This window comes from Carassius carassius, chromosome 16 (genome assembly GCF_963082965.1).
Source record: "Carassius carassius chromosome 16, fCarCar2.1, whole genome shotgun sequence".
Lineage (NCBI taxonomy): Eukaryota > Metazoa > Chordata > Actinopteri > Cypriniformes > Cyprinidae > Carassius > Carassius carassius.
In genome coordinates this window covers 24,555,516-24,814,815 of record NC_081770.1, presented here as the reverse complement: position 1 = coordinate 24,814,815, position 259,300 = coordinate 24,555,516, and the positions used below count along the sequence as shown (strand labels likewise).

The 259,300-nt window shown below is 38.2% G+C and overlaps 10 protein-coding genes, 2 long non-coding RNA genes and 1 pseudogene across 14 annotated transcripts; 7 read left to right on the top strand and 6 right to left on the bottom strand.

Moving 5' to 3' along the window:
• Positions 1–6,807: 6,807 nt before the first annotated feature.
• LOC132159998 (calpain-2 catalytic subunit-like) lies at positions 6,808–19,200 on the bottom strand. Its single transcript, XM_059569693.1, has 20 exons — positions 18,931–19,200; positions 16,967–17,036; positions 14,600–14,718; positions 13,674–13,807; positions 13,419–13,587; positions 13,162–13,245; positions 12,718–12,803; positions 11,511–11,585; positions 11,264–11,424; positions 9,718–9,887; positions 9,173–9,384; positions 9,052–9,088; positions 8,914–8,979; positions 8,766–8,823; positions 8,354–8,418; positions 8,169–8,237; positions 7,970–8,048; positions 7,768–7,884; positions 7,623–7,681; positions 6,808–7,012 (listed from the first exon to the last, which is right to left on the bottom strand). Exons 1-20 carry the CDS (start codon positions 19,165–19,167, stop codon positions 6,989–6,991), a joined length of 2,091 nt encoding a protein of 696 aa, XP_059425676.1. The 5' UTR covers positions 19,168–19,200; the 3' UTR covers positions 6,808–6,988.
• A 4,957-nt stretch (positions 19,201–24,157) lies between these two features.
• LOC132159996 (calpain-2 catalytic subunit-like) lies at positions 24,158–34,479 on the bottom strand. Its single transcript, XM_059569691.1, has 21 exons — positions 34,192–34,479; positions 33,414–33,483; positions 31,837–31,955; positions 31,449–31,582; positions 31,076–31,244; positions 29,279–29,362; positions 29,116–29,201; positions 28,962–29,036; positions 28,724–28,884; positions 28,470–28,639; positions 28,039–28,050; positions 27,375–27,586; positions 27,194–27,230; positions 25,790–25,855; positions 25,646–25,703; positions 25,442–25,506; positions 25,174–25,242; positions 24,905–24,983; positions 24,706–24,822; positions 24,522–24,580; positions 24,158–24,379 (listed from the first exon to the last, which is right to left on the bottom strand). The coding sequence occupies exons 1-21, from the start codon at positions 34,426–34,428 to the stop codon at positions 24,356–24,358; spliced, it is 2,103 nt and encodes a 700-aa protein (XP_059425674.1). The 5' UTR covers positions 34,429–34,479; the 3' UTR covers positions 24,158–24,355.
• Positions 34,480–39,310: 4,831 nt separating this feature from the next.
• Positions 39,311–54,072, bottom strand: LOC132159997 (calpain-2 catalytic subunit-like). Its single transcript, XM_059569692.1, has 21 exons — positions 53,797–54,072; positions 52,466–52,535; positions 48,972–49,090; positions 48,512–48,645; positions 48,146–48,314; positions 45,223–45,303; positions 45,055–45,140; positions 44,901–44,975; positions 44,660–44,820; positions 44,411–44,580; positions 43,183–43,194; positions 42,638–42,849; positions 42,356–42,392; positions 42,183–42,248; positions 42,039–42,096; positions 41,860–41,924; positions 40,612–40,680; positions 40,339–40,417; positions 39,997–40,113; positions 39,835–39,893; positions 39,311–39,751 (listed from the first exon to the last, which is right to left on the bottom strand). Exons 1-21 carry the CDS (start codon positions 54,031–54,033, stop codon positions 39,728–39,730), a joined length of 2,100 nt encoding a protein of 699 aa, XP_059425675.1. The 5' UTR covers positions 54,034–54,072; the 3' UTR covers positions 39,311–39,727.
• Positions 54,073–57,097: 3,025 nt separating this feature from the next.
• On the bottom strand, positions 57,098–59,223 carry LOC132159164 (uncharacterized). Its single transcript, XR_009437807.1, has 4 exons — positions 58,881–59,223; positions 58,667–58,803; positions 58,045–58,173; positions 57,098–57,229 (listed from the first exon to the last, which is right to left on the bottom strand). It is a non-coding gene; the product is annotated as an uncharacterized LOC132159164 (long non-coding RNA).
• A 13,506-nt stretch (positions 59,224–72,729) lies between these two features.
• Positions 72,730–87,960, top strand: LOC132159995 (calpain-2 catalytic subunit-like). Of its 2 annotated transcripts, XM_059569689.1 has the most exons (21): positions 72,730–73,065; positions 74,390–74,459; positions 76,298–76,416; positions 77,232–77,365; positions 79,531–79,699; positions 79,825–79,908; positions 79,991–80,076; positions 80,852–80,917; positions 81,010–81,170; positions 84,973–85,142; positions 85,271–85,282; positions 85,383–85,594; positions 85,710–85,746; positions 86,399–86,464; positions 86,552–86,609; positions 86,690–86,754; positions 86,867–86,935; positions 87,021–87,099; positions 87,181–87,297; positions 87,456–87,514; positions 87,633–87,960. In XM_059569689.1, exons 1-21 carry the CDS (start codon positions 72,829–72,831, stop codon positions 87,654–87,656), a joined length of 2,094 nt encoding a protein of 697 aa, XP_059425672.1. In that variant the 5' UTR covers positions 72,730–72,828; the 3' UTR covers positions 87,657–87,960. The 2 variants fall into 2 exon arrangements, with proteins under 2 accessions (XP_059425672.1, XP_059425673.1); XM_059569690.1 differs by lacking the exon at positions 85,271–85,282 and having other exon boundaries at positions 72,731–73,065; positions 84,973–85,161; positions 85,390–85,594.
• Positions 87,961–88,081: 121 nt separating this feature from the next.
• Positions 88,082–99,777, top strand: LOC132159994 (calpain-1 catalytic subunit-like). The gene is made up of 22 exons (XM_059569688.1): positions 88,082–88,213; positions 90,024–90,270; positions 91,201–91,270; positions 92,443–92,561; positions 93,228–93,361; positions 93,437–93,605; positions 93,699–93,782; positions 93,869–93,954; positions 94,024–94,098; positions 96,255–96,415; positions 96,494–96,663; positions 96,768–96,779; positions 97,187–97,398; positions 97,553–97,592; positions 97,682–97,747; positions 97,829–97,886; positions 97,973–98,037; positions 98,215–98,283; positions 98,372–98,450; positions 99,158–99,271; positions 99,358–99,416; positions 99,552–99,777. Exons 2-22 carry the CDS (start codon positions 90,025–90,027, stop codon positions 99,576–99,578), a joined length of 2,115 nt encoding a protein of 704 aa, XP_059425671.1. The 5' UTR covers positions 88,082–88,213; position 90,024; the 3' UTR covers positions 99,579–99,777.
• Positions 99,778–101,186: 1,409 nt separating this feature from the next.
• LOC132159993 (splicing regulator SDE2-like) lies at positions 101,187–105,881 on the top strand. The gene is made up of 7 exons (XM_059569687.1): positions 101,187–101,350; positions 101,473–101,590; positions 101,871–101,982; positions 102,110–102,279; positions 103,209–103,314; positions 103,400–104,060; positions 105,328–105,881. Exons 1-7 carry the CDS (start codon positions 101,249–101,251, stop codon positions 105,541–105,543), a joined length of 1,485 nt encoding a protein of 494 aa, XP_059425670.1. The 5' UTR covers positions 101,187–101,248; the 3' UTR covers positions 105,544–105,881.
• A 3,186-nt stretch (positions 105,882–109,067) lies between these two features.
• LOC132160217 (persephin-like) lies at positions 109,068–110,206 on the bottom strand. Its single transcript, XM_059569956.1, has 2 exons — positions 110,035–110,206; positions 109,068–109,468 (listed from the first exon to the last, which is right to left on the bottom strand). Exons 1-2 carry the CDS (start codon positions 110,204–110,206, stop codon positions 109,068–109,070), a joined length of 573 nt encoding a protein of 190 aa, XP_059425939.1.
• A 9,359-nt stretch (positions 110,207–119,565) lies between these two features.
• Positions 119,566–121,492, top strand: LOC132159162 (probable splicing factor YJU2B; annotated as a pseudogene).
• A 1,649-nt stretch (positions 121,493–123,141) lies between these two features.
• Positions 123,142–155,896, top strand: LOC132159991 (complement C3-like). The gene is given in 42 exon segments (XM_059569686.1): positions 123,142–123,291; positions 123,394–123,429; positions 123,593–123,619; positions 124,448–124,640; positions 124,752–124,914; positions 124,995–125,065; positions 125,417–125,508; positions 125,625–125,707; positions 125,788–125,875; positions 126,150–126,252; positions 126,326–126,440; positions 126,574–126,689; positions 130,625–130,772; positions 130,838–131,067; positions 131,153–131,353; positions 131,730–131,888; positions 131,961–132,090; positions 133,311–133,373; positions 133,525–134,029; positions 134,116–134,201; positions 135,630–135,769; positions 136,545–136,754; positions 136,902–136,968; positions 139,914–140,000; positions 140,138–140,341; positions 140,429–140,504; positions 140,593–140,752; positions 140,856–140,966; positions 146,091–146,235; positions 146,326–146,489; positions 146,583–146,738; positions 148,968–149,027; positions 149,102–149,192; positions 149,313–149,364; positions 151,649–151,736; positions 152,224–152,313; positions 152,393–152,498; positions 154,972–155,061; positions 155,137–155,220; positions 155,315–155,395; positions 155,470–155,617; positions 155,693–155,896. Coding segments are annotated over 42 exon segments (5,238 nt in total). The 5' UTR covers positions 123,142–123,217; the 3' UTR covers positions 155,838–155,896.
• A 16,752-nt stretch (positions 155,897–172,648) lies between these two features.
• On the top strand, positions 172,649–234,531 carry LOC132160216 (complement C3-like). The gene is made up of 42 exons (XM_059569955.1): positions 172,649–172,653; positions 175,331–175,542; positions 180,319–180,404; positions 181,671–181,735; positions 183,927–184,116; positions 184,263–184,428; positions 184,522–184,592; positions 184,697–184,788; positions 185,738–185,820; positions 185,905–185,992; positions 190,039–190,141; positions 190,223–190,337; positions 190,627–190,742; positions 190,827–190,970; positions 191,354–191,569; positions 191,686–191,886; positions 206,925–207,083; positions 207,185–207,314; positions 207,989–208,352; positions 208,894–208,979; positions 209,095–209,234; positions 209,702–209,911; positions 210,099–210,162; positions 210,415–210,504; positions 210,689–210,892; positions 210,974–211,049; positions 211,136–211,295; positions 211,436–211,546; positions 216,153–216,297; positions 216,405–216,568; positions 225,780–225,935; positions 226,350–226,409; positions 226,632–226,722; positions 226,815–226,866; positions 226,939–227,023; positions 230,367–230,453; positions 230,537–230,642; positions 232,332–232,415; positions 232,683–232,766; positions 232,839–232,919; positions 234,043–234,190; positions 234,273–234,531. Exons 1-42 carry the CDS (start codon positions 172,649–172,651, stop codon positions 234,415–234,417), a joined length of 5,235 nt encoding a protein of 1,744 aa, XP_059425938.1. The 3' UTR covers positions 234,418–234,531.
• Positions 234,532–242,490: 7,959 nt separating this feature from the next.
• On the bottom strand, positions 242,491–246,423 carry LOC132159161 (uncharacterized). Its single transcript, XR_009437806.1, has 3 exons — positions 246,261–246,423; positions 245,750–245,895; positions 242,491–243,203 (listed from the first exon to the last, which is right to left on the bottom strand). It is a non-coding gene; the product is annotated as an uncharacterized LOC132159161 (long non-coding RNA).
• Positions 246,424–247,076: 653 nt separating this feature from the next.
• Positions 247,077–256,078, top strand: LOC132159990 (platelet-derived growth factor subunit A-like). 2 transcript variants are annotated; one of them, XM_059569685.1, is made up of 6 exons: positions 247,077–247,304; positions 248,036–248,132; positions 251,261–251,368; positions 251,455–251,642; positions 254,634–254,754; positions 255,576–256,078. In XM_059569685.1, exons 1-6 carry the CDS (start codon positions 247,242–247,244, stop codon positions 255,584–255,586), a joined length of 588 nt encoding a protein of 195 aa, XP_059425668.1. In that variant the 5' UTR covers positions 247,077–247,241; the 3' UTR covers positions 255,587–256,078. The 2 variants fall into 2 exon arrangements, with proteins under 2 accessions (XP_059425668.1, XP_059425667.1); XM_059569684.1 differs by having other exon boundaries at positions 255,573–256,078.
• Positions 256,079–259,300: the final 3,222 nt, after the last annotated feature.

Genomic DNA, 259,300 nt, shown 5'->3' with positions numbered 1-259,300 from the left:
AAAAAAAAACAGAAACAAAATAATCGTTCAATAATCGTAATCGAGGCAAAATGTTCAATTAATCGAGGTTTTTATTTTAGGCCATAATCGTCCAGCCCTAATATATATATATACTGTGTATATATATAATGCATCTATAAACTAAATCTAATTAGCATATTAATGTGTTTTTAGGGCAACATGTAATGAAAAAAGGTGTAATAAGGGGAGTAATAATTGACAAGACTTTCATAATAATATAGAATATTTCCAAGAAATATTGAAAGATAATTTGTTTCCCTATTCATTTGTTGTGTCTCCCAAAATGCATACAGTAAACATGCTTAGTCCCCAAGTCCTCATATGAGGATGTTTATGAAATCAACTTCCTGTTTCGTAACAGAAAGTCATACTTTGATTTTGAAACCCCATAACATTTTCCTGAGATGTTGATTTATCACACACAGTTTAAAAATTTGTCAGATTTAAATGATATGCTGAAAACCCCTGAATGTTTCAGAGAAATGAACTTAAGTATAATGTCCTCATATGACGATGCAGGGTCTCAGGGGGATAGGAGTAGTGTCATATAAACCTACGTCGAAACTCCCACAGCATTTCTAAACCCGAAGTTCATCCGCCTAAAAAAGTAGTACCACCTCAAGTATGATATAAACTACAGTTCACATAGGCTACAAAATTTTTATTTTTACTAAATAATTCTACAAAAATATGAGCTTGAAGATGTTTTAAACTGCTTCTACTGAGTTAGGCCACTTCATAGCCTAACTATAATTTAACGGATGAATAAAGTAAATATTTGCTCACAAGCTAACCGGATTTGAATATGACTTAACTCCCCCCTTATCCGTGTTTCAAGTAGGCTACTCTAAATCAGTTATGATGTCTATTCTTCCCAACAGTTAACTGCACATTACATTAAAATATTCAAAGTGACTAAATGTCTATTTTCTTAGTTAGCAGTAAAGATGAGAATTACCTGAGAACAGCTAACAGCTACTGCTAAAAGTGAAGTGAACCTGTATATGTGAGCCATTATGTTGACTCGGACACCACACCCAAATGTAGCCAAGTTGGAGATTATATTTCAAACCCAGAGGTATTAATATGTACAGTATTAGCCATACCTGTTTACGGTGTTCAATGGGGCTTACATATTAAGTAGTTCAAACCAATGAGTTATCTCCGGCTCAAAACTGCACTGTGCTACTCTGATATTGTTTAATCTTGCTCGCGTGATAAGAGTAACTTGTAAAAAAAAACTCTGCATATGCTCATTTTCATTAGACTTACAGATTGGCTTCTGCAAACACTGGTAAACTTTTGGCGAAGTCCTTTGTTTGTAGCATAGCTTCTCTGCTAAGGAAGCATATTGGTAGAGAAATTCAATTCAGAATGCAATATGCAAAACGCAGTATTAAAAACGGCAATGTATTTCTGTATTTAAATTTACATTTTCCATTACCCATGCATGCAAAGTTTGGTGCAAAAGGAAAATGAAGTTATATAATTTACATTTGCCATTTTCAACAGTAGTAAAATATGTAAATTGCATAGCCTACACGTTAACGCCTTCTGCAGGTCATACATGATAGTGTTCATATTGGACGTGTTATATTTATTAAAATGCAGTATCTTTATTATTGTTATATAAACTTGATATTTAAAATAAAGTTAAGGAGAGACCATATTTTCTACCGTTGTCAAAATCCGTATATTACTAACTAAATTAACAAATATAATAATTATACAAAAAGACGCGCGCGCACACACACACACACACACACACACACACACACAGACCACAAATACAGGAGTAGTAATAACAAAACAAAACCGATAACTCCGTTTTTAACGTTTTTTAAAAGTCATGTTTTTCAATGTGTAATCCAATTAATTTCAGTCAATCTGCAGTTGGGTTATTTTGATTAGGTTAAAAAATAACTAAAAAAATAACAATTAAATGCAGTTAACACAACACATCATTTTTGAAAAAAAAAAACGGGTGTTTTTGCAAATAACTCTTCATATAAAGGCTTCATACATTTTTATTTAGACACAAATAATAGAGAGGGAAATGTAGGCTAATTTCTGTTTTAATTTTAATTTACATTAATACTATTAGTTAGTTATATATATATATATATTTTTTTTAAATGTATTTTTATTTATATATATATATATATATATATATATATATATATATATATATATATATATATATATATATATATATATATATAATCACTGTTTGGCTGAATTTATTAAAGTTATAATTCAGATTAGAAAACGTTTTTTTAGGTATATTCATTATTTTTTTTAATGACCATAGTATAATCAGTTAATAACCATTATTGAGTATTCACATATTTGAAATTATGAAATGTAATCGTTATATTCAAAAGCCAATCAGTTTTCCTTTAGACATCTTGACCTGTAGAGCGAAAAATCGACTCAAAACACAACAATATACCCAGTATTATAGATCAGAATAATATTTTTTATTATCTCTTCAGTGTACACATTTATGCTCTCTAACCCCTCTGTAAGAACCGCCTCAATTAAATAAACGCATTACCAGAGCCCATCTACGGAGAGCCTTTCCACTCCCTATTAAGTCCTATTGTACCGTATTTTGGTTGCAGTTCCACCAGAGTTCCACTAGGGGCGATCGCCATGAGTGCAAAATGAATGGGAGTCTATGGAGCTAGACGGCTAAATTTGTCCCTTTCACCCGATTGCCGATGAGAAATCTCAGATCTGATGGGTTAACATGGGTTATAGGTTTAAGGGTTATAGGATCGGAATGTGAAGGCGGACTTTTTCGCTCAAGTTTTTCTTTTCAACGCAGCAACTTTTTTTGGTTGCTGGCACTTTTATCTGCCGATTGTTATGTATGTGCTGTGAAATTTATACACGGAAAATAAATTGAATTTGAGTACTTGTTGTGTTATTCTTGTGTTAAGAAATACCAGATACATATGGTATAGTATCGCCACCTTAACAAACCCCACAAATGTCACGCTCAATGGTGCTAAATATCAATAAAAATTTAAAAAGGAAAAAAATGCCTCGCAGGTGTGCAATGATAAATTGTTCTAATATTGGGCAAGAGTTGTCCTATTTCCCATTTCCCAAGGACGAAAAAAGGTAACCCATGTGGACTGTGTTCATTGTCAAAAGCTTAGCGGAATTTACGAGACACCCTTCGCTGCAGACTGTAGCGCGGTGATGTCACGTACGTACGTCATGTATGTACGTCACGTATGTGTTTACCGCGCATAGTAATTTGCGTTGCGTGATGACGTTAGTTGTTTTCGCATCGTGCGTGCATTAAAACGATGCGCATACTTAGAAGAAAACTCTAATAAAATGTTAGTATTAAAGAACATTAAGGTGTAAAAAAGACGGGAAAAACAACCTTGTTTAACCATGTTTCATCTGAGGTAAAATTATACGGAATTAAAGTTTATTCTGTAATATCTGTGTAGTATCTTACAATATATTAACATTCTGTTGCACTTTACTTCACTGTGTATATTGTAATATTACAATTTAATGGCACCTTATATTTCTTATTGAGCTAGTCAAAATTACAACAGATAAAGTACAGTCGTCGGCTCTAATAGTGCAGATGGTAAAACGTGTGCTGTTCACAATATGATGCAATCGATCCGGTCCGAATCTGCCTTTTTCCCCCTACCTTTTCAAATTTCAAATCACATCAGAAAAGCATTTATTTTAAATAAAAACAAAGGAAATAATCAAACAGTTTTGAGGGAGGGCTTTATTGTCCTAATATGCTGGCATCCATTTAATAATTTGAATTAAAATTATAATTTACACTCAGTCATTATTGCATACTGTTTTATAATGTACTACAATACTGAGGTGCAGATAATTGCCACTATTTGCAATAAGTAATATAAATAGCAGAAAATCCTGCTATTTTAACATAGTATAAATAGAATCTATAGCCATTTGCTCTAAGTGTAAATAGCCACTGCCTTTCTTATTTTAATCTTTCTTTTGCTATGGTTCTTGTTTATCTATTTTTTAACTATAAATTTGGACATTTTTCTTTTGCTTTGGCAATTCTGCATGTGAAACATTTAAGCCAATAAAGTAGTTTTAAGTTCAGTTGACTACATACAGTATATTTTCAGTGTCTGCATCCCATTTTATGCAAGGTGCCTCCAAAAAAACCAAACTGATGACAGTGATCTTTTTTTATTTATTTCAAAGAACAAAACAGAAAATATAATTGTATATACAAATATAGATTAAGACTATAGACATGACACAAGAAAAAAATATCTGAAATTCACCTCCATCACTGATAAAACAAAAAGTCAAGCAGTAGCCCTCAAATTCTTTGAGTGGATAAAACCCACACAGGACTCTCCTCCTGCGACTCCTCACACACAGGTGGACAGTCTTTAAATATCTCACTGCACCGGAGGCACTGGGTCAGAGAACATGACGCCCGGAACTCAGGTTGTATTGTTCAGACAATGCACTCCAATTCACCACACCTTTACATAAAAGAACAAACAATACTAAAGCAAAATTAAATCATTTTGAAGAAAGGCAGTAGAGCCATACAAGGAAAATATTTTAAATGTATTTTTAAATATATTATAGCATGGTGTTAGAAAACGTGTTATTTGCTTTGTCTGTAAACTACCTAAGATATTTAATTTATAACAAGCATTAAATTAATAATTTTTCTCAAGTCAAAATTTAGGTTGGCTTGGCTTGAGAAAGCATGGCCTGAAAGTTTGAAGTTTTTTTCAATTTGAAAATTTTACAGTTGAGGGCTATACAGTCTGTCAGAGAAAGATAAACAGATAATTACAGTACTCTAGCCACATGAAGTGGGTCTCTTCTCTGAATTTCTTCTCACTGACAATGTCCCCAAAAAGTCATATTAAGACATATGAAGGTCAGTTTAAGAGGTAACACTTTACAATAAGGTGTCATTGGTAAACACTAGTTAATGGAATAATTAACATGAACTAACAATGAACAATACATGTGTTACAGTATCTATTAATCTTTGATAATGTTAATGAAAAAGATTACAAATATGATATTTTTTTTGCAATGCATGCAACTATCAACCCTTACGAAAGGAAAATATATTTACCAATATATTTCTTAAAATATATTGTGATATATTGTAATATATTATTTTCCCTTTTTATTTTCTAATATATTATATATTTGAACACATTGAATAATATATTGATGATACATATATCATATAATATATTGCAGAATATACAAATGATTGCCGCTTTCAATATATTGCAATATATTGGAAAAAATAAATATTAAATCCCATATATAGGAATATATGCCTAATATATTACATGATATTTTCCAATATACTGCAATATATTTTTGTTTCATAAGGGAATGGCATTACTAACATTAATAAAGTCTTTATGCTCTATTTTAAGACATCTTTAATGGTTCATTTTAGGCGAAATAAGACTTTGAAAGACCAGCATTCGAATACTATATCATAAAACATGTCATAAGTGTTGACATATGTGAAATCGCACACATTTGCAATGACACTCTCTATGATTATGACCAAAGCATTCTTACAATTAAAAGCAATTTAAACGCAAATTTTTAAGAAAACAAAAGTAATATCTCATATCCATCATACCTTACGAACATCCGGAAGTGAATGAACCTGGATATGCGCATTACAGTCAGTACGGCGCACAATCGTAATTACGGTAAATACATATACGTTACTGCGCATGCGCGGTAAACAAACGTGACGTCGCCGCGCTACAGTCTGCAGCGAGGAGTACTTGGAATTTACGGTGGTTCACGTGGGAGGGAAAGTTGGCCAAATGCCAAATTTGCTAATGTCCAAAATCAGCCAGGTTGCGCGGGCTACCACAGATCGTAATGATACGTGTTGTTGGGAGGGGGACTCTTCCCTTACTCGATTGCTACATACAAATTGTTTTGTTAATATTTTAACTACTTCACTGAACCACCTTCTACATTCTGAATGGGTTTTTTAGGAGTTACCCAACGGCTCTGGAAAGCACCATAGACATTATCTGAAAGCACCAAAGTGACTGAATGATTGCCGTATAAGCAGTCTCGTATCAAGCATCTCTCGTATGATGTGTATGACGTCATTGACATTTTAAAAGATTTTTTAAAGCAAATATGACTCTATAAAATCTAACACCCAGCAATGTGTAATTTCTTTGCATCTCCTTTCGAATACAACATTCAAATTACTAGGCAAAAAATTATATCCAGAGAAAAGTGGATTTTGAGGGGTATACCACCATTGACCTCCATTCATTCTGCACTCGTCCTGTGAGCGCCCTCAGATGGAATCAGAGTGGAACTGCAACCAGTTCAGAAGCCGGAAGTGTAGTGAGAGTAAAACTTTTCGCAATATTAGACATTCTCTGGCATTATTGTAAACACAAGTTTGTTTCTCTGTTTGCCCTACAACACAATCTGCATGATGAAAGATTCAAATAAAATTTTAGGTGTTTTCGCTTAAATCGCTTTTTATGCAAAAGCGCTATTATACTATTTTTTGTAGAAAGAAAGACGCACAACGACAATGTCCTTAAAGTCACAGGATTTATTTACTTTTATTTATGATTACATTTCTAATAATGTAATGTAACACACCCGTCTCATCTTTATTTTTTTTTTTTTTGTCATTTATCATAGTAGTGATTCATTAGCTAATAAAAAAAACATTTCTACAACAAAATAAGCAATCACCAACTAGCTAAACCACCATAATATGAATTATATTACACTGCACAGGGAACCGGTTCTTGTTAGCATATGAAGATGTTGAGCAGTTTGATGGAGGCCTGAGTCTGGAGAACATGTAGCATGAGATGTATGTCAGTTTTTCCTTCCGTCTCTGGTAATCCCGTGTCAATGCAGTGTGTAAGACATGTCCAGAATCTGCTGCTCCTTTTCCTCAAAGCATGGAAAAATTCAGCCACTAGAGAGAGACAAAATACAGTTGTTGTCTCAGGAGCCTGGTAAAGTGAGTGTTGTTGTCTTTGAACATATATGGAAGAGCGTCCTACCATCCCTTTCTGTCTTCTAAACCTTTAGAGACAGACCTGTTGTGAGCTCTGAGGTTGTTAAATGGTTGCATTTGCCAAATGTTTGTATCATTTCAAACTAGTTTTTAAACTACATTTCCCATGATGCTGTTCAAAAATTCCACCAATCAGAGAGTCATCATTAGCAAATCCCCCAAAGTAGTTTGCAAGAAATTGCACTCTTACATGAAGCACCACTTATGACGACTGTTAAGCAACTTTTGTTAAGCTTTTGACAGTTTTTCATAGTTTTCACCATCATCATTCGTGAATGTATTGTAGTTTGTTTCAGTACTTCCGGAATACTTAAATACCGGTACTTCTTAAATACAGTCTGTTTTGACGTACAATTTGGTGGAATTAAGAATTTTCAATGCAAAATGGGTCTCAAAAAATGCTAAATCGCCAAGACGTTAACTGAATGGAAAAAAAAAGAAAAAACTTAATAAATACATCATGACTAGATTCCAGGTTGCATTTCACATGACTGGCAGAGACACAAACCTCAAAAAAGTTCAGCACTATTGTGCCAGTCTTGTCCTTGTCCAGCATTTTAAATGTTTCTGCAAAGGAGAAATGTGGGCATGTAAATGCAGAATATCACATATCATTGTCTTTATTCAAATGCGGTTGTTTATCGGACACTCACTGAACATGCTTTCAAGACGCACAATACAGCCCACAAAGTTGTCAAAGTCAATGGTGAGACTGGCGTCGCTGTAGCGCGCGACCATGATCTGGTGTAGAGGGTTGTTCAGAGAGAAGCCTGTACATACAATAAGAGGGTGATTAAACAATAACAGATTCATCAGTTTTATGTGAACTGTCCCTTTAAGACAGAATATTCTGACCTGCTTTCCCTATGGCTTCTCTCATCTCCATAGAGCTCATTGTGCCGGACTTGTCTTTGTCGGCTTTACAGAAGACGTCCTGACACAACGCAAACACAGGCAGACTTCAAGTTTACAACATAGTTTAACAGTCTTCAAAGAGGGACTGTATACAAAAAATTAAGATGATACCAGGATCAAAGCAAGCATGAAAACATACCAGGTACACCTCAATTTTAGTCCAGAGAATCTTAAATTCAACCATGCCCAGTTTCCCACTGCCGTCTTTCTGAGACAGGAATAAAGGAAAGAACAGACTAGAGTAGTGCAGAAATAAAACATTCAAATCTTTTATAAGACTGATCTTTTTCAAAAAACATCTTGTGCAGTTATTCAAAAGGATACGTCCAGTAAGTTCACCATGTTGCGGCAAGTGTCCAAACTAAATCCATCAGTTTTGATGTCTTTACCTTGAAAAAAAGTTATTATAAATGGTCAATAATTAAAATATTAAATTAATAAGAAACAGGTTATCTACATGTAAACAAAAAAAAAATATATATATATGTATTTTTTTTTTTTTTTAAATTGATATCTATAAAATATTAAATTACTATGTATTTTATAAATTCAAGCAAAAATGTTTTTAATATAATTATTATATTATACATTTCATTATTAACTATAAATTTAACAGAGCTATTATTTATATTTATTGTTTTATGAATTGATAATATATATAAAATATGAATTAAACTATTCATTATATAAATATAATCTAATATAAAAAAGTGAATAAGTGTATCCGAGATCTTACGTTTAGTCACCACTTTGTTCAGGACATTTTGCAGCTCAAATGCTGAGATTTCAGCATCCTTGCGTAGAAAAAGAATGATTGGATATGATTAATAAATATTAAAATGGTCAAAAAGAGCAAAATTCATTATAAATCCTGTAATACTCACTGCCCCAGCAAGCTGTCCAAACAGACTCTTGAACCGGCTATCAATATCACCCTCGTTCACGTTAATCTGTGAAATAATACAATTGAAATAATGCACTTTTATGTCATAATACAGCATTACATTCATGGAGAAATGTACCTCAGGAACGTTGCACTCGACAGGGTCATCAAGCTCTCTAAAAACCAAACATATTTTCAGTTAGGAGGAATAGACTTTTATTATAAACAAACAATGTAATTATTGTGGGTCTGGAACTCACTGGAACTCTGCCTGTTTCTCAGAGAAGACACGAACACAAAAGTCTCCATCCTTGTTGGGCTCGAAGGTGGACGGGACGATGAGATACTCGCCGGGGGGCAGACAGAAACGTGAGCAAACCTCGCGCAGATTGACAAAGGACTCTGAACGGGCCGCTGAAGCATGCCGCACGAAGAAGTTACGGTCCAGGTGGACGTTCCTCTGCCCGGCAAACTACAACACAAGATTACAATGAAATTATATTTTTAGCGTTAATTTCTGTGTAAATTATCCCTTTAAGAGCTATGATGAAAACACTTGGATTTTGAGGTTGTGTAGCAAAACAAAACAGGTAATTTTGTGCTTCAGTATCTGCAGTCCATACCTCATCAGGAACCTGTGGACAATAATAAGAGAGATATATTGATTTAGTTTCTGTTTGTGAAATGAAATGAAATCAATTCTTATAATTTCTGCTAGTTCTTGGCCAGAACAAGCAGGAAGTGGATCAGATTTTCTTATAAGTCTATGCTAGTCTATTTTCAGACACGGTGTTAGGCTGCTCACATCGTAGATGGCGAAGCCGATGGTGTGCATGTCTTCTCCGACTTTTCTCATTTTGCGGCGGTTCTTCTGGATCAGACCCACAACGAAGCTGCAGCCCTCTTCATTATCAGTCGGGTCATCATCCTGCTCCTCCAGCTTGATCAGAAACTGAGGGTTCATCCAGAACGAGTCTGCCGGGAATATAACGAAGGTCAAACAAGTGTTTAGTAAAGTTTGTTTTGTTTAGTTTTTATTTATTTTATTTTTTGTGACATTGTTTTTGTGCAGTATTCTTTTGTTTTGCTTTTTTGTTGTATTCATTTACAATTATTTTTTACAATAGCTTTTTTGCAGTTTTGTTTGTATATTCTTATTGTTTATTATGTTTTTTGTTATTCTTTTGTTTGTTTTGTTTAGAATTATTTGTAAAATTCCGTTTTGCTTTTTTATTGTTTTTATTAGTTTTTGCTGTTTTTGTATAGTATACGCTTGTTTTGCTGTAGTTTTTGTTGCTTTTTATTGTATTTCATAGTCTTTTTGCTGTTGCTTTTTAGTGTTTTTTGCAGTTGGTTTTAGTTTACTTTTGTTTTTGTTTTTTTTCAGTTGGTTTTAGTTTACTTTTGTTTTTGTTTTTTTTGCAGTAGTTGTTGTGCAAAATGTTTGTTTTGTTTTGCTTTGTTGTATTTATTTAGTTATTTTGCTTTGCTTTTTGTTGTTTTTGTTTAGTATTCTTGTTTGTCCTTTGTGGTTGTGTTTGTTTAGTATTGTTTTGTTGCTGTTTTTGTTTAGTATCATTGTTTTTTGTTGATTTTTTTAGCATGATTTATTTATTTATTTATTGCTTGTTTTTGTTTAGTATTATTTTGTTTTGTTTATTGCTCTTATTTTGGTTAAGTATTGCCATGTTCAGTTTAAGTTTTGTTTCCTTGAACTCTAACTTTCTATGATCTTGTTTCCTTTGTCCCTTTGGTTTTCATCTACTGGTTTCATTGCCTTTATTTATTTATTTTGTATAATTACCATTGTCCAGTAGCATAATATCACAAAACTATTTCTAGTCCAGTTCATTGTTATTGTCTGTGTAATTAAGCTAAACTATTTCCTCAGTTCATTGTCTAGTACTGTATTTGTTAGATCCACAAAGCTGTCGTATTTCTAGTCTTGGAGCACTATTATTTTGTTATTTTGGTTACACTTTACAATAACATTCAATTAGTTAATTCACAGTATTAACTAACATGAATGAACAATGAACAATACATTTATTACAGTATTTATTAATGTTAAGTTAATGAAAATGTCCAATTAATGTTCATTGTTAATTAATAGCACATTAACTAATGTTAACAAGCAAAACTAATCTAATGAACCTTATTGTAAAGTGTTAACGTTACTTTTCTAAACAAAGTTAAAGCTGATTTTGGATCTGCATCTCCTTTTCATTGCCTTGCCTGCATTGTGACAAGTATTCTTTGTTTTGTTTTGTATTCTTAGTCAAACATTTAAAAATAATAATATAATGTAATATAATAAAATTCAATATCAGGTAGTTGATTCAGTTCATTACTTGGGTAATTTCTGCAGCCTCCAGCAGTTGATCCTCTCCTCCAGTTGCCATCAAACTTAGACAGCGCCCACTTATTAACGCTGTCGTCTGACAGAGCATCAGGGGTCAGATTACAGATCTCCACCCGCGAGTAATTACGCAGGAAATCAGAGAACGACATCCTGTGATGCAGAAAAGTATTGATGATCATAAGAACACTTTAACCGAAATGTCGGAAAAATAAACAGATAAAACATTCACAGATTACCAGAACTCTCCATCTTCTGCTTTGCAGACCAGTTTCTCACGGTCACTGTCACTGATCTGACGCCATTCAGACGACCTATAGACCAATCACATGACATCCTGGCGATTATTTTGCTAAACTGTATTTGGGTTGAATACAAATCTTACTTCACATATATACACTACCACTCAAACGTTTATGGTAGGCAAGACTTTTTGTTTTTAAAAGAAGTAGGGACGGGCAATATAGGCTTAAAAATATATCATGATCATTTCTAATATTCATAGCGTTAACGATATCAATGATGATATTTTAGGGAATCCATCTTTCCTACTTTTACTCAGAATAGGGTGTTGTGAGCAATGCACACGATCGCTGAAGCTCTGCATATGTACAGTAGAAGTAATGCTCCAGGAAATCACTAATCTGGACAGAACCCAGAGAAATCATAACTGAGGAAACCTGAAGACAATAAACATGCGATTGCACAAAATATTTGGTCTGTGTTCTTCAAGCAATCTTGGGTATTTTTATAAGGATAAAATCTATTTATAATGCAATGGTAATCGACATAGCCTTTATCACTGTATATAATGCTATAAAATAGTATGATTCTGTGATACGAAACCACATCTGATCTCAAAAATAAGTTATTTCAAACACTCGACTGTTATTAAGTTAATATGGAGAAAAAACACGTCAAGCAATAATATCTTTGTTGGACACCAGGTTTGTAAATGACTCGTGCATATGAAAACTGTATTGCACATGTGCTATATATATATTATAAGTTTATCAACTGATATAAGATTTCGTAGGCTGCACATGGGCACCACTCGAAAGCCTAAAACCACAGACCCCCCTAAATCCCAATTTCCTCTCTCTATAATATAATTATGCTATATATTAAAATGTTATGTATATATTCTCAAAGGATTCAATTAGTTAGGCTTTAATGGGTTAAGCATTTTAAATGATGTTGATTTTGTTGTGGAACGAGGAAGCTAGGTGTACACTGTGTGATGTGGAGGATGGGCGGCACTCAAACTATCCTTCATACACCTGAGGGCTTAAACAGGGTTCCTATAGCAACATGACTGAATCGAGCCACAGGTGGGTGTGTTACTCTCTGCAAAACCACAGTGGGATTTCAGAAACAGAGCTTTGCATGCTTATTAGTTTACAGACATGTAACATGTTTTGAAGCCAACACCCATGGGACACCCACCCATCACTCCAGGGTCCGGTCCACTCCACCTGCCCCCAGGGGTTCCTGATGCGGATCAGTTTGGTTAAGTTTCCCCTGTCCTCCACCTGTAAAAGTCAGTCATAAATCATTTTTAACATGCAAACCAATTAATATGGTTAGTTCACCCGAAACGCAACTTCAATCATTATTTACTCTATTTAAACCTGTATGGGCTTCTTTCTCCTGTTGAACACAGAAGTGGAGCAGCTGCTGGTAGCCATTGACTTTCATAGTGTTTGTTCCATACCATGGGAATCAATGGCTACCGTTAACTGTTTGGATCTCTTCTTTTGTGTTCAACAGAAGAAAGAAACCCATACAGGTTTATAACAACACGAGAGTGAATAAATGAGAGAAGTTTAGTTTTTGGGTGAACTATCCCATAAATTTCAATTCTATGTAGTCAATGTAGTCACCACTAACCTCTTCAGCTCCTGTAATCGAGTAGGCATGTCCTTTCACTAGTTTCTGACTAGTAATGGCCTCCGAATCAGCCGAGTCTGTGATCTAAACCAAACCGAAATGAAACCAACATCATTAACAAATACATAACAGAACCGGTTTTGCACGACTATCAATTCCAGTTCACTGACAGTTACACAACATATCCATTTACACGCTCCTAGTAATTACAAGGTTGCACAATTGAAGTACACGCAAGTAAATATGAAGTTTCTCACATCTATCGAGCAGCCCAGCAGCGAGCCCCAACTCAAAGCCTTCTGGATGATTTTGAAGAGGTTTGGACCTGCTTTCGATAGTTCATGGACCTCAGCGATGCCTCCAGTGAAATCCTCAAAGCCCTCAGTGGTGGAGCCACCAGACAGAGCTTCATAGCAGCCGTTCAGCCTGAGGACAAGAAGTAGCTTTTCGTTATTATGTCTGAGGAAGTCTAGTTGTCATGCTAAGTGAGTTTGAATTTACTGACTACTAACTTTGCATAGGCCTTCTCCAGCAGGGCGCTCCAGAACTCAGAGCCCTCGGCGGAGTGGACAAACAGCAGCTCTTTGTTCCTGGTAGGCAGACGATCATCAATGACAACATCCACCCATTCACCACACTGCCAGAACTGAAGAGACGAGAGACGTATGCAAACGTTAATGGAACATTTGACAAACGTTTTTTTGTAATCATGTCATATACAGTACAGACCAAAAGTTTGGACACACCTTCTCATTCAAAGAGTTTTCTTTATTTTCATGACATATTTAAATTGTAGAGTCACACTGAAGGCATCAAGGGCTATTTGACCAAGAAGGAGAGTGATGGGGTGCTGCGCCAGATGACCTGGCCTCCACAGTCACTGGACCTGAACCCAATCGAGATGGTTTAGGGGTGAGCTGGACCGCAGACTGAAGGCAAAAGGGCCAACAAGTGCTAAGCATCTCTCGGGGAACTCCTTCAAGACTGTTGGAAGACCATTTCAGGCGACTACCTCTTGAAGCACATCAAGAGAATGCCAAGAGTGTGCAAAACAGTAATCAAAGCAAAAGGTGGCTACTTTGAAGAACCTAGAATATGACATATTTTCAGTTGTTTCACACTTTTTTGTTGTGTATATAATTCCATATATAATTCCACACGTGTTAATTCATAGTTTTGATGCCTTCAGTGTGAATCTACAATTTAAATATGTCATGAAAATAAAGAAAACTCTTTGAATGAGAAGGTGTGTCCAAACTTTTGGTCTGTACTGTAGATATAATAGCACTTTCTGAATGCATGGTAACATATGTCATTTTTATGAGCGTGATAATGAGATCAATCCTTAAACAATAATAAAAATAAATGTGACTTTTACATGAGAAAACAGCTTCTCATAAATTACAACAATGGTAATATAGAACAAGAGTTTATTAACCTGGAAATGAAATATTCCAGCGTAGTCACCGTCAAAACTCTGTCCAGATGGGACCACACGGGCGAACACGTCCTGGTTGAGGGTAAGAGAAGCAATGGCAGCTAGAAGCCAACAGTCACCTGGAAAACCATAAAGATGATATCATACTGCGTTCACTAAATCTGTGACTCAGTATTGCAGGTGGAAAGTAACTGCATTTGTATTTAATATTTTATTAGACTTTACTGTACATTCTACAAACACTCAAAACAATAGCAGCACGATATTGTTGGTAAAACGTAAAAAAATCTTATCTACATAACCTTAAGTTTTTAAGTTGGCATTTTTAAGACACTACCTCTTCTATTATTCCTACTCTCATAAATTTTGCAAACTCACTTTCATCACAGACATGTCCTTAATAGCCAGTAAAATCAGTGGCATTGTCTGATCAGGACATTTTCAACTACTGTGGAAAACTACAATCACCTGACTCTTGGGACATGTTTCCATATGAGAAAACAGAGGCGTATGATCCAAGACAGGGTTAAAGGACACCAGTGTTTGTGTCGTATGGAGTAGAGGACTGCATTGGGATTGAGTCCCGCCGGGTCCCGCGGGACCCAACGCAAATCTCGCGGGAGCGGGCAGTTGGAATTTTGCTGCGGGCGGGAATGGGCGGCTAAAAAACCCCACCGCGGGATAGGGAGGTTGCCTGACAGCAATATTGCAAAGTGATTCATTTGTTAAATTAATTCGTTAACGTTGTTTATTTTATGTTATTTATTTATTAGTGTTGTTTTTTGAGCACAGCCCCTCGTTGCCATTTGTTAATTAGGTCAAGAGGCGTGATGATGCCAGTGTTATTGGGCAGGCTGTCTAAGTTTGAATGTTTTTATTCTTATATGTATTTTTCAAACAGAATACCTGCGACACTTGGCTAATAATTGTAAAACTGCTGTTTTTCATGTAGCCTAGTTTATCATATTATGTATATTTTTTTTGCAAAGCAGTCTATTTTTATGTGCAAAGTTTTTGATAAAAATAAAATTATATTTGAATGTATTGTGTTTTGTCTTTTTTTTTTTTTACATGCAGGCCAGGGAAACGAAACAATCAACCCCATGAATCTCTTTAATAATATCAATACAAATACGTGTTTTTTTTTTCTGCGGGACGGGAGAAGACACAAAATCAATGCATCTCTATTATTGTGCGGGAATAAATTCTCAAAGTTTTGCGGGTGCGGGCGGGAGTGGACATACATATTGCGGGAGCGGGCGGGAGTGTAACACATACGTTGCGGGAGCGGGCGGTAATGGTCAGAAATTCAGCGGACGCGGGCGGGAGTGGGATGAAGAAAACAGTCCCGCGCAGGGCTCTAGTATGGAGTAAAACAGGTTTAACAGGGTGTGTTTGGGACTTAGAGTTGCTATGTAGAGAAAAAGGTTTTGTTTCTCCCATATTGTACAACAGGAATTCCCTTTCCTCTGATTACTCACCCTTTGCTTTTGAAAAAAAAAAAATTGTATAGGTTTGGACCATAGACTATATAAAAAAAACATAGTGTCCATGTTTTTAGTGTGACATCACCCATAGGTTTCCGAACAGCGTTTTTGAAGCCAAAAGTGGGCAGAGCCGTCGCCATCTTGTCAGCGCATCACTGCGCCTCACTCCGGGGTAACCAAAAATGGGCAAAAAGGCGGGAGCTTGTTGCTTAAACCACGCCCACCTAGTGTGACAGCGGAGACAGCAGGGCAATCCACCTGTCTTTAAGGTTTAATATAATTTAAACCGATGAGTTTAAATTATTTCACCTCCCTCACAGTTGTCATGAAGGGTAAAATTAGCTATATAGACCAATATTATTTTTTGCACCAGGCTGTAAACATGTTTTTTTTCTGCTGTAATGTCGGGCATTGTAACATGGGGAGTCTATGGGATTGACTCCCTTTTGCAGCCAGCCTCCAGCAGCCAGTCGATGAATTACAGTTGAAGTCACTTTTGTGTAGGCTTCACGAGAGAGAGCGGGAGGTTGTCGCTTGGTTTGGCCCAATGTTTTGGGGGAACTGTTTCTTTAAGAAAATATGCAATTCATAAAATTCCCAGATATGAAAAATTAGCCGTTGAATAATTCAAGAAATAAAGTTCAGAATGAATGAGTTTACTCAAACAGGGTGTTGTACAATTCATGATTTTTCAATGCCCTCCATCCGCCATCCAAAGAAACTTCCCAAACTAGAAAAACTGCTTTTGTAGTTCAATGGCTGACTTCGGTTGGTTATACTGTATGAGGAAGTTCTGTATGATCTTTTTTGATCATCACTTTTAAAGTTTCATTGTACACTAGCTCCACAGTGGGTGAATATTATAGCGAAGTTGACTCACCCAAAGCGCCCTGGCAGATGTCAGTTCTGGTCGCTCCTCCACTAATGAACGTTGGACTGGATGTCAGTTGCTGGGTGACAAAAACAGGAATCTCAAAAACATGAATCACTGCTTTACCTTAACAAGAGATGAGTTCATTCCTGAATTGAAAATGATTAAACAAATTGCTGGGTTGGGTTACAAATTTATCTTAAAAACCATTTAACTTCTTTAACAATTTAAGTTATTTTGTTGGTTTGTTATTTTAGTAATAACTTACATTTATCATTAAAGAAAAATATTTGCTTGATCATTTTTTTTATTACAGCTACCTGAGTAACAGGGTTGAATGGTTGAGCAGTTAACTCTGAAATATTTGTAAAACTTATTTTGTCTTCCCACCATGGGAAGGGTCCAAATTATGTTTCTTCTTGGGGGTTACAATTTTAAGTTATTTATAACCTGGGGGAAATCATGCAGTAACAGGGTTGCAAAATTAATTTAAATAACACATTACCATGTAGGATCTTGAGATTTTGTGGTTATTTGAACTGTAAAATATACAGTATAATTAAAGCTTTTAAATGTTCATCTAATAATCATGCATATATTATATTATTATTTCTTATTCATTAAATATTAAATATATATTTTTAAATCATTAATGATACATGTATAACATTACTATACTGTACTTTTCACTTTATTATACATTTTAAAAATATATATTTGATCATTTTTATTGCAATAAACTGAGTAACAGGGTTGAATTGTTGCATAATTAAATATAATTTCATATTTATTAAATACATGTTAAATATTTTTAAAAATCACTAAATACAATACGTTTAAAATGACTAGAATTTTTACTTTATCATACATTTTTAAAAATATATTTGCTTAATCATTTTTATTACATTAACTTGAGTAACAGGGTTAAATAGATGCACAGTCATCACTGAAATTTGTGTACAAATTGACAATGAATGTTTCTTCTTGGGTGTTACAATTCTGAGGAGTGTTACATTTTCTATTATGGGGGAATATTGTGTGGTAACAGGATTGAAAATGTGACAGCTAAACATCTGCTTATTCAGTGGTATTAATTAAATTATTAATGAATTTTTAATTGTTAAAAATAGAAGAGGCTGTGACTCAAACTGACACCATTCTTGAAAACAACAATAACCATCCATCATTACAGCAGTGAGGATCGTATTCCCTTTAATTGACTCTAAAAAGGTCTTATGGTAAGCAGTAATGCATTATGTTGATCACAAAGCATAAGTGTGCAACATATAATGTCCTATTACTCTTAGGGGAGTATGTTTCCACAACTTCCTGGTCTGTCTGGCTCTGAAGTGGTTTGTCAAGCTCAGACTAACATGCAAGGGCTTTAACATGCAAAGAAAACACATACATTAAAACACTGATGTTTGTCTGTATTACAATGATATGATTGACCTAAAACTATATGTACAAGTGCAGCTTCCTGATCAGTCATCACAAAAAAAAAAAAAAAATTGATGGCAAACACAACCAGATACAGGAAGCTTCAGACTAATTGTCAGTTATAATAACCAAGCACAAAACAACAAGAGAAACAAGTAAGAAAAGAAGTCAAATTTGAGATTTGAACCTGGTTCGAGAATAACGTGTTTTGCCATTGTAATGATGGGCGTGAACACTTCAATCATGCAAAACGGGTAAATATCAGTGTTAGATATGACAAAGAAATATGAAATCAAACCATTGCATACTATAAGTTTAACCAGTGTAATATCAGATTTTTTTTTTGTTAAGAAAATTCAGCAAAATGAGAGTAATTAAGTCTTTCAGTTTAGACCCTTTTTTTAAATAAAATTTTCAATTATTGAATATATATATATATATATATATATATATATATATATATATATATATATATATATATATATATTCAACACCTTTAAATATAATTTATTAAATGATAATGTTAGACCCACCTTTGGTCTCAGCCACTCAACCCCGCGCACTTTAGAGGAGTTTGGTCCCAGTTCCTTGAATCCGAGCGCAGATACACTGGCTTCAAACGTGTCGTCCTGAAACAGATGTCCGCTCTCCAGACAGTCGCGCTTCAGCGCTTCATAGTCCTGGTTGAGGAATTTGACCGCCTGAGCGTTGGTACCGACGCCCGCTGCTCGCGCCCGGTTCTGCTGGAGCTTCGCCGCGATTCCTGACATCTCTGCGCTTCTGTCACTACAAACAGTGAAATCACTGACCTCAGATCATGACAATGCGTTAAATGGAGTGGGCGTGGCCAGGGGCGTAAGTCATAAATAAGTCTATAATATTTTACGAAATAAATGTGTTTATTATCTGTTTAGCTATAACCTAAACATAACCTACTTATTTTCTTTGATTAACGCAATATACAAAGGAGGAAAAAAACTGTAAAACGTAAAAACATTGTTTCAATCCGGGATCCAGTTAAACTTGTTTTGGAATAGCCTATCGGAGCTATGTCGACTAGAAATAAATCTGCAGTTGTTTTAGTTAATCAAGATTATTTTGGAAGGGTATATTAAGGGAAAACTGGGGTGTATAATAATTTGTTGAGTTGTGCATTTGAATCGTCTTTTGATAGGTAGGCTATATACTTTAGCACGCATTTCATATTTATTAAATACATGTTAAATATTTTTAAAAATCACTAAATACAATACGTTTAAAATGACAAGAGTACTTGAGTAACAGGGTTAAATAGTTGCACAGTCATCACTGAAACTTGTGTACAAATTGACAATTAATTCTTCTTGGGTGTTACAATTCTGAGGAATGTTACATTTTATATTATGGGGGAATATTGTGTGGTAACAGTATTGAAAATGTGACAGCTAAATATCTGCTTATTCAGTGGTATTAATTAAATTATTTATGATTTTTTAATTGTTAAAAATAGAAAAGGCTGTGACTCAAACTGACACCATTCTTGAAAACAACAATACAATTTTGGAATAGCCTTAAATAGCCTAGAAATAAATCTGCAGTTGTTGTAGTTAATCAAGATTATTTTGGAAGGATATATTAAGGGAAAACTGCGGTGTATGATAATTGTTTTTGTTGATAATGTATTTTTTTCTGGCAATTAATGTTGAAAATAATGAGACTAAAAGACCTACCTCTTGTTCTTGTGGAAATGGGGAAAAACGCATCTCACACATTTAGTAATATTTACATTCTGAAGACTAATTCATATGACACCACTAACATTTTCAAAAATTAGCTTTAAAAATGCTACTACAGGCTAATATTAATAGTATGCATGCACACACTTTAGCTCACACACACACACACACACATATAATTCTACTGAGATTAGCAAATGTTATGTATATTTTTTTATAAATTGTCCTATTGCCATTTTACTGAGATGCTGCTCCAAACAAAGTGTGAGTGGACTGTTTGGATGATTCAGTTGGGAATCAATTCAGATAGATTTGCTAATCCTGTGGTTCTAAATCCTCTCCATGAAGTACCCCCTGCCCTGCAGATTTTGTATGTCTCCCTCATCTATTACACCTGATTCAACTCATAAGCTCATTAGTGGAGCCTGCAAGACCTAAAGTGGATGTGACTGATATAAAATGTGCAGTGCTGGAGAGGTTCCCTAGGGAACGAGATGCTTCGGTGACATCACCGTATGGGAACACCCCTTGGTGTGACGAATGTTTGAAGCCCAGTACCATCCCGCCAATTTTATTGGCCAAATAGGACTTGGCACTGCCCGATGCATGCGTATGCATAGTATACCAGATTGCCGCATGCTATTTTGCTCAGATTTCATGATCTAAGGAAACACTTTCAAGGTACCGAACGGCCCGGACCGCAGCATCTCGTTCCCTATTCAGGGAACCGTGGCTACATACGTAACCGAGATGTTCCCTTTCATAGGTCACTTTGATGCTGCAGTGACGTCACCGTATGGGAACTCTATACAATCACGCCTGATGTATCTGAGATAGCTGGGATCCGAGGAAAGCATCTACTCAAGCGGAGAGAACCCGGGAGCCAGGAGCCATCCTCACAACTAGACTGTAAAACTTGACCAAAAAAGTGCTCCGTGAGGACCATCCTGCAGCAGCACATATATCGTCCATCGAAAATTCACTGAGGAAGGCTTGCGATAAAGCCACTACCCTCATGGAATGAGCTCAAATTCCTAAGGGCGAAGCGAGTCCGCTCACCTCATAGGCTAAGGATATAGCCTCCACCAGGCAATAGGACATGCATTGCTTTGATAGCATGGCCTTTATTTTATGCTTAACAGATGAACAGCTGGTCGGACTCATGTCATGAGATCAACATAGACCCTCGGCGCTCTCACAGGACAAAAGCTTAGATCTCCTAACCCCGCCTCTCTGGGGGAGACTTGTAAAACGGTCTTGAAGAAATTCCAGTACTGAAGTGACAGGGCAGTAAGCTGGATGCAAATTACGAAGTCTACACCAGGTAGTAAACAGTTTCCATTTGAAGGCATGTAAACATCTCATAGAAACTGTCTTAGAATTAATTATAGTCTCGGTAGCCTCTACTGAAAGACCAGGACATATTAACTCATTCTGCACAAAGGCCGCACCCACAGCTTCCATAGATCTAGCCTTGGGTGCCAGATCATCCCCATGCATGCGACAGCAAGTCCTGCCTGAGGGGAAATCCCCATGGAGAACCCGCTAGAGAACCCACTAACAGACTGAACAGTTTCGCAAACCACTGCTGAGTGGGCCACCACAGAGTTACCAACAATAGTTGTTCCACTCTGTCCAACAGTATTCAGGATATCACTGCTGGAATTAGCAGAATCTGAGGAAAAAGAATGCCAAGTGATCCAGTCCCAGGGGCAATGGAGGGGATAGGGAGAAACTTAGCAGGCAATGTGCAGTCGTTGTGCTTGACGTGAAGAAGTCTACTTCCGCCTCTCAAACACTAGCCATATACAGCTCACCATTTGGGGGTGCAACCTCCGTTCCCTTTCTTTCAGGCTCTGCCTTGAGAGCAAATCCGTTCTGAAGTTCAAGTGTCCTAAGTAAGCCTAAACGGATTACAGCCAAATGTATTCCAACAGGATGCACAACGGGCCACGCTGCTAGCAAGAAAGTGTCAGCTTTGTAGGCCGTCGCGGTCTTCACCAGAATTTTGGGCCGTCCCTCGAACTCTGATGGCTGATGTGTGCAGAGTGTCTGAGGGGGCTCTTGTATTGGTAGCTCGGCCCAACTCTGCTCGAAGTGCATTTTGTGGCGAGACAGTCAATGTTAGTTTTTTTTTTTTAGATCTGGCTGCATACATAAGAAAATATATATTATTTTCCTAATACTGTTGAGGTTGAGCCAAAGGTGGCGCTAAACAGTTACTGTGGAGCGTGACAGCCGCCTGACCTGAAGCCGAGTAAAATTTCCCGCTGAGATTAGAGGTGACTCGACATGCCTTTGAAGGAAGGAGGGCGCAAGACTTACAGGCCGCGGTCGAGTTTGGCGTGAGATGTTCGGCTAGAGTGTTATCCACTGGTGGCCTCGTTTTAAAACAGCGGTCCGCCATGTCAGCAATGTAGGGAAAATCTTTGACATTTGTGATGCTCGCTGATCAAGACTTCCAGGACCTTGAAACCCATTGCTGGAGGTCCGGGAAGAAGGTCAGTGGCTTACGGGGCTGGGCAGGTGCACGACTAGTTAAAAAATGGTTGTCCAGTTTAGATAGGGATTGGCCTTTTTGGGCTGCATCCACTTCCCAATCCAGCACCAGTTTATCCATCGTGAAGGGAACCACATCCAACAGCTCACTGTAGGAAGGGAAGGTGCATTTCTCCTGTCCGTTTGGAGGGAAAGTCTTCTGAGTCCGAAGCCGTGGTTGGCAAAACATTGTTTGTTAAAAGCAATTCTGCTGATTTGCTTTCCTAGGGCACAGAAAACTAGCTTTCCTGAAGGAAATGAAATCTGAGCAAAATAGCGCGAGGCACTCAGGTATACTATTCGAACGCATGCGTAGGGCGGTGCCAAGCGCTATTTGGCCATTAAAATAGTCGGGATGGTACAGGGCTTCAGACATTAGTCACACCAAGGGGTGTTCCCATACGGTGACGTCACCACAGCATCGAAGTGACCTATGAAAGGAAACCACTGTGCTAATCCGTTTAACAACTGTTAATTGAAAAGAACCGACTCAAATGAGTGATTCATTAGCTAATCGCGCATGGCTTTTTTTTTTTATTCTAAACACTTTACAAATGTGATCATGATTGCGGTTAACATCTGAAAATTATTTTCCGGTTGATATGGTCATCTCAATCCTCAAACGTATTTATCAAAATGGTGCAAAACGTTTTTTCAACGGAACATTTCAGATGAAGGATAATCCACTTCTTACCTCCGAGAATATATTACTTTATTATATAGGCTATAGCTTATGATTATTGCTGATCACTGCTGTGTAGTATTTACCATTATATATTCAGAGGGTATAGAATGAAAGTGTCACTCCATAATACAAAATATATAAATATGTATAGTATTTTTATTTTACATTAATAAGTATTTAGCACACTTTCCTAAGGAAAGTATCAGAAGACATTGCAATTACTAAATTATATTTAGACAGACATAAAGAAGTTCCAGTTCTATACTTGTACCTTTTATTATTTTAGTCATCTTGCCTTTAATGTACATGTGCAAACAACATACTTTTCTTGTGAATTTATTTTGATATGAATTACACTGTGCGAGCTGTCTCTTTAATATCGTGTGGTTTATATGTTGCTGCTGATTGGGCTGACGTTTGACACCACTAAACAAGAGAAAACGCATCTCAAAATCGAGACTTAAAATGACACAAACCTTAAAAAACAGGTGGTGTCAAATCCTGTCCTTCCTTGTGTAGCCTACTAATCTCCATACTGGCTGGAAGACCGCGTAAATTCGGTTAGTATTCCCTATATTCAGCCCTATAAAATACAGCTCATCTACATAAGAGCGTATGTGGCCATTTTAAATGTAAAAATGTTTAATGTTTCTTTTACGCTGCTGTAGGTTTGCACACTTGTAGTCTAGGCCTACTATGTTGGTTATTGTTATCATTAATATTATTTTATTGTAATAATTAACACACTTTATAGTTCTTTATTGTTCTAATTAATGAGCATGAATCAGTTCTCCCACATAAAAAAAACAAACAGTCATGCGGTATCTGTGAATGGTTTTATTTTCAGCTGATGAGCACCATAAACAAATTGCATTCTGTAAGCAATACCAACGTTATATGCCTGTCTTTGGCTGATTTTACTTATTGGTATTCCAGGTCTAATGCACCATCTTCATTTTAATAGCAGGAAATGAATGGACTTCTAGTGCAGTTCTGGTGCAAGGTAGGCCAAGTGGATTTTCAATTCAGGGCCAAGCACAACCACTGCAAAACACACACACACACACACACACACACACACACACACACACACACACACACACACACACACAAACACATTTGTAAATGAAAACACTAAAATGAGAACATACATATATCATAATCCACGTTCACACTTGTGAGTCACCTGCAGGATATCCAGCTCGATTTTCCCAGTGTCCTTCTTATCGAACGTTTTAAATATTTCTGCGTAGAGCACAGATGAACATGTTACAGTAAATCAGCATTAACACATTTTTATAATTCCTATTCGTAGCTATTTATTCCAGAAATGTAAAACATTAAACTGGATAATCTTCCGGAAAACTTACTGAAGAGCATTTCCAGGTGAATCAGACAACCAACAAAAGAATCAAAGTCAATGGCGTACTGCTGATTGGCATAACGTGAGATTATCACCTCAAGTACCTCATTGTTCAACTGGAACCCTGTGAAAAAGCAAATACAACCATTAATGCACTTATTATGACCACTTTTTGAAGAAATGAATGACTATATAGTCTTCATTACCTGCTGCTTTGACAGCATCTCTCATTTCATGGGAACTCATAGTGCCTGAGTTGTCTGCATCATGCTTCTTAAAAACCTCCTGGAGACGTATGACAGAAGATACACATTAACTATTTAACATCACTAAATACAATGAAGAATTTGAAGAACTTTAGTGCCCACAAAGTTGTTGCTCTATGGTAGGGATGCACAATAGATCTGTACCATATTGATTATCAGCTGATATTACAGATGTTCATCTTTGATTTACACCAAAATATATATTATACCAAATATTTCTGGATCTTTATCCACAGTATATGAAACTCCACGAGGCCAAGTTTGCCGCTGCCATCTTTCTGGACCAAGGTCAAGGGTTATAGGAGGGTTATTGTGAGTAATTTGGTTGCTGTTTTTGTAGAGTGAAATTATTAAAAATATTAACTTAAACTCTCTGGGTGGCTTCAAGTTAATATTTAAGGGGTTTGGCTGACAAAAAAAAATCTCTGCATTAATCCATGTAGTATTTATTCATGTGATCCAGTGAGGTAAGGATACATCTAGCAGGCTGATAATGTGGCGACAGGTTTCCATACTAAATCCATCCATCTTCACATCAGTTCCTGTGTGAAATACACAAAACATTTAGAAAATAACCAGTACAGAATGTTTAACCATTTCAAGGTGCTTTCGAATCAAATTCGATTATATAGCCTAGATTTAAATAAATGTGAATAAAACCGGGGAAGTTTGTTTTCATACGTTTCGAGGTAACACTGTCAAGGATCTGCTGTAGTTCAAACACAGACACCTCTGAGTCCTGCAGATTGAAGACAAGATCATGTATAGTAGGTAAAAAATTATACCAACCCCAAATTAAAAAAAATTACCAGCTATGCGACTTACATTTCCAGCCATCTGATTGAAAAGGTGTTTGAAATGTGGGTCCACATCACTCTCGGATATGTATTGCTGGGAAAAAGATAAAATATAGAAATTCATTAAAGAAAAGTAATTTTGATTTTATACAGAGCCGGACAGTAACGCAGTACATTTACTTGAGTACAGTACTTAAGTACAGTTTTGAGGGATCTGTACTTTACTCGAGTATAATTTTGGAATTAATCTGTGTTAATGTTAGTTAATTAAAAGACAATCATTCAGTGTTTGTTCAGGTTTTTGTTGCTGTTACGTGACGTAGCGGTGTCTGACTAGGGGTGAGACGTGGGCTGATGACATTATCGTTTCAGAAAATACATGGATTCGCCGTCCAGGCGAAAACGCAAAACGCCGGATCCATGTGGATGAAATGAATATCTGATAAAAAATGTGTGCGTATTCACAGAAACGCGTCTCCGTGTGGATGGAAAAAAAGTCAATTTGTTGTTTCCCTCTCAAACGTGATTGGATTGTGTAGGCGCCACTGATTGGGACAGCCTATCAGCAATCACCTTCAGCTTTCCGCCTAAGACTTCATGACATTTGATTGAACTGAAGTACAGTACACACACAGAGAGAGAGTTGTCACACATAGTTTGTGTGTGTGAGAATGGTGTTAATCAGCTAGTATTTTCTCTTGCCTTTGCCTGTATGTCAATGTGAGAGAAAGGGGCTTAATACTGTCACTCAAATGAGCTGAATACATTTTTTCTTTCTTTGTACATTGACCTAAACACAGCTGATTAGCTGATTAGCTGATTTTCTTTAATCATTATTATTTTCTCTTCTATGCTGCGTGTATAATGAGGTCAGGTTCAGAGGTGTGTCAGAACATTGCTATATTGCCTTCTTTGCTGGTTTAGGTTTATTGATTTGATTGATGAAAAAACAGAAATTCACATGTACACACAATTGTTAGCAGAATTTTCTTTTCTGATATTACACATTAATGTAAGCTGAGCATTTGGGCAAGTGAGAAATGTTAAATAAAGCAACATAGTAAAAAGATGAAAATTACTTGATTTTACTTTCAATTCCTTTTACATTCTCCAAAGTATTAACATTAACATTTTTCATAACTCCATGTAGGACGTTTCTGTACATAAATGTAAGCACTGTGGCAGTAGTAATGCAATATTTAGAAAATGTACTCTTGTACTCTTGATACTCAAGTACTTTTAAAAACAAGTACTTCAGTACTTTTACTTTTACTTGTACTTGAGTAAAATATAGCAAGGGGTATCTGTACTTGTACTCAAGTAATGAATCTGTGTACTCTGTCCGCCTCTGATTTTATATGGGGTACATCTGAATTTACAGAAATGTTTTTCTTATAAATCAAAATAATATGTGTGTAAACGAAAAATTCACCTTTTTCACATCTGCACTGATCTCCGTATCCATCTGGCTGCAGGGACCAGAGTCAGAAACATCCATCATGCATTTGGGTGCAAATATAAGAATGTTCAGTGTACAGACATGATTTATTGGTCCGACAATCAGATAGCAACCATACAAATGTTGAAATAAACTAAAATCACTCGGGACGAACCTGGCAGCAGCCTCTTTCTCTGTGAACACACGCAGTATGAAGCTACCCTTGCGATGTGGCTCAAAAGTGGAGGGGATGATGACGTATTCACCTGGAGGCAGTTTGAAGCGCTCGCTCACCTCTCGCAGGTTGATGAAGGTGTTGCTCCCTGCAATGGAGCGCTGATGCAGCAGTACATCAGGACCGAGTGTAATGTTATTGCGACCCCTGAACTGCAACACAAACACAGATGGATGAAAACTGGTAAAGGCTGTTTCATTTATATGTATTATGTGGCGCCCCAAAGCGACATGATAGAAAAAAATGGGTGGAAGGATTCAATTTTAATGCGTTAGTGTTCACACGCCAAATTTCTTAGCATTTTCTTGCAAAACAATTGTGTTCACGCACAAGTTCTCTTACAGAAGGATTGCGTTCCTTGAAAAACGTTTCATTATAACTCCCACCTCATATTATTTCCATCACAAAAGTTTTGCAAATGAATGCAAAGCTTCTTAGGGGAACGCAAAAAGCATTGAAATATAGTTTTTCTTCCATTTTTTTAGCCACCATCATGTCTCTTTAGAGTCTCCATAGTAGCCTATCATAAAAGTTGAAGAACAACTGGTTACGTTTGTGGTGTTCAGTTACTCTTATGTGCAAAACATGTTGAGCTCATACACACCTCATCTGGAACCTGAAAAACACCAAAGAATATTGTACAATTCAGTGTTCACATTCATACAATTCACCACAAAAATATTATATTATTTAGAGGTAATGTCGACGTTTATGTCACTGGAAAAGTGTGTTAAATAAAGGGCAACAGTTGCGTTCTGGAAGTAAAATCACATTATTTTAACATTTGAAGAGAGGCAAATAATTGATATTTTAACTTTATTCAAGGGGAATTTTTTTTTTCCAAACTCCAGGTGAAGAACTACTCTACCCATGAACTGCTTTAAAATACAGTTTGAAATGTTGTGATTCATCTTGGAGCAGATTGGTTTAGTTAAGGACTCTTTATTGTCTTTGAAGAAATTGGAGTAAATGAATGTTGGTGGTTCTGCTGGTTGTGGTGTTTATAGTAATGTTGTCTGCAATATTAATAGTTACCTTATAGATTGCGAAGCCAATGGTGTTCAGGTCTCGTCCAAACCGTTTGTCTTTACGACCATCTTTCTGCATCAGACCCACTAGGACTGTGCAGCCATCCTCTCCATCATGAGGATCATCATCTTCTTCATCCAGCTTGATCACAAACTGAGGGTTTGAGCAGAATGTAGCTGGAGAGGAAGAACCAAACGGTGGATCAAAAAAAACGCTTAAACAACCTTAGTTTCAAACACATTGTGGTTGATTTAATTTACCTGGATTGTTCCTGCAACCCCCTGCAGTGGATCCCACCCTCCAGTTGCCTTCAAATTGGCTGTAGTTCCAGCGGCTCACGTCTTCGCTGGAAAGAGTGTCTGGAGTCAGATTACAGATCTCCAACTTCGAGAACTGCTGTATGAAGTCTGAATATGCCATCCTGACAGGACAAGGGAGGTTTGTCAGTATTCGACAACATATTACATTGTTGAAGGTTAAAATATCAAGTTCTCTAACCAGAACTCTCCATCTTCACCGGAATAATCCAGTTTAGCTTTCTCTTCCGGTTGGATACTATTCCACTCTTTGGAACTGAAAAAGACATTGGAAATATTTGACAGGACTCTAAAGACTGATGTTAAAGGAGTAAGATCTGTTTATGGAAACTCACTTGTCACTCCAAGGGCCTGTCCACTCCACCTGACCCCACGGGTTCCTGATACGCACCAGCTGAACCAGACGGCCGTAGGAATGAACCTATAGATAAGGTGACAGCCATTAGGGCTCCTTTGAATTTGTCCTATCAAATCCATATTTCAGTGTCAGTTTCTGACCTCTTCTGCGCCCGTGACGGAGTAGGCATGACCCTTTACCAGCTTCAGACTTGTCACTGCTTCGGTCTCATATGAACTGGTAATCTGCTCAATGATTATGCAAAAAAAATCAGCTTTTCATCAACAGAAATAAATAGCATTCTAAAACATTCAAATACAACAGTTATTTTAAATATTAATGTTTTACAATATTATGGTTTTTACTATATGTAACGATATAAAAACCTTCATAGTCGTCATGGACTAAAGGACAAAGGAGGTGGCAACCAGCGAACATTCAAATAAAATTGTAATAATAAAACAAACACAATTCATTGCTGCATCCTCATTTCGGATAGGTCCAGAACCAGACTTGGGTCCATATCATACACCCAGCTTAATTTGGCGTCATTAAGTGTTTTTTGCTAGTTTCAGCCCGATGCAGTTATCATTTTCACTTCCTTTGCCATGTTGTTTAAATAGCAAATGCATTTGCGCCCAATTGTGTGCCCTGGGCGTGCTGGTCTGAAAATTAAGTGTGTTCAGGTGCATTGCTGGGTTGTTGCTATTTTAAAGCAACTGAAATAGATTGTGCAAGTGACCAACTTAAACCTGGCCTTAAGTCAAGGGCACAGCAGTTTCTTTTGTTATTTAAAGAGCTTGTTAGTAATATGTGCCTATAGGCAGGTCCACAATGCAATGGACAGTCATGGTATGTGTCAGAAAAAGGCTGTCTAGTTGCTTGCACATGAGCAGATCTGTTTTCTTTCTGGAGAATCATTCAGTCTTTGCGCTTGCAAATTCCGCTGTGTTATAAACAGAGAATCCACCTTGGTGCGAGCGCAACTGGCTCTTGAAGGGAATGGGAGATAAGCCTATGATTAGTTTATTGCAGGTTATGCCCAAAACACACCCATTACTCATTAAAAGAAGGGACAACCCTTTGAGACCACGTGTCTGTCGCGCCAACTGTTTTTTCCCATCATTAAACTAGCAAAAGTGGATTCGGACTCCCCTTAAGTGCACCTTCCGTTGTAGACCATGTGTTTCATATGGCCCTCAGAGGTTTGGAGCGCCCACTGTGCTGTATTAACCTGGCTGGATTGAGGAATTTTGTAATAATCTGGATTGATTAATAAAATTCTGTGGTATTACTTACTAGATGTTAAATAAACATACTGTAGCTGAAAAACAAATTCAACTTGTATTTTTGTTCTGTTGTGATTGTAATTTGTTTATTTGTTCTTATTTTTAATTTAAAAAAGTTAAAATGGCTATATCAAAATAAACTGTTATAAGAGTGAAATTAAATTACTAATACAATGAAATAAGATTTTGGTCAAATAACCCACCTCTAGTAGTAGTAGTGGTGTGTGTGTGTGTGTGTGTGTATACTGTATATTAAACAATATAGTGGTTATCAGCTTCAAAATAAAAATAATTAGTATTAGCCTAAATGTTTATATCGGTTTATCCTATCATGTATTAAAGCAATGATAATAATAGTCACACTTGAAACTCCTGGTATTTAGTTTGAGCCACAAGTGAGCTAACATTTGATATTACCAGACACAAAATCCTTCTTTAAATATGGGTGAGTCCAACCCATTTGCATATGTAGCAAGTGTTCTTTGCAAGTCGCCTGCAAAACACCCACAAAGCACAAGCAAATTGTTCGGTTTCACAAGGAAACTGCTATCCTGAATCTTCGTAAATAATGTAAAAGCTTAGGTGATTAAACCATATTTATTAATTATACCACAAACCGCAGCTGTAAGTTTAAATGATGTGAAATAACAGAAATGGAGTGTGACTCACATCAATGGAGCAGCCCAGTAATGATCCAAGCATCAGTGCTTTCTGCATGAGCTTAAACAGGTATGGAGGAGCTTTGCTCAACTCGTGGTTCTCAGAGATGCCTCCAGTGAAATCCTCGAAACCCTCAGTGGTTGAACCTCCCGACAGAGCTTCATATGAGCCATTAAGCCTTCAAAATATGGGAATAATCAGCGCCACCGGTTGGTCATGTCATTGATATGTGACATGTTTTATGAACATTGTGTGTTTTGTAGGCAGTGGTTTGGCACAGTGTTTACCAACGGTTTCAGATGACTCAGTATCTTGATGTTCAGCATTACAGTTTGGGTTAGTAGAAGCAGGTAATTTATGATGAATAAACACATACACTTACTTTGCATAGGCCTTTTCCAACAGGGCACTCCAGAACTCAGAGCCCTCAGCTGAATGAACAAACAGCAGCTTCCCGTCTCTAGTGGGCAGCCGGTCATCAATGACAACATCCACCCATTCACCATACTGCCAGAACTGAGAGATGCCAACAACAACAATCACTCTGACAGTGTCCACTTAATTCATCATCGGAATTCTAATAGGGTTGTGTGTTTTAATTAATACTCACATGAGATCCAAAAGTCTGAGACCACTAGTGAAACTAATTTTGGATTTTTTTTCTAATGTTATGTGATTTTTTTTCTTAACTATTCTTCCAGGTTAAAAAAAAATCCCAGATCTTTAGTGGGGTCTCGAAGATTTAGATCCCATGCACTGTATGTTCTGACCTGAAAGTGAAAGATGCCGGCATAGTCCTCTATAAAACTCTGTCCTGGTGGAACTACACGTTCCAGAATTGCATTATCAAGAGTCAAAGAGGCAATAGCCGCCAGCAACCAACAGTCACCTGCCAATGAATCAAATGTCATTAGATACTTCTGCATTGAGCTCATTGTTTAATGCAAACTGTCTTCCAGTTCACCTGTTAGGGATATAGTCCTCAAGGATCAACCTAGGCTTCCATGTTTTGCTCAAAGAGGATCCTGCGCATATACATCTTGTTCAATGTTGATGGTTGGACCACTGTGGGGTTTGAACCTACAACCTGTAAGCTTACCTTCAAGCTATAGGATTTTAACCACTCCCATATCTCACAATATGTTTTTCCACAACACAGGAAATGCACTTGCATTGTGAGGTAACTTTAATTAGTGGTTGCAAAAGCTAGCATCACTATTATTGTTGTTCATACTTTGTACACTTATCCACTTACCACTAAAACTTGAACATACCAAAAAAGTTGCAAAAGGGTGTTTTCACAGTGACTCCATAAAATAACCATTTATAAAACGGATAGTTCTTGTCCTTGATTCTGATTGGTTGAGCCACGTTAGAAGCTGTTGTAAATTACACTACAAACATACACCTTTGTTTACTTCTGTGTGTTGCTCAGTTACCACTTTGTTGGTATCACAACTGTTTCAGAGGAACCACAGTGTTTGGTGGAAGAATACTGTTTTTATTTATATCATTACACTTTTTTTTGCTCTGTTTTATTCTGTGAAACCGTACTACATATATGGAATAACCATTTTATAAAAGCAATAAGCCATGTGAAGCCATGGTTTATAGTTTACAGTGACTCTGCTTCGCGTTGTGCCTAACAACGCCCCTTAGCTGTTATAAATTCACTGTAAACAACGGCTTCTTGCCTTTATTCTTCTTTTTGTGAAAAAGAACGTTTTGTGGAATAGCAAGATTTCACGGATGTTAGAAGTTTCGCATGGAGCCATAAATGTGAATAAAGAACTTCTATTTTTAAGAGTAAATGATACCTTTTACTTTTTTTATGCTTTCTACTTTGTGCTTTCTACCAAAATGGATGAAGAAAAAACTGAAGGAGGCACTGAGACATATCACTTCAGTTTTAACTGAGTTCAATCCATTGCTTTTGGAACTTCATGTATCATTTTAACTGGGCAGTGTTTTTATTAAATGTTAAAACGAACTGTTATTCAATGTGTTTTTGAGAAATTGAGTATCATATAAGCCACATATGTGACACAATTCCTTATCTAGTGATTATATTTGTTGTTTCATGGTCATTAGCACTGCACAATATGAGTCTGTGTGGGTTTGGGGTGGAGGACAGTTTACTCATATCAACATAAAGCAGACACACCAGCAGATAGAGCTAACTAAACATCTCATTTAATAGAGTAATTCATGAAAAAAGAATTCATGAAAGTTTTTTTAAATGCTGCACTTCAGGGATACTGACTTAACCTGTATTTGTTAGTGGAATTCGTAAGTAGTTTTAGATAACATACCGGGACATCATTCTGACAAAAGACTTGTTCCTCACCTAAAGCTCCTTGACAGATGTCTGTCCGATTGGCGCCGTCCACAATGAACTCAGGGTTTGAGCAGAGCTCCTTTAAAAAGGGACAATGTCAGGACAAATTAGAGGTGATAGTGTTACGTTATGTAAAAGTACACTTAAATGACAATAGCTTGTAATTGCTCTTAGCAAACAACACATATAAAAGGTTCAGTTGAAGTAGTGTGCTGTGGCTTGTGTATTCATAAAAATAAAAAAAACAGATAAAAAGCATCGTATTGTTGTATGTTGTATGTATCAACAGACTCAAGATCATTCTCACACCTAAAGAGAAAACCGTCAGTTACCATAGTGAGAATATAACATATATTCACATGCATGCACATAAAAATACATGTTTTGATTCTCATATAAATTACTATTTATCTTTCTTTTCTTCCATCATATACTTTCTGCTCTTGACTTTCTGTCAAGTTATTGGACTCCTTGCACCACTTTCGGTTTATTAAGATTTTAAGGCAGCGATTAAACATAAATTAGCAATTTGACCAATTCTAAAATTAATTTAATAGTTGTATTAATCACTGAAACTCCTCACCTTAACTGATTTAAAAGAGACATAAACTTGTTTCATACAGTAAAGTCTAATTTGACTTTATTTTTGCTAAATTTATTATTATTATTTAAATATTTTTCTCAGGTAGAAATAAATTCTATAAAACATACAAGGATCACAAAAGCACACCTTAATATTTACCAAAACTCCACCTATGTAGAAGAAAGCAAACACTCACTGCAGTACCTTAGGTCTCTTCCATTGCACTCCTCTGGTCTTGAAGGAGTACCGTCCGAGTTCGTTGTATCCCAGGGAGTCAGATTCAGCAGGGAAGGTCGGGTCACAGAACAGGGTTTTTTTCGCCAGACACTCCTGCTTCAGGGTCTGGTAGTCTTGCTTGTTGTAGGGAATCGCCTTCTCATTTGTTCCAAGTCCTTCTCCTCTATCCTGCCTCCTAGAAAGAACTTTAGCAATATTAGACATGCTGGCCTGTAGTCGTACTCAAGTTTCTCTCAAGCTTGTGTAGTGTATGTGTTTGTGTGAGACTGATGCTGGTTTTTAAGTGAGAGCTGCTGTATGGTAAAGCAGTGAGGGGTGGAGTCAGGCACAGGGGCAGGTGTTGCTTTCAACCTGGTTTTACACATCATGTAACCCAGTGATGTATAATGAATATACAATTATCTAAAGCACATAGTGGATACATTTTGAATAAAAAAAAAAACTTTACTTTAGGAAACAACATTTATAAGCAAATACTATGGAAGAAAATAAGTTTTCTTTAAATGTTGAATATTTATTGCGTTCATTTATTTACATTTTTACATGCATATTATATATTTACATTAAAACAGAAGAAAAGAAAGAAAAATGCACATGTAGTCCATTAGTGGGGCAGCTGTGGCCTAATGGTTAGACACTTGGACTTGTAACCCAAAGGTTGTAGGTTCATGTCTTGGTGCTGGCAGGAGTTGTATTTTCAAAATGCATTGAAATATAAAGCAAGAAATTGTAATTGAGTTGCATATAAATGTTTGATTTCAGTAAAAGTCATTTTAAAATTAAGTTGGCAAAAACATGATGAAAGTAGGCTATGTTGACATGGCCAGACACACCCGTGTGCTTGTTTAACATTCAAATTCAAATCCACAGACTTCAACGTTATTACAGTGCTTCCTATCACCTTCAACTTCCAGTTCATCCTTGTTATTCGGACTCTTGCACATTTGTCATGTTTTTAGGCTCTAAACTCAGTTAACCATTTATATGGCTCTTGTTTTGCACATCGTCATGACACAGCAGGAAACGGCCCTTCTTAAACTATTGTCACAAAGTTTTTAGAATGCATACAGTAGCATTACGATTTGTAGAATTAAGGGTTCTAGCCCATTAATTAGAAAGCAGTGTATATAACATGGCTAGGCCTATGCTGTGTAGGTTTTATGTAATGCTTAAATTAATGTGCCCAACTTAAACATGCAAAAACATTTCAGCATTTGGTGCATCCTGGGAAATAATCACATTGGATCAGAGAGAAACTGTTTACAGAATATGGCTCATGACTCAACTTGCCCCCAGTGGATGGATGGATGACTACGTAAAAGTTTTAAGATACAGTTCACAACTTTGAAGGCATTTTAAAAATTATCAAAAATTTGCAGAAAATAAAGTTCAACATTTAACATTTAAACGGACAACTCTTCATATATTTGTGGTCATGTTTTGTTTAAGGTTGCCTAGAAACAAAGTGGCTCAACTTCCCCCACAGGCTCAAACCCCACTTTTCCTTAATACCGGAGAAGAAGAAAAAAAAAGTATCCGCATAGTAATGATTTCATTTCCTTATTTAGATTGTGGCAGCGACAGAAGCCATTGTGATAAAATATACTATTTGAGCCTATATGTAGACTAAACATAACTTTCTTTAAAACACAAGTAGCTAGGCCTATTAATATAAATTTTGTAGCATAATACTAAATGCAGCATCATTAACTCATGATTGCAGGGCTCTAAAGTCTCACGCATTCACCGAATGCACGCTCCTTGATGAGTGAACGTGATTTCACCGGATATACAACATGTTCCTAGATCAACCTCCTGAAACAACATTCCAGTCAACTGAATGCATTTTGTATTCTGGGAAACATATAACTATCTTCTGTAACCTTTGAAGGGCAGTACTAAATGAAAATATGATATTTGAAATTTGAAATAATAAAAAAACAACAAATTTTTTTAATGGCTCGTCAAGGTTGTTTCAGATCAACACCTGCAAGTGACCACTAGGTGTCACCGTTGAGACGGGTGTCGGATTGATTCGAAGCCTCGAAACAATATGGCACATTTGGTTCAACTGTTTCATTGGTTCACGAGGCCTCGATTTTGCCATCACTAGTGTCAGGGATAACCAGAATCGTAACCAGAAACAAGCAGAGATCGGGACAGGCAGCGGAGAATCAGAGTCGGAATACACAGTCCAAAGGTCAAAACACAGGAATAACAAACACGGAAAAACGCTCGGAAATGTCAGACTGGCTAAACAAGACTTCGCAATGAGTGAGTGTGCTGCTTTTATGTGTGTGTGTAAATGAGGTGCAGGTGTGGCAAGGAAATTGGCTGATGAATGAGGTGCAGGTGTGGCAGGGTGATTGTGATGCAGTGACTCATGGGTAATGTAGTTTGGGTGTGGGGCAACAGTATGAGAGGTGCTAGTGTCCAAGTGACATCTGGTGGTTGATGGGTGGAATGGTCCTGAGTGGAGTGCCCTCTACTGAAGCTCATGGGCACTCCATCTAATGATCGTGACAGTGACACTCTTCTTATTTAAAAACATTTTCTACTTTAGAAGTGCCATGTGGGCTCTAAACTTGTATTTATGCACCAAAATAGTTTGTAAACAGCAATGAGGCTGTAACAGAAGCAGAGTTTATTGAATAATCTTAGTTGCATATGTTTCAATGCTCAGAATGCATCTGACAAAAACAAATCCAACAAGTCGTGTTATACCATACTGCTCCACAACAACATCACATTAAGCCTGAATTTCCGTGAACATTCCCTCGTTTTTCTTATTCATGAAGACAAACAGCCTTTGAAACTCGTTTACAAGATTAAACAACAATGGAAAAAGTTATATAATATAAATGACTAATCAATTAATGAAGTTTCGTAAGTTTATGTACACCAGTTTTTTTTTAAATGCCTGAAACAGAAATGAGTAAAACTGGATTTCACTAAATTGATTTATTCCATGGATGTAAAACTTATGATGGTGTGAATGTGTTACTTTATTCACTATATGATAAATTTGACTGCACATGCACATTACTTATAACTCCGATTACAGTAAGGCCATTATTAAGTCCATGTAGCTTTAAAGGGATCATATGACAATGCTAAAAAGAACATTATTTTGTGTATTTGACATAATGCAATGTGTTTATGCAGTTTAATGTTAAAAAACACATTATTTCCCATGTACTGTACACTACAGTTTCCCTTCTATGCCCCGCCTTTCTGAAACACGTTTTAAGTACAAAGCTCATCGGTCTGAAAAGTGAGGTGTACACTGATTGCCCAACTATCCAGTGCATTGTGATTGGCTGAATACCTCAAGCATGTGATGAAAATTTTACGCCCCTTAACATTCTGTGATGCGTGTCCCGGTAAAAACACCGGTGAGACAAGACAAAAACAATAAAACCCATTACAAATTAGCCATTTGTAGCATTCAGTGGGGATATAATTACGGATTATAATAATTTATACTCTGTTTTATACTGTGTTTGCATTGTATCGCGGTGCGTAAACATATAACCATTTCTGCATTTATGAATGGAGAAATGAAAAAACAACAAGTGCTACTTTACACTGCTCAAAACTCACATTTGAACTATCTGCGGCAAATCCTTATATATATATATATATATCTATATCTATATATATATATATATATATATATATATATATATATATATATATTCTTAGTGCACACATCTGAAGCACGTGCACAGAAAGTGGCTGTCACATGACATTTGAGTACTAAACTTAGTTCTCTTTCATGTCTTTTTGCACTTAAACTTTCAAATACATACATAAGTTACAAAATCACAAAAGTCAGTTATGTCTAGGAAGCTGGAAAAGAAATTGGATGTTTATATTAGACCTGTGTATTAAGTGACAGCAACGTAATACACAGTATACTGCTATCTATGCTGTTAATATGACTCAAACAATAAAATGAAAACAGAAAATCAGACTGCTCTTGAATAATTTTTGTAGCTCTAATAAGAAGACATTGCTTACTTTAATGCTGCTTCTAAATGCTCTAGCGTGGAGATAAATATAGCGGATTGTGTGCTGCTCACTCAGGGCGGGGTCTCTGCAGTGTCTGTCAACAGTCGTGGGAGGGGCTTGTAAAATGTGACATCACAGTTTACAGATTCATGTAACGCCTTGTTCTGAGACACCGCTTATGATTTATAAGAATTACAAAAAAGGAGCATGTTGATTTTGATCAATTTAGGGTGGTAGACACACAACACACACACACACATTTATGTTCAAACAACATTTAAAAGTGAATTTTGCATAATAGATGGCCTTTAGTCTTCTGTCAGCAAAGAAGTTGACTCAGAAAAGCCAGAGAAGAGCAGAAGTAGGAGACAAAGTAATGATGCTAAAAAGAAGCAGAGTTTATTGAATAATCTTAGTTGCATATGTTTCAATGCTCAGAATGCATCTGACAAAAACAAATCCAACAAGTCGTGTTATACCATACTGCTCCACAACAACATCACATAAAGCCTGCATTTCCGTGAACATTCCCTCGTTTTTCTTATTCATGAAGACAAACAGTCTTTGAAACTCGTTTACAAGATTAAACAACAATGGAAAAAGTTATATAATATAAATGACTAATCAATTAATGAATCAATGAAATGAGTATATAAATTGTTAAAATGATCATTATAAATGATTATTCAATAAAAAAATATTAAATGATGAATGAATAAAGAATAAATGAATATAAATGAAGGAAAGTGTTGCAGTTGAGGATTCTTAGATCCTTCAGTTAGAACACACAACACTTAATAATACATCTTTTCATATGAATAAAGTGATAAATATGAGGTTTTTAAATGCAAAGAAAATGTAGCGCAAACGGTAGAAAATCTACAGTTTGTTTCAACTGCTCACACACACTTTTTTTTTCAAAACTCTACACACAAATCTAAGAATTGCACACAAAATGCAAAATGCCTCACATCTCTTTTAAAATGAAGCAGTGCATTCAATGATAAACGAATCACAGTAGACTTATGTTGTGCTTGCTGTGTGAAGAGTTTTGAAAAAGTGACCTAAGTATTGAGAAATGTGTCCAAGCAATTGTAAAAAACTGTTTCCACTCCAATATAGTGGGTGGCGCTACAGTATATCCACCTTTAAATTTGATCTGTGCCTCACCATAAAACAAAAGAAGATGATTGTCTTTATCTAGATTTGTTCACTAACTGCTGTTGGAGTTTATATTTTGGGTTCTGCACTTGGGTTCAGTAAACTTGCATGCAGTGGAGATTTATTACACATGCAAGTGATTTAGTTATTATAGCCAATTTTTCAGTAGAAGCACCGTAGACAAACAAACTTTTTAAAGCAATTCCAAGTTTATATAATACACATCTTTGGTTGGTTTTACTCTTGGGTATTTCAGGTCTGCTGCATCCTCTTCAGTTCAATTTCAGGAAGTGAATTGATTTCTGATGCAGTAATGGTGAATGGATTTTCAACTGAGGGTCAAGCAGAGCCACTGCAAAAACCAAAACAACACATCTGTAAATGAAAACGCTACATTGAGAAGATAAAGAAATCCAGTTCAGACTTGTGAGTCACCTGCAGGATATCCAGCTCGATTTTCCCAGTGTCCTTCTTATTGAATGTTTTAAACATTTCTGTGTAGAGAACAGACAAAAATGTAACAGTAAACCATTATTCCAGATTACAATAATGTATTTACGTTATTATAAAACATTAAATATCTTCAGTAAAACTTACTGAAGAGCAATTCCAGGTGAATCAGACAGCCAACAAAGGAATCAAAATCAACGGCGTACTGCTGATTGGCATAACGTGAGATTATCACCTGAAGTACCTCATTGTTCAACTGGAACCCTGTAGAGAAAAGCACAAACAAACATTGGACTCCTTATTGTGATCAGTGTTTAGACTAAACATAAACTTTGCACACTGAAAAAACTGAACATGGAAGAAACCTTCAGCCACAATTGGATACCTTCCATGTGCCAATCACACAAGCCTTACACCGGTAAAATCATTCTGGTAATTTTACGGTGATTTACTGGGATTACTGTGTAAAACGGGCCATAGACTCATTACCTGCTTCGTTCACAGCATCGCTCATCTCATAGGAACTCATAGTGCCTGAGTTGTCTTTATCATGCTTCTTAAAAGCCTCCTGGGGAGATATAACAGATAATACACATTGAGTATTTAACTTCGGTAAATAAATTCAGTAATTTTATCAGAACTTAAAGCCAATAAAGCTGTTGCTTTCTGGTAGGTATGCGCAATAGGTTAACTGTATTAGCTATTGTCTAATACTAGAGATTTTTCATTTAGCTTTAATTTACCCCAAGATATATATTTTACCAAATATTTCTGGATCTTTATCCACAGTATGTGAAACTCCACAAGGCCGAGTTTGCCGCTGCCATCTTTCTGGATGGATGTGAAGGGTTATAACAGGGTTATGGTGATTAATTTGGTTGAAAGGACTCTGTTGAGAATATTAATCCACAAATATAACATTCAGATAATCTGTGATTCAAATCCAAACTGGGTTTCCTGAACCCCTGGAGATTTGCCAGGGATCTGCAGGGGGTCGTGAGTTGATGAAAGGCTAATAATTAAATCATGAAAACGTAAAATTAAAAGAAATATTTAGAAAATTTTAACTAAATAATAATTGAAATATTTACTCTCAATGGGACGTTTATGGTTAAATGGATTCGTCTGATTAAAAGGGTTTGTGAATCTCTGCATTAATCCTAGTGCTGTCAAATGATTAATCACGATTAATCGCATCCAAAATAAAAGTTTTGTTTACATAATACATGTTTGTGTACTATGAAGGGAAGTCGTTTTAAGGGAAGTTGTGGCCTAATGGTTAGAGAGTCGGACTCCCAATCGAAAGGTTGTGAGTTCGAGTCCCGGGCCGGCAGGAATTGTGGGTGGGGGGAGTGCATGTACAGTTCTCTCTCCACCTTCAATACCACGACTTAGGTGCCCTTGAGCAAGGCACCGAACCCCCAACTGCTCCCCGGGCGCCGCAGCATAAATGGCTGCCCACTGCTCCGGGTGTGTGCTCACAGTGTGTGTGTGTGTGTTCACTGCTCTGTGTGTGTGCATTTCGGATGGGTTAAATGCAGAGCACAAATTCTGAGTATGGGTCACCATACTTGGCTGAATGTCACTTCACTTCACTATGAATATTTATTATGCATATATAAATACAAACATATGGTGTATATTTTGAAAATATTTTACATGTATATACATTTACATAGTAGATTTTTTATATAAAAGTATATTTAATATGTTAACATAAGATATTTTCTTAAATATATACATACATGTATTTGTAAATTAAATATGCATAATAAATATACACAGTATACACATATATTGTGTAAACAATTGTATTTATATTTTGGATGCAATTCTTTCTTGATTAAGTGGTAGGACACTGCATTAGCAGCGCAAAAAGATCATGGGTTCAATTCCAAGGGAACAAAAAATGTATAGTTTGAATGCCCTGTAAGTCTCTTAAAATATAGATAGGATAAAAGCTTCTGCTAAATGCATAAATGTAAATATGATCCAGTGAGGTAAGGATACATCTAGCAGGCTGATAATGTGGCGACAGGTTTCCATACTAAATCCATCCGTCTTCACATCAGTTCCTGTGTGAAATACCACAAAACATTTTAAGCACAGAATTTCATTTTCAAGGAGCTTTCTTTTCTTTTATATATATAAACTGGTGTAAATAAAACTGAGAAAGTTTGTATTCCTACGTTTTGACAAAGCAACGTCTAGGACCTGCTTTAGTTCAAACACAGACACCTCTGAGTCCTGCAGAGTGAAGACAAGATCATGTAATATATTGATCATCACCTCAAACTGAAATTAACCAGCATTTACATTAAAAAATTACTTACGTTTCCGGCAATCTGACTGAAAAATTCTTTGAACTCTGGCTTCAAATCACTCTCAGATATGTATTGCTGTGGAAAAATAAAATAATAATATTTTTAAACTGTATGTGATTATATTCTGTTTTATGTCTGAATTTACATAAAAGTCTTTTACACTGTGTAAATGATAAAATCACCTTTTTCACATCTGCATTAATCTCTGAATTCATCAGGCTGCAGCGATGAGAGTCAGAAACATCCATCATGCATTTGGGCGCAAATACAAGAATGTTCAGTGTACAGTCATGATTTATTGTTCAGACAAACAGATGTTTTAGTGCAACGATCCACTCTAGGCAGAACAGAACCTGTTCAACAGCATCATCATGTGGTCTAAAACTTTACCAATATTTTTCCCTTTTTTATACCATATTATACCCTTTTTAAGTGGAAATATGCTAAAAAGACTTGTGACAAACCTGGCAGCAACCTCTTTCTCTGTAAACACACGCAGTACGAAGCTTCCATTGCGATTTGGCTCAAAGGTGGAGGGGATGATGACGTATTCACCTGTAGGCAATTTGAAGCGCTCGCTCACCTCTCGCATGCTGGTGAAACTTTTGCACCCAGCAATGGGCTGCAGAGGTAGCAGTACATCACAGCTGAGATGAATGTTATTGCGACCCCTGAACTGCAACACAAACACAGATGGATGAAATGGCATATGAAAACTTACAACAGTTGTTTTGTATGAATATTTTATAAGTAACCCTCAAGGGGACATGGTGATGAAAAAAAAATTAAATGGAAAGAAATTATTTTAATGCTTTTGTGTTTAAACAGGTAAAACTTTTATCTTGTAAAAGTATAGTGTTCCAAATGAGAAACCTAACATTCTCTCTGTAAACATTTGCCTTCCCTGGAGAAATTTTAGGGGCTTCTTCGCATCGTTAGAACAAAATAACAAATGGTAACATTGGTGGTGTCCATCTACTCTCATGTACAAACCATTCAGATGTCATACCTGACCTGGAACCTGCAACACACACACACAAACACAAAATAATTATAATATTGTCATTCAGTGTTCAATGTTAATGTTATTTAACCACAAAATGTATCTACAAAAAAGATAATTAGTTGTTATATTGATAGTTGTATTAGAGGAAAGTATGTTCAAAAAAGTCTCCATAGATACTTTGTAAAATTTCAAATCAGAGTTTGAAATATAATGATTCACCTTCAGGCTTGTTGCTTTAGTTCATGACTCTATACTTATTTTATTTATTTTTTAATCCTTGGACAAATTGGAGAATATTAATGGTGGAAAAAAACATATCTGGAACTAAGACAGCTAAAAATATGGTTTCAGAGTTGGGTGGAACTGCTGGTTGAAGTTGTTTGTGGTATAAGGTTATCTGTCATCTGTCTGTAATGTCTCGATCATTAGCTGGAGTGCCCATAATCTCCAATAGAGGGCACTCCACTCAGGACTTGTGTCCATCCCCTTTTTCGGACTGATTGCACACACACACACACCTGCATCTAATTACACACACACACACACACACACACATATAAGCAGCACAGTCACTCTCAGTCTTTGCAAAGTCTTTTTCTAGTTCTGTCTGGCATTTCTGAGCGTTTTCCTAGTGTTTGTTCCTTCCGTGTTTGACTTTGGATTGTTTATACCGACTGTGATTCTCTGCTGCCTGCCCCGACCTTTGCTTGTTACTGTTTCTGATTTTGGATATCACCTGACTGTCCTTTGATCATTGCCTGTTTGGCCATTCTTGATAAACTACTGAAGTGAAGTGAAGTGACATTCAGCCAAGTATGGTGACCCATACTCAGAATTTGTGCTCTGCGTTTAACCCATCCAAAGTGCACACACACAGAGCAGTGAACACACACACACACACACTGTGAGCACACACCCGGAGCAGTGGGCAGCCATTTATGCTGCGGCGCCCGGGGAGCAGTTGGGGGTTCGATGCCTTGCTCAAGGGCACCTAAGTCGTGGTATTGAAGGTGGAGAGAGAACTGTACATGCACTCCCCCCACCACCCATGCACTCCCCTCTCCACCCACAATTCCTGCCGGCCCGGGACTCGAACTCACAACCTTTCGATTGGGAGTCCAACTCTCTAACCATTAGGCCACGACTTCCCCTGTACTGTATTTGGATCCAAACATCTCTGACTCCTCATTACAAGTACTAACAATATTACTGATTGTGTGTAGCCAGTTACCTTATAGATACTGAAGCCAATGGTGTTCGGGGTTTTTCCAAAACGCCTGACTTTACGAAAATCTTTCTGCATCAGACCCACTAGGACTGTGCAGCCATCTTTTCCATCATAAGGATCATCATCTTCTTCATCCAGCTTGAACACAAACTGAGGGTTTGAGCAGAATGTAGCTGGAGAGGAGGAAACAAATCGTCAGATGGTAGTTAAAAACTGTTTTTAATCAAGTGCATTGTGGTCAATTTAATTTACCTGGATTGTTCCTGCAACCCCCTGCAGTGGATCCCACCCTCCAGTCACCTTCAAACTGGCTGTATTTCCAGCAGCTTGCAGTGTCACTTGAAAGAGCATCTGGAGTCAGATTACAGATCTCCAAAATGGAGAACTGCTGTATGAAGTCTGAAAACGCCATCCTGACAGGACGAGGAGGTTTGTCAGTATTCAACAATAATTTTTTTATATTGTTGAGGGTTAAAAGCTCAGGTTCTCTTACCAGAACTCCCCATCTTCAGCTGAATAAACCAATTTAGCTTTCTCCTCCGGTTGGACACTGTTCCACTCTTTGGAACTGAAAAAGACATTGGAAATATTTGACAGGACTCTAAAGACTGATGTTAAAGGAGTAAGATCTGTTTATGGAAACTCACTTGTCACTCCAAGGGCCTGTCCACTCCACCTGACCCCACGGGTTCCTGATACGCACCAGCTGAACCAGACGGCCGTCGGAATGAACCTGTAAGTAAGATGACAGCCATTAGAGGTCCTTCAGTTTTTCCTATCAAATCCATATTTCTCTGTCTGTGACAGTTTCTGACCTCTTTTGCGCCTGTGACGGAGTAGGCATGACGCTTCACCAGCTTCAGACTCGTTTTGGACTCTATATCCTGCGAACTGGCCTTTTAGATATTTTTAATGATAAAAACATTAGAAAATCAGGATTGAATGTGCATTGATAGTAAAACAATTGTTATTATTTATTTGATATATTTTCATTAGGGATGATGCAGAACACATCAGCTGTTATATCGACATTCAGTGTCGGAAATGTGTGCTGTAGGTGCAAAACTTTGAGGAAACTTGTCCAAGTTGTAGGCTGGTCAATATTGGTCAGTTGTATCTGACATAAAGGATCTGCGGACGAAAATGTGACCACAAACACTGAAGTGAATGAAAGGCAATAATCAGCAATATGTGTTCACACAAATTACTTTATTTGAATGTTTCATTGATGTGACTGGGCACTGAGTTGTTAAAAAAATAAATGCATACTAGTGACATCATTACTTGATGATGCCAGGAAACAATGAATCTGCTTTTTGAACTGGTTCATTGAGACAAATTGTCTGAAAAGAACCAGTTTGTGGAAGTTAATCGGACTTTGCATGCCAAGCCAACAGGTGGTGATATAATCTCAACTGTAAAGCCATGTTGTCCAATCAGAAGCATGAAAAAGTTTCCTGTATGTCACAACAACCTCACGGGCTCTGACATTACAAGCCAAAATACTGGTTTCGCTGTCTACATGATAATGCAAGTTTTAGAAAATCTTCACCCTGGCAGGGGTTTCAGTGACCTGATGCTGCGTTTGAGTGTGGAGGAATAGGCAAACTGCATAGAAAAAGCAACGGTTTTGAAAATACCCACTATCCTGTGGACAGTGCCTAAGTAGCAGTCCCTAATAAGTGTGATGACATACATGTGTGTTTGTGATTAGTATTTTGGTAAGTTTTTGCATTGTGACAGTAACTCAAATAACCATTTGTTACAACCAAGGTATGCAGAATACCATCTCTGAATGCACAACACGTCGAACCCTGAAGCAGATGGGCTACAGCAGCAGAAGACTACACCGGGTGCTGCTCCTGTCAGCTGAGAACAGGAAACGGAGGCTACAATTCACACAGAATCACCAAATTGGACAATAGAAGACAGGAAAAATGTTGCCTGATCTGATGGGTCTCGATTTCTGATGTGACATTCAGATGGTACGGTCAGAATTTTGCGTAATGAACATGAAAGCATAGATTCGCTAGCCACAAAGAATTAAGGCAGTTCTGAGGCAAAAGGGGGTTTAACCCATAAAACGATGTCTATGGGCCAAAAGTAGCTGCATGAATGTGAACATTTGTCAACAAAAATGAAAACACTACGAAGCCCCACACATGACATGCAAGAAAAAATAAATAAATTGTGCGCACGATTTACTAATTCATTCCCTCAATATACTAAAATTTAGAAAATTGAGAGAACGAATTAGTAAATTGTGCTCATAATTTATAAATCGAATGAACGAAATAGTAAATCGAGCGAACGCAATAGTAATCGTGTGGACGTTTCAGTACATTTAGGGAACAAATTAGTAAATCGTGCACACGATTTAGCCTACTATTTTTTCATTCATGCCATGTGCTGGGCTCCGTAAAACACTGACCGCGTATACCCCTAATTTCTGGTTAGTGATGTAACCGAGTTTACTGGTATTTTGAAACTGATGTGTGAATGGAATGTCATTCCCTGTACGAACAGCTCATATTTGTAACTTACCAGTAAAGCCAGTAATTTTACGGCATTGTACTGGTAATACTTTGTGAAAGGGGCTAGATAGTCTATTTGCAATGCTGTCTCATTTGTCTCCATAGTAGAGATGAAGATCTTTGCCCAAACACGGCGGGACCCGACGGATCATCTTACGCGGGCTCGGGCTTGCGCTCCGGTTTGCGAGGTAAACGAACGGTCATGTGATGTGTTTTGATTAGCACGAGAAAGATGCGAAAATGGATGCTGAGTAGGTGTAACGGAGGCTTGCCTGAATCCATTTACAGTGAATTCAATCATTTTCCTCCAAAAAACATGCAGGTTTAGCCTAATCTCTGTGAGTAAAGGTTTTTCAAATGAGTCTTAAATGCATAATGTGGATAGAGTATTTACGCTAATGTTGGCATTATTATTTTATTAAATGTCAGCTGATAGTGGCGAAACAATCCGGAGGAGCCTTTATCTTAATTTCGTTATTGCCAAATACCTATCTTAATTTTTCAAATTTATCTTAATTAATTTGTTAAAAAAGACTCGTTTTTATTGGTGCGTTGTTCTATTTATAGGCTAAATGAGCCTATGTCTATTTAGAGTGCTGAGATGTTACGATGTCACAGAGGACTTATTTTATTTCTTTATTCCAACTTCCAATTGGTGTAGTCTACGTTAGTTATGAATAAATTATGTTAAAACATGTATAAATGACTCATTCTTGACAAAAGGCAAAAGAGCTGTGTGTGTGTGCGCACATTTGAATAATGTCGGACTGTAAACGGGTTCGGGCTTTTAAAAAGCTGTCAATCAAAATGTACTTTTCGGGCTCGGGACGAAACCTGACGGGCTTGGGTCCTGTCGGACCTAACTTTTAAGGCCCGGTTACAGCTCTACTCCATAGCAACCCTTGTCAATTTTACCTTGACCACTAATTACCCAGACCTGTTCCTTGTCTGCCCTGGTTAACTTGTGTATATATACCCCTATGTTTCCTTGTTCAGTATCAGTTGTTGCTCTGCTGTAGATGCCCCTGTCTCGGATTTCCTGGTTTTCTTCTGCACTTTGATCCTGTGTACCAGTGTTTTTTTTTTTCTTCTCTAAGTCCTATTAAGCCCTATTAAGCATTATATATTTATACACAATTTTTTTCTTGCCTGGGAGAAATAAATGATGTGAAAAGAAAGCCAAGAGAAGTAAAATGGGACTCACAGTAATGAAGCAGCCCATTAGTGATCTTTGTGTCAGTGCTTTCTGCATGAGCTTAAACAGGTGTGAAGAATTTTTTTTCAGATCATAGCTTTCAGCGATGCCTCCAGTGAAATCCTCAAAACCCTCATTGGTCAGGCCTCCTATCAGAGCTTCATATGAGCCATTTACCCTTCAAAGTACAGGAGAAATAAGCAGCAGTAGTTGGTATGTCATGGATATGTGACATGTTGAATGAACGTTGTGTGTATTCTAGGCTGTGGTTTCTGGTTTGGCACAGTGTTTATACCAAGCATTTCAGATGACCCCATAGTTTTTGTTACAGTTCAGGTAAATAGTAGCAGGTAATTTATGAATAAACACACTTACTTTGCATAGGCCTTTTCCAACAGGGCACTCCAGAACTCAGAGCCCTCGGCTGAATGAACAAACAGCAGTCTCCCATTTTTGGTGGGCAGCCGGTCGTCAATGACAACATCCACCCATTCACCACACTGCCAGAGCTTAAGAGACGTGAATAACAACAATCACTCTGACACCGTCCATTTAATTTATTATTGGAATAATAAGGTTATAAATACTCAAATGAGGCCCAAACGTCTGAGATCACCAGTGAAAATAATCAATTTTGCATTTTTTTCTGTGATATGACTTTTTACATTTATAAAATCTATTATTAACTAACAATTTGAGTGAAATTTTGATATAAATTAAATTATTTAGATGATTTTAAGTCATCCCTAAAATGTTGTAAGGTTTAAATTAGATTTTTAAAATCCCAGATCTTTAGTTGGGTCTCAGACATTTTTATCCCACTGCATGTTTATACCTGAAAGTGAAAGATGCCGGCATAGTTCTCTGTAAAACTCTGTCCATGTGGAACTACACGTTTCAGAAACTCATTTTCCATAGTCAAAGATGCAATAGCCGCCATCAACCAACAATCACCTGCAAATGAACCAAATATCAAGAGATGTATGTGTTAAGTCTGTGATAAGATTATTATTTTATGCAAATTGACCTTCAGTGTAGTAATTAAAGATATAGTCTTCCAGGATCAACCTTGGCTTCAGTGTTTTGCTCAAGGAGTATCTTGAGTGTATGTTTCTTGCTCAGTGGTGATGATCCATGGATTAACCTACAACCTTCAAATGTAGGTCTTCAGTCATTCCCAAATCTCATTATATGTTTTTCCATAAGAAGATATGCGCACTTAGTAGTGTGAGGTAACTTTTGAGGTAGCAATTTTTATAGCTAGCATCACGATTATTGTTGCTCATACTTTGTTTTTAATCACTTACCACTAAAACTAGCATGTACAGTACTTTACTCCACACCATTTATGTGTGATTCCAAAAGGAAGTTTTGCAGGAAGTTTTGATGCTAAAGAGCCACCATTTTGTTTGTTTTTTGTTTTTATACCTTTTTATACCAAAATGTATGAAATTTTTTTTTAATTACGTTCAGTCTATTTCTGTCAGATCTACATGAATCACAGAAACTAGATCCCAGAACCCGAACCCAGAGAATGTCTCAGTTACATATGGCAACCCTCATTCCCTGAAGGAGGGAACGGAGACGTCACGTCAGATGACCAACAAATTGGGGATATCGCTTTGATAGACCAATCTTCTTCGAATGTAAACTAAATAAGCCAATTCACATTGGCATGCAATTATTGCATTCAGCTGCAGCTGATCACATCATGAGCATAAAAAGGTAGCAGGTTCATGTATACCAGGTTTTCCCTTCAGAGCCGAGCCGGTGACCTGGCCGCTCAGCGGTTGAACAGCAGCCGTGATGTCTCCATTCCCTCCTTCAGGAAACAATGGTAACCATACGTAACCAAGATGTTCCCTTTCAGTCCGTCACTCTTGATGTCACGTTGGATGACAAATGAATTGGGATTCCTACCGAAGTGCCATGGATGCCTCTTCCATTGGCCTATGCGAGCCACCTGAGCCCCTTTTTGGTGTAGGCCGGGGCTCGCAACAACAAGTTCCATTTACTTATTTAACAAGCAACACTAACTGGGACTGGTATCCTCCTGATAGAACACTGGAACATACCGCTCCAAATGAAGGCTATGGAATCTAGTGAATGTGTTGGGGGTCACCCAGTCCACAGCTCTAAAAATATCTTTCTGCGTCACCAAAGAGGTCAGTTTGGGACACAGGGGCATTAAAGAACCTATCTCTGTCTGCATCTGTCATATCATCCAGACACAGCCAGGACCACAAGTGTGGACATCGCACGACCCAGTGACCTTCATCGCCCAGAGCGAGAGATCAGCAGCAGTTTGGAAATCTTTCAGAACTTCCAGGTCGTGACTACCTTTGTGCAGGTCCTTCAGTGCCTTGGCCTGGCGCACCTGCAGTAATGCTGTAACATGTAAGGCAGAGGCAGCTTCTCCTCAGGCCTTATTAGCATTTCTGGACAGGCCAGATGAGTACCTAAAGTCCCGGAAGGGGAGGCATGGTCCGACCACCACTGTAGTGCCATAACGCCAGTACCAAAAGCTTCCACGAGTGCATTGAATTCATAGCTCACTTAAAACACTTTTATGCTCATGAAGTTGTTGTCGCTCGGCTCCGAAGTGAAAAGCTGGTATGCATTGCTCCTTCTGCCTTTTTATACAGATTGGTCTATGGAAGCAATATGCCCAATTCGTCGGAAATCAGATGTGACATCAAGAGTTACCGACTGAAAGGGAACTCCTCCATCCCTTATCTGAGATGATAATAGTTTAGAGTGAGGAGTTGGGGTTGACGATGAATGCCAGAAAACTGTTGGGGGATAGAGGTGAGTTGGCTATATGAATGTGCGTACTATTGAGTATACACACACACACATATTTTATATATAATAAAAAATAAAGAATATAAATATATAGATGTAAATACATGTAAATATTTGCTAAATATATACTGAATGTGTGTCTCATGCTAGTTGATTAACTACACAGTTAGTGTGTCGCGGTGGTATTGCAAGTGGGCCGCCAATTACTATTAAAAGAAATAATAATATTGTTAATATATGTAAAAATGTCATAACATAATAACATCATTCCATATATATAATTAAATAACAAAAAAATAATATTAAACTGTTACTACGCTTCCACTATTCGAGCTCTCTGATTGGTTTAAGAATAAACCACTAATTTATCTTAGATAATTTTGCTGCATATGCTACAGAACAACAAATTAAAACGTGCATAAATGGCTGCCAACAGGCTTGACATAAAAGACTGTCAATGTGTTCCCTCCTGACTGCTCTACTGTCTACCTGCTGCCTAGCTGGGACTGGATCTGGTTTTCCCGTTTTGCTGAGCGGTGCCAGCCCAATATATTTTCTGTTCATTTCCAGTCCATTCTAGGGATGTGTGATTAATCAAAATCATCATAAAGCGTCACGATTTTTAAATCGCTTTACAGCACGATTTTCCATGGCCCTGACAGAACAGGTTCACACACTGTCTGTGCAGCGCCTTTTTTCCGAGCCCATGTTGACGGATCAGAGCGTTCACACTGCACGCTGTAAAAGGCTGGTTTTGTGACAGAGCAAAGGAAATCTGTGTGCGAACAGAGATTCGCGCTCGTGCATTGTTTTGATTACAATAACGTGCTCTCGCTGCTGCTTCTGCACTACTCACACATACTGTATACGCACTGCAGACGGAGTACATGTGAACCTGTATAATATATAACAAATATATTTCAACATATGAGGCACAGCTACAATTAATGAGCTCTATGAACAATGCATGGCAAAATTTTTTTTTTAAAAAGTCCCTGGACACCGGGTTTATTTAATTATATTTTTTGCCACGTCTATAAATTTTGTTACACCTTTACTATAGTGATAATTTTGACTTATGTCTGTTCTAGAGACATTACAACTTTTTGATAAAGCTTTAATTGGTTTTCTTTTGGAAATATGTTTCAAATTCATCCTGAATGCATTTATGACTGTAGCCTAAAGCATATCTGTGTGCGTCAAAATCGTGATTAAAATCGAAATCACAAAATTGATCAAAGAAATCGCGTTAGCACAGCCCTAGTTCATTCAATTAATACAGTTAACAATCTAGCTTCTGAGTACTAAGTTATTAACCCAACAATAGCGGGGTCAGTTAATTTTTTTTTTTGCAGTGGGCCACACAAACACATGTTTGGTTGTGTGGGCCGCGAGTTGAAAAAGGTTGGGAACCATTGGTTTATATGATTGTGTTCCTCCCGAACCTTGTTAATAAAACAATATTTGTCTGTTAACACCCAGACAACATCTTTCAGATCAAAAGGCTCTTTAAAGTTTTCTCACCCAAAGCTCCTTGGCAGATGTCTGTCCGTGTGGCTCCATCCACAATGAACTGAGGGTTTGAGCATAGCTCCTTTAAAAAGAGACAATGTGAGAACAATTATAGGTGGTAGTGTTATGCTATGTAATGGTACAACTGAATAACAATAGGTTTAATTCGTGCTTCACAAAAAGCACATGTAAAAATGTATCAAAGTATTGTAATGTCATTACAAATGTTGAAGGACACTGGTTAATGTGATGAAGTTTAGAAGGGCCATAACAGTAACCCTAATGTTCTTTAATAAAGTTGCAGAGTGACTGAGAGCCTGCCTGGTTTTATTCATAGTGAAACTGTGTCAGAAGTGGCAGACTTGAATGCAAGATCTGAGCATTCAACCACTAGATGGACTGGGGTATGGGTGAAAGTGAAACAAGAGGTGTCGGAGGAGATTGTAAATGGAAAGGGCTAGTGATTTTGGACACATGTGCTGGCGACAGATCCACACTGGGCTTCAAGAGATGAAATCAGAATGAGAGACACTATCATGCTACAAGCTGCTGAAACTGGCTTTATGTCTCCCTTCGCTCTGCACACTGAGCAGAATGGCACCGACATAACTGCACAAGTGCGGCCTGGTGTGATGCACTCTCGCAATGAAGTGAAGAAACAGAATGTAAACAATCACAGTTGTTCCCAGGCCAGTAGTGAATTCACCAGAGACTCTGATATGTAATTCTACAATAATTCTACAAATGCTGTGATGCTGTGAATGGCCTGCTCCATTAGTCAAAGTGAGATTGAAAATGGATAAATATATATATAAAACAAAATTTGATTTTCTTGATCAGAGAGTAAAAGTTGTTGGAGTTTTTACACTGCTTCGGGTTTATTGCGATTTTAGCGCAGCAATTACATTTTCAATTTGACCATTCAGTCAATCACCTTAAAGATTTCATTGATTTCAAGTAGAATAAAATACAATAGAATAAATACCCTACGAAAATAGATCATTTAAAATATGTATCAACATCTAATTTAACTAGTGTTATTTCAGAACCAAATATTTTTCATATTGTTATTATTGATTATTATAGAATTAAATTTAATACTGAATTACATTCAGTAGCATATTTTGAAAATATTAGCATGAAAAAACTACTATAAAATACTGTTTTATTTTATCGATACTACTTTATATTAAATTAACCTCAATACTCTTTAATTAACCTTACTATTTTTTATTTATTAACTTTTTTTGCATTTAAGTAATTGGGTAAAACCAAAGTAACTTTAAGGGTCCTAATACCTAAACTCCACCTGTGTGGAAGAAAGCAAACACTCACTGCAGTACCTTAGGTCTCTTCCATTGCACTCCTGTGCCCTTAGGGGACTGCGGTCCGAGTTCGTTGTATCCCAGGGAGTCAGATTCAGCAGGGAAGGTCGGGTCACAGAACAGGGTTTTTTTCGCCAGACACTCCTGCTTCAGGGTCTGGTAGTCTTGCTTGTTGTAGGGAATCACCTTCTCATTTGTTCCCAGTCCTTCTCTTCTATCCTGCCTCCTAGAAAGAACTTTAGCAATATTAGACATGCTGGCCTGTAGTCGTACTCAAGTTTCTCTCAAGCTTGTGTAGTGTATGTGTTTGTGTGAGACTGATGCTGGTTTTTAAGTGAGAGCTGCTGTATGGTAAAGCAGTGAGGGGTGGAGTCAGGGACAGGGGCAGGTGTTGATTAACATCAAGTAAAATAAATATACTTTTTTTTTTTAAAGCATGTTGTACTTGATACACAATATATATATATATATGCATTATTCAGCATTAGCTGTTTGTGAAAGCATCCTCCTCTGCAGGTATTTTGTTTAATAATTTTTTATTAAAACTATTTAAAAGATTAATATTTTAATATTTTATAATTTATATTTATCTGCATTGTAGACAGTTACGGTTAGTAAAACCATTAAATAAAACCTATGAAACAAAAGGGATTCATGAAATGTTAAGAAAAGTTTTAAAACTAGATACTGTAAGTGATGCATTATATAAAAACAATACTTGAAGACGTGATAAAGAACTTTTTCAAATAAAACATTGCCCATTTAATATTACATTCATTTGTTTATCCAATGACTTCACATGCGTTACCATGATATGGTCCTTCCTAACAGCTCCTGATTTCAGTTTGTCTCATTCTGTGGGCTTCAGGGGCCGGATTCATGAAAATCTCCTTAAATTAAGATAAATTCCAAGACATTTGTAAGAATGTTCCTAACTTCAATCCTTACTAGTATGTGAAAATAGTGTGCATGCTAAGCTTATGATTTTTACGATCATCTAGACTATACAGGCACCAAAAAGACATCGCTTGAAGTGTTTTCTATTGAGTTTATCAGTCAGTCGTTAGCAAGAAGCACCAATCATTCAGTCAGATAAAAAAGATTTTTAAGATTTTCTTCTTAAGAAAAACACATGTTATTGAGAACATTTGAGGGCAACTTATCTTTTTCCATGAGAAGAAAATCTGAAAATCTCTTTATCTGCAGGCAGCAAAAAGACGACCCTTGAAGTGTTTTTCATTGAGCTCACTGGCAAGTCTGTAGGAAGAACCTCCATTCAATAAGATACATAAACACATATATATATATATATGTATCTGTATATATCATTACATTTTAGGCACTTTCAGTCCAGTTTCACTGGTGGAGTGGAAACAGTGTCATTAATGATGCTTTAATAAAAGCCTAATGTTTTAAAGCCATCCCCTTTCTGAGCAATTGGTTTTCAACTAATTTTAAGTTGTATTTAATTTTAGAATGTAAATTATTAGCTTCTAGCAGTGTTACAAAGTTAAGATCACATTGTACAGTAATAAGCTTATGCTTATGACACAACAGTTGGAATACAACAACAAAGAGCTTATGAAATTACAGTTGGAAAATTAGGGTTACAATATATTTTTTGTTTAGTTTTTATGTGTATGCTAACGCATCAGTACAGTATGCATGATGTAATTCAATTTGCAGCATCAGCATAGTCGCTTGCAACCCAGTTTTTATAACTGTGCATATACTTCTTACATTGCAAATGTACGCTATGTGGAGTATAGTCAAAGTGGAGTATAGTCAAACCAAAATTTTATCAGACACCTACACTACTTTCTCATATTATTACAGTTTATTTGCTATCCTTACTTACATAAATGAACTATAGTGTCCTGCACTCACTAGTAAAAAAAAAATATAATAATTTTAATCTGGTGTCTGAATAAGTTTTGATTTGACTGTACATTGAAAGTCAATGCTTTCAGCTGTACACGTGAAAACTGAAGCATATTTTGGGCTTTAAAGATTTGATTAAATTATTCTAAATATGCACCGTTAGCAAGTACTTAACAATCTTTGTTCAATAACTGTGCACATGTACCATATTCTCAACGCTGTAAGAGACTTGGCCTTGCACAATGCAGATAAAGTTGTACAATGCTGTTTCTGAGAATAAGAGCATTCCATACTGCAGTGCACATCTGCATGAGTGCGTCAGATCACAGATATAAAAAAGCTTTATGTCCATGCTGATTGTAGAAGGTCTCAATAGCTGTGCGACAACATCAGTCTTGACTTCTTTGGCTGGGTTCACATGCAAATTGCGTCCTCACCGAGCAAATGTTGTTTGACCTACACTCTAAAAAACACTGGGTTAAAAACAACCCAAATTGGGTTGTTTTTAACACAACTGCTGGGTAAATATAGGACAGAACCCATATGGGGTTAAACTAACCCAAGAAGTTGGGTTATTAATTTTAACCCAGCAAATGGGTTGTTTTTTCTACCCAAAAATTGGTTATTTTTACAAAAATAATGGGTTAATTTGATTTCATAAATGGGTTATATTAGGTAATTTTTATTCCTTTTACAATTAAATATACCACATAATAAACAAACAGGTCATTGTATTACAAAACATTGTATTAGCTTTATTTCTCTTTCAGCATATTACACTTTGTAATTACACTTTACCTCAACCAAAAATTCAAGAGATCATACAAAACTAAAACAATAAAATTCCATTTATAAACAGCATTCAAAACAATTTCTTTCATTTTTATGGTTTGCCTCTGTAGTTGAAAAACTGTAAATGTTTAAAAAAAATCATAAACTACAAAGAACCACAAGGTTTAGTAATACATTTTTTTTTTTTTTACAAATAATTAAGATTTCTTTGTTTTAATCCATATGCTCATGAAATTCATGAACTCCAAAAAACCTCAAGGTTTACTAAAACACGTTTTTTTTTTTTTATACAAATAAATTTCATTATTTTTAATCCATATAAAATACTTTACCTCAAGAACAACTGTTTGTTACAAAGCATATTTGTTTTAAGTCTACATTATGGACCTGTTGTTTTTAGTCTACAAAATGAACACAAAAATAAATCTATGAAATACAACGTATTGGCAGTAACCTCTTTTAATCTACTTGCAAGAATGTATGTGAATGTATGCAAGAATGTAGTGCCCAGTGCAAAAATTTCACTGTTGGGGATTCACTTCCCTCCAACTAAAAAATATTATGAATATAGAAACTGTTTCGGGTAGTTTACATGAAAAACATAAAACGATTTGAAACATACATTTACTGCCCCAATGAGAGTGCTTTGCTCCAAAGCTTTTCCTGCGAGGATGACAAATGCCTGCGAATCAATGTGTCCATTTTCAAGTGACAGGACATGAGGGTAAGGTCTTGATGCTTCAGCCTGCTGGAGGTCCTCCACCATATTTGTTCCAACCTAAAGGACAAATAATGCAAATGAATAAAGGTGAAACAGAATGGGAGTGTCAGGGGTGTGAGTATGGGTGGTGGGTTGGGGAGTCATTCGAAACTGTTTATTCAATCAAGCTGTCTTTAGAAACAATAGGTCTTGTATAGCCAGAGCTTTGGATGAGGCAAAATACCTGAAAATTATTACAGCTTGATCTGGACCACTTTGACAGAGCCACTGACAGGGATGCAAAGCAAGTCAAAAGAGTTTTAGTAACACTTGAAATACTTTAATTTTACTTTAATTTAAAACTTTTAGTTTCTACATTTAATATTCTGCCCTACAAAAGCAAAATACCTTAACTTGCTAGAGTGTGAAACTGAAAAAGTTCTTATTTGTCTAGTCAAATTAATTATAGCTAGGACACTAGAAATTTGTCAATAAGATGTTTTAGTAATGAAAATTATCTACAGAAAAAAAAATTTGAGCTCAGACTTATTTATCCAAGATACATTATAAATTAAATTACAAAGTTCTTATGGAGCATATCTCGTTAACATGTTACTATATATAAGACTGGAATAACGATGTTGGAAATTCAGCTTTGAACACAAACAAAAATTTTTTTTTTAATATATTCAAATAGCAAATATTAATTTATTGTAACAATATTTCACAACATTGCTCTTTTTGCTGTATTTGGATCAAATAAATGCCTTTGTAAGCAGAAGAGACTTAATTTAAAAACATAAAACAATCATACCGATCCCAAACTTTTGAATGGTAGTGTATTCAACCTGGTGAAGTCATTATATGATTGAAATTTCTTGAGTCGTACTTACAGGCTAAATGTCAATGAAAGCTTTTTTGATTTCATCAATGCTGGGCCTGGAGTGTTTTTCTGCCAATTTTGTAGGGTGGAGGTGGAAGCAAAACAGGTAACAGCTTTAGTGCAAGATTTCCCTTTGCATCTGTAGGAAAATAATATTACATTCATCAACACTACTAAAAACAGTAGCGAGTTGTCATTGAAAATATAGGGCCAGATTTACTAAACAGGTCAAATTAGCATGAGTCCAAAATCCCATAAAAGTGTAGACTGAAGTGTAAAGTTCTGCTGTTGATCCACTGACAATGTGCAAATTTAAACACACAGACTCATAATGACCAACATATCCCCATATAAGAGCAGCAGAAATTAAAAGCAATGTTATAAAATCTTTGTCTGGCATTCTAAATAAATAAGATGAGAGGAGAAAATGCAGCATTTTCTAGCAGCAATTATTGCCAAGCACAAAAATGAGTTAAAATATATAAACTACCACAAATATGCAGTAATGTTAGTTGCAAAAAATTTTCCCAATTTTTCATCACTGCATTTCTTTAGTAATCCTGACAGTACTATGGTGCAAGCTGTTAGTAAATCTGGCCCATAATATCAAAATATTGTAGAAACATTTTAACCTTCTGTCATTTCTTCAGATGTACATGGAAGCTTTGCTTCTCGCTTCGCAAAAAGCAAGATCCTGTCAGTATACCAGCCATTTTTCAAACAGTTTTGGGGCTGCATCTTGAAGTAAAATGTGAAAGTCCTGTGCAATCTAAAAGCAAAAATAACAATTTAACAGACTTAATATAACTCATGTTACCATTTGATAAAGACAATATGTTAACATACCATGCCTGGGGTAGTTAGCCGAGGAAACTCATGGAGGACCTCAAACATATTTTTCGCATGTACTGTTCCACCTGGCTGATGGGCTGTGTGTTGTTTCTCAGTCATTGTTTAATTTCCTCAGCTCTCTCTTCAGATACGGTTGATTCTACTGGACAAAGAAATAATAATGCTGTTAATCAAATAGAGGCTTATGAACATTTTTTACATGTAAAAGGTATAGTTTCCATGAAAACAGAAATACTCTTCAGAGCTTTTCAACACTTTAGCTAGTAAATCCTGGATGTTTCTAAACTCCATGCAAACTGATTCCTGAATTATACTGATTAACATTTCACTTTGCTCATAATTTATTTAGGGTCGTTCCAAACCTGTAAGACCTCCGTTTATCTTCAGAACACAGTTTAAGATATTTTAGATTTAGTCCGAGAGCTCTCAGTCCCTCCATTGAAGCTGTGTGTACGGTATACTGTCCATGTCCAGAAAGGTAAGAAAAACATCATCAAAGTAGTCCATGTGACATCAGAGGGTCAGTTAGAATATTTTGAAGCATCGAAAATACATTTTGGTCCAAAAATAGCAAAAACTACGACTTTATTCATCATTGTCTTCTCTTCCGTGTCTGTTGTGTGAGAGTTCAAAACAAAGCAGTCTGGATATCCGGTTCGCGAACGAATCATTCGAACAGTACACTGACTGAACTGCTGTGAAGAGAGAACTGAAGATGAACACCGAGCCGAGCCAGATAACGAACGAAAGATTGACTCGTTCACATTAAGTCATTTGTGGATAAATGCCTATTGGAGACGTGAGCCATTTAAAATGATTCAGTTCGATTTGGTGAACTGGTTCAAAAAGATCCGGTTACATCGAATGATTAGTTTGCGAACCGGATATCACTACACTGCAGTGTTGTGAACGCACTCACAACAGACACGGAAGAGAAGACAATAATGAATAAAGTCGTAGTTTTTGCTATTTTTGGCAAAAATGTATTTTCGATGCTTCAATAAATTCTAACTGACCCTCTGATGTCACATGGACTACTTTGATGATGTTTTTCTTACCTTTCTGGACATGGACAGTATACCGTACACACAGCTTCAATGGAGGGACTGAGAATCTAAAATATCTTAAACTGTGTTCTGAAGATAAACGGAGGTCTTACGGGTTTGGAACGACATGAAGGTGAGTCATTAATGACATAATTTTGATTATTGGGTGAACTAACGTTAACCCTTTAACTAAAGGGGTATAACCACAATAACGTTACCGGATCTTTTTAATAATAGTAACAGCTGTTTTTTTTATGGTTTATGGCATTTTTATTATCAATGTATGGCAATAATTCAAATTAGATGAGATGAAAGTGTCACCTCAGCGAAAGGCTGTGGGTTCGCCACCACGGACAGTCAAGAGCAGGTCTGAGGGAAAAAAACAATATATTTTAGTCCAAGATTAATTGACACTTACCTGGATGTCAAATAATAATACTAATAAATAAATAAATGATTAGAAATGTATTTTTATTGTGAAAAAAAAAAACGAAATACACATCAGACAGAAACAAATAGGTAATGTAACGTTATCTCTGGTGCTCGCAAATGCACAATGCTTTATGATCCATCATATAACGTAAAGTGATATTTTAAAATCAGAACGCCACATTTTTGCCAATCTGTAACGATTCAATGATAAAAAAAGACCAATACAAACCTTTATTTCACCAGAAAAAAAGGCTGAATTCAGTTTGCTTGAAAATAATTTCTCCTGTAAAGATCAAAAATGCCCGCGACGACAGATGACCCAAAAATTGGGTTGTTTTGACTTAGCACTGCATGCAGTAGGATGGGGGATGAGCAGCTTTATGTACAAAAGGTGGTTTTCTAAAATGTATTACCAGAGATTTGCTTAAAGGCTGTAATGGATAAAAATCTAATTTTTATAATCTAAAAAGGCAAGGAATGCGCGTTTACATCACATTGATCTCGTGGCATTGAAATTGACTGACTTAATGGACTTTGAAGTAAATTATGTCATATAACAGTTAAGAAGAAAATTAAGACTTTGACAAAAGTGTCGTTTAAAACATAAAAACAGTAGAAAACGTATGTACTATCCAGCAGGCATTACAAACAGGCAAACCAAAACGAGCGAAGCTGGCGGTGCATTTAATGTCATGTAAACGTGACTGTTGTCGCACATTTCTTTGCCTTTTTATCCCTCATTCGCTCAGTATTATGTTATGTGTATAAATATGTTTAAGAATACATGTCAAATGTATAAATATATTGATACGAACCTTATTTCTCCAAATATTACAGCGTGTGTATGGCATCCACCTCCACCTCGAATTCAGTCAGCCCGCGCTGCGCTGATCCATCCTGCGCTGAGTTGATTTGACCCAATGAGCTGGGTTATTGCGTCCGAGTGGGGGAGGGGGTGCATTGATTCAGCTCTCAGTGAAAACGACCCAGAAAATAACCCAACGGTTGGGTAACATAGAACTACCCAAAAACTACCCAAAACTGAGAAAATAACCCAAAAAATTTACCCAAATGGCTCAACCCAGCACTTGGGTAGAAAAAATAACCCAGGATTTTTTAGTGTGTATGTCAGCAGTAGCTATTAGTAAACTCTGGAATATTTAAGCATATTTGTGCATTAACTACACTGTAAAAAATGTACTGTTAATTCATAAATTTTTGCCATTTACATGAAGCGGAAGCAGAATTGTTGAATTCTATTTATATTTTCTTTGCTCGCAAAAAGTATTTTTGTAGCTTCATAAAATTTACGGTTGAATCCCTGATGTGGGAACATGGACTATTTTACCAATGTCTTTACTGTGTTTCTATGCCTTGATCGTGGTAGTATCCTTGCTGTCTATGGGAGGGTCAGAGAATGCTTGGATTTCATTAAAATATCTTAATTTGTGTTCAGAAGATGAAAGAAGGTCTTACAGGTTTGGAACGACATGACGGTGAGAAATTTTCATTTTTGGGTGAATTATCCCTTTAAAGGACATAATTGGGCTGCATGGTAGTACTATTCTAATCATGGTAGAGCAAGACCACCTTTGACCCTTCTCTAATTGTAACATCTAAAAAAAAAAAAAAAAAATTTTTCTCTCGCCATATCATGAAACCATTCTATCCATTCTTATCTGTAAAATGCTGCTTACTTATTTCTGTTTGGAAAAGGTATAAAAGATGGTTGATAATTAAAGGTTGAGATCTGAGTTTTTTGTACATTTAGTTTACAGCCTGATGATTTTCTGAGGAACCGTGTTGTAGAGAGTGTGTAGTGTAGACGGGCAGGAAACAGGCAGATGATGGTCAAACGTGATATTTAATATAAAATACAAACACCTAAATGCAAATGTGTCCAGACAATAAGTGAAAGTGATAGTGAATCCAAACACAGCTGAACAGAATTTACTTAAAGTGTCAATCAGTTACAATGGAAAATAAAGAGTGGTGGGAAATAAAAACTAATACACACAAGTGACTAAAACAAATACAAACTAAAAGTCTGTGATAACTGAACATGTGTGACAAATGTCTCCATCAGAACTTCTAAAGTGTCATTTGGTTGGCCTGGATGAACTTATACATCATCTGTTTATAGTTATAATTTCTGTTCTCCTCCAGTCATGTCTAATTCAACATTTTGTCTTACATATTGGCTTAAAGGCTCTAATAGAAAAAGCAAAAAGATAAATAAAAGACTGTAAAAAAATTCCATTCACTTTGACTCTAGCTGTAGGTTTACTATAAGGCAGTGAAAAAGTTGCATGGAATTAGTGATTTTATCTTATGCTTCTGAATATGACTCGAAATATGCAGTGTGTGTCTGATGCTATCTAGTGTCTTTCTGACTTACAAGAGGGTCATATCTGATAATTATAGTTTCTAAACAACCATTTTTAATCCCTTCAATAAAAACATATCTACCTTCTTTAAATATTTCCTTTCTAGCAGATGTTCAATGGTATCATATTTTGATATAAGAATGGAAGCCACCCCTAACGCAAAGAAAATATATTTCCTAAAATATGAATGATCAATATATTTAATGGCATAACAGTATATTAGAATTTATACAGAATAATATATTGTGTAAATATATTACAATATATTGAATAGCACATAAGGAATTGCCACTCTCATTTATTAAAAAATATGTGACAATATATTAACTTATATATCACAACTTTTATATTCAATAATAATAATATAGACCAACAGATCTCCCCCATATTAATATAGAGCAAAAACACATTAATTCAGGCAAAATCAAGCTTTTTATGGTTATTTAAATGATTAATATGATACCATTGATACTGCCCTACCCTGCTCTTGTGATATTAATTTTATTTGTGCAGATTTTAAAAAGGTCTTTAGTCTTAAATTTTATTTAAAAAAAAAAACAAATAAAAAAAAAACATAATGTAGGCTAACCTCAGACACTGTCAAATGGCTATAAAATATAATTTTATATTATACAAAGTTTAAAATATAGAGTAGAAAAACTAAAGTATAAAGCATGTAGACTTACTCAAATATTGTCAGCTGGCTTAAACATATTTTATAATATATAAAGAATAAAGTATATTTAAATATGTAAAAGATAATTTAGAAAAATAGATCTGCCCTGTGTCATTTTGATAAAATACCAAGATACCGGCCTACTCAGATATTGTAAAAATACCAAAATAAATATAAAATTTTAGAATGAAATATATAAATATACTGAAATGTTTTTTTAAATAAAATATAAAACAGAAATATAATAAACATAAATAAAAAATATGTAAAGCATTGTATATATATAAATAAATAAATATATATATATATATATATATATATATATATATATATATATATATATATATATATATATTCTTTATATTAATCATATATAGATATCTGTTATTTGTTTTAAATCTGTTTTTCTTTTACTATATTTTTTCTAGATAGAAAAAAATATATAAGAGATTTTGACATATAAGAAGCATGTACCTCTAAGATCAGTAAGATCTGATAATCTACAAAACCAATGTTATGTTGAATCCTTTATGTTGAGATTGAACGATAAGAGCACAAGTTTGTGCTTGTGAGTGTGAGATGGAATGACTTAAATTAACAGCCTGTTGCAATAGTATGACAATAAAAAAGTCTGTCTCTATCTGAAGAACTAAACTATCCTAATGATCAGTGATGAACATTTTAGGTACATATATGGGTGAAAGACAGACAGTAAATCAGTCATGATTTTTAATACCATATACATGTCATATACATGTGCTGGGAATCACTCTCTCCCTGATATTACTAATATTTTGAAGGTATAATTCATTGCTTTTTTATCAGTACAGTCATGCATAACTCTGGTATATCTTAGATAAACCAGGTTTAGCTTAACCACACAGGTTATCTTTGGACTGCACACTTCTTGGTACTTGGTGAGTGGAGATGAATCAGACGAGGGAGGAAAGAGAATGTGTTTGTAATGTTGGCACTAATTCTTTGGCCTTGTGCCTGGTTTGTAATGCCTGCTGCTTTTTAATGGCCCTACAACATTTTGAGCCAGTGAATGAGGACATACTATTACTGTAAATATCATAAAACAAGGCGAGAGACTTTGAATTCAGTAATTTGAGTGATTCGCTTACCAGGGATAGAATCGTAAGCAGGATAAAAGATGACAGCGTTCATGCAAGACCCTTGCGTGAGACAGACCCAAATTGGACAAAGCGATAGACAACTATAGGGCCAACGAGATAACAACACATCAGATGAAAATGGTAGCTGAAGAAGTAGATGTGAACAAGATAAGCAGTGTCAAAAAGAGGACCCATTGGCTCCCGTTCGCTATATAGTGAAAATTCCAAGAATGTTTTCCTCAAAAACCTTAATAGTTGTTTTTTACTGAAGAAAGAAAATTCTGGAAGTGAACTACTTTAAGAGCAGCTTTATTGTTAACAACCTGGTTAACATAATTTTTGTTTCGCTATGTACGGGGCACAAGAGAAATATTAAGTGAATCATTTAAAGGGATAGTTCACCCAAAAAAGAAAATGTGATGTTTATCTGCTTACCCCCAGGGCATCGAAGATGTAGATGACTTTATTTCTTTAGTAGAACACAAACCAAGATTTTTATCTCAAACCATTGCAGTCTATCAGTCTTATAATGTAAGTGGATGGGAATCACAGCTAAAACATACAATAAAACAAAAAAAAAACACAAACAAGACAAAATTAAACCCTGTGGCTCGTGACGATACATTGATGTGTAAAGAAACAAAATGATCGGTCTGTGCAAGAAACTGAACAGCATTTATATTGTTTTGATTCATGCAATTTCCCGAACTGTTAGAACTTTCCTGAGACCATCCTCCTGTGCACGTTCTCAGCAGCAGGCACGTGAGGCATCTTCTTCTTCTTCTACCTTCATGGCGGACCACAGACTTATAAGTACATTACTGCCACCTGTCTCTCAAGTGGACCATTGACACTCCTAATTGAGATTGTGGATTGAGTGTCAGTGGTCCATTTGAGAGATAGCGCACAGAGCGCTCTCTAGAACTTCTGCATAAAGATAAGCGACCTCGTAAACTTCTGGTAAAACTCATTTAATGTTGTGGTTTATATAGGTAGAAACTCTTAAGGCCTCACAGAAAACTCTCGTCTTGTCAGAAATTAATCAGTAGGTCTTTATAATCCAGCATTTAGCATTCTCACATAATGTAGTCTCAACGTTACAACTCCTTATACCTACATGTGATACTGTCTCTGTTCTCCTGCATTCCTTAGATCCCATTGCTCCATTGCCCTCTGAAAGACAGAGAAAGGACTCTTGTTATTAACTCATCTAAGTTCCATTACCTGAATTTATGGACTGCTGGTACTCACCTTCTCCTGCCACCTTTATCCTCTGCTCCGCCGTGAATCTGAAAAGCCTGCTGTTTTTTGCCACTTAACTGAGTGTTCCCCTGTTTGTGTGTGTTGCCGACAGAAGACCAGAACTCAAATATTGATTATTATAAGTTGCTTTCCCACAGAGTATCTGCTCCATCTCTGCCAAGATGGACGTACTCTGGAGAGGAGTTTGTGGAACATGTCCATTTGGTGAGTTGGAATAATTCCCTGTTGAATCATGTTTTGCTGAATGTGCTGGATGACGATCTGTTCATCATCCTTATGCTTACGGATGTTTATGAGTTGTCTCTGGTGGATTTTATTAATCAAGTCCTTGAAGTATTGGGTTCCAGTTTCTGTGTTGGTGAAGCAGATGAAGACTAACGTGATGTCTCTCCAGTTCCAGGATTGCTCCAGCTCACCCTTAGCCCCCAACTGAATCCTCCACATCCTTAGTCTCCCTTCTACAGATTACTTCTGGCCTGATATCCACTCCATCTGGCCCTTTGTGGAAAAGTACCTTCAGTCTGAAAGTCTGCACGAGAATCCCATCTAGACTATGCACCCCTCTCAGAGAACAGCTTGGATCAGCTCTAGCCCCTAACCAGAGTCGTGAGATATCTCTAGCCCCTGAACAGAATTGAGAGATGGCTCTAACCCCTGACAAGAGTCAAGAGGAAGCTTGCGTTCTGGAGCTCAGCTCAGAGAATGCTCCTGTTCCTGAGTTTAGCCCAGTGAGGGCTCCTGTTCCTGAGTTTGGCCCAGAAAGAGCTCCTGTTCTTGACTTTAGCCCAGAGAGGGCTCCTGTTCCCAAGTTTATCCCAGAGAAGACTTCTGTTCCAGAGTTAGGGTCAGAGAGTTCTCCTGTTCCCAATTTAGGCCCAGTGAGGGCTCCTGTTCCCGAGTTAGGCCCAGACAGGGCTCCTGTTCCCGAGTTTAGCCCAGAGAGGCTATCTGTTTCAGACCAAAGTCCAGAGCAAGTATCCAGCCCCTGACCAAAGTCCAGTGCAGGCTCCAACCCACAAGCTCAGTGTAGTGCCCGCTTTCACCTCAGAGCTCTGCCAAGATCCTGCTCTATTCCATGGATTCGCTCCAGAGTTTGCTCCTAGTCCAAAGTCCACTCCAGAATGAGCTCACTTCACTGAACTCAGTTATGAGCCCATCTCTTCTTCTTCTCTGTTGGCCCCATCCTGATCTCCTGCATATTTTGGGTCCCTGAAAGGTCCACTCAGTCCTCCTTCATCAGTCCCAGTGTCTGCTCCTCCAGAGTGCCAAGTGTTCTCTGCTCTGCTACCAATGTTCAACCTGCAGCCCACCTTGGTCACCGATACTGGAATAGAAGATGGCACTTTGGGAGTATTCACCCTGGCACTATTGTATGTTTGGTCAGTGCACATTCCCATGATTGTTCCCAAGAAAATTTTCGGGGGAGGGATTTTCCCTTGTTAAAGCTACTGAGGTCTTCAGTACTCCCTGTGCTCCTGGCTCCTCTGGTATGACTACGGTGATCTTCTGTACTCCCTATCCCCCTGCCTACTTCAATACGACTGTGGTGGTTTCTGTACTCCATGTGCTCCTGGCTCCTTTGATATGACCGCGGTGGTTAATGTCCGAAGAATTCCATAAACTGATCCCAATTACAAGAAACCCTTTTTGTTTTTGTGAGGTGCGTGAATATGGTCTTCTATAGTAAGAACAGCCTTTCTGTATAACTGATGCATGAATTACCCCACACTTTGGTACAGTATGTTAAATATGGAACAATTAAGGTTGAGTATAGAAGCTGTAATGAAGCTTCGTCCAATACGTGTTTAACGTTATAAAGAATACCAATATTTTTACTAACTTTACATTTGAAATGATCGATATGAGGCTTCCAGCTAAGTTAGCTGTTTAGGATAATTCTCAAAGATTTAATTTCTGAAACACATTCAATATTTACATCCTGAATAGCTAAACTAGTACATTCATGTTTTCGCTTATTTCCAAAAACCATATCATTTGTCTTATCCCAATTTAAAAACAATTTATTATAATCAAACCATTTCTTTAATTCTGTCATTTCCCTTTCAATAATGGTCGTTAATTCGTTTAAACCTGTCCCGGTCTTGAACACAGTTGTGTCATCTGCAAACAACAAAAAATGAATGTATTTGGAAGCCTCAAATATATCATTAATAAATAATATAAAAAGTTTAGGGCCAGTTATGGAACCCTGGGGAATTCCACATACAACAGTTTTGCATTCCGAGGTCTGGTTTTTAAATTGAACATATTGGCTTATATTACTTAAATAACTTTCAAGCCATTTATATGTCTGACCCCTTAATCCATAGTGTTGTAGTTTTGTCAACAGTTAGGTTATGGTTAACAGAATCGAATGCTTTCTGTAAGTCCAGAAATATACTTACAATATACTTCTTTTTGTCCATTGCAGCAAGAATTTCTTCAGTTAAATGAATTAATGCAACGGCGGTTGATCTATTGGATCGGAATCCATATTGATAATCAAAAAGTAAATTATTTTTTTCCAAAAATATCTTATTTATGAGTAAACCATTTTTTTTATTATTTTAGGAAACTGTGAAAGTATTGAAACAGGTCGATAATTATTAAACTGATGTTTATCACACTTTTTAAAAATAGATATTATTTTTGCAGTCTTCATCTTTTGAGGAAAAACACCTGAACTAAAAGAAAGATTGAAAATATGAGTTAGAGGTTGAAGTATGCAATCTATAGTTTTTTTTTTTTTTTTACACTTTCTCACAATATCTAAGATTTCAGTTTCGGTGACTTCATTAAGAAACATTGACATCTAAACACTAGCATAACTGTTTAGGCTAATATTATCTACCTAGAGATACTATCTCTTAAATGACATCACAATGGTATTAGTGATAATCATTAACTTACTTTCATAGTCATGAACACATTGTTAAACACTTATAATATTTTAAAGCTTTCTCAAATCTACAGCTGTGCGGTGAAATTCACTTTGAATTCATGAAAATGACATGAAAAAGTGTGCCAAAATTTGTGGAAAACAAAAACTTTTATGATGAAAATGACATAAAATTATCATTATAATCAGTAGATGGCAGCAGAGGATCATTCATTAGCTCAACTGCCATTTTAACTCCCTCGTTTTTTTTTTTTTTGTCCTGCTTTTGGATTTAATTATAAAAGACTTTTACAAAAATTATTTTCACTTTTACTGTACTGAAGTATAAAGTATAGCAAGTGCAGGAATCACAAGTCTCATGTCATTTAAAAAATAAATAAATATGTTCTGACACCAACAGCCTAAGAGGGCAAATTAGCCTATTTAAATACTATACTAACTACAAATTAAATAAGTTAATTAATAATGGTATAACAATTAAATGATGTATTAAATATTTTGAAGCATTTTTAGATTTAATTTAGATTTCGTTTTGTCTTTAGCTGTAAATGCTGTTAAATATATTCAATCAACACGGACTTGCAGAAAAGCTAGTTCATGCATTCATGACCTCTAGACTGGACTATTGTAATGCACTTCTAGGTGGTTGTCCTGCTTCTTCAATAAACAAGCTACAGGTAGTCCAAAATGCAGCAGTCCTTACCAGGTCAAGAAAATATGATCATATTACCCCAATTTTACAGTCTCTGCACTGGCTACCTATTAAGTTCCGTATCAGTTACAAATGATCATTACTTACCTATAAGGCCCTAAATGGTTTAGCTCCTGCGTACCTAACTAGCCTTCTACCACGCTACAACCCATCACGCACCCTAAGGTCACAAAACGCTGGACTTTTGGTAGTTCCTAGGATAGCAAAGTCCACTAAAGGAGGTAGAGCTTTTCGCATTTGGCTTCCAAACTCTGGAATAGCCTTCCTGATAATGTTCGGGGTTCAGACACACTCTCTCTGTTTAAATCTAGATTAAAAACACATCTCTTTCGCCAAGCATTCGAATAATGTATCTCTTAAATTGTGACTGCAGTTGCATCTGATCAAATGCGCATTTTTATTCATTAGCTTGGGTTAAACTAATTAATTTTACTTTGTTGGAACAGCAGCTATGCTAGTGATGTCTCTATTTGTTTCTCTGTTTTGGTAACTAGGATTTACACAAGCTCCAGTCTGGATCCAGAACACCTGAGAAGAGATGATGCTGACCCTCAGAGGACCCCAGATGATGCTAACCCTGAATCAACAACAGAATTAACAAATATTGCTACATTTGTGACTGCATCATATAATAATTGCTGTTATGATGTTCATTGTCTGGTTGACTATGTCTTGTATTAATTTTTCTGAAAAACCTGTCAAACGTGCACAAACTGAAAGTCACCACTGATAAGCTATTACTAAATATTGTAGAAACTTATTTTTTCTGTAAAGTTGCTTAGTAATGATTTGTATCGCAAAAAGCACTATACAAATAAACTTGAATTGAATTGAATTGAACTGGTTACTGCTGTAGTTTTGTTACTCTGAATTTAGACTTAATCCCCTAATGTACAACTTTGTTTTTCACATCGCCTCTTACAGCCCTTACAGCACAGTACAGTTGGCCAGAAATGGCTTTGCTGGCATATCTGAAACCAGGAAGCAATTGCATGTGGATGCTAATTGTGGATTCTGGCAAATAAAAGTGTATTATTGCGTTATAATTTTTTTTTCTTGAACGTTTACTGTTTAGACGCCAAAAGTGGAATGAAACAGCTACTCTTGAACCGCGGCACACTGACAATGTATCCGCTCAGCTCAAAGTACATTTTTAAACAAACAGTGCTGTGAGATCCAGTGTGACGCACTTAAATTCGGCAAAGATCTCAAATGACTGATTTAAACTAGTTTTAAAAAGCCAAATGATACAGCCCTGACAAACAAGAAAAACACAATGAAACAGAAGGCTTTTCAATCTACAAATCGTTTACCATGGATTCACTGTAGTAACACTATGGTATTGTGGTAGCCCATCATTTCGAATTTCATTATATTAATAATTTAGACATGCATTAAATGTGTTAAAGGAGTAGGCCTAATGGAATGGAATTACAGTAATTTTGTGATTAAGCTATAGCGTTTGTGCACTTATACTACATGTACACGGATGTTTAAAAGAAATATGCACAAACTGAAAAATAACATTCAGTAAAAAAAAAAAAAAATAAGAAGAAAAGAAAAAAAGGGAACCCCTTTGTTAGCCCTGGTGTCCGTGTCGTCTCATTCTTCACCTACAAGACATAGGCTATAAGACATGATACATACGATCTAAACAGGATGCCTCTCAGTGCCCTTCAGTACGAGCTAATGTAAAGTCTAATTCTTTCAACAAATTCTTTTAACAATACACTGGAATGGAGGGAGGCTCTCACTTGACTGTCAGCTTATACTTGTTAAATTGCGTCCTCTGGTGGAGGTGAACTAGACAGTATAATTTAGATTTTGTAAAGACAAAAATGTATTTTGCACAAGATGTCATGGCCAGGAATTAGGAATTTGTTCCCACATTAATTTGTGGTCTCATGTTATTAATTAGTTCACTCGTTTTACTTTAGATAAATCCACTTTATTTGTTTCATTGTTTTAATTTCGTTAAATCATGGTCTACTAATGATGGTTGTACTAGCATTTTAAATTGCATATTACGTCATACATATCTGGAAAAAAATTGCAATATTATCAGTTTCCCTACAATTTATAGGTATGTGTTTGAGTTAAATGAAAATGTTGTTTTATTCTATAAAATACTGACCACTTTTATCCCCAAATTCCAAATAAACATGTTGCCATAGAGCATTTATTTATAAGTGTGGCATGAAGCATTGTCCTGCTTGAGGAAAAAAAACAAAAAAAAACAATTAAAACCTCATCCTGGCTCTTCTTTGCATTTCATTGATAAAGAGCTTTTTCTAGCTTTGACCCTAGGAGCCTGTTTCAAAATGTCCTCATGCTTCAACCCAGCTACCGTTTTACGTTCTTTTTGTAAGTCACTTGATGTCATCCCATGGCTGTTGAGTGACATTCGAAGGAGTTGACAGTCATCCTCGCCATTGGAGAGATGTTTTCATCTTCTGCAGGTCTGTAGCTTTGTCCACAATGTCAGCAACTTCACCTTATTCTTATGAACTGCTGTCTTTGAAATTTTAAGGATGGAAGCAACCTGACTCTCACTGTCTCCATCTGCCAGTAAAGCCACAAGTGAACCCTTCCTTTCCTCACACAAAACTTTTCAATTCAACTCTTCCGGCATGGTCAGTAATACTTATTATTTAATTCCAGGTACTTTTGAAGTGCTACTAGCACAGTTTTTGCCATCCTGTTGCGAGTCAGGATTGTGATGACCACACTGTTAAAAAAACAGCATATGCTGGTTAGGTATGTTTTGAAACTGGGATGCTGGTTTGAGCTGGTTTCATATAGCAATCAAAACAAATGAGCGTTTCTATATCGTACCGATTAGAAATCCACGCTCCTGACTGCGCTGACGCGACTGTAATATCCGGCAGATGGTACTGTTGAGAAGCTAATCATGTTCTGGGCTTTTACCGTTAGGAGGGAATGTCAGAATGAACGAATGTCTGAACGAATGTTGCATAAGTTCTGTCCGCACGAGAAGCCAAACTTGTTTAAACTCCAAAATCCATTGTTAATTTAAAATTAAACTGTTTCTTCACATGCCATTGACAACTGGACATTTTTTATATAAACAAGAAATAGCCTAACGTTCTTTAATAAACAAGTAGTTGTTAGTATTCATTTTGTGGTAGGTTATAATAGAAATGTAGCATCAATATCGTGATCAGTCAGATATGGTATGTTATTATTTTCGCATTAGCTGTCAGTGTAGGCTATATAATGTGAACGCGCTTCTTCCTGTTCTTCTTGTGCGTAAAAACGCGCAATAACGCGCTCATGACAGCCTGACCACGCCTGGGAAGTTTGGGGCGGAGAGTCACAGTTAACTAAGTTGAAGGATCAAGACATTTTTACATTTCTCAGACTTCTTGGGCTCTTCAGAAGTGGAAAAATGTCTGGAGTCGCCTCTACCCTGGCCAAGAAGAGAGCGCTGGCTGCAGGGTTCGGGTCTAACGCCAACGCCACCAAATACCTCAACCAGGACTTCGAGGCGCTCAGGAGCCAGTGTCTCTCCGGGGGGGCCCTGTTCTCAGACCCCTATTTCCCAGCCGCACTCGAATCCCTGGGTTTTAAAGAACTCGGACCCAGCTCGTACAAAACCAGAGGCATAGTGTGGAAAAGACCTGGGGTATGCTTTCAGTGCCGTTTATTAACTATAAGGGCATCATTCGCTCACTAGTAGAGATTAAACGGAAACTTATGCACTTTCTATAAATTGCGTTGTACCGTTATCCTTTTCTTTACGAACGAGCATTCCTAGTTCGCCAACATCTTTCTTTGCACAAGTCGCGTTCTGTTTGCTATTTTTAATAACTTCAATAGCTACATTCGTCAAGCTGACGTCTTCTTGGCTGCGTCTCGCCTTTTAGGGTCGCGTCGCGAGCGTTGCGTTTCAGCGGCGTAGCAAAACAGTCCAACTTTAAAAAGTCTTCTCGTGACCAGTGTGCGTTCCAAAAGCTCATTTAGACCCAAACGTTTTAGTTTTTGTCATATTTGTGTTAATCTGTAAATCTGCATTTTGTCATATGTGACCATGGACGGCAAAACGAGTCTTAAGCGATATTTATTTATTTATTGATTTATTTATTTAATTGAGATTTATACATCATCTGAAAGCTGAATAAATAAGTTTTCCACTGATTTATGGTTTGTTAGGACAGGACAATACACTCTTAAAAATAAAGGACGCTTATTAAAATTATCTTCTAAATGCATTAATTTAATTTAATTTAAATGTAATAAAAGGTTCTTGACAGCGATGCCATAGAAAAACCACTTTTGGTTCCACAAAGAACCATTCTGTCAAATATTATTTAAAAACATTCTTTCACCTCAAAGAACATTTGTGAAACAGAAAGGTTCTTCAGAGTTAACGGTTCTTTAAGGAACCATTTAAACAAAAAAGGTTCTACTCTAGCATTATGAAGCACCTTTATTTTTTTTGAGTGTATTTGCCCGAGATACAACTGCAAATCTGGAATCTGAGGGTGCAAAAAAAAAAAAAAAAAAATCTATATCGAGAAAATCACCTTTTGATTTTTGAGTTTTGATATTTTTACAGTAGGAAATTTACAAACAATCTTCAGGGAACATGATCTTTACTTACTATTCTAATGATTTGTGGCATTAAAAAAATCAATAATTTTGACCCATACAATGTATTATTGGTTATTGCTACAAATATACCTGTGCTACTTATGATGTTTTGTCAATGATCTGCCCGATAATGATCCCAATAACTCGACCAGCGTACTGTTGCTATGATTACTGTAGCCGATTTCTGTTTATTCATTTACACCATGTGGTCAGATTAACAGCTGTTAAGTAAATATATTCAATGTTTATCTTTGTATATAGACCCACATAAGACTGTAATCTTAATATTTTAGTGTCTATATGCTTTCCTTTTCATATCAGCATTTCAAACGGGGTGTTGTTGGTGTCTTTTGCAGGAGCTGCGCTCAAAACCCCAATTCATCGTCGGAGGAGCTACACGGACGGATATCTGTCAAGGAGCTCTGGGTAAAAGATGAAAAACAGTCATCCACCTGCAAGAAACACATTTTGAGATTATTGGTTAATCCTCCTGGTTCGACTATATGTGAAGAACCTGTTCAGTATACATACAGTGTCTCCGAGTCAACAATACAGCTCACTGAGTCACAGATCTCTTCTCGCCCTTATCTTTATTCTTTAAACACTGGAGACCTGCAAGTCAGTACTGTCCGCTTAACGTTTTAACTGCCTCAACCAGAAAATTAGCTTGTACTATGGTGCAATCAACGCTAACCTCAAATTGAAGGTCACCTCAAATGTGCATCATTGCATGATTCGTTATAAAAGGTAACTAATTATTTACATCATTACTTTGAAAGGAAAGTAAAAATTATGCTACACTGGGATGCTCTCCATTAATCTCTGCAAGCCACAAGTATAGTTTGTACGCAACGACACATAGGCTGGAACTACAAAAATGTCGGTTTTAAAGTGGCGTAAGTGCATTTAAACCTGAATGTTAGATTTGGGGCTGAAACAAAACTGAATTCCACTGTTTTGTTTCTTGTATAATGTATAACGGTGGTGTTAATTTATGTGTTACTTTACTCCCTAATTTGATAAAGAAATTTGATTGCATAATGCACATGACTTATTACTGTGGTGAAGCCCTTTATTAATTCCACGAAGGCTTAACAATGAAATCAGTTCGCTGTGAACAATGTGAAAATGCAAACACTCCCAAAATATAATACCTAGAATAAGGGTGGGTCAGGATCTGAAGGATGCTTTTAACATAGTGTTCATTCCAGTGGTCATTGTTAACTCAAACTAAAGCTAGTGACACTGAAATAAGCAGAAATTAAAATAGAAATGTTATATGAAAAACAACAACAAAAAAAAAAAATTCTAATAAAAAATTAGAAATGTTGGCAACTAACTGAAATAAAAAGCTGAAATAATAAAATGTCTAAAATAAATTAAACCTAAATAGAATTATTAATAAACAAAAAGTGGTTAAGGAAAAATGATCACAACAAAATTGAGTAAAACTTAAACTAAAAATTAACAATAAAAACTGAACATCAAAAAATAAACACAAAAATAAAAGCTGATTAGATCTATCTATCTAAACCGTTCGGAGGACTTTGAGCACCCAACTTCTCAACAGTTAATTTACATTCTAATAGCTTTACACTAGTAACTTTACTAACTTTGTTCTCCCCTTCTGTACCTAATCTCTCTTTCTTTTGCCTCATTCGTTCCTGTTTGTTGTGTTTACCTCTAACCGAATGGCTGAGCCAAACACATAATACAAACTGTCCAAACCTAGAAACTAGCGTGAGGAATTTTGCACACAACCGATTTTGTTTTTAAAGGCTGCAGTTAAAGAGAGAAGAACTTGGCTGTATTTCTCCTCGAAAGTCTTGCATTAGAAACATACACGCACTTTTAATGTGATACATGTGATAGACTGCAGGAAAAGCAGCCTGTTTCTTTTGAGAAGGGCAGATTCAAGTCTCTGCATTTTCTACATGCGTCTGCTGTCGCAGATTTGCAGCTCACCACTTGGCGTGACACGAAAACCACAATGGCTCTCATTGGCTGCCTGGTTCCATAATGAGTTTCATTTGCCCCCCTTAAAATGTGCCTGTTCTTGCTTGTCTGCAGGCGTTTTGAATGTCATGCTAAAAATGTTCGTCAAGGTTTCATTTTGCATTCCAAATGCAAGTATAAGTAACTTAATTTGCACATCCATTAAAGATTTAAGTGAAAACAGGCCTGTATGTGGCTGTTTCAGCTACAGACCACAGAGTGGTTGTAAACACAGTCACAGACTCACTTCCTGTCTCGCCGTCTCTCAGGTGACTGCTGGCTGCTAGCGGCAATAGCCTCTCTGACCCTGAATGAGGATGTTCTGGCGCGAGTGGTGCCCGCTGGACAGAACTTTGATGACAATTATGCTGGAATCTTCCATTTCCAGGTATCTGCAAGTTACACTCTTACAGTAAACTTATCACTTTGCATTATAGTGCTACAATATAAATTCATTGGCGTACATGCAACTCCAAGGTATTTTAAAGAATACTACTGTAATATCGTGGTATTACCATAGTGAATGCCCAGAAAACATGACATTGCCATGGCAATCATACATGGTAATTCTATAGTACATTTGCATAAATATAAAACTATAGTGTAGGTCCAAAAAAAATCTGGAATTGTTACACAGTTAAAAAATCATTTATAATGTTACAAAAGATTTATATTTCAAATAATAATCCTGAAAAAGTATCACAGTTTACAAAAAAAAAAAAAAAGGACGAAGCGGCACAACTGTTTTCAACATTAATATTAATAAGAAATGTCTCTTGAGCAGTAAATCAGCATATTAGAACGAAGGATTCTGAAGGATCATGTGACACTGAAGACTGGAGTCATGATGCTGAAAATTCTGCTTTGTATCACAGAAATATATTACATTTTCAAATCCATTCAAAAAGAAAAGTTATTTTAAACTGTAAATTCTTTTCAAATAAATGCAGCCTTGGTGAGCAAAGGTTACTTCTTTAAAAAGCATTAACACGTTTGAATGGTAGTACTATAGTACATGACCAAAAAAACATAGTAGTAGCATAGTATATGTCGAAAAGCCATCATAATACATAATTTATGCACTTTTTGCTTTCTGCTTTTAATGCAGAGTTTTACTTTTGTATTTGAGTGTCTTTGCAGTTTCCCACACTTTTGAGATTGAACAGATAATGTGATTCTGCACACTTTACCTCCGTCCTTTAGTTCTGGCAGTTTGGCGAGTGGGTGGATGTTGTCATTGATGACCGGCTGCCGGTGAAAGACGGCGAGTTGGTGTTTGTTCACTCCGCCGAGGGAAACGAGTTCTGGAGCGCCCTGCTGGAGAAGGCCTATGCGAAGTTAGTGTTTGTGTGTGTTGTGTCTTGAGTTTTTGTGTAGAACTGCCTCAACCAGAAAATCAACTCATTCGTGGAACTTACTTTCTAAGAATAAACAATTGGAAAATCCTTTGTTTTCTTTAGGACTGTCATCTGATTTGAATTGTTACACAACTCTTTCCCCGCCAGCATTTTTGAAAAAAGTTGCCAGATACCGCCAGCGATTTTGATGATTTTCGCTCAAATTTGATGGCCTCCAGTGTATTTTGCTGTATGAATATTTGAATATGCAATACACCAAAATAAAAATCAAAGCCTCTACTTTTAAACAAACGAACAAACAAAAAAGAAATCAGTTTTATTCTAGCTGAAAGCATTCTTTTTTATCAACACTTGAATATAGGTAAGTTTCATAAAAATGTATAGTTTCGAGTAAAAAGGTGAGAAAATCACATTTTAATAAAAAAATACATCTGGATAATAATCAGTACAATTATCAAAGCATAAATCCTGTAGATCGCTTCCCTTACTCCTCTTGCACAGCCATATACCACTTCCTGGATCATCATTTTACTCCGTAACATTATGCATCATATGTTATGTTGCATAATCATCTATTGCTGATGATCACAATATATTTAATATGCATCTGTTTACATAAGAGATCGCTTGTTTCTTCATCCTGTTCACATGTGTTTTTGTTCAAGAGGTTTTGTGCTTGTTCAGAAGATGTTTAATAGCGCCCCCGAGTGTATAACAGTGAAAACATGAAAAGCCGTAAAAACTTGTCTTTGGCTAAAAGACGAGATAAATCATCAACGGCAGGGAAAGAGTAAAAGAAGAATTGTACGAAAGACCCAACACGTTCTGTGAGGATCTGGTTGTTAGTGAACTTTGCATACAAGCACAGCAGGATTTACCCACAGCAGGTGTATTCCTGGAATAAGGGTGTGCCATTTTTTAACCTAGTGCTCTTTAGCGTTTATCATTGCCTTCCAAACACATAATGTGGACCAGCTGTCGTTTGTTGCATTTGTTGTGTTTAAGAATGCGTTTACAGCCAGTGACCTACTAATTTTGGAACCCTCATGTGATCTATGGGAATTGCCCCGCCCACAAGTGGTGATGTCATACATGAGTATTTATGATAGGGGTGAAATTACATGCTTTTCTAGTAACCATCAGCCTGGTTCCTTTGACCAAAACCCAATCTGATTTTTACATTGGCTTTTGGATTATTGCCGAAAATATATATATATATAAAAATAAACTTCTTGATTCTTTCATGTTTTGTTTATCATGATTATCTTCAAAAATGAACACAACTTTAAGAATTTTTTAAGACTAAAGCTTAAATACATTCTGCAGAAATAAAAAGCTAAACTTAGGCTAAAAGAACTACACTAAGGACACATGACTTCACCATCGCCAACAATAGGCTTCTGACAACTCTTTCAGTCTTTATTTAAGAACATTTTCCTGAAAGACTGAGCTATAATAGTACGAGATTATAAACACGACGAGGGTGTAAAAGTTGATTAGTGACTAGATGAGTTTAACTGTTTGGTGTGATGACATTTAGTGTAATTTCCCTGAAAACCTCTGTAGTCCAATATAACCACTTGTTAACAACCACATAAAAGCTTTTTTTTAAATCGTAGTACTGATGTATTTTACGTGGTAGGATAAAACATGAGCATATGTTGAGCTTGTGTTCACCACAAACCTTAAAAACCCATTTAAAAAAAACACTGACTTCAGGATGGTGAAGGTTTGGGCCCACAAAAAAAAAGCTGTGGATTATTTTTCATAGTTTTCATAGTTTCTCTTTTTCTGCACTTAGATATTTTCTGTTTTTCATTCTGTAGTTATAAATCTACAGCACATCTACAGCCATCTATTTGTAGTGAATTAAATTTTAACCACTCAGTAAATATTTAACCATCACATAAAAGAGAAGGAAGCAATTTCATGATTCCTAAATGCAGCTCCATCCTTTTCCTAGACATTTATCTGTCCGAAACAATAATTAAGTCCATTTGAATCTTTGTATAGTATCGAAAATGTCATTTAGTAGGATTTATAGTAGTTCCTCTAAATGAGACTATTTAACAATAGGTGTTTCTCAAACTGAGCTCAAAGACATGTGCGTACAGGTAATGTGCATGTTTTATGGTCTCTGGCAGGGTGAACGGCTGTTATGAAGCTCTGTCTGGAGGAACCACCAGTGAGGGTTTCGAGGATTTCACTGGAGGCATCGCTGAGAGCTACGAGCTGAGCAAAGCTCCTTCCAACATGTTTCAGATCATCCAGAAAGCCCTTGAGGCTGGAGCTTTGCTGGGCTGCTCCATCGACGTGAGATTCCTCTGCCTGAATTTGAATTGAAGTTGGAATTATTTGACCAATCAGCAATCACTTTTAGGTCATAAGCCCCGCCCATTTTCAGATATACCTTTTTTATTTGTAATTCTGTGATGTAGATAACTAGTGCCTCTGATTCAGAAGCCGTCACCCGCCAGAAGCTGGTGAAAGGCCACGCTTACTCACTCACGGGGGCGACCGAGGTATGAATAGAGCTACTGGCAGGCCTCTGTTTTTAATAATATAATACATTTTGTCATTAGAGTACATTCTGCTGTGTCTCAGGTGAACTATCGTGGCCGCATGGAGAAGCTGATTCGTATACGCAACCCTTGGGGGCAGGTGGAGTGGACCGGAGCCTGGAGTGATGGGTACGGTTTCATTACCGCCAGCACCAAAGATACTATAAAAGTTCATGAATGTAACTAAAATAGCAAAATAAAAATCTGAAATTATAAGGTCGCAATCACACAGTGTCAACCTTGTGTTGTTAAAATGGTTGTTGAGTTTATTCATCATTTTATTCGTCACAAAGACATAAAATAAAACGTGTATAATGAAAATAATTCAATGGGTTTTAAATGAAATATGATGAAAAAGTGGGTCTCATTCACTAACCATGAGTATTCAAGAATGTGTGCACGAAATCTACTTAGAAACATCTTCAAAAACTAAACATGATTCACCAGAAGCGTAAATACTGAAATTGACTCCAAATTTACACAAAAAAAAAATGTAAGAACAACCAAACCCATATATATGCAAACATCACATACTCAAATACATAATCCACACACTTATTAATGAATGAAACCCAATGCTTACTCAATGTTTTTACATGTATTTTTGTTAAATATAGATACATATTAAAATCTTTAAATAAATGTTTGAATTTGGAAATGAGTCATTAATAACAGAGCAGAGCTCATTCACATATCCAAGTTTTAAAGGTACAGTACGACTTACAAAGTTTCATTTTAAGGGTCAACGAGTGGGTAAAGTGTGCATGCAAGAAATCCTGACTCCTGACAAAATCATAAACTATCGCCTCTGTGAATTATGTTGAATTCATAGTTTTAATGAATATCTATGGAAATAAATTGGAAACGGTAGCATCACTGATAGTTTATTTTTTCTTTCATTTAGTTCATCCGAATGGAATAACATTTCTTCACAGCGGCCGAACGCCAGCGCTGAGGATGGAGAATTCTGGTGCGTTTACAGATTTCTTTATGGGTCTAGATTTAGTGCAATCTAGACGCAACTCGTTATATATTATATATACGTTTTCTCTCTGTTTTCAGGATGTCATTCTCAGATTTCCTTAGCCATTACTCTCGTATAGAGATCTGCACTCTGACCCCGGACGCCATCACCAGCGATTCAATTAAACACTGGGCCGTGACCAACCACGACGGCACATGGAGGAGAGGCTCCACCGCTGGGGGCTGCAGAAACAATGCTTGTGAGCACACACACACACACACACACACAAAAACACAAACACTAATTTCTAAACAAACATGGACAAACTTTGGTTGGTTTGGTTTGGTTTGGTTTGTTTTACAAGTTTGTGTGCCCATATAATCTAAGCATTAGTGGTAAACAGATTTGGCTTGATGTCTGCAATGGAGGGCTCAGAGAGACTATACTACTCGAGCTACGATAAAGCCCCCCTATAGACAGAAAGATAAATAAATAGATACACATAAAAGGAGGAGATGGGGAGGAGGAGGGATGCCGAAAGAACTAACAATGGAAGAGGTAAGAGGCTGTCTTTTGTACTTGGATATTAATTGGAAGATTAGATGGGCGTACTTCTCCCAAAATTGCATTAATAACTTCACTTATGGAAATGATATATTTTCCTTGCACTGCTTTAACCACCGACCAACCACACCCCAGTCCCCCGCCCTACCCACACCCCCTGTCCTCTTTTTGGAAAACTAAAATATGGTCAATATGGTTCATGCACGCACGAAACTATTAGGATGGTACCTTTATTTTTCACAGACACACCGGGAAATTAATATTGAATTGCTTTCCTTGTTAAGATAATGTAAACCCATGAGGGAAGAAAAACTTAAAAAACATATTCATAAATCTTAAAACTTCTGGTTACATGAGCCTAAGCTCTTTTCAATAAAATCCATGCAAAAGTTAATATCAGATCATCTTAGAATACAGCATAGGATGTCCCGAATATTCTTCAGTTTTATGCAAAACAGAAATACAACAGTTAGAATATCAGATCTCTGTCATATGGCCAAAATTATTATATATATATTTTTTTTGCATACTGTAGTTGTGTTTGACACATTAAAACTGTAAAAATGTTTCTTACAAGATAACACAATGTAACCTCTTTCTCACTTGAAATGTGTCCCTACATTTAAGTCTTGAATTTTAGGGTATTGGACCTGGAAAGTCCTTGAAAGGTCCTTAAAGGGTCATTCCACCCATTTGCATTAAGAGGTCCATTGTTAGAAAACTAGTCATACTATTGAATGGTTGTGCAACATTCTCTCATTTTCCCCTGAGACGAGAGAAATCCACTATTTACCTTTTTCACTTCCTCCTACAATGACGCAAAAATCGTCATTTGACGTCATTGTAGGAGGAAGTGTAAAAAGGGTGGATTTCTGTAAAGACTACAAGCACAAGTAGTCTGCCCATAGGGGGTTGTACCTAATGCGCTAACAGACCTATCACACATCAGTGCCCGTGCGTTTGATTTCACCGGGAGAAACTTGGAGGAAAATACTGATTTTTCAGACGGATGCATTGGGGAGGATTTTGATTTAGACTAAGTTATGTTAGAAACGGATGTTCGTGGCTACCTTTATGAGCCACAGTACAGCGACGAGCAGCTAAAAAAACATGAAAAGCGTCAAACTAACACAGTAAAACATGGTTGATTTACATCGATAATAGCAAACTTATATATAACTTTTAGCTAAGTGTCTAACGTTACATTATTACGTTACATACTAACTTTACTTACTAATTTCTTGACAAGTGTAACGTTAGTTATTGAGGCAGACACATTAAAACAACAAGCGAGCAAAACATACAAGAAATTTAGTTCGTAAACAGAAAAATCATAGGAGATGTGTTTCTTTACAGCAGACGACTATGTCAGTGTGTGTTCTCAGTAGCCACTAGCTGCTAATAGAGTCTAGTCAGAAATAACATTACCTCCAGGCAAATGCGTTTAGTGCTGCTAGAGCTGGTGGTTCCCGACGTTCCTGGCTTTTCGTCGTCGTCGTCTGGCAAGGAAAATACTGAAGGAATTGCGTTTTTCAAAAGCGCGGGTCTCTTCAATCCTAGGGGGTTAGGCGCATAATCTTCATGCTTGAAATGTAAACTGCACACCGTCTGATTTTTTAGTGCTTCAAGTGTTGTGTCCTCACCGAACTTAGGGTTATTGATAACGTTAGCCCGTAGCCACTTTTTGCACAAGTCCGTATCTTTCGGGAATCTGTGAATACTTTTCCTTGTTCTTGAACAACATCCCGGTACTATGCAAGTGCACACCATTTTGTCACAAAACATTAATTGGGTCGCAAAATAACTCTTCACAACAAATTGTGCCAAATAATTTACAATCGGTAGCGTAGAGGAGAGCTCAACTAATCCACATTGATGGGCGGAGTAGTGGGAGTGGCCTGCGGAGCTGAGTATTGCAATGCACTATGGGGATTGTTGTCTATAGTCCACAAGCTCTAAAAAGTTATTTTCTGCCTTTTATAGGCCCAGAAGGACCAAAATAAAAAAAAATGATACTATTCTACTACATATATGACCCACTTTCAATACACATTCATGTCTCCACGGGTGGAATGACCCTTTAAATATGAAGTTAACCAAGGTGTGGGAACCTTGCGCACCATGTACTCCGCCATTGTTGTGTATGTTTATTCATGCTTGCCTTTAAACCGAAAAATACTGTGCATGTCTACATACCTGGCACATACTACACACGCGCATGATGTCACCATTTTCAAAGATTCACGTTTTGGGTGTTTACACGGAAACAATGACGATGGTGTTTTCAAAAACTTGCACTTTGAAACCTGTTTTAAAAAATACGTTTTCAGTCCTTAAACACCATTGTCTGGTAAACGAACAGGCAAAACACATAAAAAGTTTCACATTTTTGGTTAAAAACACTGTCGGGTAAAATGGCCCCTTAGTGTTACGAAGTTTGTTTATGTGCATGTCTTCTTATCGGATATAAAAAATCTCTATCTTAGCACTTATCAAGTTTGGTTGGTTTGGTTTGTTTAATAATATTGCTGATGGCTGCATCCATTTGTGGAGTTTTTTGTGGCACATTTCTTCTGAGTGAATAGAAAAATTATCCACCTCAATTGCATACATTTGTTTATTTGAATTTTAATATTGTATCCCCATTTTCCATTCATTGAGATTTTGCTGCGCATCAAAAAATGTATTCGGTAAAAGTGTTTCCATGTAGTTTATGCACATGTCTTCTTATCAGATAGAAGAATGATCTTTTTCGATTAAGTGCATAAGTTTTAGTTATGTGTATTTCAAGATTTTATCAGAATTTTAGCGTAACAAAGTTTGATTTGGTTTATTTAATAATGGCTGCCTCCATTCATCAAGTTATTTATTTCATAAATTTCCATTGAAGTTATGCATATTTTATTTTACCCACATCTTGGTGTTACAAAGTTTGGTTGGTTTAGTTTGTCTAATAATATTGCTGATGGCTCTGCCCATTCACTAGCTATGTTTCCATGTCCCTATTTTTATGTGCAGTTTAGGCTATCGCATATAAAAACGATGTATAGAAATGAAAAAGATATGTAAATACTGTAAATAACACATGCCCTCAACTGAAACGTGTTTTACATAACATGTTTACTGAATAAAAACATCAAAAAGGCCATGTGACTTTGTGCAATGGGACGGTAAAACTGGACTAACCAGTGGACCAAAGATGGTATTTTGGTATTTCTTAAATGTCTGAAAAGTCTGTCGTCAAAGTGGTCTAATTACCTCCTAGCACTGAAAAGACAGTGACTTCTCCTGCTGCAGCAAATTACCTTTTTAGATTTTTGACACCAGTTTATCAGGAAGTTACGATTTTGTTCTGTTCATCATGCTGGATGGAAATGGGGCTTTATTCGCAAATATATTATCCGATATTCCAATTTTGCGAATCTTGGTCTTATGAAGTTTGGTCGGCTTGATTTGTTTAATATTCTTGCTGACGACGTCCATTCATTGCTCCTCAGACACATTCTGGATGAATCCTCAATATGTGATTAAGCTGGATGAAGAAGATGACGATCCAGATGATAATGAGGTGGGCTGCAGTTTCGTGGTGGGGTTGATCCAGAAGAACCGGCGCCGTCTGAGGAAAGCAGGAGAGGACATGCACACTATTGGCTTTGCTATTTATGAGGTGAGTAGAGACACAAGGTGTATCTACACATTTTGATTCTCATGCACGGAGAGGAAATGAACATAATTACTTCAGAATTACATTTGTATAACATCAAATCCACCTTTTGTTTTTGTTTGCTTCCACAGGTTCCTCCACAGGTAAGAGTTACACTACAAAGAGGATGGGGTGCTTCTCATGACCAATCATACCATTATCCGCAGCATTTCTGGCTCACTGATTGGCCTTTGTCTCTGTCAGTTTCAAGGTCAGCGTGATGTGCACCTCGATAAGAACTACTTCCTGACACATGCACAGAAAGCTCGCTCTGAGACCTTCGTTAACCTGAGAGAGGTCTGCACACGATTCAAGCTGCCTCCTGGAGAGTACCTCATCGTGCCGTCCACCTTTGAACCCAACAAGGACGGAGACTTTTGCCTGCGTGTCTTTTCCGAAAAACAGACCGAAACACTGTAATGTATCCCACCTGTTTGAGGTTTCTCTATTATATGCCAATGCGACTGTATATCTTTTTATTTTGAATACTTGGTTGTGAATTTGATTGGATAATCTTATGTTTATTCCCAGACCATGTGATGACCCTGTGGATGCTGAACTTCCTGATGTAAGCAACTCACAAGATCGCAAGGCTGTTAAAAGTCAATAGAGTTATAGTAGCTATGTTTCCATCCAAAGCTGCAAATTCAACTTATGCAGAAAATTGGAATCTCACCAAAAAATTTGCAAATAAAGCACCGTTTCCATCCCATGTTTTGAAGAGAACAAAATGAGCACATTCTGTGAAATTGGTGCAAAGTATCAATAATAATCTGTTGAGGCAAAATCACATGGCTTTTTTTTTTTAATGGTCAGTTTATGTGCAAATTTTCTAATGCACTCCTGAATGCAATATCTCAAAAAGTGAATAAATGCATGAAAACATAGCTACTGAATGTAAATATTTTTGATTTTGATAAAAAATTGTTGATTAATGCTTAAAATAATTCCTAAATTAATTAAATTATAGTTTTTTTATTTAATAATAACGTTAAGAATAAATACAATAATACATATAATGACAATAATAGCAACCAATTAATAAATTAAATTAAAATTAATTCGGTTATTACCACTACTACTAGTAATACATTAATAAATAATAATAACAATACTACTACTAATACTACTATGGTAAATTTGGGTGGTAATCACAATATTGTCAAATGGCCTTATTGAACCTGTAACATTTTTCAAACTGTGCTACCTCTTGTTTTCAGGAGGCTGTCTCAGACAGTGAAGTTGATTCTGGATTCAGAGGCATGTTCTTAAAACTCGCTGGAGCTGTAAGTAAAGATAGATGACTTGTAATGCAGTAAACATTTATGTTTATTCTGAAAAGCAAGCCAACCGAACCCTGCTTCTCTCTATAGGACATGGAAATATCCGCCACGGAGCTCATGACTATCTTAAACAAAATCGTCGCGAAACGTAAGGGCTCTTGCATCCTCTATGTTCTGCGTGAGATCTAATGAAGAGTCTGAGGAACTGCTTTATGTGTTGTTTTGTAGGAACTGACATAAAGACGGACGGCTTCAGTTTGGAAACGTGTCGTGTCATAGTGAACCTCATGGATGTATCCTCTCAGCTGCAGTTGCTTACTTTTTGTTGTCTGTGTATGTGCTTGAGTCTGGAATCACAAGACTTCAGTGTAGTTGAACTGTAAATTTCCCTTAACTGTATCTCAGGACAGTGGGAATGGAAAACTCGGTTTGGGAGAGTTCGCTACTCTGTGGAAGAAAATTCAGCGATACCTTGTAAGAGATCCACCAGAAGTCTTTAACACAATTCAAAGAATTTCTATATGTCATGACATGTTGCTCCATTTTATAATATCCCCAGGGAATTTACAAGAAGAATGACATGGATAATTCAGGAACCATGAGCACTCCAGAGCTGCGTTTGGCGCTGAAAGAAGCCGGTGAGTCTCAGATACTCTCACAGAAATCATGTTAGTGGAAGATTTTAATATTCACTGCTTATGTTCTCTTTCCTCTTCTAGGTTTCACTCTTAATAACACTATATTTCAGCTGCTGGTAGCACGTTACGCCGAGACAGACATGACTCTTGACTTTGATAACTTTGTGTCCTGTCTCATGCGTCTGGAAATGATGTTCCGTAAGTACCCTCGGTGTTTGGTTCTTAAATATTTTGGCTGATTTTGCAGGTTTGACCTTGCAGATTGTGTCTAGGCCTGTTTATTATGGGACGTTGTGTAGGGTCGGCGCCCCCTGTAGTTCTGGAGCATCTTTAGTGAACCTACTTCTTCTTTTCAGGGGTATTCAAAAAGCTGGATCCTCACCACAGTGGCTTCATTGAGCTGGACTTTGTGCAGGTTTGTCATGCTATAATATTTTCGAAAAATATATAATTGTACTATAAATGACATTTTGAAGATAGATAGATAGATGGATAGATAGATATTTTAAACACATTTTCTTTGTCTTTTTTAGTGGCTGAACTTCACTATGATTTAGACGACTCATCGCCAGACCACACCACTCAAGAGTGAATTCTTAAGATTAAATGTGTTACATTTTTTGGGTTTACGTTAATTTTTTTAATTGTCTATTGCACTTTCGTTTCGACCAGTCTTGGTTCCAAAGTGTCTTACTTCCATGATTGTATTGCGTTTGACATTGGCACACTATTTTTGTTTATAAAGGCAAGCATCCTTTAACTAGGAGAATCTTAACCACTGTATAATAAAAAAAAAGGATTGTGTGCATTATTATGATTGCTTTCTCTGCAAAGGACATTATTAAACATTTTTGAAACATATGAACTTGTGTTTTTATACATGATTTGATTTAGAAAAGAGGCATTCCCGGTCCCTTTAATAAATCTTGCTTAGAGGCCGTTTATTCGACCCCTCCGCTGTCAATCATCGTTAGCCCCTCCCTCATGGGCGTGGCCGTGCACTGCGGTATCCTTCTTGTTGTCTCTCATCCGCACTGATCCGTTTATCATTCTCTTTTCCGCTATTTTAAAACGCACCAGCTGGGCTGATAACCATAAACACAACTAAACGTCGGTAAGTTTAGCTTCACTTTTCCATGTTAACTGTGTCTGACATCCGTCTATTATGTGTCAAAGAGGGACACCTTCGCCCTATATTTCCAGCAACAGACGAACATTTTCTTTTTCAAATAGCTTATTTCTTACATTTCTAGCAGTGCTTGTGAATCGGTCTTGTTAATTTCTAAGTTACATTATACACACAATGAACATCAATTATTCATTGCCTTAGGGCGTGCATCATACTTGCATTACATGTATGTGTGTATACAATACATTCATTCATATTATTACATTACTAGGTTTGTGTAGGTTGGGGTCATCTGAACAAAACTGAACTGAGACTAAATTAAATATTATATTAATAGCACTATATAAAGCAGCATGAGTAAATATGTGCAGCTGTTTTTGAGGGTGTTCATTCATCATCTAAAACAAACACCAGAGTGCTGATGCTCAGTCTGGCCTATTGATTTCACAAGTCAGCTGACATTTAGTATCAGTGGGCAATGTTGTGTTTACATACCACATTATCTACTATCCATTGCAACTCGGTGAAAAAAACTGGTTAAAAGTTCATTAAAACTGCATTTGGAGAATGCTACCAGTTCTACTGGTGGTGGATGAGGAGATACCCCCTGACTATGTAAAGCGCTTTGAGTGCCTAGAAAAGCGCTATATAAATATAATGAATTATTATTATTATTACTATATATAAATGTGATTTAAAGTTACATGTACATTTACACACTTACATGATGCAGGCAACACAAAAGTACAACAAACTTCCCTGGTATTATTTTTTTTCTTCTTCTTTTTTAGAGACATACCATGGTAAAATAATTTGAAGTACCATACTATCACTGTACCAGATGTACATGCATTTTGCAACATAAACATGAAAGTAAGCAATGAGCTGATTTCTCCTACTGTTCATTATATTTCTAAATGACCTTTTTCTCCTCAAGCTCGTGGCCCACACAAGGAACCTGAGGTATATTCCCTCTCTTGTCTTTCTGTAGTTGCAGTTCTAGAAAAAAAACAATTATGAACTAAATGTTTAATGCTAGCATAGTTATCTTAGCTGGGTCTATGTGGTTTTCTTTAGCTATCACTTAGAGAACTGCCCTCCATGGACATTATCCCTGAAATCATGGCTCATGTAAGTAATTAGGGTCTGGCGATGTTTTTATGTACTATTTTTATTTTTTTTGTTCTGCAGAGATGATGGGTAACCATGTTACAAGACAACATGGAATTAGCCAGTCATTAGTAAACCTCTCTCCAACCTCATTAGGGCGCTAACTGAGTGTTTGTTGTAGAGGGCATTTCTCTCAGCTAGCTGGACTAAAAGCTTCACGAATGCTGCTGTACTAATAATGGCAACTTGGCTGACCATAAGCAGACATAAGCAAGCATAAGCCTTTTAGCACCAGCACTTTGCGCTAAATGCTCAGAGACACTGAATGCACGCTGTCGAATGATGATGCTATTTCTGTGCTAGCTTCTAGTAACCAGTCTCCATCTGCCAGTGTTAAAGTTTGTAATCAGAAGGTTGCAGGTTCGATTCCCACAAGAAACCCAGTTGCTATAATAATTTAAAGGGAAGTTAATCTAAAAAGGGTTGTTCTGTAATAGTTTACTGTTCTTGTTCCAAACCTCAATGACTTTCTTTTTTTTCCTTCTATGCAACACAAACCAAGAAGTGTTTATTCTTTTCCATGTTACAAAAAGTGAATGGGATAGGGGTTTGGACAAATATGGGATTTACTTTGGATTGAAGCATGTGTTAAAATGGCTACTTCCTTATTTTTGGTGCACTACAGCATGTATTCAATTGGAGGAGTGTCGTCGCGTATTTACAAGGAACGGCTTCAGGCAGAAGGGATGGGAACCAATGACAATGCAGTCAAGTTCCTGAACCAGGACTATGAGGAGCTGAAGAGAGAGTGTCTGGAGAGCGGCAGGCTGTTTGAGGACCCCTGCTTCCCAGCCGTGCCTCAGTCACTGGGCTTCAAGGAGCTCGCGCCATACTCCTCCAAAACACATGGTGTGCAGTGGATAAGGCCCACTGTGAGTGTCGCAGAGCACGTCCTATGCAAACAGCATGCTATCTACTACATACAACTGCACATTTGAACACTTATTGATTGAGAGGGAGTGGGAAGACAACGATTGAGAGATTATGTTAAGTTAGACTCGATCTCTTATTTCCCACATTAGAACTAAGACACAACAATGGGTTCTAACTACTAAGACAAGTCTCAAGTTTTTATTTTAGCACAACTTGACACTTCCATTGATTGGGATGGAAAAGAGCATACAGAAAATGAAATGGGAGGAACAAGATTGAGAATCTTCATGAGCTATCATTTCCCATATGAGAACCAAGGTGTAACTCCTGGTGTTAATTAATGAGACAAGGTTCTTGCTTTAATTTTTGCCATTTTTTCAGTTGTGTATGATTGATTGTTAGAGTAGAGAAAGGCCATGAAATGAAGTTGGAGGATCAAGATTGATAAATTACATGAGCTAGACACTCCTTTCTCACAAGCAAACCAAGGCAAAACTACTAAGCCATGGCTCCAACAGTGTAGGTATCACGTAAGTTAGAGTTAGGTTTAGTTTAGCTCTTAAAGAGTTAATACTTAGGCCTACTTTCTAATTGAATTACAAAAATTACATATATCTATCCTTCTTTAGAAAAATCTCTTTTAGAAAAGTTTTATATAGTTTATGGACTCTGTATCCTTATCCAACCTCAAACAATATTTTCATAGCTTATCTGGTAGTATCTGAGTATGTACAATATACCTGTATGTACTCAGAATGCTTTGCATTTGACATTAAAAGGAGAAATTGAATGAAAACATCACCTCACGGATACAGTTGATATGAAATCATGAAAGAAGTGTGTTCTGTGTTGTTTTTCTGGGAAAGTAGCATGCTTCGGTTGAGGTGCTGCTCTTAAATGTTTTTTGTTTGCTTGCGTAATATTCACAGGAGCTGTCAAACAACCCTGAGTTTATAGTGGGTGGAGCCACACGCACAGATATTTGCCAGGGAGCCCTAGGTGAGTATGTACTGTATTAGCCTGGGTGTGTATGTTTGTGCATGCTTGCACACGTTAGCAAACTGAATGTCAGGAGCTTTATTTGTGCTTCAGTGCAGTTTGGGCGATCCGGCAGCTTTAAATCCTAGCAAAACAGAGTGCGTCTGGGAACTTCACACATACTGCTGTCAAACGCTGCCACACAAATGTAGAAACCGTAGACTTTCTTTTGAACGTGCCAGTTATGATATTTGCAGAAAAGCACACAGCATATAGACATACACAGTGATGTATTAGCATGGACGTCAACAATATGGAATTTTAAGATAGATAGATAGATAGATAGATAGATAGATAGATAGATAGATAGATAGATAGATAGATAGATAGATAGATAGATAGATAGATAGATAGATAGATAGATAGATAGATAGATAGATAGATAGATAGATAGATTTTGTGTACATCACTGGAATACTATACTATATCATCCAATCAGAAGCCAGAACTGGAACTACAGGTTTCATTTTACTGCATATATTATATATTTTGGATGTATGACCACTGGTTTGATGAATTAACTAATTGCAAATCCCTCTTAGTCAAAATATGATTAATAACACCTCTATGATCATAATTTGAAGTGTTTTCTGTTGCTTTTAAGAGAAATTTGTGTTGGGGGGCAGATGTGTGTGTGTGTGTGTGTGTGTGTGTTTTCTGTCGGTGGGGAGTGGCTAAACATGATTTCTGAGTGGTGAGTCACAGACACTGGTGTAGCATTCGAGGACTCTGGGATCGCTGGCTGCAAGCCACAGCTCATGGTGTGTGTGTGTGTGAGAGAGAGAGAGAGAGAGTGTACACTCATGAGTCCCAAATAAAATGATTGTTTGTTCAGCAAACACTGGGAGGAGGAGGATGGCGAAACTTATCACAGATATGCATTTTATTCATGACGTGGTTCAAGCCTCTGCAGTCAGAGGGGTTTGGCTTTCACAAGGGTTGTTTGAGATAAAGCAGCTTTCATCCAAAGTAAATGTACAATACTGAAACTGCTGTTATCTCGTTGTACAAACACATACCACACCCCCTTTCTGGCTGTGGGTGGAGAGCTCCCCCTAACGGGGCATTGTAGTACATACAAACATTATCCACAATAATTTTGGGATTTCCTGTGGTAATTTTTCTCCACTCAGGTGACTGTTGGCTGTTAGCTGCCATCGCATCCCTGACTTTAAATGACAGGCTGCTTCACAGAGTTGTTCCTCATGGACAAAGCTTTACGGACGAGTACGCCGGCATCTTCCACTTCCAGGTGCACAGCCGACGTGTAGAACACACATTAGCAGAAACAATACAAATACAAAGCTCTTAAACTTCTGCTTTTCATTCTTTATTTTGATCATTTCCTATTTTTTAACTATAAAAACGTATTTTTTATTAAATGAGTAGTTCACCCCAAAATAAAGATTTGTTGAAAATGTACAAACCCTCTGGCCATCCAAGATGTAGATGAGTGTTCTTCTTCATTGGAACAGATTTGGAGAAATGTAGCATTAGATCACTTGCTCAGCAATGGATCCTCTGCAGTGAATGGGTGCCGTCAGAATGAGAGTCCAAACAGATGATTAAAACATCACAATAATCCACATCACTCCAGTCCATCAATGAACTTCTAGCGAAGTGAAAAGCTGTATGTTTAAGAAATTCATCATTAGGACATTTTAACTTCAAACCATTGTTTCCGGCTGCATCAGCTGTTTGGACTCACATTTTGACCCATTCACTGCAGTGGATTCATTGGTGAGAAAGCAATGTAATGATTCATTTCTCCAAATATGTTCCATTGAAGAAAGAGAGATGACTGATGGATCCACATCAGGGAGTCATTTTTCAGCAAATTTTTGTTCTTTAATATAGGCAACATGTATTTTTATCACAGTATTTGTCTCACTAATTTGTATTATCCCATGTTCCACAGTTCTGGCAGTTTGGTGATTGGGTGGACGTTGTGGTCGATGACCGTTTGCCTGTGAAGGATAAAGAGCTGATGTTTGTTCACTCAGCAGAGGGAAATGAGTTTTGGAGCGCCTTGCTGGAAAAAGCCTATGCCAAGTAAGTCTCTTCCTCTGTCTTCTTCTTGGCATATGACAGTCATAGGGACCATAGCATGTGCGTGTGTGCCCGTAGGCTGAATGGCTCATATGAAGCTCTGTCGGGAGGGTCCACCACTGAAGGTTTTGAGGACTTCACGGGTGGAGTGGCCGAGATGTACGAGCTGCGTAAAGCTCCCAAAGACTTGCACCGCATCATTGTCAAAGCCTTGGAGAGAGGCTCACTGTTGGGCTGCTCTATTGATGTGAGTCCCCACAGTGCCTACTACAGGCCTGGAGACAAAATGCACCATTTATGGATCCATATACTAATTTTTTGTGTGTGATTTGTCTGGTAGATCACCAGTGCCTTTGATATGGAGGCTGTAACTTTTAAGAAGCTGGTGAAGGGACATGCGTACTCCGTCACGGGTCTCAGAGAGGTCAGGATCACCTCTAAAATGTATCTTGAGCTCAGTAGGTTACCATTACTACGGTTTGCATCAGACCCATGTTGTTTTAATTTTAGGTGAATTTCCGTGGCAGCAGAGAGAGGCTGATCCGCATCCGAAACCCTTGGGGGCAAGTTGAATGGACAGGGGCTTGGAGTGACAAGTGAGTCGACCAGTCAGAATGCATTCAGATATTCTTGCTCATAGTGTAACACTTACATTTAATTTCCAGTTCTTCTGAGTGGAATGGGATTGATCCAGCAGAGAGAGAGGAAATGAACAACCACATGGAGGATGGCGAGTTCTGGTAAATCTCCACAGAAATTGGATGTTCATGGTTCTCACACCTTTAACTATGCACTCTCTATTAGGGCAAAGAGTCAGTCCCAAAAAGAATCAAAGATGTTGGCATTTGAAAGTCGACTCCAAAGCTTTGGATTCCTATGCATGAACTGAATTGTCTATTACCTTGATTACCAAACTACTACACATCCCAGAAGAGCTGCGACTGCTAAACAGGAGGATTTTTATTTATCCCAATCACCTAAATCTTTGGTTCTGTTCACAAAAATGACTCGTTTGGATTCATTCACTGATTCAATCAGTGACTCTTTCTGTAGGTTTAATCATCATGGGTTTCTGAGTTCTGTGAGTATTTTAGTCATTGATTTTCTTTTTCACATGTAAATGATATATTGTAGATTCATAATTGTATAAGGTTTGCTGGAATCTGTTCTTGGCATCAACTCTTTCAGATTCAGAAGTTCAGAAGCTGAACAGCCGTACTCTATATACAACCCGAATTCCGGAAAAGTTGGGACGTTTTTTTAAATTTGAATAAAATGAAAACTAAAAGACTTTCAAATCACATGAGCCAATATTTTATTCACAATAGAACATAGATAACATAGTAAATGTTTAAACTGAAAAGTTTACAATTTTATGCACAAACTGAGCTCCTTTCAATTTTGATTTCTGCTACAGGTCTCAAAATAGTTGGGACGGGGCATGTTTACCATGGTGTAGCATCTCCTTTTCTTTTCAAAACAGTTTGAAGACGTCTGGGCATTGAGGCTATGAGTTGCTGGAGTTTTGCTGTTGGAATTTGGTCCCATTCTTGCCTTATATAGATTTCCAGCTGCTGAAGAGTTCGTGGTCATCTTTGACGTATTTTTCGTTTTATGATGCGCCAAATGTTCTCTATAGGTGAAAGATCTGGACTGCAGGCAGGCCAGGTTAACACCCGGACTCTTCTACGACGAAGCCATGCTGTTGTTATAGCTGCAGTATGTGGTTTTGCATTGTCCTGCTGAAATAAACAAGGCCTTCCCTGAAATAGACGTTGTTTGGAGGGAAGCATATGTTGCTCTAAAACCTTTATATACCTTTCAGCATTCACAGAGCCTTCCAAAACATGCAAGCTGCCCATACCGTATGCACTTATGCACCCCCATACCATCAGAGATGCTGGCTTTTGAACTGAACGCTGATAACATGCTGGAAGGTCTCCCTCCTCTTTAGCCCGGAGGACACGGCGTCCGTGATTTCCAACAAGAATGTCAAATTTGGACTCGTCTGACCATAAAACACTATTCCACTTTGAAATAGTCCATTTTAAATGAGCCTTGGCCCACAGGACACGACGGCGCTTCTGGACCATGTTCACATATGGCTTCCTTTTTGCATGTTAGAGCTTTAGTTGGCATCTGCTGATGGCACGGCGGATTGTGTTTACCGACAGTGGTTTCTGAAAGTATTCCTGGGCCCATTTAGTAATGTCATTGACACAATCATGCCGATGAGTGATGCAGTGTCGTCTGAGAGCCCGAAGACCACGGGCATCCAATAAAGGTCTCCGGCCTTGTCCCTTACGCACAGAGATTTCTCCAGTTTCTCTGAATCTTTTGATGATGTTATGCACTGTAGATGATGAGATTCGCAAAGCCTTTGCAATTTGACGTTGAGGAACATTGTTTTTAAAGTTTTCCACAATTTTTTTACGCAGTCTTTCACAGATTGGAGAGCCTCTGCCCATCTTTACTTCTGAGAGACTCTGCTTCTCTAAGACAAAGCTTTTATAGCTTATCATGTTACAGACCTGATATCAATTAACTTAATTAATCACTAGATGTTCTCCCAGCTGAATCTTTTCAAAACTGCTTGCTTTTTTAGCCATTTGTTGCCCCCGTGCCAACTTTTTTGAGACCTGTAGCAGGCATTAAATTTTAAATGAGCTAATTAAGTGGATAAAAGTGTAAAATTTCTCAGTTTAATTATTTGCTACGTTATCTATGTTCTATTGTGAATAAAATATTGGCTCATGTGATTTGAAATTCCTTTAGTTTTCATTTTATTAAAATTTAAAAAACGTCCCAACTTTTCCGGAATTCGGGTTGTACTAAATGATTGCCTCTATTTCCCTTCACATTATTTTACCGACGCTCTGTTCTCTGGCCACTTCAGGATGCCATTTCAGGAGTTCAAACGTCAATTTTCTCGTCTGGAGATCTGTAACCTCACACCAGACGCTCTGAGTGAAGATTCTCTAAATTTCTGGAACACGATTAAGTTTAACGGGACTTGGAGGAGAGGAAGTACAGCAGGGGGCTGCAGGAACAACCCCAGTAAGATCAAATCACACATTCCTAATGAATCGCATGCATCAGCAAAACTGTATTACACACGTGTTTATTTTTCGTCAGATACATTCTGGATAAACCCTCAATATAAGATCACACTGCTGGAGGAAGATGATGATCCTGAGGATGATGAGGTGGCCTGCAGCTTCCTGGTGGCCTTGATGCAGAAGGACAGGAGACGTTACCGCAAGCAAGGGCAGGACATGCACACCATTGGCTTCGCTTTATATGAGGTTGGAGGACAAAGGCTGAGACACAATAGTCACATACTTTGTAAAATATCATTATTTTCACTAATTTGTTATTCACTAGTCTTATATTCCTGTTTTTTTTTTAGGTCCCAGAAGAGGTATGGAATCTTTTCATTATTACAGGAATTTAAGGTGAAGTGTGTAATTTTTTGAATGTTAAAATACTTGCTTGTAATGAGGAGAGATTTCAGTTAAGCCATTAGCTGGTTGATTTTCTCGAAATGTATGAAGACTGTCTCTGTGGTGTTTTCAAAAAATTCCTCTGTTTGAGTTTTTTGCTGACCCACTATAGCAACAGTGGCTTAACCAATAGCATGAGGTTGGGGCGGAGCACTCTGTTTGACTGGCCAATGACAGACAGGGAAGTGTTCAGGAAACCTGTTTGAAAACAATATTTTTTGTCAAATCTACACAGAAATGACACACTTCAACTCTAAAGTACATTCAATTTCTAATTGTTGTGAACAACCTGTGAAATAGACTCTTCATTTCTTCTGTTTCTTAGTTTCGTGGCTCCCAGAGCGTTCACCTCAAGAAGGACTTTTTCTTGCGTCACTCATCCTGCGCTCGCTCAGAAACATTTATTAACCTGCGGGAAGTCAGCACACGACTGAAGTTGCCACCTGGCGAGTATCTCGTAGTCCCTTCCACTTTTGAGCCCGGAAAAGAGGCTGATTTTGTCCTGCGAGTCTTCACTGAGAAACAGTCAGAAACTCAGTAAGTGACTGGACTGTTCAACTAAAACAACAGTGGAACAAAAATATTTATATGTACTTATTATTTTTTTTAACTAGCTTATATGTTGTTTTTTTAATTGTGTAGCATCAGTTCAATATAAAAAGTATTTCTTTCATTTTCCTATCTTTTTTAGAGAAATGGATGATGAGATTTCATTTAACTTGGAAGATGAAGTAAGGACTTTCAAATAATCTTAGCTACCACAAAAACCTGAAAACCACCAACAAAACACACACTGCTCACATTTTCTTCTTATCGACAGGAGGAGGTTTCAGAGGAGGACATGGAAGACTCTTTTAAAAAGCTGTTTGCGCAGCTGTCTGGAGAGGTGTGTTTCTGTCTATCTGTGTTTTTCATTAATAATATTGTGTATCCCATTAGATTAAACTTGATCTAAACTCTCTCGTAGGACATGGAGATTTCAGTTCATGAGCTCAGGACCATTCTGAACCGAGTGGTCAGCAAACGTAAGCTCAGCTGACACTTTTAAGTGTTCATGTTTGGTTTGTGTCTGTGTACTTGAGAAGTACCTCCGCTCTTCTGTGTTCTTCAGACAGGGACGTGAAGACCGATGGGTTCAGTTTGGAGTCGTGTAGGTGCATGGTCAGCCTGATGGATGTATCCTTAGATTGTAAAACCCTAAGCAACTTTTGCTTATCTAATAGTGTATATATATATATATATATATATATATATATATATATATATATATATATATATATATATATATATATATGTTTCATCTGATTATTGAGCCTTTGGTAGATTTTGTTGGGCTTGACAGATCAAACTCAGAAAGATGGCAGTGCACGGCTGGGAACTGTGGAGTTCCAGATTCTATGGAATAAAATCAGGAAGTGGCTGGTGAGAAACTCATCAGGCAACCTTCCCTACATCATATGAATACTGTAGTATGGTGGCAAGTCAAACCTTTTTTTTTCTTCATTTGCAGGGTATTTTTAGACAGTTTGATCTGGATAAATCTGGCACAATGAGCTCGTATGAAATGCGCCTCGCCGTGGAGTCAGCTGGTAATCTTTGACCATGATATCTTTTTGTTTAATAGAGATTAAGGAGGAGAATCGACCCAGATTTGATTCAAATCTGATTCTAGTCACGCTTTATGTGTTTGATTCACTGAGAGTGATTCGTTTGTGAATCGGACATTGGTGGTGGTGTTGTATGTCTTTGAATCACTGAAGTGAACCTGCTCACACGTTAACTATTGTTTCACACCGACACTGGCAGTAGGCAGTGATTAATGGTCGATTTTAGGATTTCGAACTATGTTTGCGTTTAATCTAAACGAAGCTTTGAATCAATTGAAACAACTGCTTTTCAAAATGATTCACTATTTTGAAGCGCACGAAATACCACACGCTGGTGACATCTGCTGGGCAAAACTATTAAAATACAACAAAAACAGCTTTTACAAACACGCTGCAGTTGTTTTATTTAGAGTATAATCTATTAAATGCAATTATGAATCACTTAATGGCATTAAATATGGAGTATCTGTGTAATATGTATAATATCTGTATCAGGGCTTGTTCAATGGAGAGCTTGGTTCTACAAGATAATAAGAGACTATAAACTACTAGCTACTTTTCCTTTAAATGATAAATTCATTGCATTAAAAATGTCTACATATATATATATATATATATCAAACTGTTCTGAGATTGGTAGTTTAATTCAAAAGCAAGGCCTTAAACTGATACCTTTTCTTTCTCTGCAGGTTTTAAACTCAATAACAAGCTACATCAAGTAATTGTGGCACGGTATTCTGATGGAGATACGATCGACTTCGACAATTTTGTCTGTTGCCTGGTCAAACTGGAGGCTATGTTCAGTATGTCATTTACACATCTAAATCTGTTTTTACAAACTTTGCTAATGTTTCACTAAACGACTCATTAATGTCTCATTATTTAACAGGGACTTTTAGAGAGCTGGACAAAGAGGGCTCAGGCATCGCAGAGCTCAATGTTAGCGAGGTGGGTCGTTTCTTACCTTCTGTTCACCTGCACTATTCAAAATGGTGAAATGTTTAATAAGTAATGCTTTAAAACTTAATATGGTATATTTCCTCAAGTAAAGGAAATGATTAGCTCTTTTGCTCTGTCTTACAGTGGCTGTACCTGACCATGTGTGGTTGATGTGTGAAGATCATATCATTCTGGAATAGAAGGGGTTAAAACCATTCCCTCAGCTGCAGCTTTAATCCATTACACCCAGTGATTCCTGAGCAATACAGTGCATACTGCCTTAAAACACATCCAAACAAACCCTCACATGAGCCTATAGGGCACTGTATGCCTTTTGGTTAAAAAATGGATATCCTCAAGAGGAGTTTATCAATTATGTTAACAGAAAAATACATTGCAGCATGTCAGAGAGAAACTTAACATAGCTTTATGATTAAGAGCATGCCACTAACCACATGCTGTAGGTTAATTAACTGTATACCTCGCATACGTAGCTTAACTTAGCATTTGAAGTTTGCACCGTTAAGGCCTTGATAATTAAAGAAATGTAATTTTTATTTGATGTAGTCGGTGTATGATTTTGATAGCATTTATGATCACTGTGATGTGCTTTGCAGTTATTTATTTAAAAAATAACTTCAGTTCTTATAGGATGATCAGGGAATTGTGCTACACTAGATTTTAAGCTGCTTCTTAATTTATGGAGGTGAAAATAAAGGATATAAATATAACTTCTTGGTATGGCTTTTCAATAGAACTGTGAGATTTACGTTCAGAATTAAGAAAAAAAAGAAGTCATAAATCTGAATTTCTACCTCCTAATTCGGACTTTATATACATACAAATTTTTATTTTAGTTAAACGGTGTCGGGAACGAGCTTCCATAGTGTTTGTGTGTGCATAAAAAGATATATTTCCCATGTATTTTAAGTGTTTCATATTATATATTACATAAAATATATAATTATCGAGAGAGCAAGAGAAAGAATCATACATAAATGGCTAATTAGATAAAAAAAAATCAAACAAGAATCAAAATCCGTGGAAGTGCAATATTACATTTTATACCCCATACAAAATATAGAGTCCATTTGTTCACACATATTGTCTTCGTCCGGGGCCCTCCCTCCAGCCCGAGTGCTGCTCATATGCGGCTGCGAACACACTCTTCACCATCTCGGCTGATTTACCATCTCCTCCGCTCGCACCAGAACTGCATAGTGATCTGAGCGTGGCAAAAGTGTTTTGGTTGTAAAGATGATCTGGAGCTCAAGTTCTAAATCAGATTGCAGAGCGACGCCACGTTGATACGTCAGACGCACAGCAGAGCATGCTGGAAACATTTCAAAATAAAAGGCTGCATGAAAATGTGGGATTTTGGCGATTTGATTACCATTTTTATAAGTACAGATTTACTACATATACCATGGTTAAACTATGGCTAGTGTAGCAAAACCATGGTTAATTTGTGATTACCATAGTAACCATGTTGTTTTTTTATTTGTAGTAAAAACCGTAAGATTTTCGCAATGGTTTTTGGATTTGTGTTGCTTATTATTATGCAAAAAGTCATAGCAGAGGCAAATATATAATATCATGCAACTGCTAAAAATTAAATATGACATATTGACAAACTACATTGCTTCATTTAACGAGATAAATAAGAATGCAGCTTGGATTTACCGTTTTCTCCCTTTGAATGTTTATTTTACTAGGACGAATGTGAGATTTTACCATTTGACAAGTTCCGTTCTCTCGGCTTCCGAACGCTATTAATACGTCACGGATTTCTCCGGAAGTTGATAGGCACGTCTTTTTTCGAGAACAGAGGAAAAGAAAACATGGAGCTCTTCGTGGTTTCGCCAACTTTGAGGTTTACTAACCTTACCGTGTCTCCGGGCTCGACTGTCGGCGACCTCATCGATCATTTCTCCGTTAAAGAGGTGAGTGACTCTGAACTGAGGATACTAGTGCTGCAACTCTCACTGCTGGGGCCTCAGTGTGATTCTGATGAGGGTTATTGTGGTTAAAACGAGCTGAACTCTTAAGTGTTGTGTTCTCTCAGGGTGTTTCTTTCACAGACGTCTATGTGAAGAGTAATGGCCGAGTCTCGGACAGGACCGACCCGCTTCAGGCTGGACTTGTGTACCGTGTGGAGCCTCGGTTATGTGGAGGCAAAGGAGGTAAACACACCAGTCCAGGACATCAGTGCTGATCTGTTTTGAAGCCTGCAAATGTTACAACATGATGGGTTGCTGATATTTGGCTAATTGTTACATGATAATATAATTGTTAGAATATGCTGTGGTATAAATATGTCCCCATTCTGGATACATTTCCAATTTGGAATTTATTAATAATAAATATATATATACACACACACACACATACACACACACAAACACATTTGAAAGGTATAAATAAAGTTTTTGTTCCTTTGTTTTAAACTCCTTTGTTTTGTAGGATTTGGCTCTATGTTGAGGGCCCTCGGGGCACAGATCGAAAAGACCACTAACCGCGAGGCCTGCAGAGATCTGAGCGGGAGGAGACTGAGAGACGTCAATCATGAGAAAGAGTACTGCGGATGATTACCGTAGCCATTTAGCATGCTTTTTTGATTATTTACTTAACTGTTTTCTGCTCCACCATAAGGTCATCTCATTGATGTGAATCATTGAATTTGTATGCGTGTTTGTTTGTAGAATGGCGGAGTGGCTGAAAAAGCAGGCGGATCGAGAGGCAGAGAAGGAGCAGCGTCGTCTGGAGCGGATTCAGAGGAAATTGGCCGAGCCAAAACATTATTTCACAGACACTGATTATGAACAGCAGTGCCACGACCTCTCGGAGAGACTGGAGGACTCTGTGCTGAAAGGCAACTTGAATTCATTTATTGTGTAAAAAATTTGAAAAAAATCTAATGTCTTATAGTAGTACTAGAGGACATTTATACAGAGGAGAATGATAAATAGCCATAATCAGCATTATTTACACATCTAGTGTCATCCTAGTGAGTGATAGTTAAACGTCTACACCATTATCCCAAGGTCTTTTGAAGATTTGTTAATTTTTTTTTACATTTAAATACACCACCTAAAATCACATTTTGAATCAGATTATTTTTTTTGTACTGCGATTAAATTTAGAGACTCCATTAAACTAAAATATTTCTGATATTTAATATTCTCATACTCACAAGTTCAAGTAATTTGACATTGCTTGATTTTGTAGCCAAAAACAATAAAAATACTAAATTAATAAAAAAAACAAATACGATTTTGAAAGCGATTTCTATTTCCTAGAAATGTGTTGTCGAAAATTAATTTTAGCAATATGTAAATTATATATTCAGTGTATTCATTAATTAGTGTTATCTTTATTATAACGATATTTATACAATTACAATTAATATATTAAATATGTATAATTATACATTATTATTATTATGGCTGAAATAGGGCAGTCAAATCAATTAATCATGATTTAACTGCATGTTTAACATTGATTGAATATATAATATTTATTCATATTTATGACTTGTCAAAGAAATCTAAATATTTCTTAAGTATATACATGGATCTGTGTGTGTGTGTGTGTGTGTATTTATATAGACATCAATATACACTGTACAAACTCCTATATTATGTAAACACAGGCTTTTATTTAGGGTGCGATTAATTGTGAGTGATTTAATTTGATATTGATTTGACACCCCCATTAATATTGCATATTGTAAATATTCAAGTATGTTGCCCAAACTTAATTATTCTTGACCGCAGAGGTAAAAGTTGTCTGTTCTTGCAGGCATGCAGGCTTCTTCTAGTGGTCTTGTCAAGGCGGACGAGGGGCCGAGTCGCAAGCGTCCTACACCAGCTGACAGTGAAAAGAAAGCAAAGAAGAAGTGTTTCTGGTGAGCTGATTTAACCCATGTCAAAAAAGAGAGCTAATCTTGCTGAATAGAATCACTAAATTGTAACATTCGTTTAATCCACTAGGACTGGCCTGGGAGGACTGGAGGAGATGAGCAGCTCTGGTGAAGGAAGTGATGACAGCGACAGTGAGGCTTCTCTGTCCACTTCTGGAGCTTCACGCAGTTCAGATGTTCCCAAACCAGCTGTGCTGCCGTCTGCCACCAGGGGGAGTGACCGGACAGACCCTCAGGAGCAGCCCAGCAGCTCCTCCTCCCAGAGTTCCGCACCAAGCTCCCCAACACAGGTGGAGGAGGAGGTGCAGAAGGAGTGTACAGCTGAAACAAGCCAAAACGCCGCCAGCGAACAGGATAAATCCTCCCAGAGTCCTGTACTGAGCTCCCCAACAGAGCTGGAGGAGGAGGTGATGAAGAAGTGTAAAGCAGAAACCGGCCAAAAAAGCAACAGCGACGAGGATAGTTCCTCTCGGAGTCCTGCACCGAGCTCCCCAACACAGGTGGAGGAGCTGAAGGAGTGTAAAGCTGAAACCAGCCAAAACGCCACCAGCGAAGAGGATAAATCCTCCCAGAGTCCTGCATCGAGCTCCCCAACAGAGCTGGAGGAGGTGGTGCAAAAGGAGTGTACAACAGAAACCAGCCAAAACAGCAGCACTGAAGAGGATAAATCGCAGGTTGTTCCCACAGAAGCACCAAGCGGCCCAGCCGAGAGCAGTCAGGCACAGGAAGAGGTGAGATGCCCTGTTTATGAAGGGGATTTTCATGATGGAAATGTTTTTTGGTAATACTGGCAATATAAATCGTCTGCGAAACAACATAATTATTTTAACAAAGTGTGATTTAACATTGAGTATTTTGCGAGAATCTGTTCAAAACAGCTCTACAGAGTACACACAAACATTATGTGAAGTTTAGAGTAGTGCACTTACGCATATAGAGTGCGTTCTTTTACTGCATGATTCAGTCTATTAAAATGCATTTTAGAATGATCCCAAATTCAACACATTGGGCGAGTATGTATGTATTTATACCAGTGCTGATCCTAGACTTCCGGGGGCCCTATACAAAACTGTGTCGGTGGGGGGGGCTTTGGAGTGGGGTATGAGTGGTTATGAATGAATGAAACACATTTGTTTGTTTCACTCTGTCTCGAATTGTGAAAGCGATTGAGAAACAGTCTCTTCTGCAGCTCTACGCTTTCAACACGTTTTTTTTTTTTTTTATAGTCTTGAGCAAAAGACATTCGACATTCACATTAGATGATTTGACATTTTGTTTACATAGAAATGGACACCTGTGCACCGCATTAAAAGAAATTATCATGTGTTCATTACCGCTGCCCAAATTAAAAAACGAAACTAAAATAAAGTAATCTTTGAGAGCAAGGGGGCCCCCCGGTTTTTTGTGGCCCCTTTGTAGCTTGCGTATTTTGTGTATAGGGAGGATCGGCTCTGGTTTATACCACTTATATAGTTAATCAGTTTAAACCGAAGAGTGCTGTTTTTTTTTTTGTTTTTTTTTTTAATTACCATGATTACAAATGTGAGATTGATATTTTACAACTAATTAAAACAAGAATTTAATTGAGTTATATTGTTAGCCACCATTTTGCCTGTTTTTGCGTCATTTCTTATTCACTGATAATATTCTTATTCACTGATTAAATGTAAGAATTCGACTAAAAAGATAAAGGATAAAATGGCTTTATGAAGGTAAATATGCCCATAAAATGTAAAAATCAGTTTAAACTTATTGGAAAAGCTAAATTTCTATAAGTGTGAAGTTGTGAACTGAGCACCACACAGAATATCACAATCTTTAGGAGTCGGGCTGTCCACGGCATTCCTTAGGATACCAGCAGAATGACACACTACAATGACACGCAAAATATTGTTATAATCGTTGTCGATTAAATCTCAGGAAATATCAAGATAAAATATCATTTTTTTTTTCAATATCGCACAGCCCTAACACTGACTTGTGTTTGGCTCTCTTGAGGTGGAGGGTCTGCTGGATCTGCTTTCTGTGAATGGTCCTGAGCAGCTGGAGGCTTTGGGTCTGGAGCGGCTGAAGAAAGAACTGATGGAACGAGGGATGAAGTGTGGAGGAACGCTGCAGGAACGGGCTGCGCGTCTGTTCTCCATCAAAGGACTGAGCCCTGATCGGATTGACCCTGCGCTCTTGGCCAAACCCACCAAGGGCAAGAAGAAATAGCTTGCGTAACCCATTTAGTTTGTTTGTGTTTAGCATGAATTTAAAGTGTGGTTTGTAAAAATCTAACACCTGATTTAGAAAAAATCCTCAGTTTGGGACAGTAATGAGTGCTAGATTATTGTTATTTTTAAATTACAATGACATTACCGAACAATTTTGATTGAACTTTAAAGTTGAAATTTAATTCACAATATATGGCATTTTTATTTGTTTTTGGGGTTTTTTTCTGTTAGGAAAAACATGCCATGTTAAACTCCGATTAACTTTTGTTTTGTAATCTGTACAAGAAATTCTTTATGATAATTCAGTCACAGTAAATAGTTCTTTTTTTTTTTTTTTATTATTATTCATACAGAGACCTTCTTGTAATCGGTCATATGTTTATCATATGTTTGGACATCAATGGTCCAAAAAGGTTGTTCATATTGCACAGTATTTGGCTGTAAATGTGATCTGGTCCATTTTCATCTTGACTTTATTAAGTAAAATATTGTTGCACAATTTTGTGCCCTGTTCGTTGCTCTTATTACTCTGTATCATGTATCCTTAGTGAATAGAATGTGAAAATAACCTTTTATTAGAAAAATCCATAACATATTTGCTTTGAGTGTTTTTTGTTTAAAACATTTTAGTTGTGTAAATGTAGATGCATTTTCCATCAAATGCACTGATATCAGAGTAAATTCACAAATTATGCAAACAAAAATGATTTAGTGTGACGTCTCATAAAGATTTAGGCAACTTTCGTGTGTACTCCGAAACAGCAGACTGCAATACTGAGGCTCATACGTTCAGCTGAAGAAAATGCTGTTTTCATGCAGTTTGTGGAGCTCTAGGTTTGTCAAATACCCATATAATGTAATTTTTTTTAGTATGTATCTGAAGCTGTGGAAATCGGTATGGCGTGTCCCCAGCCACATCCTCAATTGCCTCAATTGGCGCAGCATCTTTTGTGGACCGTAGAGTGTCAACAATGGTGCTGTGAGAGCCGTGCGCTTCAAGTCCATATTATTAGCCACACAATATTACAGGTGCATCTCAATAAATTAGAATGTCGTGGAAAAGTTCATTTATTTCAGTAATTCAACTCAAATTGTGAAACTCGTGTATTAAATACATTAAATGCACACAGACTGAAGTAGTTTAAGTCTTTGGTTCTTTTAATTGTGATGATTTTGGTTCACATTTAACAAAAACCCACCAATTCACGATCTCAACAAATTCGAATACTTCATAAGACCAATAATAAAACATTTTTAATGAATTGTTGGCCTTCTGGAAAGTAGGTTAATTTACTGTACATTACTGCCTCAATTCAGCGTGGCAGGTGATCAGTTTGTGGCACTGCTGAGGTGGTATTGAAGCCCAGGTTTCTTTCACAGTGGTCTTCAGCTCATCTGCATTTTTTGGTCTCTTGTTTCTCATTTTCCTCTTGACATTACCCCATAGATTCTCTCTGGGGTTCAGGTCTGGTGAGTTTGCTGGCCAGTCAAGCACACCAACACCATGGTCATTTAACCAACATTTGGTGCTTTTGGCAGTGTAGGTAGGATCCTGCTTGAAAATGAAATCAGCATCTTCAAAAAGCTGGTCAGCGAAGCATGAAGTGTTCCAAAATTTCTTAGTAAACGGGCCTTGTGACTTTGGTTTTCAAAAAACACAATGGACCAACACCAGCAGATGACATTGCACCCCAAATAATCACAGACTGTGGAAACTTAACACTGGACTATAAGCAAATTGGGCTATGAGCTTCTCCACCTTTCCTCTAGGGTGAACTGGCAACAGTCCAGTTCTTCTTCTCCTTAGCCAAGGTAAGACGCCTCAGGAGTGGCTTATCAAGAGGAATATGACGACTGTAACCAAATTGCTTGATACATCTGTGTGTGGTGGCTCTTGATGCCTTGACCCCAGCTTCAGTCCATTCCTTGTGAAGTTCACTCAAATTCTTGAATCAATTTTGCTTGACAATCCTCATAAGGCTGTGATTTGTTCACTAAAAATGTATTATCTATTTTATACTCATTCCCTAGAAACAAACTGTGTGCAGTTTAATGAGGAGGCTACTGTGATGCTGTCAGGTGAGTAAGACTTGACTTTAATCGTAAATTCTTATGGAAATAACAGTCAAATCTCGATCTCGAGTTAAACTTAATAAATGAGTAAATTAATAAAAAATTTTTTAAATATTATAAACTATTATTTAAATTTTAGTTAAATTTATTTAGAAAAATAAATTAAATCTCTTTTTAAATGGACAAATAAAGAGATTGTTTACATAAGTTTTAAAAATGTACCGTAATTAAACATGAAAGTAAAATAACTAAATCATATTTAATGTTATCAACGTGCATATTTAAGACTTTTTTGAAACTTGCAGTTAAATATAACAGCAAAATAAATTCATATTTCAAATTGAAAAAATAAATTTCTAAAACACATTGTTAAAAATATTAGTTAAATTGAACAATAAACTAATACACACATTAATGTATTATTTCTAGTCCTCTATACAACTGCCATTTCAATGTTCGTTTTATGATGTGTGTCTATGGTGTTCCTTCACAGGTACTCTGGTCATGTCAATAAAGGCTATAAGCTTGACTGCTGTCTGTCTGATAAAGACACACACGTTCTGAGCTGTTCAGAAGATGGCCATGTTTACTTCTGGGATCTGGTGGAGTTGGGCAGAATAAGTCTCCTGACCCAACAGAAAAAAAGACTATATAAAAGGAGGTTGAGTTAAATATGAGCAATAAAGCTGTCATCCTGTAATCTCTGCTTGTAGAGCTCCCTGACTTTAAAGCTGCCTGATGGGAAAGCTGTCCTCCAATCATCGTCCTTCCACCCAATGGAGCCCCGCCTTTTGTCTGCTATGGAGGGGCGTGTTCAGGTGTGGGGGGCGGAGCCAGATGATGCAGCTGTGGACGACAGCTATATATATATATATATATATATATATATATATATATATATATATTTTTTTTTTTATTACATATAGTTTTTTAAATATATTTTATTGTCATAATAGGCATTGCTTAGTTTTATTATGTTTTTTTATAGTTCGTTATTGTAATTTCAGTGTAGTTAGATAAACACAACCTTATTTTGTATATTTAATAAGAACTATACATATTTTCAAGAAGAAAAATAAAGATTAACAATAATTTATTGGGTAGTTAAAATGCTGTTCAAATAAATAAATAATTTATAAACATAAATATCTTCCATTTTTGGTTTAAATGGCCAATTTGTTGGATCAATCTTGACTCAGAATCGGCCACCCAAACACGTCATTGTGTTGTCATTCACCAAAACTTAACATTTTGACATTCTCAAACACAATATTAGCCAATGTCAGCAAAGAAAGCAACATATACATCTTGATACATTTCAGTTCATACATATCCTGAATTAACGTACTTTAAACAGCCCTTATTCTACTTCAAGGCACTTTATACAGTCTCAAAACCATCAGACAGTCTTTATGTAGCCAGATTTCATCTCAAATGCCACCCTCATTTCTAGCCCATACAGACACATGCAGCAGCAGAGAGCTTCTCCACTTTGTGCCAGCGATGGAGGTTGTCGAGAAAGGCTATGTCTTCGTGGTGTGTGGGGCGACAGCAGGGCTGATGGTGCCAATGGCCGGCGTATTGAAGGACACCGCTTTGCAGGAGGTTGGTGAGCGTGAGGTCGTGGTTGGAGGCGAGGCGAGGACAGGTCCCGCTGCAGTACTTAAACAGCACTGTCTCATCTGAGTCGTAGCCAAGACCGAGGTCTCGCACCTGCAGGAGGATGGAGTGCAAGGCGCAAGGGGACTCAACGCTGCGGGGCAAACGAATCACCCTTTCCAACTGCCTCCCCGAACCCTCCTTTTCTTCACCATCACCTCCTCTTCGTTCTTCACCGCGGAGGTCTTTGTCTGACAAAAAATAAGCAAAAAATAAATACAATTTTGCATTCTCTGCTTGTGCCAAATAATGTTATGAAAGGTTGCTAGAACATTGATACGTAGTTGCTAATAGGTTTCTTTTACCACATCGGTATGTGATTGCTTAATGGCTCAAATCATGAGTCCTCATGTAAATGTTTTTATGTAATTTTTTTTGTAGAAATTGCTTGCCAGTTTTATCGTCTGCCAGATGGAAATCATCTGATAACTTAGAAAAGTAGAAGCACAACTTTTTCCAGCAAGGTCACAGGATTTCAGGAATGAATTTATATTAGTAGCACTCAAGAAGATATTCTGAAGAATATTTAACTGCTTTTGCCCACACAATGGAAGACCGTTGAGTCCAATATTGTTTGGACCCCAGTGACTTCCACTGTATGGGCAAAAAACCCACCAAAACATTTTTAAAAAAATCTTGAGTTCTACACAAGAAAAAATAAATAAATACAGATTTGAAATGTCAATAGTGACCCTGTAAAACAAATCTACAGAGACTTAGTTGCCCTCTCCTTAAAGGTCATGACCCCCAGTCTTACCCAGTAGCGTTCTAAGCCAGTGTCCTTCTCCGGCTTGAACGCAAAAGAGCAGAACGATGATCTTCAGTAGTGAACGCATTGTTCTTCTTTTCTTTGCCTGGTTTTTCTTCTTCAGGATGGGAGCGCAGGTGATGCTGAGATGCGCCAGAGTCCCCGTCTCTTTTATAGCCATCTAAGCAGGTCAGAGCTGTTGGGGCGGAGGGGATGATGGGGTGCGGCCAGGACGGGAGGGAGGCGGAATAACCCTTCCGCTCCCAGTCTCTCACCTGGTCTCATGGCTATGATTGGAGGCAACTTTATATAATTTTTGGGAAGTCCACTGGTATTTCTCCAAGTCTTGAGGGGCTGAGAGTATGGAAAACGGGCAAATTGCTTAAAGGTGTGGTACGTCTGACAAGGTTAGTCATCTTGGAGGTTATTATATGGAATTGGCATTTTTACACATATTTTATACAGCATGATGAACACCGAAAAGCAAGGGTTAACTGCATGAAGGATGGAAGGAAGGCCCATAATTAAAAAGAACTAAATAGATGACAGAAGTTATTTGAATGGAAATTCCAAGAATAATGGCTGTCTTCAGATACATAAATTTAGGGATTTTATTAAAATGTGATTTAAAAAAAAAAAATTTGCTATCTACATTCCTTATTTAACTGTGAAGACATGAATCCTGCAGCGCTGGAGGAATAAGTGAATGTGTATGGCTAGGGAGTATGATGCGCATGGCTTGCATTGATATCTCATCTTAGCCGTCTTGTGCTCTTTGAGTGAAAGGTTTTGTACAGCAGACCCCAAATGTATTTTAACACTTACACATTCCTTCCATTAGGTAGCAAATATTAAACCAATCTGTGTTTGCAAGCAACAGTTACTTACAGTTACAAAATTAACTTAGTTACTTTCAAACAATTGACTTTTTGTGAAATATTTCACTTTAAAAGTCAGTCTGTATTCTTCTTCTTTTTTTTTAAAGTGGGTTTGGGTTGGATATTATATTTCTGACACAATAGCATTCATACATTTTGTGTGTCTCTCAAGTGTCCAAGTATTTTTCGGGGCCACTGTAAGAGAATCTTACAATTTTAAAGTATAAAGGGTGCATTTATTTAAAATTTATTTAAAACAAAGAATGTCTTTTGGGTGTTGATAAAATGCATTATAGAATCTGAAGCTAAATTAATATAGAGCCTCAAAAAGAAACAGGATTTACTTTTTACAGTTTTCGGTTAGATATTACCTGATTTGTTCCAACCATGATGCTACTCCCAAGTTTATTGTATAAAAAATTATTTAATATTGACATAAATAGAAATGTCTTAATTTAAAAATCATGGTAACAGGGTTGACATTGTAAGCCATTGGTGCCATTTACTTGCCTTTACAGTGTTCACTTCCTAAAAGGATGTTGTAGGTTCGACAGTATTATTGTAATAAAAAAGTTATGATGCTAACAGGGTTGACAGTTTTACAGTTCAGTTAGACAATATACTTCAGGGTTCTTAATAGGATAATTCAATACTGACAAAATACATTTTTCATTTTTAGTAATCATTTACTATTTCAAATCATTGTAACAGGGTAGATATTCTACGTTTGTCTTCTAATGGTACAACGGGAAGCATTTACTTGACTTTGCAGTGTTTACTTCATGAAAGTATGGCAATGTCATTTTGAAAGAATTATTGAAATAAAAGTTTATGATGGTAACAGGGTTGATAGTTTTATATTTAAATTATAGTCATTACCTGCTTCTTACTAACCACGATGACATTCTGGGTCCTGGCAAAACTGAAATCTCTTATTTTTCATAATCATTTGCTAAATATATGATAACAGGGTTGACATTCTAAGCTTACCCCCTATTAAAAACAGGAGAAATTTACGTGACATTAATTTGAGTTTACTTTCTGAAAACGTTGTAATTTTTACAGAATTATTGTAATAAAATGGAGCTAGAATGGTAAAAGGGTCAACAAATTTGACGTTTTCTAACTGAATTCCACAATTTGTATGTTTTCTTTCTTTACTGTAATTATTTCACTGTTCTACGCACTTTTGTCTGTCCAATGCTCAAAACACTAATGGAACTTTATCTACCCAGTGGATATATGTTATAGACAGTGTTGGGAAGGTTACTTTGGAAATGTAATAGGTTACATATTACAAGTTACCCTGTTTAAAATGTAATAGTAGTGTAACTTTTTCAATTACTTTATTAAAGTAATGTAACTAATTACTTTTGAGTACTTTTTGATTACTTTTTAAATTTGTGAAAATTAAATAATAATAAATAAAAGCATATACATCAACTTAAATACAGTTATCTAATAAGCATGTGTCATATTCTGTATAATAGACTCCTGAAACATTGGTGTTTTTTTAAACTGCTGTCTCTGTATATGATGATAGTTTTCTCAAAATAAGTAAAATGCATGAAGTGACACAGAGCAGTTCTAGAAATTATGTTTATGTGCTCATGTACTCCTATATTGAGATGGCAGAGGTTGAAACACTGTGAGCTTCAGTAGGCCTATCTGTAGTAAATGAAACCATGTCTTTGCCATTAATTTACAGGAGGGGCGGACTGGGAAAAAAATTCAGACTGGAAAATTCAAACTCATACAAACAAATTCACGGACAAAACTATTTTTTGTATGGACCTGACATAAAAAAGGTTTAAATCTTTAATTTGGGGACATGCAAAATAATTAAAAGTTATCTCCTGAACTGCACCTTCACTTCCATTTTTCTCTTCAGTCTCTTTATTTTGCCCTGTTATCCATCTCTCTCATGATTGAACAAAACTATACTTTACAATACAATACTCTACAATACTACAATATCTTTATAGAAAAATCCTAATACTGTACACGAGTCATGTTTTTCCCTTACAAAAATTGACCATGCTTTTATTAGCCTATATAAAAGTAAAATAACCTTGTTTTGTTTTTTGTTTTGCAAATGGATTTGTATTTATTTTTAAATAAATACATTTGTAAAATAATTTTACATTTTTGGTTACCACAGTTAAACAATAGTAACCATTTTCTCTGGATTTACAGTAAAATAATAAAACGTTAATAATAACGTTTATAATAATGTATAATGTATGTATAATTATAATAATAATAACATGTCCTTTATATAGTATTTTGAGTGATGACTGGTGAGCAACGTGCTGCTGCTTGATTAAATAAATAAAAAAACAAAGACAAAAAGGCATCTTTACAGATGAAACTGACCTGAAACCCTGAACAGGAGTTCTGCTTCTCTGCTCCTGCTGTGTGCTTCCACAGTCCACTCTATTCTCTCTCTCTCTCTCTCTCTCTCTCTCTCTCTCTCTCTCTCTCTCTAGCATTGATTACTCTGAGTCTGATCCAAACCGTTTGGCGGAGGCGCGGAGAGCGCGCGAGTCATAACTAACACCTCATGACTTATTAGAGATTTAATTATCAAATGGCGGATTCGCAAATGATCGCTTTAGTACATTCGGCAGGCAACTATACAATAATGATATTAAAATAGAGGGCCAAATCGGCTGCCAGGCCACCGGGAATTGTCCCGGTTCTCCCGGTGTCCAGTCCGCGCCTGATTTCCACAGACACGCGGAACGTGCAGGAGTCATACTGTATATTGCATTTTTGGCGCTTGATATTCACAGACACTAGTGTCATGTTTTGATTCAAGTGTACTGACCTAGTTTTGATTTAGTCATCCAAAATGTGGCATATTCCGTCCGCGTTAGGCATTTCGTTTTTATGATTGGATTCTACGAACCAGACTATATTTCCGCATCCCGGAAATTATTAGGGCGGTATGTCTCAGAATAGTCAGTGCAATTTGGGAAAGAAATCAGTTAAATCTGTATGTGGATGTGTGTAAATATTCAAATGTAATTCCCTTTGTAATCGTTAAAAATTTCATAAGTAACTGTAATTTAATTACTCATTTTTTCTTAGTAACTGTAACTAATTACAGTTACAATAATTTTGTAATTAAATTACGTAACGCCATTACATGTAACTAGTTACTCCCCAACACTCGTTATAGAGTTTATAAGTATAAAAAGATACATTAACAAGGCTTTACTTGAAATCCAGACCTTTTCTTTCCTTCAGGTATAATGTAATTCAAAATATAGTTTGGTTTTATAAAATATTCCCAAATCTTTTAGGAAAATGCCCATTCTTATTCATTGCAATTATTTTCAAGTAGAATACCTAAGAGCTGAGCTTGTGTGCAGTTGAAATGTTTTCCAGTCAGACACCCATCAATATTTAAATATGATCAATGGAAAAGGATTTCAGCCAATCGTCAGGTAGTTAAAACCTGACACAGCACCATAAAACAGTCTACTTTAAGGGAAACTAACATAGCAATCTCTTCTCAGCTAGAGTCTGTCTTTATTTATAACTCTTTTTAACTCCTCCATCATGACAAAGATTACAGTTAGATCAGTTTCCACTGGTGCTGCTGCCATGCTGTTTGCTCAAAGCTCCTATGAAGCTTGTTAAAACTAGATGTCTTCATCCAGACCAGAGTAAAGTTAGGGTGTCTGTCCCCAGATAAGAGTGAATTAAATCCTTAAGAGGGAATGGATTTGGAATAGAATAGCTATTTGTCTCGCCAGTAAAATACAAGTATGATTAATTTATTTTTGATACCGTTTATTATTCATTCCATACTCCTGTTTGTCCTCCCATAGATATGTATGATTCAGTCCTTGCATGCAGCTGGAAAAGATGAAGAAGAAGTGAAAGTTAAGTACAAAATTGGGGGTACAAAATTGAGGCAGAAAAAAAAATTCATTTTAATTTGAGTCCAAATTATTATTATTATTTCTTTTAATAACAGGGTCAAATTTTACAAATTCAGTCAACACTACATTTTGCAAAAAATTGGATTGATTTTTACTTCTTTTCCTGCTTGTCTTGTCTAAATTATGCCACTGCTGGGATGTCAGTTTTAAAGATGATTTTTGTAATGAGAGAAAAAAAATGCAGCAACAGATTGGAATGAAAGATGAAATGTTACGTTTTTTGATAATTAAAATGATATATTTTATTTAATGTAATTTAGCATTACATCAAAATAATAACATTTTAATAACAATTTTAGTTTCCTAACAATTCCATGGCAATTTGTAACTTTTACATTTAGGTGAATTAGTGGTAAAGTTGTTTGAATTAATTTCATCTCATTCATATGGTTTTGTACAATCTTGTTTACACCCCACTGACTTATGTTTATAGGGTGGACCTTCATGCTTACACTTTTACTAAATTTGTATATATCAGCACCTCATAGAAAGGTTATGTTTTCTAGATTTGATGGGCCTAACCAATTTTGGAAAGGGGTGTGGTGGTGGCAGGGAATACAGACATTTGATTTAAAAGTAACTACTTTTTTGTTAGGCTAATTTTCCAAACCATATCTAATAGGTTTCACGAAAAACATGGTGTTTGGGCACCAAAATGTAGCATATTTGTGGAAGTACAGTGGGGATACGGTAACCGTTCTGGCATATCCTGACAGAGCCTCTCAGGAATCCGAGCACGTCTGAGACAGGCAGGAATCTCATATCAAAGTCACAGAGTGGAAAAACAGTCTTATTCACAGACTGTAAAACACACGGTGACATGTAAGGGAGGTGTGGACTCACGGCCCATCAGACAGAAAGAGGGGAAAAGAGCTTTGTCTGTCTGGTACAAATCACAAGAGCTCACCTATGCATGCACTCATGGATTTAGTCTTAAAAAAAAGTTCATAGTCTCGCCATTCCTCATACTTTGTCTTCTGATAAGAAAATTCTTAGGGCAGAACAAAACATATTAATGAACAGGGTTATATCGATAACTACAAGCATTAACAAATACAAGAAATCAAATTGATACAATAAAAACACATTTTCATTAGGCTACTTGAAATTAAATAAATGTTAAATTAAATAGTATTTTTTCCAGCTAGTTGTCAAGGCAATATATATTTCCCATTTTAAATAAATAATAAATAACTAAAATAGTTAGTTAAAATAACTAAAACTGAAAGAAAAAAGAAATCATAAAAACCATATAGAAAATATATATAGAAAAACAAAAACTACTAAAAATGACAAAAACGGAAAGAAAAACACTAAAACTTTTAACCAAAAATAAAATAAACATAAACACTGATTCTAATTATTAATAAGTGATATAAAATTATCTTAATGATACTAAAACAAACCAATGTGTGTTTTTTAATTAGTCTAAGTATAAATGATTACAGTAAAACTGTAATTTGCAACATTCATTTTAGAAGCGTACTGTAAATATGTGAGGAACAAATCTTCATGACATAATATCGAAATTGTTTATGATTGTGTGACACTTTTTTGTGGCATTTTCATATTGTAAGATTGAAAGTTCACAAAAAAAAAAAACCTGGCAAAAGTAATGTTACATTTAGTCTTTTATTTATTTATTTTACTTTTTTTGTATATATATATAAAAAAAATCAATGAATTAAAGCTCAATTAATACCAAATCAAATATATTTGATTTGCCATTTACCAAACTGATGTTTTGAATGTTCATAGATCTAAATAATACTGAAATATCTCACTTTTATTCTGAATTCATAAAATATACTAATTTAAACATTACTCAAGTCATTTTGATGGAAATGTGTAATACCGCTGAAAAGTGTAAATCGTTAAAACAAATTGAAATATTTGTTTGAATGAAAGGTATATGTAAAAAAGAAAAAAAAGAAAAAATTATTTAATTTAATTCAGAATGGGACATAAATGTAAATTCAGAATAAAAGTTTATTATTTTATCATTAAAAAAAACAATAATTTTAAATTAATTTTATAGATCACATTAGCAAAATCTGCACTTAAAACCACACATTTTCTCATAAGCACCTGGTGGTTTACAGACAAACACCTGGTTCCTCTGCTAAATCCTCACATACAGAATAGAATGTGTATCTGCTCAGGACAGGTGAGAAGAGTGTTTGTTTGGGGTCATTCCTCAGGGGGGGTTTAAGGTATGGATGACCTTACCGGAGCTGTGTTACATTCCGTCTCCAGCGGGTCTCCCGTCCGGCCCATATAGGGCTCGTCTGCTCCGGGCAGGAATGCAGGAGCAGCGTTCCAGTGTTAGGAAGCATTCTGTGGGAATTAGTGCGGAATCTCAAACTCGCCAGGCGAGGGCTGTTCATGCTGTAAATCTGACCAGCACACTAGAAGCTCCTGCCTCTTCCATCACTCCTCATCCACTCGCACCTTTCTCAACATCCCTCCATCACACTGGACAAGCACTTACCTTTGTGTGTTTAAAATGCATATGGACCCTTTTCATAAGACTGTGCTGATGCATTTAACGGCTATCAGCATCGTAAATCCTCGAAGGTTTTTTAGAATGTGATTTTTATTAAACATATGCACATTTATAACACTATACTTTGTATTACCTATATCAGATTTCCATCAGACTACAATTAAACTAGTTAAAGCTAATGTTTCTAATGCAGCGTCTATGAGAGGGACGGTAAATTAGACGTTATTCTCTCTTTCTGACTGCCGTTATCGTTCTCTATCAGTGGGTTGCTTCTTTTGAAAGTCACGAAAATACTATTGTGGGGTTTTCTTTTGCTTTTTGAGCAAACGGGTGTGCAAAACATGTATTTGTGGTAGCGTAACTTGCTCTCCCATTCACTGCTCTTGAAGTTATCCCAACTATGACGACTTCTGCTGCTGAGGAACCTGGAAATTGTGAAAAAGGTCCATTGCACCATTACAAATTAGTTCAACACAAACTCCAAATTGTTTCTTGTTTGTGTAAATGGTATTAACTAAGCTGTTTGTCTCGTGTCATGTGTGTTTTCCATGCCTGGATTGGAAAAATCCTCACATGTCCAAGTTTTTTTTCTATCCACCTGGCTACACCTTCACAGAAGACGAACTCCAGAGATGTTCCGCTATCCCTCACTCACGGGAAAATGCCCACTGCAAGTGAAAGCCCAACTGGCAAACACAGCATGGTTATTCCGTGTGAATGTGAGCCAACAGACGACAGCATGTTATTTACAGCTCACGACTGACTCACGCTGGAGTTTTCCATCCTAGAGGGTTTCCCCGTTGTTCAAAACATCTTATCCGCGCAATAATATTTAATTTTATAAGTTGTCATAAACAGAATTAAAGTTACCTGTCAGATGTATTTCTGAAAGGTCGCCGTGTGTCCTCCGCTCAACAGATGGCGCAGTTGACGCACGCGAACGTCTTTTTAACGTGACGTGAGGTGAAACGACGCTGACGCTGTTTACGCAGATGGTTGTTTGGTCAGTCTATTAACGCATAGAATTACTTTCGTTTACGTTATTTATTTTATTTTAGGTAAATGTCACAAATTATGTGCATTGGTTGTTGTTTTTGTCCTATTCGACAGGTTTAGGACATTTTTATATAGATATCGTATATCAGCTGATCACGTTTGGCTCTGGTGACCGCTAACATTAATTTGCCTAAATTTAACGCGTTTTATATCATCATTACACCGTTTGACAAGCTGTTAATCTTCTGTGGTGTTATTATCGTGGTATTTTGAAATTTATTACACTGTGGTGGTCATAGCACCATAAATACCATAAGAAGTAAATAAATAAGTAAATAAATACCATAAATTGTCCGCAGAAAAATGTATTAAAATTGTATTTTTTGTTAGATTTAAGGCGATTTATGTCATTTATAAGAATCTGAGATAGATCATACATTTTTCGTGCAGTTGAAACTGATATTGACATACTTATTGATATTAAAATCATCTGTAGCTGATCTTAAACCAGCAAGATGGTATGGATGTGTTATTTATACTTGTAGTATTTACTAACCCTTTTAATTAGCTTTTGTTTGTGTGTTTTTATTTTATTTTAAGATTTAATAATTTTGTAATGTGCTCTTTTTAATTAGTTTTAGTGTTTTTTTTTTGTAAAAAACTAAAACTAATTAAAAAGAGCACATTACAAAAGTATTAAAGCTTTATAGCTTTAATTTTAATTTGTACTTTATTTGAAGTTTTTATATTTTTTTGAAACTTATTTATTTTAGTTTATTTATAGTTTATTTTAGTTTCAATTATTGATAAAAAAATTAGTTAACAGTTTTAGTTAGCAATAAGACTGATCCTTTTATTAAAAACTGATCATGTTAATGTTTGTTCTCTGTTTTAGGGTGAACGTAAAGGAGTAAACAAGTACTACCCTCCAGATTTTGATCCAGCCAAGGTGAGAACGACAAATACAATTTACTCGACCATGTTACAGCGTGTATATGAAAAGATTGTTCCTGAAATCTTATGAAATCTCATGCTCTCGTAACAGCATGGCTCTTTCAACGGCTACTGGAAAACACTGCGGGAGCGGGCCAGGAAACTGTCTCAGGGCATCCTCATCATCCGGTGATCCACAAACCTTTACAATATTGTGAATTCTGTCACAGTTTATGATTCACATGTGCTGAAGGTCTCTGTTTTGTGTTTTCAGATTTGAGATGCCATATAATATTTGGTGTGATGGATGCAAGAATCATATCGGCATGGGTATGACTTTTGATGTTAGGCATAATATTGTACTATTACTATTTCTGCAGTATATAGCATGTAAAATTTACATGGTTTGTCAGTTGAATTCCTGTGTATTTATTTAATTATTCTGTCTTTAAAGGGGTTCGATACAATCCGGAGAAGAAGAAAGTGGGCAATTACTACACAACTCCAATATACAGGTGATGAAGCATCCCTATCTCTTACATTTCAGTGTCAAGATCAGTTCATTCATCACATGGCAGCGTATTTTAACCTGTAGGCTGGTGTTCCTCGGGTTCAGGATGAAGTGCCATCTGTGTGTGAACTACATCGAGATGCAGACAGACCTGTGATTATGTCATCGTGAGTGGAGTGCAGCGGGTGGAGGAGAGATGGGACATGGCTGAGAACGAGCAGATACTCACAACTGGTGTGAAACTCAAATTTACAATATTGTAGAATAATAATTGGCTTTTTCACCAACTGTCAAAAAATATCTATCTATCTATCTATCTATCTATCTATCTATCTATCTATCTATCTATCTATCTATCTATCTATCTATCTATCTGTCCGTCCGTCCGTCCGTCCGTCCGTCCGTCCGTCCGTCCATCCATCCATCCATCCATCCATCCATCCATTCATCCATCCATCCATCTACCCGTCTACCCGTCTGTCTATCTATCTATCCGTCTATCTATCTGTCTCTCTATCCATCTATCCATCCGTCCGTCTGTCTGTCTGTCTCTCTATTTTTCCGTCTGCCCCTGTCAATATTAATATTGGTATTTTCAATAATCTTAATTTTTTTTTTTTTTTTTTTAGAATCTGAAAAAAAGCAATGATAACATTAATTCATTAGGCATTAATTGTTGTTAATGTATGTTGTTAATGAGTATGTGTTTTTCTTCCACAGAGCACAGTGAGAAAGAGAAGCTGGAGACAGATGCCATGTTTAAATGAGATCACGGAGGAAAGGATAAAGAAAAGCTAAGCGCCACCATCAAATCTCTCAATGAGCTTCAAGAGCACCAGTCCTGGTGGAAGGATGACTTTCAGCTTAACAGCGCCCTCCACAGGAAGTTCAGGGTTAGTTATATGTTGCCCAATGCAGCGGATTTGCATCCATAAGGAAAGATTTAAGTTTGAATCAATTTTTGGTTTGCAAATACAGACTGAGAAGAAAGTGATTGCTGAGGAGGAGGAGAAAGACAATGCAGTGCGATTGAGGACTGGTCTGTCGATCCCTTTGTTACCAGTAAGAGAAGAAGATAAGAAACTAGCTTCACTGCTCACCTTCCAGAGTCCAGACTGTGAGTTTGACCCATCGGTTTACTCTTTCATTTATTGATGAATTAATCCGTACTCATTTCAAGTGAAAATCAATGTGTCTATTTTTTTTTCATCTCTTATTGATTGTATTTGACAAGCCTGATAAATCTTTCTGCAGCTGACAGCAGACGAAAAGACAACAGATATGGTCTCGTTCCTGGTTCAGTAGCCCGTCTTCAGCAGCAGGGAGAGCCTCTGGGAGCCTCCTGCAGAAGTTAGGCCAGCAGGGTCGAGGAGCAGCTGTGGCTAAAGCACTCCGCTCTACCACACCCAGCTCACACATCCTGGTGCGCAGGAAGTCAGAAAGAAGCAAGGCTGAAGGTGCCGGCTTTATGACCTCTGGCACGTCCTCCGACAATAACCCAGCAGCTGTGGACACAAACCCTATGGACTCACAATCTTCTCTCACAAATAATGTGAATTCAAGCACAGACATAAATACTACAGAAACGTATAAAGGAAGTTCATCAGAGGGGGACAAAGACTTTGACTTGTGTGCTGGGAAGCCTCTGGTTGTAGATTACAGTGACTCAGACTCAAGCAGCGAGGTCTAATTTATACCGCAAGTTGAAGTTATAACATCGCTGTGATTCCTTCACATATCATCTTTTGGTAAACAATAGGTTATCATTTACCCAAAAAATACATTATTTCATATTGAGAAGTGTGTCAGTATTTTCTTTTTCAACTTTAAAGTGCTGAGCATTGCACTTGTTGATTTACTCCCTGCAAACACATCTGTAATGCGAAATGACATTCATGCTAATATCTGCAATAGACCTCAATCAGGATAGTGCCATATTTAAATTTATGACAAATAAAAATGAGGAGAAAAAAGGGATTGTCTTCCACCCTCAGTAGACTGTTTTAATAAACCCTGCTGGGACAAAAGGCAGCGATAAAGTTGAACGTGTAATGTATTGTCACGTGACTTTTGCTGTCAGTTGTGTCACTTTACCGCTGTTCACATTTCCTCTCGAATGGCCTCATGGGATACTAAAGTGTTCATCAGATGCACAGCCGGAAAAAACGATTCACTGTGATAATGTACTAAAACCAAAAAGGTTTTTAGCATTTTGTGTATAATTTCACATATAGTCGAAAACAATGTCAAAACAATCCCGGTTCACACAGATCTGAAATACTGACTGAAAACGCTGTATTATTCACGCCAGGCCAGTAGTTGGTCATGTCACTTTGTAAAGAAACCGCACACATGACGTCATCTATTTCTCAAATGTCTGTTTTTGTAGTTCACACAGAGATGATAACGCTATCGTATCCAAGACCCTAAAGTTTCAAAAAGTTTGAGTTGTGAAAATTAACGGCCAAAATGCATAAAAAAGTGTTTAATTGAAAACCATGTCATCAACGCCCTTTTTGACTCGAAATAACACTCTTCAAAGTGACAGTAGTTGACCTACAAAAGAAAACTGACTGTAAAAAAAGACATTTATGCTAATATCCGTGATAGGCCTTAGTCAGGGTAGTGCTATATTTACATTTTTGACGGAAATGAAAAGGAGGAGAGATTTTAGGTAGGGAGAGTGAATATTCAGTGCTCTCTTTCACCCTCGATAGACCTTTTACACATTTCCAGGTTTCTCAGCTGCGGAACTCGTCATCACAGTCTTGTGAAAAGGGTCCATAACTGCTTTTGAGACCCAAAACTGATCCCTGGGCTCTACAGCAAAATGACTGCCCACCCTGCTGAAAAAAAAACAACAACAGTAGAAACCATCAAATAAATTCTAATGGTTTCCACAACAAATACCATTACAAATCATCAACTTTTAACCATTAAAAAAACATAGTGTGTTTTTGGAATTTTGGATTAAGTGGTTTTTAAAAGCCACTAACAGAAGGTGACCACTTACCAGTAGAGACCCACAGGGACCATTACAGTTTCCATTAAAACCAATACAAGTCCCATTATAACAAGTAAAACAAGTTTTGTGAGGGCATCTATTGTTTTTTTTTTTATGTTTCAGCAGTGTGTGCACTTGGATGGGAGCACAAATTTCAAGAATGGGACACGATGATATATATATAAATCTACGTTGTTAACAACAATAATTAAAGTAGGCCTGAGTGGTGTTTCTAAGCCTTGTGTTGCTTGAGCTGTCAGATATCAGTTGTGCTCAGAAAACAAACATTACACAAGAGTTTCTCAAAGTTTGGAGATGACGGTGTTGTGGATAGTAGGAGGGATATTTGGGGTATTTCAGTTCTCCTGTTGTTGTCTCTGACATACTGTGAGGGTTCAGTCCAGCAGGACGATGCTCCTTCCACTGATGTTATGGACAGCATTGCTCTCTCACATCTCAGATGGCCGGACTTCCTCTCAAAGACAGTGCGTCGGTATTTTATCAGGCTTATAATGTTCAATAATGCATACGATTTGTATTTTTGTTCTCAACATTTATTTATATGTTGATCTTGTTTAAATGAACAGCAAGAGGACAGTTTGGGGACCCAATATGCGAATAGTGTAAGGAGACTATATATATCTTTTTTTTGTCGTGTATTTTGTGCTTTTGAGAGAATTTTGTGAATTTTATTTTATGAAAATGGTCGGATATAAAAATTGTTAATAATAAAAATAGTGGTTGATATTGGATTTATCTCTAACTGAGTGTGTCATCTGTTTACAGTGAGCCGGTCATTGACCAATCTCCGACGTAAGTACACAACTCCTCTGTTCTATGCCCTTAAAGTTACTTAACACACCCCTAATCGATGGACTGAGAGCAGGAATTTCCCCAGCAGTCCATGCTCATTCATTAAATGACTCAGAAAAAAATGGTATAACAGTCAGATATGAGACTGTAAAGCTACATCTTAATCATTTCATATAATGTTTTCAAACATTCAATGTAGGCTTTAAAAGAAATACACATAATATGATTTTATAAAAATATGGAGTATTGCTATTTATTTATTTAGATCATATATACAGTTTAACAACTTGAAGTAATATTGCAATAAAAAGGTTATTTGTTATTTGATAAATGTTAGTAAAAAACTTAGTAGTAATCTTGACACACAGTCAGGGTCAGGTAATATGTTTTCTTGTCACATGACTGCAAAATGGCCCGTTTTGGTTGCACAGATTTAAACTAACAAACTTATTGATTGATTTTGGACTGCCAATGGCTTTTTTTCCTTATATATATATATATATATATATATATATATATATATATATATATATATATATATATATATATATATAATTATTATATTAAAATATCATATATACTGTATAATACACACACACACATAAATAAATGTTCTAAAAGAAAAAACAGAGAATAAGATTATTATTATTGTAATTATTATTATTGAATTTCAGACTATGCATAATTTCTTATAATTTTCTTTCTATGTTAGACCACCTTAACATTTTTGCCTTCTTGCACCAGAAAAACATTCATTTAAAATTGATTTTTTTAATATGCAAAGTGAAAACATGTTATGTGTTATTGGATCTGTGTGTTCTGGTTCAGGTTTTATGTTTTAGCTCCAGCAAAGATACGACCTGGGACAAAACAGAACATCCTGCTGGAGGGTCACAAACTCTCCCGACAATTAACAGTCAACATTGCAGTCTATGATTTCCCAGTCTCCCAAACTGCCTTAATGACAGGTTCTGTTATCCTCAATTCAAAAAACAACTACAGCGCCCTCAAATCCATCAAGGTGAATATAACTATGAATGTATCTGTTAAAGTTGAGAGTTACAGAGAGTTACATTTGTTTAAATGTTGCATGCTGAACATAAACAAAATTAAATGTTGTCTTTTCATTTAGATTGATCCAAATGTGCTGCAACCAGATGGAAAGAAGAAATATGTGAAGCTGGTTGCTCAGTTTAGATCATTTCATCGTGCAGAAAGAGTCTTACCGGTGTCGTTCCGCTCTGGATACATCTTCATTCAGACTGATAAACCAGTTTACAACCCTGGAGACACAGGTCAGCTCTCACAGGTTTGTCATACTGCTAATTTATAATGAACGTTGTTCTGTTTTTGCCTGATCATGGTCATTTTTCAGTACATTACAGGGCTTTTGTTTCTGACACTGAATTCCATACTGCTGAGAGGACCATTTCTCTGGAGATTCAGGTGACTGTCACTAGCACTGACATGAACGCCATTACAGTATTTGTAAGGAAATATTGGGAACACTTTAATATTTGGACAAATTCTCACTATTAAATTGTTGCTTATTAGCATTCATATTGGCTGTTTGTTAGTACCTATAAAGCATATTGTGCATGACCATATTCTACATCTTTAATCCCCAATATCTAACCTTAACTACCTTACTTACTATTATTAAGCAGCAAATTTTATTGAGGCAAAAGACATAGTTAATAGTTTGTTAATAGCGAGAATTGGACCTTAAAATAAAGTATGACCGAAATATTTTATTTTTCTGGAACAATGCTTTACGTTACAATTGGCATGTTACAGAATCCAGATGGTATTGCAGTACATGGTATTTCCAGAGCTAAAGCAATCGATGGGATACTCTCTAACGTCTACCCCCTCTCATTTGTGGTCAAGTATGCACACAGAACAGATATATTATAAAATAATAATGAATTAACAAAAAAATGTATTTATTTACCTGATATTTTAAATATATTGCTACTGAGCAAATCTCTTTTTGATTTTCTAGAGAGGGCAAGTGGAAAGTTGTTGCAAAGTTTGATCAGGGAAAAGAGAACATTTTCAGCCGAGAGTTTGAAGTCAAGAAATATGGTAAGTCCTTCATGTTGCCTCCAGATTTTGCTAGATGTTTCTCTGTTGGTCAGTTAACAGCATTTCTCCTTTCTCCCAAGTCCTCCCAGCGTTCAATGTCACTTTGACTCCAAAGACATCCCACCTCAGACTAGACGCAGAAAAGTTGGAGGTAGAAATAACAGCCAGGTGTGTGATCGATTTGTACTGTATCAAACTGTTTTGAACGACCTAAGTGTATTTGGACATTTAAGTAACACTTGAATGGATGTTTATTTATTATTATAACCCCCCCCCCCCCCCACACACACACACATTTTTCTCATTTATTATTATTATTTTACATTTCCTTCTTTCTTTTTAAAGAAATTAATATTTTTATTCAGGAAGGATTGATTCAATTAATCCAAAGTGACAGTAAAGAAATCAAATATTTTGAGGTCACCGTATGCATTTTTTCCAGATATCTTTATGGTGAACCAGTGAAAGGTGTTGCATATGTGCTTTTTGGTATTGAAATTGATGGTGAAAAGAAGAGACTCACATCTATGAAGCAACTAAATGATGTAAGTGGTTAAACAAGAAAATAATTTTAGTTTATAGTACAAAACTCTTGTTACTCCAAGTTTTATTTTGCAGCTGAATGGAGGACATGTTAGTTTGACTGTGGAAGAGATAAAGAAGGCCTGTCCAAATTCAAACAGCCTACTGGGGTCTTCTGTGTATGTCAAAGCATCAGTAATGACCAGCTCAGGTGGGAAAATCATTGAAAAACAACTTAAAACCACTCACAGTACAATAGCAACTGCACAGCAAGCCCTTTTCAACCAATACAAAATAATTAGCATCATTATTGTGATTTTTTTTTTGATCTCCTTTCTTCTCAGGTAGTGACCTTGTTGAAGTGGAGAAATCTGGCATTAAAATAGTAATGTCACCCTACATGCTCTCTATCAGAGACACACCAAAGTATTTCAAACCTGGCCTGCCATTATCAATGATGGTAATCTTCCTTTCAGTTGTGATAGTTTCTGCTTGAAGAGATGAAGTTCACCCTTCATGTCATTTTAAAACTTTTTGACTTAAAATGCAGCAAAATGTCCTAGCTGCTCTTTTCCATTAAATGAAAGTGAATGGTGACCAGGGGCTGTCAGACTTTAAATAGGACAGTGTTCAAAGAGAAATAAACAGCGGTGCAGTGGGTTCAAGTAGTGTCACGTCTGCTTAGTGCTCATGTTCCCTGGTCTCCCCACGTCCTCTCGTCTCAGCGGTGTGTTTCAACCAAGAAGACCAGCGCCCCTATTTGGCTGAGAGCAGCTTGGTCTCTTTCGCCGCATCTGAAGAGGAAGTCATCATCGTGTCTGATGCAAAAGAGTGGAGAGGTTGCGGCGCAGAGCCCAAAGTCCTTCCCCCTTTACATACTCTGAGGCCGAAACCAGACACCAAACTCATCCGCATCATGTCGAAGGTGGTAGAGGATCTGGGCCTCAAGTGGTCAACTCTGGAAGAGTCTGCCCACAGCCTGTTAGCTGAGTTCTACCTGCCAGGAAGTCGTCCACAGTCCTCTCGCCAACGCCCCGCCACATTCTTGCCTGCAGTTCATGGCAAGCTCAACAAGACATGATGCACCCCCTACTTAGCCTGAATAAATCCCTCCACGAAAGCAATGTATGGTAGGACAGCATGACTGTAATAGCTTACATCAGTCACTAAGGGGGTCTCAGGTCACACACTCTTTACAGGATGGCTCGTTGCCTCCTTTTTTTCGGCATAGAAAGAACTCCTCTAGTTAAGGATGGTTCATTTGCTGGGCAGATTGAACCTTGCCGCAGACATGCTGTCCAGAGGCAAGGTAGCCCCGGCGAATGGGCGCTACACACTCAAATGGTTCTAGAGATCTGGTCAGTCTTGGGTAGGGAAGAGGTCGACCTCTTTGTCTCAGAAGACAGCTCCCACTGCCCAACATACTTCTCGATATAGCGAGATGCTCTGGCCCATGACTGGCCCAGTGCTCGCCTATACATGTTTCCCCTGATCGCCCTGAGTCCTCAGGTCGTCAGGTGGGTCGGGGAGACCAAGTGCTCTCTTCTTCTAGCGGCCCTGCTCTAAAGGTACCAGGCCTAGTTCCCAGAGCTAGTGCAGCTCTCAGCAGCAGCCCCGTGGCCCATTATGCTTAGGAAGAACCTTCTCTCGGAGGTGAAATACATTATTTGGCATCCCTAGCCAGGAGCTGTGGAGCCTTTAAGTATGGTGCCATGACAGGAGCTTAATCAGTTCCCAGTGAGAGTAAGTAATTCTATTTTGGAGGCAAGGGCACGGTATACAAGATGACTTTACAGCCAAAGATGGTCAGTCTTCCTTAACTGGTGTTCTGCATGAAGTTTGGCCCCAAATCATGTGACGTGTCCCATGTGCTAACCTTTTTGCAAGTACTGCTGGATTTTCTCGAAGCTGGCCAATCGATCGACAGAAATGACCTGATTGTTAAGTTCTTGAAGGGTGAACGGAGGCTGAATCGGAATTGGAGGCTGAACAGAGCCCTCAGACTGTTCCATCTTGGGACTTGTCTATAATCCTGCAGGCCCTAAGAGGGCCCACCTTCCAGCCTCTCAGTTTGGCTAATTAGTGGCCCTTTTTGCTTAAAATGACCCTCATTCTTGCTTCATTCCTTGCTTTACAGGTGCAAGTTCTTTCAGTTTAATGTACCACTCTCCCCCCTATGTAATCTAATATAATTTATGACTGTCACTTCAGTAGAGCCGACTCATATAAGGGTCAGTTCCGTCCTTTCCGGCGGGCTAAAACATTATTGGTGCAGCTACACAAACATGAACAAATCAGGCTTCAGTACAGAGTAAAACAGGAGTTTTCCCTAAGAGTCTCATGCAATGCTTGTTTCCTTATCTCAGGGAACCAAGGTTACATCAGTAACCGGAGCATTTCATTTAACAGAAATGTCGAAAAGTGATCCAAATGTCTTTTGCTCTATATTTCATGTCTTCTGATGCCACACAATGGTTTTAATTAATTAATTAATTAGGGGAGAGCAGGGCACAACGTAACACTTTTTGACTTTCTCAGTTTGTGTAAATCAACATAGGGTTCAGAATAAAATTTCATCCACAGTAATTGCACACTTGTCTAATACAAATGTCGCTTTGTTTCATAGTTACAGCGTATACTTCTTTCTTTCTTTAATCTCAAAAATTGGAAGTGAAATGTAACAGGTGGGGTACATTGTAACATCTGAGGGGTACGTTGTAACATGACCATATGGCAGCTTAAAATGTTATCTGATCTCATAAACAATATACAAGACGAACTAAATAATTTTGTCAATAAAATAAAAATATTATTTTTTTCAAATAAAATAATTTGACAATGGAGTTTGATAATGAACGCATTTCAACTATGCTTGGGATGGCCCACATAAACTAAAATACTTTACATCTTGAAATAATAATGTCTAAACATTAAACTTTGATTGTCAGTCTTTATTTACTCGTTTCTCATAGCTTCTCATTCAAACGAATGAAAGTAAATAGTGTAAATTACATCTCTAATGTCAAAGAATAGCATAGTTTAATAATAGCGGGGCACATTGTAATGCAGTGTTACAATGTTTCCCATCTGCACAACTGGTATTTAAAAATTATTTGTCTTCTGCTACTTATCAAAGCATTAAAAACTAATCTAAAATGAAACATAACAGATTGGAGATTAAAATAATAGCAGATTCGTCTAATTTTAAATGAATAATAAAAAAATACTTAAGCCAGAAATGCAATTTTAATATGATTAAATAAACGTTAAGCAATATCTTCAAAAGATTTTTTAATTTTGACACACTTTTTTCCCTATGTTATGTTGATATGGTAACTAGTAAATATGGTACGTTTTGTTATGCTAGCATGTGTGGAAATATTTAAACCATGTGTGTTACAACTAACCCCATGTTAGTTTGTGCCCCGTGCTCCCCTACTCTGCAAAAGTTGTAGGTCTTTTGACTGGTTTCAGTAGAAATCAATGGTAACCAATATTTCATAGAGGGCATGGTTTTAATTTTGCGCTCCTCCTCTCTGTCTCTCACTTATAGCAAACTAACGGTTGCAGGGGCGTGTTTAAGCATATTCTGCCCAAGCCATCAAAGTGACATCATCAGAGAAGGAATGCCATTCCACAAAAAATAAAAACATAAAAATTCATCATACAGATTAACTTGCATGGATTAACTGTTCACATCAAGACTTCCAATGTATGCTAGTAAAGTAAATAAAGACACATTTGATTTCATACATACTTTAAGGCCCTATAACCCAGCAAAACAACCACGGGGAGAACTTGTGGGCCGGATGGGCTGGATTTTTCCAGGGCCAAATTTTAACCCCAGTGTTAGATTTTGCTGTATTTGGCTGAGAAGTGGTGTGGGAGGCTCGCCAATGCATTAGATTTCTCTAATAAATAAAATAAGTAAGCTTGACCGGAGTTCTTGTGGGGAAAATAATTTATTGAAGGCAGCAGTGTAGCAGGGCTTTCTAAGAGTTCTGTCTGTGAGACAGAACTTCATACAAAAAGACAAAAGGGCTACAAAAACAACAGATACTGTAATAGGATCTCCCGCTAAGAAGTTCCTGAGAAGCACTGTTCTCTTGTTTTTCTAAATGTATAAAACATTTGGTTCACACCTATACAGACAGTTCATGTTGATTGCATAGGGCACAGTTGCAATGTAATGTGCCAAATACGCATAATCTTTCACCAGTCCAGACTTGTGTACAGACAGAGAGAGAGAGAGAAAGAGAGAGTACATTAATAGAATATACAGTAAATTGCACAGTGATAATTTTTGGGTAAAGTATACAACCAATAATCTATTTCGATGTCATGATTGCATTGTTGGTATTAGTACCTGATGTAAGCATAATGTTTTTTTTTTAGGTTACTGTGAGTAACCATGATGGATCTCCAGCCCATAACACTCCTGTTAAAATCAGCTTTCTTGAAAACCCAATCACCGTACACAGAGGGACCATCAAAGTCTCCATCAACGTGCCTGCGAAGTACAGCTCAACGATACTGAAAGAAAGTCACTCACAGAAACAGATAAAGAAACAATACAAAACTGAGTTATACCTGTCAGTTGAATATAAGTATCTATTCTTTTATAGGTGGAAACAGCAGATCCTTCACTGAGACCAGAACAGCAGGCCGTTCAAGAGATGCGTGTGGAATCTTATGTCTCTTTTATGGGCTACAGGAACTATCTGCACATCTCAGTGGGCAGCAGTCCAGTGATGGTGGGCAGCACACTCAACATCCAAGCTCACATCAAACCTAACCCATCAGAACGAAGAAAACTTGTGGAGTATCTGACATATGCTGTGAGTTTGTCATTGGGGGAATTTTGTGATATTATGAGAATGACTGGAATCTCTGTATTAACTACACTGGTGATTGTTTGTGTAGGTGTTAAGTAAAGGAAACATAATCCACGCTGCTAGGATAAATGTCAAAGACCTGGTCGTCATAAACATTCCTCTGCTGATAACCTCAGAAATGCTACCTGCATTTCGCTTTGTGGCCTACTACATTTTGCCATGGCAGCATAATCCGGACGTGGTGGCAGACTCTGTGTTTGTGGATGTGGAGGACCGGTGTGTTGGTTCGGTGAGTTCATGTGACGACCTTCACCAATTATTAACAGAAAAGATGCACATTCTAGCACTTTATGGTACATTTGAGAGCCGAAAACTGAATGATTATTTTGAATTCTTCTTCTTCTCCTACCATGAGAGTCTAATCTTGATTTTATTATATGGCAGCCCATTTGAATTTTGTTATAAACACATGTACTTTTGTCTTTTGCCCAATTTATTTACATGTTTTTGATAAGAAAAATTCACAAGGTTTAAAAAAGTAAATTACAAAAATGTAAAAAGAAGAATTCTAAATTTCTAAATGTTACAGTGCAGATTATAAAACATAATATTCTTATTCAGCTAGGATGCATTAAGGTGAAATCTGTATTTATGATTTGTATTAGCTCAGTGTAGGTCCAGTGGAAGGAGAAAAACTCAATTCATACTCACCAGGCAGCAGTATTTCATTTGAAGTGAAAGGAGACGCGGGGGCAAAGGTCAGCCTGGTTGCTGTGGATAATGCCATCTTCCTTTTGAGTAAAAACCGTCTTACGCAGAAGAAGGTGAGTGATGATATAGTCTCCCTCCAGAACTTTCTCCAGAGTCTCGTGGATACACATGTCTCTGTTATTCAGGTGTGGGAGGTGGTGGGTCAGAGTGATATGGGCTGCACCGCAGGAGGAGGCAGGAATAATATGGGTGTCTTCAGTGACGCAGGACTGATGTTTCATTCCAGCACAGGAGGATACACAGACTACAAAAAAGGTCCTTCACATGCATTAACATTTAATATATTTTCTTTCTGTTTTCTCCCCCTTAAAATTCAGACTTCAAAATTACAAGTTTATATTCCACAATTCAGACTTTTCTTCTCATAATTCTGCATTTATATCTCTCAATGCTGTATTTATCACAATTCTTCATGTAAACCATATAATTAATTCATGTGAAAAACAGACAAAACAAAACAAAAATGGCACCTTTTTTATTTATTTATCTTGTGGCAGGAACAAGCTTCCATATGTTACACTACCGCACAAAAGTTTGGGGTCTTTAAAGTTCAGAAAATGTTTTTGATCAAAAAGTTATATTTTCAAATGTAATTTAATCCTTTGATGTAAAGCTGAATTTTCAGCATCATTACTCCAGTTTTCAGTGTCACATGATCCTTCAGAAATCATTCTAATGTATGCTTAATTACTGCTCAAGAATTTTCTTATTATTATCAATCCCAAAAACAGTTGTGCTGCTTAACATTTTTTTTTATTATTTCTGCAGAAATCATCATTTGATTCTTTAAAAAAAAAATTATACTGGACCCAAAATTTGGAACACAGCTTCAAAGCTAATGAGGATTGTAGCAACACAAAATGGCTTGAAATCGAGGTTTTAAATTTGATTGCCAAAATTACAAATGTATCATTAAAAATCCAGAAGTATAATAAAGAAAAATAAAGAAATATATTTCTTTGACAGTACGCTGGCCTAGGTTCCACGTGCAGTCAGTTAATACATAGACTGGTTAAGGTTAACATATAGCTTTAGGCTACAGTTGTTATTAAATTTCCAATATTTAAAAAATATATATTTATAGTCGGTCATTAAGGTTAATGCATTGTTATGGAAGTAATACCAAATATCATTGGGATTACATTGAGATGCTCTTGAGGGTAACCCTGATCTACAACATCCACATTCCAGTCATTGTTCTTGGTTTCCAACCAGTTGATCTGCAAACTTGCAGTCAGTCTTGACGAAATCAAGACTCGCCTTACATTTAAAATGGAAGTCAAATTGTTTACAAATGCAAATGCTGATTTATACACTTTTAAACTGAGAAATTTTAAAAGGGCCTTCACAGTAATGCCATAGAATTAACATTTTTGGCTCCCCAATTAACCCTTCAATTAAAAGATCCAACCGTCAATGCCAGTAGAAAAACCTTTAATTTCAAGATTGCATTTTCTTTGGTTTGTTTGGAATAGATTGCTCCAATAGGTCTAGAAGAAGACGTTCTGCTGCCAAACTTCTGCTTACAGAGCAACTTGGTAAGTCTCGGTCATTATTACATAAGAAATCCTTTAAAAGTTTGGCATGTTACAGTTTGTTAGATAAGCAGTGATAAGAAAGTGTTAGAAAAAGTGTTAAAAAAGTAAAGCTAATGTACTAGGTTATCCTAAACATGTTCTTTTTTCTCAGAGAAGGCATATTCTGACGAGTTCCTGCAAAGATGTTGTGTGGATGGCATGAGGGAGATTCCCATGCCTTATTCCTGCTACCGTCGCTCCCTCTACATTACCGAGGACTGGAGCTGCGTGTTGGCTTTCCTTCACTGTTGTGCAGAGTACAGAGGAGAGGAGCTCGGTGTCGTTACAAGACCTCCAACAACAAGCCCTCCACCAACCACCACCCCTGTACACACCACCAGTAAGCTAATTTCTCACCGGCGTTATGTTAATCACTTTCCTTCAAAAACTTTGCTCACAGTGGAACAACCTATGGCCAATTTTGAGCTCGTCCGCACACCTGAGATTGCAGTACGTGAGAACAGTAATGTTGAAAAGATGAAAGAAGAAGAGGAGGAGGTGGAAGAGTTCGATTCAGATGATTTAGCTGACTTGGAGGACATTTATGTGCGCAGCAAGTTCTTCGAGTCGTGGCTATGGACTGACGTTAGATTACCCAGTGTCACCAAGTCTGATGGGTAGGAGTTTGGCTTTCGATTCAGTATAGACGTCTCACTTTTATCATGTTCAGTGATGCAAGTGTCTCTCCATGCTTTTATTCCAGGTTGGCTGTATTTTCAGTAAACACTGTTCTTCCTGACAGCATCACTCAGTGGGGGTTTCTAGCCATCAGCGCTTCACCTCAGACAGGTAAACAGCTCTTTCCTTTTGACCATCTGACAGAGCTTCTTTATAGCAGAATCCAAACTCTTTTTCTAGTTCTCAGTCAATCAATAAAGCACATTTGCTGCTATACAACAGTTAAGAATAGAATACAGCCAACGTTGTTTTTACAAACGATACAGGGATGAGTTTCCCAGAAGCTTCGTAAGCCTAAGAAGTTCGTAAAAACGATCGTACGACTGATCTTAATATTACGGTCTGTTTCCCAAAAGCATCGTAACTTAAGTAGCACTTAGATCTACGAGTGCTCTGGAGTAATCTTTAAGCCCTAAGTGCATTGTAAGAAGACAGATTTATGCGTTCACCTGCAGGACAGTCGGCAGATAACACCTTTAACTTAATTCAAGTGCAATGTGATTATAATATAACGATTTGATTGTGCTTTATTGTACACTTTATGACTCGTTTTCTTTATTTTTTTATTTTTTTTATTAATTTATAAATTAAATAATTAAAAAGGGCAGAAAAAATAGAAATACACATTTAAATTAAATGACTGAAAAACAAAACGAATAAAAGAAGTAACGGAATGTCAGAAATGCTTCAAAGATGGGGAAAAAAAATATGTCAATGACTTGCTTAAGTGCACGAAAACCAGCTATGTATTGGATCCGGAAATAACGTCAATATTATATGAAGTACAATACAATATTATATTATATTATAGTGTATAATATTATATTATAATTATTAGCCTATATCCAAATTGTCTGTCTAGAATGCAGGATTAGGTTAACATCAATAAACGAATGTACTACAATTAAGAGCCATTCTATAAGGTGACATTTCAGCACTTGACAAATGGATAGCGACTCCTAAGCATTTGAAACAATAACGAACGATCATAAAATTACTCGTAGAAAACGTTCTTAAGCACTAAGATCAATCGTTATCGGAAAACCAGGCCCAGATCATTTTTATGTTTAAGTGTCCAATAACTGCAGAATCAATTTAAATGATTTTATTTCTGTCACAATGATAAATAAATAATTACAGTCATGATCAATGAATTGTGAATATTTTATTATTTATTTAGATTTTACTGCCATATATCAAGCATTTCTGCATATGGATTACAAATTAATGTAATTTTTTTCTTTTTAGCTTTTAATGCTGTGTTTAATGAATTACATATTTTTTATACTATTTATTTAGTTTGTAATGCTACTTGTGAAGTATATCTGCATATGACTTGCATATGCTATGATATTGCATATGATATTTATATTAATAGCTACTAGTGTTTAAAAAGTGCTTAACAAAAATAAATATGTAAATGAATAAAGTATTGCATTTGGCTATATAATTTTAGTAGATTTAATTACCTGTCTAAAAACTGAGAACTAGCAAAAAAATCAGGTATAAAAAAAAGAAACTTTCCTGTTTTCTTTTCAGGTGTCTGTGTAGCTGAACCGTATAATGTCCGGGTGTGGAAGCCGTTCTACATAGACCTGCGGCTGCCTCACTCAGTGTCCAGAAATGAACATGTGGAAATCAAAACTGTTGTGCACAACTACAGGAACTCAAAACTGGAGGTCAGTTTCACACTTTCACAAAACATTCTGGTTACTAACATAACGCTTGTTCCCCTTATCTCAGGGATTCAAGGCTGAGTCACTTTGATGCATATGAGGAAACTACTGTTTACTCAGTTACTGAAGCCTTATTTGTTCACGTTTGTGTAGGTGCACAAACCAATGGTGCACAAAGCCACCAGAAGACAGGGACCTGTTTGCTCTATAAGTTGTCTCAGAGTACCATTTCATCAGAATCTTTCAAATGAATCGACAGTCATTCATTAGCGTGCAGCCTTATGGCACAGCAACTTGTGCAACATTCATTCCCTTCTCTCAGGGAACCAAGGTTACATTTGTAATCGGAGAGTTCATTATCGAATGGTCTCTCCTGTTGCGTTGCTTTGACATTAATGTAGAAGGCATGCAACTGCGCAGTGCTACAAGCAAGTGCAGAACAAAAACACTCTGCGAGTCAAGCCCCAAGCAAGGCCGAGACCCTCTACGAAGGTCCGAAGGATATCACCAAACTGCTTGCGGTTGATGAAAGGTGTTCTCATGTGATCTCATGTGTTAAGCACACCAGCGAAACATAAAATGGTGCTCTGATCCGACACATATAGTGATTGGCTCCTCATCTTCTGGTGGGTTAGAGTGCGGTTGGTTTGTGCAGTTACACAAACATGAACAAATCATGCTTTTGTAACAGAGTAAACAGGAGTTTCCCCATAAGCATCAAAGCGACACAACGTTGGTTTAGTTTATTTATGTCCTGACCTTAACACTGTGTTTGCAGGTCATGGTGATTCTCGAGAAGACAGAGGACATGTGCAGCATAGCATTTAGTGGACAGCACAGACAGCAGGTTTCGGTACCGGCTGGCTCCTCCAAGCTGATTTCATACACCATCATCCCTCTGAAAACAGGAGAGCTACCTCTACAGGTCACAGCCGTCGGAGCCTCCTTCATGGGGCAGGATGCTGTAAGGAAGAATCTGCATGTGGTAGTAAGTGAGCTCCTAAAACCTGCTCTATCTCATGCCTCACGCATAATATTAGAAACATATTATATTAGATATGGTGTGTGTTTTGAAATGAAGTTGGTGCAATAACTGTGTGGTAATGGTATATGAGGATAAATTTTGTGATTTTAGGTAGAAGGCATCCAGACAGTTAAAGTGAGGAGCTTTGTGCTGAACCCCTCTGAGAAAGGAGACAGCGGTAAGACTGGCCGGATATTTTACTTTAATTGTGATTAATGAAATGGCAATTTAAGGATCAATTAGTTAATTTAACAATGGTCTTGCCAATGTAATATAACACTTTTGTAACGTGGAGTCAAAGACGGTCGGATCCATATGCAGTAGTTTATTATAGAGTGGTCAAACAGGCAGTAATCAAACAACAGCATCAAGTGTCTAAAGGGATATCCAGAATCAATAACAGTACTGGGCAGAGGTCAGAGAATCATAGGCGGTATAAACAATCCAAGTCAGACACAGCAGGAAAGAAACACATGAAAAACGTTCAGAAATGTCAGATGGGGCTAAACAAGACTTCGTAATCATTGAGGGTCCAAACACAGTATATATAGGGGAGTGGTAATGGGGAACACCTGGCTGGTGGCACGGGATTATGGGAAATGGAGTAGGGAATGGAAATGGATACCAAACACAAGAGTCCTGAGTGGAGTGCCCTCTACTGTAGTTCATGGGCACTCCAGCTGATGATCGTGACATAGCGCCCCCACCCCCAACCCCCTTAAGGAGTGGCTTCCAACCGCTCCTATCTAAGAGCAGTCCAAAGTTCAGGTGGGAGGTGGAGCGAAGGCAGAACAGGGGGAGGGATGGAGGGCCAGGTCCACATGGAAGTGGATTGGTCAGGGACTGAGGCATTGCCGACAGAGCAGGACGCCAGGGTGGAGCAGGTGGAACTGGAGCCCACCGGGGCGGAGATGGTCTCCATAGCCGTGACAGGGTAGGACGAGAGTTCATAGACAGCCTCCATGGCCATGACAGGACAGATGGGGAGTTGGTGGACAGCCTCCGTAGCCATGACAGGACAAGTAGTGAGTTCCTGAGCGGCCTCCGTGGCCATAACAGGATGGATAATCAGCTGATACTTGTCAAGGCTCTGGAAGTTCAATTGAGACGTGATGAGGCTCTGGAAGTTCATCTGAGACCTGACGAGGCTCTGGAAGTTTAGCTGAGATGTGACGTGGACTTTGGATGATCAGCTGAGATGTGACGTGGCTCTGGATGATCAACTGAGAAGTGACAAGGCTCTGGAAGTTCAGCTGAGAAGTGACAAAGCTGTGGAAGTTCAGCTGTGATTTTACTTGACTCTGGAAGATAAGCGGTGGCTTTACTTGACTCTGAAGGGTCAACAGAGACCCGACTTGACTCTGGAAGGTCAACGGAGAACCAACTTGACTCTGGAAGGTCAACGGAGACCTTACTTGACTCTGGAAGGTCATGCGGAGACCTGACTTGACTCTGGAAGGTCAAAGGTGGCTTGACTTGACTCTGGAAGGTCAGCTGTGACTGCCATATCTGGACGAAGTGACACAACCCGACCTCCCTTTAGAGGGCGCATGCGAGGAGTGGGTTCTGGATTGGCGGCCAATTTGTGCTGGGGCACCAGATAAGCAGCCATCTTGTGCAGTGGTGCTGGGCTGGTGGCCATCTCATGCAGTGGAGCGAGGCTGGCATCCATCTCGTGGAGTGGCGTGGGTTAGCAGCCATCTCGTACAGTGGCGCGGGCCTAGCGGCCATCTCATGCACTGTCGCTGGGCTAGCGGCCATCTCGTGCAGTGGCGCTGGTGGTTCAAGTTACGCTGTCAACTGCGCTTGACAATGTTGCCCCCCCCCCAAACTCCAAGATGTCCCTTAAACTGCCATAAAACTCCCCTTTAGGTAACCATGACTTAATTGGGTCATTGAGTCCAAAACAGAGCAAGTCCTTAAAAAAAACTTCATCACAGAAGGGTACTTTATATGATATCTCACAGAACTGTTGAACATACTCTTCAGTAGATAGGCCTCCTTGGCGAATGAGTAATAGCTGATCTACCGGGTCAATGATAGAGCTGGATAGTTGACACGCTGACCTAGAAGTGGGAACAGACATCTCGGTAACAAGAGGATACCGGGCTGCTGGATCCTGGTTTGGCGAAGTCTTCTGTAACGTGGAGTCAGAGACGATTGGATCCATATGCAGTAGTTTATTATAGAGTGGTCAAACAGACAATAATCCAACAACAAAGTCAAGTGTGTAAAGGGATATCCAGAATCAATAATAGTACCGGGCAGAGGCCGGGCCGGGGCAGGTGGCAGAGAATCACAGGCGGTATAAACAATGCAATATCAGACCCGGCAGAAAACAAACACAAGAAAAACGCCCAGAAATGTTCGACAGGGCTAAACAAGACTTCGCAATCATTGAGAGTCAAAACACAGTATATATAGGGGAGTGGTAATGGGGACCACTTGGTGGATATTAGCCCTAAGCACGGGATTATGGGAAATGGACACCAAAGGTTAATGGAAATGGACACCAGATACAAGAGTCCTGAGTGGAGTTCCCTCTACTGGAGTTCACTGGAGTTCAGCTAATGATTGTGACAACTTTATGCTTTTTTTCAATTTTTAACAGTTTTACACAATATAAATGGGTCTTTATGTATGAAAATGATATACTGAAATATAAAAGAAATATGTACAAAAAATATATTTGTAATATTACATTTCACACTTTTTTCAGTTTAACACATTTCATATGGGGCTTGATGCATGAAAACTATGCATTAAATAAAAAGTTTTTTCTGTATTAAAAAAAAAACATGCCTATAAAACTTATATGTTATAATTTGTATTATTATTATTATTAATAATAATAATAATAATAATAATAATAATAATAATAATAATAATAATAATAATAATAATAATGCATTTAATCTATAAAGTGCTTTTCTCAATTTCAAAAACACAACAGTACAAATAATCTAATAATAAAACATAATAAAAATATAAATTGATAACCAATAAAAATTAGCAGATTTAAAAGGTTAAGGTCTTTAAACAAGCCTACACTGGGGAATTTTTATATTTATTTTATTAACATTTGTTTATATATTTGTTTTTTCGTTTTTTTTTATATCTCAGCTGGCAGACAGCGGATAGAAGTGGAGAAGATGCAGTTGGACGATGTTGTGCCCAAATCTCTTCCGGAGACATTTGTCAATGTCAGAGGTTTGACATTTTATTAGAACTTATTCATAACATCATAGCAATTGAGTATTTTTAATTACATTATGGATATTTGATTTTCATGTTAATATGTCGACTGTCAAGAATTTCCTAGTTTGTTTTTTAAATCATTTCTTCAGGTGATTTGCTGGCAGACAGCATTGATAACTCTATTAAGGAGGACTCTCTGGCAGCATTGATCCGGATGCCCGGTGGGTGTGTGGAGCAGAACCTGGCCAGAATCACGCTGCCCCTCATTGCCACCCATTACCTGGACCGCAGTGGAAACTGGGATGCTGTGGGAATAGATCGCAGACAAGAGGCCATCAAATACATCCAGACAGGTGCAATGAGACTCAAATAGGGATGAACATCACCATTACTTTAGATATTGACAAAATTAATTATCTTTTAACTTTTTTCATACTCAGGGTATGATAATCAACTTAATTACCGGAAAAAGGATGACTCATATCCTCCCTACGCTAAAGAGGGCACCAGCACATGGTATTAATGCTGGCACATCACTGATTATAGCTTCATGTTGAACATTTTCCTGTACAGCTCATCTGTTTTTATGTTCTGTCCGTCTCAGGATCACTGCATATGTGGTGAAGGTTTTCTCCATGGCAAAATCATTTATTAGCGTCAATGAGAAGCATCTGTGTGGCCCTCTGGTGTACCTGCTTAAGAATAAACAGCATCCTGATGGATCCTTTCAGGAGGACAATCCTGTATATGACACAAGTATGATGGTAAGAGTTCATAACTGTGATTGATTATTGTGAATCTACTCCAGTTAATGAAATGTAAGGGTACAGTACTAACATGTTTTATGTTTGCTGTGTTGTGATACAGGGAGGCCTGCGCGGCTCTGAATCCAGAGTGTCTCTGACTGCATTCGTGCTAATTGCTTTGGCAGAGGCACAGAATGCTGTTACCTGCCAAGAGCCAGGCCTTAACATACAGGTAACTTCCCTACTATACTGCTAAAATCCTGGGAATTAAACAGTAGCTACACGTCCCTGCGTCTCCTCACTCCAACACATAACGTAACATGAACACTGATCATAACTGATCATAACAGAACACCGGACCGAACAGTAAGTGATGGCACTTCTCCCCGTTTTCTTTTTTTAAGTTTTTCGTTTCCCATTCCTTCGTGCTCACCGTGATGACAGCGTTGGATGATGCCATGCTAAATTTGTTGTTCTGGATAAGGGCCAATAACCATTGCCCGGTGGACCTCCCAGACACTACTGGATTGAGCTGGAGGGAAGGTTTCCTCTGGTGTCTGGAGTGCATCTGGCCCTGATTCAGAACCAGCTGTGTGTCAAGCCAGCCATCTGCACTGCAGTCAAGGCCACCGGCTGCTGCACTCTCAAGTCCCCTGGCCGCTCCAGCGTCAAGTCCGCCGGTCGCTCAATTGTCAAGCCCACCAGCCAATTCACTCCCAAGCCCTAGGATGACAGCAGTATTCTCCTTCACCTCTGACCAAAAGAGGATAATGCAGAGGAAGAGAATGTGGGCTTCAGCCCCTGAGTCCGCTCCAGTGTCTCAAGTGTCAGCTCCAGACCATGAGTCTGATCACATGTCAGCTCCAGCCTCTGAGTCCGCTCCAATGTGAGCTCCAGCTCCTGAGTTTAGCCCAGAGAGGGCTCCTGTTCCCAAGTCCAGACAAGAGAGGGCTTCTATTGACAATTCCAGTCCAGAGAGGACCGCTGTTCCCACATCTGGCCCACAGAGGGCCTCAGAACCCAAAATTTACCCCAAGGAAATTGGGTGTGGGGGCGGGGGGTTTGACTATAGGGCTCCGGCCTTAGAGGCCAGGCTGAGTGCCGAAGCCAAGGCAATGGAGGCCACCCTGGCCCCCTAAACTGTCTGCTCCAGCATCGCTCCCCAAGCTGCCTGCTGTGGCATGGCTCCTCGAGCTATCTGCTCTGCCATGGCCACTTGAACTACCATGGCTCCCTGACCTGCCTGATCCTCAATGGGTCCCGGAACGTGTACCACCCTGAAGGCCTTCTGTCCAATGCTAAGCCTGTCCCTAGAGGCCTCCAGAGCATCTAACCCCCTCCCCGTTGGATGTTATGAGGTGCATGGATGCGCCTTCCGGGAGGGGGAGGTATTGTCACGCCTTTGGACTGCCTCTGTGTCCCGTCTCAAAGTCTGTTCATCTTGAAATTCAACTTTCGATTATTTCCTTAATTTCTATGCAAAATAAATGCCTTTCGGATGTGATGTGAAATTTGGAATGGGAGAAAAAAATGTTTGGCAAAAGGGGGATTCAAACTTGGGTCTATCGCATCATAAAGACTATGGCACATACTTTACCATCTACACCACTAGAGCTTGTGTTAAACAGTCATCTTTTGTAGTTTTGACTAGCCAAATAACATTAGTGGGCAGAGTTAGTGTAAATGAAACGAGTGGCGCCGATACAGGATGGCTGCCTCCGTGACGTGCTCTGCAGTTGTTTTTGTGTTTTTGTTAGTTTGTCCTGTCTTTAGTTATATTCCTGCAATCAGTTTCACCAGGGACGAATTGCTGGATATTCGGCAACACACATCTCCCGATATTTCACCGGTTTTCGACTATTCTGATGTTTTGCTGGACATTCTTGTCGGCGGAGCGGCTGCACTGATCACACGCTTCAAGAGGACGCGCAGGCGGGGAAAGCGAGCGGGAGCGCTCGTGAGACTCAGAAAACACGGATTTCGAAATCCGTTGCCTAGCATCCATCTGGCAAATCTCCGCTCTCTTCCCAACAAAACGGACGAACTGCTTCTGCTCTCTCGGACAAATAAAGATTTCTCTCATTCTGCTGCTCTGTGTTTCACGGAAACTTGGCTGGATGACACCATACCGGACAGCGCGCTCCATCTGCCGGACTTTCAGCTGTTTAGAGCGGATCGCGACGCAGAATCAACGGGGAAATCGCGCGGCGGCGGGACATGCTTTTACATCAATGAACGGTGGTGTACAGATGTAACTATGTTAAAGAAGACGTGCTGCTCAAATCTCGAAATGCTCTTCATTAACTGCAAGCCGTTCTATTCGCCGCGGGAGTTTCATTCGTTCATTCTGGTTAGTGTTTACATCCCTCCTCAAGCGCACGTGAGCTCAGCTTTACAGAAACTCGCTGAGCAGATCACAGAGACAGAACAACAACACCCAGACTCTGTTTTAATCATTCCTCGGGACTTTAATAAAGCCAATCTCTCCCGTGAACTGCCAAAATACAGACAACATGTTACTTGTCCCACAAGAGACAGTAATATATTGGGTCACTGTTACAAAACAATAAAGGATGCATTTCACTCTGTTCCACGAGCAGCTTTGGGACGTTCTGATCACCTTCTGGTTCATCTTATACCGACCTACAGGCAGAAACTAAAATCAGCTAAACCTGTATTAAGGACTGTAAAAAGATGGACTAATGAAGCAGAGCAGGATTTACAATCTTGTTTTGACCTCACTGATTGGAGTGTTTTTGAAGCTGCTGCCACCGATCTGGATGAACTCACAGAGACCGTAACATCATATATCAGTTTCTGTGAGGATATGTGTATTCCTACCAAGACTCAACTAAATTACAACAATGACAAACCGTGGTTCACTGCAAAACTCAGACAGCTCCGTCAGGCCAAAGAAGATGCTTACGTGAAGGGGGACAATGTCATGTATAAACAGGCTAAATACACACTGGAAAAGGAGATCAAAGTGGCAAAGAGGAATTATTCTGCAAAAATAAGGACTCAGTTCACTTCGAACGACTCCGCATCAGTGTGGAAAAGCCTAAAGAAGATCACCAATTACAAGACACCACCCCCCAGCACTGTGGAGAATCAACGACTGGCAGACGATCTGAACGAGTTTTACTGCAGGTTTGAAAGAACACCCATCACCTGCCCTAAACACCTCCCCACACAACCATTCACACCATTCACAACTCCTGCAATCCATCCTGATCACCTCTCTAATCAACCGCTCTCACCATTCACAACTCCTGCAACCAACCCTGAATGCCTCTCCAAACAACTGTTTACACCACTCACAACTGCTGCAACCCACCCTGAACACCTCTCCAATCAAGCGCTCTCACCATTCACACCTCCTGCATCCCCCCTCTCCCCCACACCTGCAATACAGATCAGCAAGGATGCGGTGCGCCAGGTCTTCGGGAAGCAGAAAAGGAAAAAAGCACCAGGCCCAGATTGCGTTACACCAGCCTGTCTGAAATCCTGTGCTGACCAGCTGGCCCCCATCTTCACACACAGATCTTCAACAGATCGCTGGAGCTGTGCGAAGTCCCTTCATGCTTCAAACGCTCCACCATCATCCCTATCCCAAAGAAATCCAAAATTACAGGACTAAATGACTACAGGCCTGTGGCTCTAACGTCTGTAGTCATAAAGTCATTTGAAAAACTGGTGCTGGCCCACCTGAAGGACATCACTGGACCCTTGCTGGATCCTCTTCAATTTGCCTACAGAGCAAACAGGTCTGTGGATGATGCAGTAAACATCGGACTGCATTATGTTCTGCAACACCTAGACAGACCGGGGACCTATGTGAGGATCCTGTTTGTGGACTTCAGTTCTGCCTTCAACACGATCATCCCAAACCTCCTCTTGCCCAAACTAACTCAGCTCTCCGTGCCCACCTCCGTCTGTCAGTGGATCAACAGCTTCCTGACAGACAGGCAGCAGCTAGTGAGACTAGGAAAATACACATCCAGCACCCGTACAATCAGCACCGGAGCTCCCCAGGGCTGTGTTCTCTCCCCACTGCTCTTCTCCCTGTACACTAACGATTGCACATCTAAGGACCCCTCTGTCAAGCTCCTGAAGTTTGCAGATGACACCACACTCATCGGCCTCATTCAGGACGGTGACGAGTCTGCTTACAGACAGGAGGTTAAAGAGCTGGCTGTCTGGTGCAGTCTCAACAACCTGGAGCTTAACACGCTCAAAACAGTGGAGATGATCGTGGACTTCAGGAGAAACCCCACTGCACTCCCCCCACTCACCATCATGAACAGCACTGTGACTGCAGTGGAGTCATTCAGGTTCCTGGGCACCACTATCTCTCAGGACCTGAAGTGGGACATTCACATTGACTCCATTGTGAAAAAGGCCCATCAGAGGTTGTACTTCCTTCGCCAGCTGAGGAAGTTTAACCTGCCACAGGATCTGCTGAAACAGTTCTACTCCACCATCATCGAATCCATCCTCTGCACTTCAGTAACTGTCTGGTTCAGCTCAGCTTCTAAATCTGACCTCAGAAGACTACAGAGGGTAGTCCGGACTGCTGAGCGAATTATCGGTACAACCCTCCCATCTATTCAAGAACTGTCCTTATCCAGAGTGAGCAAAAGGGCTGTCAAAATCACTCTGGACCCCTCACATCCAGCACACTCCCTCTTTGAACTGTTGCCATCTGGTCGACGCTACAGAGCACTGAGCACCAGAACGAGCAGACACAGGAACAGTTTCTTCCCTCAGGCAATCCATCTTATGAACAGCTGATAATAACTGTGGGACACACTACACTATTTATATTTATATACACTACACTTTTTATCCAACACACATACTTAGCGTACACGTAAATCTTTTGCACATAATATACATGGAACACACTATACTACTTATATTTATATTTATATACACATACACTTATTTATCCAACACACATACTTAGCATACAGTTAAAATTTTTCCACATAATATACATGTACATACATAAATGCTCATTTTAATATACCTGCCATACATTGTCAATTTGTATATTGTCAATCCTTACCCACCTATTTGTATTTTTTTGTATTTTTTATTCCTTATTGTGTTTTTTGTTCTGTCGCTGTTATGTTGCACTGCGGAGCTCTATCATGAAAACAAATTCCTCGTATATGTGAACATACCTGGCAATAAAGCTCATTCTGATTCTGATTCTGATTCTGATATAGTCTGAATAGTCTGCCAAGGTGGGCAATTTGCTCTTAATGTAAATAGACACTCCAAAAAATAAAATGATTACCAGAAAATGTTCAGTGGTGCTAATTGTAAATTGTTTCTACTTTTATTGCAGGACAAGTCTAGAAGAGCAGCACTGTATCTAAAACGGCATTTCCCCCAACTGACGAGGCCGTACACAACAGCAATAGCATGCTACGCTTTAGCACTATCCAACCACGGATGCATGAAGAACATGTTACTAAATTTAGCCTCGCCTGGTACTTAGCCTTTGAAAAAAATATATATATATATGATGCTGTGTGTGCTCTTGTTTTCTTATCTTTATTTTCTATCAATTTTCTATTCAGATCGTACCCACTGGCCTGACTCTAGTAATTATTTCTTCACACTGGAAGCTACTGGATATGCATTGTTAGCGCTGATCAAAGGTGGCCACATGGAAGAGGCAGCCACCCCCTTTCTATGGTTGAACGAGAAGCGTGGCATTGGGGGAGGATATGGCTCTACACAGGTAAAGACCACAAGAAAATCTTTGATTGAATTGTCTTATTCTTGTATTTTGAGGTACATTTGTATTCATAATGGCTTTTGTCCCCCCCATCAGTCCACTATGGTGGTGCTACAGGCCCTGTCTGAGTACCTAGTGAAGAGGCCTCCTCCTCAAGACCACAATCTTTTGGTGCAGCTCAGTGTTCCCGGTCGCAGTGACGTACGCTGGACTTTCAATCCAAAAGTGTCGTATGTGGCCCGATCTTCACGGGTGTGATCTCCAGTCTTTCAAAACTTTCTTTTGTAGACAAATATGGCTATATACAGTTGTGGCCAAAAGTTTTGAGGATTACATAAATCTTGGAAATTGGAAAAGTTGCTGCTTAAGTTTTTATAATAGCAATTTGCATATACTCCAGAATGTTATGAAGAGTGATCAGATGAATTGCACAGTCCTTCTTTGCCATGAAAATTAACTTAATCCCAAAAAAACCTTTCCACTGCATTTCATTGCTGTCATTAAAGGACCTGCTGAGATCATTTCAGTAATCATCTTGTTAACTCAGGTGAGAATGTTGATGAGCACAAGGCTGGAGATCATTATGTCAGGCTGATTGGGTTAGAATGGCAGACTTGACATGTTAAAAGGAGGGTGATGCTTGAAATCATTGTTCTTCCATTGTTAACCATGGTGACCTGCAAAGAAATGCGTGCAGCTTTCATTGCGTTGCATAAAAATGGCTTCACAGGCAAGGATATTGTGGCTACTAAGATTGCACCTAAATCAACAACTTATAGGATCATCAAAAACTTCAAGGAAAGAGGTTAAATTCTTGTAAAGAAGGCTTCAGGGCGTCCAAGAAAGTCCAGCAAGCGCCAGGATCGTCTCCTAAAGAGGATTCAGCTGCGGGATCGGAGTGCCACCAGTGCACAGCTTGCTCAGGAATGGCAGCAGGCAGGTGTGAGCGCATCTGCATGCACAGTGAGGCGAAGACTTTTGGAAGATGGCCTGGTGTCAAGAAGGGCAGCAAAGAAGCCACTTCTCTCCAAAAAAAAAACATCAGGGACAGATTGATCTTCTGCAGAAAGTATAGTGAATGGACTGCTGAGGACTGGGGCAAAGTCATATTCTCCGATGAAGCCCCTTTCTGATTGTTTGGGGCATCTGGAAAAAGGCTTGTCCGGAGAAGAAAAGGTGAGCGCTACCATCAGTCCTGTGTCATGCCAACAGTAAAGCATCCTGACACCATTCATGTGTGGGGTTGCTTCTCAACCAAGGGAGTGGGCTCACTCACAATTCTGCCCAAAAACAAAGCCATGAATAAAGAATGGTACCAAAACACCCTCCAACAGCAACTTCTTCCAACAATCCAACAACAGTTTGGTGAAGAACAATGCATTTTCCAGCACGATGGAGCACCGTGCCACAAGGCAAAAGTGATAACTAAGTGGCTCGAGGACCAGAATGTTGAAATTTTGGGTCCATGGCCTGGAAACTCCCCAGATCTTAATCCCATTGAGAACTTGTGGTCAATCCTCAAGAGGCGGGTGGACAAACAAAAACCCACTAATTCTGACAAACTGCAAGAAGTTATTATGAAAGAATGGGTTGCTATCAGTCAGGATTTGGCCCAGAAGTTGATTGAGAGCATGCCCAGTCGAATTGCAGAGGTCCTGAAAAAGAAGGGCCAACACTGCAAATACTGACTCTTTGTATAAATGTCATGTAATTGTTGATAAAAGCCTTTGAAACATATGAAGTGCTTGTAATTATATTTCAGTATATCAAAGAAACAAATGAAACAAAGATCTAAAAGCAGTTTAGCAGCAAACTTTTTGAAAACTAATATTTATGTAATTCTCAAAACTTTTGGCCACGACTGTACTGCCAAATGTAAAAAAATGCATTATTTTGTTGCGAAATGGTCTTGATTCGTTTTAATTCACGATTTTGATTTCACAGGCATTCTCATTATTTTAACAAAGTGAGATTGAAGACATTAAACAGTAAATGAAAAGGTGTCGTCTTATTAGGCAATTGCTGAACGTTTTTTCGTGAAATTGAAATATAACAAAACTAAATTAAAATTTTAAAACAAACCCCAAATCAGACAAGTAATTTAAACAAATGAAATAAATCTCTTAATACATTTTCCTGAAAGTTTGAGTTAGAATAGTTTGATATAAACACAAGGAGGCAGGCTGGGAAGCAGATTAATGAGTAGATGAGTTTTCCTGTTTGTCATAAGGAAGTTAAATGTAATGTCCAGAAAACTTTAGTCTGATTTAGCCACTTCTTAGCAACTGCCTTTTTCAAAACAATGAAAAAAAACAAATACAAAGCAAGAACGAAGGAACACATGCATGTGAGCTGAGAGATTCATACTGATTTTACTTGGATGTATTGTTGCATTACAAAAATGGCAGTATAATAATGCTATAGATTAAGAAAGGAAGTTTAGAGTGGAATACAGTAACTCAGTTTTATTATATTTTCCAGGTGCCTCTGGATCAGAAATTCACAGTGGAGGCTTCTGGAAAGGGCAAGGGAGTTTTGGAGGTGCTAAATTACCAGATCTACACCAAAGTATTGAATTAGAATATAAAATCAATATAATGTTTTATGAATCCCAGGTAGTGACAGTGTACCACCAACTTCCTGATGTGTATGAGAACAGCACGTGTAACGGCTTTCAGCTGGACGTCTCCATCGCTGAGACTAATGGTATGTTCTCAACTCTTTTTTTTACGATTCCTTACTGTGTTTTAACTATAAAAACCATACTCTAAAATTACATGTAAATAAATTTTTACTATATAGAGTATCACTTTTTGATCTATCTAGAAAAACCGCCACCTGATGTAGAAAAGTCATACAGACTTAGTATCAACGTGAGGTAAGTAGTTAGGGCAGAGTGGGGTGATTTGTGCCAGGGGGGAAGTAGCTTCACCCCTTGTTTCTGGAAAACTATTGAAGAAATTGGTCATGTGACCAGTGCTTTAAGTGGGCCGGTACGCACCGGTACTCAGTACCACCACTTCCAAATATAGCTCTTGAGCGTACCACCACCTCCCCGTGCGCCCAGAACGTGCTTTTAGCGTACCGTTATGCTCATTTGGACATCTGTTTTAATAGAGGTTTTAATCTTTTGCCTGCGCTGCCGCTTTTCAGAGCGCCCTTCAAAATGCAAGATTCATAATTCGTCCCACCGAGAGCAGAGACTACATCATCCATTATCCCTTGAGTTTTACAAGTGAAAAGCGGATGCATCGCTTTTCCCCCTGTCAGTAACAACTCAACGTGGTCGGAGAAAGTGTGTGAAACCCACACACTCGGCTCAGTATAAATTCTAAAACAGTGAACAACACTTAATATGCTCTCCTGACTTCAGACTCTCAGTTCTAACACAGCACGGCCAGAATCATATTACTCGCAGGCTGATACCCCACCATGCCTGAATGATATTGCTGCAAGTCAGACGCAAGCTAATGAAGTAATGCAGTAGCTCTTTCAGGAAGGGTGACCAGAGACGTCCCGAAATATTTGGGACAGTCCCGAAATCTAAACTGTTGTCCCGGCCCTAATTGTCCCGAAAATTATACTAAAGCAAAATCTTGAGTAGTTATTGTCTGATAAACATTAAAAACTGTCTGCGGAGGTTGAGTCGTCCTGCTACCAGCCCCCGCCGGCTGCTCATTGGCTGCAGCATCTTTTTTCTAAGTTCTAACTCTTGCATTTTAGCACTTAAACTATGTGGCATTCTTAATTTTAGACAAAAACCCATTATGCCACGCACTTATAAACAGAAGACCGACAGGGCTTCATCTGCTCTTGTCGAGTTGGACAGAGCAGTGAAAGAGATGCAACAGGGAAAAACCATATGTCAGGTGGCAAGGGAGATGAATATCTGCAGCATGACCTTGAAAAGATTCAGGGAGAAGAAAAAGGGTTGCCATGATTTTGCCAAGTAAGACATGTTCTGGATCAACATCTTCTGATGATCCTGGATCAACATTATTAACCCAATCCCCACCCCTAAACCTAACCCTACCCATAATTTAGTCCTAAAATCAGAGGGAAATGATAGCTGATTAACAATGGTGTAGAAGCTCCTTATCCTGATTGTAAGCCTAAAACAGATATTTCTTGAAAAGTTATATCTCACTTCTGATTGGTTGGAATGTTGTTCCTGGATCAACAAGGATGTTGACCCAGGAACATGTTTTACTTGGTGAAATCACGCTCGCCAAGAAAAAGATAGAAGTAACAAAGAAAGGGTATAAGAGAACATCTCTAAAGTGATGGACAGGTAATCATCAATCATAGGATAACATATTCTCTCTCTCTCTCTCTCTCTCTCTCTCTCTCTCACACACACACACACACACACACACACACACACACACACACACACACACACACACACACACATATTTAAAGAAAATAATGAAGGGGTTATCCCTGAAGGTGATGTGCTCAAGAAACTACCCACACCCCAGTTTATATTCCCCTGAAGCATTAACAAGTGGGATGTTAAGTAGTATGCCAAATCCAGACCACCTAGACCTACATACCGACGGGATAATCTGGAGAAGTGAGGAGATGGCCATGCCTCATCAGTGTTTGATTTACCTGCCATTTGCCTGAAATGATTCACAAATATCATATATTGTGTATTTAAGTTTGTGTTTTCCCAGAAACTACAAAATATGTCTTATTCCAACAATTTAATAGGATGACAGTATCTGAATAAACCTTAAATTTATAATTTTGTATTGAGTTTGTCTTGCTTTCATATAGCATTACAGTACATAACATTAAAATGTTCTCTTTTACTTCAGAAATCACTGGCACAATTTACCCCAACGTATTCTCCCAAAAGGCACAACTTACCCCGCACCAGGGGTAAGTTGTGCCACGAGACCACTTTTTTCCCAAAAGCTATATTTCTGAAACAATTTATTTCAGATCCAAAATTATTGTTCTCAGGGATGCACCACATCCTGAAATATATGTACATTCTAAAATGAAAGAGATTACTGTCATGGCCTCACTTTAAAGTCACTTTGAGTAAAAACTGGCACAACTCACCCCACTTTCCCCTATAGGTAGATGTCTTTTTTGAAGAAAGCTAAATAAACTGGTTCAGTACCAATAATTCACTCTTTTGCACCCCCAAGGGCTCTGGAGAAACACCAAGTGAGGATGGCAATTCTGGACATCAGCCTGCCCACCGGCTTTGAGCCAGAAAACTCAGATTTAGAGTTGGTAAGACCAAACTCATGACATATTGTGGCATTACATTTACGGGAGAAGCTAGTTCTGTAGCTAACTGTTTTGTAGCCTTCCTAGACAGTGTACCTAGACCGTTTAAGGCATGCAGGTTCACTCTAACCATTTAAATTTAGGTTTAATTTTTGCCAGATTAAGCAGCATTGCATGTATCTTTCACAAATACCCATAATGCATTGTGTCAAGCTACTTACAAGATGGTGTACATTGAGAAAAAAGTTGTCTAATGTTGATCATAAATATTATAATTCATGTTTAGTATTTCATTACCAGTGTACTTTTCTACCCAACATTTTTTATGCTTTGTATTCTTATGTTGAGTATTGCACTTTTAACTTAGCAACATGCAAACGTTTTAGCCAGCTATGAATGTTTCGACAGGGCAGTCCAACCTACATAAATAATATGCAGCACAGCATCTTGTAAGGTTATAAAAGTGATAATGTCTGTTGTGACTTTCTAGCTCACAAATTCAGTGGATCGCTACATCAACAACTTCCAAGTGGTGGACAACCTGAGCGACAGAGGATCCCTTATAATTCACTTATTAAAGGTAATTGAACAACCAGTTTTATAGTTTATACAGGATATTAAGGCAGCATTAAATGTTTGTCTTTGTATGTCCTGGGCAGGTGTCATGTACTCAGATGGACGTGATCTCATTCAGACTGCATCAGAAATTTAAAGTGGGACTCCTTCAGCCTTCTACTGTCACAGTGTACCAGTACTACAACAAAGGTTAGTACACGTTTAATTAGCTATGTTTGCTAAAGTGCACTGCTAACCTACACCATTAAGCATAATACTTTGTCATTCAACTCGCCTCACACAGTTTCTGTTATAGACATGAATAGCGCAAAGTGTGAAGTGACATGACATACAGCCAAGTATGGTGACCCATATTCAAAATTCGTGCTCTGCATTTAACCCATCCAAAGTGCACAAACACAGCAGTGAACACACACACACACACCGTAAACACACACACTGCAGTGGGCAGCCATTATCCCGGGGAGCAGTTGGGGGTTCGGGGCCTTGCTCAAGGACACCTCAGTCGTAGTATTGCAGGCCTGAGACTCGAACCCACAACCTTAGGGTTAGGATTCAAACTCTATAACCACTAAGTCACGACTTCCCCCAAATAATGCAGAGAATCATGCAGTTATTTTTAGTAACTAAACATGCTATTGATTGCAATGAAATGCACAAGCAAATATTCAGGAGAGGATCATTAGCATTAAAAATCATTAGCGTGATTTACTATACTTAAGGGCAGTGTGAACTGGGTGTGTGGAGGCATGCAAATATATATATTGACAGGCAGGTAGGACAGCCTAACATAATCCTTGGACCGAAGGTATATGATTGGTCGAACAATTTTTGGTCCTATGCCTTCAAAAATACATTTAGAGCACTTAACTTAGTGATTTCTGACAGGATGTGAAGAGACTTTTACCAGCATAACAAAAAAATGTTTTTGAACCAAATCATCTACCCTGCCTTTAACATAAAGTGATAGATTCTTTGAGGTGAAGACATTTTAAAATTTCTTTTGTCAGGTGTTTTCAAAGTTTTTGGTACCATGGACCCCTACATATAAGGATCTCCTTGTTAGAGACTCACTTTGTAAAATAAAGAATGAAATACTACTTTCTTGTAACATTAAATCTAGTTATCTTTAGGGGCCAAGCACTGAAGGTGCGTAGGCACATATTGTAAGAATTGACGTTCTTCTTATTCTATAAAAGTATCGGCAAATATCATATCGCTGGGTATGGGAATCGATATCATATCGTATCATGGCGAACCATCCGCTTTACACCCCTATGGCATACCATACAACTGTTTGCGGGATAATTATAAAATTTGGAACACAGATGGAGGACAGTCACAACATTAACCAAAGTAAGTTTGGAGTCTCTAACCAAAACCCTCTAGTGCCACCAACAGTTCAAAATTGCACTCGTGTTTATGCTAATAACTTCTCAACTGGAAATTTTAGAAGCAAATTTTTCCCCCCCTGATACCTTGGCACATGTCGAGTCAATTTGACACCAAACTTTAAATTTATATGGTCAAGATTTTTCACAATTTTTAATAGTTCGAACTTGTCCTAGACGTTTTGTCTGATTTTCACCAAAATAGCATCAGATAATCTTCAGACAATGCTGGCAAAAAGTTGTAGATTTCAAGTTGATAAGTTTAAACTTGAATAACGGGTGAATTAATTTGATGAAGAGCACACAAAAATGGAGATAATGCTATATCTCCAAACTTGGTGTGTGTTATAATTATCCTGACCTGAGGCATCCTGCAAAGTTTCGGCTCAGCACCACCTAGTGATCAGGAGATATGAAAAATAAATTTCAATAATTTCCTTCTGAATGGTTTGGCCAGAAATCCCAAAACTGGTCTCTTTAGTTGAACCATACCCTTTTCTCCCATATTAGCCATTTTGAATTTTGTCATAAAATGTTCTAATTTACAAATGCAAAAGATACAAATTGGTGTATCGTTATAAAACGTGGTATGTGTCTTTGGCACCATGCCTTTATGGTACTGAAAAATTTCAGGGCAGCACCACCTTGTGGTCAAAAGTTAGTAGTCAGTCAAACTTCTTGTCTGCCATTTTGATTTATGTTGAAACTCTACTTTTGAAACTCTACTCGAAGTCCTCCTGGAGACCATCTGATTTTCAATTTGATGCAGGCCATCTTCCAACTTTGCTGGCAAAATATTATGATTTTTTTAAATCAATATATGAAACTGTAATTGTTTAGCGCATCAACAAATTTGCTGAAATGATGCGTGTCTCTGCAAATCTTTGACATGTTGACGCCAAACTTTCTGTGTGCCATTGTCACCTCTCACACTGACCACACCACATCAATTTGGTAACAGTGCCACCTATTGGTCAAAAGTTATAAACCGATATGACTTCAAATAATAATAATAAAAAATGCTAATAGCATATAAACAGCTTTGACTCTTGTCATGTATCTAATATTGATAGATTGCTTGGATTATGCCAAGAACATTGATCCTAATTATATACAATTATAAATCTTTTAATCATATTACTAGTGACTCTATTTGATTTTTAAACCATTTTGCATAACATCATAAATATGTCCTTGTTTTATTTGCTGGTTAGTTAGTTTTAACTACTAATATTAGTTTGTTATTTTGTTTCCGGGCTCTGTTGTTTCAGATAAACGCTGTAGCAGGTTCTACTCTCCTCCAGAAGACAAAGAGCAGCTTGATCAGATCTGCAAAGACAATGTGTGCCGCTGCTCACAGGGTCAGTTTAGCTGGACTAACTTTGTGTTTTCTGTCAACTTCTTCACTTTAACCAGTTATAAACCTTCCTTCATAGGTGACTGTTGTGTAATGAAGCAAGACTCCTCATCTTTCAGTAACGAACACAGGAAGGTGGCTGTGTGCAATGGATTACATCATGGTGAGTGTTTCTTCTGTTAAATGAATGTGTTTTTTTGGGGAAAGCCATCATGACATCACATCATCTCTCGTCAATGAACGTGTCTTGTTTTCAGCCTACAGGGTTAAACTAGTCAGCGTCAGCCAGAGTCATTATGACCAGTATGAAATGGAGATTGTGCAGGTTATCAAAGAGGGTACGTCTGCTAGATTCTGATTTTCTCATGTAACCAGCCATCTGGCTCATGGATCTTCATTTGTGTTTGTGTAGGGGCAGAGGAAGGCCTGAATGAGAAGGAAAGGAGGATGTTCCTCTCTCATGCGAGCTGTAGGACAGGACTTGGTTTGATGGAAGGTCAGGACTATCTGATCATTGGGCCCATCACTGATGTTTGGCATGCAGCGAGCACATCTAAGGGGTGAGTAACGTAAGGCACAGAAAATGTACATATTATGGTTTGTTTTTTATAATTCAGTTTTGTTTTCTGTCTCAGGTATGTGTATACGCTGGGTAAGGACACATGGCTCGAGCACTGGCCGTCCAAGTCTGAATGTGGTGCTGGATCCACACTAGAGGTGAAATGCGGCGAGCTGAAGAGCTTCGCAAAGGCACTGACCGAAAGTGGCTGTCAGACTTGAGAGATGCCTACAAAATTATATTGCCACCACTTTAAATAGTGTTTTTGGTTGCAAACACCTTTTCCAAGACACCTTTTCTGTGAATCTTTCGGTATATTCTCAAATTAATTATAATAATAAAATCTCACTTTTTCCAAATATTTTATTAACTGGACAGCTAAAGAAGTTCCAGGCAGGACTAAACAGCAGTTCCAATTCACTTTGCCAAACTTCTTTTCAGTTATTTCAAAGAACCTTGCAGCCTCTAACACCAAAAACCACAAGATAAACAAACAAAGCAAGTAAATATGATAAACAATTAGATATAAAAAAAATATTCTGTGCTTTCACAACATTTTACCAAAACCTGGCCAGAGTATCATTTCTTTACCTCTTGACAGGACCAGCTTTTCTACAATTTCAATATGAATGGCAAAAGAAGAACGCTTTATGATTGGAAAATCTGGTGTTGATAATTAAATTATTATACATTTTGTCCGGTCTTCATTATTAGGTGTAAAATCGCACTGATTTTCAATGGTACAGTCCACGTTTATATCTAAGAGTCATTTTTTGGAGGTGTGTTTAGTATGCATGTTTGGTATAATACTCTACATCATCTGAGATCATATACTAGTGAAAAAGGAATACATGCTATTCCAACTACTCAACTGACCATTAGACAACACCCTTAGCTTACCAATAAACATAACTGATCTTAGTACAGTATGTAAACAGAACAACAATTAAAACAGAAGATAAAACTATTGTGAGTGGTACCTACATTATCACATTCAATAAAACTCATCCTTCAGAAATGACCAGACTTGGGTATATGTGGGTTCCAGTGGACATAAACATACCCAATCCATTGCAATGCTTTAAATGCCAATAATTTGGATGGAGCCAACAACTGTAAGAATAAGCGTCTGCTGTAATGGTGGAGAGGAATTATGTAGGGGAACATATGGCTACATTACAGGGATGATTGTAGTGAATTAAAGAGAAGAAAATCCAAAAATAAATACATACATACATAGATTCAATGTACAAATAAAATCAGCTATAACGAAACATGAAAATTATTTGATCGTGAAAAAAAAAAAATTAGCTGATTAGCTGTTGTCATCAGCACGTTAATTTATCTAGAAACACAATTATCATCTAATATTATCCCTAATTTCAAACACTGTACAGTTTTTGATACCTTTAGTCCAAACAACAGATGATTTATTGGTGGAACAGCTACTTTAATAAGAAATGTGATTAACACCAAAAAGACACTATATCAACATAATATCATATTTTTAAGTTAAAGCAAAACATTTAACCATGTATAAAACTATCACAATTTGCTCCACAAGATATTAATACAAAACATCAAGACTTGTGTGAATTGTTTCAGTTAAATTATTTCTCATAAAAATACATATAATACAAATGTTCATTCAGAATTCCCATTTTAATTTATAACAAAAACAAATAAGGAAAAAGGGAAGACCTTGCAATTACAACATCATGGCTGCGTAGAAGAAGGATCCGGGTACTGAAATGGCCAACCTGCAGTCCAGATCTTTCACCCATAGAAAACATTTGGTGCATCATAAAGAGGAAGATGCGACAAAGAATACCTAAGACAGTTGAGCAACTAGAAGCCTGTATTAGACAAGAATGGGACAACATTCCTATTCCTAAACTTGAGCAACTTGTCTCCTCAGTCCCCAGACATTTGCAGACTGTTATAAAAAGAAGAAGGGATGCCACACATTGGTAAATATGGCCTTGTCCCAACTTTTTAGAGATTTGTTGATGCCATGGAATTATAAATCAACTTTCATTCCCTCTTAAAATTATACATTTTCTCAGTTTAAACATTTGATATGTCATCTATGTTGTATTCTGAATAAAATATTGAAATTTGAAACTTCCACATAATTGCATTCTGTTTTTATTCACAATTTGTACAGTGTCCCAACTTTTTTGGAATCGGGTTTGTACATTAGCCTGCAGGTATTAATATTCTCAGTGAACAAGTTATGGACCACTTTTACGATACATTTATGATGATTTGCATTCACTCTGATGTTTGAAAGCCTAAGTCCTCATTTATTGTTCTTTCAAATTGTTCATGGTTTTCTTATCATCTGGATTAAAAGCTTTCCATTAGCTTTCCATTAGTAGTCCTATTTCATTGTTAATATTGCTACCATACAGATCCATTTTGTACTTTTTATTTACAGTGCATGCATACATCCATAACAATGACATTTACATTTCTGCATTAGGTTATGGACAACATTTTTGGCAAGTTATATTTACTGGGTTGCAATAATTTCTCCAAATAGCACTCAGCACTGAACACTAAAGCATTTCAACTGGATTTTTTGAGGAATTCATTGGAAACCTTTCCCCCCCAATTTCTGTTTAAAGCAAGGGTTGTTTTCTGTTTTTGTGGAAAATGTCCAGTGCCCAGGTCCTAGAAAATATTTGTTATGTAATAAGTAAACATATCATCAAATATTTGTATATGGGAATAAAAAACATTGGCACTCTAAAATGAAATCAACTTGCATTACAGACAAGAACGCATTAAAGGGCACCTACAGTATTATACCGCTTTTTACTAGATGTCTCAGGTGTCCCCAGAATGTGTCTGTGAAGTTTCATATCAAAATACCCCACAGATAATTTGTTATATCAGTTGATATATCATGAAGGTGCCTATTTAGAGTGGAAGCAGAAAGCATTTTATTTCTTTGCATGACTCTTTAAATACAAATGAGCTGCTGGCCCCCTTTCCAGAATAGAGCTGTGTACCTAATATACTCTGCCAAAAAAACATCTGTTTTGTATTGATTTTCATGTGTTTTAAAGCCGTATCAGTTTTAACTTCTTGTATGCGGTTTTCTGAGTGCACACATCTGAAGCACATGCACAGAAAGCAGCTGTAACACGGCATGTGAGTACCAAACTGAGTTCTAATTCACACACAAGTTTATGTTAAAACGCGCATATGTTACAAAAACACAGTCATTATTTCTGTGAAGTTAAATAGCTGGAAATGAAATTGAATGTTTATATTAGATCTGTAACAGCAGCATAATATATTTTACATTCATTTGCCCCTCAGTGCTCATACTGTATTTTAATGCAGCCAAATTCTAAATAAAACTGTTCTCAGTTTTTGTTGTCAAACAATGAGATGAATATGAAATAGTGACTGAACTGCAGTACCTACGAGCCTCAGAAACCAAATAAGGTTTATAAAAGAAGTCACTAGATTTGCCGCTAGGTGCTTTTAGGAAAAAGTTGCTAGGGGGGTCTAAAAAGTCACTAAATTTAGCGAAGAAAGTTGCTAAGTTGGCAACACTGGACTCCGTCAACAGTTGTGGGTGGGTCTTTTTAAAGTGTGATGTCACATGTGATGTATTCTGTGATCGGCTTGCTCCAAGACATGTAAAAGCAGTTTTTGCACAATTAGTGCCCTTTAAACATGCAGTTAACAAATTATTATATATGATACCATCAAGAAATCTAGCAGTCATAACCATGTATGACATACATGCTGATACAGAGTCTAGGCTGCAGGCGCCATGGGGCTGCTGAGCTCCAGCCAGTTCATGCTTCATATTTGATCTTCTCACCAATCGGCGGCCAAGAGTGTTTGAGCGATATCGGAGACTATCCTTTTTATATATATATATATATATATATATATATATATATATATAGAGCAGGGATGTTACTTATTTCAGCTTTCCTCTTGTTGCCAAGTACTCAAACTGTGAGTGGTCAGTCTTGCAGGATGCCGCCACTGTTTTTATGGATACTGTTGGTACTGGAATTTTAAATATGCTGTTTAGTATGCATTCCAGTCTTCCTGTTTCTCCGAATATATCATATTTAATAAAGAGGTACAAACAGAAAAGGACACTCTTGAAATTGAATAATTGCTAGTAAATTTTACAAATAATTACAAAAAACATGTAACACTGAATTCAAAATTTTTAGATAGAAAGTAGAAATTGTTTTTTTTGTGTGTGTGTGTAACCTACTTCAATAATCTTTGTTTTATTGTCAAAAATATTTTTTTACAATATAAATTAAATCTGTTCTTCACATGAAGTAACTTGTAATAACTCATATATGAACTGCTTTTACAATGTTTTTATATATGTCAAAAAAAATTTGACAGCGCCCGAGATGGTGACTTTTCAGTAGCGGTGCAGAAATATCAGAGGGTTCATTCATATCTTTATTTATGTTTTGAAGATGACCGATAGTCTTACTGGTTTGGATTGACATGAGCGTGAATAAATGACAGAAGTTTTATTTCTGGTTGAACTATTACTTTAAACAGAATGTTAAGTATTTTGTCCGTGTTTACAGTGACAATCATGTCGTTGACTTGGAACCACAGTAAGTACACAACTTTCCAAAGTCCTCAGTGTAAAGACATACACAAACATAATTAAAGCAGCGGGAAGCAGGTGATCCAGTATGCATGCTTTTACTTTATGCAAAGCTGATAAAGAGTTCATGTACTGTAAACTGAAACTTCATGTACTGTATTCTCTGTCAGGTTTGTCATCATAGCTCCAGCAAGATTGAGGCTTGGAATGAAACAGAACATCTTACTAGAGGCACACAGCCTGTCCAAGCCAATCACTGTCAAAGTCTCTGTGTATTGTGAGCCGTGTCCCGGGCACCTATCAGCGTCCCCCTGGCAACGGAGGAGATCCACCTGCACACAATCACCGCGGACTGATCGGTCCCAGCTGAAGACGCTCAAAGGGCGACTACAAAAGCTGCACCCGAGAAGACACGGTGAGAAAGCTCTCCAGAAGATCGCCAGCTAATGTTGTGTCTCTTATCTCCCCAGAAAGCGAGTGACCGACCAGCCTGCCACCTGAGCACTTGACACTGATTCCCCTTGCACTCAGCCGGCCAGCAACAGGATCACGCAGCACCGAGGACGAGCACCGGACACTTCTGGCACCTTCACGTTCACAACCACTAATAAATACACCCTCCGGGGCTTTAAACTTTCACTACAGCCTGCCGTGTGATTCTTCAGCCCGCGACACTGGTGGAGAATGCAGGCATTCTGCTAAAAAATCACCGGCGTCACCACTCCAGTTACTCACCGGTTTGTTAATTTTTTTTTGTGTACCCTTCTCTGTGTTACCTACCCGAGTGGTGACCATCTCCACGAAGACCGGCACCGGGCCCCTGGAAGTGGGCGTGGTCAAGGACTTGCCGGTACCCGTGCTGCTGGGTAGAGACTGGCCAGGCTTTGATCAGCTACTCCGCCGAGTCACCCAGCCTGCCAGCCCGGCCGGGAACCGCCCAAAGAAGAAGGACCTCCGCCGAGCTCCCCGACGAGACCCTGCCCTCCTAGCCTCGGACAGCGCCCGAGATGGTGAGTCCCCCCCCCAAAGTTCTAACCTTTTTTATGATGTCTTCCAACAGGTTAGGGGTGGGGGAAAGTTTGTGGAGGAGCAGCTCGGGGATGATTGGCTAAAATACTGCTGGAAGCAAGTAAGGGTGGTTGAGGGAAAAGAGGTCCAACCACCACCGCACCCGACCCCACACTTCGTGGTCCAGAATGGCCTGCTGTACTGTGTCGCACAGCGGAGAGGGGAGGAGGTGAAAATGCTGGTAGTCCCACACACAAGGACACAGATGATCATTGAGCTCGCCCATTCCCATCCGATGGCTGGCCACCTGGGGCGCAGAATACTACCCAACGGATCCGAGACAGATTCCACTGGCCCGGCATTCCACTCCCCCAGCTCCGCTAATTCCGCTGCCCATCATCGAGGTGCCCTTTGAGCGAATAGGGATGGATCTAGTAGGGCCGCTGCCAAAGTCCGCCCGGGGGCACGAGCATATACTGGTCATCGTGGACTATGCGACCCGGTACCCCGAAGCCATCCCATTGTGCAAGGCTACCTCCAAGGCCATCGCCCAGGAGCTCTTCCTGCTGTGTAGCCGAGTCGGCATTCCCCGAGAGATATTGACCGACCAGGGTACCCCCTTCATGTCCCGGACGATGGCTGACCTCTGCAGTCTCCTTAAGGTGAAGCAGCTTCGTACCACCGTCTACCACCCTCAGACCGATGGGCTGGTCGAAAGATTCAACCAGACGTTGAAGCGGATGCTCCGTCGCGTGGCTGCGGATGACCGACGGGATTGGGACCAAATGCTGCCGTACGTCCTCTTCGGCATCCAGGAAGTCCCCCAGGCCTCCACCGGATTCACCCCGTTTGAACTGCTGTTTGGGCGGCAGCCCCGTGGCCTGCTCGATGTCGCCAAGGAGGCCTGGGAGCAGCAGCCGACCACCCATCGGACCACGATCGAGCACGTGAGGGAGATGAGGGAAAGGATCGACCGCGTCATGCCCCTCGTCCGGGAACACCTAACAGCAGCCCAGGAAACTCAACGTAGACGGTACGACCGGGCGGCCCAACCACGGGAGTTCCAGCCAGGGGATTACGTGTTGGTCCTCGTCCCCACGGCAGCATGTAAATTCCTCGCTAAATGGCAAGGCCCGTATATCGTCACGGAGAAAGTGGGGCCCGTGACCTACAGAGTACGCCAGCCTGGGCGAAGGAAGGAAAGTCAACTATACCACATTAACCTCCTGAAGCGCTGGGAGGGAACGAGGACTCAGGTCGCCCGCACTCGCCGCCACCTCTCCCGTGGTTGTTGACATCAGCCCCCAACTGTCGGCCGCCCAGAGGACGGAGCTCCAACATCTGGTCGGTCAATTCTCTGATGTGTTCTCTCCACGTCCCGGGCGGACCCGCATACTCCAGCACGACGTACGCACACCTCCAGGGACCATTGTGCGGCAGCGGCCCTACCAAATCCCGGAGGCCCGGCGACACGCCGTCGAAAGGGAGGTTCAGGAGATGTTGAAGTTGGGAATCATCAAGCCCTCCCGCAGTCCCTGGTCCAGTCCCATAGTCATGGTCCCAAAACCGGACGGCACCCTCCGGTTCTGTAACGACTTCCGCCGCCTTAACGAGGTCTCCGAGTTTGATGGATACCCGATGCCCCATGTCGACGAGCTGCTGGAGTGGCTGGGGAGAGCCCGGTTCATTTCCACGCTTGACCTCACCAAAGGCTACTGGCAGGTACCGTTAACAGAACCCACCAAAGCAAAGACCGCCTTCTCCACTCCCAGTGGCCACTGGCAGTACCGGGTTCTCCCCTTTGGGCTTATGCAGCGGCCTACATCGATGATGTCGTCATCCACTCGGAGACCTGGGAGGACCACCTGGAGCGGCTCCGGAGGGTGCTTCTCGAACTGCGGCGGGCTGGGCTCACCGCCAATCCCAAGAAATGCCACCTGGCCCTACCTGAAGCAAAATACCTCGGTTTCCGGGTGGGCCGGGGTCTGATCCGTCCGCAGGAAGGAAAAGTGGCAGCCATTCTCTCGGCCCCGAGGCCCACCTCCAAGAAGCAGGTACGGGCCTTTTTGGGATTGGCGGGGTACTATAGGTGCTTCATACCCAACTTCTCCTCTCTAGCGACAGCCCTGACAGACCTCACCAAGAAGGGACAGCCGGAGAAGGTGAGATGGGGAACCCCGGAAGAAGAGGCATTCAAGAGGGTAAAAGCGGCGCTCACATCGGAATCGGTATTGCGAGCCCCTGACTTTAACTGTCCCTTCTTGTTGCAGACGGACGCATCCGACACCGGGTTGGGAGCCGTGCTATCCCAGATACAAGATGGTGAGGAACACCCAGTGGTCTACATCAGCCGAAAGCTGTCCACAAAAGAACAACGGTACGCGGCGGTGGAGAAGGAGGCGCTGGCGGTTAAGTGGGCAGTCCTGGATCTGAAGTATTATCTCCTGGGACGAAAATTCACTCTCATCACCGATCACGCCCCTTTGCAATGGATGGCCCGGGCGAAAGATACCAATGCCCGGGTGACGCGGTGGTTCCTGGCGCTCCAGGACTTCCACTTCGACGTGCGGCATCGAGCTGGAGCTGCCAACGCCAATACGGATGGACTCTCCCGCCTGTGGACAGCTTTCGTAGGTCTGTCAGGTGTGATTCCCCCCCCCCAGCCCCCACTTCCCCACTCGCCCGAGGGACCAGGACGACGCTTGGGGGGGGGGTGTGAGCCGTGTCCCGGGCACCTATCAGCGTCGCCCCGGCAACGGAGGAGATCCACCTGCACACAATCACGCGGGCTGATCGGTCCCAGCTGAAGACGCCTAAAGGGCGACTACAAAAGCTGCACTCGAGAAGACATGGGTGAGAAAGCTCTCCAGAAGATCGCCAGCTAATGTTGTGTCTCTTATCTCCCCAGAAAGCGAGTGACCGACCAACCCCCCACCTGAGCACCGGACACCGATTCCCCTTGCACTCAGCCGGCCGGCAACAGGATCACGCAGCACCGAGGACGAGCACCGGACACTTCTGGCACCTTCACATTCACAACCACTAATAAATACACCCTCCAGGGCTTTAAACTTTCACTACAGCCTGCCGTGTGATTCTTCAGCCCGTGACAGTATACATACTCGAGCAAATACGTCCTGACACAGAAAACAGCTACAGTGCTCTCAAAACCATTGAGGTTGGGTCAGAAGATAGTGTATTTATTGTCTTTTTGTGTAGAAACTAGAAATGTGCCACGACAGTTTACCATTTTTAAAAACATTTTTAAGTGAAGCTTGTTTAGGTAAATAATTATCATGTGGATGTATCTGTTTTTTCCTCTCTCCATAAGATCAATCCAAACCCGTTGCTTCTGGAAACAAAGAAGAATAAATCTGTTTCTTTGGTTGCCGAATTTGGGAGTTTCCATAAAGCTGAGAAAATTATCATGCTGTCATTCCGTTCTGAATATATCTTCATTCAAACTAATAAACCAATTTACAACCCTGGAGACACAGGTCAGCTATTACATTGGACTAAGCACTAAGTTTATGTTAAATTACAAGTCTGTATCACTGTTACTTCTTACCTTCTATCTCTGAATCTCTCAGTTCATTACAGGGCTTTTGTATCCAATCCTGAATTCCAAGCTTTCAACAGCACAATATCTCTTGAGATTCAGGTGACTGTCATCATCATTAAAATGAGTTTAATTTGATTTCATTTCATTCCATTAATTCATATCATTATTGTGTTATGGGAGATAGAGGACCAAAAGGCGAGATTCTCAATCACAGTCTTTTAATGAAAATTAGAAACAGTCAAAGAATCCACGGGGAACATACGGCGAATTAGACGCTGCCTCCTGAGATGAGAATAAAGGAGGTTGATAGCCGAGGCAACAATGGAAAGGCAAAAGACCTGTAGCAGAGGATGGGAGGGAATTGTGCGCATACTCTGCCCAGGCCAGCTGTTCAGACCATGACGTGGGACAACGATGAGCAAGGCTGCAAACATACGAGCGACAACTTGATTGGCGCGCTCGGCCTGCCCGTTGGTTTGCGGGTGAAACCCTGACGAGAGGCTGGCCGTTGCCCCAATGAGACGACAAAACTGCTTCCAGAAAAAGGCGGAGAATTGTGGACCCCTATCTGAAACCACGTCAGTGGGTAGACCATGTATCTTAAAGACATGATCTACCATAATCTGGGCTGTCTCTCTGGCAGAAGGAAGTTTAGTGAGTGGGATGAAACGTGCTGATTTAGAGAAGCGATCGACAACCGTAAGGATTCCCGTATTGCCACCCAACGAAGGAAGCCCCATAATAAAATCAAGAGCAATATGAGACCAGGGTCGAGACGGTACGGGGAGAGGACGAAGTAAACCCGTTGGTTAAGCAATGTTGGTTAAACTTCGAAATTATGCTGCCTTGAAGTGCGCCAAAAAAACTTGTACCTCCGAGTCAGACATTTGTTGTTACGACATGTCATGCATACAAGTGGGAAACATAACACAGGAGTACCAAACAAGAATTATATTTTGAATAAGAAACCCAAATAATGTGAATTTAAATTAGGTAATACATTGTATCAAAACTACATATTTAGTATAAGGCTACCTAAAGAAAATCGTGAAAGTCAAGTGACTAACTTTATTATTATTTTTTTCAATCTGAGTATTTCAAATTTTTATTTAGATATGCAGTCTGAAAATTCAGTAAGTCTAATTGGTCATAATAAATGTGACAAACAAGAGACTCGTGCACTATCATACACACAAAAACATTGGGGTAATGCCAGAATTAAAAATCAAGCACATGTTAACTTTTGAACATGGTTTTTTGACTAAAAGTAAACATTTGATGTGTGAAATTGCTAATAAATTTTTTATTTGGCACTTAAGTTACTGTACAATGATTCTGGAACTAAAATTTTTGTTTTGAATTGTTTTGTTTTGAACACATTCAGCGCTGTGTTCGTTGTAAAGAAATACGGTAAGTTATTTATATTTTTCTTGATGCAGACATTAACCTTATGCCATGCATAGTTAGAATAATTCCTTTTCTTCTTGTTCCCAAGTTCTCCCGCCATTCAACGTTACTTTAACCCCAAAGAAATCCTACTTAAGCCTAGATGAGGAAAAGTTGGAAGTAGAAGTCACAGCCAGGTGTGTGTCAGAACTGCTTTCACTGTTACTCAAAACTCACCTAAATAACAGCCATATTTGTATTTATTGGGCTTTTGTGTTGATATTTTCTGAATTGAAACTGTGCAGTTGCAGTAGTCAGTGATAGGAACGAGTTTCTAGATGCAGACTGCTCACAATCAACTTTCTGTTTGACACAAATGGGTTTGGCCCTGGCTTAAATCTAACTGGCATCTTCCTTGAAAATTTTTGTTTTTGGAAAGCATCTGAGAGAGGGGCTCTGGGCAAACATTTAAAAGTTAAACTGTTAAATGAAACTGCGCTACAAAACAACAGCACACTGTAGCCCGTGGCACCAGTCGCCTGGAGAAAATGTCTTATATAAACATAACTGTTGAAAGTGCATAATTTTCATATGCAGTGTAACCGTTTTTTTAGCATCATGATTCTTCTATATATTGTAAGTCTCTGGTAATTGACTGATGGGTACCATAATTCCCCATTGATAAAAAAAAAAAACATAACTGATCTTAGTACAGTATGTAAACAGAACAACAATTAAAACAGAAGATAAAACTATTGTGAGTGGTACCTACATTATCACATTCAATAAAACTCATCCTTCAGAAATGACCAGACTTGGGTATATGTGGGTTCCAGTGGACATAAACATACCCAATCCATTGCAATGCTTTAAATGCCAATAATTTGGATGGAGCCAACAACTGTAAGAATAAGCGTCTGCTGTAATGGTGGAGAGGAATTATGTAGGGGAACATATGGCTACATTACAGGGATGATTGTAGTGAATTAAAGAGAAGAAAATCCAAAAATAAATACATACATACATAGATTCAATGTACAAATAAAATCAGCTATAACGAAACATGAAAATTATTTGATCGTGAAAAAAAAAAATTAGCTGATTAGCTGTTGTCATCAGCACGTTAATTTATCTAGAAACACAATTATAATCTAATATTATCCCTAATTTCAAACACTGTACAGTTTTTGATACCTTTAGTCCAAACAACAGATGATTTATTGGTGGAACAGCTACTTTAATAAGAAATGTGATTAAGACCAAAAAGACACTAAATATCATATTTTTAAGTTAAAGCAAAACATTTAACCATGTATAAAACTATCACAATTTGCTCCACAAGATATCAGTACAAAACATCAAGACTTGTGTGAATTGTTTCAGTTAAATTATTTATCATATAGTACATATAATACAAATGTGCCTTACTATCAGAATTCCCATTTTAATTTATAACAAAAACAAATAAGGAAAAACTTAATGAAAGAAAAAAAACATGGCAGAAATAGTTAAATACTGATTCTGAATAATGGATCAGACCAGACTTTCAACCAACAAAATGTTTTGTGAACCAGATCAACCCTCTAATTACAATGAAACTTTTGAAAATTATTCTATTTAATTGAATGATTTAGTCACAAATCTGCTATTATTCTCGTTTCAATGTAATTCACGTTTATTTGTATAGAACTTATTACAATACACATTGTTTCAAACCAGCTTCACAGAACATTTCTACATTACATTTAGTAGTAGTTTGTCTGGGAGCACTATGTCAAGGGGATTTCCACATGTCAGAAATGTACAATTCTAGGATACTAATTAAATCATGCAGTTAGTCAACGACATGTATTCAAACAGAAACTGTGAACATGATTAACAGCAGTGATTATATGTGGTGATCACACTTACAGAAATTTTAGGAAAATTTGGTAGTTTTGTATGTTGGTTCTGGTTGTCATCATCTTAAGTCCTCTGGGGGTTAGGTGTCATTTCTACTCATGTGTTGGGTCATCTCAGACATTCGTAAGAGGCTGGATCCAGAATGAAGCTTGTGTCATCTTTAATTGCCTTGGGATGCCCATCCCTTGGCAGAAACAGAAGAGAAGATAATTACCCTAACTGCTGTTCAAAACATTTTAAGCAAGGAATGTGCTTTTGATCAGATGTAACTGGAGTACAAGGTTATGAGATACATTACAGTGCATGAATGCTGGGCTAAAGAGATGTCTTTATATAGATTTAAACAGAGAGAGTGTTTCCTCACCTGCACTCAAAGGTAGACACATATACACCATTGGAGCAAGTACTCAATAAGTAAAACAGTAATAATGTGTATGAGATGATTGTAAGCGAGATTAGCACCAGCCCTACTGGTAGTTACACTTAACGGGTTACAAGCCAGCTTGAAAAGTCGTTCATCTGAAGTGTACAAACTCGATTCCAAAAAAGTTGGGACACTGTACAAATTGTTAGTAAAAAAGGAATTAAATCATTTACAAATCTCATAAACTTATATTTTATTCACTTGTTGAAAGTGAGACATTTTGAAATGTCATGCCAAATATTGGCTCGTTTTGGATTTTATGAGAGCTACACATTCCCAAAAGGTTGGGACAGGTAGCAATAAGAGGCTGGAAAAGTAAAATGTACATATAAGGAACAGCTGGAGGACCAATGTGCAACTTATTAGGTCAATTGGCAACATGACTGGGTATAAAACGAGCCTCTCAGAGTGACAGTGTCTCTCAGAAGTCAAGATGAGCAGAGGATAACCAATTCCCCCTATGCTGCGGCGAAAAATAGTGGCGCAATATCAGAAAGGAGTTTCTCAGCCGTCTAAGGAATCCAACATGGGCTCAGGAATACTTCCAGAAAACATTGTCAGTGAACACAATCCACCGGGTCATTCGCCGTTGTTGGCTCAAACTCTATAAGTCAAAAAATAAGCCATATCTTAACATGACCCAGAAACGCAGGCGTTTTCTCTGGGGCAAGGCTCACTTAATGTGGCAAAGTGGAAAAGTGTTCTGTGGTCAGACGAATTAAAATTTGAAGTTCTTTTTGGAAAACTGGGATGCCATGTCATCCGGACTAAAGAGGACAAGGACAACAAGTTGTTATCAGCGCTCAGTTCAGAAGCCTGTATCTCTGATGGTATGGGGTTGCATGAGTGCGTGTGGCATGGGCAGCTTACACATCTGGAAAGGCACAATCAATGCTGAAAGGTATATCCAAGATCTAGAACAACATATGCTCCCATCCAGACGTCGTCTCTTTCAGGAAAGACCTTGCATTTTCCAACATGACAATGCCAGACCACATACAGCATCAATTACAACATCATGGCTGCATAGAAGAAGGATCCAGGTACTGAAATTGCCAACCTGCAGTCCAGATCTTTCACCCATAGAAAACATGTGGCACATCATAAAGAGGAAGATGCGACAAAGAAGACCTAAGACAGTTGAGCAACTAGAAGCCTGTATTAGACAAGAATGGGACAACATTCCTATTCCTAAACTTGAGCAACTTGTCTCCTCAGTCCCCAGACGTTTGTAGACTGTTATAAAAAGAAGAGGGGATGACGCACAGTGTTAAACATAGCCTTGTCACAACTTTTTGGAGATGTGTTGATGCCATGAAATTTAAAATCAACTTATTTTCCCCCTTAAAATTATATATTTTCTTAGTTTAAACATTTGATATGTCATCTATGTTGTATTGTGAATAAAATATTGAAACTTGAAACTTCCACATAATTGCATTCTGTTTTTATTCACAATTTGTACAGTGTCCCAACTTTTTTGGAATCGGGTTTGTACATTAGCCTGCAGGTATTAATATTCTCAGTGAACAAGTTATGGACCACTTTTACGATACATTTATGATGATTTGCATTCACTCTGATGCTTGAAAGCCTAAGTCCTCATTTATTGTTCTTTCAAATTGTTCGTGGTTTTCTTATCATCTGGATTAAAAGCTTTCCATTAGCTGCTTTCTTAGGCAAGTATTTCATTGTTAATATTGCTACCATACAGATCCATTTTGTACTTTTTATTTACAGTGCATGCATACATCCATAACAATGACATTTACATTTCTGCATTGGGTTATGGACAACATTTTTGACAAGTTATATTTACTGGGCTACAACACTAAAGCATTTCAACTGGATTTTCAACCCCCCCCCCCCCCCCCCCCCCCCCCCCATTTCTGTTTAAAGCAAGGGTTGTTTTCTGTTTTTGTGGAAAATGTCCAGTGCCCAGGTCCTAGAAAATATTTGTTATGTAATAAGTAATCATATCATCAAATATTTGTATATGGGAAGAAAAAACATGGGCACTCTAAAATGAAATTAACTTGCAGTACAAACAAGAACACATTAATGGGCACCTACTGTTACGGATCACTCGAGAAGCTGAGGAGTAACAGATGAAGATGTTTATTTAAAGACACAAGCAGAGGAGCAGGTAGTGAGGAGTGAATGGGAGTTTGGATCAGTGCGTTGAATGGGAATGGGAGTTTGGATTCGGTGAACCACACACACACGCACTTCGGGAAACTGGGTCCTTCGGAGATATTCCTTGGAGAGAGAATAGAAGAGGAGTTAGTCCTAATAGTAAGCATACAGGAATGATCTTGTCGCGAACGTGACCGGACGAAGATTGAGTGCGTGTGTGTGGCTTTTATGGTGCAGCGCTGATGAGTGGGTGATGAGGAACAGGTGGTGGTGATCTAGTATTCAGGTGAGGGTGTGCGCTGTGATTGTGTGGAGGTGGAACCTGGCGTGTTTGTAACACCTACAGTATTATACCCCTTTTTACTAGATGTCTCAGGTGTCCCCAGAATGTGTCTGTGAAGTTTCATATCAAAATACCCCACAGATAATTTGTTATATCAGTTGATATATCATGAAGGTGCCTATTTAGAGTGGAAGCAGAAAGCATTTTATTTCTTTGCATGTCTCTTTAAATGCAAATGAGCTGCTGGCCCCCTTTCCAGAATAGAGCTGTGTACCTAATATACTCTGCCAAAAAAACATCTGTTTTGTATTGATTTTCATGTGTTTTAAAGCCGTATCAGTTTTAACTTCTTGTATGCGGTTTTCTGAGTGCACACATCTGAAGCACACGCACAGAAAGCAGCTGTAACATGGCATGTGAGTACCAAACTGAGTTCTAATTCACACACAAGTTTATGTTAAAACGCGCATATGTTACAAAAACACAGTCATTATTTCGGTGAAGTTAAATGGCAGGAAACGAAATTTTATATTTATATTAGATCTGTGTATTGGCACAGTAACACAGTACACAGTAACAGCAGTGTAATATATTTTACATTAATTTGCCTCTTTGTGCTCATACTGTATTTTAATGCAGCCAAATTCTCAATAAAACTGTTCTCATCGATATGTTTTACTGTTTTTGTTGTCAAACAATGGGATAAATATTAAATAGTGACTGAACTGCCTTACATACGAGCCTCAGAAACCAAATAAGGTTTATAAAAGAAGTCACAAGATTTATCGCTAGGTGCTTTTAGGAAAAAGTTGCTAGGGGGTCTGAAAAGTCACTAAATTTAGCGAAGAAAGTTGCTAAGTTGGCAACACTGGACTTCGTCAACAGTTGTGGGTGGGTCTTTTTAAAGTGTGATGTCACATTTGATGTATTCTGTGATCGGCTTGCTCCAAGACATGTAAAAACATGCAGTTAACAAATTATTATATAGGATACCATCAATAAATCTAGCAGTCATAAACATGCATGATTAAACCAAGCCTAATTATTACCAGAAGTGGCTCAGAGTCTGGGCGAGTTACCACTGCAAACAAAAACATGTTTCAGAACCAGCTACCACACTTGGCATGGATAATACATGCTGATACAGAGTCTAGGCTGCAGGCGCCATTGGGCTGCTGAGCCCCAGCCAGTTCATGCTTCATATTTGATCTTCTCACCAATCGGAGGCCAAGAGTGTTTGAGCAATATCGGAGACTATCCTTTTTTTATGTATATATATGGAGGAGGGATGTTACTTATTTCAGCTTTCCTCTTGTTGCCAAGTACTCAAACTGTGAGTGGTCAGTCGAGCAGGATGCTGCCGCTCTTTTTATGGATACTGTTGGTATCCAATACCCAGGTTTCCTCCCAAAGCCGGTGAGTTGAATTTTAAATATGCTGTTTAGCATGCATTCCAGTCTTCCTGTTTATCTGAATATTTAATATTTAATAAAAAGGTACAAACAGCAGCAGGTCAGAAAAGGACACTCTTTAAACTGAATAATTGCTAGTCAATTTTACAATTAATTACAAAAAAACATGTAACACTGAATTCAACAACATTTTTAGATAGGAAGACTAAAATAGTTTGTGTGTGTGCGTGTGTGTGTGAAACATCAATAATCTTTGTTTTATTGTAAAAAATATTTTTTTACAATATAAATTAAATCTGTTCTACACATGAGGTAACTTGTAATAACTCATATATGAATTGCTTTTACTATGTTTTTATAAACGTAAAATGTTTGGGTGAATAGACTTTTCAGTAGCGGTGCAGAAATATAAGAGGGTTCATTCATATCTTTATTTTTGTTTTGAAGATGACCGATAGTCTTACTGGTTTGGATTCCCAGCTGGCATTCGACTGACCTTAAACGTTTAAATGTGGTTGAAATAATGTCAGTTTAAGAAAAAACATTAATTCAACGTCAAAACAATGTTGAACACCAAATGGTTGAAATGGTGTTGTTAACTCACTATGGATTCAACATAGAAATATAAATAAAATTTGAGTTGTACGTCAAATCAACATTATTTTTACAACCATGACTTCTAAACATTTTGTTGAAATATGTCAGTAGAAAAATAACGTTGTTCCAACATCCAAACAATGCTGATCAATTAACTGTTGAAAAAGTGTTGATGCATGAATAATGATACAACGTTGAAAAATCAACTCTGAATTAAAAGTTTGTTAAGTAACATTAATTCAACGTCAAAACAACGTTAAACACTAAATAGTTGAAGTGGTGTTGTTGACTCACTACGGATTCAACATAGAAATAAAAATACATTTTTGAGTTGTACGTCAAATCAACATTATTTTTACAACCATGACTTTTAAACATTTTGTTGAAATATATCAGTAGAAAAATAATGTTCCAACACCCAAACAATGCTGATCAATTAACTGTTGAAAAAGTGTTGATACATGAATAATGATACAACGTTGAAAGATCAACTCTGAATTAAACGTTTGTTTTTCTGCAATAATGATATTTTGAATAGAAATAAGTCTTTATTTTTTCATTATTTGGTTTAGTAATGGGTTGTTAGTGAATTAGTTATTTAATAATGAAGGGAATTTATACATTTGCAGACTCAGTACTAGGGTTAGGGTTAGAACTGAACTATAATTCTAAGGGGCTTTAAGGCAATATACCTAAAGGTGTACAGATGCTGTTCAAAAGCAGTGTATCATCCACACTCTCTGTCTGTCCTCCTAGACCTGAACATACCTGTCAGCAATATCTGTTTCTCAGAGTTAAAGCCTAACAATTTTAAAATTAGATCTATGTTTTTAAGAGAGACAATTTCTACTGGAACAATTTCTCTAATAATGTAAATTGGACTCAAGTTTGGTCATTACCTCAAAAATTCCTCCTCATAAGGTTATCCTACAAAGGTATTCCTACACAAATTTAAATTATTTAAAATGCTCTTTCTGTGAATGCTCTACTGAAACAATTTCTCATTTTTGGTCTTGCGGTGAAGATTTTCATTGCTGATAATATTTTAAAAACATTTTCTTTATCTTACAAACATGTGATTTTTTTTTTTTTGTATTAATGGATTGCTCTTTAAAAGAGTTTGGTTTTATTTTAAAATTTATTTTATTTCTATGTAAATTTCACATTCATAAATGCAAGGTAAAGCTCTCTTTTTATAGTGCTTGAAATTAAATGTAGATGTAATGTCAAAATCATAAAATAGTAAAGCAATTAAAGTAATTAATGCTCCTTTAACATTTTAACATAACATAAATAATAAAACATAATGAGTGCTGACCTAAAGTATAAATTGCATTGTAATCCTATGGAATTTTTATAATGTATATCTATTTTTTTTTATTATGTTCCTCTTGTTGAGGCATGTGAATTATTTTTTGTTATATGAGATATGGCACATACTGTTGTTGACAATATAAAAGCATAAAAAAGCCTTTTTTACTGAGAGCAATTATAAGGACTTGATTGGAGGACGGCGGTTGTCCATCACACAATTAAAGGCGGTGACTAGATTCTATTGGCTCTTACGGTTCCAGACAATTGCGCATGCGCGAAGTGGGTCTGCGTCGTCATCTTCAGAAGATTCTCTGACACTGGACCGTTTTGGGCGGAATCTGGTGGTAACAGCTGAAACGGTAAGTCGCATTTCATAACTAGAAAATTCCTAAATACATTTCGAGTGTGCCTGACTCTGGCCCACATATTAATACGTATTGTGTTAATTAATATTGTGTGTATGGGCAGACGTTTAACCGCGAACCGCCGTTGTGTGCTAGCTTGTTAACCAACCGTGTGTGTGTGTGTGTGTGTGTGTGTGTGTGTTTGTACAGACAGAATAGTTTGACCGCGAAGTGGCGAACCGCCGTTCTGTTTATGGGCAGACTTACATTTAACCGCGAACCGCCGTTGTTTGCTAGTTTAATGTTAACCACCAACCGTCAGTGCGTCTGTGTTTGTGTACTGGCAGACTAGTTTAACCGGCGAACCGCCATTCTCTGCTAGGGAGTGTGTGTGTGCGCGCTAGGGTGTTAGCACATTGACACACTTTTCATACACAAACTTTAAAAATAATGTTTATTTCATTCTTCTTCCTTATCTATTACAGATATTTTATGGAGATCACCTGAAAGTCTCCTTCAAAGGTGAGTTGTCTCCATACCTAACCCAACCATCTATTTGAATCTGAACTTACATTTTTGTATAATTTAAATATAGGTTGATGTGGAAGATATTATTTAAAAAATGATGAGCACAGCTTGATTTAATGTTTTATTACTTTTTTTTCAATTTGAATGATTTTCTTTATTAAACATTTATGCTTAAAAATGTTTAGTTTTTATCTTTTCACGCCCAGATGTATCACAAAATGGAGACGACAAAATGTACAATTACGGGCATTGGTGGAGTCTAGTGATTCAGATGAGAATCCAGGTCCCTCAAATGAGAATGATAATCCTGGCCTCTCTTTTGCTGATAGTCCAACAGACATACAGACTCAAGAGCACTCTGATACAGGAGAAGACGAGTATCGAGATGATCGTCACCCTCTAGACAGTGATGGTGAAAGTGAGTCAGAAATTGAAACTTTGTCCGAGGTGACTTTGTCAAGTGATCTAAGAACTGATTTGGCAAAATGGGCTGTAAAAATTTGACGGGACTTTTGAAAATGTGCTCACAGTATCCCGATTTTTTTAATGTTCGAAGGTATGATCTATGATCATGAAATATGATCAAAAGTGCAATATTGCCAGTATAAACAAAGCACTGTTATTGTTGTTGTTGTTATTATTATTAGATTTGATTTGGTATGGACATCAAAATTAAACTGGACGAACCAGATGCACGGAGTGCTTTAGCACTTCCAAATGTAAGAAAATGTTTGATGTACTGACCCAGTAAAAATAAAATTGCGACACAAAATAATTCCCACTACTTAGAATTATACTTAATTTGCAATACCTGCTGTAGCAATTTTCATTTATTAGTGATGTGTCGTTCTTGAACGATTTGTTCATTTTGAACGAATCTTTAATGTGACTCGGGAAGAACGAGTCGTCTCGGGGAGTGATTCGTTCAGTCCCGCATGCGCATTATTCTATAGGTTCTGTTCTAGTAGTAGTGATTCACCATACATGTCTATGGATTCACCTGTCAGTCAATGGAGTCTTGAGCCGGAAAGAGAATTGATTAGTTCATAGTTCGGGTCTATCGGGTTTTTGACTCGTTCCTTAATCACGTGACAGCCCCATACGCTAACCCAATGCAGTCTGAGCCGGAAAGAGAATTGATTAGTTCATAGTTCGGGTCTATCGGGTTTTTGACTCGTTCCTTAATCACGTGACAGCCCCATACGCTAACCCAATGCAGTCTGAGCCGGAAAGAGAATTGATTAGTTCATAGTTCGGGTCTATCGGGTTTTTGACTCGTTCCTTAATCACGTGACAGCCCCATACGCTAACCCAATGCAGTCTGAGCCGGAAAGAGAATTGATTAGTTCATAGTTCGGGTCTTTCGGGTTTTTGACTCGTTCCTTAATCACGTGACAGCCACATACGCTAAAACCAATGCAATATGAGCCGGAGAGAGAATTGATTAGTTCATCTCATGAGTCTTCGGGTCGGGTCGAGTCATTCCTTAATCACGTGACAGCCCCATACGCTAAAACCATAGACAGTAAAAGAATGCAGTATTGAGTCGGAGAGAGAATTGATTAGTTAATCTTTCGGTTCTTCGGGTTGTTCGTTCTTTTGTCCCGTGATGTGACAACATTGGCTAGAGTAATTATTAAATCAGATTGTCTGTATAAACCATACTTTTGTAACATATGACACTTTATAAACATTAAAAAACACTGTGTACATACTTTTGAATTGTTGTTTGTTTATTTTTGTGCCATTAAAGCTTTGTAACAAAGAGGACAACTATTCCAAAATAAATCAAAATAATAAAGTATAATAAAGATAAAACTAAAAGATAATAAAGCCACAGGGTCTAATAACCTTAACAAATGAACTTTAAAAGTACAATATAAAAAAAGAAAAACTAAATATTGCACAACAAGCTTTGCTTTTTTTTATATAATAATTTTAAATGAATACATTTTAAAATAAATAACACTTGTGCCAAAATAAAAACTTTATATCAAAGAGTATAACTATTCCCCAAATAATTTTAAACCATTTAAATAAAAATAAATGAAAATGAAGAGATACTAAAGCTACGGAGCCTTATAACAATAACAAATTACCTTTAAAATCACAACAACAACAAAAATATTGCACAACAAGCTAGTCTTTTTCTAAATAAATAAAAATAAATAAGCTTTAAAATAAATAACACACCGTGGCTATATTTTTAGGACTTGCTTTAAGGCATGTTTGCATTAAAAAAAAACAAGCTCCCTGACCTTGGATGGGCTGAGTCTGTTTCTTCTATCTGAGATAATCTGCCCAGTTTTAGAAAAAATTCTTTCAGATGGCACAGATGTGGCCACAATGCAAAGTCTTGTCTTTGTGACTTCAGAAAGGCTTTTGTATACTGGTGAACATCTCCTCCACCAGGCCAGAGGGTCTGATGTGCGGGGTAAGAGTGGCTCTGCAAGGTAGGCCTGCACCTTTATAGCATCTGATGTCTTAGAAGAGGTAGCAGAAGGCCTCAAGCTTGCTACCCTCTCGTCAAAGTCTTCCCAAAACATGGCCCCTGCACTGGCAGTCGCACCGGGATCTGAAGTATCCTCCTCACTCTGAGCTGGGTTAAAACTGTTAAAGCTGAAGTTATCATAACCTTAATGTTTTAAACTAACATTAGTAATTAAAACTCAAAATTTTATTTGCTTTTAATGTATATGTCATTATGTCCTTTTTTGAGCAATCTTCTTATACATATATTACACCAATATGTCAAGTCTGCCTAGGAAAAGCAATTATTATACTAGCAAACTCAAAATTGGAGTAAAAATGAACAAATTAGTATAAATACTTTTTATTGTACGCTTGAATTATTATATTATTATATAGCCTAGTGTTTATTTACCGATAGACAGTCAAAAAGACAAATTAATCAATATTTTATTTATAACAGGGTTTTATTTATTTATAAAATAATAACAAACCACAGATCCTCCACAAACAGTAACAAAAACACAGTGACAGAAATAGCGTATGGGTCTGTCACGTGATTAAGGAACGAGTCAAACTCGACCCGAGACCCGAAAGACTCATGAGATGAACTAATCAATTCTCTTTCCGGCTCAAGACTGCGTTAGTTTTGCGTATGTGGCTGTCACGTGATTAAGGAACGAGTCAAACTCGACCCGAGACCCGAAAGACTCATGAGATGAACTAATCAATTCTCTTTCCGGCTCAAGACTGCGTTAGTTTTGCGTATGGGTCTGTCACGTGATTAAGGAACGAGTCAAACTCGACCCGAGACCCGAAAGACTCATGAGATGAACTAATCAATTCTCTTTCCGGCTCAAGACTGCGTTAGTTTTGCGTATGGGTCTGTCACGTGATTAAGGAACGAGTCAAACTCGACCCGAGACCCGAAAGACTCATGAGATGAACTAATCAATTCTCTTTCCGACTCAAGACTGCGTTAGTTTTGTGTATGTGGCTGTCACGTGATTAAGGAATGACTTAAACCAGAGGACTCTTGTCAGATAAGAGGTGAGGTGAGCTAATCACAGACTGAAGACCCAGGTAAAGAAGGAATTTTTTTTTCTGTATCTTATAGCATTTTAGTTTTGTATTGTTTTTAGTGGGATCAACGTTTGTGTAAGTACTAGATGTGTTGGGGAAGTAACACATAACATTTTCATTACATTTTGCTAAAATGACCGAAATGAACGAAATGACTCGAAAAAAGATTCGTTCATTTTGCTGAACGAGACTCAAAAGTCCGAGTCGGTAAAATGATCCGAACTTCCCATCACTATCATTTATTTTTTATTTTTTTACCAGATCATTCAGCCCTAGGCCTGGCCAAGAGAGTCTGTCCAGATCCCTTTCTCCGAGACGGTGTGGGCGTTCCTCAGGTTCTTCCACTCATGGACGGAGGTATTTAATTTAAATATGATCAAAAATACAATATTGTCAGTATAAATGAAGCACTGTAAAGCTGCAGTCTGAACTACACATCTTCCAGATGTAAGAAAATGTTTGGCACAGACCTCAACAAAAGTCATATGTTGTTGTTATTATTATTATTATTATTATTGTTGTAAAAATAGAAATTGTGACACAAAATAATAATTCCCACTACTTAGAATTATACTTCATTTGCAATACCTGCTGTAGAATTTTTTTTTTATTATTTAAAAAAAAAAAAAACAGATTCAGCCCTAGGCCTGGCCAAGAGAGTTTGTCCAGATCCCTTTCTCCGAGACGGCGTGGGCGTTCCTCAGGTTCTTCCACTCATGGACGGAGGTATTTAATTTAAATATGATCAAAAATACAATATTGTCAGTATAAATGAAGCACTGTAAAGCTGCAGTCTGAACTACACATCTTCCAGATGTAAGAAAATGTTTGGCACAGACCTCAACAAAAGTCATGTTCATATTACTATTATTATTTTTGTTGTAAAAATAGAAATTGCGACACAAAATGATAAATCCAACTACTTAGAATTATACTTCATTTGCAATAACTGCTGTAGAAATCTTTTTTTATTTTTATTTTTTTAAACCAGATCATTCAGCCCTAGGCCTGGCCAAGAGAGTTTGTCCAGATCCCTTTCTCAGAGACGGCGTGGGGGTTCCTCAGGGTCAAACAAATTAAGGAGGGAAGACTTTCCGATGTCTGAAAAAAGTAAAGTTATTCTCTTAATTTTGCTGACGAATAATTAGGAGTCTTCCAGTGCCCCTAGCTGTCACCAAAGTTTTAGTTGAATCAGACTTAACAGTTCAATATGACCCTTTGCTGATTCTTCAAAGTAACCTGACTTTTCACATGAGCACATGGTAACACATGTATGTGGTGTTCTTTTTTTTTCACAAGCAAAAAAGTTGCTCCACTAGCAGATTTTTCTATTTATTTTATGTGAAAATTTGTGTTCAAGTGAAAATTGTCTAGTAAATACAAGTTACTTTTAAAGTTGTTTTATTTTAACTGTATAGATTTATTATGAATAGAAATTTAGAAATATCACAAATGTTCTTTTTTTATTTTTATTTTTATTTATTTTTTTATTGGACAAATGAAAACTGTGGTGTAGAGCATACTCACTACATTATAAAAATAATAATTGGTCGCTTCTTTTTTGGCTAGAATTTCAGAAGAGTTCTTCAGCTCCTTGTTGATATCAAGGATAGAATTTACGTTGCCACCTCTGCTGGAACAGTATATGAATTAAATCCTGCAAACACTGAAGAAGAGCTTAAAGCTTTAGAGGATCGCCTGGAGGACGTTAATGAGGGAGCAGAACTGGTAAGTTTTAACCCTCAGGTGGTATTGGGGTCTGAGTATCAGGCTAGTGAAACATAGTTTCACAGCTCTAATGCACATGGGGCTCAGTGCTAAAGATTCGCAGAGATATTATGCCTCTCCCTGATTGGGTGCAAGACAACACTCAAACTGATCTAATAAGTACAGCTTCATGGGGCATTTCACATTTTGATTAAGAGACAACAGCAGAGACCGAAAAGACAAAGAGTGGCCTATAGTGCGTGCACAGTATGTTTTGATCCGGGTAATGTCTTTACAGCAGGAAGTGCCTCTGGCTTCATGCACTTCTGAGGTGTGTATGTTATGCTAGTAGCAGCTAATGTACCACTGTAGTTGTAATGTAGCAGGACAAGTGCTATAAAAAAAAAAACGCAACAAAAGGGTTACATTTGAAAAGTGCTGGCAGTTCCATTTTGACAATTGGCTTTTTCAAGGGATATTTCACTTAGAAATTAAATTTTGGTATGTTTTAGCTTACCTTAAGGGCATCCAAGATGTAGGTGTCTTTGTTTCTGCAGTAGTTTCAATTTTGATATTTTTAGGTCAAGCCGTTCTTGTCTGTCAGTCATATAATGTAGGTCTATGGTCACTGTCTCAAAGAGCATCCACAGAGAAGTCCAAATTAAACAATTCCCCATCGCAAGTACACATTGATGGCGAAACGAGCGGTTTTTGTGAGAAAACGAACAGTATTTATATCGTTTTTACCTCTTGTACACAACCACGTCCAAGTGATCTGAGTGTGCATGTGCTTCCTGGTGTGTGAGATCACTTCCGGCGCTTGCGCAGACTAATCCAGAACGCTTGCACACGTCACACACCAGGAAGCGCATGCGCCCTCAGATCACTTGGACGTGGTTGTGTACAAGAGGTAAAAACTATATTAATACTCTCTCTTCTCACACAAAACGCTCGTTTCGTGTCTTAGGCCATCAATGTGTACTTACGGTGGGGAATTGTTTAATTTGGACTTCTCTGTGGATGGTCTTTGAGACAATGACCATAGACCTGCATTATATGACTGACAGACAAGAACGGTCTGACCTAAAATATCAAAATTGAAACTACTGCAGAAACAAAGACACCTACATCTTGGATGCCCTTGGGGTAAGCTAAAACATACCAAAATTTAATTTCAAAGTGAACTATCCCTTTCACCTTGGTGAACTTGTCCTCATTAGCCTGCTTTAAGTCTGGACTCTACTGACCACTTTTTCTGGTTATTTTTAATTTCTTGTTCCTTTTCAGAGTAAACATCTGAAGAGGTTAGGAGAGGTTGATGCTGCAGACCATGTAAAGAAGTCAATGGCTGCGTAAGTAACTTTGTTCCATTTTTGCATTAGTTTATAGTTGGGGTGTAATGGTACGCGTATTGAACCGTTTGGTACGAGGCTTTCGGTTCAGTGTTTGGTACGCATTTTCAAACCGAACAGTTATTTCAAATAACCGCGTCGTGAGCTTGCTCATAATGTAAGAGACGCTGGCGCGACCATAACATCAAATGGCAAACGTAATGTAAGCGGAATGAAACTGAGCTACTCGTGAAGTTTGGACCAAAGCAGTGCGAGCGATCTTATACTACAAAGCGCTAAGAGATCCAGTAAAGGAAGCACTCATTTGAATTCGCCACTGAAGTAATAAAACATCGCTGTGAGATCTAGTGAGAAACAGTCACATTTCTCCGTTATTTACGGATCAAACGCTGACGTGGAAGCCAGCCATGGATTTACTGTAGTAAAACTAACTAACTTTGGAAGTTTGGCAGGAATAGTAGGCTACAATGCTTTCAAGTAACGTTACGTCAGTTTTATTTCTACATTATAAATAACATTGCTGCTCTCATATGTTGATCTGAACTAAAATAAACATTTGTTTATAAGTACAAAATATTACATTTAATTTTTTACAAGGAGCTTTTTTGTTTTATATGCTTCTAAGAGTCAATTATAGCTCTAGAATTGCTCAAAGTAAAAAAAAAATCATACTTTATGATGGTAGTTTTAATTAAAAAAAAACGTGAATTTTTGTGAACCGTTACACCCCATAGTGATGTTCCCTGTCATATACTGTCATGCGCAACATTTTCATAATGAACTTGATTGCAATATAATAGTCTAATATAAATCTGTTTTACCATGGCAGAACTATGACAAATAAAATGATGGCTATAATGAGCCTCAGAGGAAGAAGTGGGAAGGTGCCCTTTATGAAGACCCGCCTTTACAAGATCATCTGTGGTGAGTCTGCTTTAAAATACTAGTTTTGTAACAATGTTTTAAATAATATAGAATATAGTAAGCAGAATAATAATTGATAAGAAATAATTTTAGTTGGAGGACTATACAGAGCATACTCTAATATTATATATAATACTCCATTCTGGGCTCTACTGGCAGTACTGGTTACTACCAACTGCCTTTTGTTGCACACCCAAGCACATGATTATCAATGACCTTGCATGTTGATGAATACTAATTTATATAGTTGAAACCTTGGCAATGCCACAAGTTGATATTTGCTAAATATTTGAGAGGTTAGCGTTTGCTAATACTGATTTTTTTTTTTTTTTCTCCTCAGACGTGGTGTTCAGCTCATTTGATACAAAAATAAATGAACACATGGCCAAATATTTAAAATATGCACCAGAGAGGATGGGTGGCGGTGGCAGAAAAAAGGAAAGATAACCAGCCGTGTTCAATGTGGCCCAATGTTTGGGCTGTTCTTCTAGTTCGACGCGCGTTTGTGTGAAATGTTGGCACACTTGCCATAATAAAGCATGTTTCTTCATCAGTGAAATGTCTTTATTAATCTTCTTCCTGGTCTTGCTTTTACCAATTGGCTTTTCCTAGCTGACTCTGCATGTTCACAAACTTAGTGTTTATGTATCCATTTCAAGTGTTTGTTCTTGCTGTTGAACACATCAATACTTTAGTGAAAACAGTTTAACAAAATAAACTGTTGAAAAGCAGGACTTTAGTGACGTTGAAATTTCAACGTTGATTGGATTTGCAAAATCTAAACTAAAATCAATATTGATTCAATGTTGGCAAATTCACCTATGTTGAGAAACATGACGTTGCTATTTCAACGTTGATTAGATTGACGTTGGAATGACGTTGCTATTTCAACGTTGATTAGATTTGCAAAATCTAAACAAAATCCAATGGTTATCCAACACTGACGCCTGACGTTGATTCAACGCTGACTCTACGTTAAAATGCCAGCTGGGTTGACATGAGCGTGAATAAATGACAGAAGTTTTATTTCTGGTTGAACTATTACTTTAAACAGAATGTTAAGTATTTTGTCTGTGTTTACAGTGACAATCATGTCGTTGACTTGGAACCACAGTAAGTACACAACTTTCCGAAGTCCTCAGTGTAAAGACATACACAAACATAATTAAAGCAGCGTGAAGCAGGTGATCCAGTATGCATGCTTTTACTTTATGCAAAGCTGATAAAGAGTTTGTAGTGAAACTTCATGTACTGTATTCTCTGTCAGGTTTGTCATTGTAGCTCCAGCAAGGCTGAGGCTTGGAATGAAACTGAACATCTTATTAGAGGCACACAGCCTGTCCAAGCCAATCACTGTCACAGTCTCTGTGTATACATACCCGAGGGAATACGTCCTGACACAGGACTCTGCCATTCTCAATTCAGAAAACAGCTACAGTGCTCTCAAAACCATTGAGGTCGGGTCCGAGGACAGAGTGCATTGTCTTTGTGTGAATGTAGAAATGTGCCACAACAGTTTACTTTACTTTTTTTTAAAATCAGGTAAAGCTTGTTGATGTAAATAATTATCATATGGATATATCTGTTTTCCCCCCCACATAAGATCAATCCAAAGCCGTTGCTTTTGGAAACGGAGAAGTATAAATCTGTTAAACTGGTTGCTCAATTTGGGAGTTTCCATAAAGCTGAGAAATTTATCATGCTGTCATTCAGCTCTGGATATATATTCATTCAAACCGATAAACCGGTTTACAACCCTGGAGACACAGGTCAGCTATTACACTGGACTAAGCACTAAGTTTTTGTTAAATTACAAGTCTGTATCACTGTTACTTATCACCTTCTATCTCTAAATCTCTCAGTTCATTACAGGGCTTTTGTATCCAATCCTGAATTCCAAGCTTTCAACAGCACAATATCTCTTGAGATTCAGGTGACTGTCATCATCATTAAAATGAGCTTAATTTGATTTGATTTCATTCCATTAATTAATACCATTATTGGTGCTTTTTGTATATACCTCCATGGAACAATCAGAACCCAGATGGTATTGTGATGCACAGCAGAGCCAAAGTCAGTGCAAGCAACGGGATCCTATCTGAAAGCTACACCCTCTATACTGTGGTCAAGTATGCAAAGAGATTTGTGTTTTGCAGCTGTCAACTAACTCAACCAACTCTTATTAGAATATTAGTACACTGTCTGCTAAATATCTGCTGGCACTTTAATTTGATGGTCTCCCAACAGACATATATACAGACTATAAGTAACTTTGCAAGTACATATCAACTTATTCTACTAATCCAAACATAATAGTCTAGGTAAGAGAGTTAGTTGACATGTAATTACAAATTTACATTCCCTTTCTTAAGCATTTATATTAGCCTCAATTCTTTTTTTTCTTTTTTTTGTGATCAACTTTTTATTTTTTTATATTAACAAAATGACATCAATTCAAACAAACCAACAAAAAAGGAAGGGGGAGCAACAGACATATTATGTATTATTTACAATCAAATAGAGAGAGAGAGAGAAATCTATGCTCAATCCTTTACATAGTTCAAAATGTCAGAAGAAAAAAAACATTGCCATGATTCAATAGTACCAGGTTTAGCCCCATTAATTTGTGCCGTTGTACATTCACAGGCCACTATCCCAAGGAGGCTATGAATCCAAAATGTTTTTTCACACATGTTCGGTAAAAGACAACTGTGCCATATTTATATTATATTATATTTATATTATATTTATAATTTTTATTTCCTGTGCCAGCAAATGAAATATCTTGGAGCCTATGTAGTCATGATTGTTAAAACCTTGTCAGCTTCGACTACTCTCCATGAAACTTTAGATTAACTTTAGATTTTTCAAACACAAAAAAACATTGAGGTAATGACACAGAGTTAAAAATCAAGCACATGTAAACTTTTCAACAGCGTTATTTTTTATAATGTTTAAATAACTTTTGTGATCAATTTGTCTTGTGGACTAAAAGTAAACATTTGATGTGTTTTTTATTTGGCATTTTAGCTGCTGTACACTGATTCTGGAACTAATATTTTTGCTTTTAATTCCTAGAGAGGGAACATGGAAAGTTGTTGCAAATTTTGATAATGTTAAAGAAAATAGATACAGCACCGTATTTGTTGTAAAGAAATGTGGTAAGTTTTTATATTTTTCTTGGTGCAGACATTTACCTGCTGCCATGCATGGTTAGAATGTTTAATTTTCTTCTTGTTCCCAAGTTCTCTCACCATTCAAGGTCACTTTAACTCCAAAGAAATCCTACTTAAGCCTAGATGAGGAAAAGTTGGAAGTAGAAGTCACAGCCAGGTGTGTGTCAATCAGAACTGCTTTCACTGTTACTCAAAACTCACCTAAATTACAACCATAATAAAATGTATGTGATATCAGCTCTAAATGTAATTATTGGGCTTTTGTCCTGATATTTTCTAAAGTGAAACATGTGCAGTTGTAAAAAAAACTTTTTTTTGTTTCTGTGATAGCAATGAGTTGCCAGATGCAGGCCTCTCACAATTAACCTTATATTTGACAAATAGGGGTTTCTCGTCTCCGCTCATGGGTCGCCTTGTTCCATCAAAACAATCCCCCTCTCCAGGCTCCTCTTTTTCCTCCCCTAAGAGGATAAAACAGCGGGGCAGCGGATCTCTCTGAGCAGGCTCGAGCGGTGTCACGCCCTCCCTGCGTACTCTTACGCCGGTGTTCTTTGCAAATGAGGACCAGCGACCCTCTTCAGCTGCGAGCGGACTGGTCTCATTCGGCGCGTCCAAGGAGGACATCATCATCGATGATGTCATAGCCAACGACTCTGTGTCCTTGGTGGCATCAGAAACGGATGAATGGGGTGATTCCGGTGAGGAGCCCGAAGCAGTCCCGCCCCCTCAGGTGCCGAGGCCAAAGCCAGCTGCCGAACTAATCTGCGTACTCTCAAAGGCTGTGGAGGATCTGGGCCTCGAGTGGTCGGCTCCGGATGAGCCCGCCCATGGACGAATGGTTCCTGCAAGAGACACGCCAGCAATCCTCCTGCCAGCACCCAGCCCTATTCTTGCCAGCCGTCCATGACGAGCTTACCAAGACGTGGCAAGCCGCCTACTTGCCACGGGTAAACCCCTCTACTGCAGCAGCTTTCACCACCATTGACAGCGCTGACGAAAGGGGATACACCAAACTTCCACCTCTGGAGGAAACGATCACCGCACATCTGTGCCCACCATCTGCCCTCGGCTTAAAGGGCTATGCACAGCATCCATCTAAGCCCTGCAGGACCACTTCAGCTATCGCCAACAAGGCTTATGCAACAGCCAGACAGGCCGGCTCATAGCTGCACACAATGGCGATCCTCCAAGTGTTTCAAGATCTTGCTCTGCGCGCTACAAAGGCAAGCAATCGGCAAGACCATGGCCAGCCTGGTGGTGTTGGAGCACAACCTCTGGCTAACGCTGACAAAGATCAGGGAAGCTGAAAAAATGGCCTTCCTTGACCCGCCAAATAGCCCCAAAAGGGTTGTACATAGGTTTACTGAACGATTTTCGGAGGCTCAGAAGATGTTGCAGGTACTGCATCACTTCCTCCCTAAATGCCCTGGCACCATGGCTGTGGGTCACCAGAAGAGCCCCATTGCTCAGTCTGCAAAGCCAGTCCCCTTCCCGAAGTGTCAAGGTCCCTGCCCATGTGTTGTGCTGGAACCCAAGCCACCGAAGCCGTCCTGAGATGCTACAGAGGAAAAGGAGGGGCCCTGTTTACACCTCATACGGAATGCAACCTCTTCCATCACCTCTGAGAGATGGAGTTTCGTTTTCAGCTGGTCATGTCCTGCAGGTGCTTGCCTTTTGCAGGTGCTCACAACTTTCATGAAGACACAGTGAGACAGGGACAGCCTGAAGGGACCTTGTACTGATATGCCCGTCCTTTGAACGCAAACCGCAGAAATGGTCTGTGGCATGGAAGGATCGACCCATGAAAGTACACGTCCTTCAGGTCGATCACTGCAAACCAATCTCGGGGACAGATGCAACCGAAGATGCATTTCTGCTTCAACATCTTGAACGGTGGCAGATAAAGGTCCCGGTTCAAAATTCGCAGATCCATGATTGGCCGTAACCCATTGCTTTTCTTGTGTACAATGAAGTAAGGGCTGTAAAACCCTGACCTCATATCGGCTGGAGGGACCAGCTCTATGGCGTCCTTCACCAGTAGGACTGCGATCTTTCGACCCCGTCGCCGAAGAGAGGTTGCCAAATGCCCTTTCGGTGCACTGCCGTCAAGAGGGGGGAGGCAGTAACAGTTTCTGGCAGTAAAAGGTGCCATCCATGACCTAGTAAGCTCGTTGTAGTAAGTTTGTGAGAGGAAAGGAAGAGGACAAAGGGGTCGGCTGGACTGCTGACGAATTTATCAACTCAAAATACTCTTTATAAACACCAATGGTGACTTTTACTCTGACATCAACACAGACACGATCGCACAACACTTCCGGGTTACTTGTTCCGGTTCCGGTTCCGGTTCCGTTTCCGTTTCGCGTCAGCAATCCGTCTCTCTCTCGACTGCTTCTGTCTCTCCTGGCGTTTTATACTCTCTCCACGCCAATTACTCATAATCGAGATCTCCGACTTGTCGTGCGACCTCAAACGGTCCCCGCCACTTAGCCATCGGTCTGTGGGTTATAGATGCTAGTTAGAATCGATTTAATGCCCAATAATCCATACAGTTCGCGTAGCGTACGTGACATAAACGCCGTGCCCTGATCGGTGAGGATCTCTTTCGGAACCCCCACCCGGGAGATAAGACGAAACAGGGCATCCGCAACACTCTTAGCGGAAATGTTGCGGAGGGCCACTGCTTCAGGATATCGTGTTGCATAGTCAACTATGACTGATGCAAAGCGATGTCCCCGGCAGATCGGCCCGATGAGGTCCATACCAATTCTCCTGAAGGGGACCTGCATTAAGGGAAGGGGGAGCAAAGGTGCTTTTGGGGCGGCCGGTGAGATTTGAGGTTTGGTTACATCCTGAATCCACCAAGGCCGACTCACAGGTATTTGGTACTCGCCTGCCTGACCGGGGGTGGCCTGTGGGACATCCGGGACCCAGATCATCGTCCCCACCTCCATCACTGCACATCTGTCCACGAAATGCTCCAGGTCCCCGCAACGCCAACAGGCCAGCCCAGACCTCCCCGCCGCCCCAGTGCGAGGTGCTGAGAACCAGTGCTAGACATCCTGAGAAACCAATCATCCAGCCTCGAGGGCTCAGGATGCGGAGGAGGTTTCCACTTGAGTCCTAGCCTCTCGGCAGCCCGGGAAAGCATAGCTGTAATTTCTGGTTCTGATTCAGGCTTTGCCACCATTCAGGAGGACATAGTTCCGTGGGCCTCGGGGCAAGCTGTGTCCCAGTGCATCCGTGCCAAGTGTCCCATCTGTCAGGGAGTAGAACCACTGGCAGTGAGAGGTCTCTGGAAAAGCAAACAAGTCTACCTGAGTGGATCCGAAATGTCTTCAAATCAGCTGGACCGTCAGGGGACGGAAGTCACCATTCTCCCAGGAACATTGAGCAGGCCCAGAATGTGAACAGCACGAAGTGACCTCAGAACCTTTCGACTCCAAAGGAGGAGGTGGCGAGTTGCGACATGCAACGGGAGCTCAGACCACCTTGTCGATTGATGTACGTAATGGTCACTGTGTTGTCCATTCGGACCAGCATGTGCTTGCCTCGTAAGCGCCCTATGAGACGGTTCAAGGCAAGGTGCACTGCTAACAACTCAATTGATCTCAAGGCAATTGATGTTCCATTGCAGCTTCAGGTCCATCCAAACCCTGCATACCTGTTGTACGTGGCCCCTCAGCCGGTGGTGGAGGCATCCGTATAAACCACAGCATGTGGCAAGCTCTTTTAGAGAAATGTGCTCTATAGGAAATGCTCTTTTAGGCAAGCGTGTGCAACACGACAGATGGTAGTGCAACCTGAAGTGCGCAACCCACTTGATATTTAAGTGAGTGACACAAATACACAAATAGATAAAATGCAATGAAACAACATGTAAAGGTTTACGGTAATTTGGATGTTTTCTTTGCACTAATTAGAAACAAGTTGTACCAAATAGCCCAAAATCTCAAAAATGACCAGTGGAAGACAAAACAATATTTGTATGTGACTTGTCTTAAACTACTTGAAAAGAAACTAGTAAGTTTGAGGTCTTGAGCCTTTCAAAGATATAGAGTTTTATATGCCTGCCTCTCAAAAAAAGAAAAAAATCAGCGAATCACTTCTGTGTTTCTGACAGCATGATTTAACTAGTTGAATGTAAATTAAAAACATTCCAAACTTTAAAATATTATAGAATGAATCACTATATCTTCTTCCCAGGTATCTTTATGGTGAACCAGTGAAAGGTGTTGCATATGTGGTGTTTGGTATTGAAATAAATGGTGAGAAAAAGAGAATAACTTCTATGAAGCAAATGAATGATGTAAGTGGAAGAGTGGGGGAGGGGTGTGTAATAAAGAAAAGAGATGCGTTTTCTATTAAAGATGTACCTGTTTATTTGCAGCTAAATGGAAAAACTGTTAATTTGACTATGGAGGAGATAAAGAAGGCCTATCCTGACACAAGCAGACTATTGGGGTCTTCTGTGTACGTCAAAGCATCAGTAATGACCAGCTCAGGTGGGAGATCATTACCCTTGAAATGAGACCACAATTATGTAATAAATATGCAGAAAACTAGCATTGTTATATTTTTATACCTCCAATTATTATTTTTTTAATAAATATGTCCTTTTTAGCAGTGGACTTTATCATTACAAGCTTGATTTGACCAATCATAAATTACAGTATATAATTGTTAATAATGTTATATAAAGAGCAGATTATTTTTAAAATACATAGCAGACCATAATTAGAAGTAAAAATCAATAGCTTCTATTGATTTGTATTATATTTTTATTTTTCTCAGGTAGCGACACTGTGGAAGCAATGAAATCCGGCATTAAAATAGTAATGTCACCCTACGTGCTTTCCATCAGGGACACGCCAAAGTATTTCAAACCTGGCCTGCCATTAGACATAGTGGTAATTTTGAAATTTTACTGCTTGATTTATGTTAGCATTATTCTTCAGATTAATAGAGGAGAATAATTGTATTTTGTTGTTTAGGTTACAGTGAGTCACCAAGATGGATCTCCAGCCCCTAATATTCCTGTTGAAATCAACTTCCTTCAAAAAACAATCAGCACACACAGCGGCACTATCAGGGTCTCCGTCAACATGTCTGATGAAGTCAAGACACATATATTGAAGGTACAGTACATTGAACACAATAGAAACTCATCAGACGTTGAGTATTTAAGATCATTCTATGACTCCACAGTGGAATGTAGGACAGGATTAGAATACACTTCTAAAATATTAGTTCCAAAAGGTGGGTTTGCAGTGATGCTATTGAAAAAACATTTTTGGTTCCCCAAAGATCCTTTCAGCGAGCAGTTCTTAAAATAACCATTTAATGTATGTACCTCATAGAATAAAGAGCATTTGAATAATCTAAAGAACCCTTTATACTATAAATAACCTTTTTGTGGAATGGAAAGATTCCATGGGTGTTACAGACAGAAGATTTTTTCTAGGAAACATAGATGCCAATAATGGGTGCATATATGTGTCTTATTTTGGTAAATATTCAGGTAAAAACAGCTCTTCCTGGTGTGAATGCAGAAAAGAAATTTTCAGAGGAGATGCCTTTGGAGCCATATTTTTGTTCTTACGGCTTATTTAAGAACTACCTTCACATCTCAGTGGGCTCCAACAAAGTGGCAGTGGGCAACAGTCTTATCATCAAAGTGTACATTAAAACTGCCTCTCCAGAACACAGAGAAGTTGTGAAGCAGCTGACGTACACTGTGAGTATTGGACATTTTGGGAAGAGTTAAACATGACTGGAATACAGTAGTTTTTAAGACTCTTTTCCTTATTTCTTCTTTTCTGACCTTTTTCCACCTCTCCTCTTCCTGCTTAGGTTTTGAACAAAGGGAAAATAATAACAGCTGCCAGGGTAAATGTAGAATGTCTGGATGTCGTAAATATTCCTTTGCTGGTGACCACAGAGATGCTACCTTCATTCCGGCTGGTGGCATACTATATGTTGCCATGGCAACTAAATGCAGAAGTGGTGGCAGACTCAGTGTTTGTGGATGTGGAGGACCAGTGTGTAGCCTCAGTAAGTATGCTTTGAACTAAAAACTACTATGAAGAATACATTTAGCCTACTCGTAAAAGAATAAATAAGTGCCATCACACTTTTTCAGCAGCGCTTGTTCTGGAAGTATTTTTAGGGGCCAAGCCCTGAAGGAGTGTAGACCCCTATTGTATTTGTTAGCTATCTTATTCCTGAATGGAAGTCAATGGCAGCCCTATCTACAGTACATAAAAAAATTATGAAAATTGGCACACTTATAGTGGTGGTCATGAACTTGAAGTTCATGTGTCATCATACTCTCTTCATGCTGACTCTGCCCATTACAGTAGTGGTAATTTTGAACAGTTCTATATTTAATTTTTTTTACTACTTCAAATGTTGTCATATCAAAATTGGATCATATGATCATTGGACCTTGCTACATAAAGGTTAGTTTTTCATTTTTAAACCATGACAGAAAAAACGAAAAATTAATGGTTATTATATTTTTAAATGCTACGCTGAAAAACCAAAATTGAAATTAGAACAGTACACACAAACTGCTGCCCGAAAAGTAAAATATTGACTTCTTTTCAAATTTTTGCACTTTTAACAAACATTTGAAAAAAGCAAAAATTAATATAGATTTTTTTTTTTATTTCAACAAGTTTTCTTTGGCCAAATTTAGTGACGCTTCCCCCGCACATTCAGTTGAGAACTAGAGCTGTCTTTGGAACAATGCAGACTTAACACAAATGTTATTTAAAAAAAAAATAGACATTGCAGAATCCTGGGAAATCTATCATCATGAAATTATATATTGGGATACAATTTTGTCATAACTTTGCGTGCTATTTGAGCAGGGCTGGGAAGGTTACTTTTAAAATGTATTTCACTACAGATTACAAAATACAAGCTTTAAAAAGTAATCAGTAATGTATTTCGTTAGATTACTCAGGTTTACATAATCTAAATACTCTAAAATACTTTGAAATACTTAAGCTTTGTAACAAAAAGAAACATATTAAATGATGTCGTGTTTTTATGCTTTACAACTCTAAAAAAGTGACATCTACCAGTCATATGATTTGTGTTTTCTTGCATTTTATTTTTTAACAACATCAGTTTTCCACAGAATTTAAAAATTTAAATTTTTTTTATATCATTTAAATCTTCCAATCAATAGAAATTCAATTTGAATACAATGAATGGGATTCTGTGCTGTTTCATGATGCATTCCAAGCTTCAAAACGAATCAACACACACCAAACACATAATAAAAGTATGCACACCTGCAAACCTTGGATCACTTCCTCCTCACTCTTAACCTCAACATGGTCCCTACACATCACTTAACCCTCCACATGTCATCTTTCGACATAACTTACGCTCACTCTCACCCTCCCGCCACCTACAATGGTTTCATATTCACTTCCTTCCCCTAAACTGTTAGCATCTTTTGATGCTAACAGTGCTACTGATACTTTCTGCTCCACTTTTACATCTTGTTTAGACACTGTTTGCCCCTTGTCTTCCAGGCCAGCCCATACAACCCCTTCTGCCCCTTGGTTATCTGATGAAAACATTGTTCTAAGCTTAGAGCTGCTGAAAGGGTGTGGCACAAATCCAAAAATACTACTGACCTTAATGTGTTTCAGTCACTCCTCTCTTCCTTCTCTGCTAATGTCTCCACTGCTAAAAGGACATACTACCATAACAAAATGAATAATTCGTCTAACTCCTGCATGCTTTTTGAAACATTTTCTCACTCCTTTGTCCTCCCCTCCCCCTCCTGCTTCATCTCTTTGCCACGTTTTTAATTAATAAAATTAAAAACATCAGCGAACAATTTTCCACACCACTATCTGTCAAGCATATATCACCAGCAAACATACACTCATTCACATCCTTCTCTTCACTCTCTGAGGCAGAAGTCTCCAAACTCATCCTTTCTAATCATCCTACTACTTGTCGGCTTGATCCTATTCCATTTCATCTCCTTCAAGCCATTTCTCCTGCAGTTGTACCTGCACTCACTCACATCATTAACACATCCCTCCACACTGGTGTTTTTCCCTCATCATTTAGACAGGCTCGAATAATTCCACAACTTAAAGGGTTAGTTCACCGAAAAATGAAAATTATGTCATTAATGACTCACCCTCATGCCGTTCAAACCCGTAAGACATCCGTTCATCTTCGGAACACAGTTTAAAGATATTTTAGATTTAGTCAGAGAGCTTTCTGTCCCTCCATTGAAAACATATGTACGGTATACTGTCCATGTCCAGAAAGGTAATAAAAACATCTTCAAAGTAGTCCATGTGACATCAGAGGGTCAGTTAGAATTTTTTGCAACCTGATCTTGACTCGAGAACGAGTTTTGCTTATTGGAGACACAAATCATTTCAAACGATTCAGTTTGATTTGGTGAACTGGTTCAAGAAGATCCGGTTACATCGAGTGATTCGTTCGCGAACTGGATATCACTAAACTGCTGTGTTTTGAACTCACTCACAACAGACACGGAAGAGAAGACAGTGCTGAATAAAGTCGTAGTTTTTGCTATTTTTGGACAAAAATGTATTTTCGATCCTTCAAAAAATTCTAACTGACCCTCTGATGTCACATGGACTACCCTGAAGATGTTTTTATTACCTTAATACCTGAGTTATTAATGACATAATTTTCATTTTAGGGTGAACTATCCCTTTAAAAAACCCACCCTCAACCCATACTAGAACTAGAGACCAGTTTCCCTTCTTCCTTTCATTGCAAAAACACTTGAATGAGCTGTGTCACAATGATTGAGTCGCGAGATCCAAGTGCGAGGTAAAAAATGGTTTATTAGTAGCTCTGACAGTCAGAAATGAGAACGTAGGAAGACAATGGCATAACCCCAGATGAATCACGTCCAGACCACTCAAGCAGCAGTAACTCAAACCCAGCACAGGAATCATAGGCGGGCGAGGAATAAGGTCCAGAGAATCCCAACTGGAGGGACAGGAGCACAACTAAACAAGAAAGACAGATGAGAATAGGAATGCGCTCATAGACCGCAGCTGCTGCTAGTTAACAGACGCACACAATCAGACAGAGACTCAAGATGTGCGCACTGACCCATGAAGCGTGAAATTTACCCCCTCCCCTAGGAACGCCTCCTGGCGTTCTCAGGAGAACCTACCCACCGATTGAAATCATTGATAAGGGAGTGGTCCAATATGTCTCTAGCAGAAACCCAACTCCTCTCCTCTGGACCATAACCTTCCCAGTCCACCAAGTATTGAAATCCTCGTCCCCTGTGCCTCAATTCCAGAATACGTTTAATTGAATAAGCTGGTTCCCCGGATTAATGGGTGAATGAAAAACGGGCTTTAATTTGGATACATGAAACACCAGATGAATTATCCTGTACGCCGTAAGGAGTTTGAGGCGGACTGCCACGGACTAATAATTTTGGTGAGGGTAAATGGGCGATTAAATTTGGGTGCAAGTTTATTACTGACGGATCGGAGAGGAATATTCTTTGATGAAAGCTACACTTTTTGACCTGCGACGTAGACGGGAGGTTTCGACCGGTGGAGATCGGCCTGAACCTTGGTGCGCGCCCAGGGTCAATGGAATAATGGAATGGCCTTGGAATAATGACCCCATCGCATAACTTCGAACCTTAAAGCCTCTGGCACAAACAACCGACCCGGTGGGCATCCGGGCGGGGGCATTACCCCTTGCGAGGCTGTGCGAATCTTCTACTTGATGTCCCACGTAACTGCAGAAATAAAGACTTTCCGTGGTACAATGGGTTTGGAAAAAGATGGGAGATCCGAAACATCAAAAATACGGGATAACGCGTCCGGTTTGATGTTCTTAGAACCTCGACGATAAGAAATAGAAAAATCAAAATGACCGAAAAAAGAGCCCACCGAGCCTTTTCAGTTTGCAAAATGCTGAAAAGCTGCTTCGACTACCTGAAGGCAGTCTTGATGGAGGTTAAGAAACTCAAAGGGGCGGCTAGCTGGCTGAAATTGCGAATAAACCGCCGGTTAGAATTGGCAAAGCCCAGAAACCTCTGCAGTGCCTTACGAGATTCTGGGGTTGGCCAATTTACCACAGCCTGAATCTTGTCGGTATCCATGCACATCTCACCTGAACGTGTTGAACATGTTCCTGGAGAGAATGAGAAAATATCAGTATGTCATCCAGGTAGACATAAATGAACTGATCTACCATATCTCTCAACACATCGTTGACAAGTGCTTGGAATACCGCGGGGGGCGTTGCAAAGGCCATAAGGAAGAACAAGATATTCAAAGTGCCCCCTGGGGGTATTAAAAGCAGTCTTCCATTCATCCCCCTCTCTTATGCGAACCAAATGATATGCGTTACGGAGATCCAATTTCATGAAAAATGACGCCCCCTGCAGACGCTCGAAAGACGACGACATCAATGGCAAAGGATAAGTATTCTTCCCCGTGATGTCATTCAACTCTCGATAATCAATACAGGGATGAAGAGAGCCATCTTTCTTTTTCACGAAAAAAAATCCCGCACCCGCTGGAGAGGAAGAGGGGTGGATGATCTTGGCTGCAAGAGAATCAGAAATCCTCCCTCTCCAGATTGGAGAGCGAATATAATTTGCCTTTTGGCGGAGACGTACCTGACACTAACTCTCTAGCACAGTAATAGGGATGATGCGGAGGTAGAGAAGCAGTCTGAGACTAACTGAACACTCTCTTCAGGTCGAGGTACTCACGTGATACGTTAGACAGGTCAGTTTGATCATCCTGAAACACAGAACAAGACACAGGAGAACATGCAGACAACAGACATGACGCATGAAAATATTCACTCCAGGACAAGACAGAATTTTTTCCCCAGTTTATGTGGGGATTATGGAGCACTAGCCAGGGATGCCCAAAAACCACAGGAGCAGCAGGAGTGTCAGTTAAGAGAAAGTTAATGTTCTCAGTGTGTTGTCCAGAGATGATGACTTTGATGGAGACTGGAATGTGTGACGGAGGGTAACGGCTGACCATTAAGTGCCACCGCAGAGATGGGCTGAGAGAGTTCCACCATAGGTATCTTAAGTCTTTTCGCGACATTAATGTCTAGAAAACTACCCTCCGCCCCCGAATCCACCAAAGCCTCACAGTCAAAAGTTAGAGAATGAAGTGTCAGCCTTACCGGTAGCGACGTGACAGAAAGAGAGGATTTAAGAGTTGCTCCACCCGTCAGTAACCTCTTACCTAATGGCAATCAAATACCTTCTTCAATTCCTGCGAAAACGCTTGGAAGGAGGCGCAGCACAGAAGTCTCTGTTCCCACACGGTGGTTCCCCAGCTTGTCGCTCGTCCAGTGAGCAGAGTTATAATGAATGCTACCTTAGATTCCTCGGTGGGAAATGATGACGGTTGAAGAGAAATATAGAGGGAGCATTTAGCCAAAAATGAGCGACACAATTGGGGCTCCGCGGAATAAAAGGTTGGTGGTGGTATACGAGGCTCAGGAGAACGGATGCTTTGATCCACAGCGGCTGGTAGATTGGAAGCAGGTGGTTGCTGAGAAGAAACGGTCTCTAACTTGAAGTGCTGAAACTGAGTGGTAAGTTCCGAAACCTGAGCGACCAAGGCTTGGACAGCATGACTCATGGCCATCGAGGTAAAAAATGGTTTATTAGTAGCTCTGACAGTCAGCAATGAGAACGTAGGAAGACAATGGCATAACCCCAGATGAATCACGTCCAGACCACTCAAGCAGCAGTAACTCAAACCCAGCACAACAATCCTAGGCGGGCGAGGAATAAGATCCAGATTGCTCAAGCTGCAGTAACTCAAACTCAGCACAGGAATCCTAGGCGGGCGAGGAATAAGGTCCAGAGAATCCCAACTGGAGGGACAGGAGCACAACTAAACAAGAAAGACAGATGAGAATCAACGAACCAACAACACGAACAGGAATGCCAAGCCAAAGGTAGCGCAAATGAGCTGCAGCTGGCACTCATAGACTGCAGCTGCTGCTAGTTAACAGACGCACACAATCAGACAGAGACGCAAGATGAACGCACTGACCCATGAACCGTGACAGAGCTGTGTTCAACCAAGTTTCTGTCTTTCTCACACAGAACAACCTCCTTGACAGCAACCAGTCTGGCTTCAGAAGTGGACATTCAACTTAGACTGCCTTGCTCTCAGTTGTTGAAGCCCCAAGACCTGCAAGAGCAGAATACAAATCTTCAATACTTATCTTGCTTGATCTGTCTGCTGCTTTTGACACAGTTAACCACCAAATCACCAAATCTGCTGCTTTTGACACAGTTAACCACCAAACCACCAAATCACCAAACCACTACTGGCAAAGGGCATCTCAGGAACCGCACTCCAGTGGTTTGAGTCTTACCTATTAGATAGGTCCTTCAAAGTATCTTGGAGAGGTGAGGTGTCCAAGTCGCAACATCTAACTACTGGTGTGCCTCAGGGCTCAGTTCTTGGACCACTTCTCTTCACTGTCTACATGGCATCATTAGGTTCTGCCATTCAGAAACATGGCTTTTCATACCACTGCTATGCTGATGACACTCATCTCTACCTCTCATTCCATCCTGATGATCCGACGGAAGCTGCTCGCAACTCAGCTTGTCTAGTAGACATTTCTTACTGGATGAAGGACCATCACCTTCAGCTCAGTCTTGCTAAGACAGAACTGCTTGTGGTTCCAGCAAACTCATCATTTCATCATAATTTCACCATCAAGTTGGGCACATCAACCATAACTCCTTCAAAAACAGCCAGAAGCCTTGGAGTTGGAGGAACCCTAACTTTTTCAGACCACATTGCTAAAACTGTCTGGTCCTGCAGATTTGCTTTATTCATCATTAAGAAGATCAGGCCCTTTCTTTTGGAACATGCTGCACAACTCCTTGTTCAAGCTCCTGCTCTGTCTAGGCTGGACTATTGCAATGCACTCTTGGCAGGTCTTCCAGCCAGTTCTATAAAACCTTTACAATTAATCCAGAACGCGGCAGCAAGATTAATTTTTTATGAGCCCAAAAGAATACACGTCACACCTCTATTTATTAATTTGCACAGGCTACCAATATCTGTTCACATAAAATTCAAGGCATTGATGTTTGCATACAGAACCACCACTGGCTCTGCACCCCTTTACCTAAATTCATAACTTCTGACTTATGTGCCCTCTAGAAGCTTGCGTTCTGCAAGTGAATGTTGCTTGATTGTGCCATCCCTATAAAGCACAAAGTCACTTTTACGGACTTTTCAATTAAATGTTCCCTCCTGGTGGAATGACTCAATTCCGAGCAGCTGAGTCCTTAACCATCTTCAAGAATTGGCTTAAAACACATCTCTTCCATCTTTATTTGACCTTCTTACTTTAGCACTCACTATTCTAATCCATTTTCTTTTAATTTATTATACCATTATAAAAAAAGACCTCTAACACTAGCTTGCTCTATACTTTTTCTATTCTATCTTTTTTCTTTTTATTTATTATATTATTTAAAAGCCCTTGCTATGTGTTCTGCGTTTAAGATAACTGACGCTTGTTATAGCACTTATATATCATTGCTCTCTAGTTGTTTTTGATTGCTTCCATTGACCTAATTTGTAAGTCACTTTGGATAAAAGCTTCTGCTAAATGAATAAATGTAATTTCTTGTTCTTATATATTTTTGTATTTGTACAAGAAACCGTCCTTCATGGTCAGTGTATATTTTCACAATTGCAAAATTAACATTCAGAGCATTTCAAAGTAACATAAAACCCTTTTCTAAAAATGTTTTTAATGTTCAAGCCAACCAGCCAAGAGGTGAATTACAACATTAGACATTTATTTGAAGCAAAAAAAAAATATGGATAAATATAAAACTATTCATTTAAAGTTGTTGATTACATCTGTAGAAACAATCCATTTTAGGTTCATCAGAAAATATGCCTATACTGTATGTAGATACAAATTGAAGTATTTTGAGATCGTAAGGAGACTGATTTTATTATATCATTCGCTGTGCCCTGAAGAGCTCTTTAAAGTGCGATCTGTTTGCTGAATGTTTTAATTTTATGTACAGCATCATTTAATGTAATGTAGTTTTTCAACAATTCAGCTGTAATTTTATAAATCTATAAATAATACAAACAGATGGCATGAACAAAAGCATTTATAAGTAACCATTAAAAATGCCTGACAGTTTTTACTTCTGTAGCCGCACTGTTGCACTCCTAGTACAGTATTTGACACTGGTGTCAAGTATTCACATTCATTACGCAGGCAGAAGTATAGATACTAGGGTTATGTCACAGTTCAGAATGGAGGACCCAAAAGCAGAGGTTATGCAGTACAGTTTATTGTCCAAAACTACAAACAAGGAGACTGCCGTCAACAGACGCAGGTCTGTGAAGAAACAAAAAGATCCTTGATGGACAGGTGAAAGGCACCGGAATCCAGTGCCTGGAGAGAAGGAGAGCAACAACTGTTCTCAGTCCCCGTGTCCGGCGCTAACCGCTCGCAGGCGGCAGGTGAGTGAAGGTCCACTGACAGGAGGTGAACTGGGCAGAGAACAAAGGTTAATGACCAACTCTTACTAACATAACAACAGAGCAGGACAGGACAGGACAAGACAATACTAGGCTAGGGGATGCATGAGAGAAATATGGCTGAAAAGATAGTAACCAAGAACCAGAGCGAAAGCACTACATTCTGCAATAATCCAACAAAAGACAGAGCAAACAGTGACTAGAAGTAGCCGAGAGAATTAGAGAGGCAAAAAGGATCAGGTGAGAGATAATCAGTGTAAGTGTTGATTCTAACGGGAAACAGCTGCGAGAGAGGTAAGGAGGAGAAACATGAATGGGACTGATTAGAGTGTGTGTGCGCAGCGCGAGCGCTGAGATAATAGTAATCAGCTGTATGAGTGTGCACGTGTGTGAAAGGAGGAAAACAAACAGAAGGAAGAGACCGGTCTATGACAGTGCCCCCCCTTCAACGAGCGCCCCCTGGCGCTCCCAAAGGTGAAGTCTGGCGAGAGCGATGGAAATCCTCGATGAGCAAGCGGTCCAGGACGTCCCGAGATGGAATCCAGCTTCTCTCCTCAGGACCGTATCCCTCCCAATCGACCAGATACTGGAAACCGCGGCCCCGAGGGTGAACATCAAGAAGCCTGCGGACAGTATAGATCGGAGAACCCTCAACAAGGGTAGGGGGCGGAGGGACAGGGCGGGTGGGCATCCGAATAATGGATTTTAAGCAAGACACGTGAAAAACGGGATGGATGCGTCGAAGACTGGGAGGAAGTTTGAGTTTGACAGTAATGGGGTTGAGAACCTTAATAATGGAAAAAGGTCCTATGTACCGTGGCGAGAGCTTACGGGAGCTGGACTGTAGAGGAAGATTAACGGTGCAGAGCCAGACTCGCTGACCGCAAATATATCTAGGGGCCTTAACGCGACGACGGTTGGCTGCTCGGCGAGAGCGAGCCTTGGTCCGACAAAGAGCAGCTCTCACCCTCCTCCACGTTCGATGGCATCTCTGAATGAATGCCTCAACCGACGGAATGGAAACCTCGAGCTCTTGAGAGGGGAAGAGCGGGGGTTGATAACCGAGGCAACAGTTAAAAGGAGAAAGCCCTGTGGCAGATGACGGTAATGAATTATGCGCATATTCAGCCCACGGTAACTGTTCGCACCAGGAGGAAGGAGCCTGGAATGCTAGACTACGGAGCATACGACCTAAAATCTGATTGGCCCGTTCGGCCTGCCCGTTAGTTTGGGAGTGATATCTTGACGATAAACTGACAGTGGCGCCGATCTGTCGGCAGAACTCCCTCCAGAATTGAGAGATAAATTGCGGACCCCTATCAGAAACAACATCTGTGGGGAGACCGTGGAGCTTGAAGACATGATTAACTACCGCCTGAGCTGTCTCTTTAGCAGAGGGTAATTTGGGAAGCGGAACAAAGTGGGCGGCCTTAGAAAATCGATCCACCACAGTGAGGATGACGGTATTCCCCATGGATGGAGGGAGACCCGTGACGAAATCTAAGGCAATATGCGACCATGGACGAGACGGAGTAGGAAGTGGCCGGAGTAAACCGGCGGGGGGTGAATTGCCAGACTTAGTCTGGGTGCAGACAGGACACGCGGATACGTAACGGCGAATATCACATTCTCTGGTAGGCCACCAAAATCTTTGACGAATAACGGCGAGCGTACCCCTGACACCAGGATGAACTGAGACTCTAGACGCATGCCCCCAACGGAGAACTGCCGGGCGGACAGGTTCGGGAACGAATAATAATTGTTTGGGACACTGTCGTGGAGTAATAGCGCGGCCTAGAGCCCGTCTAACCATCCACTCTACCCCCCAAACGGCAGCCCCTATCACACACCCCCGGGGGAGAATGTTCTCCTTGGTAGCGGCATCCTCTGAGGAGCCGAACAGACGAGATAAAGCATCAGGCTTGGTGTTCTTAGAACCAGGTCTATAGGAGATCGTGAAATTGAATCGACAAAAAAAAAAAGTGCCTGACGAGCATTGAGCCTCTTAGCGGATCGAATATACTCAAGATTCCTGTGATCTGTCCACACAATGAATGGCTGCGAAGAGCCTTCTAACCAGTGGCGCCACTCGCCTAATGCCAGACGAATGGCCAATAACTCGCGGTTACCTACATCATAATTGCACTCTGCAGCAGAGAGACGATGTGAATAGAATGCACACGGGTGAACCTTATCGTCTAAAGGTGAGCGCTGTGAAAGCACCACCCCCACATCCGACGCGTCGACCTCGACGATGAATTGTCTCTCGATGTCAGGATTGATAAGAATAGGAGCAGAGGTAAATAACGTCTTCAAAAGGTCGAACGCAGACTGGGTCGCCTCGGTCCAAGTGAAACGGGACTTGACCGAGGTGAGCGCAGTAAGTGGGGCAGCCACCTGACTGAAATTCCGAATAAACCGTCTATAAAAATTAGCAAAACCTAAGAAGCGCTGAAGAGCGACTCGGGAATCGGGTATAGGCCAATCAATGATGGCTTGAACCTTGGAAGGGTCCATACTTATTCCCCCCGCAGAAACGACAGATCCCAGAAACGTAACTGACGGAGAATGGAATATGCATTTCTCTGCTTTAACAAAGAGGCGGTTGTCTAAGAGGCGTTGCAGGACTTGACGAACATGCTGGACATGCACTTGGAGGGAGGGTGAGAAAATAAGTATGTCATCTAGGTATACAAACACGAAGACGTTAAGCATATCTCTCAGGACATCATTAATAAGAGCCTGAAAGACAGCGGGAGCGTTGACCAAACCGAAGGGAAGAACTCGGTATTCAAAGTGACCGAGGGGCGTGTTAAACGCGTTCTTCCACTCATCTCCCTCTCTGATTCGAACTAAATGGTACGCATTGCGTAGATCTAGTTTTGTGAAAAACTTCGCCCCCTGCAAGATCTCGAAGGCTGAAGACATGAGAGGCAAGGGATAGCAGTTCTTAATAGTGATGTCATTCAGCCCTCGATTATCAATGCAGGGACGTAAAGAACTGTCCTTCTTTTTCACAAAAAAAAATCCAGCACCAGCGGGAGAGGAGGAAGAAACGATAGTACCAGCCGCAATAGACTCGGAGAGATACTTCTCTAAGGCCTCACGTTCGGGCGCAGACAACGAATACAGCCGACCGCGAGGGGGAGTAGTACCAGGAAGAAGATCGATAGCGCAATCGTATGGTCGATGGGGAGGAAGAGAAGTGGCCCGGGCACGACTGAAAACCGCTCGCAGATCGATGTACTCCTCCGGCACTCCAGACAAATCCCCGGCCTCTTCCTGAAACACAGAAACAGAGGAAACAGGAGGAATGGCAGACACAAGACAATCAACATGACACGAAAGACTCCAAGACAAGATAGAACCATTAGTCCAATTAATATGGGGATTGTGTTTAGCCAGCCACGGGTGGCCCAAAACAATAGGTGTAAAGGGGGACTGAAAAATAAAAAAATAAATAGTCTCTTGATGGTTCCCCGAGATGGAGAGACTCACCGGTCGGGTGGTACAATGAACCTTAGAAATTATACTACCATCCAACGCGAGCACAGTAGTGGATTCATCAAGGTCAGTAAGAGGAATGTCATGTTCACGTGCCCATCTCTCATCAATGAAACTTGCCTCCGAACCAGAGTCGATGAGAGCCAGGCAGAAGGCAGAAGAGGTGGACCAGCGGAGCGTCACTGGGAGGGTAGTGCGTGTCTTGGACGAGGGGAGAAGACTAGTTGCGCTCGCCAGAACTCCCCTAGCTACTGGCGAGCTCTGGCTTTTACAGAGCAGGAGGACACAAAGTGGCCATCGGAGCCGCAGTAGAGACAGAGATGGTCTATTATCCATCGCTGACGCTCGGCCGTCGAGATCCGAATGCCACCCAGCTGCATAGGCTCTGTTTCAAGATCGCTCCGAGCAGGAACAGAGGGTGTGGGCGGAGTTACTGGTCGCTCGGTCCCCAGACCGCGAGTATGACGGCGCATCCCCAAGCCAGACGGATCGCCAACTCCACTAGCTGATCAAACTGCCCAGGAATCTCTCGTGCATAAATCTCGTCCTTAAAGTTGGAATTGAGGCCCTCAAGGAAGTGAGCAATAAGAGCAGGTTCATTCCATCCTGACGAGGTTGCTAGAGTACGGAACTCGATCGCATAATCAGCCACCGAACGTCTTCCCTGCTGAAGCACCGCGAGCTGGCGAGACGCCTCTTGACCATGAACCGAGCGGTCAAACACCTTTACCATCTCTTCCTTGAACAGCTGGAAACGATTAGTCAGGTCAGAATTCAACTCCCAGACGGCGGTTTCCCACTCACGTGCCCTGCCAGACAGCAGGGCATCCTGGGCATAGGTGGCTGGCTGCAAGGAGAACACAACCTCGCATTGAGTGTGAAAAGCACGGCATTGTGTGGGCTCACCGGCATAGCTGGGGGGATTGTTAATCCTAGGTTCAGCAGAACTCCCACGAGAAGCGGATGCCTCGAGCTGATAGCGATGAAGACGAGCAGTCAAGTCAGCCACCTGCGCGGTCAGGCTTTCCACGGAGCGGCGAGTCTCAGAGATCTCTGCATCGTGCCTGCCCAGTGTGATTCCCTGCAGCTCGATGGCCGTACGAAACGGTCCATCCCCCGCTGGGTCCATCTGTGGTCGGATTATTCTGTCACAGTTCAGAATGGAGGACCCAAAAGCAGAGGTTATGCAGTACAGTTTATTGTCCAAAACTACAAACAAGGAGACTGCCGTCAACAGACGCAGGTCTGTGAAGAAACAAAAAGATCCTTGATGGACAGGTGAAAGGGACCGGAATCCAGTGCCTGGAGATCGGAGAGCAACAACTGTTCTCAGTCCCCGTGTCCGGCGCTAACCGCTCGCAGGCGGCAGGTGAGTGAAGGTCCACTGACAGGAGGTGAACTGGGCAGAGAACAAAGGTTAATGACCAACTCTTACTAACATAACAACAGAGCAGGACAGGACAGGACAAGAAAATACTAGGCTAGGGGATGCACGAGAGAAATATGGCTGAAAAGATAGTAACCAAGAACCAGAGCGAAAGCACTACGTTCTGCAATAATCTGACAAAAGACAGAGCAAACAGTGACTAGAAGTAGCCGAGAGAATTAGAGAGGCAAAAAGGATCAGGTGAGAGATAATCAGTGTAATTGTTGATTCTAACGGGAAACAGCTGCGAGAGAGGTAAGGAGGAAAAACATGAATGGGACTGATTAGAGTGTGTGTGCGCGCAGCGCGAGCGCTGAGATAATAGACCGGAGACCGGTCTATGACAGGTTAAAGATAAAAAATTTGTAGAAGTTGAAGTATCAACTCATGCTTTTTACTCAAGTAAAAGTTTAAAAGTACTGGTTTCAAAACTACTTAAAGTATAAAAGTAAAAGTAATGTAAAGAAAAAAAAATGCCATTAAAAACAAAAACTTAGGCCGCGCCACAGGAGCAACATTTTTCTAAAGGCCATATGCCATAATGACTATAACGTTATATTAGAATATTCATGTTATCTGTTTCAGCCGCATATATGCCCATTGAAAAAGAATGCATTTTAGTACAATGCAAATACATTAAAGAACTAGAGATATGATGACTAGTTGCCTATAAGTATTGCAATGGTGCAAAAAGTCAAACTTCAGAGGCATGTCATCTATAACCTTTAATGGAATGTAAATGTACATCCAAGCTTAGCTGCAGGAATCTGCGAGAGCAATGGACAAGTAAATTGGTGCAGGCTTAATAACAGTAACCCCTGTATGGTTGTCTATTTACAATAAACATTAATGCTGTCAAAATTAATCATTAATCCAAGTGATTAATCAAAAAATAAAAATGATAAATAGCTCATAATCATGATACCTTCTTGAATGATACCTTCCTGTATTCGCTACATACGTCTGCTATGTCCAGTGTTCAGGGGGTAACGAGTTACAAAGTTGGTATAACCTACTTATCACAACGTTGTCAATTGCATTGTCAATCAATAATGCTAATTTATTCAAACGTCTCGCTACCGAACTACTTACTGTAGCTTCATTTGTGGGGAAGAGGAGAAAGCACCCATTTGGTAAAAGAGCCAGTAGTTGAGAAATAATAAAATAATAATAACAGGTGCGATAGATCGCGTACAAACCAATAGGGTGTCGGAATGGTATTTTTATACTTCTCATCCAACCACAATCAAATTCACTGCATCCAGATGGCGCAATTGATCTGGATAGGTTTTTTTTTTAATGATGACAAGCCGGAATGAAACAAGCCCAAATGAAAAAGCAGTAACGAACCTATTTTTACAATGTAAGGAGTACAAAGAACAGATAATTGCATGAAAATTTAGGAAGTTGAAGTAAAAATTTGACTGAAAAATAATTACTCCAGTAAAGTATAGGTACCCCAAATTTCTACTTAAGTAAGGTAACGAAGTATTTGTTCTTTGTTACTTGAATTTACTTTGTTTACTTAAAATATCAAGTAAAACGTGCATAGATATTTTTAATCTGTGCAATTGCTTGCTGATTAATTGTGATTGTTTTAGCTCAGTTTAGGACCAGTGGCGGGAGAAAAACTCAGTTCATACTCACCAGGCAGGAGCATTAAATTTGAAGTGAAAGGAGACACGGGGGCAAATGTCAGCCTGGTTGCTGTGGATAACGCCATCTTTTTGTTGAATAAAAATCATCTGACGCAGAAGAAGGTCATTTACAGTACACATTATTTTTCATAAATGTATAAAATCTTGACAACTCTTGGTTTTCCCATTGGAGATTTATGGATACTTATGTCTCTGTCATTCAGGTGTGGGAGGTGGTGGGTCAGAGTGATATGGGCTGCACCGCAGGAGGAGGCAGGAATAATATGGGTGTTTTCAGTGACGCAGGACTTGTGTTTTATTCCAGCAAAGGAGAACGCACCGATTTTGGATCAGGTGCTTCACACACACTTGCTCTGTTAATTTTAAAGATTAAAAAGATATTCTTCCATTCTGTCAGATAAGGATAGACTGGCCATAGGGTTTGAATGTGTAATAAATAAACAAAATTTAGACACCAAGTAGAAAATTACAAGGATTTAAAAGTATAGTGTCAATTAATATATATGAGCTACATTATAAAGCAGACAATATTTTGTATTTCATGCATGGTGTCTATGATACATATTGTGGGGGCTTATAAACTTTGGGTTGTGATGAGCAAGTATAATGTTGTAACATCACGTTGGTCCTGTGCTGTTTTTGCTTCCAGTCTAACCAAAAGATGGACAAGTGCATTTTATTTTTTTTATTTTTAAGCTTTCTTTTGATTTCATTGAATAGATCATTGCTCCAAAGAATCTAGAAGGGAAAGATCTTTAAAACAAAGAGCAACAAAATGGAAACAAAGAGAGAAGCTGGGTGAGTCAGTGTGTTAAGGCAACACAATCTTCACAACATCACAGTATCAAAAATGCTTAATACATAACTTAAATATCTAGTGATGAGAGCAATTTAGCTTTATACAGTATAAAACATTCCCCACAAGTTTCTCACGAAGAAGAAAGTTTGTAGTCTCATACTAATATTTTTATAACCAGACAAACATTTATTGTGTTCTTTTCTCTCAGAGAAGGCATATTCTGAGAAGTTCCTGCAGAGATGTTGTGTGGACGGCATGAGGGAGATTCCCATGCCATATTCCTGCAACCGTCGCTCCCTCTACATCACAGAGGACAGGAGCTGTGTGTCGGCTTTCCTTCGCTGTTGCAAAGAGTACAGTAGGGAGAGGACAACCACAGAAAAAGGAAGTGGCCCAGTGGCTGTTCAGAGTGCAGTGAGAAGAGCTGAAAAAATCTTGGATCTGAATTTAATAGAGGACGATCTCGGTGAAGATGATTTATCTGACTTAGAGAATATTTACGTGCACACTAAGTTCTTTGAGTCTTGGATGTGGACTGACATCAGATTACCAAGTGTCACCAAGCCTGATGGGTAGGGGTTTGGCCCTTGACTGAGTAGCTACATTATTTTTACATGCACCCAAATAATCTGTTAGTAATTGATTAGGCTTTGATCGCTTAATCATATTTAGAAGCCTTCATGTAAACACCTCAGTTGATCCAACTGAGTTTGATTCAAATTAAATTTCAGTTGAACTGAAAGGATTGGAGTAAATAAAAAAAATAAATAAATAAAATTTATGGAGAGGGGGAAAAAAAGCATGTAAACACTTGAATATGAATCTTTTCAGGCATTTTCAGAAATACCTTTAGCACATGTGCAGTGCAATGATGTGATGTGTAGGCATTTCCCATGCACTGAAGTTTTGCTTGAAAAACATAAATGCACATGTAAAAAAAAAACAGAATTTTAAGAATCTGTAATTAGATGTAGGCCTGATTGAAGAAAATTGATGCATGGAAATCGGAGGGTTTTAGCTCCAACTAGTTGTAACACACTTGCATAGAAGTTTCAATTGAGTCTGAAGACCTTGATCACATGTAGTGATCACATGTTCATACATTTATTCCAGGTTGGCTGTATATCCAGTGAACACCACTCTTCCTGACAGTATCACTCAGTGGGGGTTTCTAGCCATCAGTGCTTCACCCCAGACAGGTAAACAGCTCTGTTCTTATTTGTCTGTCCACCTGTTGTTTGTCTTGGCAGAGACAGAAGAATAAGATTATCTCTAGTTTTTGCATATACAATTGAACCACATGATGCACTGCAGGTTTCTGTGTGTCTGAACCGTATAACATCCGGGCGTGGAAGCCGTTCTCAATAGACCTGTGGCTGCCTCGTTCAGTGTCCAGAAATGAACTTGTGGAAATCAAAGTTGTGATCCACAATTACAGGAATGAAACCCTGAAGGCAAGTTTCCCTGATTATTCATCTTTTTCAGACTTCAGGCTTATGCACAAACTCTGTGTAAGTTACAACTTACTAGTTGCGATGTAAAAAGGCACTAAGTTATAACTAAGAAACTACTACAATTTTTTTGTCATTTACATATAAAAATATCTATTTCATGTATCGTATTTCAATGGAAATTTATTGTTAAATGAGGTAAAAGAAGTTAGAAAATCAACCTTAACAGGATAAACTGAAATTTCAGCAGAACGTCTGCTCAAAAATTTCATTTTTTTTTTTTATTGGACCATTTAAAGATAACGTCATAGTATGTGACTTCACATTACTACACAAGACCATGCCATGAATGTAAACAGATGATCTATGAGCCTGGCCTGAACACTCAGATTTAGGCTACAGTGAAGTCGACGCAAGCATACTGACCAATGCTTTTGAACATTTTTTGTTCATTTTTTGTTTGTTTGCAGGTAATGGTGATCCTGGAAAAAACAAAAGACATGTGTAGTGTGGCATTTAGCAATGCTCACAGACAGCAGGTTTCGGTACCGGCCGGCTCCTTCAAGCTGATTTCATACACCATCATCCCTCTGAAAACAGGAGAGCTCCCTCTACAGATCACAGCTTTTCCACATTCTTCTATTGAAGCGGCTACAGTGAGGAAGCATCTACGTGTGGTAGTGAGCGGGCTCTTAAAACATCTCACATTTACTTATGGAAACAGTTTTGTGATATATATATATATATATATATATATCATAATATATGTTGTGTGTTCTGTGAAAGTCTATCAAACTAGTTTCACAAGTTTTTGTGTGTGTGTGTGTGTGTGTGTGTGTGTGGCATGTGCTGTATCTGGTGTTTTAGATAGAAGGCATCCGGACAATCAAGTCAAGGAGCTTTGTGTTGAACCCTTCTAAGACAGGAGACAGTGGTGAGCTTGCAGTTCTTTTTTTTTTTTCAGAACAATAATTAGATGTAAAAAATTCATAGTTTTGTAAGTAATGTTGCTTTTATTTTGTAATGTATTTTGTTAATAAATATGTATATATATATATATATATATATATATATATATATATATATATATATATATATATATATTTGTAATTGTTTTTCTGTAATGAATGTTTATTTCTGTGATGTTTGTGTGTTTTTGGTGCATTTTTTCATTTGTGTTTAGTAACAGGGAGACAGGTGATAAAAGTGGAGAAAATGGAGTTAAAATCAGTGGTACCAAATTCAAAGCCTACGGCATTTATCAATGTCAGAGGTTTGTATTTATTTTAGAATTTAAATCAGATAATATTATGACTATATTTTGGATAATGTCCCCTTTGTTGCTAATTAAGCGCTTTTGACATAAAGTATTAACAACTCACATATAGATATTCTTTTTCATTAGTAAAGAGTATGGCTATGTAGAAATAGGAAATTGTCTATGTGTGTCTCCGAAGGTGATTTGCTGGCAGACATCATTTATAACTCCATTAAGGAGGACTCTCTGGTAGCGTTGATCCGGATGCCCGGTGGGTGTGTGGAGCAGAACTTGGCCAGAATCTCGCTGCTCCTCATTGCCACCCATTACCTGGACCGCAGTGGAAACTGGGATGCTGTGGGAATAGATCGCAGACAAGAGGCCATCAGATACATCCAGACAGGTGCAATGAGACTCAAATAGGATTGAACCTCATTCTTTCAGATGTTTTAGATTATTTCTTTATTTTCTTTTTTATATATAGGTTATACAAATCAACTTAATTATCAAAAAAAGGATGGCTCATACCCTCCCTATGAAAAAGAAGGCACCAGTACATGGTACACATGCTAACACATTACTGATCACAGCTTCATATTGAACATGTGTCTCTCATGTTAATGTGGCTTTGTTATGTCCATCTCAGGATCACTGCGTATGTGGTGAAGGTTTTCTCCATAACAAAATTGTTTATAAACATCAATGAGAAGCATCTGTGTGGCCCTCTGGTGTACCTGCTCAAGAATAAACAGCGTCCTGATGGATCCTTTCAAGAGGACAATCCTGTCTATGACACCAGTATGATGGTGAGTATTGTTGGTTAGAATAAATTTAATTACATTAATTACATTAGCTTCATAATAATTAATAAAAGGGTAAAACTGCAATCTGAATGCTTTCTCACAGTACTAACATATGTTGTTATGTTCACTGTGTTGGTATAAAGGGAGGCCTGCGCGGCTCTGAATCCAGAGTGTCTCTGACTGCATTCGTGCTCATTGCTTTGGCAGAGGCACAGAATGCTGTTACCTGCCAAGAGCCAGGCCTCAACATACAGGTAACTTCATTATTTCTCCTTTACAAACACACACACTGTAAAGCTGCTCATGCTGAAAATTACAGCAACATTTTGTCACATTTAGCTTCAAACAATGTTTAAAAAACTGGTATGAATTTTTGACGGTCACTTTTTAGCACATTTACAAAAATATTTGTCAACTTAGAGATATTTTAAATAGTTAAATATAAATATTAAATGTTACACCTAAATGTTAAATGTTAAATCTAAATCTAAATCTAAATCTAAATGTTAAATGTAAATCTAAATGTTAAATATAAATTTAAATCTAAATGTTAAATATAAATCTAAATCTAAATGTTAAATCTAAATCTAAATGTTGAATCTAAATGTTTCGGGTGAAACTAAATATTTAGCTAATATGCAGATTCAAAATGCCGGATGTGCCAAAATAAAAGCTCGATGAGGTCAGTGTGTGTTTATCAGGCGGCAAGGAAGTCGATCGGAAGTTGAAGTCGGCCGCGTGCCACCATCTTGTAGCAGAACTTCACTTGCGTTAGCATCCCACTGACTCCCATTCATTTTGGCATCACTTTGAAAGCGAATAACTTTACATCTGAGGCGTTTAAAGACTCTGTTTGTCCATTATTTATTTCTAAAGATACACGACAATGTATAAAGGGCTCCATTACCTTCTATGTTACATTATGGCCCCGTAGAAACAGTTTTTGTAAAAATAGGCTAACGATTGCGTCATAACCACTCGACTCTCTGTCGCATTACCGTACAGACCGGAGGAGAAGCTCGCAGGCAATTAACTTAATATGGCGTACTGGCGTTACATTTTAAAATACTATACAAAATAATTAATCAGAATACTTAAAAGCCAAAGAACTCCCCGCTCAAGCTCGCTGTCTCTGCAAGATTAACGATGGCAGTTTTCACGCACAGCTACTAGAAGATCTACTTCTGTCAGACAGGTTGCAGACGTCATCAAGCTTAGTTTGAGTCTGCGCGTCAGAAACGGAAGTGCTAAAAAACGCTAAAAATGGGCTTCACTTGTCTCAATTGAGTTCCAATGGGGTCGCTGTGTCCATTTCTTTTACTGTCTATGGTGTTTATAGCATCGTGTTAAATAAGGAATGAATAAAAATCATCTCATCCGAGGAAATTGACTCTTGGACATGGATTATCTTGATAATGACTACCTAAAATAATAAACACGTTTGGAGAAACTGTATTTGAAGAGTACGCTAGTGTATGTAGATATTAATGTTAGGGAACAATGTGAGTGATGTGTACGTTTAGTAGGAAAACATATTATCTGATCCACACTCCGGAACAGAAGAGGGCGGTATTGCGCCAATAAGCTGGATGCCAACCGCCATTAAACTGGAAAGAGGACGAATATGACGGCTTGCTGTGCGTTACAATGGTGAGAATATATTTTTTTCACGAAATAATTATTTAAATTTAAGAGTACAAGTTATTTTCATACAGTGGTATTGATTTTGGAGTTAATAATCTATTAAATATAAGGTGTGAAGTCAGCAACATATAAGCAAAAGGTGTAAAGACGCTATCCTCCGGTTTCACAGGCAAGACTAATTGAGCCATGGCCTGATCCTGGCTTAATCTAAACCCTGTTTGTTACTTACATAATATAGCCTATTTGTGATTTTGCTGTAAAAACACGTTTTATAATGAATAACTAACAGGGGAGCTCCATTAAGTACACGACTCAAAAGTGGATTTATATAAACCATATATACATCTTGAAGACTATTACTAAATGTCTATCATCTGACAGGATAGTCTTTGATAAGTATTGCAGGTGAGCACATTTAACAGACATGAAACAGGCATCTGAGTTCACTCATTGTTGTCAACACTGCTTTAGATGAGTGTAAGTCATGTAATCAAACAAATCTACATACAGTAACTAAACACAGGTTATCTATTTTATTTGTCCATTTGCAATATTGATAGTTTTAGGAACATTTGTGTTGGATAAAAAGCGAGTTACATCATTTACTAACTCAACATGCAGATGCAGTATATCACAGATAAATCACAGAGGAGACTGACTCTTGTCTGGATGTTACAGGAACAGATTATGTTTATCTGCTGTAGAGTGACTGATGAAGGAATGCTGCCATCAAAGGATTTGTGTAAGTACACTACAAAAATAAATGAAACATTTCAATTAGTGTAATTTCAAAGAGTTATAACAGCACTTTTCTTATTGTTGATTTCTGTGCATTTGCAGCAGATCTTTTGTGGTGGAGTAGGACCTGCAAGGAAAGGGGAAAAAAGGAAATACCTAAAACAAAAGAATAAAGTAATGACTTTTTGTATTGTGTGTGTGTGTGTGTGTGTGTGTGTGTGTATTTGTGTAGGTTATGAAAATGTCTGCAGACTGGCTCTCACTGTCTCATCAGGACCAGATGCTGTTGTGGTCTCTTCCTCATCGGTGGCCCCAGAGCAGCGAGAGCATATAGAGAAAGACCAAAAGACACAGAGGATTTGATTTTGGTAAAGTTTGTTCTGCTGGTTTCTGTTTATACAATGAAGGCTGACTTTCAGAAGCTTCAAAAGCATCATCAAAAAATGTGATGGAGCTTTTATCTGAAGTCATTGACAGTGCTCTTATTAAAGGGGCCTACAATCCTCTGATCCACCTGGAGAAAAGAGCCGTGCTCACAGACATACTGCTGGTTTTGAACCAGTTCAGTGGTTTAGCCCACTACAAAAATAATAAATTAATGCATGTACTTGTAAACTATGTGTAAATGTTTTAAAGGTAGTGGTGCTCATGGAGAGCAGGCACACGATTGTTTGGAGCAGACACAGCAGCAGTCAGATTGTCCTGAACGTGTTCTTCTGCTCTCGCTTCAAGGTTGTGTGGTTGAGAGAACCGACATCATGGTCTTCCTCATCCTGTTGCTCAACAACATCCCCGTTGAGAAGAGTGAGACTGTGAAGCACAGCGCAGCAGCAGAATCAGAACAGCTGTGTTGGAATGATAGTAAGATGTGGGGTTCACCTTCTGTAAATACATAATTGTTAGAACAGTAAGTTTGAATGAAGCTTTGTTTCAGGTGTTATTGACTTGTACATGTATGCATTTATTGTGATGCTAACATTTATACATTCTTTTAATCATTTAAACATGTTTCTTGTTGTCAGTAAATAAAATATAAATATTTTATCTATTCGTGTATTAATTGCTTGACTGAAAACTGATGCATTCACATTAACTGCATTAGTGTATATTCATGTATAGCTATGTCACGACAGAAAATACATTTTGCTTCTTTTACTAAAATGTAATTTTAAGGAAAAAAAATGTATATAATTATTGGTTGGCATTTATCATTATTATTGCATGTAAGTGTTGGGGTGGGCAAAGGATGCAGTTCATTAAGGGGTAATCTTCATTTTTGAGTAGTAATACTTACATTTTTAGAGTATAAAATCATCAGTCTTCTCCAAAGGTGAGATCTTCGAGCAGCTGTTCGATGTGTGCAGACATTGCAGAGTCGCTGAGAGAAACTGTACTGGACTGTGGAGTTAGTGATGCTGTGAAGTGGTAGTGCACCTGTACCTCTTTTTATTATTATTGCCAAACTTATAACATAAAAGATGAGGGTAAGAATGTTGTATTTAACAATAACAATCATAACGCCATAAAACAGTAAATAAAAATGTAACGTGTTCATCATATGAGATCCTATACAAGAAAAAAAAAATCACATAAAATAATTGAAAAAATATTATAGAGATAACGATTTGGGGTTTTCTAGTTCTATAAAAAAAAAAATTGGTGGAGTTAAAAATATAAAAAACTACAGGAGCATTGAGCAGCAAAGAGCGCCCTCTCGTGGCTGTAGACGGTCATGTTTTCTCTTGGTTCATGTAAAATTAATTTTGATAAATAAGTCGCAGGACCAGCCAAACTATGAAAAAAGTGCGACTTATAGTCCGGAAAATACGGTAGTCATTATCACGATAATCCATGTCCAAGAGTGAATTTCCTCGGATGAGATGATTTTTATTCGTTCCTTATTTAACACGATGCTATAAACACACACTGACCTCATCAAGCTTTTATTTTGGCACTTCCGGCATTTTGAATTTGCATATTAGCTAAATATTTGACCCCAAAACATTTAGATTCAACATTTAGATTTAGATTTAACATTTAGATTTTACATTTAGATTTAACATTTAGATTTATATTTAACATTTAGATTTATATTTAACATTTAGATTTATATTTAACATTTAGATTTAACATTTAGATTTAACATTTATATTTATATTTAACATTTATATTTATATTAAACATTTATATTTATATTTAACATTTAGATTTAACATTTAGATTTAGATTTAACATTTAGATTTAGATTTAGCATTTAGGTTTAACATTTAATATTTATATTTAACTATTTAAAATATCTCTAAGTTGACAAATATTGTTGTAAATGTGCTAAAAAGTGACCGTCAAAAAATTCATACCGTTTTTTTTTTACATTGTTTGAAGCTAAATGTGACAAAATGTTGCTGCTATTTTCAGCATGAGCAGCTTTACAAACGGCGCCCGATAGTCCTGATTATGTTCCTGATTCAATCAATGTAGTGCATTTCCAGTAAAGCAGCGGACTATCTAAGGGAGAATTTCCTTCGACTGAAGAGGCCGTACACAGTGGCTATAGCATGCTACGCTTTAGCAGTGTCCAACCACGGCTGCATGAAGAGCATGCTGTTAAAGTTTGCTTCACCGGGTACATAAATATGCAACCTAAATTTTTACAGTTACCTTTCCAATAGGTACTGTTTAACAAGGCCAGTCTCTCTCTCCTCTTGTCTTCGATCTGTCTTCTGTCCACAGATCGTACCCACTGGACTGACTCTTATAATCGCTTCTTCACACTGGAAGCTACTGGCTATGCATTGTTAGCGCTGATCAAAGAGGGTCATATGAAGGAGGCAGGTGCCCCTTTTCAATGGTTAAATGAGCAACGTGACATCGGAGGAGGGTATGGCTCAACTCAGGTAAGAACAGATTTTCTTAATTAATTAAGGAACAGAAACAATAATGTTAATATATCCCCTTTGACCCGTTAGCCAATTATATTGATAATACAAGGGACAAATTGTATATTATACAATTACAATTTATACAATTGTATATGTCATAACCAGTGTTGTGCAAGTTATTTCCAAACTGTAATACATTATAGATTACTTGTTACTGTTATTTAAAATTAATTCCTTACCTTATTAGTGATTATCTGCCAATATCTGTGAATAGTTTGGGTCTATTCATATTAGACACAACGGACCTATATGTAAACTCTAATTCCATGACAAGATGCGCATACATCCATCTTGAGCATGTACAGTCTTTTGCCATCATCACCCATTAGCCGCTTTTCCACTGGCCAGTTCCAGCCGGGGATAACAGCGAGCCAGGCGGAGCTAGTAGGCTCGGACCTTGAGGACAGGGCCATAATCATGCCGCATTTCCACTCTCGAGCCAGTAGCCTTGCAACACTCCTGTAAAACCTGCCCTAAAAACACCTTCATTGGACTACGTCACACAATACAAAGTTCCACCAGCAAGAGGGAGATTAATTAAATAATTCACTAAACAAATATATCAGAAGCTGTCGTTTAGTCTTTATTTACAAACTTGGACACCACACACAGCTATTGACTGACCACGAACAGGAAATGAAACTTACTTGCGGCATTTTTGATTTGTTAATATCTCGCAGTCTTGCTGTTTATTTTTGATTTTTTTTTTTTTACAATAAAATTTTGGGCTAAAAGTGTGTTGTAACGCAAGCATTACTGAAAAATGTATTAGTAATACCTTACTGTAATGCATTACATTTGTAGCTCGTTACTCCCAACACTGGTCATAACTGACCTTCTGAGATGACAGGGAAAATGTTTGCCTCTTCTACCCCATGAAGAATGGCTACTGTCTTACACTGAACAGATTGATTTTGGTTTGTCTCAAGCTTGAATTCCTTGAGGGGCAATCTCTACATCAAAGCCACAAGATCAGGATTCATAGTGGATCCAGCCAGAGAGGTCATATAAAAAAAAAAGTGAAAGTGACGTGACATTCAGCCAAGTATGGTGACCCATACTCAGAATTCGTGCTCTGCATTTAACCCATCCGAAGTGCACACACAGAGCAGTGAACACACACACACACACACTGTGAACACACACCCGGAGCATTGGGCAGCCATTTATGCTGCGGCGCCCAGGGAGCAGTTGGGGGTTCGGTGCCTTGCTCAAGGGCACCTAAGTCGTGGTATTGAGGGTGGAGAGAGAACTGTACATGCACTCCCCCCACCCACAATTCCTGTTCCTGATAGAAACAGACTAATATTAGCGTAGATGCCATTCTTCTAATGATGTAGCATGTACATCGGGTGTTATGGGAAGTGTTCCCGCTTCTGGTTTACCTAATTAAAGGATTAGTTCACCCAAAAATCAAACCCGTATCCAAACCCGTAAGACCTCCGTTCATCTTTGGAACACAGTTTAAGATATTTTAGATTTAGTCCAAGAGCTCTCAGTCCCTCCATTGAAACTGTGTGTACAGTCTACTGTCCATGTCCAGAAAGGTAAGAAAAACATCATCAAAGTAGTCCATGTGACATCAGAGGGTCAGTTAGAATTTGTTGAAGCATCGAAAATACATTTTGGTCCAAAAATAAAAACCTTACAACTTTATTCAGCATTGTCTTCTCTTCCGGGTCTGTTGTGAGCGCGTTCAAAACACTGCAGTGATGCTGCTGACGTATGATGCTGCTGACATGTTATCTTTGCTATTGGGCGCACCTTCAATACTTCAGCAGTGTTGTGAATGTGCTCACAACAGAACCGGAAGAGAAGACCACGCTGAAAAAAGTTATAATTTTTTTTTTTTGAAACCAAAATGAATTTTCGATGCTTCAAAAAATTCTAACTGACCCTCTGATGTTTAATGCAGCCTAAAAATCCTGTAACAGATTTGAATATTAGAAATATGTTAGTGTGTTATTTGAAAGCCATGTTAAAGAGATGGGTCTTTAATCTAGATTTAAATGGACAGAGTGTGTCTGCCTCCCGAACAATGTTAGGTAAGTTATTCCAGAGTTTGGGCGCTAAATAGGAAAAGGATCTGCTGCCCGCAGTTGATTTGAATATTCTAGGTATTATCAAATTGGGGTAAACTATCCCTTGACAGCAGAGGTGGGTAGAGTACCCAAAAATTTTACTCAAGTAAAAGTAAAAGTACTTCTAGAAATATTTACTCAAGTAAAAGTAAAAGTACTAGTCTTGAATAGTTACTTGAGTAAAAGTAAAAGAGTATCGGATAAAAAATCTACTCAAGTAGTTAGTTACTAGTTACTTTGGGTCATATATACTGAGCCTATTTTTATTTAGATATATAGATAAAATGTATGTAATGTATGTGTGCATGTATAAATGTATATATTTCATCAGCCTTTACTCCAATTTATGTAATTTATTATAAAACCCTGTCTGTTTACTTAAGTAACAGATATAGGTGTCATGCCATAACATATTTTTAATACGACTGACTTTATATTAAATGTGAATTTAACATTGAAAGTTAATGTGATATAAATATTGCTACTAATCTTTCATTGTTCAGACAGAGAGCAAATAACATTTACATTATTAAAGATAATTTTCACTGACAGTCTAGATTTCAATCACTCTCAGAAACTCCCATTAAAATCACTGAAACTGTTAACACTGTGCAATCAATATCTTAATTAAAGATTCGTACACACATCTGCACTTTGTTGTTTCTGACGAGAGAATTCGACAGAAAGAGGTCTCTAGTCAGCGAGCGAGTGAAGCAAGCACCGGCATTTTAGCGATGACTCATCTGAACGCCTCTGATTGGCCAATGCTTTAATAAGCTCAAAAGAATCATGTGTGATTGGTTATAATGCGCAGCACTGTATAAACGCATCTATCTCTGGCTAAGCGCCAGCAAGCGATCAGAGATCTGAATTTAGCAGCTGATGATATGACTTGCTGAACGTACTCGCACCGGTGTGATTGTATTAAAATTAATAAAATCTTAATCGGCTATTTTTTGTCTTTTGGAAGCTGCATTCAATTTGACTCCCCTCTGTTATAAGCCACACACGTACAACAAACTAATGTCAACAAACTAAAGTGGTATCGTGTACTGTTATCAAATGTAGCCCAAGTTATTACCTGTTAAACAGTAGACAGCACACGTGGTGTTGATCTAATAAGGATCTCCATCGCTAGCATATAATAGCCTTTGCAGATTTGCTTTCAATTCAGTGCAGTTCCATAGCCACGTTTTCAACGCTGCTGATGTTCTTAAACATTACAACTCCGAGTGAACCACTTCAGACGCAGCGCGTGCGGCAGGGAACTGAACGAATCATTCAAACTGATTCATGAACCAATTCACTCGTTTGCCAATTGGTTTGATCAAGCCTTTGAACAGAATTGACTCAAAAGAATGAATCATTCGCGAATGGGCATCGCTCATTGCCCAGAGAAAAGTAGACGGCGCGTTTGGAATAAACTGAAGCATTTATAACATTTATTGCGTTAAGATAAAGTAACGAGAGGAGCGTCGCCCACAGTAACGAAGTAAAAGTACAAATTTTTCCCAAAAAATTTACTCAAGTAAGAGTATAAAGTACCCATCTTTAAATATACTCCGAAAAGTATTAGTTACCCCAAAAAATTACTCAAGTAAATGTAACGAAGTAAATGTAACTCGTTACTACCCACCTCTGCTTGACAGTAGGATGCATGTTTAATAGGCCTACTGTACCTTTAAGACCAGCATGCATCTAATATACAGGCACGTTTAAGTTTTTCTCTCAACTGTTCACTTTTATTTTAGACATAACCAACTTGAGTCTACATGTAAACATTGTGTTTTGACAGTATTAACGCAAAAGATAACTTAGTTCAATAATCAGGCGCTGTTTGACTGGGTTTAGCATGCACAAAATCGGGTGTATATGGCGCTCAAAGCACAAGCACATGCAAATAAGGAGAGAGTAACTCTACCTCTGAGTTAACACTGCTGTGAATGCATGTGGCGTTGAAAGAATGTGTGCTGTAGCACGATAAAAAATCATATCACGTATATAACAGTTAAAGCCTTCAAATACATGTAATATGTGCAAATGAGGTCTGTATCACTATTCGTCTAGTTACAAAAATTGTCATAATTTATGCTGTTGATAAATCCAAGTGAATTTACAAATGTATTTTTAATACCATACAACAACATAAAAGGAAAATAATACTAGTTAATCCTTTTTGCAGTATAATTGATTTACAAATTACAGTAAATTTAACGAATGTTACAGTATCCACTGTAGTTGTCTTCTAGTAAAATCAGTTTTATCAGTCATTATCCATGTATGTTACGAACCAGTGAAAACAGATAATATTATCTCAAGAAGTTAGCCATCAGTCTCCTTTCTTACGTTGAGCATAACAGCGTATTTCTGGTTCAAACACATATTGCATGATTAAACCAATATTTCCACTTGCCACTCGCTTTTACTACACTTCAGTTAGTGGATCAGGAGGGAGGCGCTGGCCTTGCTAATGTGTAAATGAGTGAGTATTTTAAGGCATGAGAAAATGTTCACAAGAAAAAAACATTTAAATATGTAATTTTGATGAAAAAAAGAGTTTTAAAGAATTACAATTTTGACTACAGAGGGACTTTAACAGAAAACACTTTTCAAGAACTACAACAAACAGCTCTTTCAGAGTCACAATGTCACTCATTTAAATACATCCCACCCATGGAATACACAAAAAAATGGGGCTTTGTTTGGTTGAGTGTACGGGTGTCCCCGACAATGGATTTTCAAAGTCGAATTGGAATTTTCGAATCTTGCTGATATTCGACTGATAGTTGAATCATATGTTTGGGGGCGGGGCAAAATACATTGAGTCAAGTCAGACATTCGACAGCCATAATTAAAGGCAAGGTAGGTAAAAAAATGTATAAAAAACTTTTTTTCCAAATTTGTTTAAACTTTATTTATATATCAATACATAATTAAAATGTAAGTACTCTGAAAAAGAAAGTATAAAAATCGAGTGACTGTAGACCTCTCACGACTGTTTTAAAGACAGCTCATTATTTCCATTCACTCCACCCCCTCCCTTCTGGGCTCCTTCCAAAGCCTCTACTACGGCTCGCTAAGTAATGTTATGTTAGCTATATTACGCAGCTACGTGTGCTAATGACACATGCTTCATGAAAAAAATATGTATGATCAAAATACAAAAAGAAAGATTTACCTGTCCAGCAGAAATAAAGCCATCAAGGAGTCACTTTTCAGCCCCTTGAGTTCCCTCAGTTCTCGCCATCGCTGGAAAGCCACGCCGATATTAACTCGCGTTTTATTTCTTTATTTCATTGCCTTTTCTTGTACTGTTACTGTCTTCCTTTTTTTGCCTGGTTTGCCTTCACTAACTGCATAGGCTGGTACTGTGAATTTTGCTTGCTGTTTCTCTGCCATTGTTTTGGTATTCCTAGGATCCGTGCCTGTTGAATCAAACGTGCTGTTTCCTCAAATCAAACGTGCACGCGCAAGTGGGCAGGTCATGTGTGGCAAAAGGGGGGTTGCCATGGTTGCGAGAGAGTGACAGTCGCCTAAGCCAATCCTATGTTTCGTCCCGAAATGGAAATAATGAGCTGTGTTTAATACAGATTAAACGGTCTAAAGTCACTCAATTTTTATACTCTTTTTATCAGAGTACTTACATTTTAATTATGCATTGATATATATAGAAAGTTTAAACAAATTTGGAAGAAAGTTGTTTATACATGTATTACCTACCCTGCCTTTAAATACAAAGGGGGTAAATAATGTTTTTATGTTTTGATTAAAAGATAGTTAACACTAAATGTCAGCGAAACCCTAACAATTCACAATTTTTACAATAGTGCCTATGACAGTAGTTATTAATGTTCTGCATTTCTGTTTAGAGCTGCGCGCGCCGAAGATGATCAGTAGAGTGAGCATTTGATAAAACGTTTTTAATCAATGGGATTAAACTAACAATTTAATGTAGAATACGCTTCGTTTTTTATACAACATAATGTTAATATTAGGATTTATAGACTATCTGCAAAAAGGGCCCGAATGCAAATGAACGTGTCTGCAGGGCTCTGAATGAACTCCTTTTGTGGAACCGTTCTTCGCGAAACAATGTGCAGAAACACAGCAGCCAAACTCTAAAAATTCACAGCGTTTCATTATAATGGTGTTCTCATTATAATGGTATGGGTGTGACAGTCCAGTCATAGTAATTAATATTCTGCATTGTAGTTTGTCCTGTTCGCGCTGTGCGCTGAAGAGATATCACCGTAGTACTACAATGAAGCGCTTGACTCAAAAAAATAATGTCTTATAATAACATTATAACATTATAACATAATATTTATCTGCGTGCTGCACATTTTGCAAAGGACAGCTTCTAGAACCTAACAAAGAAAAATTCTGACTACACGCAAAAGCGACTCCTACATATGTATAACAGTTTTACTGCAGTTAATGCGATACTGTTGTAATTAAATAATTAAATAATACTACATTTAGTACATGGTAAATATGAGCAAAAGCTGCTGTGAACATAAAGCTGCATCATTTATCTTTTTGAATCCACAAAATTCTAAACTTTAATTGAAGTAAAACAATTGAAAGTTTGGGGAAACACATTATGAAATAAATCTTTTTCTCCAATGCATGTTGGCTACCAACATTGGCATGCCTAGAAATAACTCTGAAGTATATTCCTATTCATATTTACATTTTTTAGCACAGCAGGGTGATTATGAACATGTAATTGTCCAGCCATGACTTCTTGTTCCACGGGATTTTAAATATGGGGAACACAAAGGCTCAAATTCCCTTAATCATCCATCACAAGATCAAGAACATACGAACCCGATTCCAAAAAAGTTGGGACACTGTATATATTGTGAATAAAAACAGAATGCAATGATGTGGAAGTTTAAAATTTCAATATTTTATTTAGAATACAACATAGATGACATATCAAATGTTTAAACTGAGAAAACATATAATTTTAAGGGAAAAATAAGTTGATTTTAAATTTCATGTCATCAGCACATCTCAAAAAAGGCCACGCTTAACACTGTGTGGCATCCCCTCTTCTTTTTATAACAGTCTGCAAACGTCTGGGGACTGAGGAGACAAGTTGCTCAAGTTTAGGAATAGGAATGTTGTCCCATTCTTGTCTGATACAGGATTCTAGTTGCTCAACTGTCTTAGGTCTTCTTTGTCGCATCTTCCTCTTTATGATGCACCAAATGTTTTCTATGGGTGAAAGATCTGGACTGCAGGCTGGTCATTTCAGGACCTGGATCCTTCTTCTACACAGTTGGATGTTGTAATTGATGCAGTATGTGGTCTGGCATTGTCATGTTGGAAAATGCAAGGTCTTCCCAGAAAGAGACGATGTCTGGATGGGAGAATATGTTGTTCTAAAACTTGGATATACATTTCAGCATTGATGGTGCCTTTCCAGATGTGTAAGCTGCCCATGCCACACGCACTCATGCAACCCCATACCATCAGAGATGCAGGCTTCTGAACTGAGCGCTGATAACAACTTGGGTTGTCCTTGTCCTCTTTAGTCCGGATGACATGGCATCCCAGTTTTCCAAAAGAACTTCAAATTTTGATCCGTCTGACCACAGAACAGTTTTCCACTTTGCCACAATCCATTTTAAATGAGCCTTGCCCCAGAGAAAACGCCTGCGATTCCAGATGCCTTCTGGGTCATGTTTAGATATGGCATCTTTTTTGACCTATAGAGTTTTAGCCGGCAATGGCGAATGGCACGGTGGATTGTGTTCATCGACAATGTTTTCTGGAAGTATTCCTGAGCCCATCAGTGCTTTAAGTGGGCCGGTACGCACCGGTACTCAGTACCGCCACTTCCAAATATAGCTATTTAGCGTACCGCCACCTCTCCGTACGCCCAGAACATGCTTTTAGCGTACCGGTACGCTCATTTGGATATTTGTTTTAATAGAGGTTTTAATCTTTTGCCTGCGCTGACGCTTTTCAGAGCGTCCTTCACAATGCAAGTTTTCTAATTCGTCCCACCGAGAGCAGAGACTACATTACCCATACACCCTTGAGTTTTACAAAAGCGTATGCGTCGCGACAGTCCCGAAATCTAAACTGTTGTCCCGAATCTGGCCCTAATTGTCCCGAAAATTATACTAAAGCAAAATCTTGAGTAGTTATTGTCTGATAAACATTAAAAACTGTCTGCGGAGGTTGAGTCGTCCTGCTACCAGCCCCCGCCGGCTGCTCATTGGCTGCAGCATCTTTTTTCTAAGTTCTAAAAAAATACCGTAGGTGGCTGGGCACGAATTTAGATATTCATTTATCTAATTAATCTATATCCACAAAGACAATACAACCTTTTTTTCCCCTTTTTGTTTTAAAGCTTGATGAAGAGAGCGCAAGTTGCTGCAGCTGCGAGAAAAAAAGAGCTTTTAGGCATCAAACCCACCAGATGAGTTTGGTGCAAACAGGTATAAAAATGTACCCCATGTCCACGGTTAAATATTATGCTGGATCTTCAATGCTTTGGGCCTATTTTTCTGCCAGAGGTCCTGGACATCTTGTTCAGATACTGTACTGTACATGGCATCTTGGATTCTATCAAATACCAACAGATAAAAAATCTAAACCTGACTGCCTGTTTCAGAAATCTTATAATGGACCATGTTTAGATCATCCATCAGGACAATGATCCAAAACAAACATCAAAATCAACACAAAGACTGTGACTGAGCACAAAATGAAGTATGGCTGTCTCAGTCCTCTGACCTGAACCCTATAGAAAATTAGTGAGGTGAACTGAAGAGAAGAAGCACCAACATGGAGCTGGTATTCTGAAGGATCTGGAGAGATTATGTATGAATGAATGGTCTCTGATCTCTTGGAAACATGAACTAAACAGGGCATTTGAGAAAGAATGGGAAGAGTTTTGCTGCAATTATGTAAAATATGTGAAAATCAAGACTTTGTAAAAGGGCATAATAGGGACCCTTTAAAAGGAACTTTCTGCAACACTGATAATTAGTGTCTTCTAACAAGATATCTTGATAATGCTTATATAAAAGCTGTACTTTTTTGTATCCTTTTTTTTAAATCTCCAGTCCACTATGGTAGTACTACAAGCCCTCTCTGAGTACCTAATAAAGAGGCCTCCTCCATATAATTATACATTAAGGGTGGAGCTCCATGTGCCCGGTGACAGAATTACTACATGGAACTTCCTTCCCAAAATGGCTCATAAGCTTCAAACTGCTAAGGTGAGCATATGGGGACTTTCATTCTTTCAGCACAGAAGAATTTCTAGACAGTATGTTACAAATGACAAATGTAGATATTTATGTCAGCTTCAAATCTAACATATCTAAATATTAAATTCAGCTAAAAAGAAGAAAAATAAATTTAAGACACAAATAAAAAAATATAAAACAAAGATACAAAAAAGAATATTCTTATAATGTGATTGCTGGTAGGACTTTTTAAAGAAGGTATTGTGATTGGTATTGCTGACAAACACTGGTCTACCATTTCAAAAGTTCCCAACACTTCCTGTAAAGTGATTTAGATTATCAGTTACTTATTGACATAATTTAGGATCATTTTGAAGAAAGTCACTGGTCAATTTAAGTTTAGAAAGTAATAGTTCTTTATCTAACATTGACGACCTCTTTCAGGTACCATTTGACAAGGAATTCAAAGTGGTGGCTACTGGGAATGGCAAGGGAATTTTGAAGGTACATTAATACACACATGCATATATATATATATATATATATATATATATATATATATATATATATATATATATATATATATATATATATATATATATATATATATATATATATATATATATATATATATATATAAAACCAAGATACCAGCCCATAACATTAGTGTATTGGATTATAAAATACTTATAAACTATCAATTTGTTCCTGTTTTATGTGTCCCAGGTAGTAACAGTGTACCATGAGCTTCCTGATGTGTATGAGAACAGCACATGTAATGGCTTCCAACTTGATGTCTCCATTGCTAAGACTAATGGTATGTTCTTGACATAGTTTTAATAATTCTTACTGTATATTTTTAAGCTTCGGTATCAAACATGTTGATTAAATATCCATGATCCATTTTAGGAAATCCCAGACCAGATGTAGAAATGTCTTACAAACTTAATATCAGAGTGAGGTAAGCAGTTCTATTGTTTCACAACCTCTTGGCAGAAAAAGCTGTCAAATGTTAGCTTTTTTATTTTGTCAGGGCTCTTGAGGGAGAGCAAAGAATGGTAATTCTGGATATAGGCTTGCCCACCGGCTTTGAGCCCGAAAACTCTGACTTAGAACAGGTGAGACCACACACATACTTCTGTTAGATCATAAGTCTTAAGTAAAATTTACTAATCAAGGTGTGGTCACATTTACCATTGTGCTGCAAATTTTATTGGGCGAAATCTAGTCTTTTTAAAGGGATTGTGACTTTATTTGATATTTTTCTTGACATTAACTTGCAAACCTAGGAAAGTTAGATTTTTGTGCTTAAGGGCTCATTCAAGACTTATCCGTAAATTATTTCAATGTATAGATGTATATTCAGCAATATATAGTATGCACTTGAAAAAAATTAAGACAGCAAGATGCTGTCTTAATGAGTCGCTGAGTCTTTTATTCAGTCAATTCTTTCAAAATGACTGATTCTTTCAGGAGCAAAGTAAGAAACTGTTTTAATGAATGGGTCAGTACAAAAATGCAAATTAATTCAATAATTAACTTGCTGTGAGTTGCCGCTGAGATGCACAACATGGCTTAATTTGGGCATTTTTTTTTTTGTAAAATGGAGCAAAGACAACATTGTCTCTACAATTTAACCAACTTAATATTTATTTCGTTTTCTTTGAATTTTTGCCCTGGCATTAAGAAAAGCCTGTCACAAACCATGCTAACCAAACCATTTATGTAAACTCTCTGAACGCCCTAAAGAAGATGCCATATAATTCTATGATTAAAGGGGTCCTATGACGCTATTTAATGTTTTCCTTTGGCTTTGGAGTGTTTCAAGCTGTTCATGCATATATAAGAAAAGGCGGCGTAACTTTTTTTCTTGCTTTAGTATTGTTGCCTCTGCCGCCAAGTCGTGGAGATGCCGTTTCATTGAGAAACTCATACTACTTTGTTTGGCCATCAAAATGACGACACAACTAGAAATCAGTAGTTAAGCTATATTTACAAAACACTGCTCCTGAACAGTACATCCCAAATATTCAAGTGTGTACAGCGCATTTTTACAGAGGACTGTCTCCTGAAGCTGGGAGAGTACAAGGCCGGCTGTGCACAAAGGCTGTTTCTAAAAAGTGGGACAAATCCAACTTTGTAAGGACAGTCTGGTGCTTCTAACTCACAGCCTTTAAGTATGTTTTCATATTTAAAGACTTTGCTACTGACTATTCAAACAAAAGTTTTGAACAGTCTAGAGCAGTGCTTGAAAAACTTGTGCACGCACAGCTTAATGTCTTTTTAATTAGGAATAACATCTGCGATAGATTCCAGTCAGGTTTTAGAGTTGGTCATAGTGCAGAATCGGCTCTTTTGAGGGTGTCTAATGATATCCTACGAGGTGTTGATTCTGGAAACCGCGTTGTCTTGGTGTTGTTAGATCTTACAGCGGCATTTGATACAGTTGATCATAACATTGTCATTGATCGTCTTAGGGATCAGGTTGGTATTCAGGGCTTAGCCCTGAAATGGTTCTCTTCCTATTTGAAGGATAGGACACTTTCAGTCAATTTAGGGGATTATTTTTCTTCCATTGCCCCCGTTGTGTGTCCACAATACTGGGACCAATTTTATTTTCCCTTTATATGCTCCCTCTAGGTTCTATTTTTGAAAAATGTGGGATTCAGTGTCATCTTTATGCAGATGATTCTCAAATTTATGTACCACTGAAACATGGGCATAAAAGTGCCATTCAGTCTCTTCATGCATGTTTGGCAGAAGTTAAGTTCTGGCTTGCAAATAACTTTCTCCAATTAAATGAGGATAAGACTGAGCTCCTTTTATTTGGAAATAAGGGGTGTGTGGATGATGACTGCCTGGGGTTGTTTCCTGGGGAAAAAAACTCTCTAACGTGAGGAACCTTGGAGTCATTTTTGACTCTGAGCTTAAATTTGAGCAGCAAATTAATGCTGTTGTTAAGAATAGTTTCTTCCATCTTAGATCGATATCTAAATTGAAATCTATTCTTACTTTTAATGATATGGAGAAGGTTGTTCACGCCTTTGTGTCTTCACCTTTGGATTATTGTAATGTATTGTATCCCGGTGTGAGTCAGGCTTCTCTCTCCCGTTTGCAGCTCGTTCAGAACTCAGCTGCCAGACTTTTAACGGGTACTAAGAAGAGAGAACACATTACTCCGGTTTTAATTAAACTACATTGGTTACCCATACGTTACAGAATTGCAGAATTGCGCTGTTGTATGTTTTTAAATCTCTGCATGGTCTAGCCCCCGAGTATGTTACTGATTTAATCAGCCGCTGTCAATCCAGCAGATCTCTGCGCTCGAATGATCAGTTGCTTCTTGTAGTTCCACGAATGAGTTTAAAATGTAAAGGCGATCGGGCATTTTCTGTTGTAGCTCCTAGGCTTTGGAATGTCTTTCCACTGTCTGTTAAAACTTGTCCTTCATTGGGTGTTTTTCAGAGTGCGCTTAAAACTTATTTGTTTTCTTTAGCTTTTGACAATGCTTTGTAAGTGTGTATATCATATGTCTGTTTTTGTTTTTATGTTTCTCTTTTATACTTTCTGTACAGCACTTTGGTTCCACTTGTGGTGTTGAAAGTGCTTTATAAATAAAGTTGAGTTGAGTATTATAGGGATAGGTTATACAGTAAGGTTACAGATACCTGAAGCAGCTGCAACATTTTATCAATGGTTGGCCACATGTCAATCATAAGTACAAGCCTCAGTGGGCATTTCTTGGCTGGAGTGAATGACAATTTGTGGTTCTGGAAATTATAGTAATGCACACGAAGAATCAGTGATGATGGTTACTGGGCATAGAAGTTAAACATTCAGGTCTTTACTGAAAAAAGTTTGGGGCTTCAGCCCCCTTAGCCCAGCCCTAGCACCACCCCTGCCTATTTCCATACTGCTAAAATTAAGGCTGACAAGTAATACCTGACAGGATCCCGTCAATGATCCTCCTGGCAAAGGCTCTTATCGTTCTTCCAGGAAGTTCACTATGAACGTGTCACACCCCCTACAAAGTGCACATTTATTCCTCCACTTCTGCTGCCCTCACCTCAAGGATTATGCCAAGGTACCCCCTCAAGCGGTCACTGTGCATCTCTGCCCTCTATTGGCTCTGGGATTGAAGGCTCATGCGGTGCATCCATCCAAGTCCTGCAGGTTGGACCACCTCCATTCTAGAGGGCAGGGCTTATTTAGGCAAGGCTTTAGTTGAACCTGATGGAGATCAAGGACGTTGACATGGTCACCTTCCTTAACTCTCTAGTTTGCCCCATGGAATTATTTGGCCCTGCCGTGAATGATTTCGCTGTGAGCTTGTATCATGAAAAAAATGCTACCCCGGGCAGATGCCAAAAAACGCTAATGTGCAAATGTGACTGCACCTTTAGGCTGAATCTTAATAGCAATAGCTGGTTTTGTATAACTGATAATGAGTTGCCTTTATAGCTTATGAATCCAGTGGATCGTTACATCAACAACTTCCAAGTGGTGAACCTGAGTGACAGAGGATCCCTCATAATTCACCTATTTAAGGTATCCTAGCAACAGAACTTACAGTTAAATCTTATTTAGCATGATTTAAATTGAGGCAATATTAAATATGTCTCTGGTGACAGGTGTCCAGTACTGAGACAGATGTGATCTCATTCAGACTGCATCAGAAATTTATAGTGGGACTCCTTCAGCCTTCTACTGTCACAGTGTACCAGTACTACAACAAAGGTTTGTACACACATTTAATTTCAACTGTAGTTTTTTTTATGTAACTTGAATGTAATTACCAAACACCCATGAGTGAACTAATTAATGCATTATTTAAATCACTAATGTGATTGAGACATTAAAACATTAATATATCAGTATGAATTAGGGCTGGGTATCTATACAGATTTCAAAATTCAATTCCGATACACGACTTGCGAAGTCCAAGTCCAGTAATCCTGCAAATTGGACAGCAGCGTACTTGATAACATCAGTCAGCTTACCTTGCCTACTCCTTGGCTACATGCAACGAGTACACGCATTACAATAAATGAAATGATATCAAGCACCACTGCCTTGTCGTTTTCTTCAAAATATAAAACACAAACCATTTTTTTTCATTAAAAAATATAAAACATTAATATGTGGTTTAGATAATATGTGCACATATTGTCACGGCGCGGTAGGGACAGCACCGTGGAAAGAACAAGGTCAGGGTCCAAATGCAGGGAAGATTAACTTTAATAGAACAAAAAGTCCAACATGGCAAAAACAAAACAGAAACAAATGACAGGGAACATTACAATAATCCAGACAGGAAGAGTAGTGTGTGAGACAAAACTATATACTAGTGAACAAATGGGGAATGTGTGAGTATGTGAACAGGTGTGCAGAGTGAACCAGGTGTGTAGAGTGAATGTGTGAGTGGGTGACACAGCTGTGCAGAGTGACACAGGGAGAAACACAGGTGGAGCAACTAAACAGTAATGAGGTGACAAGGTGGGCGGGGTCAGAAAAGGACAGGAGAGAGCACATGGCACCAAACAAACACAACACTCACAGAAGACAGTGACAGAAAGACAGAAGACTGTGACAGAACCCCTCCCTTAAGGAGTGGATTCCAGACACTCCAAAATAATAAATCACGGAGGGAGGCGGAACGGAGGTGGATCAGGGGGAGGGATGGAGGGCCAGGCCCGTGTAATGGAAGAGTGCCTGGAGAAAGAGGTATAAAGGTTCGCCCCAGGGGGCAACCAAGAGCGGCTGCCGCCGCCTCGGGTGAACTGTGAGCAAATGCCACTGCCGCCTCGGGGGACCAGCCAAACTATGAAAAAAAGTGCAACTTATAGTCCGGAAAATATGGTAGTCATTATCACAATAATCCATATCCAAGAGTCAATTTCCTCGGATGAGATGGTTTTTATTTGTTACTTATTTGACACGATGCACACACACTGACCTCATCGAGCTTTTATTTGGGCACTTTCGGCATTTTGAATTTGCATATTACCTAAATATTTAGTTTCACCCAAAACATTTAGATTCAACATTTAGATTTAACATTTAGATTTAACACTACGCTTTAGCTCCATTCGTCGCTAAAACTAGATTTATTATTACCAAACATTACTGTCTGAACCCCTGACATGGGGCCCCTTGGTGGACATGGGGCCCTATGCAACCACATATTTCACTTATAGGACTGGCACCGAAATCTATATTAATTAATTAAAAAGAAGACCTATTGATTTAAAGACATAAAATTGGGAAATCAAGATTGTCAACCCAGTCTTAGTAGAATATTATGATTTATTGGGTTTGCATTATTAGTGGTGTTTGCTAATTAGTGGTGTTTGCTTTGCTGTGAAGATTTAACATTTTTAAGATGTTTTATGTGATGAACGCTATCTAAGGTCTCTGATGTTTCAGATAAACGCTGTAGCAGGTTCTACTCTCCTCCTGAAATTCAGCTGGAAAATATCTGCAAAAATAACGTGTGTCGCTGCTCACAGGGTCCGTCTCAACTCCTTTCTTTCACTTTACACATGAAACATGTTAAACTGGCAAATTATAACATAGAATTTATATGGATAATATTGCTATATATTTTTTATGTATAGTAACATTTGAAATGCATTAAAATGATCCCTTGCAAACCATGTCATTTATTTTATATTTTCTGAGTGAATCAATCCTTTAATATAACTTTTTTTTCTACACATAAAAAAGTATGTACATTTTTTATACATATAATCTTAGCTATTTAATTTTTCTGCACAGGTAACTGCTGTGTACGGAAACCAGAAAATTTGTCTTTTGGAAAACAGCGGTTGAAACTAGCTGCATGCGAAGGAAGACATTATGGTGAATATTTATTGCGGTGGGGGTGGTGTCTCTGAGGGCAATAAATTGGTTTAATTGGTGTCTTCTCTTCAGTCTACAAGGTTAAACTGATCAGTGTAAAGAAGTGTCACTATGATCAGTACGAGATGAAGATCGTCCAGATTATACAAAAGGGTAAGTCATAGTTGACTACTTTATTTTAATGGATAAATTGTACTAGTGAAGGAAAAGCTGGCAACTAGTGCCCAGTCTGTGTGTTTATGTGTGTGTGTGTGTGTGTGTGTGTAAAAATTCCCTCTTATTTTTGTTTTCCTGCTTTTTAAACAATAATTCTCTAATAGGGCGGACATTTTGGCCATCTGCAGTACCATTTCTAGGCATAGGAAGGCTAGGTGGTCACCTAGGGGGCCACCAGCAGGAGGGGGAACCACTGAGAACACATATTGGCACTACATCTTAGCAGGGTTGTGATAATGAGGGGCTGGGTTAAAAACAACCCAGCTTGAGTTATTTGGCAACCCAGCAGTGGGTAAATATTGGCCAGAGCGCGTGCTGGGTTATTTTGACCCAGCTGGTTGGGTTAAGTATTTTTACCCAGCATGCTGGGTTGTTTTATTTAAGTCATCTATTGTTTAAAAGTTATTATACTGCAGGCTTAAATTGGGCTGGAAATTAAAAATCACACACGGAATTACTATAGGCAACAGCAATAATCAAAAGATGAATATTTATTATTAAGCAAGTACACACAGGTCATAAATGCATGGATTAACATTTCTGCATTTGACATTGAGAGCATAGGCCGTAATTTAGATATATTTAATTAGTATATTAAAATAGTATGCTAGTATTTACTAAAGAGATGTGCAGTGAAGAATTTGCACTGAAAAGTATTATATTATATGTTATGAAAGGATCTCATATCGCATAATCTTATTAACTGTTTATCTCCTGAACTGCATCTTTCTTTACCAGGCTATTCAGCGCCTATCAGGCTATTTTACGCCTGTCCTCTGTGTGGCATTTTATTTTTTCTGTGCTAGACATCAGAAGTACACACCCAAGGGAACTCTAGTATGGGTACACACACACACACACACGCCAGCAGCAAATCAGCATATTAGAATAATTTCTGAAGGATCATGGGACACTGAAGACTGGAGCAATGATGCTGAAAACTCTGATCACAGGAAAGATGGCAGTGTTCAACAATAGAATCACAACTTGCAGATATATTTAAATGTGACTATGCTGGCTCTGGCTATTACCATGTTTATGCATTTACTTGTCCATGCAGGGTCAGAAGCTGGTTTGAAAAAAAATGACAAGAGGATGTTTCTCTCACATGCAAGCTGTAGGAGAGGGCTTGGTTTGAGAGAGGGTCAGGACTATCTGATCATTGGGCGGACTGCTGATGTTTCACAAGCAGGGAGCACAACCAACATGTGAGTATAGCATAATATCACTAAACACCCAAAAGATTTATTTTTTTCTTTTGGCAAAGTTAATTTGCATTTTCTCTCTCAGGTACCTGTATATGCTGGGTAAGGACACGTGGGTCGAGCGCTGGCCAGCCGAGTCTGAATGTGTTCGTGGATCCGCTCTGAAGGTGAAATGTGCTGAGCTGAAGAGCTTCCCAGCAGCACTGACAAAGAGTTGCCGTCAGATTTGAGAGACGCCTCACAAATTTTATTCTCTAAACACTCTAATGACAATAACGTATCAAATCTGTAACCAAAAATCATATTATATTGCATATCATTAATAGAAATGTTACAGAACTATGCTGTTATATATATTTAAATGAATTACAAGACCTGAAACAGACCTTTTCGACTGAATATAAAAGGCTAAAAGGGTATATATACAGTATGTTACCTGGTTTTGGTCATGTTTTATTAAATTGTTACTTTACACTTATTTTAGTTTGGTTTATTAAGTTATAATAATTTTGACAACAATGTTTGTGCTTCCATACACAGTAATACACTGACATTTATCAAAAATCAGCTCAGTCTTAAATTTGAAATGATTCTGGATTTTTTTTTTTCTATGAAGTTTTCTTTTTTTCAGTGTTTAACAAAAATGATTCATGTAATCCCAACATAAACTTATAAAGTAAATTTATATTTTATAGATGTATATGATAAAACACAATGAAAGTGAATTATGAAAAAAAATAAAATACACAATTGTGTTGTTGAACAAGCAAATCCGTTCCTACTAAACTGTTCATGCGATTTAACTGAAAAGACAATTATCTAATAAATCTGTATGAAGTGCTTTATGCATTGTAATCTACAGCCACAAGAGGGCGCAATTCATCAAGAATTTCACTGCCTTTCCAGCATGTTTAAAAAAATGAAACCTATAATAAGATTTAAATGATTTTTTCAAATTACATTTGAGACATGCTCTCGAGTTTCCTAACTTATCAACACATGCAATCCAGACATAAGAGATTGTGTTTGTACGCAAATGTGTGTGTAGGAGTGTGTGAAAGACCCTGAGAGTTTAATGTCTAGTCATAATACAGAGGAAGCAGGAAACAATGCTCTCCCCGCCAGCTCGTACTGAAGAGCACTGCCAGAGAGGCCTCCTGTTTAGATCATCTGCTCTGTTTTATGATATTTACAGTAACAGTATGTCCTCATTCACTGGCTCAAACTGCTTTAGTGCCATTATAGAGCAGCAGCCATTAAAAACCAGGCACGAGGCCAAAGAGACAATTACTGCCAACATTACACACACATTCTCCTTCCTCGTCTCATACCACCCCTTCATCTCCACTCACCTGCAAGCCTTTAAAGTACCAACAGGTGTGCAGTTCAAAGATAACCTGTGCGGTTAAACCCAACCTGGTTTATCTAAGATATACCAGCTACGCATGACTTTACTGATAAAAAAGCAATGAATTATACCTTCAGAAATATTAGTAATATCGGGGAGAGAGTGATTCCTATATGACTGGCTTTTGTCAGGTATTAAAAATCAAGCCTGATTTACAGTTTTTCACCCATTTATGTGTCGAAAATGTCCAAAACTGATCATAAGGATAGTTTGAGATTGAGAGTAATAGAAAGACTATTAGAAAAGTATTTTCATACTATTGTAACTGGCTGTTACTGTAAGTCATTCCATCTCACACTCACAAGCACAGACTTGTGCTCTCATCGCTCAATCTCAACATAAATACACTTACACTGTCATTTGTGGATTCTCTGATCTTACAGATCGCAGAGGTCCATGCTTACACCAAAATATATTTTTTTTCACTAGATACAGTGTGCTTATTGAAAATATAAAGTTAAAGATAAAAACATATCTGTTATATGCCTAATATATCTGGCAAATTAATTTTACGCCAACTGACAATATTTGAGTTGGTCAACACTGTACTGCATTTTTAGAACTTTTTATCTTTTATATATTGTACATATTCTAAAGTTCTATTTTTTACATCCATTTGACAATGTATGTAAAAGCCTACATTATTAGGCTCATTAACTAAATCATTAACTAATATTATATATTTGTTATACTTTTTTGTATATTTTATAAAAATAATATTACATTTATTTATTTAGAAAATTGTATGATATTTGTGTTGGCCTATATTTCAGTATTTAATCAAAATGGCATAAAGGACACATTTTAAATGTAAAAAGTTTTTTTTTTTTAGGTTGACCAAACAACCATTTTTTTTTTTAAGTATGCAAAATGTTTAAAGCAAGACGTAATATATATATATATACTTTTTTAAGTGTAATTTGTATTGCCCAATATTACAATAAATGCTAATAAGCAATACTCACATCAATATATATTTTTTCTACTATGATTTTAAAGTTCAGAGGGATTTCCACGAACATTTCTAAGTGATGCTGCAAGTGTATAATTGAATCTTGAGTTGAATGAGTTTTGAACATTCACTGAAATGGACAGTTAAGAGATGCTATAGTCTTCACACTTGCATACACTCTCAAGTAATGAAAAAAAACTTGGAAAAAAAGGTGTTTTAAAATATCATCAAACCCATAGAATCTTTTAGAAATGATCAATAGGGCCTACATCGCCCACACGTACTGTGAGAAAGATCATTTTGACATATATATATTCTCATCAGTGCACCTGTCTTTAGAAAGCAATGTTTGTACCGCCATCACAGCTTCTTTCTTTTCTGTTTCACACGTACGCACTTTATTTTTGAACGCTTTGAAGCGAGACCTTTGATCTATTATTGTGGGCAGATCTGACCAGGCTTCAAATGAAGCAGCTCAAAAAGCCCACCTGCACAGGTGTGTGGCCATGTGCGTGTGTTTGTCTGTGTGTTTAAGCTCGTCGTCATCAGCTGACTGCGAGTAACCTTTCTTTAGGCCCTACTGCCCGTGCTGCATTTTTGAAATGCTACTAATAAGATGAATCACTCCCTAATGAGGGGTTTTCTATGTGCTGCTGATGTCACCTAGCTGTAGTTATCTCTCTCTCTCCCACACACATGGTAAACACTAAAGTGAGAACAATACTGTCGCTTCCCGCCAAAAGAGCTTCATCTTAACATCGGGGGAAGACTGGAAGCATTGTGTGATCAGACAAAAATGACCTCATTATTCCATTGAGTAACACTGCGCTTTCACGCCTTTCTCTTTCCTCTCTGTAATACACTGCGGATGAGCGATAAAACTCAGACAATACTCCTCGCACAGTGCTCGTGACCGCGTTGCTAATTGCACTAATCGTGCGTGTAAAAAAATCCCCAAACCAACCCAGGCAAATCGGGAATTTCGTCAAGTGGCCTAAAACACCTTTCATTGATAATAATGCATTGCACTGATGCATGTAGGCTACTGTAGAGTGTGTTTTCTGAGAATTATGGCATTCAGGTGTGACATCAAATCGGTTGCCTCTATCAGCCTGTAGGCTCCATTGTGTGTGGAGGAGTCGGGCCCGAATTGGCGCGAAAATTCACAAAATGTGACGTCATGCGCATTCTCGTCTACTTGGGCTTACAACCGTACGGCACGCCAGCCATTATAGTAAGCAGAAGCAATAGTGTTTTCAAATGGACTCTGCGGATGGAAAGAAGCGACCAGCCTCCAGCACAATTCAGACACCCACGGACACTCCTCGTAAGTTAAAAAAAAAAAAAAAAAGAGTGTGCGCACTGAGAACGAGCATAAGACTGGCTGCAGTTCCTCTAACGGCCACTGGTGTCAGTAACGGTTCGAAATTTCAGAACCTAAGCAATGCTCCTTTAAGTTATTCAGAGTAAATATTATTTTAGACATTTATATCACTACAAAACATTGTATTTGTTATCTTCTATTTAAAAAAATAAAATAAAATAAAATCCTGTTTCCACAGAAATATGAAGTATCATGTGACACTGAAAACGGAAGTAATCATGCTGAAAATTCAGCTAAGATTACATAAATAAATTACATTTTAAAATACATTCCAATAGAAAACAGTTATTTTAATAAATTATTCCAATATTTATGTCGGCGCCAAAACTTTTTACCACAGAACTTTTTACTGTATTTTTGATTAAATAAACTGCATTTGTGAGCATATAAAACTTTTTTTCAGATACATTCAAAAATCATATGAAATCAAACCATAAATATGTATTTATTATATGGAAAAGAGCAGTGTGAATATTATTCAAAATCTCTATTTTAGCACTCCATCGAAGAAAGAACATGATATAGGTTTAAAACGAATCAACATGGACAGAAACTCTTTAAACAAACCTGTAAATATAGATTAGAAGAATGAACAAGATTGTGTTTGGTGCTTGTTTCCCCTGAGACTTTTGCAGGTGCTTGTCATACGGCTGCCGCTGATCTCACACACCAGCTGCTTACTGACCCATCCATCAACACAGAGTCCTGTTTACCCGAATACCTTCATCACTGTCACTCAGAGGAAGAGGGAAGAGGAAGGAGAGAGGAAGATGTGGGCCACAGCAGTGCTCGGCACATCTGCTCAATGATAAACGGAACAATGCCACGACGACTGCTAATCTTACACACAAGATCAAGGACATGAGAAAAAATACAACAGAGGCAGACAGAGAGTTGGGGGGAAGCATTGAAAGAAAGAGCCTTTGTTTTAGCATATACAGAAGAAGAAAAGCATAGAAGATTAGGAATCAAAATGGAAAACAGGAAAGCATTTATCTATATGCTTCAGCTTTATCTATAAAACATCTCATAGATTAGCCTGATGTATAATCTCTGCCTGTCTCCTCCCCAAAATAACCATATATGGAGTTTACAACGCCTAGTTTTAATATGCACAACCTCATCTGCATAACAATTCCCATGGATATTCCCAACCATGTCATTTATGGGTTACAATTCAATATAGCAAATTCAAAAAATGGGGCATTCATATGTCTACACAATTTTCTGGATGGGAATATGCATATGGAAATAATGGGCAGATGAGGTTATTCATTATGAAAGTAGGCATTGTAAGCTTTATATATGGTTATTTAGGTGAGGAGATGGGGTGGGGATTTAAGTATGAGCAATTTTTTGTCTAAAACTACTTTGGAGGAAATGTAGTCTCGTGTAGCCAGACCTTCAGACTGACAGCTGTAGGTCTGGAATCTATGGCAGCTTTCATTGGCCAAGGCCCGCCCATGAGGCCGTTTGACCGACATGTCAAAAAAACAATCACAGTTAATTTCGTTCATTGTTACATTTCGAGGCGTGTAAATGTCGCTGCAATAACAGATCAGTGTGTAAAACTCACGGACCTATTTTTAAATATTTTACATACTTATGAAAATCCAGTGTTTGGTTGATTCTGATAGGCGCTCGTCATCACAGTTGTAAACACGACGGCTTTCTACTTTCGTGAGGGGGTTCGGCGCCACCTTATCTTTGTTTCCAGGCGGAACGTTAAAGAACGCGACACACACGTCTCGCGGAAATCCTGTAGAATTCAACCAATCTGATGAGGACTTCGACAATCAGCCAACGATCAGTGGGCGTGACGTTTGAGGCTGAGACTAGAGGAAATGTGACTTTAGCATTTCAATTGCTTAAGTGTAATGAGTGGTTTAAGGGTGTTCAGAGGGATTCCCTGTTGTTGACGCCTATACCTTCGTTACCAATTTCTTGTCTAAAACTTATTTTGAGGGTCTGTCCATATAAACTTTCCTTGTTCAAATAAACTTTCCTCTTCCATTTGATGACGTGGAATGCACTTCAAAACAGTGTCCAGGATTCCCTGATGGGAAGTGATGGAGGAAGTTTGTGATAGCGTCTTAAAGTGAAGTGGAATGCATCCATGATGGTTTCTATTCCACCTAGTGATATCTTTCACGGGTGCCCACAAACAATGAGAGATGAGGTATGCAGCGAAGTTGAATACTTTTGAGTAAAGCCCAGAGTATACTTCAGTTTTTACATGTATGCTAACGTAGCTGTACAGTATGTGTGATATAATTCAATTTTGTTATCAGCATTATCCTGCACAGCCCTATTTTTTAGAACCGTGCACACTTTATATACTTTTTTGCAATAATTAGTTTGTCCACAAGTGGGAACTTTTCTGGACCATTTAACAGTAGATAATGAAGCTGAAGGATTTTAAAAACATTAAAAAATGACTGGAGATGTTGAGCCCTTGTGTGAGTGAATTAAGAGATACTCTAGAAATCAACTTTAAAATACCTGTTTAATTCTTATAACTTTGGGAGAGAAATAGCAAAGGCACTTGATAAGGATGAAACTTTCTGGTGCAAATGCGATTATTTATTTTGTATTTTATTGTATTTTTCTGTGAAATTTTATATTTACACTCATTTTCCACACCTAGAACATTTTCCAGTTTCCATTATTCAGTATTTGGTTTTTACATGTATGCTAACATATCTGTAGTGGGTCTCAGGGTCTGAATCCGGCTTAAATTGATATGGCAATATTGACGGCAACCTTAACTATACCAGAGCAGACAGCTTGAGAACTTGCTGCTTTGGAAAGTTTTGTATTGTTTGTAGTGTGATCAACGTTTGCGTAAGTACTAGATGTGTTGGGGAAGTAACACGTAACATTTTAATTACATTTAGCTAAAAGGAACGAAATGACTCGAAAAAGGATTCGTTCATTTTGCTGAATGTGACTAAAAAGTCTGAGTCGGTATAATGATCCGAACTTCCCATCACTAGTGTCTCGATTTACCACACTTGATAAAGTAAAAGTCCAAGTCCGCGACAAGCGTTACTTCACTGACAACGCTGCACTTCTTTGAATCGCGAACTTCAGTAGAGTCTATAAAATGATTGGCCACAAAATGAACCAATAACAAGACATCTTAAAGAGGGGGCACTTGGGGTGGCCAATCGAATTTCGGGGTGGGGGGGTACCCCGCCTGGCCACCACGTAGACCTGCCCCTGAGTGCCGGTATTTCCTATATGAACCTTGAAGCCTATATTCATGTACACAATCAAACGGAGTACATAATGAAAATCTATAAGCATACACTGGGCTTTAGGGTTTGTTCAAATCCCTAGCTATAAATATGCATCATTACCAAGTACCACTTATGACTGGACTAATGATGGTCAATAACTGTGCATGCGCAAACGCAGTACGATAGAGACTTGGCCTTGCACAAAGCAGATAAAGCTGTACTACACTGTTCATGAGAGCAAGAGCATTCCACACTGCAATACACACATGTAAGCATGTTCCTGCTTGAGTGTCAGATCATAGATATCAAAACAAAGCTTTATATTCAAGCTGATTGCAGCATGTCTTGATAGCGGTGCAGCATCAATGGTATTGACCTCTTCGGCTGCGTTCACACGCAAACTGTGTCCTCACCATGCAGATGTTGCTTGACTTATGACAGTAGTATTTAAAAGCATATTTGTGTATTATCTAGGATAAGCCTTTGGTTGACTACCACGCAAATGCTCCTGCAACAACACACACTAGGTTTTGGTTAGCAGCCAAACAAGGCTTACGAGTTTAGGCTTTGATGTCCTCTTGGCAGACCATGGTTGGGGAAGTTCCTTTTGAAACTTGAGCTTGCTTAGCTGCAAGCTAGTTCAAGATTATGTTGCACAGGAACTCAAAAAGAATTGGTAATTTTTATTTGATTGTATTTTTCTGTTAAATTGTAGATTTACCTTAGAAATTTTTGTTTCCATGACTTTAGCTACGTCAGCTAGTTGTCAGGTTTAGCTACTTAAGTGCAATATCATACTTGTATTATATTACTATTATAGCTTGAATAAGCTTTTACCAGTTTTCATTGTAATTTTAGTGTTTTTAGTAATTTCAGGTGATTTTGCCATCTTTGTCTTTTTAAAATGATTTTTAGCTCCAAGTTCTTACATTTTTCGTCTTATATTTTTGTTTTATTTTATTTGGTTTAACTCACTTTTTAGTTTGACTGAAGTTTGAGAGAGAGAGAGAGAGAGAGAACCTTATATTATGATTTTTTTTAATGGTCAATTTAAAGGTCATTACACCATTTTTCCACTTCCATTATGTGATATATTTCTAACACACAGAATATTCAATAAATGCCAGACTAAGTTTTATCCATTGAGAAAATATTAAATTAAAAGGTCAGAGTTGCATACAAGAATAGTAACTGAATGTGAGTTTTCCAAAAGGAGTGGTAGCCTATGTAACCATTTTGCTATTGGTTAGCAGTATTAGCAAGATGTGACATTTTGCTAAAACATTACCAAAAAAATAAAAATAAATAAATAAAAAATTGGAATTAAACCAGGAACATCTATTAAAAAAGCAAATTCAGTCCATTTGGAATTCATTTTGATTTAAATACATCTTGCTTAGCTGTTAGGCTGTTAGAATAATGCACTGCGACATAAAGCATAACAGCGATGGAGTTTAGTCATGCTACGCCGCAACATGTAGGAAAAAAGTAGCTTGTTACAGGAAAATGTACGCTATTTTGGGAATAGCTGAGCAAATGTCACGCTACTGAAAAGTTAAGTTAGTAGCACTGCTACATACAGCTAGTTACAACAATGAGGGAGAAGCAAGGATGCTATTCAATATTTCCTCAAGAAATTTTTGATACGAGTTACACGCGCTGCAAAGAACACACCTCTAGGTACAGTAAACATGCTGAACCACACCTTTCCTTTCTTTTTCCATCTTAGGGTCTCCTTATTAAATGGCTTACAGGGATGAGATGAGACATGCACAAAAACAAGCACACACATACGTATGATAAAATATGCAAAGCCAGTAATTGGAGGATGGTGAGAGAAGTCTAGTCTGTGTCTCTTTGTGTGAACTGTCTGGACTGCTCCTGGGAATTTCTTTCTTTTTTTTTCTCCTCGCTCAAGCATCCAAACACACTGTTATTCTTGTGAGGGCTTGAGGGCTTGTCTCTGGTGGCAGAGGTCTTGGTCCGTTAATTCCTCTGGACACACTGAAGCTCTGCAGGAGCCAGAGACACTGGGGATGATGAACATTCCAGAAATTGAGAGAGACAGCAGAGGAAAGACAGAGTAGAGGGGTTTTCCTCCCCCATCAATAATACTTTTGTATGTACATTTATATATTTTTTTTTTCCACTCATGATAAGTGATGCTGTCATTCCACTGCCAAGCTCCATTACAGATGAACATATTTTGGTCCCACTGTTCTGGCACCAATGCTGTATGGCATTTCTAGACATTTTATTTCTCACTCGCTCAACTTTAACTCACTTTCATAAGAGCCAATACTTAGGGACACCAAATTCTTCATTCTTATCAATGCCTCTACATTTTCAAAGTTGGCAAAACATGCTTGAATATGAGACAGATTAGAACAAATAGCATCTGAATTTGTATGAATGAGTAAATGTTTTCTAAATCTTCTTGTGTCTTTTTAATATTCAGGGATGTACTTTCATGCTTATTCTAAAAAATTATGTTTTCATACAAATCACATTGTGCAAATTCATACAAAATGGAACCTAGTGAAATAGTTCAATTTTTCAGTGAAATCAGGTTGACAAATTATTGTGGCCACAAATTAAAAATTAATTCCCATGGTTTATTAACTTGTTTAAGGTAAATCATGGGAATTAATCAGTAGAACGTGGCCACAATATACCTAAAACGAGGGAACAATTTAATACGTTGTGGGTATAAATTAATACGTTGCTGCAGTTTAACTAAAATGTGGACATAAATTAACAAGTGGGGCTCTGTACATATCAAATCACATCAACAATAATTTGCTTGCTTTATATAGCTTCAGAAAACTTGTAGTGCAATAGTCTTTTTTTTTGTTTGTTAGAGTGTAATTTATTTCAACAAGTATTTTTTCTTCAAATATTTTTAAATAAAAGTGTCACGTGGTGTAACCATCAAATCATAATTTTTTTTTATCATTTTTTTGTCATTAAGTATTTCATGTTCTCTTATTGTTAGTCCATAGAACCTGAATACATAATGGATCTAAAAAAATTATTAACACAGTCATGAGGGCCTAAAACGGTCCTATGAGATTGGTTTTCTTGTGATATGATGAAACTTGGCCTCTGTGTGTTAGTTACAGCATTCTAACAGTCCATCTGAAATCACATACCGGCGACCAATAAAAATTCTATAGTATTTTTGCTATAGTATGAATATGGGTGGTATGAATGAAACAATGTACAACATTCGCCATGTTGATCACATGACCAACCAGCATTTGAACCAGCCTCAGCGTCAATTCACTGCCATTCATAAATCTTCTCCCATGGCTTCATGGGATAGTAAAGTGTCCATTGAATGCAGCGGTATAGGTCATCCAAGTATTTTCTGCCTACTGTTTTTTGTATACTATAAATTTGGACATACTACTTTTTCAGTGTACCTTTTCCACATACTATAGTATATAGTAAAGAGTTACTCAAATTTTGGATGCAGCATAACTTATATTTGGCAGGCAAAAGTTTTTCCATATGTTATTATTCTAAACTGACAAAGTCTAATACTTAAAACTATAAATAGTTTTGATTAAATTCTCCTTTTGCATTCCACATAAGAAATACATTCAGGTTTGGAATGACATCAGAGTGAATAAACGATGACAGAATTTTAGTTTCCGAACTATTCCTTAAAAGTCCCTCAAGTCAAGAGCTTGACCAGCTAAGCGTGCAGTGTTTGTTCACGATAGAAGTTCAACTCATTATTCTCATGCTTGGTCGGATGGGAAGGAGAGCAAAGGTTTTTGGTTTTGGCAGGAATCCCAGCTTGGCATGGACCTCCGGTGCTCGAGGTATGTGTGGGTCTCCGTGTGTCCAAGTGTGTCCGTCTTACAGAAAAGGTACAAGTATGTTTCTCTGTGCTCCATGGTTTCCCACACACACATTACTGGTAGATGTGGTTGCGCCGTGACTCATTCACTTTGGCAAGGCGGCATCTCAAGGGACTTCAACTCCCATAGTCCCTTCTTTCTCTGCCTATTTTTACCACAGCCATAACAAATGTTCCCTTATTTGCTTTTCCTTTTTTTCTCCAAAACTGGATGAAGATATTCCTATCAAACTGTCACTTGATAGCCATCCATATCAAAACGTCTTTCCATATCAGCCCTTTCAGTTCAGCTCTTCTGACCTCATACCCTGTCCCACCTCTGTCTTCATTGAGATGTCAGTCATGAGCTACATAGACGGTGGATTTCCAGATTCTTCACCTGCTGAAGCTTTGGTTTGTGTGTGCGTGGGTCCTCACACATTCCTCTCCATCTTACGTCTAAAGCCAGGGTCAGGAATGCAACTCATGCAACTTGTCACACACAAACACACGCTCGTATGAAACGAAACAAGAACAAGCACAACCAGAATGCTTTGTCATAAAACAATATTCCAGTCTTTGGTATGAGCGGAATGGATGGAAAGCTTCCGGAGAATTCTGTTATTCACTTTTACCACACCAATTTGCACCAAACCCAATTTGGAAAGCGATGTGTGTGCCGTGTCTATTTTATCAGCCATTGTTTCAACTCTAGGACACTGTGCTCACCTCCTGCAGTCTGCTGTCTTCACCTTCTCCTTTTTTTGTGTAGCCTATTCAGCGTTGCTTTCTTTGCAATCATTTCTCCTGAATAGTTGTCAGTCTGTGATGCTTCCTGTCTCAGTGGGGCTAATTAAGGATTCACCCATCTAAAACTGAGGAGAACACTGGATTCAACAGACCCTGAAACTCACTCACCCCTATTTCTCCTGTTAGACATTAGTCTGACAGAACATGTAACACCGTCTGAATCTAAACGAAATGTGTTAACTATTAACTTTATAATAGCTCAGAGGAAAACCGCTTCCCTTACGAAAATTAACCATGGTTTTATTGTAGTTAAAGTGTATTAACCATGGTCTTTTTGTTGAATTGATTACCATTTGTATAACCACATTTTTACTACAAACACACATAAACGCTTAGTTTAACAAAACTATGGTTTATTTGTGGTTACCATGATTTAACTACAGTAACTATGTTTTTTTGTATTTAAGCCATGGTTATTTTTATAACTCACCTCCAGGGTAGCAATATAAAGCAAAATATAGCCTATTCGTTATTTTAATACACGCGACGGTTTATTTTTCAAGTAAGTTACTCGCTACGCATTTTTCGTAAAGATTGTCACGTCCTCACTTGTCAGATCTTGAGGAAATGTACGTTAGAGCAAAATGGAAATAATATCTTCATATAGGTTTAGTAAAGCGACACACTCCAAGTTCAAGTGGTAGATCATTTCTGAACAAATTTGTAAACAAACACTTGGCGTCTACATCGAATTGCTTAAGTAAGTGATGACGTAACCCGCTGAAAGGGTCACTGAATCATTTTTCAAAGATTCGAGTCACTGTGATGAATCGCATTCACTGACGCGGTGATTCGAAAGGCTCGTGTCTATCAGAGATTAGTTCGTCCTGAGGGGGGCGTGCGGCGCGGCGCGTCGAGTTTAAGATGAGGAGATGAGAGAAGCTGCAGCTCATTCACTGTCAGATCCTTTCCAGGCAGCGAGAGCTGCTGAAGTTTGAGCCAAACCACTTTTACGTGAGGACACAGTGTGGGCGGCTAATAAAAATGGACTATTTTGGATAAATGTGAACCAGTTGTCCCGTGATTTTGAGCCTATAGGATTACACATGGATTTATTTATTTTTATTTTTTTAATATAAAATTCTGATGCAGTTAAAGGATGAAGGATCGCTTCACTCATGCTTTCTTTTTCTACGAAATGATCTCGCGCACTTATTTGACTTAATTTAGTGACTAGAACTTATTAAAAGGACCTCGTTTGCTTTCACCTCGTTTTTGCTTTCTGTGTGTTTATTGCTTTGTCGATTTTAGGGCTCGGTTTGTGAACTTGTAGGACTTGTGTAGAGTTTATCCTTTGAGAGGTTTGTCTGTGGGAAGTTATGTTCCCTGGCTCCACGCCGCTTGGAGCATCTTTGCGGCTCCGGTCGGGACGGTTTCGCCTGCGCTGGGACACATTTGGAGCACAGGGGAGATGAGAGCCGCGCTGATCCACTTTCTCTTCTGCTGCTTCTCTCTGCTTTCAGCAGCCGCTGAGGTAAAGATTTACGATAAGATTAACATCTAAACACATATGCATTGAGGTTAGAAGAAGAAGAGCACGATGGGTTTTCCTTAAGAAAGAGATTTCTTTATAAATAGAAAGATAGAGCGAACATTTATAGGAAGGACTGTCACTACGCAATTCTTCATTATTCAACTGAAATGGTTTTAAAATCGTAGCCTATCAATTAATTGTATATGAGAAACGAGAATGTCAAAGATGATGGACGTCCTAACGTCTATTTTTAACCCATAGTTAAAAAAAAACATTTTCTGAAATAGTTTAAACATATAGAAAGTTCTTAGATTACATACAGTTGGAAAAGAGACAATTTTCTGCACATAAATGTGTCAAGTGGAGCACCATCAAGTTCTCACAAGTGCAATTTAATCATTCACAGTGTTTTTAATGAATTGTTTGTGCATTTATGCAGTCTGAGTTATAAATATTAAGAATTGATAGCGTTTTATCCATAATGCTTTTTTTTCACAAAAAGATGAAAATGTGAGCTATTTTTTAACCCAATGCTTGACACAGTCATGAGGGTCTAAATGGGACTTTTCTGTTTTCTTGCATGTTGGTATTTTTTTTTATAGTTCTATAAATAGTCAGAAAGTTTTTTTTAACAGCTTTATACATTTTTAAAAGAAACACTGATGAAATATTATGACACTACAACAAACTTAGTTTGTATTTGACAATTTTTTGTTTTATTCTTTTCACAGGAAGCACCAATTCCACAAGAGCTGATTGAGAGACTCTCTAACAGTGAGATCCGCAGCATCAGCGACCTCCAGAGGATCCTGGAGATTGACTTCTTAGGTAAAGTCTCACTGTTTTTCGAAGTAAATTGTATATCCTAATCTTAAAAGGCAATGACAGTTGCAGCTTGTGGTGATCCATATCACTGAATTGAATCTTTTGAGTCTTTTCAAAAGGAAAAAGATTCGTTCAGATTCATTCACGGTTTTGCTTAGTGGCCTTTTGTGCAGATTACATCTTAATGTAATAGGTGGCAAGAAGGATATGTTACGAGGGACTCAGTGAAACATTCACTCAACTGATTTGTTAAAACTCACTTGCTAACAAGTTGCAAAATAAAGACTACAACTACCACAAGACACTGAATTGTTCACGAGGGAAACGTGACAAGTCACCGAAGCGTTGAGGCACACTGTTAGGAGAACAAGACTCTGGGAAATATCCTTTCAGAGGAGACTCACTCAATCTTTCACTGCATTCAAAGTTCATGGACCTCGACATTGAATCGTGTTTAAAGCGAACGCCTCAGCACTTGTTGCCTAGAGACCGCAGTCCCGTCCCTGCACTCGTGGCGCCACATGCGTTGCTGGAGCATTTGAACTTGGTAAATGATGTCCTGTTTTGGCGGCACCAAATTAAATACGTCAATGTCAACATCAGTGTAAAGCCCCATTCACACCAAGAACAATAACTATAAAGATAACCATATTAGCGTCCACACCAGCGAACAATATCGCCTGTTTATTCTAAGCGCAGGCTCATCTGCCGCTTTAAATTCTCGAGCTCGTTATAGCAGGATGGATTCTGATTGGGTCTCAATGTTTGGATCGTTCATCAGCTGGAAAAAAATCATTCTGAAAGTAATTCCAATGATATTGTTTCTCAGTGCCTTTATCGTTGTAGCTGTGGTGTGGACTCTGCTATTCTTTAATATTGAGAACGATTTTTCAACTAGGCTATATATCTTTATCGTTGTCTTTATAGTTATCATCCTGTGTGGGAATGGGCCTTTAGACCCTGAAAATGCAAATATCCAGTAAACTAAATCATGATTTTTTTTTAAAAGGGTTTGTCTCGTGCATTAAAAAGTAATCCAATCACGACGTGTTTGAGTGATAATTCATTTCAGCTTTTTTGTTGATAAGTGTTTGTTTTGTGTACAAAAAATAAAAAGTAGAATTCAGAGCTCTAAAAAAATCATCTTATAGAAAGTTTGTTATTCAAAATCTTACTGACAGTGATGCCGTCATTGCATCATTTGCATACTTCATTAGGGCTTGCCTTTATTTGCATTCTCAATCTAATTCGTCACCCCCAGCTGCCTTTACACTGGAAAGATGTGCAACTACATATGCGAAACCACATATTGTCAAAATCGACTAGTTTGCGTGGTAAAATATTTCATTTTACGCACCCCATGGATCATATTTAAATCAGGCAGCCCGGTACGATTTGGCTGGTTTCCGTTTCGGTTCCCTTGACCCTGATTGAAAATTTTTGACGATTAGAAAGAAATTAGCGCGAATTCACCGACCCAACCGACAGTTGGGTCGGTGAAAACCCACAAAAAATTCTGAAACACATACATAATGTGTTTGTATAATATAAAATATGAAACGTTCAATATAAAATATGATTTTAAAAAACTATTTATGTAATTATGTTAAATAATTTCACATTTCCATTTTTTATAAAGAACACATATACAATATAAAATATTTGTTTACTTTTTAAATATACTTTTTATATTTTATTTATAAAATGTATAGACTTTTTTTATATAAAAATAATAAAGTATTTTAAATAAAAATGATTAAATTATAATTATTTTGCATGCTTTTTAAAATGTTTAAAATGATTTCAAATGCTTTCAATCATCATCATTAAATGCTATTCAAACATACGCAAACATGTGTATGTGTATGTATATATATATAGGGGCAGACTGGGAGTAAAGTTAAATCTCACACTCATCCAGGCCCATCACATACACCCACAAAAAATTCTGAAACACATACAACCCTAGCCTATTTGTATGACCATCATATGAAAAGGTCTAAATCTTAATTTAGGGCCATGCACAGGAATTAAATGTTCATTCTTGAACTGCACCTTCACTTTCCTTTTTTGCTGTTCATTTTCTCCAATATCTCTGTCTCTCCCCTTTTCTTGTACCTGTCACTTCTTTACCAGGTCTACTGTTATGAACAGAACTGTGTCCACCTTGTTGCAAAACAATCACCTCATTGGCATGTGTTTGCCAATGACTATAATACCCAAACCTATAATTCATAAAGATATATTAAAACAAGTTTTCTAAAATGCCTAAATGCCAAAATGAAGCACACAGGGTTGGTGCTTCAAATATAAACTTCCAGTGCTAATCTAATGAGGAAATGCTGCAGCCGTAATGATATGAGTCTCGAATTGGATTTGGCCCGTAAGCGCTGTAATTGAAATGCAAACAGCTGCGTCTGTGTGGCTGGTGCCTGAGGGAGGTCAAGAGACTCTCTCCATTATACTGTTGTCATGCCGCTTTATGAGTTGAGTGCGGCTGAATGCCAGCGCTGCTGTAATGTATTATTCATGTCGAATTCCTCATTTTTTGTGCGTCTCTGTGTGCAAGTGTGAGTTTGGGAGAGAAAAGAAGCTGAAACTGAAGTAGTGTTTGCGTTTGGGAAGTCTGTTGCTCGCTAACGACTGTGTGAAAAGCCGAGTGGGTCGGTCGGCCACGACGCTCAACCCTGTCTCCTCCTCCATTGGGCTGGTTTCTGGGGGCGACAGCAGGGGAATCTCTGTCCCCCGGCGTCCCGCTGTATGGCTGAATGGCTCTGTGGAACAGCATGATTAAATACTGCACACACTTTGGTCAGACTAACAATCCTGCTGTCCTTAAAGCGCTTTCAACAACGCAATCCTTTCCGAACATCTTATTGTTGAGTCTGGGATTTCTCTGTGTGTCCTCTGGCGGCGCATATATTTGCTTTGTGATCTGTGTGTAAAGGAGGAAGTTTTTCATGTGAAGTTTGCTGGCAGGTTGGCAGACACCTTTATTCTTTATTTACATTAGTAATCAGACCGGGTTTTCTGGATTTTTTCAATTACAGTCACAAAGAGGCTCTTTCTCGACAATAGTGAGGGAGGGATGTCGGCTTGTTCTACTTTGACTTTTGTGCTTCATTCTTTAGGTACAGAGAATGAAGTGCTGGAGGACGTTAAACAAGGCCACCATAAGGAGCATCTGTATGATAGCAGACACCTCAAGAACTCACACTCCAGACGCAAGAGAAGCATTGGTAAAAAAGCACATGCAAGTAATTACATACGTGCTGCAGAGCTCCCGTGATTGCTCTGTGTGTTTATTGGTTTGTTGTGTGTTTAGAGGAGGCAGTGCCCGCTGTCTGTAAGACTCGCACAGTGATCTACGAGATCCCACGCAGTCAGGTCGATCCCACGGCCGCCAACTTCCTGATCTGGCCTCCGTGTGTGGAGGTGAGGCGATGCTCGGGCTGCTGCAACACCAGCAACATGCACTGCCACCCGTCCAAGAAGCACCACAGGACCGTGAAGGTGAGAACACACACATCTCTGCCTGTAAAATAGAAACTGTTTGTGTAAATATGTTTTGTTTTATATTTTGGATATACAGTATTTATATATGGCTATTTTAAATACTGACATTATTCAATTATAATTATTTTAGATGATTGTAATTTGTTTATATATTTTTGATAAAAGATATAATATGTAGTATCGTTGAAATACTATTATAAAATTATTAATATTCATAATTGATCTTTTACATTTTTAAGTTATTAATGAATGATAATTGTTTTAAATATTGTAAAAATACAAAATATAAAAATGTATCCAAAATACATATTTGAACAAGTTTACATTTTTTAATATTTTTTATGAATAATAAAATTTAGATCATTATAAAATATTATATAACAGTTCTATTTATACATAATACATACATTGTTATATTACATACACAAATGTTCAAATGATTATTATTATCGATAGTAATTAAAGAATGTTGAAGAATTTTACTGATTTTGTTTTATTTTTAAATTTTTACAAATATATATATATAAAACTAAAATAATATATAATATTTTTATATTAAATTTTATATAAACATACATGCTATACATTTTATATAAATATATTTGTGTTTGTATAATATAAAATATGATTTTAAAAAACTATTTATGTAATTATGTTAAATAATTTCACATTTCCATTTTTTTATAAAGAACACATACAATATAAAATATTTGTTTACTTTTTAAATATACTTTTTATATTTTATTTATAAAATGTATAGACTTTTTTTATATAAAAATAATAAAGTATTTGAAATAAAAATGATTAAATTATAATTATTTTGCATGCTTTTTAAAATGTTTAAAATGATTTCAAATGCTTTCAATCATCATCATTAAATGCTATTCAAACATACGCAAACATGTGTATGTGTATGTATATATATATAGGGGCAGACTGGGAGTAAAGTTAAATCTCACACTCATCCAGGCCCATCACATACACCCACAAAAAATTCTGAAACACATACAACCCTAGCCTATTTGTATGACCATCATATGAAAAGGTCTAAATCTTAATTTAGGGCCATGCACAGGAATTAAATGTTCATTCTTGAACTGCACCTTCACTTTCCTTTTTTGCTGTTCATTTTCTCCAATATCTCTGTCTCTCCCCTTTTCTTGTACCTGTCACTTCTTTACCAGGTCTACTGTTATGAACAGAACTGTGTCCACCTTGTTGCAAAACAATCACCTCATTGGCATGTGTTTGCCAATGACTATAATACCCAAACCTATAATTCATAAAGATATATTAAAACAAGTTTTCTAAAATGCCTAAATGCCAAAATTAGTAGCCTACATTGAAAAATCCAAATACTGAACACACTATTGCATTTTTGGGCTGACTCATATTTTTGTGTTGCTGTCTGCTCTAGCTCCCTCCCTCCTTGGACAATAAATCCATATGAACATCTGTCTGCTAAATTTATTCAAATAACTTTCCATTTGATAAAGATGTCCTTTAGCACAGTATTCTGACTGATGATAATAATGGGGTGCTCCTGACAGTCTAACAGGTGCTAGCACTTTAATACTCAACTGGGTTAATAAAGACTACAGTAGTGTATTACAGATGAAACTGACCCGCACTTGAAGCCCTGAACAAGTTAGTAATTACGCTACATTTAACTGCTTCTTCTAGCAGCTTCCTCTCCTTCATCGAGACCCACACGTCGAAAACATTTGTCAGAAGTGCGGAACAGATGTGAAGCACGTCGCTGCCAGTCAAGACCAACCAATTAATGATTGAGGCTACTATTGATTTACTAGCGAATAAAAAGATCGGAAATAATTGATCGGTTTGATACATTGGGAAGACAAAAGAAAAAATGCCACATGCCGAAAATAATGCCTAAAAGTTAAAAATAGGTAGGCAGTTCCCTAGGTTTTTTGGCCCCCGATTTTGATGCAAATCACAGATGAGTGACTATCTGAGTGACTTTCTCAATGACTGTCTATCTCAGTGACAGTTGTTTCTCCTAGAGAGGATTTTGCTTGGGTCGCCTGCTTCTCAGATGTTTCTCCTGCAGAAAAGCCCCCAGTAATGCATCTCTTCCAGAGTTTAACAAGACACCTCAAGTTTCTCTGCACAGTTTTCCAAGACACTAAATCCTGCAGCCATGCATACATAAAAAATCTCAGTATTACCTCCGATGTTTCTTACCTAATTCTTCCCAGACCACATTATCTGTGTCAAGCCATTCTCATTCATTTTAAAGTGCCTTTCCTACAAGTCAGAAATGATCTCATTTGTAGGACCTATAGGTGAAACGTCTGAAAGTTGATACTTAGCTATGACCTTTTACCTGCTTTCTCCTTTAGTGTATAAGGAAAATCAGTTTTGTTGATGTAAATCCCCATGCGCACCAGGCCATGACCGTGTTTGCCACTTGTCAAGCTCATTTTCTTCATGTAAAGCTTTTCACATTTCTCAATTACAAAGTAACAAGAGCGAGGCGTAGGGAGTGCCAAAGGGAGGACAATGTCAGCGAGAATTTCAGGGCCGCTGAGCACACAGAAAGCGTTTCAGGCCAGACTTCCGCGGCTAGTTAACGAATAGCCCTAACCTTGAGTTAACCGCTGCACATACTGTGTCTGTCTGTAACGCCGCGGCTGTGGGTGTGTTCTGTTGCGTTTATCTCGCCAGCTATGTGTGTGAGTGTTCAGACCTGAATAAAGTATTGTATAAACGGGCCTGCAGGGCAGCTGAGTTGGCATGGAGGGAAGGAGTCTGTCAGTATGATGTGAGATGTGTGTGTGTGTGTTTAGAAAGAGAGGTTTGAGGCGGCTCATCTGCACTACAGGAAACCGACGAGTCACATTTATCTCTCGCATTATCTCACCTCTGGAGCAGCAGAGGAAAAGTAGACTGTTGATAGGGTTATGAGTGTGTGTGCGTGCAGCTCAGGATGTTCCCACACTCACTCTTTCTTTCTCTCTCTCTCAGGTGGCCAAGGTGGAGTACGTACGCAGGAGGCCGAAGCTCCGGGAGGTGCAGGTGCAGCTGGAGGATCATCTCGAGTGCGTCTGCACGGCCAAACATCACTCAGAGTCCTGCATACACACGGGTACACTTATAATCGTTTGCTTTCCCACACCTTGTTTTATATTTCCCTCTTCAGCCTTTTTTCTTGCCCTGTGGTTTAACTTCACTCTCCTCTGCTCAAAGGCCAGCCTAGTCCAAGGGCTAAAAAAAGTCAGTTATATATATAGAGAGAGATAGAGAGAGTTTTATGTCATCATTTTAATAATGTTTTTTAATGAATTACTATACTTTAAGAACTACGGAGCCCCGCACATGACATGCAAGAAAAAATAAATAATTTGTGCACGCGATTTACTAATTCGTTCCCTCAATGTACTAAAATGTGCAAACAATTACTATTGCATTACCTCGATTTCTTATTGCTATCACTCGATTTGCTAAATCGTGCGCATGATTTAGCAAATCGAGGGAACGAATTAGTAAATCGTGCGCACACTTTATAAATCGAGTGAACGAAATAGTAAATCGAGGGGAATGCAATAGTAATCGTGTGCACGTTTTAGTACATTGAGGGAACGAATTAGTAAATCGTGCACACGATTTAGCCTACTATTTTTTTCCTGCATGCCATGTGCGGGGCGCTGTAAAGAACATAGAAACAAATTACAAACTTTATTAAAATGAAAAAATTGTAACTTTATTTTCCGTAAGTTGCACACTTGCCCTATAGACCTTGAAGAACAAATAACAAAGAAACAAATGAAAAGCAATCAAATAATATCAATTTTTTGGCCATTTCCATCCGTCGCCCCTTTCCCCTATAGACTTTCCTTGTATGCAGCTTTATTGTCAGTTCTGCAGGTGTGCTGTCAAAAGCCTAACAAGGTCTTTTCTTCACAGCAGATATAAGGTGAGCGTGGCACTGGATAAAAGAAAGCAGAGGAAGGCCATCGCATCCAATCAGATAACTCAGACTGCACGAAAGCCATTGAGTGATTTCATCTGAAAAGACGAGGCGGATATGAACTGTTCAACCCCGAGCGAATCAGGACAGCCATTTTGGATCGCTTTGGACTTTTGATGCACCTTTAGAAGCACCCAGAGAGAGACTTTGGTTTTGGATTAAAACCCAGGGGAGCCAAGCACAACAAACTAGAGACTGCAATGACAGAGACATTGAGTCGCAGACGTTGAAATTCTGATTCTATGACCTTTTAAAGGAGCATCTATCATGACTTAATTTGTGTATCAAAATTTATTTTCTCCAGCAAATATCTGTATCATCTTATTTTTGTAACTGCCAGTTTTCTATCAACACTCATCTTCTCCTGTATATGCCGTAGAATGAACGAGTACAACAAAACACAGTCTGCAGTAACTAATACTAATAAAGTAAATACATTTTATTGTGTTTGTTTGACAGACGACTGTCCCAAAGATCAGTATGATTATGTGCATTCATTACACCGTGTTCTAACCAGGAGCATTGTGTTAAATCTTATCTCTTCTATGTCTCTTCCTGAATTTTCTCTCAACCAACTGCAAACATAGCAAGCGATGAGAGACAATACATTTTTTTATAGTCTACTTCAAATATATGTTTCAGGTGAACTTATTAAGGAGATGAATGCAACCCCAATGTCGTGTTTACTATTTTGGGAGCAAACTGTGGATTCTGATGATAACTAAGCTAATTGATATTGATCACACATGGCTGTAATTATAAATGATAAATGTAGTTTCTATAAATCTGTGTAATACTGATGACACTTAGTGATATATTTAATCACTTTAAGGCCTGTTCACACAAAGAAAGATAACTACATGTATAAAGATAACGGTATTAGCGTCCAGACCCTCAGATGATATCTTCTGTTTATTCTAAGCGCAGGCTCATCTACCTCTTTAAATTCTTGAGCTTGTGACAGCAGGATTGATTGTGATTGGTTGTCAATATTTTCTTTCTTTTTTTTTATCAGCTGGAAAAAAATAATTCTTAAAGTAATTCCAACGATATTATTTCTCTGTGCCTTTATCATTATAGCTGTGGTATGGACTCCGCTATTCTTTAATATCGAGAACGATTTTTAAACTATATTGTTATTTTTATAGTTATCCTTCTGGTGTGATATATATTAACAACTCTAAACATTTAGTTAATTTTTGAGGCGACAACTTAACAAATTAATCATGTTTAAACTATATCAAAGTAATTATTACGTTTTGAATATAGTTTTTGTATATATGACAAAAATGCATCGATTCACTACAGGAGGCCTTTGTTCACCCCCGGAGCTGTGAGAGACACTTTTTATTATGAATGGATGCACTTTATTTAACTTCTTTTGGACTGATGCTCTGCGACACCCACTGAGTTAACAGCTTGGAAGATCAAAGATAGTTTTTAATATAACTCCAATTAAATTCGTCTCAAAGAAGAAAGTCATATACACCTAGGATGCCTTGAGGGTGAGTAATCCATGGACTAATTTTCATTTTTGGGTGAACCCTTTAAATTTACAAAACTAACTTGATGAGAAAAAGCACTGTGGCTTGTAACCCCGCCCCCTCCAAATCTTATTGGACAGTAATAGTGTACGTTAAACATCAAACATTGATGAGGAGATACTTGATTGTAGAAGGTCTAAATATAAATAATAAAAAAAAGATAAAAAACAGAGTTGATCCTCCCTATTTGCAAAATACACAAGCTGAGTAAGGCCCCCGAAACACCAGGGGGCCCCTTGCTCTCAAAGATGATTTCATTTTAGTTTAGTTTTTGAATTTGGCCATCAGTTATGAAAGCATGAATGATCATTTATTTAAATGAGGTGGGCTCTCGCCCTTTCTACGTAAAAATCAGTCAAATAAGGTAGTGAATGTCATACAGTTTTGCTCGAGAAAAAAAAATAGTTGAAAGTGTACCGAGTGGCGGAAGAGTCAAAGAGTTTCTCAAGTGCTTTTCACGATTCGAGATGGAGTGAAACGTACAAATGTGTTTCATTCATTTGTTTGTAACCACTCATACCCCCACCCCCCAACATAGTTTTGCTTAGGGCCCCCAGAAGACCCCAAAAACATCACATTTTCCTCAAGTTGCACAAGAAAAAAATATAAAAACATGCCGTGAGTTGTAGCATTTAAATTACATTTAAAGTTTAATGCTCTTTAGCTGCATCACGCTGTGAGAGAGCTAGCGAAAAGAGAGAACTGTTCTGATTGGCTGTTGTAATATTGACTGCGCCACGTCACACCCAATTTTTTCGTTTGCTTTGTTGGACAATTTGCTAGTTTTGTCATCTCTTCACATCACCCCTGTTTAGGACACGATAAGTAAGAACTGCTCTGGAAGATTTTAAGGCATCAAATAATACTCTTATTTCTTATTCGTGCAGCACTCTCTATTATGATGATGACTGAAATTATGGAGGCTGCATTGTCAGGTTTTGGCATATCTAAAGCAAACATTACTCACACAAACACACACATTATATCCAAACCATAGTGATATCTCTAGACCAAATTTTGCCCTGTGTCTGGCTGCTTCAGAAACTTTGATGGGGTTCCCTAAATTGGCCTGCCCAGCATGGTTTCAAAATGAGAGCTAATTATAGTTACCAGCATTCACTAGCATTCACACAAAAAAAGTTGTTGTAGACAGTGGTTAGCTGAGAGACAAAGTCAGATGAACATCATGATGGTTTGAGGTCATGTTACGTAAGACATATTTCCCTCAAATGCTGTTAGATGTTGGTTTTTTGGACTTAAACATGCTTTATTTATTTTAAACCACCAGTTTGGGTGTGTTTGAAGGCTCAATAGGGCCAATGTGAGTCATTTGTGACTTTGACTTTGTTGTGATAGTGACATAAGTAAGTGTTGTGTGATGAGCATGTGTGGGTGTGATTGGTAGTAGGCTACTTATACCAACATGTCCATAGTGTTTCAAAGCTACCTAGCAGGTGCACTTCAATGTGAAGTCTGTTCCAGAAAGGCAGTGAGGCCAGAAGTGTACTTTATTATAATGTTAAACTGTTGATTACACTTTTTTTTTTTCAATAACATGAAATACTGAAGATGGACTGTTTTGACAATTTGCATGTGCTGTGCTATTGCATTGTTGCTTATTAGTGTGTTATGCTAAGGAGCACTATTTGTGGTGTTGTGTATTTTTTATGCCGATTATTGCATCATTAGCAACAGGCTAACATTAGTCTCTACTGGAATTCATTTGGAGTTGCATGCATTTCTTGTAAGTAGCACAAGTTGCTCTGCATATGTATATTTTAAAAAGTGAGGCAGTTCACTAAAGTTTTGAAACTATATAGATACTCATTTAGCTTCCAAAAGAGAGAAAGTGAGATAGTAAAGGAAAAGAGCAATCTCTTTCACGCAATTTGCGTTGAAGTACAGAAGCTTAATTTAAAACTCTGTTATGTGTGAAAATCAGGTTTATTGCAGTTAGTAGTGTAAATTACAGAATGGCCTTTTCCTGATGGATTCTGGTTTCTGAAGCAAACAAAGGAAAGGATACAGGGAATTTGTTTCTCAGACTCACATTTCAACCTATTTTTCTTTCTTTCATTCTCATGTCCCCTCTCTCGTCTGAAATCCTTCTTGTGAGTACA

What these genes read in the sequence shown, in the direction of transcription:
- LOC132159998 (XM_059569693.1), bottom strand. Translation starts at nt 19,167, where the DNA reads ATGTCAGGAATCGCGGCGAAGCTCCAGCAGAACCGGGCGCGAGCAGCG. An exon ending in TTGGACAGCTTGCTGGGGCA is followed by an intron (nt 8,824 to 8,913) that starts GTGAGTATTACA and finishes TTTCTACGCAAG; the next exon opens with GATGCTGAAATCTCAGCATT. An exon ending in GAACAAAGTGGTGACTAAAC is followed by an intron (nt 8,419 to 8,765) that starts GTAAGATCTCGG and finishes CTTTTTTTCAAG; the next exon opens with GTAAAGACATCAAAACTGAT.
- LOC132159996 (XM_059569691.1), bottom strand. Translation starts at nt 34,428, where the DNA reads ATGTCTAATATTGCTAAAGTTCTTTCTAGGAGGCAGGATAGAGGAGAA. An exon ending in CCGGCATCTTTCACTTTCAG is followed by an intron (nt 31,583 to 31,836) that starts GTCAGAACATAC and finishes GGCATCTCTCAG; the next exon opens with TTCTGGCAGTATGGTGAATG. An exon ending in TCAGTGCAGATGTGAAAAAG is followed by an intron (nt 25,856 to 27,193) that starts GTGAATTTTTCG and finishes TCTTTTTCCCAG; the next exon opens with CAATACATATCCGAGAGTGA.
- LOC132159997 (XM_059569692.1), bottom strand. Translation starts at nt 54,033, where the DNA reads ATGTCTAATATTGCTAAAGTTCTTTCTAGGAGGCAGGATAGAAGAGAA. An exon ending in CCGGCATCTTTCACTTTCAG is followed by an intron (nt 48,646 to 48,971) that starts GTATAAACATGC and finishes ACGTCTCTTAAG; the next exon opens with CTCTGGCAGTGTGGTGAATG. An exon ending in TCAGTCAGATTGCCGGAAAC is followed by an intron (nt 42,097 to 42,182) that starts GTAAGTAATTTT and finishes TTCACTCTGCAG; the next exon opens with GACTCAGAGGTGTCTGTGTT.
- LOC132159995 (XM_059569689.1), top strand. Translation starts at nt 72,829, where the DNA reads ATGTCTGGAGTCGCCTCTACCCTGGCCAAGAAGAGAGCGCTGGCTGCA. An exon ending in TATCTGTCAAGGAGCTCTGG is followed by an intron (nt 74,460 to 76,297) that starts GTAAAAGATGAA and finishes GCCGTCTCTCAG; the next exon opens with GTGACTGCTGGCTGCTAGCG. An exon ending in ACCGGAGCCTGGAGTGATGG is followed by an intron (nt 80,077 to 80,851) that starts GTACGGTTTCAT and finishes TCTTTCATTTAG; the next exon opens with TTCATCCGAATGGAATAACA.
- LOC132159994 (XM_059569688.1), top strand. Translation starts at nt 90,025, where the DNA reads ATGTATTCAATTGGAGGAGTGTCGTCGCGTATTTACAAGGAACGGCTT. An exon ending in CTGGAAAAAGCCTATGCCAA is followed by an intron (nt 93,362 to 93,436) that starts GTAAGTCTCTTC and finishes GTGTGCCCGTAG; the next exon opens with GCTGAATGGCTCATATGAAG. An exon ending in ATAAAATCAGGAAGTGGCTG is followed by an intron (nt 98,284 to 98,371) that starts GTGAGAAACTCA and finishes CTTCATTTGCAG; the next exon opens with GGTATTTTTAGACAGTTTGA.
- LOC132159993 (XM_059569687.1), top strand. Translation starts at nt 101,249, where the DNA reads ATGGAGCTCTTCGTGGTTTCGCCAACTTTGAGGTTTACTAACCTTACC. An exon ending in GTTATGTGGAGGCAAAGGAG is followed by an intron (nt 101,591 to 101,870) that starts GTAAACACACCA and finishes TTTGTTTTGTAG; the next exon opens with GATTTGGCTCTATGTTGAGG. An exon ending in GACGTCAATCATGAGAAAGA is followed by an intron (nt 101,983 to 102,109) that starts GTACTGCGGATG and finishes GTTTGTTTGTAG; the next exon opens with AATGGCGGAGTGGCTGAAAA.
- LOC132160217 (XM_059569956.1), bottom strand. Translation starts at nt 110,206, where the DNA reads ATGGCTATAAAAGAGACGGGGACTCTGGCGCATCTCAGCATCACCTGC. An exon ending in CTGGCTTAGAACGCTACTGG is followed by an intron (nt 109,469 to 110,034) that starts GTAAGACTGGGG and finishes ATTTTTTGTCAG; the next exon opens with ACAAAGACCTCCGCGGTGAA.
- LOC132160216 (XM_059569955.1), top strand. An exon ending in TTACAACCCTGGAGACACAG is followed by an intron (nt 184,429 to 184,521) that starts GTCAGCTATTAC and finishes TAAATCTCTCAG; the next exon opens with TTCATTACAGGGCTTTTGTA. An exon ending in CAATATCTCTTGAGATTCAG is followed by an intron (nt 184,593 to 184,696) that starts GTGACTGTCATC and finishes TGGAACAATCAG; the next exon opens with AACCCAGATGGTATTGTGAT.
- LOC132159990 (XM_059569684.1), top strand. Translation starts at nt 247,242, where the DNA reads ATGAGAGCCGCGCTGATCCACTTTCTCTTCTGCTGCTTCTCTCTGCTT. An exon ending in CCTGGAGATTGACTTCTTAG is followed by an intron (nt 248,133 to 251,260) that starts GTAAAGTCTCAC and finishes TTCATTCTTTAG; the next exon opens with GTACAGAGAATGAAGTGCTG. An exon ending in CAGACGCAAGAGAAGCATTG is followed by an intron (nt 251,369 to 251,454) that starts GTAAAAAAGCAC and finishes TTGTGTGTTTAG; the next exon opens with AGGAGGCAGTGCCCGCTGTC.